The sequence below is a fragment of the Homo sapiens genome, chromosome 11 (assembly GCF_000001405.40).
Source record: "Homo sapiens chromosome 11, GRCh38.p14 Primary Assembly".
Lineage (NCBI taxonomy): Eukaryota > Metazoa > Chordata > Mammalia > Primates > Hominidae > Homo > Homo sapiens.
The window spans coordinates 123008676-123277819 of NC_000011.10; the positions used below are offsets into that span (position 1 = coordinate 123008676).

The 269144-nt window shown below is 44.8% G+C and overlaps 2 protein-coding genes, 3 long non-coding RNA genes, 3 other non-coding genes and 5 pseudogenes across 12 annotated transcripts, besides 13 other annotated features; 5 read left to right on the forward strand and 8 right to left on the reverse strand.

The window, feature by feature from the left end:
- Nucleotides 1-8890: 8890 nt before the first annotated feature.
- SAE1P1 (SAE1 pseudogene 1) lies at nt 8891-10936 on the forward strand (annotated as a pseudogene). The gene has a single exon (NR_027288.1). The product of NR_027288.1 is annotated as an SAE1 pseudogene 1 (transcript).
- Nucleotides 27158-27562, forward strand: RPL34P23 (ribosomal protein L34 pseudogene 23; annotated as a pseudogene).
- RPS26P43 (ribosomal protein S26 pseudogene 43) lies at nt 41032-41282 on the reverse strand (annotated as a pseudogene).
- RPL31P47 (ribosomal protein L31 pseudogene 47) lies at nt 42438-42777 on the forward strand (annotated as a pseudogene).
- On the reverse strand, nt 48814-53787 carry HSPA8 (heat shock protein family A (Hsp70) member 8). Of its 3 annotated transcripts, none has more exons than XM_011542798.2 (9): nt 53672-53787; nt 52445-52654; nt 51918-52123; nt 51441-51593; nt 50798-51353; nt 50384-50586; nt 49957-50155; nt 49577-49809; nt 48814-49244 (listed from the first exon to the last, which is right to left on the reverse strand). In XM_011542798.2, exons 2-9 carry the CDS (start codon nt 52647-52649, stop codon nt 49059-49061), a joined length of 1941 nt encoding a protein of 646 aa, XP_011541100.1. In that variant the 5' UTR covers nt 52650-52654; nt 53672-53787; the 3' UTR covers nt 48814-49058. The 3 variants fall into 3 exon arrangements, with proteins under 3 accessions (XP_011541100.1, NP_006588.1, NP_694881.1); NM_006597.6 differs by lacking the exon at nt 53672-53787 and adding an exon at nt 53389-53461; NM_153201.4 differs by lacking the exons at nt 49577-49809; nt 53672-53787 and adding an exon at nt 53389-53461 and having other exon boundaries at nt 48814-49153; nt 50092-50155.
- SNORD14E (small nucleolar RNA, C/D box 14E) lies at nt 49402-49481 on the reverse strand. Its single transcript, NR_003125.2, has one exon. It is a non-coding gene; the product is annotated as a small nucleolar RNA, C/D box 14E (small nucleolar RNA).
- On the reverse strand, nt 50234-50320 carry SNORD14D (small nucleolar RNA, C/D box 14D). Its single transcript, NR_001454.2, has one exon. It is a non-coding gene; the product is annotated as a small nucleolar RNA, C/D box 14D (small nucleolar RNA).
- SNORD14C (small nucleolar RNA, C/D box 14C) lies at nt 50660-50747 on the reverse strand. The gene has a single exon (NR_001453.2). It is a non-coding gene; the product is annotated as a small nucleolar RNA, C/D box 14C (small nucleolar RNA).
- Nucleotides 53210-53379: an enhancer, noted in NCBI's record as "active region_5675". NCBI's record gives its function as "activates an Ori minimal core promoter by ATAC-STARR-seq in GM12878 lymphoblastoid cells {active_cell/tissue: GM12878}" and the evidence as "EXISTENCE:reporter gene assay evidence [ECO:0000049][PMID:35858748]".
- Nucleotides 53530-53919: a silencer, noted in NCBI's record as "silent region_4011". NCBI's record gives its function as "represses an Ori minimal core promoter by ATAC-STARR-seq in GM12878 lymphoblastoid cells {active_cell/tissue: GM12878}" and the evidence as "EXISTENCE:reporter gene assay evidence [ECO:0000049][PMID:35858748]".
- Nucleotides 53940-54209: an enhancer, noted in NCBI's record as "active region_5676". NCBI's record gives its function as "activates an Ori minimal core promoter by ATAC-STARR-seq in GM12878 lymphoblastoid cells {active_cell/tissue: GM12878}" and the evidence as "EXISTENCE:reporter gene assay evidence [ECO:0000049][PMID:35858748]".
- On the forward strand, nt 53987-76202 carry LOC124902775 (uncharacterized). Its single transcript, XR_007062927.1, has 2 exons — nt 53987-54856; nt 74339-76202. It is a non-coding gene; the product is annotated as an uncharacterized LOC124902775 (long non-coding RNA).
- Nucleotides 59782-59831: a silencer, noted in NCBI's record as "silent region_4012". NCBI's record gives its function as "represses an Ori minimal core promoter by ATAC-STARR-seq in GM12878 lymphoblastoid cells {active_cell/tissue: GM12878}" and the evidence as "EXISTENCE:reporter gene assay evidence [ECO:0000049][PMID:35858748]".
- Nucleotides 61197-186573, reverse strand: CLMP (CXADR like cell adhesion molecule). The gene is made up of 7 exons (NM_024769.5): nt 186238-186573; nt 89120-89277; nt 75837-76038; nt 75005-75172; nt 74410-74532; nt 66027-66168; nt 61197-65099 (listed from the first exon to the last, which is right to left on the reverse strand). Exons 1-7 carry the CDS (start codon nt 186263-186265, stop codon nt 64799-64801), a joined length of 1122 nt encoding a protein of 373 aa, NP_079045.1. The 5' UTR covers nt 186266-186573; the 3' UTR covers nt 61197-64798.
- Nucleotides 74946-75240: an enhancer, noted in NCBI's record as "tiled region #9139; HepG2 Activating DNase unmatched - State 9:DNaseU, and K562 Activating DNase unmatched - State 8:EnhW". NCBI's record gives its function as "activates a minimal TATA promoter and a strong SV40 promoter by Sharpr-MPRA in HepG2 and K562 cells {active_cell/tissue: HepG2 | K562}" and the evidence as "EXISTENCE:reporter gene assay evidence [ECO:0000049][PMID:27701403]".
- Nucleotides 125742-125962: a silencer, noted in NCBI's record as "fragment chr11:123005125-123005345 (GRCh37/hg19 assembly coordinates)". NCBI's record gives its function as "represses an EF-1alpha promoter that drives an FKBP-Casp9 reporter gene in an ReSE screen in HepG2 liver carcinoma cells {active_cell/tissue: HepG2}" and the evidence as "EXISTENCE:reporter gene assay evidence [ECO:0000049][PMID:32094911]".
- Nucleotides 126566-128807, reverse strand: LOC107984350 (FUN14 domain-containing protein 1-like; annotated as a pseudogene).
- Nucleotides 158062-158759: an enhancer, noted in NCBI's record as "H3K27ac-H3K4me1 hESC enhancer chr11:123037445-123038142 (GRCh37/hg19 assembly coordinates)". NCBI's record gives its function as "activates a minimal SCP1, AML or CMV promoter by ChIP-STARR-seq in primed H9 embryonic stem cells {active_cell/tissue: H9 hESC(primed)}" and the evidence as "EXISTENCE:reporter gene assay evidence [ECO:0000049][PMID:30033119]".
- Nucleotides 159458-160154: an enhancer, noted in NCBI's record as "H3K4me1 hESC enhancer chr11:123038841-123039537 (GRCh37/hg19 assembly coordinates)". NCBI's record gives its function as "activates a minimal SCP1, AML or CMV promoter by ChIP-STARR-seq in primed H9 embryonic stem cells {active_cell/tissue: H9 hESC(primed)}" and the evidence as "EXISTENCE:reporter gene assay evidence [ECO:0000049][PMID:30033119]".
- Nucleotides 160189-161021: an enhancer, noted in NCBI's record as "NANOG-H3K27ac hESC enhancer chr11:123039572-123040404 (GRCh37/hg19 assembly coordinates)". NCBI's record gives its function as "activates a minimal SCP1, AML or CMV promoter by ChIP-STARR-seq in primed H9 embryonic stem cells {active_cell/tissue: H9 hESC(primed)}" and the evidence as "EXISTENCE:reporter gene assay evidence [ECO:0000049][PMID:30033119]".
- Nucleotides 171904-172405: an enhancer, noted in NCBI's record as "H3K27ac hESC enhancer chr11:123051287-123051788 (GRCh37/hg19 assembly coordinates)". NCBI's record gives its function as "activates a minimal SCP1, AML or CMV promoter by ChIP-STARR-seq in primed H9 embryonic stem cells {active_cell/tissue: H9 hESC(primed)}" and the evidence as "EXISTENCE:reporter gene assay evidence [ECO:0000049][PMID:30033119]".
- Nucleotides 172406-172905: an enhancer, noted in NCBI's record as "H3K27ac hESC enhancer chr11:123051789-123052288 (GRCh37/hg19 assembly coordinates)". NCBI's record gives its function as "activates a minimal SCP1, AML or CMV promoter by ChIP-STARR-seq in primed H9 embryonic stem cells {active_cell/tissue: H9 hESC(primed)}" and the evidence as "EXISTENCE:reporter gene assay evidence [ECO:0000049][PMID:30033119]".
- LOC105369540 (uncharacterized) lies at nt 195363-199044 on the forward strand. Its single transcript, XR_948116.2, has 2 exons — nt 195363-195886; nt 197947-199044. It is a non-coding gene; the product is annotated as an uncharacterized LOC105369540 (long non-coding RNA).
- LOC105369539 (uncharacterized) lies at nt 198110-199109 on the reverse strand. 2 transcript variants are annotated; one of them, XR_948115.3, is made up of 2 exons: nt 198517-199109; nt 198110-198333 (listed from the first exon to the last, which is right to left on the reverse strand). It is a non-coding gene; the product is annotated as an uncharacterized LOC105369539 (long non-coding RNA). The 2 variants fall into 2 exon arrangements; XR_948114.3 differs by having other exon boundaries at nt 198483-199109.
- Nucleotides 207585-208317: an enhancer, noted in NCBI's record as "OCT4-NANOG-H3K27ac hESC enhancer chr11:123086968-123087700 (GRCh37/hg19 assembly coordinates)". NCBI's record gives its function as "activates a minimal SCP1, AML or CMV promoter by ChIP-STARR-seq in naive H9 embryonic stem cells {active_cell/tissue: H9 hESC(naive)}" and the evidence as "EXISTENCE:reporter gene assay evidence [ECO:0000049][PMID:30033119]".
- Nucleotides 210371-210871: an enhancer, noted in NCBI's record as "H3K27ac hESC enhancer chr11:123089754-123090254 (GRCh37/hg19 assembly coordinates)". NCBI's record gives its function as "activates a minimal SCP1, AML or CMV promoter by ChIP-STARR-seq in naive H9 embryonic stem cells {active_cell/tissue: H9 hESC(naive)}" and the evidence as "EXISTENCE:reporter gene assay evidence [ECO:0000049][PMID:30033119]".

Below are 269144 nucleotides of genomic sequence, written 5' to 3' on the forward strand. Positions count from 1 at the left end.
GGGAGACCCAGGCAGGCGGATCACTTGTCAGGAATTCGAGACCAGCCTGGCCAACATGGTGAAAGCCCGTCTCTACTAAAAGTAGAAAAATTAGCCAGGCCTGGTGGCATGCGCCTTTAATCCCAGCTACTCAGAAGGCTGAGGCACGAGAATCGTTAGAACCTGGGAGGCGGAGGATGTAGTGAGACGAGACTGCGCCACTGCACTCCAGTGTGGGCAACAGAGCTGGGCTCAGTGGCTCACACCTGTAATCCCAACACTTTGGGAGGCTGAGGGGGGTGGATTGCTTGGGCCCAGGAATTCGAGACCAGCCTGGGCAACATAGTGAGACCCCTATATCTACAAAGAATACAAAAATTAACTGGCCAGGCACAGTGGCTCGCACCTGTAATCCCAGCACTGTGGGAGGCTGAGGCAGGTGGATCACCTGAGGTCAGGAGTTTCAGACCAGCCTGGCCAACATGGTGAAACCCCATCTCTTCTAAAAATACAAAAATTAGATGGGCATGGTGGTGTGTGCCTGTAATCCCAGCTACTCGGGAGGCCGAGACAGGAGAATTACTTGAACCTGGGAGGTGGAGGTTGCAGTGAGCCAAGATCATGTCACTGCACTCCAGCCTGGGTGAAAGAGTGAGTCTCCGTCTCCAAAAAAAAAAAAAAATTAATTAATTAATTAACCAGGCATGGTAGTGTGTGCCTGTAGTCCCAGCTATTCAGGAGGCTGTGGTGGGAAGAGATCACCTGAGCCCAGGAAGGTTGAGACTGCAGTGAGCCATGATCATGCCACTGCATTCCAGACTGAGCGACAGAACGAGACCCTGTCTTAAAAAAAGAAAAAAAAAAAAAGAATAATCTTTATCTCCAGAACTTCTTGTCTATAAAATTGATCATTATTGGGCAGGATTATATTTAATTTAAGCAGCACATTTCTACATGCTTTAAAAAAAATTGACCGAGTAACTTCTCTAAACTTCAGTATCCTCATTTCTAAACTAGGGATTAGCGTGAAGATTGAGGTAACATATATAAAGCATTTAGTATACTATCTGATATATAAAACATTTTCTATACTATCCGACTCACAGAAAGCTATCTCTAGGTTGTTTATTAGTACTACTATTATTACTTTAAATTCATTTTATTTGTATTATTAATATATTACATAGTAAGCTGGGCATGGTGGCTCATGCTTGTAGTTCCAGCACTTTGGCAGGCCAAGGTGGGAGGATTGCTTGAGTTCAGGAGTTCAAGACCAGCTGAGCAATATAGTGAGACCTCATCTCTACCAAACAAAAAATTAATTAATTAATTAAAATATAAAAAAGAAAATATATTGCATAGTAAACAATATTATTATGTTATTACTAATTATTTATGTGTTATTATTAATTACAAAATGAGAAATAAATATATAAAGGTAAACTCCAGAAAACCCAGGAAGTTAGAGATATTGCCACAAATAGAACTCTTGATTAGCTCCTTGCTGCCACACTATACACAGAATTATAGACTGTTATTATATGTCTACAGCATCCAGAACTGTGAAACATGTACTATAGAAATAATAATTGCTAGGCTGGGCGCGGTGGCTCACGCCTGTAATCCCAGCACTTTGGGAGGGTGAGGCGGGCGGATCACGAGGTCAGGAGATCGAGACCATCCTGGCTAACATGGTCTCTACTAAAAACATAAAAAAATTAGCCGGGTATGGTGGCAGGTGTCTGTATCCCAGCTACTCGGGAGACTGAGGCAGGAGAATGGCGTGAACCCAGGAGGTGGAGCTTACAGTGAGCTGAGATCATGCCACTGTACTCCAGCCTGGGCAACAGAGCGAGGCTCTGTCTCAAAAAAAAGAAAAAAGAAAAAAGAAATAACAATTGCTAACATTTTACATGTCTCCAAATATGCACAAGGCACTATTCTAAGCACTTTAGAGATAACTCATTTAATTCCTACAAGGCTTTAACGAAGTTTCTTCTATCATCATCCCCATCTTGCAGATAAAGAAACTGAGGCAGAGGAAGGCATATAACCTGTCTAAAGCTATAAAGCCAATAAATAGCAGAACTGGGATCAAAATCACATAATCTGTCTCTGGAGTCTATCCATGTCCTTACAGTGCGGTGGGACCACTCTCTGCTACTTCCTACTGTCAAGAAATGCACACGAGGCCAGGTGTGGTGGTTCACAACTGTAATCCCAGCACTTTGGGAGGCTGAGGCAGGTGGATCACTTGCAGCCAGGAGTTCGAGATCAGCCTGGCCAACATAGTGAAGACCCATCTCTACTAAAAATACAAAAATTAGCTAGGTGTAGTGGTGTGTGCCCGTAGTCCCAGCTATTCAGAAGGCTGAAGTGGGAGGATCACTTGAGCCCAGGAGGCAGAGGCTGCAGTGAGCCAAGATATCGTGCCACTGCACTCCAGCCTGGGTGACAGAGTGAGACCCTGTCTCAAAAAAAAAAAAAAAAAAAAAAAAAGAAAGAAAGAAAGAAAAGAATTCCCAGGAAGAAAGAAATTCTGGGTCCACTGCCATCGCTCCTCCCCCTTGAGGTTAAGAGCCTTGTAGTGACGGAGCCAGAGGGGTCTTGTCTGGTCAGCACGGTATTATCAAACACTTTTTCTTCTGAAAGCCTTTAGGGAAAACGTATACGCCACAGGTTAAGGCAGGCTAAACCATTCACTGCTGGATTATACCTCCGTTGTTTGTGTGTTTTACCTGCCTGGCCCCCCAAGGACATTTGAATGTGCAACCTTAAGCTCTAAGAAATGAAATCTGACATTTGAATTTGAACCCAAGCAGTTTTACTCCAATGATGGAGGGTGTCGGGCGTTGCCAGTGGAGTTAGAATGAGAAGAAGATGTTACTTGAGAGAAAAATTTCATCCTTGTCTTCATCCAAGGTGAGAATTCCAAGGCTGCAGAGGCTGGCAGAGGCCACTGGGGGAGAGGCCTTCAGTGCTTTACTTGGGAGTCTGGACTTTGGATTTCAGACAGTTTGCCCCTGATAGCAGACATCAACTTGCCTTAGCTTATCTCGATATTTACAAGTATTTCCCCATTAGGCCACGGCTCCCTGAGGGCTGCTTGTCTTTCCTCTGCATCTCCCCTACTGCAGCCAGGTCAGAGTCTGTAGAAGGCGAACACTCCCTCCCTGGTGCACATCATGGTTTTCCCCAGGTAACTGGAAGATCACAAAGAAAGAGGCGTGTTGGTTTCTCAGCAGGAGTTTTTGTTTTTTCTCTGCAGCACCAGCTGAACTTGAGTCTTTGCTCCAATGTTGCAACTGATAACTTAGCTCCTTAAATACAGCCAATGGGCTGGCTGAGGAGATAAGTGGTTATGAGCACGGGACGGCAGGTTGAGGCCCAAATCTTGGTTTCCCTTTCTTTTTTTTTTTTTTTTTTTTGAGACAGAGTTTCGCTCTTGTTGCCCAGGCTGGAGTGCAATGGCACAATCTCAGCTTACTGCAACCTCCGCCTCCCAGGTTCAAGCTATTCTCCTGCCTCAGCTTCCCAAGTAGCTGGGATTAGAGGTGCGTGCCACCATGCCCAGCTAATTTTTTATATTTAGTATAGACAGGGTTTCACTGTGTTGGTCAGGCTGGTCATGAACTCCTGCCTTCAGGTGATCCACCCACCTCAGCCTCCCAAAGTGCTGGGATTACAGGCGTGAGCCACCACGTCCAGCCTTGGTTTCCCTTTTTATCTAGTTATGTCACCTTGGGCAAGTCCTCTTAGTGCCTCTATTTTTCTCATTTTTTTATTTTTTAGTTTATGTTTTTAATATTTTTTCTCATTTTTAAATGGGAAATAACAGGTAGAGTTGTGATAATTCTGTTAATCCATATAAAGCATTTAGTATAGTGCCTGGTACATATTACGATAAGTATTCAAGAAACATTCATTTGCATTGCTTTTCATTGCATGTAAATCATTCACTCTGTGTCTAGGCAGTTCCTCCATCATTGACCTCTGATCCCTTTGGCCAGTCACCCTCTCTCTCTTCCACTGGGCTGGAGACAAAGGAAGACAGAGCCCCCTCCTTCCCTCCCTCCTTTACTCTTCTCTCTTGGGGCTACAATGAACAAATGATAACAGCACAGGTTTCACTCAATTAGGATAAAACCCCAAAGCAGATGATGCTTGTGTGCAGAAGATGGAGTAAAAGAATTGGCTCCAGAAGGCTTGGGACCTGCTTGTAGAGGATGCTAATTGGTTTCTTGCCGGTAATTTTTCACCCCTAAGTGAACAAGAAAGAGGGTATCTCAGAGGCTCATCTGCCTTGCAGGTTCATTGCAGGCAAATGAGTATCTGTGTCCAGGGAGAGATGGAGATTGTCCTCTCCAAAGAGAACATAATCTTATTTGTCCCAAGCAAAGATTTCATTCCTGGCAGGTCTGCAGAGGTAGAAGGGGATAAAGGTCACTTCCAAAATTGCATGGGAGCTCTGCCTCTTACACACTCTCAGTAAGTCAGAGGGTCGTGGAGCTTGGGTAGATTTAATCCTCATTCTCTCACTGAGTAGTCTGGGGAGAGGAATGGGGATGAAACATTAGCCTAGGAAACTGTGAAAAGAGCTCCACTCTCAGTGGAAAGGATAAGGCTGAACAATAGAAAAGGTAACTGTAAGAATCGCTCCCCTTTAGAACTCTTTCTGTCCCTTGTGTATGCATCTATTATTGCAGTGTCCTATATGTATCCTATTATCCAACTGTGTCCTTGAGGAGATAGGCTTTATATAACTTCAGCAAACACTTACTGATCGCTTACTATGTGCCAGGCATCGTTCTATTTGCTTTCCCTATATCAACTCATTTAATCCTTACAGCAACCTTGTAAGATAGGTATGTTATTATTCCCATTTTATGGTTGATGGAATCCAAAAACAGAGGTCACATATAGATTGAAGTAGGAAGCCAGACAGAGTCCCACACCTCTGCTCGTATATCTCAAACCCTAACACAGTATGGGCTTAATGCATTTTATTGAACTAAGTGCAAAAAAAGTGACGATGCTGATGCTGTGAGCCTATAAAATACTAAGTGCACCAAAAATACTTGCTAAAAAAATGACTTACCAGAGGCTTTGCCAAGAAGATGACTGGTTTAAAGCAATCCTACCACAGAAGCTGCCACCCAACCTGGAGGTAACTCTAGGAAAGGGGAGGTCACTATAAGAGGCATGCTGCCTCATCTACTTGTCACTGCAAATCTATCTCTGAACTTTAATTTGGCTCCACTACTTGGGGCATTTGAGTTTCTTCTGACATCATGACCTCCTTTCCATTCTTATTGTTATCACCTCTATTTAATGACTGGTTACTTCCTTCTCAAATGATGAGTTAATGACACTGGTCCCATCTCTCTGAACTCTAAGCCGCCCTATACACTGCTGCTAATCTTTCTGGCTGGGCACAGTGGCTCACGCCTGTAATCCCAGCACTTTGGAAGGCTGAGGCAGGCGGATCACCTGACAGTGGGAGTTTGAGACCAGCCTGGCCAATATGGAGAAACCCCATGTCTACTAAAAATACAAAATTAGCCAGGCATGGTGGCGCATGCCTGTAATCCCAGCTACTCGGGAGGCTGAGGCAGGAGAATTGCTTGAACCTGGGAGGCGGAGGTTGCAGTGAGCCGAGATCGCACCGTTGCACTCTAGCCCATGCAACAAGAGTGAAACTCCACCTCAAAAAAAAAAAAAAAAAAAAGAAAATTTCTAAAACACAATTCTAATATAGTAAAAATTTTGCATTAACCAGTGCCTTTCAAATTCAAAGTTCTCAGCTCAGCATTCCTGGCCTCCCACACTAACATGACTTGCAGTCTCATTCCTCTCTCTCCCTGTGATCCATGCACGGTGACCACTCCTTCCTCGCAAACACACTTTTGCACATTCACATCTTATCTCAGAGTTGTTCAACCTAGTGTCCCTGGCTCTAAACAACTCTGGTGGAAGAGACTTACAGAAGAAAGAAGACAGACCTAGCATTCACACTTCTGCCCTGTCACTCAGAGTAGCAAGAACTCGGGCAAGTTATTCAGCCTCTTCGAGTCTTAATTTCCTCATCAGTAGAAAAAGAATAATCATATCTATCATGCAGAATTGTTGAGAGATAAATTATTTGGCCAACAAGCATTTGTTGAGCACCTATTATGTGGCAGGTATTGTCGGCCCTAGAGATGTTGAACAAAACATGGAGCTGGCCTTCTAGTGACGGTGGAAGAGAGACATGAAACAAATAAGCAAGTATTTATAAAGTGCTCAGTGCACGTCTGGCACATAGTTCTCTCTCAATGAATGATTGTTTTTCCAGATATTGCAAAAGGCCTAATAATAGATGTATGGTTATCTACCCAAGAGCGTGCTGAACAGAAATGTCTAGTGTTTTTGGATTCAACTGGAATACTCAAAAAATTTCATGAAAGAAGAGACAGTATCTATCAATGTACTATCAATGTATTTCAATTACTGGGCACAGCACCATACAGACAGCAAGTACTAAATACTTGTTTATTGAATAAATGTTGGCTAATGCATAATGATCAGGACCTTTAATCAACAGTTTTATTGCCTTTAATTATAAATAGATGAGTAGATTACTTAAGAAGTCCTGGCTGGGTGCGGTGGCTCATGCCTGTAATCCCAGCACTTTGGGAGGCCGAGGCGGGCAGATCACCTGAGGTCAGGAGTTTGAGACCAGCCTGACCAACATGGTGAAACCCCTTCTCTACTAAAAATACAAAAATTAGCCAGGAGTGGTGGCGTGCACCTGTAATCCCAGCTACTTGGGAGGCTGAGGCAGGAGAATCGCTTGAACCCAGGAGGCAGAGGTTGCAGTGAGCCGAGATCTCACCACTGCACTCCAGCCTGGGAGACAGAGCGAGACTCTGTCACGCACACACAAAAAAGGCTCCAAAACCCAAATGTCATTCACCACCTGGTGGCTGGTGCCTAAAGTCTACACAGTTAGAGTGTAGGTTTTGGTTCAAGTCCTGCTCCCCTACTCACTAGCAGTGCAGTTTGAGGTAAGTCTCTTAACTTGAGATTCTATTTCCCATCTTTAAAATGGAGATGGTGGAGATAACATACTCCTCTTAAGGACATTGAGAGGAACAAATATGAGAATACATATAAACTGCTTAGGATAGTGCCTGCTACACAGTAAATGTCAATAAATATTAGAATTAATGGTATGGCCACCACAGCTTCATCTCATTGCCAAAGGTTTTGTCCATTTGTTCACACCAAGGGAAAGATAACCTAGTGGTTATAGTCTGCCATTTACCCCACAGTGAGAATGACTCTTTGATTCCACCCTATCAGAGGCAGGAACCTGAAAGCAGAAATGACTAAGACATGATTCCTGTCTTCCAAGAACATTCGATCTGGTCCAGTGAATCCAGTCCCTAATGGCTAATAACAGTGCAAGGATTTCCCATTTACAAAGCACTTTCTCATATACCATTCTGTGCGTCTTCACAGCTCCGTAAGAGAGAGATGTTACCAGCCCACTTTGGAATTGATGAAACAGGTTTATTTAGGGTATGTGCCTCACAAAGGTCACAGAGCTAGTGAGTAGCTAGGTCAGGATCAGAATGTGTGTCCTGTTCACAAGGCCATTCCTGTGGGACCTGAGAGAATGGATTTTGATAGGTGGAAGGGGACCAAGGACCTGGGATTCCTGAGGAAGCTCAGAGAGTAGATGAAGGAGTAAGCTGGATGCAAGTAACAACTTCCTCCTCCTCTGTCCCACCAGCAGTGGAAGGCAAGTGACAGTTATGAGAGAAATGGTGGGGTGGCGGGGAGAGCTCCCTGGGGAGAGGTCTTGTCTGCAGGAGTCTCCTTTGATTACTGGCCCCTCCCCACCCCTCCCACTGTTTTCTCACTGCCCCAGTTTTATCAAAGGGCAATTAAGCCTCTTTTTCTCAACTGTCTAAGGGGGCTACATGTGTCACTCAGGTCTTTTCTTTTCAGTTCTGCTGCCTTCTCCTTTTTTTTCCAACTAATGTGTCCTCTTATAATTAGAGTTTTACAGTCACTTGTAATTAGGCCCATTTAGTGCTTCAGAGTAGGAGACTTTTAACCTATTTCACCTTGTAATTAGGGACCTCCACCCAGGTATACACACCCAGGAAGCAGATACGGATAAAGGGAGAGGGTAGGGGCTGGGTCAAAGGCACACATGGATATATGTACACACAAGCACACACATACACACAAGACTGCATGCTCGTTGGGTCTGTGCGGGGGATGTCTGTGAGTGCAGCAGATGCACCGTTGCCTTTGTACAAATGCTGCAGCCATGTGGTTGTAAGGAGAGCGTTTGGTTGTAGGTTCCAGTATACTCGGGAACAGAAGGCGAGTACGGAGCGAGTTCTAGCTGCATGTGAATGTGTTAAGGGAGGGAGCAGGCGAGCTGAAAATCGGTCAGCTCCTATCATCTCCATCCAAGGAAGGAATTTTTATTTTTAACAGATAATACATGGCACGTGGTTCCCAATTCAAAAGGTACAAAAAGCTATACAGTAAAAAGAGCTCTCCCTCCTCCCCATCCCCAACCATCCAATTCTCTTCTCAAAAGGCAATTTTGGGTCAGGCGCCGTGGTTCACGCCTGTAACCCCAGCACTGTGGGAGGCCGAGGCAGATGGATCACTTGAGTCAGGAGTTCGAGACCAGCCTGGCCAACATGGCAAAAGCCCGTCTCTACTAAAAATACAAAAATTAGTCAGGTGAGGTGGCTCGCACCTGTGGTTCCAGCTACCCGGGAGGCTGAGGCAAGAGGATCACTTGAACCCAAGAGGCAGAGGTTGCAGTGAGCCAAGATCTCACCACTGCACTCCAGCCTGGGCGACAGAGCAAGACTCCATCTCAAAAAAAAAAAAAAAAATGGGTTGATGGTGCGCGGGGCTGGCGGGCAGTTGGCATGAGCGGGACCGAAGCTGAGGCAGGAAGAGCCGGCACCATGGTGGAGAAGGAGGAGGCTGGAGGTGGCATCAGCCAGGAGGAGGCAGGCGCAGTATGACCAGCAGATCTGCCTTTGGGGACTGGAGGCCCCGAAATGGCTGCGGGCCTCCCAGGTGCTTCTTGCAGGCATGAAAGGACTCGGGGCTGAAATTGCCAAGAATCTCATCCTGGCAGGAGTGAAAGGACTGACCATGCTGGATCACAAACAGATATCTCCAGAAGAACCCGGAGCTCAGTTCTTGATTCGTATTGGGTCTGTTGGCCGAAATAGGGCTGAAGCCTCTTTGGAGCGAGCTCAGAATCTTAACCCCATGGTGGATGTGAAGTTGGACACTGAGGATATAGAGAAGAAACCAGAGTCATTTTTCACTCAATTTGATGCTGTGTGTTGACTTGCTGCTCCAGGGCTGTCATAGTTAAGGTTGACCAGATCTGTCACAAAAATAGCATCAAGTTCTTTGCAGGAGATGTTTTTAGCTACCATGGATACACATTTGCCAATCTAGGAGAACATGAGTTTGTAGAGGAGAAAACTAAAGTTGCTAAAGTTAGCCAAGGAGTAGAAGATGGGCCTGATACCAAGAGAGTAAAACTTGATTCTTCTGAGACAACGATGGTCAAGAAGAAGGTGGTCTTCTGCCCCGTTAAAGAAGCGCTGGAGGTGGACTGGAGCAGTAAGAAAGCAAAGGCTGCTCTGAAGCGCACGACCTCCGACCACTTTCTCCTTCAAGTGCTCCTAAAGTTCCGCACAGATAAAGGAAGAGATCCCAGTTCTGATACACACGGGGAAGATTCCGAGTTGTTGCTCCAGATACGAAACGATGTGCTTGACTCACTGGGTATTATTCCTGACCCGCGCTTTATCACGTACTTCTTCTCTGAGATGGCCCCAGTGTGTGCGGTGGTTGGAGGGATTTTGGCACAGGAAATTGTGAAGGCCCTGTCTCAGCAGGACCCTCCTCACAACTTCTTCTTCAATGGCATGAAGGGGAATGGGATTCTGGAGTGGCTTGGCCCCAAGTGAACCCAAGACTTGGCAGCCCTGGAGATGCCAATTGCAACATGCCTGCCTGTATTCCCTGTCCCCCTCCTTCGTGAAGGCATCTCCAGGCAAGGAAAACTGAAGTCATCGGCCCAGTACAAAACATTTCCTGCGACGAAGGAGGTGGTGCCGTCATGCTGCTTCCCATCACCCGCAGCTGCTTGACAAGGGGTGCAGGGCAGCTGTCTTTGTTCCAGCACTGTTCAGACTGCCTGCTGTCCCAGGCCTGCCAGCTCCCCTGAGTGATAAGCACTTCCAAGCACCCCTCTGCCCCTTCTCTGTCCTTATGCTGTCACGGCCTCGCCAGCCCTCTAGGGTATTATGGGAGATGCCTGCCAGGAACGAGCATGCTCTGTTGCTTAGGAGCCTCTTGCCACCTTCTTGGACTTAACTCCCCACCTGATGTCTTACAGAGAGGAGCGTGACTTCAGGTGGAGAGTAGGCCCAGGCCCCATGAGGCACCAGTGGAAGCACAGCTCCAAGTTCAGACAGGTGCCCTTAGAGAGGAAACCCATGACAGGCAAATGCATTTCCTCTGGAGTTTGAGACCCTGACGAACAACAGGTGGCATCTGGTGTGCCGTTCTTGAGTTTTCGTTTAGGATTCGTTGAGTTCCAGCTGGGTTTTGGGAGAAAGGAGATGCTACCAAGTCTTGGATGTTAGGGCGAGACCCTGCAAGTTGAGTATTAGTGGGAGAGCTTGTCTTTCAAGGCAGGTTCCTGGGGCTTCAGGGCTAGGAGGCAGGAGCTTGCCCTTTTAACACAACCCCAGTCACCCATGCGGCCCAGGCCACTCAGAGGCTGTTGCATTTCAGGGCTGTGTTGGTCCTCTGTTTACCTCCTAAACCACAGCTGTTTGTGTTTCACATATGTTCTGAATTTTCCTTGGTTCTTTTTAAAGGAATGATAATAAAGTTACTTGCTTTAGGAAAAAAAGAAAGTCAATCTTAGGTAACAAGACAAAGGCAATCTTTATTACCAGAGATATTCTAAATATAGTTTTCCTAACAGAGATATTCTAAACATAGTTTTCCTAACAGTTTGAAACCTTTTGCTTTTTTCATTTAAAAATATATCTGTTGTCTGTTATTGATAACAGTCTTGGTCAGTGTTCCACATCTGTCTATAGAGAGCTTTTCTCTATCTTTTTAATGCCTGTATCGTGTTTTGTGTTCATACCACTATTGCTTAATTTACAACACTCTTGTGAAGTAAAAATGTTTTTTCTCATTTTAAGAAAAAAATTTTTATCTCTTTTTCTTTTCTTTTCTTTCTTTCTTTTTTTTTTTTTTTCTTTTTGAGATGGAGTCTTGCTCTGTTGCCCAGGCTGGAGTGCAGTGGTGTGATTTCGGCTCATTGAAACCTCTGCCTCCCGGGTTCAATTGATTCTCCTGCCTCAGCCTCTGGAGTAGCTGGGACTACAGGCGTGTGCCACCACACCTGGCTATTTTTTTTTTTTTTTAGCAGAGATGAGGTTTCACCATGTTGGGCCAGGCTGGTCTTAAACTCCTGACCTCAGGTGATCCACCCACTTCACCCTCCCAAAGTGTTGGATTTACAAGCATGAGCCACTGCACCCGCCTTCTCTCATTTTTATGCTAAGGAAACTGAAGCATGTTCAGAGCAACTCAGGCAAGTCTAGACCCTGAGAAGCTCAGGCAGGAATTCCAGCAAGGACTTAGGGCAGGAGGGAAAGGTAGTTAGGTAAAGGATCTGCCTTAGTGAGGACAGGGCTGCAGGTGTGGTTGGAATTCTGAGACGCCAGACATCAGAGGTGCCTGAAATTTCCCTGCTTGGCTATAATGCCCTAGGGTGCCCAATCAGTCTGTAAACACTTACTGAGCGCTTATTAGTGATCTATTGCTTCATAACAATTTACTCTAAAACTTAGTGGCTCACAACAATGATAATCAATTTTTATCTCTAATGATGTATGTGAGTCAGGAATTCCAAAGCAGCTTGGTTGGGTGTTTCTGGCTCAGACCTTCTCATGAAGTGGTGGTCAACATGTCAGCAGGGCTGCAGTCATGTGAAGGCTTGACTGGGGACAGAGATCCATGTTTTCAAGGTGGCTCACTCACATAGCCAGCAAGTTGGTGCTGGCTTTCAGCGGGAGCCTCAGTTCCTCTCCCTGTGCATCCCTCCACAGAGCTGCTTGAGTGTCTGTATTTGTTTTGAAATTGTTGCATAGAAAATTACCACAAACTTAGTAGGTTAAAACAGTACCCATTTATTATCTCACAGTTCTGTAGGTCAAAAGTCCAGGCAGGCTCAACTGGTCTCTCTGCTTCCAAGGCCAAAATCAAGGTGTCAGCTGGTCTTGGTTCTCACTGGGAGGCTCTAGGGAACATTCTGCTTCCAAACCCATTGAGGTTGTTGCCAGAATTGTTCCTTGCAGTTATATAGGATTGAGGTCTCCATTTTCTGGCAGGCTGTTAGCTGAGGGCTGCTCTTAGCTTCCAGAGGCCACACTCAGGCCCAGGGGCTCCCTCTATTGTTAAATCAGCAGCAATGCATCAGGTCCTTCTTGAGCTTTGAATCTCTCTGACTTCCTCTTCTGCCCCCAGCTGAAGAAAACTCTCAGCTTTTAAACGGCTCATAGGATTAGATTGGGCCCGCTCAATCTTCCCATTGTAACATCAACTGATTAGTAAACTTAATTACATCTGCAAAATCCCTCTTGCCATGCAACATAAGATAGTGATGGGAGGCCGGGCATGGTGGCTCACACCTGTAATCCCAGCACTTTGGGAGGCCGAGGTGGGCAGATCACTTGACGTCAGGAGTTCAAGACGAGCCTGGCCAATATGGCAAAACCCCATCTCCACTAAAAATTAAAAAAAAAAAAAATAGCTGGGCATGGTGGGATACACCTGTAGTCCCAGCTATTTGGGAGGCGGAGGCAGGAGAATCAATTGAACCTGGGAGGCTGAGGTTGCAGTGAGCCGAGATTGTGCCACAGCACTCCAGCCTGGGTGACAGAGAGAGAATCTGTCTGCAAAAAAAAAAAAAAAAAAAAAAGTGAAAAAGTGATTGGAACACACTGGAGTGCAAAGATTATAGGGGCCAGCAGAGTATAAGATTTCCAATTCTTCCACATGTTCACTAACATTTGGTAGTATCTTCTTTTCTCATTTTTGCTATCCTGGCTGGCCATTTAATACCATTAATTCAGCAAACACTTATTAAGTCTCCACAATTTTGTGCTGAGTGCCTAAAATCACGTAAACATGAATCAACTAGGTACTCAATAAATATTTGTTGGCTGATTTTCCAGATGTTGGAGACATAAAATTAATTAGACATGGACTCTGCTCTCAAGGATCTTAAAAGTAAATATGTAGTGAAAGACTGATGACCAGCACATAAATAATACAGTTAAAAAAGCAATAAGGGCCAAAAGGAGGGGAATTCAGAAGAAAGAAAAAAATCTTTTAATTTAGAAAGACTCAAATCAAGGGAAACATCCTTGAGTAAGTGGCATTTGAGTGGGTTTTGTAAGAAAAAAATTAGGATTTAGTTATGCAGAGGTGATGGAGAACAGGGGTAGTGGCTAATATTTCAAACAGATAGAAGAGCATGAGTGAGGCTGTGCACGGTGGCTCACAACTGTAATCCTAGCACTTTGGGAGGCTGAGGCGTATGGATTGCTTGAGCTCAGGAGTTTGAGACCAGCCTGGACAACACTGTGAAAATCCAACACAACAACAACAAAAAAAAACAAACACAAAAATTAGCCAGGCATGGTGGCTCGTGCCTGTAGTTCCAGCTACTTGGTAGACTGAGGCAGGAGGAGCCCTTGAGCCTGGAAGATCAAGGCTGCAATGAGCCAAGATTGCACCACTGCACTCCAGCCTGGGTGCAGAGTGAGACAGAAGGAAGAAGAAAGAAAAGAAAAGAAACCTCAGTGATAAAGATTCTCCAGTCTACAAACTGCACACTAGGAGCTTTCTGAACACTTTCAATGCCCAGAGGTATTTTGTTTGGTCTTTTCAATCTTTTTTTAAAAATTTAAATTTGAATGCATTTCATAGAGCATGCATTTTGTAATTCTAGTTTAGTCGATACAAGATCCTGTTGTCCTAAACCCCTCTTCAGCCTCTTCATAGATTTATGGTATCCACCTGGCATCTGAGGGATTTGTGTTTGAGAGCATGGAGTTCAATCCGTTTGTTTTACACATAAGAAAACTGAAGCTCCAAAAAAGCTAAATGACTCAAGGAAGTACTGAGAGTCAGTGGTGGAGTTTCTACCTGGATTCCAGCCTCTTGATGTCCTGTCTGAGCTTCTTTTGCAGAGGCTGATAGACCAAGGAGCTCAGTCACTCTTAGATAAACCCGCTTTGGCTATCAACAAATATGTATGTTTGTTTTTCCTTGAGAGAAGTTTTATAAAGGAAGATGGAAGGAGTTCAAGATTCCTAGGCAAAGAAGAGGACAGAGGCTGAAATGTGCTTCCTTTTTTTCATTTTGCTTGGACCTAAATGGCAGGAAATTTCTTAACTAAAATTAAAAAGCAACTAGAATATCTCTTCCCATCTCATGAATACGTTGCTTTCTAAAGTCAACCGAATCCAAGCAGCTGACTTTCAAAATGGGGCCGAAGGAGACTCTAAAGTGCCACCTGGTGGCCATCTTCAGCACAAGCGAAAAGGAAAAGGGATTGCAGTGAGATCTTTGATCCAGGTAGGGCTGATAGCGTAGAAAACTCCCCAGCGACAAAAGTGGTATTAAAAGTAACAAAAAAGGCCGGGCGCGGTGGCTCACGCCTGTAATCCTAACACTTTGGGAGGCCGAGGTGGGCGGATTGCCTGAGCTCAGGAGTTCGGGAACAGCCTGGACAACACGGTGAAACCCCGTCTCTAACAAAATACAAAAAATTAGCTGGGCGTGGCGGCGTGCGCCTGTAGTCCCAGCTACTCGGGAGGCTGAGGCAGGAGAATTGCTTGAACCTGGGAGGCGGAGGTTGCAGTGAGCCGAGATCGCGCCACTGCCCTCCAGCCTGGGCGACAGAGCGAGACACCGTCTCAAAAAAAAAGGAACAAAAAGGCTTTATTTGACCTGCGGCCAAACCAATGGAAACTTCAGTGGAGGTGGGTTAGAGTGAAGTTCAGGACTTTTAAAGCACTTGTGAGAATGTCTTCCCACAGGACTAAGGAAACAGGTGATACAGAAACAGATAAGGACATCCGGTGAAAGGAGTAAGGTAGGAAGAGATGAGGGTTCTAACCCTCCTACAGGCTTGGGAGTACTTAGCCTGGAGATATTTCTCCAAGCCTTCAAGTTGTCTGCAAGACAGTTCCATATATATGGTGTTTTTCAATATATTTTTACAAATACTATTTATGTTTTAAAATATTCATTGAACATGGAGAAACACCATCTCTACTGAAAATACAAAATTAGCTAGGCGTGGTGGTACATGCTTGTAATCCCAGCTACTCGGGAGGCTGAGGCAGGAGAATCGCTTGAACCCATGAGGCGGAGGTTGCGGTGAGCCGAAATCGCGCCATTGCACTCCAGCCTGGGCAACAAGAGCGAAACTCCGTCTCAAAAGAAAAAAAAATGCATTCAATTTATTACAGGTTTATAACATAACCACAATAAAAGAGGTGAGAAAAAAGAATTAAGTAACTTTGGACTGTTATTTAACTATGTACTCTAAACGCAAAGAGCACACAAATTTTACTGTATTTAATAAATTTGTTTTTCACAAGGCTGTAGGTTGGAAATTCTAAAACTGTTTTATGTGTAATCTAGTGTTGAACAAATAAGTAAATACATTGTGAATAATAACCACCGAATTTTTTACTGTCAGAGAAAGGAATTAAAAACAAGAAAGGGAAATAATAGAATGAACCCTGAGAGCTGGAATGGAACTGGAGGTATCAATATAAAATAATAGGTTTTTTTTGTTTTTTGTTTTTTGTTTTTTCTTTTTTCAGACAGAGTCTCTCTTTTGCCCAGGCTAGAGTGTAGTGGTGAGATCTCAGCTCACCACAACCTCCATCTCCCGAGTTCAAGCAATTCTCCTGCCTCAGCCTCCCAAGTAGCTGGGACTACAGGAGTGCGCCAACACGCCCGGCTAATTTTTGTATTTTTAGTAGAGACAGGGTTTCACTATGCTGGCCAGGCTGATCTCAAACTGCTGTCATCGTGATCCGCCCACCGCGGACTCCCAAAGTGCTGGGATTAAAGGCGTGAGCCACTGCACCCGGCAAAGTCATAGTTTTTAATAGAGAGACAGGGAAATAAGTAAAGACATGTTTAAGTGTACACATACGTATATTTCCTAGCCCTGATCACTGAGGGAGGAAACAATGACACCCCAGTAGCAGTAAGCATCTAGTGCCCAGATCTTTTTTTTTTTTTTTTTTTTGAGCCTGAGTCTTGCTCTGTCGCCCAGGCTGGAGTGCAGTGGCGTGATCTCGGCTCACTGCAAGCTCCGCCTCCCGGGTTCACGACATTCTCCTGCCTCAGCCTCTCCAGTAGCTGGGACTACAGGCACCCACCACCACGCCCGGCTAATGTGTGTGTGTGTGTGTGTGTGTGTGTGTGTGTGTGTGTGTGTGTGTGTTTAGTAGAGACGGGATTTCACTGCAGATCTTTCTTTCTAAATATTATTCTCCAGTAAAAAGGAACCCGGTCTACTTAAACAGATAGCTGATTATACGGCTGGGGCAGGGAAGAACAGAATGAACTTAGGACATCTTGTGGAGCTAGTAACTAAGGAAGTGCTCAAAAAATGATGGACACATGTTGAAATGACACAAGCCAACTTGGTAAGACTCCTAGATCTGGGACAATCTGAACAACAAAAATGTTTAAAAGATAATAATGTTCACTCACAGATTAAAAGCAATATTCATGAGCCCATACTTATTTAAATAAAAAATTGAATAAACAAATAAATGAGGAAGAAAGGAAAGTTCTTTCTTACTGTAATACTCCAATTAATAAATGCAGAAGGAGTGATGCAAATAGCAAGTCACCAATGGCAAAGATCACAGTAAAAATTGTTTTTCAAGAACGTATCAGTGGATGCTAAAATTCATGGATGAAATTATTACCAGAAACATGATATTTATTTAGTCTCTAAGTATTTTTCCATGAGATGCCTATTAATTACAGTGAGAAATGTCATAACTTCACAATGTAGAAATGTGGCATATATAGCCTTAACCAAGATTAAAGCTTATTGTGTGCTTCCTGATATGATGCACTGAGAAGGACATGGCATCCCTTATGTGGTATCCTTACCAAAAATGCATAACCTGAATTTAATGTCTGCAAGGAATGCAGACATACCCAAATGGAGGGATGTTCCACAAAATAACTGACAGCTGCTCTTCAAAGGTGTCAAGGTTGGAAAAGATAAAGAAAAACTGAGACATCGTCCCAGCTTAAAACAGGCTAATAAATAAAGGCAATGTGTAATCCTGGTTTGGATCATGGATCATAAAAAGGACAGTATTGAGTCCAGATGCAGTGGCTCACGCCTGTAATCCCAGCACTTTGGGAGGCCGAGGTGGGCGGATCACAAGATTCAGCAGTTCAAGACCAGTGTGGCAACACGGTGAAACCCCATCTCTACTAAAAATACAAAAATTAGCCAGGCATGGTGGCGGGCCCCTGTAATTCCAGCTACTCCGGAGGCTGAGGCAGGAGAATTGCTTGAACCCAGGAGGCGGAGGTTGCAGTGAGCCGAGACCGTGCCATTGCACTCCAGCCTGGGCGACAGAGCAAGACTCTGTCTCAAAAAACAAAAGGACAGTATTGAAACAGATAATGAGAATTAAATGAGATAGCAATGAATTAAGTAGTAATGTTAACTTCCCAATTTTATCTTTGTACTGTTATTATATCATATGTTAACATTTGGAGAAGTTAGGTAAAGAGGATATAGAAATTCTTTGTACTATTTTTGTAAATCTTACATAATTTACAATAAAAAGTTGTAAAAAACTAAGCAAGAATTATGAACCATCCACTGTGTATAAGGCACTTTAACCAGAATATAATTTCTCAAGAAATATGTATCCTGTACGTTAGAGAACTTTTAACATAATATCAATTAATCAGAACATTGTCCTTCTATGAGCTAGAAATCCAATAACTTTCTTCTTGTACATCTCACATATCTCTATCTTAATTAATTAATTAGTTTGTTCATTCTTCTTTTTAATTAAAAAACTATGGGCTAGGCCTCATGCTGGGAACACAATAATGAAAAAGCCAGACATAATTCCTACCTCCCATAAACTAAAAGTCACATGGAGATATAATTAAAGAGTCAATTACAGTGTATAATAAGTGCCAAGATGTGTTAAGCAATTTCAGGCCACAGAACATGGCAGTTAGCACAAATTCTAGAGCCATATTGTCTGGGTTCAAATCCGTGCTCCATCACCAGCTGTGTGACTTTGGGAAAGTTACTTAACCTCTCTATGCCTCAATTTTCTCATCTGTACAATAAGAATAATAATAGTATCTACATCATATGGTTGTTGTGAAAATTAAAGGAGTTAATTTTATAACGTTGCACTTAGAATGGTGCCTGGTGAATCGCTTGAGCTCAGGAGTTTGAGACCAGCGTGGACAACATGGTAAAACCATGTCTCTACAGTAAAATAAAAAAAAAAAAATTAGCTGAGCATGGTGGCATGCACTATAGTCCCAGCTACCTGGGAGGCTAAGGCTGGGGGACCAATTGAGCCTGAGAAGTCAAGGCTGCAGTGAGCCACGATAACATCACTGCACTCCAGCCTGGGTGGCAGAGCGAGACCCTGTCTCAAACAAAAAAAGGTGCCTGGCACGCAGTAAGTCTAGGAAATGAATGGGCACACACCTGTTGCGGGGGCAGGGCTCTACTGTGTGAAGACGGGGAGTATTTAAGAAAAAAGCTTCCAGAACAAGTGGCATGTGAGCTGAGACCCAAAAGGCAGAACAATCAGGCTTTGCAAAAGCCTGGAATTGAGACAGGGCAAAGAGATTTGCAAAACTGAAAGAGTTCGTGGCCCAAGTGATGAGTGGTGAGAAATGAAGTCAGAGATTAGTAGGGACCAGATCATACAGGGCCTTTTCAGTGGAGTGAAAGAGCCTGGACTTCACCTTTAAGGCTGTGGAAGCCGTGGTGAGATGGAGGCAGGAGGAGCATCTCAATGGCCCTTCAGAAAGATTTCTAAGGCAGCAAAGTGGAGATTTATAGAGGAGATTCACAGCAGGCCACACTGGAGCCAGAAGAGGCGGGAGGCTTTTGTGGTGATCCAAAGAGGAGATGGTAACGTGCTGGACAAAGAGAAGTGGACAGATTGGAAAGATCCTTAGAAGGTTGAATCCTTTTGCTTTCCACTAAGATATGAGCACTATGAGAAGAGAATTTTTCAACAGCTTTATTGAGATGTTAGGCACGTACCATACAATTCACCCCTTTAAAATGTACAGTTGAATAGCGTTTAGTATATCCACAGCTGAGCATCCATTGCCAAAATAGATTTTAGAACATTTCTGTCAACCAGGCAAAATCCCATATCCATTAGTAGTCACTCCATATTTCTCCCCAAACTCCCTCCCCCAAGCCCTAGGCAACCACCTGTCTGCTTTCTATTTCTATAGATTTGCCTATAGACATTTCATAGAAATAGAATCATACAATATGGTCTTTTGTGACTGGCTTCTTTCACTTGGCATAATGTTTTCAAGGTTCTTCTATGTTGCAACATGTATCAGTACTTCATTACTTTATGGCTGACTAATATACCGTTATATGGATATGCCACATTTTATTTATCCATTCAATAGTTGGACATTTGGAGCGTTGATACTTTTTGGCTATTATGAAGAACACTGCTATGAACATTCATGTATGCATTTTTGTGTGGATGTGTGTTTTCATTTCTCTTGGTACATACCTGGGAGTGGAATTTCTAGGTCATATGGTAACGCTATGTTTAACTTTTTGAGGAATCGCAAAGCGACTGCACTATTTTACATTCCTACCAACAGTGTATGAGGAGTTCAAATGTTTAATATCTTTGCTAACACTTATTATTAGTAGTCTTTTTTACTGTAGCCATCTTGATTGGTGTGTAATGGTACTTCATTGTTGTTTTGGGTTGCAATTCCCTTATGGCCAATGATATTAAACATCTTTTCATATGCTTGTTTTGAAGCCTGCCACCTGGGTTCAAGCGATTCCCCTGCCTCAGCCTCCTGAGTAGCTGGGACTACAGGCACCCACCACCACACCTGGCTTATTTTTGTATTTTTAGTAGAGACGGGGGTTTCACCATGTTGGCCAGGCTGGTCTCAAACTCCTGACCTCAGGTGATCCACCCGCCTCAGCCTCCCAAAGTGCTGGGATTACAGGTGTGAGCCACCACGCCCATCCTCTGATGACTATTATGAATGCCTGAAGGAGAGCAACTGGTAATTACTGTGCCTCTGCTGTGTGTCAAGAGCTTTCATAAATGACCTATCATTTATTCTCTTCAATCACCTTGTTTCTACAGCACGTCCCTGATGAGCCAGTTTGATCACAGACAAAATGGAAATTATACTTCATGCTAAATGAATGACAAACCTCTTTCAAAGACTTACAAAACATTGTTTTTGTAATGTATTCTGGAGTTTTGCCATGATCAATTTCAAGAATACTGGTCTATACTTTCTAGAATTTACTTCTTCCCTCCCATGTGTACTTGTCTTTTGTTTTCTGGCACTAATTTTTTTTTTTTTTTTTGAGACGGAGTCTCCCTCTGTTGCCCGGGCTGGAGTGCAATGGCGAGATCTCAGCTCACTGCAACTTCCACCTCCCAGGTTCAAGTGATTCTCCTGCCTCAGCCTCTCAAGTAGCTGGAATTACAAGCACCTGCCATCATGCCCAGCTAATTTTCATATTTTTAGTAGAGATAGGGTTTTGCCATGTTGGCCAGGCTGGTCTTGAACTCCTGACCTCAGGTTATCCACCTGCCTCAGCCTCCCAAAGTGCTGGGATTACCGGCGTGAGCCACCACACCCAGCCATCTGGCACTAATTTTGCCCACAATTTTTTTAGCTAGAACTAACGCCATTTCCATAATCAAGTGAATTTGAGTTTACAGTTTCAGAAATACACACGACCTAGAATAAATGTCTCTGTGTCTTTCTTTCTGTGTTTCCACCTGCCTGTTACTTCCTGTAATATCAGCTGAAAGGACACAAATGTCACTTCATAGACAACTCTTACAGAGGCTCCTCAACTTCTTCCTAACATTAAGCACAGCTCGACACAAAACCAAGGGAAACTGGGCAAATTTTATTACTGGACAAATTTTATTCACTGCCCATTTTTCCATTTCCTGAGGCCCACTGGTATTTAAATGGGGTCAACTCTGATTACCTTTAGGCATATGGATGCAGGGCTAATTTTCTGAACTTATTTTCAGCATAATAGGGCATTCTCATTTCAAACAAAAAAACCCCATCATGCTTTCTTCACCTGCTCAAAGATGCAGCCCCACCATCCCCATCTCCCTAAAAGCTTTCTGCAGCCCACTAAAAATATCCAATGTTGACAGATGTAAGCTATCAATACAGAGACTCAAGATCCCAGGGTGAGAAGTGGCCAGAGGCGAAGTCTTGATAAACAGCTCAAATTGGCTCTTACTCCACAGGTGACGCCTAGTTTATCTGGGTAATTGTAAAAGGCATTTTTACAGCAAATCAATTAAATGAAAATCTTTTAAACCCTTTTTAAATGGGGGGAGGAAGGGGAGGGTGAAGAGGGCCAACCTTTGTAAGCTAACAGGTGATTTTAATTGGAACCAGCAGCGTTATACCATGTTTTTGACCCATTCGGTAAAGGCAGAAAAAGAAATCAATAAATTTCCATCAGCATTTGCCCTCCTGGAGTCGTATAAGTAGAATGGAGACACGAACCCCAGTTAATGGCTTCATCAAGCACCTCACTGATTCTCTAACAGAATTAAATAGGTTGCAGGTCTCTCCCCATTGTCCTCTGCATTGAGATTCAAAAATGCCCTAGTCTGCTGGGTGCTCCTAGGTGACACATGAGTTACCATCCGCCTCATTACAAGTACAGCTAACCACCCTCAGGCCCAATCATGACAGACCTCCTGAAGCAGTCCTGTCTCAGAGATGGGAATCCACACACTGACCCTTTATTAAAAGCAAAACACAGGAGCTCCAAGTTTTACTCCTGGAAATAGATCTATGGAGAATCCACAGGGCCTAACAGTTGGGCAGCTTGACTTCAGTCACATATTAGTTGTGTAACCTTGGGTAAATTGCTTAAACTTTCTAATCTGCCATTCCCTCATCTTTATACAGGGGAATAATGATGCTAACCCTCATTGGCTAGTTTTGAGATTAAATGTTGTGTGTCAATATACTTAAAGGTACATCCAAAGATTTGAATAGGCAGTTTACAGCAGAAAAAAATTAAAATGGCATCCAACACATGAGAAGATATACTGTTTCACTCATAATAAGAGCAATGCAAAATAAAACCATACTGAGATGCTACTTTTCATCTGTCACTGGCAAAAATCCCATGATTTGAGAGTATATTCTATTGATGAAGTGACGGGGAAACGGGCACTCATTCATTGTTGAAGACTCAAAACAGGATCACCTTATTAGAGTGGAATTTGTAAATATCTGAAAAAATTATATATGCATTTACCCATTGAGCCAGAAATCTAGGAATCTATCCCAAGATACAGGAGCAAAAATTCAAAATGACTTATACGCTCGGTAAATCTCTGTGCCATTATTTATAATTGCAAATGTATGGAAATAATTCAAATGTCTATCAACAACTAGTTGAATAAAATATGGTTACATGGATGCAATGGAATACTCTGAAGCTGTAAAAGGTAATGAGATAGAGCTGTGTATGCTGATGGAGAGTGGTATCTGGGATATATTAAGTGAAAAAAAGATGTGGAATATATATAGAGAGAGACAGAATCATACCTTTTGTGTAAAAAAGAGAAAACAAGTGTAAATATACATATGTGTTTGCTTATATTTGCAAAAAGAAACGTTGGAAAAATTTTTAAAAACTAATAAAAGTTGAGGAGGATCAGCAGGAACATAAAAGCAAGATTTCTTTTTTTTTTTTTTTTTTGAGACAGAGTCTCACTCTGTCACCCAGGCTGGAGTACCACGCAATCTTGGCTCACTGCAACCTCCGCCTCCCAGGCTCACGTGATTCTCCTGCCTCAACCTCCCGAGTAGCTGAGATTACAGGCATGTGCCACCACATCCAGCTAAATTTTGTATTTTAGTAGAGACAGGGTTTCACCATGTTGGCCAGGCTGGTATCGAACTCCTGACCTCAAGTGATCTGCCCACTTTGGCCTCCCAAAGTGCTGGGATTATAGGTGTGAGCCACCGTGACTGGCCACAAGATTTCTTTAAACATACTTTATATAAATTTGATTTTGGAAACATAGAAATGTTTTCTATGTTCGAAAATTGTATTACATTTAAAAAGTAATCCCTAAACATTAAAAATGAAAAAAAAATTTACTATGAATTAGTTGGATATGTAAACCCCCAGGGAAAATAGTTATTTCAAGTGACTTTAGATCACAGTAATAGAGGAATATATTCTTTTTGCTTTTTTTTTTTTTTTGAGACAGAGTCTCGCTCTGTCGCCCAGGCTGGAGTGCAGTGGCGCCATCTCGGCTCACTGCAAGCTCCGCCTCCCGGGTTCACGCCATTCTCCTGTCTCAGCCTCCCGTGTAGCTGGGACTACAGGCGCCCGCCACCGCACCCGGCTAATTTTTGTATTTTTAGTAGAGACAGGGTTTCACCGTGTTAGCCAGGATGGTCTCGATCTCCTGACCTTGTGATCCGCCCGCCTCGGCCTCCCAAAGCGCTGGGCTCGGCCTCCCAAAGCGCTGGGATTACAGGCGTGAGCCACCGCGCACAGCAATAGAGGAATATATTCTAAACACAAATGAGGCGAGGTGTGGTGACTTGTACCTGTAATCCCAGCCCTTTCTCATAATGAGGCAAGAGGATCACTTGCCTGAGGCCAGGAGTTCAAGACTAGCCTGGGCAACAGCCAAGACCACAGTCTCTACAAAATAATAATAATAATAATAATAATAATAATAGTAATAAATTAGCCAGTCAGGGTGGCTGAGGTGGGAGAATCATTTGAGCCCAACAGTTTGAGGCTGCAGTAAGCTGTGATTGCACGACTGCACTCCAGCATGGCCAACAGAATGAGACCCTGACTCTTAAAAAAAAAATTTTAGGCCAGGTGCTATGGCTCACGGCTGTAATCTCAGCATTTTGGGAGGCCGAGGCAGGCAGATCACCTGAGGTTAGGAGTTGGAGACCAGCCTGACCAACATGGAGAAACTCCGTCTCTACTAAAAATACAAAATTAGCCGGGCATGGTTATACATACCTGTAATCCCAGCTACTCAGGAGGCTGAGGCAGGGGAATCGCTTGAACCCAGGAGGTGGAGGTTGTGGTGAGCTGAGATTGCACCACTGCACTCCAGCCTGGGCAAAAAGAGCGAAACTCTGTCTCAAAAAAAAAAAAAAAAAATTTAGACTTTATTTGGTAGCTTAATTGTAGTCATAATATTTGTTTTATTACTTTAAAACTATTTTATGGCCAGGCGAGCTGGCTTCTGCCTGTAATCCCAGCACTTTGGGAGGCCGAGGTGGGTGGATCACGAGCTCAGGAGATCGAGACCATCCTGGTCAACATGGTGAAGCCCCAACTCTACTAAAATACAAAAAATTAGCCAGGAGTGGTGGTGCAAGCCTGTAATCCCAGCTACTTGGGAACCTGAGGCAGGGGAATCACTTGAACCCAGGAGACGGAGGTTGCAGTGAGCCAAGATCGCACCACTGCACTCCAGTCTGGTGACAGAGCAAGACTCTGTCTCAAAAAAAGAAAAACAAAACTATTTTACATATTGTAGACTAATGCAGTAAGTAGTAACAATGTCAGGAACCAAGATTTTCAATGTAAGAAAAAAGACATAAAGGATAAATTTTAAAATGTTAAGTAAAGATCTTGGCAAATAAAAAGAGATGATGTGGTAAAACTTAACTTTTTGTTTTTGTTTTTGTTTTTTGGAAAGAGACTCTCCACATGGGGAGGGTGCCGGACCAAGGGGTCCAGAACACCCTGAGTTTCTTCCTTTGGCTTGGGGCTCTCTTAGATGGTCTTAGCTACAAGCAACAGAAATAGGTACTCGTTGACTTGAGGGGAAAAAAATGACTCGTTAGGAAAAACAACCTGTTAGGAGCGTAGCCAGAGAATCAAAGGAAGTGCCAAACCATCACCCGCCGCGGGAGGGCCCTGCGAGCTGTTTTAATCAGCTATTCCAGCATCACAAAACACAGCTGATTAATACAGCAGCAGTGTCCTGTTTCTCAGAATTGTGTGGAGGGACTGGCTAGAAGTTCTTCCGTTGGTTTCTTCTAAACTCACTCAGGTGACAACATCCAGCTGGTGGAGAGACTGGGGCAGGACTCAGCTGGGAAAGCTGTGAAGATGGGGCCATTCTCTCCACGTGGTCTTTCATCCTCCAGGAGGTTAAACTGGGCTTTTCCCCATCACACCGTGGACAATGGTCCAAGAGAGTAGGAGTGGAACTGCAAGGCCCATCCTGGCAGCCGTACAGCGTCGCTCTCACCACGCTTTGCTGGCCAAAGAACACCATCAGGACATCCCAGATTCAAGTGTTCGTACTTCACCTTTTAATAGGAAAGGCCACAAATAATTTTTATCTGCTTTTAATCAGCCACAGTCCATCTATAAACAATGATTGTCACTGGTAACAATGATTGGCAGCTCCTTCCATCAAAAAGTAGACCCCTTGAATCTGGACCAGCCTTATGAAATGTTTTCAATGATAGAATATGCTGGAGAAGACATGGGCCACAGCATCCCAGAAAGGCCATATCTTCTCCTTCCTGGAACACTGCCTTTGCCGTGTGAAAAAGTCTGGTCTAGACTCCAGTAGGATGCAAGACCACGTGGAAAGAAAGCTACGCCAGGCTCCCGGCTAAGCTCAGCTTACAGTCAACACCGCATGAATGTATCTACATGAGTTTGCCCACAACAGGCCAGAGGAAGAACTGCCCAACCAACTCACAGAATCACAAGCAATAAGTTGTGGTTTCAAGCCACCACATTTTGGGGTAGTTTGTCACACAGCAGTAGATAACCACCTCCGGGGCTTTCAGCATCAGGAATTGTGCAAAGTCTCTCTGAATTTGTCATTAACATAACTGCTCCTAAGTCTGGTGCCCTGGCCTCTTGGCTGCAAGATTGCCAACTTTAGGTTAAGAGTCTACTTCTGAACCAACCAGCTATGGCAGAAAAGTGAGGGGCTGAGTCACTTAGCACAGACAGAGGTCCTGAGGGTCACCCAAGCTGATACCTCCTGTTACCTCCACACTGCATCCCAAGGAGTCTGCTATTTCTGATCTCAATCTTCAAAACCCTAGCCCATTTCTCCACATCCTTGTCAACGTGTATATTATCTTTCATCTTTTTGATACTGCCATTCTGACATGTTTGAGGTAAGAACTCATTGTGGTTTTAATTTTTATTCTCCTAATGATTAGTGATGTTGAATATTTTCTCATCTATTAGTTGGTGTTTGTATTTGTTTGTTTGAAATGGAGTCTCGCTCTGTCACCCAGGCTGGAGTGCAGTGGCGCCATCCCGGCTCACTGCAACCTCTGCCTCCTGGGTTCAAGTGATTCTCCTGCCTCAGCCTCCCAAGTAGCTGGGATTACAGGTGTGCGCCACCATGTCCAGCTAATTTTTTGGATTTTTAGTAGAGACGGGGTTTCACTATGTTGGCCAGGCTGGTCTCAAACTGCTGACCTCAGGTGATCCACCTGCCTCGCCCTACCAAAGTGCTGGGATTACAGGCGTGAGCCACTGCACCTGTCCTGTTTTCTTTTGAGAAATGTCTATTCAAGCTCCTTTGCCCATTTTTTAATGGGAACCCCTCTCCACTCTTGGTGGGAATGTAAACTAGTACAGCCATTATGGAAAATTGTATGAAGTTTCCTCAAAAAAAACCTAAAAATAAAATTGCCATATGATCCAGAAATCCCACATCTGGGTATATACCCTAAGGACTTGAAATCAGTATGTTTGCTCTTCCGGGGACGTGGTCTAGAGGCACTCGGAATGGTCCAGCATTTGACATACTGCCGTAGGCTTTCCTACAATTCAGTCTCTAACAAAACTAGGCTGTCCCGAATACCTGGTAATAGAATTGTTTACCTTTATACCAGGAAGGTTGGGAAAGCACCAAAATCCGCATGTGGGCATGTGTCCAGGAAGACTTCATTTTGAAGTTTGTGCTGTGAGACCTAAAGTTCCTATGAGATTGCCCCCAAACAAAAAACATGTCAGCAGGGCCTCCGGTGGTTGTGTGTGTTCTAGGTGTGTTCATGACAGGATCAAGAGTGATTTCCTTATCGAGCGGCAGAAAACCATTGCGAAAGTGTTGAAGGCACAAGCACAGTCAGAAAGCTAAATAAAAAAATGAAGCTTACAGCCGGGTGTGGTGGCTCATGCCTGCAATCTCAGCACTTTGGGAGGCCAAGCCGGGTGGATCACCTGAGGTCAGGAGATCGAGACCAGCCTGGCCAACATGATGAAACCCCGTCTCTACCAAAAATACAAAAATTAGCCTGGCATGGTGGTGCGCACCTGTAATCCCAGCTACTTGGAAGGCTGAGGCAGGAGAATCACTTGAACCCAGGAGGTAGAGTTTGCAGTGAGTTCATGCCACTGCACTCCAGCCTGGGTGACAGAGTGAGACTCTGTCTCAAAAAAAAAAAAAAAAAAATGCCAGGCGTGGTGGCTCACATCTCCAATCCCAGCACTTTGGGAGGCCAAGGCGGGTGGATCACCTGAGGTCAGGAGTTTGAGACCAGCCTGGCCAACATGGGCCAACCCCATCTCTACTAAAAATACAAAAAATTAGCTGGGCATGGTGGTGAGCACCTGTAATCCCAGCTACTCGGGAGGCTGAGGCAGGAGAATCGATTGAACCTGGGAGGCGGGGGTTGCAGTCAGCCAAGATCACACCATTGCACTCCAGCCTGGGCAACAAGAGTGAAACTCTGTCTCAAAAAACAAAACAAAACAAAACAAAACAAAACAAAAAAAGAAGACATTTGGAGTCATAATTTTTTTAAAAAATCACTATGTCAAAGAGCCATCTGCACTCCATGTTCATTACAGCATTATTCACAATAGCCAAGATGTGAAATCAACCTAAGGCTTCATCAAGGGATGAATGAATACAGAAACTGTGGTACATATAAGCAATGGAGTACTAAACAGTCATTAAAAAGAAGAACATTCTGTCACTTGCGACAACATGAATGAACCTGGAGGACAATAAGCTAAGTGAGGCCGGGCATGGTGGCTCACGCCTATAATCCTAGCACTTTGGGAGGCTGAGGTGGGCGGATTGCCTGAGCTCAGGAGTTCGAGACCAGCCTGAGCGACACTGTCTCTACTAAAATACAAAAAATTAGCTGGGCGTGGTGGCGGGCGCCTGTACTCCCAGCTACCCAGAAGGCTGAGGCAGGAGAATTGCTTGAACCCAGAAGGCGGAGGTTGCAGTGAGCCGAGATCAGGCCACTGCACTCCAGTCTGGGTGACAGACTGAGACTCTGTCTCAGAATAAATAAATAAATAAAAATAAGCTAAGTTAAATCAGCGCAGAAGGACAAAATCCTCATATTTTCATTTATCTGTGGGATCTAAAACAATCAAACTCAAACCAGAGAGTAGAACGGTGGTTGGGAGGTGAGAGGAATGTGGAGATATTGATCAAAGGGTACCAAGTAGCAGTTAAACAGGAGGGATAAATAAATATTTAAGGTAATGGGTATGTTAATTATCTTGATTCAATCATTCCACACTGTATACGTAGATCATAACATCACTGTGTATCCCTTAATTACATAAGATTATAACTTGTCAAAATTAATACTAATTAAAGAAAAAACAAGCTCAGGTAGGATGCTTCTCCTTCCTTGTTTCTCTTTAACACAGCTGAAAAATGCTGAAGCTTTGGAGGTTCGGGGAAGCTGGTAGTTAGCCAAGATCACAAAGGGAACAAGAGTCCTAAATAAAGGAAAAGAAAATGTATAAAATAATTTAAATAGCAAGGTTTCAGTTGTGTGCTAGCTAGGCTGTGATGACTGTGATGACAGGCATGATGAACCTTTTTTTTTTTTTTTTTTGAGACCAGGTCTCTCTCTGTTGCCCAGGCTGGAGTGCAGTGGCGTGATCTGCACTGCAACCTCCACTTGAATCCTGGGTTCAAGCGATTCTCCTGCCTCAGCCTCCCAAAAAGCTAAGATTACAGGCACCTACCACCATGCCTGGCTAATTTTTGTATTTTTATTAGAGAAGGGGTTTCACTATGTTGGCCAAGCTGGTCTCAAACTCCTGACCTTGGGTGATTCACCCGCCTTGGCCTCCCAAAGTGCTGGGATTACAGGTGTGAGCCACTGCGCCCAGCCAGTCCTCACCTCTTATATGCTGAGGGTTATTTATTTATTTATTTATTTATTTATTTATTCTTTTTTTCGAGATGGAGTTTCGCTTTGTCACCAGGCTGGAGTGCAGTGGTGCGATCTCAGCTCACTGCAACCTCCGCCTCCCAGGTTCAAGAGATTCTCCTGCCTCAACCTCCCAAGGAACTGGGACTACAGGCGCGTGCCACCACACCCAGCTAATTTTTGTATTTTTAGTAGAGACGGGGTTTCACCATATCGGGCAGGATGGTCTCTATCTCTTGACCTCGTGATCCTCCTGCCTTGGCCTCCCAAAGTGCTGGGATTACAGGTGTGAGCCACCGCACCCAGGCATGCTGAGGGTAATTTTGTTGCTCTTGCGGATCCAAAAGAGCATCAATACCTTGACACACAATACACAAGTCTGTAGAACATGGTCTGTTCTGGGAACTTCCCATTTACAAATTCCAATAGGGTAAATTCTGTCCAGGTGTAGTGGCTCACACCTATAATCCCACCACTTTGGGAGGCTGAGGCTGGTGGATCACTTGAGGTCAGGAGTTTGAGACCAGCCTGGGCAACATGGCAAAGCCCCATCTCTACTAAAAATACAAAAAAAAAAAAATATCCAGGTGTAGTGGCGCATGGCTGTAGTCCCAGCTGCTCAGGAGGCTGAGGCAGGGGAACAGCTTGAACCCTGGAGACGGAGGCTGCAGTGAGCTGATATTGCCCCACTGCATTCCAGCCTGGGCAACAGAGTGAGACTCTGTCTCAAAACAACAAACAAACATACAAATTCCAATAGGGTAAGTTCTATATAGGGAGACGGTACTGCATGGTGCTTAACATTATGGATTGAAGAGTCAGACAGAATAGTCTCCTCATTTGTTAATGGGAATACAATGTAGCTTACCTCATAGGATTATGGCAAGGATTACATGAAAGAAGGCATGTGGAGTATTTCACATAGTTGGCAAATAGTGTTTTATAAATGCTGGTTATTAATAAGAAACTAAGAACAATTTTTTTGCAGGAAGTTCACCTTTGTACCCTCAGAATCTATCATGTTGCCTAGCACCTATTAGGGGTTCAATAAATGTTCACCAGGCCAGGCACGGTGGCTTACGCCTGTAATCCCAGCACTTTGGGAGGCCAAGGCAGATGGATCACTTGAGGTCAGGAGTTTGAGACCAGCCTGGCCAACATGGTGAAACCCTGTCTCTACTAAAAATACAAAGAAAAAAAAAATTAGCTGGGCATAGTGGCATGCGCCTGTAATCCCAGCTACACAGGAGGTTGGGGCAGGAGAATCACTTGAACCTTGGAGGCAGAGGTTGCAGTGAGGGGAGATCATGCCACTGCATTCCAGCCTGGGCGACAGAGCGAGACTCTGTCTCAAAAAAAAAAAAAAAAGAAAAAGAAAAAAAAAAGAAATTCACCAAATGCGTCACCGTATCCGGGGGTCAGAAAGCATAAGGACACCCAGGAATGAAGTCATTTGCCCAAGGTCACCATGCCACATGGCTACTTCGAAGCAGACCTTATAAATCTCCACAGTGTGGGTGCCCTGGAAGTCTCTCGTGCCCTAAGTGTTTAGATGATACCTGACTGAGCATAAGTCCTGGGGAGAAAGATTCAATCAAAGTTCCAAATCTGATTCTATTCCAGCCAGAGCTGAGTGAGTGTCTGTCTCTCCTTTTCCCTGGGCCTGTCACAATCTCAACAAATAGGCTTTTAAATTAAGTAGTGATTTGGAATGTAAGTGAGTGCATTTAAGATGATAAGAGACGGAGAGATCCTAATGGCTGAAATATTTGTCATATCACAAGTAAACGGAGTGTTTCGGGGAGTCACTAATATAACTAATTTTTTCCAAATCCTCCTCTGCTCTGTGTGGGAAGATGAGGTCAGTGCAGGTTGAGCCAGCCCGGAGTGAGCAGCTGCCAGGGGACTGAAGAGAATACTGATGGATGGCTGAGGCGCCCGGACAGTTCGCCTCAGGAAACCAGAGCCCACTTGTTCAAATTAAGCTATGGATGCCCAACAACCGGTGGCAGGCTGCCACGAATGAAAAGGTGGGGAAATGAATGCACAGCCCAGCCCGCCTCCCCCGGAGAGTGGAGCTGTGCTGTCGGTTTGGGCTTGGCCCCTATGCTGGGGGGTGTCTGAAAGGAAGCTGGAAGTAATCTAACGCAGCTCCCTCCTCCTCGCACCCTGACACCCCATTCTTGAATATCCTCTGCAGCAAGCCCAAATCATTTTAGTCAGACCTCTTGTTGGTGGCTCCTGGAGCCTGGTATCTCACTACCTCCGTGGCAGCCCACTTTCCTTGGCAGATCCCAGAGGTATATTCGGCACTCACTGTCCAAAATGAATAGCCCCCTCAGTTAGGCTTGGTGTCTCGAGTGTTTAGGCTTACAGCCAAAACCCAAGTTCCAGTCTTTTATTTATTTATTTATAAATTTTAAGTTGTCTATTATTTATTTATTTATTATTTTTATATTTATTTATTTTTGAGAAGGAGTCTCACTCTGTCGCCCAGCCTGGAGTGCAATGGTGCGATCTCGGCTCACTGCAACCTCCGCCTCCCGATCAAGTTCCACTACCACATTTGCTCTGCAGCCTTCAGGCAGAAACAATACCTTTGCTGAGACGCCTTCTTCGTTTGTAAAAATGGGAATGACATTTGCACCATGGCTTTTCACAATGGCAAGTGCTGGTGGAAAGAGAGAACTGGTCATTTCACCTGAACCTCACATTAATTTGGGGCCTTAAGTTTAGATTTTGACATTATCTTAAAATAAATACACATTCAGGCCAAGCACGGTGGCTCACACCTGTAATCCCAGTACTTTGGGAGGTCAAAGTTCCCAAAATCCTCCCATGTTTGGGAGGCTGGTCAGAAGTTCAAGATCAGCCTGGCCAAACATGGTGAAATTGTCTCTACTAAAAATACAAAAAATTAGCCGGGTGTGGTGGCACGCGCTTGTAATCCCAGTTACTCAGGAGGCTGAGGCACACGAATCGCTTGAACCCGGGAGGTGGACTTGCAGTGAGCCGAGATTGTGCCATTGCACTCTAGCCTGGGCGATAAGGTGAGACTGTCTCTCTCACACACACACACACACACACACACGCACACACACACACACACGCACACACACACACACACACACTCAGCCAAAGAGAAATACTGATAAGACTAAAAGGAAATGATCACCCAGGAGCAGTGGCTCATGCCTATAATCCAAGCACTTTGGGAGGCTGAGACCAGTGGCTTGCTTGGGCCCAAGAGTTCCAGACCAACCTAAGCCACATGTCAAAACCCCATCTCAATTAAAAAAAAAAATAGGAGATGTTCCTCGTTGGAAATGTATGAGTCATTTTTGGGCCACCCCTTCTGCAGCACACACTAATGGGATTTTTAAAATACATTTTTGTCTAGGACGAGTATTTAGCATTGCATTTTTTAGGTAGTTTGTTTGTTTGTTTTAAGACAGCGTCTCACTCTGTCATCCAGGCTGGAGTGCAGTGGTACAATCACAGCTCACTGTGGCCTTGACCTCCTGGGCTCAAGCCATCCTTTCACCTCAGCCTCCCGAGTAGCTGGGACTACAGGCACATGCCACCACATTTGGCTAATTTTTTAAACTTTTTGTAGAGATGGGCTCCCACTATGTTGAACTCCTGGGCTCAAGTGATCCTCCTGCCTGGGCCTCTCAAAATGCTGGGATTACAGGCAGGAGACACCATACTTGGCCAGCATTGCGTTTTTGTTTACTTTTTAAAAATTTTTTTGTAGAGATGGGATCTGGTTTTCTGCCCAGGCTGGTCTCAAACTCCTGACTTCAAGTGATCCTCCTGCCTCTTCCTCCTAAATTGCTGAGATTACAGGCATGGACCACCATACCTGGCCAGCATTGCATTTTTTTTTTTTTGAGATGGAGTCTCGCTCTGTCACCCAGACTGGAGTGCAGTGGCCAGATCTTGGCCTCCCCCCGGTTCACGCCACTGTCCTGCCTCAGCCTCTCGAGTAGCTGGGACCACAGGCGCCCACCACCACGCCCGGCTAATTTTTTGTATTTTTAGTAGAGACAGGGTTTTACCGTGTTAGCCAGGATGGTCTCGATCGCCTGACCTCGTGATCTGCCCGCCTCGGCCTCCCAAAGTGCTGGGATTACAGGTGTGAGCCACCACGCCCAGCCCAGCATTGCATTTTAAAAAGCATTCACTCTTCAGAGAAATGTGAGAAAAAAAGAAAGAAAAATAAATAAGTAAATAAAATAAAAGCATTCACTCATTAAATATAAAGTTTTAAATATATCACAATTTTTATAATCTTGGTTTGACATTTCTTAATATCCTAAGAGCCTAAAAAAATGTAAATATTCCAGGTTTCTGTCTAAGAGGTTCTGTCCTTGCCTCCTTGTGACATTATTGTTGCAATCAAATAAGATTAGAAATGTAAAATCAAGCCAGGCGTGGTGGCTCACACCTGTAATCCCAACACTTCGGGAGGCCGAGGCAGGTGGATTACCTGATGTCAGGAGTTCGAGATCAGCCTGGCCAACATGGTGAAATCCTGTCTCTACTAAAAATACAAAAATTAGCTGGGCATGATGGTGCGCACCTGTAGTCCCAGCTACTTGGGAGGCTGAGGCAGGAGAATCACTTGAACCCGGGAGGAAGAGGTTGCAGTGAGCTAAGATCATGCCATTGCACTCTAGCCTGGGTGACAGAGCAAGATTCTGTCTCAAAAAAAAAAAAAAAAAAAAACCACAAAATATAAAGTCAGTTTTTCATAAAAAGGTTCTGTATATTATATAAGGTATTTAAAATAGTCAAATTCATAGAAACAAAAAGTATCACAGTAATTGCCAGGGACTTGGGGGTGGGGAAACTGATAATCTGTTGAATGGGTTCATTCTGCAAGATGAAAAAGTTCTGGAGATGAGTTGCACAATGATGTAAATATACTTAACACTACTGAACTGTACACTTACCAATGATTAAGATGGTAAATTATATGTTATGTGTGTTCTACCACAGTTAAATTTTTTTACTCTTAAAAATTTTTTTAAGTTGTCTATAAATTAGTTGCTGCTGCTATTTTTTATTAATACTACTAACAGTAATTATATACTGTCTTTCTTTAAATATGTATTGAGTATTCACTATGTGTCAGGTGCTGTGTAGACCCTAGAGAGCTTTTTAACTTATATGGTGAATAAATATAATATGATGGCCAGGCACGATGGCTCACATCTATAACCCCAACACTTTTGGAGGCCAAGGTGGGAGGATTGCTTAAGGCCAGAAGTTTGAGGTGACCAGCCTAGACAACATAGTGAGACCATGTCTCTACAAAAAACATTAATTAAAAACTTAGCCAAGTGTAGTGGCACACACCTGTAGTCCCAACTACTTGGGAGGCTGAGGCAAGAAGATTGCTTGAGTCTAGGAATTTGAGGCTACAGTGAGCTATGATCAATGACACCACCGTCCTTCTGCCTGGATGACAGAGTGAGCTCTTGTCTCTAAAAAAAAGAAAAGAGGGTCGGGCACAGTGGCTCACGCCTGTAATCCCAGCAATTTGGGAGGCCGAGGCAGGTGGATTGCTTGAGCTCAGGAGTTCAAGACCAGCCTGGGCAACATACCTGTCTCTACAAAAAAATACCAAAAAAAAAAAAAAAAAAATTCAGCCAGGTGTGGTGGTACACACCTATAGTCCCAGCTATTCAGAAGGCTGAGGTGGGAAGATCACTTGGAGCCTAGGAGGTAGAGGTTGCAGTGAGCTGAGATCACACAACCGCACTCCAGCCTGGGTGACAGAGTGAGACCGTGTCTCAAAAAAATAAAATAAAATAAAATAAAATAAAATAAAATAAATAAAGATATGATTTCTTCATTTTAAACTACAAAACACTGCTGACAGAAATTTTAAAAGGCCTAAATAAAAGGAGAGATATGCCATTTTTGTGGATTCAGACTCAATTTTGTTAAGAGGTAAACTCAATTTGATCGAATAGAGTCATTAAAATCCTAAGAATAAGTCAAATCGGTTATTTTTGTGGAAATTGAGTTGATTTTTAAGAATTATGTGAAAAAGCAAAGATCTAGAAGAACAAAAGCAGTCTTGAAAAAGCAAAACAGCTGGGCACAGCAGCTCATGCCTGTAATTCCAGCAGTTTGGGAGGCCAAGGCAGGCATATTATTTGATGTCAGCAGTTCAAAACTGGCCTGGCCAACATGGTGAAACCCTGTCTATACTAAAAATACAAAAATTAGCTGGGCATGGTGGGAGGTGCCTGTAATCCCAGCTACTCGGGAGGCTGAGGCAGGAGAATCACTTGAACCCAGGAAGCAGAGGTTGCAGTGAGCCAAGATTTGTGCCACTGCACTCCAGCCCGGGTGACAGAGCAAGACTCCATCTCAAACAACAACAACAAAAAACACACCAAAGTTGGAGAATTCATTACCTGACTTTAAGACTTACTATAAAGCTTAATAATCAAGCTTAAACACAAATATTACCAAATCTAACTGTTCTAGTTATTTATTATTGTGTAACAAACTATCCTAAAATAGTGGCTTAAAAACAATAACATGGCCAGGCACAGTGGCTCATGCCTGTAATCCTAGCACTTAGCACTTAGGAGGTGAAGGTGGGAGGATTGCTTAAGGCCAGGAGTTCAAGACCAGCCTGGGCAATATAGCAAGACCCGATCTCTACCAAATACAAACTAACAAATAAATAGCCGGGAGTGGTGGTGCATGCCTATAGCCCCAACTACTTGCGAGGCTGAGGCCAGAGGATTGCTTGAGCCCAGGAGTTTGAGGCTGCAGTGAGCTATGATCACCACTGTACTCCAGCCCGGGTGACAGAGGGAGACTCTGTCTCAAACAAACAAAACTCAATAACATTTATTTTGCTCATGAACCTGGGGGCTGACTGGGCTCAGCTGAACAGTTCTCACTTGGGTTCTGCCATGAAGATGCAGTCAGCTGGTGGCTGGGACTGGAGTCATCTCCAAGGCATCCTCACTCACATGTCTGGCACCCAAGCCAGGACCCACTCAAACAGCTGGGGGCTGGAAGAGCTGAGGCCCCTCCTCTCTCTCTATGTAACCTTTCCAAATATGGACCTCAAGGGGACCAGACATCCTACAAGGCAGCTGTAGGAACAATGAACATCCAGAGAGCCAGGTGGAAATAACATGGCTTTAATAATCTAGACTTGGAAGTTAACCAGCGTCACTTTCTCCTCATTCTATCCATTAGAAGTCAGTGCCTGAGGACAGCCCATATTCAAAGGCAGAGGAATTAGACTCTGTACATTAAAAAAAAAAAAAAAAAAAAAAGCACGGTGGCTCACGTCTGTAATCCCAGCACTTTGGGAGGCCGAGGTGGGTGGATCACAAGGTCAGGAGATCGAGACCATCCTGGCTAACATGGTGAAACCCCGTCTCTACTAAAAAAAACACAAAAAATTAGCCGGGTATGGTGGCGGGTGCCTGTAGTCCCAGCTGCTCGGGAGGCCGAGGCAGGAGAATGGCATGAACCCGGGAGGTGGAGTTTGTAGTGAGCCAAGATCGCGCCACTGCACTCCAGACTGGGCGACAGAGCGAGACTCCGTCTCAAAAAAAAAAAAAAAAAAGTAGCTGAGTGTGGTGGCAGGTGCCTGTAGTTCCAGCTGCTTGGGAGGCTGAGGCAAGAGAATAGCTTGAACCTGGGAGGTGGAGGTTGCAGTGAGCCAACATGCCACTGCACTCCAGCCTGAGTGACACAGTGAGACTACGTCTCAAAAAAAAAGGCCAGGTGCAGTGGCTCACGCCTATAACCCCAGCACTTTGGGAGTCCAACGCTGGTGGATCACCTGAGGTCAGGAGTTCAAGACCAGCCTGGCAAAACCTGTCTTTACTAAAAATACAAAAATTAGCTAGGCATGGTGATGCATGCCTATAGTCCCAGCTAGTTGGAAGGCTGAGGCAGGAGAATTGCTTGAACCCAGGAGGCGGAGGTTGTAGTGAGCTGAGATTGCACCATTGCACTCTAGCCTGGGCAACAGAGCAAGACTCCATCTCAAAAAAAAAGAAAAAAAAAAGGCAGACATATTTTTAAACCACCCTGGGAACCAAAGAAGTGAAGAGCCTGAAATAAAAATCACTCTTGGCCTAAATGAAATTTTGGTCCAAACAAGAAGGGACCTGGTAAAATGGTGGGAAATGCATCTGAGACTCTTTTTTAGCTTTCTTAAGGCTCCAGGTGAGATTTAGCCACAGTGGGAGGTGCATGAGAAGGCAAGAAACCTGAGTGAGGGCTGGAACTTTTCCCCACCTCATATAAAGTCTGAGCCTTACTTGACTGGATGAGATTCTGCCATCTGGCCTTTGCTTCCGTGCCTTTGGAACATGCTGTTCCCACTGACTGGGCTGCTCTTCTTCTCTCTCATCTGGCCATCTCCTGCTCATTCTTTAGGCTCAGCTTAGGCATTTGCTCCTCCAGAAAGCCTCCCTCCATCCTCAATCCTGGGTCAAGAGCTTCTTCCACTGGATTTCATAACTCCCTGTCCTCTGCCCTTTCTCAATGCTCACTGGTGTCTGTCTCATTGCTGCGTATTTACGTGTTCATCCCTTTTCCTCTTTCTAAAGTGTAAGCTCCTTGGGGGCACAAGGGAGTATTTTGTACTCCTTTGTATCCATAGCGCCCTAGTAAAGGTGATGGATGATTTAAGCAAGAGGATGGAATATTCCTGAGCTATGTCAGGACTCAAAGCCTCACAAGGAAGCAGCTGCAAGATCTCTCACTTTGTCCCAAGGTCTCCTGCGTCACCTCCCTGCACAGGCAAACCAGAGCTGGGCAAAGCACATCTGATGGTGTGATTAGTAGTTCCTTAGTGGGAGTAGCCAACACTGCAATCTGCTCAACCATGGCCTCCCCTCCAATCTCCCCAAATCAGCCAACTCCTCTTTCCAGTTCCTCTCTGGGAGTAGACTGACCTGCTTCCCACTAAAACCACAGACCTGATAATAGGAGAAAAAAAAATAAGGGTCGAGAGTAGGACAATTGGTGGCAACGAGATGAACACAGATTAATGATGCAGACCTCGCCCTGGCCTCCCCAGCCTAAGCTGGGGAAGGTTCATAGTTGATACCCATTAAAGGGCTTAATGAAATAATTATAATTCACACCCCAGAGCATCTGAGAATCAATACTGGGGAACTTTGAACCACTCTGGGGGTGGCACCCCACTGGCTGCACAGTTCAGCGCAGCAGGCAGAGCTGGTGGAAGTAAATGCAGTTGACACGGAAGTTGCATTAAAAGAGGGCAATAATAGATTAAAAGCTGCCAGGATCCTGGCGACTGGCCGTCGATATCCTTTATTCCCTATCTCGCCCCAATTCTGCCCCCTCTGTGCACTATTAGCCCAAATCGATGGGCTGTCAATTGACATCACTGGCTACAGCATTAATGCAAGCTCACAAAAGAAGCCCGACCCTAGATTATCACTTCTCTCGCTTCCAAATTACAACATAATGCAGGCCGCGGGCAGCTTGTGACATGTTAACACTATACACGATTTGTTGGGATTGGACTAAACATTTCATAGCTAAAGATTTCATCAGAGACTTGATGACAGGAATAAACTGCTGCCCACGGGGAAATCACTGGAAATAATAGAATTAGGCATTGTTTGGGAATCCGGAGGGACGCTGGAGGGACGAGGAAGGATGTCGGGGAGCAGGACCTATAGCTGGTGGCCTGCTGTGGGAGCAGCTTCAGGGAAAGAGATGGCAATTAAAAGGCCTTTTTGTTGGTCCCACTAAAGGACAGGTATTTGGATCTTGTCTAGGGCTTACGTACTTTCTATTTTTGTGCAAAAGCTGGGAAGGGAATTTCTCTTCAGTGATAACAGGGAATATAACTGCTGTGGGTCAAATTGTGTCCTTTCTCCCTGCGGTCCACCCAAATATGTTGAAGTCCTAATCCCCAGAACCTCAGAATGTGACCTTCCTTATTTGGAAATGGGGGTCTCTTACAGAGGTAATCAAGTTATAATGAGGTGCAGTAGGACATGTGTTCCTATAGAAAGGGGAAATTTGGGCTGGGCATGGTGGCTCATGCCTGTAATCCCAGCACTTTGGGAGGCCGAGGCAGGCAGATCGCTTTGAGCTCAGGAGTTTGAGACCAGCCTGAGCAATATGAAGAAACCCAGTGTCTACAAAAAAAAAATGTTTTAAATTAGCCAAGTGAGGTGTCTCACGTCTATAGTCCCAGCTACTTAGGGGGCTGAGACTGGAGAATTGCTTGAGCCTGGGAAGCAGAGGTTGCAGTCAGCCGAGACTGTGCCACTGCACTCCAGCCTGGGCAACAGAGTGAGACCCTGTCTCAAAAAAAGAGGGGAGGGGAGTGGTGGGAATCTGGACACAGAGACAGACAGGTACAGAGAGATGATGTGAAGACACACAGAAAGAAGACAGCCATGTGACTGGAGTGATGCAAGAAACACCTGAAGCTACTAGAAGCTCATAGAGAGGCATTGGACAGTTCCCTCCTTTAAAGGAAGCATGGCCCTACTGACACCTTGATGTCAGGCCTCTAGCCGCCAGTAGATTTCTGTTGTTTTAAGCTACACAGTTGTTGGAACTTTGCTACAGCAACCTTAGGAAACAATACTAATTATTACAATCTAATAGTGATAATAGCCCCCATTTATTGAGCATCTCTGAGAGTCTGGCAAAGACTGGCTAATTTCATCCTCATAACAAAATAATGGTTGAGTATTATAACCCCCATTTCTTTTTTACTTTTTTTTTTTTAGACAGTTTCACTCTTGTTGCCCAGGCTGGAGTGCAGTGGTGCCATCTCCGCTCACCGACCTCCGCCTCCCAGGTTCAAGCGATTCTCCTGCCTCAGCCTCCCAAGAAGCTGGGATTACAGGCATGCACCACCACACCCGGCTAATTTTGTATTTTTAGTAGACACGGGGTTTCTCCATGTTGGTCAGGCTGGTCTTGAATTCCCGACCTCAGGTGAGGTTGGGAGTTGCCTCAGCCTCCCAAAGTGCTGGGATTACAGGCGTGAGCCACCGTGCCCAGACAATTTTAATTTTTTTTATGTACAATTTCTATTTTATTTTTCTCCAGAGAATAATCCATCTTCAGTCTTTTTTTTTTTTTTTTTGAGACGGAGTCTTGCTCTGTTGTCCAGGCTGGAGTACAGTGGCACGATCTCGGCTCACTGCAAGCTCCGCCTCCCGGGTTCACGCCATTCTCCTGCCTCAGCCTCCTGAGTAGCTGGGATTACAGGCGCCTGCCACCATGCCCGGCTGATTTTTTTTTTTTTTTTTTTTTGTATTTTTTTAGTAGAGACAGGGTTTCACCGTGTTAGCCAGGATGGTCTCAATCTCCTGACCTCGTGATCCACCTGCTTCAGCCTCTCAAAGTACTGGGATTACAGGCGTGAGCCACAGTGCCCGGCTCGTCTTCAGTCTTTAAGGACTCAGCTCCTTACATGGGCTTTGGTGGGGGTCATGGGGCAGCACCCACGGGTATAAATGGACCTTGCTGGTGTCATGAGATTAATTCCTGACTACTTTGCTGTGAATTGCACAACTCACACAGTAATGTAGCTTCACATTCAGCTTGGGAAGCACATAGGTATCGAAGACGCTTGCTTCAGAAATGTCCCTGATTGCTGCAGCCTCCACTATGTTTCAAATGACAAATTTTTTTTATTTTTTTTGAGACAGAGTCTCACTCTGTCACCAGGGCTGAGTGCAGTGGCACGATCTTGCCTCACTGCAACCTCTGCCTCCCTAGTTCAAGCGATTCTCCTGCCTCAGCTTCCCGAATAGCTGGGACTACAGGCGCTTGCCACCATGCCCAGCTAATTTTTGTATTTTTAGTAGGGACGGGCTTTCACCATGTTGGCCAGGATGGTCTCAATCTCTTGACCTCGTGATCTGCCCACCTTGGCCTCCCAAAGTGCTGGGATTACAGGTGTGAGCCACCGCGCCTGGCCAAATGATGAATTTCTCAATGGCCTTATCCTTGGGCACGCATCGGGCACAGTTCTTGCAGTGAATAGACTGCACGTGACCGAAGCCCTTCTTGGCAAGACCGTTGTTCCTTCTTTCCTTTCTTTCTTTCTCTTTTTGACATGGAGTCTCGCTCTGTCGCCCAGGCTGGAGTGCAGTGGCGCAATCTTGGCTCACTGGAACCTCCGCCTCCCTCGTTCCAATGATTCTCCTGCCTCAGCCTCCTGAGTAGCTGGGATTACAGGCATGTGCCGCCACACCTGGCTAATTTTTGTATTTTTAGTAGAGTTGGGGTTTCACCATGTTGGCCAGGCTGGTCTTGAACTCCTGACCTCAGGTGATCTGCCTGCCTCAGTTTCCCACAGTGCTGAGATTACAGGCGTGAGCCACCGCGCCCATAAGGCCACAACCCACCTTCTTTTCAGTACAATCTAATCTTTTCCCAGCTCCTAAGGGGACCTGTATCCACTTGGTTTGAGTGACCACAATGTCTCAAATGAAAGTGTAGAAATTTTTAAAAAAATAAAAAACAGGCCAGCACAGTGGCTCACGCCTGTAATCCCAGCACTGTGGGAGGCCAAGATGGGTGGACCGCTTGAGGCCAGGAGTTCGAGACCAGCCTGGCCAACATGGTGAAACCCTGTCGCTACTAAAAATACAAAAAATTTAGCCAGGCATGGTGGCGCATGCCTGTAATCCCAGCTACTCCTGAAGCTGAAGCCGACAATCCTTTGAACTCGGGCAGTGGAGGTTGCAGTGAGCCGAGATGGCGCCACTGCATTCCAGCCTCGGCAACAGAGTGAAACTCTGTCTCAAAAAAACAAAAACAAAAACAAAAACGAAAAGGTCTGGACCCAGCAGAATGGCTCTTGCAGAGAAGGGCGGTGAGAAGGACCATTCTGCCATCAGCGGAGGTGATCATCTGAGACTCCACCATCAACATTTACATGCGTACCCGTGAAGTGGGCTTCAAAAAGGGTGCCCCTTGGGCACTCAGAGAGATCCGGAAATTGGCCATGGAGATGCGGACTCCAGATGTACACATTGATATCAGGCTTAACAAAACTGTCTGGGCCAAAGGAATAAGGAATGTCCCATACTATATCCATATCCATGTGCACAGAAAACATGAGGATGAAGATTCACCAAAAACAGCGCTGTACCTATGTACCTGTTACCACTTTCAAAAATGTATAGACCGTCAACATGGATGAGCGCTAACTGTTGATTATAAAATAAAAGTATAAAACTACCAAAAAAAAAAAAGCCCAGTAAACCCAGCACAGCCATGATTATTCCATTCTTTGAGAGTAAGAATCTTATTTTTTTTTTCTTTTTCCTTCTTTTTTGTGGAGTGGGGGGGCGGACAGAGTCTCACTCCATCGCCCAGGATGGAGTGCAGTGGCACCATCTCAGCTCACTGCAACCTCTGCCTCCCAGGTTCAAGCCATCCTCCCATCTCAGCCTCCCAAGCAGCTAGGACCACAGGCATACGCCACCATGCCCAGCTAATTTTTGTGTTTTAGTAGAGATGAGATTTTGCCATGTTGCCCAGGCTGCTCTTGAATTCCTGGCCTCAAGCAATCCACCCACCTCAGCCTTCAGCTGAGCAATATTGTTCTTCCTCATCCATGTTCCCAATTACAATGGTAGGCCTTTGTCTCTGTCTCTGTCTCGCTTTCTCTTTTCTCCTTGCAGGGGAAACCAGCCCTACGCCTCTTTCTTTTTCAGTTAATATATGTATTTATTGAGATCATACAATTCACCCATCTAAAGTGTGTAATTCAATATTTTTAGTTTACAGAATTGTGCAATCATCACAATTAATTTAGAACAATCTGATCACCCCAAAACAAATATCCCATACCCTTTATCACTCTGTATTTCTCCCCGTTTTTCCCCTCAGCCTATGCAACCATCAATCTTTTTTGTCTTAAAAGATTTCCTATTCTGCACATTTCATATCAATAGAATCATATGTGTTTTTTTATGACTGGGTTCTTTCACTTACCATAATGTTTTTAAGGCTAATCTATGTTGTACCACATATCAGTACTCAATTCCTTTTTTTTTTTTTATTTGAGACAAAGTCTCACTCTGTTGCCCAGGCTGGAGTGCAGTGGTGTGATCTCAGCTCACTGCAACCTCTGCTTCCCGGGTTCAAGCGATTCTTTTGCTTCAGCCTCCGGAGTAGCTGGGATTACAGGCACACACCACCATATCCGGCTAATTTTTGTATTTTTAGTAGAGATGGGGTTTCACCACGTTGCCCAGGCTGGTCTTGAACTCCCGACCGCAGGTGATCCGCCCTCCTCCTCGGCCTCTCAAAGTGCTGGGATTACAGGTGTGAGCCACAGCGCCCAGCCCCATCAGTGTTTTCCAAAATGGCTATACCACCAACAGTGTATGAGGGTCCTAAGTTCTCTACATCCTTGCCAGCTTGATTATACGAGAAATTCCTAATGTACGAGAAATTCTATCTCTGTGATAACTTGCATTTCACTGGTGGCTAATGTTGAGCATCTTTTCATGTGCTTATTAGCTATTTGTTTATCTTCATTGAAGAAGTGTCTATTCAGACATTTTGCCCATTTTAAAAAATGGGTTGTCTTTTTGAGTTATGAGTGTTTTTCATATATTCGGGATAACAGTCCCTTATCAGATATATGATTTATATTTTATCTAGTTTTATGGGTTTGCCTTTCACTTTCTTGATGGTGTCTTTATCTTGGCAACATGGCAAAACCCCATCTCTACACAAAAAAGTACAAAATTAGCTGGCCGTGGTGGCATGCGCTTGTGGTTCCAGTTACTCAGTAAGAGGATCACTTGAGCCCAGGAGGCGGAGGCTGCAGTGAGCTGTGATCATGAAACTGCATCCCAGCTTGAGTGACAGAGCAAGACCCTGTCTAAATAATAATAATAATAAAATAAAATAAATAAAAAATTGAGCTGGCTGCATGCTCTGAATGTTCTGTGCTGTGGCCCAGTGTTCTAGGACAGGCCCCATTGCTCCAGGCAGGCCCTGACAGTCTTATACTGCAGACTAGCTACACTGTCTCTGTTCATCCCACTGACTCCACATAGTGCCCAGATCTCAGGGGCAATGTAAAGACCTTTATTCCGGTCAAGATCTTGGCAATTCTGTTATTGCCAACTTTCCTTTACCCAAATCTGCTCCAGGTTTGATCACTTTCTTCTCATCACATGCAACTCTAATGTTGGCTCCCCACCCTGCAAGGAACAGAGAGTGAGTCTGAGCTCATCCAGCAACCACCCTCCCACTCTTCCAAGAGAGATGATCATGAGCAGACTATTATAAAGCACAAAGGGAGCACATTCTACCCTCTTGGGTACCTGCTCCACCCACCCCTTTTTATTCATTCACTTGACAAATATATGTTGCTTATGTGCCAGACACTGGGAACACAGGTGTGCACACAGGTGCTTCTCCATTCTTGGGTGAGCTTCCTGAGGAATTTAAGCATTTCACCAAAGTGTGTTGAGAAACCCAGAAGCAGTTCAGGGGGATGAGGGAAATAATATGGGGACTTAAACTAGCCAGTGTGGCTCCGGAAAGGCTATATTCTCTGAGCTTTTTCTTCACCTCACCCTCTGTATTCTAAACCTGTCTGTATTACCCATCCCTCCATACCCATTGCCCAAGTATCCTGAGATCTCAACTCAAGCCATTACTCCCACCTAAGCAGGGCACTTGCTCAGTTGAGAATGCTGGGCCGGGCGCAGTGGCTCACACCTGTAATCCCAGCACTTTGGGAGGCTGAAGCGGGTGGATCACCCGAGCTCGGGAGCTCGAGACCAGCCTGACCAACATGGAGAAACCCTGTCTCTACCAAAACCACAAAATTAGCCGGGCATGGTGGCGCATGGCTGTAATCCCAGCTACTCGGGAAGCTGAGGCAGGAGAATTGCTTGAGCCCGGGAGGTGGAGGTTGCAGTGAGCTGAGATCTCATCATCGCACTCCAGCCTGGGCAACAAGAGCGAAATTCCATCTCAAAAAAAAAAAAAAAAAAAGGAGAAAAAGAATGCTTTGCCTGGAAGGTAATTGTGGATATTTAGAGCTGACTTCCTTTTCCTTCTTCATTATTTGCTGTGCTTCCAGCTAGAAAGCACAACAAACAGCACAGACAATGCTACAGCAGCTTCCCCCGGGGTACTCTGATAGTTTTATAAATAGCTACTGCCATCTAGTGGACAAAGATGACTACATCAGTACGTAGACCCACAGATACGGAAACTCTCAGCGTTTCTATTTATGTCCTGCAACCACTTCATCCCACCTTAATGGAATCCAAAAGACCACTTTTCCTTTGAAAGCCTAAAGCCTGGAACATTGTAAGTACTCAATATAGTTTGGACAAAGGATTTTTCACGGGCATTGTCATTTTTTAATTTTATATGTAACAAATATTGTAGTAATATTGTTGGATAATTTTATTATTGTGGCTTTATACTATTGCCTTAGAAGTTTAAGTCTATTAAGGGCCAGGCGTGGTGGCTCATGCTTGTAATCCCAGCACTTTGGGAGGCGGGCAGATTGCCTGAGCTCAGGATACTGAGCCTCGGTACACGATGAAACCCCATCTCTACTAAAACACAAAACATTAGCTGGGTGTGGCAGCGTGCACCTGTAGTCCCAGCTACTCAGGAGACTTAGGCAGAATTGCTTGAGCCCGGGAGGTGGAGGCTGCAGCAAGCTGAGATCACACCACTGCACTCCAGCCTGGGAAACAGAGCAAGACTCCCATCTCCAAAAAAAAAAAAAAAAAAGAAAAATGTCTAATAAGGTCAAGTAGAAACTGAGAGAGCTATAGTAATAAAAATACATTTTAGAATATAACCATATTGCCAAGTTCACCAGAAACCTGCATGTAACTCCTAAACTGGACCTAGAGATTAAGTTTTTTGGCCTGTCTTCCCAATCCAGTAGCGCCCTGTGCAGCAGGGACAGAACCATCTAGGTCATGGAGTTTCCTCTTATAAACTCAAACCTCCTTACAGTAACTTGCAAAAGCAAATTTTGCCACCGTGTAGATTTGTGCATGCACAGCCAGAGCATCCAAACATCCCTCCATTGTAAGGTTATTTGGAGAATCAAATAAGGGGAGAAGCAATTGCCATTAACTCGAAATTCAATGGGAAGTGGTAGACACTGCTGTCCCTATGGTTACCTTCTCTTTCTCTAAGCCTTACCTAACAGCTAATTAGACATTTATAGGGTTTAAACATCTTTACTGGTTTTTTAAACTACTAGCCCACAGCAGAACCCTAATTACAAACAATAGGCCAGGCACAGTGGCTCACACCTGTAATCTCGGCACTTTGGGAGGTCAAGGTGGGGCAAACCATTTTGAGGTCAAAAATTCAAGACCAGCCTGGCAACATGGCAAAACTCCCGCTCTATAGAAAATATGAAAATTAGCTGGGCATGGTGTCCCAGCTAGTCAGGTGGGAGAATGCAAAGGTGGGAGGATGCAAAAGTGGGAGGCAATGTCTGCAGTGAGATCGCACCACTGCACTCCAGCCTAGGTAAGGGAGGCTGGAGGCTCTCAAAAAAAAAAAAAAATCCATTTCCCCAGATTAGACTATGTGATGACATTAAGTGTCCACCTGAGCCTCAGTATCATCTATAAACACATTCTGGTTTATAAATAGATGAAAGTATAATACGAATAACTGAGAAAACCTAGCAAATATTAATTCCCACCTTCCCAGGCCCCAATTCCTTGCTATACATTACACATGTCCAACAAGTTATTATCTGTATAGGGGAAACATTGCCATATTTACTCCTCTAATTTTGTGTTTTGCTAATGAACATTAAGCTAACATTAACCTGAAGTTCAAAAATTTACAGTAACAGCTACCACTGAAAACCTTCCACATATTTTTAAGATTCCACATGAAACGAGATCAAAGTATATTTACCCTTTAGTCTCGTTGAGTCAAGGCATCAAAAAAGTTTGTAGCATCTCAAATACATGGTATGGCCATGTGCAGTGACATACACCTGTAGAGCCAGCTACTTGGAACTAAGGCTGGGTGACCACTTGGACCCAGGAGTTCCAGTCCAGCCTGCACAAGTGATAACACACCCCTATGGAAAACTGAAGCCCAGGTAAGATTCTCACCCAAACAAAAGAAACATGCCAAAAACGTGCATTGCTGTCAGGTGCAGTGACTCACACCTGTAATCCCAGCATTTTGGGAGGCCGAGGCGGGTGCACCACCTGAGGTAGGGAGATCAGCCTGACCAACATGGAGAAACCTCATCTCTACTAAAAAATACAAATTAGCCAGGAATGGTGGCGCATGGCTGTAATCCCAGCTACTTGGGAGGCTGAGGCAGGAGAATCCCTTGAACCCAGGAGACAGGGTTTGCACCATTGCAATGAGATCGTGCTATTGCACTACAGCCTGGGCAACAAGAGTAAAACCCTTCAAAAAAAGAAGTGTGTACTACTTGTCATTTTTTGTAACCTTGGAGAAAATATGGAATGAGAAGTATATCAAATCGTGCTACAAATTCCCACTGAGATACCCAGACATTAGTAGCCCTTCAGTACCAAAGAGAAAAACTGCAGCTCCTCCATGAATTAGCTTTTTGGCATATGCTAAGATTAGCTAGTCCACTGAAATCTGTCACGTACGTAATGACAGGTAACAGCCTGCTCCCCTAGGCTATCACAACTCACTGTTGGGACCTTAATTAACCAGGTGGCAGCTTAGCTCCATCCCCGACCTTCTGAATAATCTTAACTCAGGAAGAAATGGAAGCCCACAGGGCAGTGGCTCATATAAGGGATTGACATTCAGATACCTCTGCCATGTAGCTTAATATTCACTGCCCATTATTTGATTCTGATCTCTAAATTCTTACTCATCTAGCACAACCCTCCAGGAAAGCCTCTGCTCCTAGGCAGGCTTACACACAGAATAAGTTTAGAAAACACCATTAAGTCAGCTTTCTGCCTCTCCAGCCTAAGGACTAAGGTTAGTTTGATCCAGATCCAATTTCTTATGCTCCCCTTCTCAAAGCTCTGAATTCCAAAATGTACCATCCACAATGCTCTGAAGGGCAACTTGCCACCCAGCCCTTGTTAACTCAAGCTTAAGAGGAAGGAGAAAGTAAGAGTCACATAATCACCTAAGCCTACTTCTCCCACCAGCTGGCCTGGGAGATTATTTAAAGACTCAAAGCAATTGTATGGTGCCAATTTTAAATAGTTTTATTTAAGACATTGCATTTTCCACTTACAATACAGTGTTTATAAAGTGCAATGTTATTTCCTTCCCCTGTGCATATGTTCCATATTCAAGTATTGAGAATGCCCAGTAACTTACTATAGCAGCTTAACTTTTTAAAACTGCCACAGAATTTGCTACGAATTTAGGTCCTTCAAATGTTTTAAATGTGTGGAACAATGCTACATCTACACTTGGTTGGCTTAATCAACCTCTTCAATGGTGGGCCCTGAGGAAGCACCACCAGAGGGAGGAGCTCCACCACCAGGAAATCCCCCAGGCATTCCTCCTGGCATGCCTCCTGCACTCTGGTACAGCTTGGTGATGATGGGGTTGCAAACTTTCTCCAGCTCTTTCTGTTGATGTTCAAATTCTTCCTTCTCAGCAGTCTGAGGAAGAGAAAAAGGAATTACTGCAAGTTCTTTTAATGTTAATAACCCTTCTTTCTCCCTGACGCAATCTGATACTAAAAGTCTGGCGCAAACTCTTACAAGAGGGCCACTACCAACATTAAAATAGGGCCTTATTCTTCCTTAACATCTTGGGTCACTCAGACATCCAAGGAAGGTAGTTGCCAACACCTTGAATTCTGGTGGAAACCGCGAATGTTTTGGACCATTCATCATTGTGACCCTACACTGAAATCCAGCTCAAGCTTGGTTTACCATCCCCTTCCCCTCCATTGAGTGGGGGAGGAAAAAAAAAAAAAAAAAACACAAACCTGATTCTTATCAAGCCAGTTGATAATTTCATTACACTTGTCCAGAATCTTCTGTTTGTCCTCATCGTTAATCTTGCCTTGAAGTTTCTCATCTTCAACAGTTGCTTTCATGTTGAAGGCATAGGACTCAAGTGAATTCTTGGATGACACCTTGTCCCTCTGCTTCTCATCTTCAGCTTTGTACTTCTCAGCTTCCTGGACCATACGTTCAATGTCTTCCTTGCTCAAACGGCCTAGGAAAGAAATTAACTCTAAGTAAAAGCCTTAAATTACCTGTGTATGTGTAACTCTAGTTTCTCTTAGCTAGACGCCCTTAGGCACCAGTAACTCAATTGAAATACCATTATCCCTGTCAAGACCAGATGACAGTGCCTCCTTACCCTTGTCATTAGTGATAGTAATCTTGTTCTCTTTTCCCGTACTCTTGTCCACAGCAGAGACATTGAGTATACCATTGGCATCAATGTCAAAAGTGACTTCAATCTGAGGAACACCTCGGGGTGCAGGAGGTATGCCTGTGAGTTCAAACTTGCCAAGCAGGTTGTTATCCTTTGTCATGGCACGCTCGCCTTCATAAACCTTGGTAGGAAATAAAACAAATTACTACAATGGACTCCAGGTCTGTGACAGTGCTAGGGTCCTGCTAAGGAAGAATGGTCGCTCAAACATCCAAGGAAGGAACTGGCCAACATAAGACTTTCTGGTGGAAACTACGAATGGTTTTGGAATCCATCATCATAGCGAGTCAGTCAAGACTTCCCTTTATCTGTTATCAGTAAGCCAAACAAGAGAAGTACAGAAACATACCTGAATAAGCACACCAGGCTGGTTGTCAGAATAGGTAGTGAAGGTCTGTGTCTGCTTGGTAGGAATGGTGGTATTACGCTTGATGAGGACAGTCATGACTCCACCAGCAGTTTCAATACCAAGGGAAAGAGGAGTGACATCCAAGAGCAGCAAATCTTGAACATTCTCAGACTTGTCTCCAGACAAGATGGCTGCCTGGACAGCTAGCAAACAAAAAGTTAACGTTAAAAGAAGTTAAAAGAAAACCCAGTACATAGCTCCTGTTTTAACTATCACTCGCTCAGACATCCAAGGAAGGTGTTGCCATCATTAGCCAAGCTTTTGGTGGAAACTACGAATGTTTAACAATCACTCATCACAGCGAGTCACCTTGGGCCTGCCTGCCTTTAGGGTTAATTGAGATACCATTGTTACCTGCACCATAAGCAACAGCTTCATCAGGGTTGATGCTCTTATTCAGTTCTTTTCCATTGAAGAAGTCTTGGAGAAGCTTCTGAATCTTGGGGATACGAGTAGAACCACCAACCAGGACAATATCATGAATCTGTGACTTGTCTAGTTTGGCATCTCGAAGGGCTTTCTCTACTGGGTCCAGGGTGCCACGGAACAGGTCAGCATTCAGTTCTTCAAATCGGGCACGGGTAATGGAGGTATAGAAGTCGATTCCTTCATAGAGAGAATCGATCTCAATACTGGCCTGGGTGCTGGAAGAGAGGGTACGCTTAGCACGTTCACAAGCAGTACGGAGGCGTCTTACAGCTCTCTTGTTCTCACTGATGTCCTTCTTATGCTTGCGCTTAAACTCAGCAATAAAATGGTTGACCATTCGGTTGTCAAAATCTTCTCCACCCAAGTGGGTGTCTCCAGCTGTAGACTTGACCTCAAAGATTCCATCCTCAATAGTGAGGATTGACACATCAAAAGTGCCACCTCCCAGGTCAAAGATGAGCACGTTTCTTTCTGCTCCAACCTGCCGTTAAAAACAATCTCATTTAAATTTACGATGGATCAAATTAATCTTAAAATAATCCGAACTTGCATCACAAATGGTACATACCTTTTTGTCTAAGCCGTAAGCAATAGCAGCAGCAGTTGGCTCATTAATAATTCTAAGTACATTGAGACCAGCAATAGTTCCAGCATCTTTGGTAGCCTGACGCTGAGAGTCATTAAAGTAAGCTGGCACTGTGACCACAGCATTGGTAACAGTCTAGGAATAAGGAAAAGACCACAGATTGGTAACTATTATACTTACATATATGCAAACTCCAGCAAATGGATTAATGCTGGTGAAAGAACAGCTGGAGCACCCCCCCCACCAAAATGTAAATTACTGTGTAATTGTCAAGATTCACTGGTTTCTGGTGTTGACAGACCCATCTACCTAGAGAGCCTAGGGCACTGTTGGGCACGTGGTCTTAACCCTGAGCTGAGCCCCATCTGTTCCCCTCCCTCGCCAGGTGCCAGTGCCCCCGGGAGTCATCGGGCTTTTAACTACTCCGGAATGCACCCCATACTGAAAAACCAACCTCACCTTCCCAAGGTAGGCTTCTGCAATTTCCTTCATCTTTGTCAGAACCATAGAAGACACCTCCTCTGGATAGAAGCTTTTGGTCTCTCCCTTGTATTCTACTTGGACCTTGGGCCTGCCAGCATCATTCACCACCATAAAGGGCCAATGTTTCATATCAGACTGGACAACAGCATCATCAAATCTGCGTCCAATCAGACGTTTGGCATCTGTAAAAGGTGTCAAATGAAAACACTTTCAATTTCATAGCTCTTCTGATAAAACTCAAGTCCATGATTACTCAAATACCTAACAGTTCATAGGTAGGTGAATTCAACTACCATATAGGTAGCAAAGGTTCAAACTTCAACCTCCTACGTTATCCAGATTTCAGCCTGAAAGGTTTCTACAACCTGTTTTATAACAGACTTGATAACAAGTCTCTCAGCTCAGTTTTTCTAAAATCAAAAAGTTCCCTCCTCACGTTTCATAAACTTTTGTGCTTCCTAGCCCTGTTATATTTGTTCTGTCATTTAAAATTAGGAACTCACCAAAAACTGTGTTGGTGGGGTTCATTGCAACTTGATTCTTTGCGGCATCACCGATCAACCGTTCAGTGTCCGTAAAGGCGACATAGCTTGGAGTGGTTCGGTTTCCCTGATCATTGGCAATTATCTCGACTTTTCCGTGCTGGAAAACACCCACACAAGAGTAGGTGGTGCCAAGATCAATACCAACTGCAGGTCCCTTGGACATGGTTGCTGAAAAAAAGAAAAATCTGGTTTAAAAATTCAATTAATCAAAATATTTCCCTCATCCCTTAACAGAACACTTAACCAGGAAAAACGTATGGCCACTGCCAAGAGGTAATAGTGCCCATCACCTCCTGTCTAAGCACGCGCGAGGTCCAGAACTAGTGCTGCAGTCCAGGTTGCCGTGCCAACCGCAGCAGAGCACGCCCTAGATGAAGGACCCATCTACCCAGACGGCGTGGGGCGTTGCTCAACACGTGGTCTTACCCCGAACTGAGCACTGTCTGTTCCCCTCCCTCGCCAGGTGCCAGTGCCCCCGGGAGTCAACGGGCTTTTAACTACTCCGGAATGTACCCCCATACTGGAAGCACGCCAAGAACAGCTCTGAAGAACCACGGTGGGACTGGACTAAGCAGGGAACTGGGTGAAAGAAAACGCTGGCTCCACTTCCCCGCGCGCCAGGCAAACCGATGCAGCAACCCTCCCCCGCCACGCGGCCGCCGGGCGTCTCCCAGCCTCCCCTGGGGCCACTGCGGCCCACTCCCTACATTTCCGTCCTGCCGGCTGCAACCAAATACCGCTGCCATCCCACCGAAAACTGAGGCCCTTTAAGCCGGTAGAAGGAGCCGCACACTCGCCTCGACGAGATTCTCAGAACCCCCAAGCCTCAGCAAGCCCAACAGGCCTGTGTGGAGGCTGCACGCTCCCAGACCCACAACCCAACTCTTGAGCAGAGGTTTTACCTGGGGTGTAGGCCTGGCTCCAATAACGAAGGAAGCCACAAAAAACCCAAGAGCTGCAGGCGAGTTCAATGAGACCGGTTTCCGCCCGCCACCCTGCCTCTTATACCCTATCTTAGAACCTTCCAGAAGGGGCCCGCCCCTGCTGCCTGCCATTACGGCTTCCCCGGCCAATAGACGCCCGGCTGCCCTTACAAGACCCAATCACAAGCCCGGCTCCACTCCTCGGGCCTCGCCCCCTTCCGCACCCACCCCACCGCGCTCCGCCTCACGATAACGCACTCACCGCAGCGTTCTGGAACTTTCAAGCTCGCCCCCGCTCTCCGGACGGCCCCGGGGAAAGGGAGGGTGGGGCGCAGCGAGTCCGCGCGCGGGAGTCCTCAGTTACCCCGGGCGGGGGAGGGGAGCGTCCACCTCTACGCATGCGCCCCCAGCTTCCGCGGGAGGGAGGGGGCGGAAAAAGGAGGAGGAAGAGGGGCGGGCAAACTTGGAACTAACCAATGATAGCGGCGCTAGCCGGGATCTTGGCCGGCACAGAACTGGGGGCGGAATCGCGCGGGGCCTGAAGGGAGGGGTTTGGGCGCGGGAGCCGGGCAGGAGAAGACGGAAGTGGAGCGAGGACAAAATGGCTGCGAAGGTTGTTGCTCCCCTCCCCCACCCACGTCCGAATCCTCCTTTCCATGCCCCACCTTCGTGTTCCAGACGGGCCTCTAAGTGCCCCGGGTTTCGCGAATCTGTATTTCATAGCGTGGCTTTGGACAAGGGCTGACCCCGAGGGGCTGGGGCGAAGGTTCCGGCTTCAGGGTGCCACTAGGGCTGCTCGCTCACGGCCCCCCAGGATTGGGATTGGAGGGAGCCGCCAGGCCGCCGCGGGGTGGGGCGGGTTAGCTCGGCAGGCCTCCCAGCACCTGCATTTCCCTACGGCAACTGTCGGGAGGCAGCCCCCGACGCAGAGGTTTAAGGGGCCCGGCTTTTCAGAACCGCCTCAGGACGCGGTCGTGTCTGGATCCCTCCGCGGAAAAGAAGGCGAAACCGCTTCTCTGAGCCCTGACCGTTAGGCCCCTTCCCACCTCCGTCTAGAACAGATTCGGCTTCTTGGCTCAGTCCTTCCCCAACTAGCCCAAGCCCTACATTTCCCCGTTGTTTATAAAATAAACAGGTTTAAATGGTGGCGAGTGTGTTCTTGGTTAGGTGAACCAGGCATTAGGAATCATAGGTTCCAGTAGCCGTGCGTCCTTGATTTAGACTTTCTGAACGTTTGTATTTTCAGTAACATGAGGTGATATCTTTCCTGGTTTGACTTTCATCAAAAATTAAACGACAGACCATACCGACGCTTTGAAAACGTGACTGAGCTGGTGCACAAAACAATGGTGCCTAGAATTTTGAATTGTGCAATGTTGTGCATGGCCGCGGATATGTGGGGCCTTGTGGTTCCAAGAGCCTGTCTCAGGTACCTTGAACACTCCCTGTATCCTTTCAAGCAGGCGAGGTAGCTGTTATTCCTATTTAGTAGATAAATAGGCACCGATGGGGGAAAAGATTTTTTAAGGCTACACCAAAAGAACTTTTAGTAGCAGGGCTGGAATTAGAAGGTCTCTAGACTGCGAAAAAGGCTGTCAGAAGAGCGAGGACATCTTGTCCTTGTCAAAGCCAGTAAAGGGTAGAGACAGACTCAAACATATGAAGAATTTCCTTTTCATATTTTCCTTTTGGGGAGGAATGTTGGCTTAGAGTTCATGGAGATATATTCTTAGCCTCTCCCACGTCCCAAGAATTTAATTTTATACAATGCTTTCACTACATACAAAATGCTTTCATTTGTCATTTAATCATCAACACAATTCTCTAAGGTGTGTATTATTCATCCCCATATCAGGGGAAAAATGCAGCTCAGAGATAATCATTTGTGGGAAGATAAGCAGCTGGGTAAGCTAGAATCAAATCTAGCTTTTTTTTGGTTCAAGATTTGTTTTATGTTTTTTGTTAGTTACGCTACAGTGTAATTTCCTTCCTGGAAATAAATTGAACTCAACTCCAGAAAGAGTTAAGATATGTACTGTGAGCCACTGTTTTCAGTTTCCTTTGGTATTTGGAACCCCCAGTCCCCCACGCTAACTGCTAGTAATGTTATCTGGAATCTTTCTTTTCACACCCCAGTGCCTAGAGTTTAACAAGCACAAATTTTAAACTACACCCTGTGCTGTATTTTGCGTTTTTGTAATTATTTTAATCATTGAATAGTGGAAAATAGAATTGGGGCGCACATCCACTTGTTTGGGATATCCCATCCAATAGCAGTGATAAAAGAAAGCAGAACAAATAACCTCTGTTTCTGGTTACTCTCAAAACGCGTTCTGGGACTTGGGCTATGTCTTATTAAATGGAATGATTTACCGTTTATATATTTAAAGCTCAGAATATGATAAAGGTCCTGTCTCCACCACTTCAAACGCACAGGGTTTCAAATGACACAGTTAAGATCTAAAATTAAAGTTTGGTTGCATGGGACTGCAGTGGAGCCTAGAGCCTAGGACTTCTGACTGGATAAAAGGATAATGATTTAACATTTTTGTGTGCCTACCACATGCCAGCCTTAACCTCATTTAATTCTCACCGTAAATCTAAGCGGTAGCAACTATTATGATCGTCATTTTGTAAATGGGGAAACTAAGGCACGACTCCGTCTCCCAAAAAAGACAGTCTCCCAATGGAGTCTCCCAGAAAAGATGGAGTCTCGCTCTGTCCCCCAGGCTGGAGTGCAGTGGCAGGAACTTGGCTCACTGCGACCTCCGCCTCCCAGGTTCAAGTGATTCCCCTGCCTCAGCCTCGCGAGTAGCTGAGACTACAGGTGCATGCCACCACGCCCGGCTAATTTTTCTATTTTAGTAGACGGGGTTTCACCATATTGGCCAGGCTGGTCTCAAACTCCTGTCCTCAGGTAATCCGCCTGCCTCGGCCTCCCAAAGTGCTGGGATTACAGGCATGAGCTACCACGCCTGGCCTGTTTTTTTTGTTTTTTTTTTTTATGTGGAGTCTATAACTGTCATCCAGGCTGGAGTGCAGTGCTGTGATCTTGGCTCACTGCAACCTCCGCCTCCTGGGTTCAAGCAATTCTCCTGCCTCAGCCTCCCAAGTAGCTGAGATTAGAGGCCCGCACCACCACCACGCCCCGCTAATTTTTGTTATTTTTAGTAGGGACGGGGTTTCACCATGTTGGTCAGACTGGTCTCAGGCCTCAAGTAATCTTCCCACCTCGGCCTCCCAAAGTGCTGGGATTACAGGAGTGAGCCGCCGTGCTGGCCTCAGTTTATGAAGAAATTATTTAATAGTTTTGTGGTATCAGTTGCTTCTGTTGAAAAGTCTCAACCAGCCTAGGCAAAATAGTGAGACCCCCATCTCTGAAAAAATGAGATGGGAGGATCGCTTGAGCTCAAGAGGTGGAGAATGCAGTGAGCCATGGTTGTGCCCCTGCACTCCAGCCTGAGTGACGGAGCAAAACCCTGTCTCAAAAAACAAAAAAAAATGAAAAAAATTTAAGGTTTAGAATTTAATTGGATAATTTGTGTTAGGATTATGTGGTGTACTGTTACTAAGTATGCATTTTTAAAAAATTAGTATTAAAGAATAGTAAACTTACAGTCCCTTGCTTTAAAAACTCAGATATTAAAAACAATCCTCCTGTGACCCGGTGACATGACTAAAAGATGCAATATATGTATGCCCTGATTGCCCAAATACTGGAGTGTATGTACTGCATTGCATCAGGGAAATTTGAAACCAGAATGATGTAAGCTGTTATTAATATTTTGATTTCTAACTGCAGCCATGTATAAATTATTGCAACTGGAGAACAGCATACATAAACATAGCCCCAATATCTTTTTCCTGCATTATGCTTTACCTTCCTAAACCAGATTATACGCTTTAGAACATTCTCATGCCTATTGTATTTCTGGTAGTAGAGCCCTTGCCATTGATGTTTTATTCAGTGCTTTATGCAGGGCACCATGCTAAGCATTTGACATATATTCTCTTACATGACCCTCACAACTATTTTTGGCAGATCATATTGTCCGCATTTTCAGGTAAAGAAATTGAGGTTCAAATAGGTCAAATAATTTGCTTAAGATCTCTAGCTGACCCTGAATTTTTCAAAATCAGATTTTATTCTACAGCTTATGCTTCTAACTCAGGCTAGGTTGCTTTCTACTTTCAAACTCTTAGTCATCTTGTTTAGCCCCTGCACTATGGAGAGGAGGTGCGGTATAAAATGCGCTCTTGGCCAGGCACTGTAATCCCAGCATTTTGGGAGGCCAAAGCTGGTAGATGGCTTGAGCCCAGGAGTTCAAGGCCAGCCTGGGCAACATAAGGAGACCCCATCTCTACAAAAAATACAAAAATTAGCTGGGCGTGTTGGCATGTGCCTGTAGTCCCAGGTACTCGGGAGGCTGAGGTGGGAAGATGGTTTGAGCCTGGGAGGTTGAGGCTGCAGTGAGCCGTGATTGTGCCACTGAGCTCCAGCCTGGGCGACAGAGTGAGAACCTGTCTCTTAAAGAAAAAAAAGGTGCTCCTTATTATTTTAATTTTTTTTTTTTAATCTGAGATGGAGTCTCACTGTCACCCAGTCTGGAGTGCAATGGTGCAATCTCAGCTCACTGCAGCCTCCCCCTCCTGGGTTCAAGCAGTTCTCCTGCCTCAGCCTCCTGAGTAGATGGGATTACAGGCGCACACCACCATGCCCGGCTAATTTTTTTAGCATTTTTAGTAGAGAGGGGTTTTCGCCATGTTGGTCAGTCTGGTCTCGAACTCCTGACCTCATGATCCACCCGCCTCGGCCTCCCAAAGTGCTGGGACTCAGGCGTGAGCCACTGCGCCCCGCCTATTTTAATTTAAAATTTTTTTCAGAGCAGCTTAATTTTTAATATTTATTTATTTATTTATTTATTTATTTTTTGAGATGGAGTTTCACTTTTGTCGCCCAGGCTGGAGTGCGATGGCGCAATCTCAGCTCACTGCAACCTCCGCCTCCCAGGTTTAAGCAATTCTCCTGCCTCAGCCTCCCAAGTAGCTGGGATTACAGGCATGTGCTACCATGCCCAGCTAATTTTTTCTATTTTTAGTAGGGATGGGGTTTCTCCATGTTGGTCAGGCTGGTCTCGAACTCCTGACCTCAGGTGATCCACCCGCCTCAGCCTCCCAAAGTGCTGGGATGACAGGCGTGAGCCACTGCACCCGGCTAATTTTTAAGATTTTTTTTTGGCTGGGCGCGGTGGCTCACGCCTGTCATCCCAGCACTTTGGGAGGCCAAGGCAGGAGGATCACAAGGTCAAGAGATCGAGACTATCCTGGCCAACATGCTGAAACGCTGTTTCTACTAAAAATACAAAAATTAGCTGGGCATGGTGGCACGCACCTCTAGTCCCAGCTTCTCAGGAGGCTGAGGGAGGAGAATCACTTGAACCCAGGAGGTGGAGGCTACAGTGAGTCAAGATCACACCACTGCATTCCAGCCTGGCAACAGAGCAAGACTCCGTCTCAAAAAAAAAAAAAAAAAAAAAGTTTTTTTTTTTGTTTGTTTGTTTTCCTTTTGCAGAGATGGGGTCTTACTGTGTTGCCCAAGCTGGTCTCAAACTCCTGGACTCGAGCAATCCTCCTGCTTTGGCCTTCCAAAGTGCTAGGTTTACAGGCAAGAGCCACTGTGGCTGGCCCTAATTTTTAAATTGTTTTACTAATTGAAATCTTTAGCAGAGCTGCTTACAAGTAGCCAAACTCATTGAGTTTTCCTTTTTTATAACTTACTTTTCCATCCACAAGTGGTAACAAAAACATATGATATAAAAGATGACAGAGGGCTGGGTACAGTGGCTCACGCCTGTAATCCCAGCACTTTGGGAGGCTGGCGGATCACCTGAGGTCAGGAGTTGGAGACCAGCCTGGCTTACATGGTGAAAGCCCATCTCTGCTAAAAATACAAAAATTAGCCAGGCGTGATGGTGTGCGCCTGTAGTCCCAGCTACTCGGGAGGCTGAGGCAGGAGAATCGCTTGAACCCAGGAGGCGGAGGTTGCAGCAGTGAGCCAAGATCACACCACTGCACTCCAGCCTGGGCAACAGAGTGAGACTGCGTCTCAAAAAAAAAAAAAAAAAAAAAAGAAGTAAATAATTGTAAACATAATTACTAAACATGGGGTCCTTGAACTGTATAATTTTTTTTTTTTTTTGAGAGTCTTGCTCTGTCACCCAGGCTGGAGTGGAGTGGTACGATCTCCGCTCACTGCAACCTCCACCTCCCGGGTTCAAGTGATTGACCTGCCTCAGCCTCCCGAGTAGTTGGGACCACAGGCATGTGCCACCACGCCCAGCTAGTTTTTGTATTTTTAGTAGAGATGGAGTTTCACCATCGTGGCCAGGCTGGTCTTGAACTCTTGACCTCAAGTGATCCACCTACCTCAGCCTCCCAAAGTGTTGGAATTACAGGCGTGAGCCATGGCCCCCAGCCTACATTTTAAATAAATTGATATGACTGTATCATCTTTGAAGAATCAACTGTACCTATTATTTTGTAGTTTTAATGTACCTTATCTTTTTGCCTCTCAGAAGATTGGACAGATTTAATCTTGATGTGCTCAAGATACTCTGTGCTTAACATTCAACAAAAATTACATGATCTAAGCCCATCATTACCATGTAAAGACAAATCAGGCAATTATAAAATTGGGAATTGTATCTTGTTTTGCAGAACAAGGGAAAACTAAAGGATTTGGACTTGTGTGAGTGAGCTAAGTGTGTCCCAAGTATGGTGAACAGCTTTAGGTCAAGGAAGAAAGCAAAGAGGAGAGAAAGCCTATAGCTGAGTGTAAAAGTTTGAGGATTTCAGGAGGGAAGATGATGATGAATCAGGATCTGTCAGTTCTGATGGAATATACTAACAGTGGCTGGGTTTAAATCCTGGCTCCAGGGCCGGGCACAGTGGCTCATGCCTGTAATCCCAGCACTGGAAGGCTGAGATGGGCGGATCATGAAGTCAGGAGATTGAGACCATCCTGGCTAACGGTGAAACCCGTCGCTACTAAAAATACAAAAAATTAGCCAGGCGTGGTGGCAGGCGCCTGTTGTCCCAGGTACTCGGGTGGCTGAGGCAGGAGAATGGCGTGAACCCGGGAGGCGGAGCTTGCAGTGAGCTGAGATTGTGCCACTGCACTCCAGCCTGGGCGACAAAGCTAGACTCGGTCTCAAAATAAAAATAAAAGTGAAAATAAATGCTGGCTCTACTACTGACTTAACCTCTTTGAGCCTTACATTTCTCACTTGTAGAATGTGAATACAAATATTTCCTTATAGGGTTGATGTGAGTATGACATTGAGACAAAATGTATAATGTACTTAGTGTGACTGGCACGTGATGGCTCAGTAAGTGATGATTACTATTATTGCTGCTATTTTGCAATGACCTCTGTGAAGTTTTTTCCAGATGTATTTGAATCTCTTAGTGCATACTTTTCAGATTTATTTGAACCCCTTAGTGTGTGCTTCTCTGTTGGCACTTCACCTAGGCACAAAATACTTACTTAGTAATTATTATTTCATTAATTTTGATAAATCCTTAAGGACAGCAACTCTTGGTATCCCCTGTGCAACTTATACCTAGCATCTTGCCTTGTGAGAGAAAAAAGTAATTGGTAAATTCGTGACTGAAATTGATAAATAATAGATCGTATTCAGTCTGAGTTCTTCTGTTCTTCTGTTGGCAGCAAGCTGATAAACAAATTTCCATTCCAGGTTATATGAGCTTCAGCTTCTCCTACAGTATCACTTTTACTTGTTTATTTTTTAATTGCTGATACAGATGCATCCATAATAAATATTTGGTTTTTGTGATGCTGAAACACAGTCCCAATTACAAGGCAACTTAGAAGTTAAAACTGAAACTGAAATATAAACAGCTTAACACCAGAAGGAAGCAAAACTATATATGTCTTTTTGCAACAGCAGTTCCGAAATTGTTTTTATACACTGTAACAACAAAGGTACCAACTTCCTTATTTCACAAATTTAAGTTTGGTTTATATATTTTATTGACATGGTTACTCAATGTCCACATCATTCCATCTGCATCGTCTTCCTACAAACAGTTTTTCTTCTACTATTCGGTTATTTCTCCTTTTTTTGTTTCCTATTTCAGAATCAAATTTATTTTACTTGCAAAGTCAGTGGAATATGGTTTGGAACCAGTAGGGCCTCTAACTTAAGCCCAGAACCTGTCAAAGAGAAGTGCAGTATCATTGCTAAGACTTGAACAGTTTATCTCTCAGAATCTTCAGTTCCTTTGAATTTCTCAGCTCTTAGTGTAATCTGTTTTATGTGTTTGTTGTAGACTTCCATTATGGATAGATTTCCAAAATAATTTGGGTAATCAACTGGTATTTTAGCATTCTGGTAACTAACATGTTTAAAAATCTAAGGCTCTTTTTCATGCAAAGGAGACTGATTTTTGCTTTCAAAAGCATAGGCAGGAAACCTTAGGTTCAAAGGTAGTAAATAATGATGAGCAAATTGCTAGTGATGATACAGCTGCAGCTTCCGTTGTGTATTTGTTTGGCTCAGGTACTCTAGAAATGAGAATTCTTAGAATTACATAGCAGAAGTGATATGTTGCCTGGATACCACACTACCAGAGGAATAAAAATGTAGTTAGAGTAAGGGGTTTTATATTTTACAATGAGACAGTGTTAGTGTAAGAAGCATTCCAAATACGCCAGTTCTCTTAAACCCATAGCAGACATTTATATGTTAATTCCTCAATGTCTCATTTCCCACCTTTTTTAGAGGAAGAAAATACTCAGGCTAAAACTTTCACCCAAGCATAAACTCCTGGGGACTTTACAAGAATTTTGTTTTTTGCACTATGTGACGACACGATTGTGAGAATTAAATATAGGAGTGAAAAACCAGAGAAATGGGGCAAAATCCCAGATTAGTCTTTCCTCTTTAAGCATCTGCTTCCCATTTTAGAAACATGCTTTCATCACCACATTCAGCATCAATTTTTTTCTTTCCTCTAACCTGCTCTTCTTTTAAAAAGTATTCTGGGCCGGGCATGGTGGCTCACACCTGTAATCCTAGCACTTTGTGGGGCCGAGGTGGGTGGATCACCTGAGGTCAGGCGTTTTGAGACCAGCCTGGTCAACATGGCGAAACCCCATCTCTACTAAAAATACAAAAATTAGCTGTACGTGGTGGCGCACACCTATAATCCAAGCTACTTGGGGGACTGAGGAAGGAGAATCGCTTGAACTCGGGAGGTGGAGGTCGCAGTGAGCCGAGATACGCCACTGCACTCCAGCCTGCGTGATGAGAGCAAGACTGCATCTCAAAAAAAAAAGTATTCTGAGCCAGGTGCAGTGGCTTCCAGCACTGTGGGAGGCCAAGGGTGGGTAGGTCACTTGAGGTCAGGAGCTTGAGACAAGCCTGGCCAACATGGAGAAACCCTGTCTCTATCAGAACTCCAAAAATTAGCTGGGTGTGATGGCAGGCACCTGTAATACCAGCGACTCAGGAGGACAAGGCAGGAGAATCACTTGAACCCAAGAGGCGGACGCTGCAGTGAGCTGAGATGGTGCCACTGCACTCCAGCCTGGGCAACAGAGCGAGACTTCGTCTCAAAAAAAAAAAAGTTTTCTACTCTCCCAGAGGTGATCAGTTGACATTTGTGCTAGGGTCCTTGAAGAGCTGATTCAGGTCCAGCATTTGTGCTGTAGGTATCAAGAGTAATCAAAACTATTAAAAAGGCAAGTTATTGTATTGCAGGCTGCTGTTTTCTTTATTTCTCAAACATCTTTCTTCTCCCATTCATCAACTCTTCAGCAGCTATCCTGGTGAGTTATTTTTGCTAAATCTTTCCAAGATACAACTAAAATGTTAGCAGGCACTAGCTCAGCCCTCTCCTGCCACCCACTACTTATTCTCATCTCTTCCCTAAATATTAGTACCCTTTTCTTCCAGCCCAGAGCTAGACTTCTGGATGCTGAGCCTGGGAAAATACTGAATTTCTCTCATTTTTCACTTTTAGGAGGGAACGGTTATGGCATATACTTGCAGTGCCATTAGAAGCATTGGCAATCCCTGATCTTTTTGATAGTTTAAGGCTTAGAATCATCAAAAGTTCCAGGTTCATATCCTTCTAAAATGGAAGAAATGGAGGAAGTTCCAAGTGTGGTACAATACTGAACTTCCTTTTATCCTTCCTTGATTTTTTTTTTTTTTTGAGATGGAGTCTTGCTTTGTCACCCAGGCTGGAGTGCAATGGCATAATCTTGGCTCACTGCAACCTCCACCTGCTGGATTTTCCTACAGGTGCCTGGCACCATGCCCGGCTACCTTCCTTGACATATTAAGAGAAAACTGATCTAATCTCCCTTTCTAGTCCACCCAGTCTTGCAATTCTGGTTTCACATTTTCTCAGAAAGAAGAGACTATAATGGTATGTTGGGTAATCTTTCAGCATTCCTAGATCCCTTTTTCTCTAGAAGAATTCTTTCTAAGGACGTTGATAAATGACATGTTGTATTTTCTCCTTCCAGAAATATCTAGCAGGAAAGTCCTTAGAGGCATCTGATTTGAGGGGAAATCCACAATTGCTCCATTATATATTTCTAATGTTTGTCAACAATCCTCATAACATCATGAAGATGGAAAGCTCTTCACAATCCTTTGTCACAAATTTTTGTCTCCTTTCATAGTTATTTTGGGCTCAATACAAATAGTGAGATTAGTATAGAGTGGGAGAAACTCATTCACTCTTCTCCATCTCCCACTATTTCAACTCCCCTTGAAATTAATATCCAAACCTTATGACAAATGAAGTTAAGTCAGAATAGAAGACACATGTTTCCTTTTTTGGAGTTTCTTAGAAGTGGTTAGCTCAGTACATGGTGTAGACAGGTGTAATAAGGCTGTGGGTTCTGCTTGACTGTCTGAATAACTAATAATCCAATAAGTTTGCAGAAATGCATAGAAAATTTACAAACAGCATCCCATTTCCTCTTGAAAATTGTGAATCAAAGCACTGATACAAAATATCCCACATTAAAAGTTTTAGGTATATTCACCTCACCTTTCCCCAACCTTCTCACCACAGGTCCTGGTCAACAAATAGATTTGGACTCCTGCTTTCCCTTACTCTGGTCTAAAGGCACAATAAGATGCCTTTTTACAGATGAATCAGCTTACATCCTTTTGCTTGTTTGGTATTGTATAAGGAAAATGCTCATCTGAATCTGTTCCGTGCAATGCTCACTGCTACTTAGATGACCTCTCATCTGGTTGTGTGGCTGGTGACTTGAGCTCCAATGACGAGAAGAGTCCAAAGACCCTGACTCCTAGGAAAGCGTGGGAGTCAAGTCCATTGTAATTCAGACCGTTTGGAAGGCTCTGCTCTGGCTGGGGATCATGCTGGGTGTGGTTTCTGCTTTGGTCAGATTAGCATGGTGGACTTTCTTTGGTTCAGAACCTCTCACCTCTGGCCCCACTAGGCTGTATGCCTGGGTGGCCAGCCCTGGCTGGGGTGCTGCGTCAGTTGACAGTGTCCGCTGGCTGCGTGAGGCACTATTTGCTGTGGAGCGAGTGGAGGAAGAACCAGAGCGTGAGCTCCGAGAGCCTGAGGAAGAGGAGCTGGGTTTCACAAGACGGGCTTTTGGAGCTTCAGCATCTTCTCTGAAGAGAAAAAACAGCAAAGATTAACACTGGCAGATCTGTGATTGCTTCCAGTATGATTGCTTCCTTCTGAGGTTTCCGAAGCTGTGAACCTCAGATAATACCATCGGAAGGCAACCATTTAGGGTCATAGGTGCTTCCTCGTATCTTAAGACTTAATGCTTGGCTCACACAAATGTATATTTTGTTAGCCCACAGGTCAACTCTATTATACTGGGAGGATAGGACCTTACCATTGAGATGGTCTAGACAGCACACCTCCTGATTTAGGGTTTGTCTGCATAAACCCTTTCATGACCTATAGGCTATGTCCATTCTTCATTGTATGCCCATTATGGGTAGAAGTGAATCAGAAGTAATGTAAATTGAACTGTTTTATGTATATACATATGTACATACTTTTTTTTTTTTTTTTTTTGAGACATGCTCTTTCTCTGTCACCCAGGCTGGAGTACAGAGGTGCAATCATGGCTCACTGTAGTCTTAAACTCCTGGGCTAAAGTCATCCTCCTGTCTCAGCCTCCTGAGTAGCTGGGACTACAGGCATGGGCTACCATGCCTGGTTATTTATTTATTTATTTTTCTTTTGTAAAGATGGAGTCTAACTATGTTGACAAGGCTGGTTTCAAACTCCTGGCCTCAAGTAATCCTCCCGCCTCGGCCTCCCAAAGTGCTGGGATTACAGGCATGACCTACCACGCCCAGCCTAATTTAACTTTTAAGTGTTTGTTGAGGATAAGATAGTTTCACAATAAAGTCCAGGTAAACCATACCCTCTGTCCCTAGGCTGGAACTTCCTACCTACCAGGATAATCCTTTTAACAGATTCATGGTTAAGAGAAAACTGGGAACATTTATGTTGGCTGGTCACTATAGTGCTGGCCCTAAAACAGAAGCCCCGTAAAAGTAGGGATGTGGGAGGTTTACCGAATTTCATTAGGTCTCTCTTCTTCCTCATATCTTTCTTTGTCTTTCCTTCGGATTAGCAGCCACACCAAGAGGAAAATCAGCAGGGCTCCAGCCACTATGCCTGTCACTGCTCCTGCAACCATGCCGATGCTTTGTACATCTATTTTCTCAGAAGCAAAAGCACAAGTAAAACCAAACGTAAGCTAGGAAATATGTTATTAACTCAAAAAACATAAGCTCTGGACAGAATGAGTATTTGCAGGTTTGTTTGTTTTGTTTTTTTTTTTTTGAGACGGAGTTTCACTCTTGTTGCCCAGGCTGGGGTGCAGTGGCATGATCTCGGCTCATCGCAACCTCCACCTCCTGGGTTCAAGTGATTCTCCTGCCTCAACCTCTTGAGTAGCTGGGATCACAGGCGTGCACCACCACGCCCGGCTAATTTTGTATTTTTAGTAGAAACGGTATTCTCTATGTTGGTCAGGCTGGTCGCAAACTCCCGACCTCAGGTGATCCACCAGACTCAGCCTCCGAAAGTGCTGGGATTACAGGCGGGAGCCACCGCGCCGACCTCCAGGTCTTTATATCTATCTTCCTGAGTAGTACTGCATTACTCTCTCTTATTGTATGACCAACCCTCTTGATATATTTGCAGTTGTAGTTACTGAATCACAGACTTCGCCAGCAAGTGGCCAGGGTTTTTGTTTGTTTGTTTGTTTGTTTTGAGAGGGAGTCTCGCTGTGTCCCCCAGACTGGAGTGCAGTGACGCGATCTCGGCTCACTGCAAGCTCCGCCTCCCGGATTCACGCCATTCTCCTGCCTCAGCCTCCCGAGTAGCTGGGACTACAGACGCCCGCCACCACGCCCGGCTAGTTTTTTTGTATTTTTAGTAGAGACGGGGTTTCACCGTGTTAGCCAGGATGGTCTTGACCTCCTGACCTCGTGATCCGCCCTCCTCGTTCTCCCAAAGTGCTGGGATTACAGGAGTGAGCCACCGCGCGCAACCAAGTGGTTATGTTTTAGTGAATAAGTCTGGGTGGGTTCAGATGGTAAAACTGGGCTGGGAGAGAAATCATAGCATGTCTGAAGATTTGTCTGCCTTAATAGGATAACATTTGGGCATTCCTCTGGCTCTGCCGACTTCCCTGTTTTCTCTAACATCTCTCTTCTCCCACCAGTCATATAAAAGGGAATGTAAGAAAATTTTTTTGGCTGGGCACAGTGCCTCAGGCCTGTAATCCCAGCACTTTGGGAGGCTGACGTGGGCGGATCACTTGAGGTCAGGAGTTCGAGACCGGCCTGGCCAACATGGCAAAACCCCGTCTCTACTAAAAATACAAAAGTTATCTGGGCATGGTGGCACACGCCTATAATCCCAGCTACTCGGGAGGTTAAGGCAGGAGAATCACTTGAACCTGGGAGGCAGAGGTTGTAGTGAGCCGACATCATGCTACTGCACTCCATCAAGACTCTGTCTCAAAAAAAAAAAATTTTGAGTAGAATAAAAGTTGATTTTTAAAAATGGAATATAACCTATAATGTTAGACTCTGTGGAATTTGACATTGGATCCTAGAATTTAAGAAGTTAAGGTAAATACAATTTGTAGTTTAGCAATACACCCTTTTTCATATACCAAATATTTATTTCAGTGCCTACCCTGAGCCAGGCAGTTATAGGCACTGTTGAAGACCAGCAAGTTTTCTGCTTTTGTTGAGTTTTCATTCCAGAAGGGAAACAGATAATAAACAAGTAAATAAAGATAATTTCAGATAATGGATAAATTCCATGAAGGCAAAATTGGATGAGTGAATTTTAGAGGGGTAATGGAGGGATACCACTTAAGTTTGGGTGATTAAGACTTTGAGGAGGTGACATTTGAGTTGAGGCATATATGATATAAAGGACGATCTTGTGATTATCTAGGAACAGAGCATTCCAGGCAGAAAACAGCAAGTACAATTAATGTGAGTGGGTCTGGAGCATAGTGAGCAAGGGAGAGTAGAGGGAGATGAGGTCACAGAGACAGGAAAGGACCAGCCCACATAGGCCATGGCAAAAATTTTAATGTGAGAGCAATAAAAGAGTAACACAATCTGAATTATATCTGAGACAGTACACCATGGCTGCTCTAGGGAAAATAAATAGTGGAGAAGTAGGAAAGAAAGCAGGGACATTGGCTAGGAGGCGTATAATAGTGCAGGCTGGAGATCATGATGGATTAGGCTAGGATGAAAGTAATGTATATAGAAACAAGTACATGGATATTGCCTATATTTTGGAAGTCTAATCAACAGAATTTGCTATTTATTCTTTTTTTTTTTTTTTTTTTTTTTTGAGATGGAGTTTCGCTCTTGTTGCCCAGGCTGGAGTGCAATGGCGCGATCTCAGCTCACTGCAACCTCCGCGTCCCGGGTTCAAGTGATTCTCCTGCCTCAGTTTCCTAAGTAGCTGGGATTACCGGCGTGCACCACCATGGCCAGCTAATTATTGTATTTTTAGTAGAGACAGGGTTTCACCATGTCAGCCAGGCTGGTTTCGAACTCCTGACCTCAGGTGATCTACCCCCCGCCTTGGCCTCCCAAAGTGCTGGGATTTCAGGCGTGAGCCACTGCACCCAGCCTATTTATTCTTATAAAAACAAAATGATACAATTATTTATTTATTTTTAAGACAGAGTTTTGCTCTTGTTGCCCAGGCTGGAATGCAATGGTGCGATCTTGGCTTACCGCAACCTCTGCCTCCCGGGTTCAAGTGATTCTCCTGCCTCAACTTCCTGAGTAGCTGGGATTACAGGCATGCGCCACCACTCCTGGCTAATTTTGTATTTTTAGTAGAGATGGGATTTCTCATGTTGGTCAGGCTGGTCTCAAACTCCTGACCTCAAGTGATCCGCCCACCTCCATCAAAGTGTTGGGGTTACAGGTGTGAGCCACATGCCCAGCCAAAATTTCATTTTTTAAAGAAATTGGACTTTGGATATTTTTATTTAAGGTCTCAAAGGAATGGAGTTATTTTACCTGAGTAATTTCAAATAGAGGATGCTGTTTTCCCCACTGCCCCAGCTCCAGGACACATAATCTAGATGGATTGTCTGTTAATGGAAATTTAGGTCACTTTCAATTTTTCACAATGGAAAATAATATATCTCAGTGCTGTGGCTCACGCCTGTAATCTCAGCACTTCGGGAAGGTGAGGCAGGTGGATCACTTGATGCCAGGAGTTCGAGACCAGCCTGGCCAACATGGTAAGACCCCGTCTCTACTAAAAATGCAAAAATCAGCTGGGTGTGGTGTGCAGGCCTGTAATCCTAGCTCCTCAGGAAGCTGAGGCAGGAGAAGTGCTTGAACCTGGGAGGCGGAGGTTGCAGTGAGCCGAGATCGCACCATTGCACTCCAGCCTGTGCAACAAGAGTGAAACTCTGTCTCAAAAAAAAAGAAAAAAAAATCATTATTTTCCATATGTATTTGGACACTTGGGGCATGTCTCTAAAAGATAAATTCACAGAAATATTACTGGATAAAATGGAATGCAATTTTGCATCTGAAATAAAATGAATAATTGTATAGTTATATAATGAAATACTATAAAACAATGAAAAATGACATACTCTAGCTATAAGCAACAACAATGATGAGTCTCAAAAATATAATGGGGAATTAAAGAAACCAGACAAAATGGAATGATTCTGTTTATTTAAAGTTTTGAGACAGGAAAAGTAATCCATAAAGTTAGAAACCTGGATTATGGAGAGGTAGCAGGAGTCAGAAACAGGTTCTTTTTTTTGAGCCAGAGTCTCACTCTGTTGCCCAGGCTGGAGTGCAGTGGCACAATCTCGGCTCACTGCAACTTCTGTCTCCCAGGTTCAAGTGATTTTCCTACCTCAGCCTCCCGAGTAGCTGGGATTAGAGGTGTGCACCACCATGCCCAGCTAAGTTTTGTTTTTTTGTGTTTTTTTTGGTTTTTTTTGTTTTTTTTTTTTTTGAGACAGAGTCCTGCTCTGTCGCCTAGGCTGGAGTGCAGTGGCGGGATCTCGGCTCACTGCAAGCTCCACCTCCCGGGTTCACACCATTCTCCTGCCTCAGCCTCCCGAGTAGCTGGGACTACAGGTGCCTGCCACCACGCCCAGCTAATTTTTTGTATTTTTAGTAGAGATGGCGTTTCACCATGTTAGCCAGGATGGTCTCGATCTCTTGACCTCGTGATCCACCTGCCTCGGCCTCCCAAAGTGCTGGGATTATAGGCGTGAGTCACCGTGCCCGGCAAGTTTTATATTTTTAGTAGAGCTGGGGTTTTGGCATGTTGGTCAGGCTGGTCTCAAACTCCTGACCTCAGGTGATGCGCCCAGCTTGGCCTCCCAGAGTGCTGGGATTACAGGCATGAGCCACCGTGCCTGGCCAGAAACAGGTTCTTAATCATGATACTGGTTACACAGTTATCTTCACTTTTGAAAATCTATCAAGTTGTACACTTATCCTTCTTCTTTGTATAAGTTTTACTTTAATATATTTACCCCTCAGAAATCTATAGATAAATCTAAATTGTGCTACTAATGTATATGTTAGTCAAAAATGTAAAAGCACCTGTTTCCTCATAACCTTTCTAATATAGATTCTACAGTTTTTATATTTACTAAACTGATAGCTTAAAATTAAAAGGGTGATTTTTTTTTCTCAACCTAGTGGGGAAAAAAGGATTTTTGGGGGCCTCTTTATTCATGTTTATTCACCATTTTTTATTTCTTTTCCTGAAAACTGCCTGTTACTTTTTTTGTTTTGTTTTGTTTTGTTTTTGAGACGGAGTCTCTCTCTGTCACCCAGGCTGGAGTGCAGTGGCCTGATCTCAGCTTACTGCAACCTCCACCTCCCAGGGTCAAGCGATTCTCCTACCTTAACCTCCCGAGTAGCTGGGATTACAGGCATGCCCAGCTAATTTTTTGTGTGTTTTTAGTAGAGACGGGGTTTCACCATGCTGGCCAGGCTGGTCTCAAACTCCTGACCTCGTGATCCGCCCGCCTCGACCTCCCAAAGTGCTGGGATTACAGGCGTGAGCCACTGCACCCGGCCTGACTGTTGTGTTTTTAAGAAAAATTATCTAAACTTGGAAATAGACAAAAGAACTACAGAACTTGGCAATTTACAACTCTGTAGGGGCAACTTGTAGACCTCTGTCTAGTAGAGATGGAAATAATTTATCCACCAGTTAAACAGATGACCCCAGGAATTAGTCTGCGACTTCGTAGCTCGATGTCAAATCCAGCAATCTGTTAATAGTAATAATAGCTAGTGTTACTGAACACCCACCATGTGTGAAGCCCTGTTCCTAGGCTTGACTGGTGTTGGATGATCTGCCTCTGAAATGGCTCATTCACATGGCTGTTGGCTGGAGGCCTCAGTTTCCTCACTTAAAATAAAACATAAAACATGGGCCTCTATATAAGGCTCTTAAAGCAGCTGGCTTCCCATAAAGTGAGTGATCTAAGAGAGAGAGGATCTGAGTGATCTGAGATCTAAGAGATCTAACATCTAAGAAAGCAAACTGCAGTGCTTTTGCAGATGCAACATACCATCACTTCTGCTGTATTATACTCATCAGAAGTGAGTCACTAAGTTCAGATCACACTCAAAAAGAGGAGAATGAAGGTGTACTTTTTTTTTTTTTTTTTTGGAGATGGAGTTTCGCTCTTGTTGCCCAGGCTGGAGTGAGTGGCACAATCTAGGCTCACTACAACTTCCACCTCCCGGGTTCAAGTGATTCTCCTGCCTTGGCCTCCCAAGTAGCTGGGATTACGGGCATGTGCCACCACGCCCAGCTAATTTTCTATTTTTAGTAGAGATGGGGTTTCACCCTGTTGGTCAGGCTGGTCTCGAACTCCCAACTTCAAGTGATCTGCCCGCCTTGGCCTCCCAAAGTGTTGGGATTACAGGTGTGAGCCACTGCGCCTCGACAAAGGTATATCTCTTGAAGGGAGAAGTAGCAAATCATTACTTGGACATATTTTTAAAACCACCAGAATGCAAATTCTAATAAGTAGAGTATATAAATACATAATAAAGAACTCTTTCAAATCAGTGGGAAAACAGCTAAACCAAAATAGGCACAGAATGTTGAAGTATAACTTTGAAAAAAGTAAAATACTGATTCCGACAAATTAAAGGTTTTATTTAACTTATTAATAAGGGGGCGCTGGGTGTGGTGGCTCACACCTGTGATCCCAGCACTTTGGGAGGCCGAGGTGGGCGGATCACGAGGTCAGTAGTTTGAGACCAGCCCGGCCAACATAGTGAAACCCCGTCTCTACTACTAAAAATACAAGAATTAGCCAGGTGTGGTGGCACACACCTGTAGTCCCAGCTACTCGCTACTCGGGAGGCTGAAGCGGGAGAATCGCTTGAACCTGGGAGGTGGAGGTGGCAATGAGCCAAGACCACGCCATTGCACTGCAGCCTGGGTGACAGAGTGAGACTCTGTCTCAAAAAAACAAAAAACAAAAAAAAACCAACAACAAAAAAAAACAGGGTGGGGGTTAGGAAAATGTTAAAAGTGGTCCAAAGAGCATTTGAGAAATTAGAGACAATTTAACAAAGATGTTATGGAGACAATGTAACAAAGATTAATATCCATGCCCTGCTTCCTTTTGTCTTTCAACTTGGTTTATCCTGTCTTTTTTCAAGACTCAATCTCTAGATTATAAGCCTGGCATACTATTTATTGCACCAAATAAATTTTAACACTGCAAACATGGCTTGTGGATATAGGATTTGGTCAAAAGTCTGAAGTTACTAAATTGATTAAGGAGAAATAATAATAATAGCTAATGTTACTGAACACCCACTGTATGTCAAGCCCTGTTCCTAGGCAGTTGTAAGTAAATGTGTTCATTTACTAACTTTTCAGAAAAACTCTAAGAGGCCAGGTGGCGTTGCGCATGCCGGTAATCGCAGCACTCTGGGAGGTGAAGAAGGGTGGATCGCCTAAGTCCAGGAGTTCAAGACCAGCCTGGCCAATGTGGCAAAACCCTGTCTCTACAAAAATTAGCCAGGTGTGACGGCATGTGCCTGTAATTCCAGCTACTCAGGAGGCTGAGGCAGGAGAGTCGCTTGAACCCGGGAGGCAGAGGCTGCAGTAAGCCAAGATCACACCACTGCACTCCAGCCTGGGTGACAGAGCAAGACCCTGTCCAGAAAAAAAAAAAAAAAGGAAAAAAAGAAAAACTCTATGAGACAGTTAACTATTATTCTCCTTTATAGATTGGGAAATATGCCTAAGGTACTACAGAGTTAGTGGTAGCTGTGATTGAAATCCAGGCAGTTATCTGACTCCACGGCTGATGCTCTTAGTCGCCTACTACTGTCTCTCATCTGTACTTGAAGCAAATCAAATTCTTGATTATAACACATGTACACACGTGTGTGTGCATGAGCACATGCACATACACACTCACAAACACTCTGTGGAGGGGAGAAATCTCATCTACTTGCCTAGAATGGTAGTGGCATATAACTAACTAGCTGCACGGTTTTGTTTGTTTTTGTTTTTAGGAATGGTGTTTATTTAGTACTCCCCTGGATATAGTGAATTTCTTTAGGGGGCTGGCTAATTCACATGTTTGTAAATACAGAGTCAACTGGTGTGTTTTTGTTTTTTTTGGTTGGAGTCTCGCCCTGTTGTCCAGGCTGGAGTGCAATGGCACCATCTCGGCTCACTGCAACCTCCGTGTCTCAGGTTAAAGCAATTCTTCTGCCTCAGCCTCCTGAGTAGCTGGGATTACAGGCACGCATCAGCACACCTGGCTCATTTTTTGTCTTTTAGTAGAGATGGGGTTTCACCATGTTGGTCAGGCTGAACTCCTGACCTCGTGATCTGCCTGCCTCGGCCTCCCGAAGTGCTGGGATTACAGGCATGAGCCGCCACGCTGGGCTGGTTTTTTTTGTGTGTGTTTTTTTTTTTGAGAGGGAGTCTCAGTCTGTCACCCAGACTGGAGTGCAGTGGCGTGATCTTGGCTCACTGCAACCTCCGCCTCCCAGGTTCAGGAGATTTTCCTGCCTCAGCTTCCTGAGTAGCTGAGATTACAGGCGCCCACCACACCCAGCTAATTTTTGTATTTTAGTAGAAACGGGGTTTCACCATGTTAGCCAGGCTGGTCTCAAACTCCTGACCTCAACTGATCTGCCCACCTGGCCCTCCCAAAGTGCTGGGATTACAGGTGTGAGCCACTGTGCCTGGCCAGTCAATTGTTGAGTGGTCTTTGCAACTACTGAATTTATTTTGGTGATAGCCATATCCTTCTGGAGATAAAGATTTTGACCTTAACCTTACTCTTACTTATGATTAGAATGTCTTAACATTGATCTACAATGCAAAAACAAACAGAAAAATGAAACTAAAACCTCTTTGGATGCTTACACTGTACAGTTACTCGCACCACACAGCTTTCCTTCCCAGCTTCGTTGCCTGCTGTGCACTGGTACAGTCCAGAGTAGGACATGGTAAGATTCTGCAGCAGAACTCGTCCAGGGTGGTTGTAGTCTGCACAAGCAGAAAGAATGACTGTAAATCCCTTTAGTGATGGTATCTATATTTATTGTTTACTTTATTGTATCACTGAGCTGAGATTCCGTAATGCTATTTGATAAGAATGAAATGATGGAAAAGATATCCTTTGGGAACATGAGAAGAAAGGTAAACATTTTTTTTAAGTTGTAGCACATCCTCAAAAGTTACAAAAGATTGTGAACATTTAAGGGATACTAAACATAATATTTAGATATAGTGGATTTATGTAGTACATTTCTTCCAATCTCTTTTACTACTTTTACATGTCATTTGAGGAAAGGAAAGACAGATTTTCTGTTCTAGTTAATGGATTTTAAAAATGGCAGTTCAGGAGGTTCAGCAGGGTATTTCAGGTCACATAGTGAGTTGCTGAGAAAGCTGATTTAGAGCTCACGGATAGAGGACTATTTTGTTGGCTCAATAGATTGGTAGGAAGATGACTTACCAATCCTAGATTTGGGAGGCAGACGTTCATCCTCTCCCTCTTTCTCTCGGATTCGCTGCCAGTAATACACAATGGGCTCTGTGCCAGAGGATGACTCACACTGCAAAGTCAGGTCACTTCCTTCTGTCAGCTCTCCTTCCAACTCACACTTGGGCTTGGATGGTCTCACTGGCAACAGCAACAACAAGCAAAAGTGTAGTGATTCAAAGATCCCCAAACACCAGATTCAATGGAAAAATTATGTCCTATTGAGTTGCTTCTCCAGCCATCTGTTTTGGTCAACTTTTGAGTGGGGATTCAACTAGCCTTGCTTTACACTACCCCCACCAAAACATCCACCTCCATCCCCTAAGCACACATACCCGCAACTCCAGTGGTGCTGTTTTAATTTTTGGGGCAGAGGCTGCCTCATTACTTCTCAAAGAAGACACATTATTATTGGACATTTTAGGAAAGTTGAGCATGGTTTTACTGATACAGAAGTGTATTAATTTGGAAGCAATTAAGTAGAACTTGGTAGCTCTTGCTGTCAAAAAACAGAAATGAATTTGAATCATATCTGAGAGACTTAAATATGAAGATCCCACTTAAATATTAGAGAATATGTTTTGTAATGGACAACTATGGAAAATTGCTCTTATATTTTCATTTTTTATTATGGCTATAATACAGAAGATACACATTTCTTTCCAGGGAACTGGACGAGGTGACCTCTGAATGTGTAATCCAAAGTACTGAACATGATGTTTTGTACCACCGTGATGCATATGGCTATCCCTCTTAGATACCTTAGAAATAAGCTGTAGACATTCACTTTGGCATCCTATCTTACCTAAGACTTTTAAGATGACATGGCTCCACACGTAGCGCCCTGAATTCTTAACCTTACAGGTGTACCGGCCCTCATCACTGGGCTTCAGAGGTTCAATCTGCAAGGAGGCATCTCCTGCCAGGAAATTGGAAGCAAAGGCCACTCGGCCCTTCTGTTCCTCAGTCAAGTTATTGTAGACATGACGACTGGAGTAAGTGATCACCTGTGGGATAGACCGAGGCAGAGTCAAGCAGCGTAACTCTCAGCCTGCCTTTCCTGATGGTGTGAAGAAGAGGAAAGGGAGTACTCCCAGTGGCACAAAGTAGTCAAGCCTGGGGCTGAGAGTCCAAGAGACCTCTGTTCTAAATAAAAGTTAAAAATACAGTACATTTGCACCTAGGCCTTGCCTCTCCTTCCAAAAATAATAACACTTCATGTTTGTGTAGCATTTTAGTTATAAAGTATTATATTAAATGCTCAGAACCACTCCATCTTACAGGTAAGGAATTTGAAGTTTGACTTACATACTGAAGTTCACACAGCTAAGTCAAGGAAAGGAGGAAACCATGCAAGTGTACAGCTATGCATGTATTAAGCATAGACTTATGAAAGGAAAAGAAACCTCGGGACCCCTCGGGAAGCCAAAGGGAAGGTCGAGCTTGGAACGATGTCGGCAAACCTGCCTCCCATTCTTTTTTTTTTTTTTTTTTAAGTATTTGAGAGACTTCTATGAGACAGGACTGTTTCCTTGGTTTTATTTATTTATTTATTTATTTTTGAGACAGTCTCGCTCCGTCACCCAGGCTGAAGTGCAGTGGCACAATCTTGGCTCACTGTAACCTCCGCTTCCTGGGTTCAAGCAGTTCTCCTGCCTCAGCCTCCTGAGTAGCTGGGATTACAGGTGTACACCACCATGCCCGGCTAACTTTTGTATTATTGGTAGAGACAGGGTTTCGCCATGTTGGCCAGGCTGGTCTTGAACTCTTGGCCTCAGGTGATCCACCCTCCTTGGCCTCCCAAAGTGCTGGGATTACAGACATGAGCCACCACGCCTGGCCTGCCTTCCATTCTATTCCTGAATAAGAAATAAGATAGCTACAAAGATAAAAAAAAAAAAAAAAAAAAAGCTTACAGTACTCCTGCACAATTTGCCCACAAGGTGACTGCTTGTGGACAAAGGACAGACAGAACTCACAGTTACCCCTCTGCACACATGAGATAAATGCATATCTGATTGCTTCCTTTGCCCTATTTCACTAAGCCGAACTAATTTTTTATGTTTTTTTTTTTTTGTTTTTTTTTTGAGATAGAGTCTCACTCTTGTCGCCCGGTCTGGAGTACAATGGTGCGATCCTGGCTCACTGCAACCTCTGTCTCCTGGGTTCAAGCAATTCTTCTGCCTCAGTCTCCTGAGTAGCTGGGATTACAGATGCATGCCACCATGACTCGCTCATTTTTGTATTTTTAGTAGAGCTGGGGTTTCTCCATGTTGGCCAGGCTGGTCTTGAACTCCTGACCTCAGATGATCTGCCTGCCTCAGCCTCCCAAAGTGCTGGGATTACAGGTGTGAGCCACTGCGCCTGGCCCTAATTTTTTATTTTAGTAGAGATGGGGTTTCACCATTCTGGCCAGGCTGGTCTCAAAGTCCTGACCTCAGGTGATCCACCCTCCTCGGCTTCCCAAAGTGCTGGGATTACAGGTGTGAGCCACTGCGCCTGGCAAATCTCTTCTTTGGTTCAAGTGATTTATAATCAAGTGAGATTAACAAGGAAAGACTATTAAACAGAGAAAAAGAAATGATTTATTTGAAATAGTATCAAGGAGAGTGTCCCAGACAAGTTGGTGGCATTTGAGCTAGGCTTTGAGAGGCAAGGAGAAAAGGCCTGGAGGGAGCATTCCAGCTACACAGAAGGGCACTAAAAAAGGCATGCAAGCATATGGGCATCTCCCAGGCACATTTCAGCTGCAGCTGTTCCAAATTGTTTCACTCAAGCCCTCAACCCTGCCTTTGATCACGTGTTGCTCCACAGCTCTTCAGAGCCTTTCCTGAGAAGGTTCTCTCAATCAGATAAAACCTATGAACTCTGACCCAGAAAAAACTCACATATTATTTTGCAGATAATTCCATGGGGTTCCTAGCACTCAAGGGAAAGCCCTCTGCTTTAGGCACAGATGGGGAAGAGCTAGGATCACAGCCCTTCTCCTGGATGTGGTACTTGTTTGTTCTAAATATTTGTGGGGGCCAGATGCGTGGTGGTTCACGCCTGTAATCCAAGCACTTTGGGAGACCAAGGCTGGTGGTTTGCTTGAGCCCAGGAGGTTGAGGCTATAGTGAGCCAAGACTGCGCCACTGTACTCCAGCCTGGGTGACAGAGTGAGACCCTGTCTCAACAAATAAAATTTAAAAAAAGAAAAAAATGTAACTGGGTGCGGTGGCTCACAACTGTAATCCCAGCATTTTGGGACGCCAAGGCAAGCAGATCACTTGAAGTCAGGAGTTTGAGACCAGCCTGGCCAACATGGTGAAACCCTGTCTCTACTAAAAAATACAAAAATTAGACAGGTGGCCTGACGTGGTGGCTCACGCCTATAATCCCAGTCCTTTGGGAGGCCGAGGTGGGCAGATCACCTGAGGTTGGGAGTTCAAGACCAGCCTGACCAACATGGTGAAACCCCGTCTCTACTAAAAATACAAAATTAGCCGGGCGTGATGGCGCATGCCTATAATCCCAGCTACTCGGGAGGCTGAGGCAGGAGAATTGCTTGAACCCGGGAGGCGGAGGTTGCAATGAGCCAAGATCACGGCATTGCACTGCAGTCTGAGCAACAAGAGCGAAACTCCGTCTCAAAAAAAAAAAGAAAGAAAGAAAAAACTAGGTGTGGTGGTGTGCGCCTGTAAACCCAGCTACTCAGGAGGCTGAGGCAGCAGAATCACTTGAACCTGGGAGGCAGAGATTGCAGTGAGTGGAGATTATGCCACTGCACTCCAGCCTGGGCAACATAACAAGATTCTGTCTCAAAAAAATAAAATGAAATAAATAAATATTTGCGGCTCGGTGCAGTGGCTCATGCCTGTAATCCCAGTACTTTGGGATGCCGAGGCGGGTGGATCACGAGGTCAAGAGATCGAGACCATCCTGGCCAATATGGTGAAACCCTGTCTCTACTAAAAATACAAAAATTAGCTGGGTGTGGTGGCATATGCCTGTAGTCCCAGCTACTAAAGAGGCTGAGGCAGAAGAATCGCTGGAACCCAGGAGGCAGAGGTTCCAGTGAGCCAAGATCATGCCACTGCACTCCAGCCTAGGGACAGAGTGAGACTCTGCCTCAAAACAAGACAAAACAAAACAGAAAAATGTTTGTAGGGTGTTGTTGGCCCCACATCCTGTTGTACTCTGTAGGGTAGGTTTCGTTTTGTTTCTTTTTTTTTTTTCTTTGAGACGGAGTTTCACTCTTTTTGCCCAGGCTGGGGTGCAATGGCATGATCTTGGCTCACCACAACCTCCGCCTCCCGGGTTCAAGTGATTCTCCTGCCTCAGCCTCCTGAGTAGCTGGGATTACAGGCATGTGCCACCAGGCCCAGCTAATTTTGTATTTTTAGAAGAGATGGGGTTTCTCCACGTTGGTCAGGCTGGTCTCGAACTCCTGACTTCAGGTGATCTGCCCGCCTCGGCCTCCCAAAGTGCTGGGATTACAGGTGTGAGCCACCATGCCCAGCTGGAAGGGTAGGTTTCTTGGCAGGTGATAGAGCTGACTTAGTAATGCAAAATTGCTGGGATAGTTGGAAAAGAAGGAAATGCGTTCACAACAGGAAAAAACTGGAAGCTGTAGAGTTTGTCTCCATTCAAAGACTGAAAGTAAGGGGGCCTTACACCTGGAGATAAGGCAGGTAAGCTTGGAACACTTACTAGGTGCTCTGTTAATGTTTCTCTTTCTTTCTGATTTGTCCATATTTCCCCCAGATGCATAATCACCTACAATGAAGTCAGTTTGTACTTTCTAGGAGAATGAAGAGAGGCAAAACCTACAAGACAGTGAAGCACTGGGTAATTTTTAGGAACTTTGGGGTTTTGTGGGCTTTGACAGGTGGGTGACCTTTTTGGCCTGAGAGCTTTGGAATTTCTTTCTTGTTTATTTTATTTATTTATTTTTGAGATGGAGTTTCACTCTTGTTGCCCAGGCTGGAGTGCAGTGGCGTAATCTCCACTCATTGCAACCTCCGCCTCCTGGGTTCAAGCGATTCTCCTGTCTCAGCCTCTCAAGTAGCCGGGATTACAGGCATTCACCACCACACCAGCTAATTTTGTATTTTTAGTAGAGACGGGGTTTTACCATGTTGGTCAGGCTGGTCTCGAACTCCTGACCTCAGGTGATCCACCCGCCTTAGCTTCCCAAAGTGCTGGGATTCCAGGCGTGAGCCATGGCGCCCAGCTGCTTGTTTATTTTAGTATTTGGGTTAGCATCCAGAGATGCCTTCGTCTTGAAATATATATTTGAATTTGAAGAATCTTAGTAGCTGTGGTCCAAAGTAGAGTCAGGCTGCTTTGGACGCTAGAACAGTACAGCAAGCACTTTCAAACTGTTTTCAACAGACTCACATTAAGAAATACATTTTTCTCGCCCGGGGCTCATGCCTGTAATCCCAGCACTTTGGGAGGCCAAGGCAGGCAGATCACTTGAAGCCAGGAGTTCCAGACGAGCTTGGCCAACGTGGTGAAACCCCATCTCTACTAAAATTACAAAAATTAGCCGGGCATGGTGGCGCATGCCTGTAGTCCCAGCTACTCAGGTGGCTGAGGCAGGAGAATTGCTTGAGCCCAGGAGACGAAGTTTGCAGTGAGCCGAGATCATGCCACTGCACTTCAGTCAAAAAAAAAAGAAACACATTTTTCTTCATGACACAGCATACACATATATACTGAAACATAAGTTTCATGAGTATATGTGCAGTATGCTCTGATATTGTCTAGTCTATGTTAAAAGAAAACAAAATGACCAGGTGCAGTGGCTCATGCCTGTAATCCCAGCACTTTGGGAGGCCGAGGCGGGCGGATCACAAGGTCAGGAGATCAAGACCATCCTGGCTAACACGGTGAAACCCCGTCTCTACTAAAAATACAAAAAATTAGCCAAAATATTAGCTGGGTGTGGTGGCGGGCGCCCGTAGTTCCAGCTACTCGGGAGGCTGAGGCAGGAGAATGGCATGAACCCAGGAGGCGGAGCTTGCAGTGAGCCAAGATCGCACCACTGCACTCCAGCCTGGGCGACAGAGCGAGTCTCCATCTCAAAAAAAAAAAAAAAAAGAAAAAGAAAAAGAAACAAAACAAGGCTGGGCGCGGTGGCTCACACCTGTAATCTCAGCATTTTGGGAGACCAAGGCGGGCAGATCACCCGAGGTCGGGAGTTCGAGACCAGCTTGACCAACATGGAGAAACCCATCTTTATTGAAAATACAAAATTAGCTGGGCGTGGTGGTGCATGCCTGTAATCCCAGCTACTCGGGAGGCTTAGGCAGGAGAACCTGGGAGGCGGAGGTTGCAGTGATCCAAGATCACGCCATTGCACTCCAGCCTGGGCAACAAGAGTGAAACTCTGTCTCAAAGAAAAAAAAAAAAATTTCTTATCATTTAGGATCCACTAACTGGTTGTGATACAGATTTTGAAAAAACGCTAGGCTGGGCATGGTGGCTTACACCTCTAATCTCAGCACTTTGGGAGGCCAAGGTGGGTGGATCACGAGGTCAGGAGATTGAGACCAGCCTGGCCAACATTGCGAAACCCCCATCTCCACTAAAATACAAAAAAAAAAAAAAAATAGCTGGGCGTGGTGGCATGCACCTGTACTCCCAGGTACTCAGGAGGTGGAGGTTGCGGTGAGCCGAGATTGTGTCACTGCACTCCAACCTGGCAACAGAGCGAGACTCTGTCTCAAAAAAAAAAAGAAAAAACACTGTGCCAGGCCGCAGTGATTGGGATTGCTGGCTGGGAAGTCAAATGATCTCCAAACGGAAGCCTCTCCACTGACAGCTGTGTGCCTGTCTCTGATCACTTATTCTTTCTAAGCCTTAAGATCCTGAACTATAAAAGGGGGCTGCGTTACTTCATAGGGTTTTTGTGGGAATGAGATAGTAAGCACTCAAGTGTTAGCATTATCATTTTTATTAGCCTGGTTCTGGGTTCAAGAAGGCCCCTAAGGTTTTAAAAATTGTTCAGCCCAATACGCAAAGAATACTAATCATTCTGTTCCCAGAAAGAGCTGGGTCCGGTTGCATTTTCTCATGGCCCAATAACGAGAAGCAGACAAACTGGGAAAGAAGGGAATTTATCACTGTAACTGGATACAGGGAGAAGGTTGAAGATAATTCCACCAGACCAACTCAAAAGTGTACAATTTTCTTAGTGCTTATATAGGTTGTGGTTATGTGCCTATGTGCAGTATAGCATTTGCCTAAGTCTATAAGTAACTATTTTGTTTCAACTAGAAGGTCAGAGGCCAAAAAATGCTTGCTAAGTCTGATTAAACTGCGAGGGTCCCAGTATCTTCAAGGCCTATCTACTGTGGTACTGGAGTGATTCTTTTCCTTCTTTCTTTCTCTCTCTCTCTCTTTCTTTGTTTCCTTTCTTTCTTTTTTGAGACAGAGTTTCATTCTGTCACCCAGGCTGGAGTGCAGTGCCACAATCTTGGCTCACTGCAACCTTTGCCTCCTGCGTTCAAGCGATTCTCCTGCCTCAGCCTCCCGTGTAGCTGGGACCACAGGCGCATGCCACCACGTCCAGCTAATTTTTGTAGTTTTAGTAGAGATGGGGTTTCACCAGTTTGGCCAAGCTGGTCTCAAACCCCTGACCTTAAGCGACCTGCCCACCTCAGTCTCCCAAAGTGCTGGGATTACAGGCATGAGCCACCGTGCCCATCCGGAGTGATTATTCCTATCTTATCTCATGTACAGCTTGGTCTGAAGAGCTGCTTAGACTTTCCAATAAATCTATTCAAACAACTGCCTCTGTTACCTTGACTGTCTCAGATTTCGACAACCCAAGACAGGTCCTGGCACTAGGAATGTGAGACTGTCTCCGTTATTTTGACTTGCTCCAGGATAGGGAGAAGCCTATGCACGTCTCCTACTGACCATATGTTTATATTTCTAGCTTTGATGTCTGGGCACCGATTTCCCTAGGTTTAATTATTTGCTCAGTGTTAAGGCAGTGCTGTGGAAATTTGTCTGTGTAACTGGAGTGCTGTGCAGGCCTGTCTGTGTGACTGTCATGCAGGCCCATCTGTGTGATTGTTAGGGAGAAACAGCCTGCTACAATTCCACACGTTTGTGTAGCAAAGCTCACCTGGCTGAAAATCTGTTTCCCATCACCTGTGCACACTGATGAAGGCTTGGCTTCTGAAGGTTACACCTATGCCAGCGCAGTCTGGACCATGCCTCATTTTTGACTCCTGCCCTCACATCTCTGAATCTCGTTGTCCCCAAACCTGATGTTTCTTGATTCTGAATAGTGTCTTCTGATAGATCTCGGCTTTGATTACACAGTTTTTTCTTTCTGAAATGCCTTTTCCTCTTCTATTTTTGCCTCAACAACACCTATATAAGGCCTCAAGATCAAGCTCAAGGACCACTTTCTGTATATAGCCTTTCTCGACTCCCCAGTTAGAATGGTGACTCCCTGCTTCAACCTGTGGTGTTTGGGGCATACTGCTACCATAGTGCACAGTACGTTCAGGTAGGTCTGACTCCATCTGCTTTTCCTCGCTTTCCCTAAAATCTTGTCTCCACACACACACACACACACACAAAGACACACACTTTTTTTTCTTTTTGAGACGGAGCCTAGCTCTGTCGCCCAGGTTGGAGTGCAGTGGCACAATCTTGGCCCACTGCAACCTCCACCTCCCGGGTTCAAGCGATTCTTCTGCCTCAGCCTCTCGAGTAGCTGGGACTACAGGCACACACCACCACGCCCGGCTAATTTTTGTATTTTTAGTAGAGACTGGGTGTCACCATATTGGCCAGGTTGGTCTTGAACTCTTGACCTTGTGATCCACCCGCCTTGGCCTCCCAAAGTGCTGGGATTACAGGCGTGAGCCACTGTGCCTGGCCACATTTTTCTTTTCTTTTTTGAGACAGAGACTCTCTCTTTTGCCCAGGCTGGAGTACAGTGATGCAATCTCAGCTCCCTGCAACCTTCGCCTCCTGGGTTCAAGTGATTCTTCTGCCTCAGCCTCCCAAGTAGCTGGAACTACATGTGTGTGCCACCATGCCCGGCTAATTTTTTTGTATTTTTAGTAGAGATGGGGTTTCACCATATTGGTCAAGCTGCCCTTGAGCTCCTGACCTCGTGATCTGCCCACCTCGGCCTCCCAAAGTGCTGAGATTACAGGTGTGAGCCACTGTGCCTGGCCTGACACACACTTTTTTTTTTTTTTTTTTGAGATGTTGTCTCATGCTGTCGCCCAGGCTGGAGTGCAGCGGTATGATCTCTGCTCACTGCAACCTCCTCATCCCAGGTTCAAGCGATTCTCCTGCCTCAGCCTCCTGAGTAACTGGGACTACAGGCACCCGCCATCACTCCTGGCTAATTTTTGTATTTTTAGTAGAGACGGGGTTTCACCATGTTGGTCAGGTTGGTCTCAAACTCCTGACCTTGTGATCCACTGGCCTCAGCCTCCCAAAGTGCTGGAATTACAGGTGTGAACCACCACGCCCGGCCATCACACACCTACTTTTAAGAGACAGGTCTCACTGTGTTGCCCAGGCCAAGACTGTCTCAATATTTAATGAAGAAAAAAGGGATAACATGCAGGCAAGCATCTGACATCTTTGGAAAGGTGAAATTATACAATTGCAAGATACTATTTTTTGCGGGGTGGGGATGGAGTCTCACTCTGTCACCCAGACTGGAGTGCAGTGGTGCGATCTCGGCTCACTGTGACCTCCGCCTCACAGGTTCAAGCAATTCTCCTGCCTCAGTCTCCCAAGTAGCTGGGATTACAGGTGCCTACCACCATGCCTGGCTAATTTTTTGTGTTTTTAGTCGAGAGAGGGTTTCACCATGTTGGGCAGGCTGGTTTCAAACTCTTGACCTCAAATGATCTGCCCACCCAAAGTGCTAGTATTATACTTTGGGCCTCCCAAAGTGCTAGGATTACAGGTGTGAGCCACTGTGCCCAGCCTATTTTGTTTTTTATCCTAAGAAGTGTAGTGTTGAGACTAAGCAGTTCATCAGGGTGTGATGGGAGAAAAATGAACATCAATTTAGTCCTTTTGCAAACAAATAAAAAAATTAAAAATATGAATTTCAGTGGTTTGGGGCTGTTTGTCATTCCTGGTGGACCTGGAACAATTTGTTAGGACTTATATAGAACAGATGGAGCAGCTCAACTTTCTGGCAGTCATTCTGCTGTGCCATCGCCTGCAGAGCAGTCGTAAAACTGCTCTGAATGGAGATGGATGCAGATCTCTCTTGATGTTTTAGATCAGGATTTTTCCGCCATTTGGTGTTTTCTCAGAGAAGCAGCCTACATAGCACATATTACACTTTCACATTATTTATGAAGGTAATACAGCTAGTGGTTCTCAGACCAGGCACTGAGGTCAGGGTGCCTAATTTGTTTTTTGTTCATTTGTGTTGTTTTGAAATGGTCTCCTGTCACCCAGGCTGGAGTGCAGTGGCGCCATCTCTGCTCACTGCAGCCTCGACTTCCCATGCTCAGCCATTCTCCCACCTTAGCCTCATAAGTGGCTGAGATTATAGGCCTGCGCCACCATGCCCAGCTAATTTTTGTAATTTTAGTAGAGGTGGGGTTTCACCATGTTGCCCAGGCTGGTCTTGAACTCCTGAGCTCAAGTGGACCTCCTGCCTGGGCCTCCCAAACTGCTGGGATTACAGGCATGAGCCACTGTGCCCGCCCGGCCCAGCCCAGGGTGCCTAATTTGAAAATGCAAATTAGGTGACCTTAGGCAATTTGTTCACTATGTTTGTGTGTTTACACACATGTGGGCATACCTCAGCTCCTTATTTGTAAAATGGGCCCATTAATCCTAGTTATCAGTATTACATTAACAAATTTTAAAAATTGTTTTAGAAATGGGAGTTCTCACTCTGTTGCTCAGGCCATCTGGAACTCCTGGCCTCAAGTAGTCCTCCCACCTCAACCTCCCGAGTAGCTGGGACTACAGGCACAAGCTACTGCAACTGGCACATATTAAATAACATGAGATAATACGTGCTAAACAGATTTGCACCTGGCATATTTATTGGTTTCTTTGTTCCTACCTTTCTAACTACCCCTTCCCCTCCTTTCTTAAAAGAAAAATTATTTAAGAGATAGAATCTCACTGTGTCACCCAGGCTGGTCTCAAACTCCTGGGTTCAAGCAATCTACCCACCTCAGCCTCCTGAGTAGCTGAGATTGCAGACACTAGCCACTGTGCCAGGCTCTTTGTAAAAAATTATTAAATGTCTTCTCACTATAACCTCTAAGAAGGCAAGGACTATGATGTCTTCTTCACTATTGTATCCTGGTACCTAGCATGGCATACAGTAAGTGCTAAATAAGTTTGTGTAATCTGAATGATTGAATAAATGGACATCCTTGCTTCACAGTATCAACTGAAGACAAGCAGGGAATTGTGACTGCTTAAAGCCATATCAAGGGCTTTTTGAAATCAATAATTAACATCCTAATCCTTATATTCACTTGGCTATATAACCAAGCAAGTCTTTTTTTCTTTAATTCAAATGAAAATACTTGGGTGAAAGTTAGATGTGTGAAATTGCTAATGAGAAAATTATCCAGTGAAACTTTTTTTTTTTTGAGACAGTCTTGCTCTGTTGCCCAGGCTGGAGTGCAATGGCTCGATCTCAGCTCCAAGCTATTCTCCTGCCTTGGCCTCCTGAGTAGCTGGGATTACGGGCAGATGCCACCAGGCTTGGCTTATTTTTTGTATTTTTAGTAGAGACAGAGTTTCACCATGTTGCCCAGCCTGATCTTGAACTCCTAACCTCAGGTTATCCACCCACCTTGGCCTCCCAAAGTGCTGGGATTACAGGTGTGAGCCACCGCACCTGGCCAAAACTTGTTAAAGATAGTAAAACAGACTATTCAAGAGGCGCCATGGTAATAGGTATGAAGACCTGTGAGTCAGAGATTGGGCTTGACTCTGATTCCAGCAAGTACAAGGGGAGTTTACAACCAAGGAGCAGGGTGAGGGTCATGAAATTACTAAGAGGGAACATCAGAGATGAGGGGGTTTCTGATTGAACCTGCTTGATAGGATTATTATTGTAGGCAGGATAGGGTAATAAGATACCAAGAGTGGAGCATTTTCACTAACCTGACTTAGCAGCATTCTTGCTCAAAATGTATTCTACGAGGGCAGAGAGGGAAGTCCAAGATTAGCTCTAGTCAGAAAGACCGCAAGAACCTGCCTCAAGTGTGATCAAAGAAGAGAATCTATCAGAGTCATTCTTGGATTTTTATTACAGGAACATGGGCTGTAATAAACATGAACATCACTTCATTCAGAACTGAGAGTATCAAATCTAGGCTGACCAAGAAGCTGTTAAAATAAACATACTCAGAGGTCTGGCACAGTGGCTCACGCCTGTAATCCCAGCACTTTGGGAGGCCGAGGCAGGCCGAACACCTGAGGTCAGGAGTTCGAGACCAGCATGGCGACACTCAATCTCTACTAAAAAAACAAAAATTAGCTGGGCGTGGTGGTGGATGCCTGTAATCCCAGCTACTCAGGAGTTGGAGGCATGAGAATCGCTTGAACCCAGGAGGCGGAGGTGGCAGTGAGCTGAGATGGCACCACAGCACTCCAGCCTGGGCGACAGAGTGAGACTTCATCTCAAACAACAACAACAACAAAAATCAGCCAGGCGTGGTGGTGCACGTCTGTAATCCCAGCTGCTCAAGAGGCTGAAGCGGGAGAATCGCTTGAACCCTGTGAGTGGAGGTTGCAGTGAGCTAAGATTGAGCCATTGCACTCCAGCCTGGACAACAAAGTGAGACTCTGTCCCAAAATAAAAAAATAAATAAATCAATAAACCTACTCAGGTTAAAGTGACCTCGCTCTACAGAGAACAGATAGTATCTTAGGATGTTGCTGTATGAGAACAAAATGACAAGCAATATCAATATAATGAGGTGATGTAGACAGCTATTTAAGCAAGTTACACTATAATAGTGATCCTGAAATCTGTTTTCAGTGAAAACCTTAGCTCTTCCCAACATAAACCATGTTATAAAATTAGTGGTGTAGACAGAGAAGAGGAAAGGACAACTTTTTTCTTTCTTTTGCTTTTGTTTTGTTTTTGTTTTTTTAGAAACAGTGTCTGGGTCTGTTGCCCAGGCTGGAGTACAGTGGTGTGATCTCAGCTCACTGCAGCCTTGACCTCCTGGGCTCAAGCGATCCTTCTGCACTCAGGCGATCCTCCTGCACTCAAGCGATCCTCCTGCTTCAGCCTCGTGAGAAGCTGGGACTATGGGCATGTGGCATCACATCTGGCTAATTAAAAAAATTTTTTTGGTACAGAGGGAGTCTCACTTTGTTGCCCAGGCTGGTCTTGAACTCCTGGGCTCAAGCAGTTCACCCCCCTCAGGCTCCCAAAGTGTTGGGATTGCAGGTGTGAGTCACTGCACCCGGCCTGACAACTTCTTATTTATTTAGAGACAGGGTCTTGCTGTATTGCCCAGGCTCAAGTGCAGTGGCTATTTACAGGTGTGATCATAGCTCACTGCAGCCTGGCACTCCTGGGCTCAAGTGATCCTCCCACCTCAGCCTCCCAAGTGGCTGACACTACAGATATGTGCCACCACATCTGGCTAATTTTTCTTTCTTTCTTTTTTTTTGAGATGGAGTCTTGCTGTGTCACCCAGGCTGGAGTGCAGTGGCATGATCTCAGCTCACTGCAACCTCCACCTCTGGGGTTTAAGCAATTCTCCTGCCTCAGCCTCCCAAGTAGCTAGGTTTACAGGCATAGGCCACCACACCCGGCTATTATTAGTAGAGACAAGGTTTCACCATGTTGGCCAGGCTGGTCTCGAACTCCTGACCTCAGGTGATCCACCCACCTTGGCCTCCCAAAATGCTGAGATTATAGGTGTGAGCCACCACACCCAGCAATACTCTTTCTTCTCTATAGTTTTGTATCTAAAGTCTTTCAAGTAGAAGCCAGATGAAAAAGGAACTCCAGCTCTTTCAGAGCCAGAAAGAAAGACTGGAAGACTGAAGAAAGGCAAATGCAGGAGGACAAGAAGGAGGAGGGACTCCAGCCAGGTGTCTACTTACCACTTTTTGGTTCCCTTCATTATCGGTGAGCAGCCATTCAATATCCAGAGTGTCTTTTTCTGGAAGCCCCAGTTGATGGTGGCAGGGCAAAGTGACCTTTTCCTCTGCCACTCTCTTGATCTCAGTGTGAGTCCCCAAGGTTCCAACATAGTAGGAAACTGGAAGAGGAAAATCTTTAATGAGTAATGCAGAGACTGGATGGCAATGTGTGGGGAGCAAATATGACAACAAAGAATTATGGGATGTTCCCGTGGGCAAGTGCATGTGGAGGGGTTGCAAGAGTCCTAGACCAGGTGTACTAGAAGTCCTGGTCTCACACTGGCTCCTCCGTTAACTGAATTCATCACATCTTCTTTAACCACCCCAAATTACATCCTACTAGTGCCTGTCTTTCTTACCTTACTTGGTCTTTATGAACAATGAAATTGCTCATGTTAACTTTTTTTTTTTGAGATGGAGTTTTGCTCTTGTCGCCCAGGCTGGAGTGCAATGGCATGATCTCGGCTCACTGCAACCTCTGCCTCCTGAGTTCAAGTGATTCTCCTGCCTTAGCCTCGTGAGTAGCTGGAACTACAGGCGCATGCCACCACACCCAGCTAATTTTTGTATTTTTAGTAGAGACAGGGTTTCACCATGTTGGCCAGGCTGGTCTCGAACTCCTAACTTCAGGTGATCCACCCGCCTTGGTCTCCCAAAGTGCTGGTATTATAAGCATGAGCCACTGTGCCCGGCCTGTTTGTTTGTTTGTTTGTTTTTAGAGAGATTGAGTGTCTCTCTGATGACCAGGCTGGAGTTCAGTGGTGCAATCATGGCTCATTGCACCCTCGACCTCACCAATTCAAGAGATCCTCCCACCTCAGGCTCCAGAGAAGCTAAGACTATAGGCACATGCCACCATCCTGGCTAATTTTTTTTTTTTTTTTTTTTTTTGAGATAGAGTCTCGCTCTGTCACCCAGGCTGGAGTGCAGTGGTGCGATCTCGGCTCACTGCAACCTCCGTCCCCCAGGTTCAAGCGATTCTCGTGCCTCAGCCTCCCAAGTAGCTGGGATTACAGGCACGCTGTAATTTTTGTACTTTTTAGTAGAGACGGGGTTTCACCATCTTGGCCAGGCTAGTCTTGAACTCTTGACCTCACCATCCACCCTCCTCAGCCTCCCAAAGTGCTGGGATTGCAGGCGTGAGCCACCGCGTCCGGCCGTGCTGGCTAATTTTTTGTAGAGACAGGGTCTTGCTCTGTTATTATGCCAGGTCCCAGGTTACTTCTGGGCTGAAGCGATTCTCCAACCTTGGCCTCACAAAGTGCTAGAATTGCAGGCATGAGCCACCGTGCCTGGAAACAACTGTGTTTTTGATCTTTCTGTCTTCTATTAGCAGAGGCTTCCAAGAAGATGATACTCATGGAAACTGCACTAAGTTGCCCAGAAACTCATGTTCTTAAGTTATAGAGTCATAGTCATTTGAAGCTGGAGAAAACCTTAGAGATGAACCTTCTTACTTTCTTTAAGTCTAGTAACAGTTGTTGCTGACCAGTAGCATGTATTTAGAAGGATGAAAAGACAATTACACAAATACTGTAGTATAAAGGGAAATTATTTATGATCAAAGGGCTATGCAAATTTAGAGGAGAGAAATTATAGGCAATTAATTATAGGGTTCAGGAAAAGCTGAAATCCTTCCAGGGTTTTGTAAATATTAGAAACAGAGTATGTAAATCATCTAGCATAGTGTTTAGCACTGAGTGGCTCTGAATAAAAGGCAATTTATTTTATTATGGAGAAGGTGACATTTGATATGGAGCTTGGAAAATGGAATTCATGTGGATAGAATAGAGGAGGAGGAAAGGTGTTGAGATGTTGGGGGAGATGATGGGATCAAAAGCACAGGATGGGAGAGGCGGTGGGGGGCAGATATTCAGTGAATGGTAATAGTTCAGCTTGGCTGGTGTGAAGAAGAAATGTGGAAAAATAAAACAAATTATGCGGGAAAAGTGAAGCAGTTGATGGGATAAAAGTCCTTTCTTGCCGCAGTGAGCACAGTGACATGATCTCTTGCTTAAGGAAGAGATAATTTAGGAGTTGTGTGTTGAATGCACAGGAAAAGGGAAATATTGAGACATACATTTGTGAAAATGCTATTAGATTTTTCCAAGTAAGAGATACTGCTCTAGGATAGTGGTGAAGGCAGTAAAAAGCAAATGATGGATTTGCGAGGTAATGTGATAGTCAAAACTACGGAATATAGTAACTGACTGGATCTAAGAGGAGAAAGAAAAAGGATTCAAAAGCGAAGACTGGGCCCGGCACGGTGGCTCACGCCTGTAATCCCAGCACTTTGGGAGGCTGAGGAGGGCAGATCAACTGAGGTCAGGAGTTTGAGACCAGCCTGGCCAACCATGGCCAACATGGTGAAACCCCATCTCTACTAAAAATACAACATTTAGCTGGGCCTGTGTGTGGGTGCCTGTAATCCCAGCTACTCCAGAGGCTGAGGCTGGAGAATCGCTTGAACCCAGGAGGCAGAGGTTGCAGTGAGCCGAGATCGCACCATTGCACTCCAGCCTGGGTGACAGAGCGAGACTCCCTCTCAGAAAAAAAAAAAAAAACCAAAGATTGTTTTCAAGCTTGCATGACTGGTAGGATGGTGATCGCAGTAGCAGTGATGGGGAAGCCAGGAGTACGATGTGTTTTATTTGGGGGTGAGCTGGGGAGGGTAGGCACTGAGTTTAGATTCAAGTCCATTGTGATGCAGGCATCTGTCCAACAGGCATCCCTGTGTTCTTTCCCCAGGCGGCGCCTCCCTTTCCACTGCTGATGCTCACACAGCTCTGCAAATAGTGTCCACCCTCAGTTGTTGTGTTAGAGGAAGTCACAGCCCTGCTTTGCTTTATTTCTTTATTTTTCATTTCTCTTGTGCCTCTAAATGAAGCTCTTGGAAACACTTCTGTTCCATCCATTGTGCCTGGGCTAAACTGTCTCAGGTCCCTTAATTTCTCTGCTTTTTCCCAAAAACACTTTTTTTTTCCTCCCACTGAGACAGGAAGTCAGGGCTTGGCATCCTCCCCAAAACAGGCTTCAATACCAGGTCACGGGCTGGGTTCCAGGTTGCTCCTTAGAGCCTTCCTAGAGACAGGTTACTACCCTCCTCCCCCACCGCCTGCCCCCGACCTCTCTGTGAGTGCAGAAATACCTTGGGGAACAAGTGGGCTCTTACAAGGAGTTCCTGCCTCCCTTAGAGACACCTATTCTTGTATCCCCCCAAGTTCTATCTTCCATTCTCTGTAGTTTCCTGTCAGATGGTTTCAAAATATGAAACAGCCTTTTTCTTTTCTTTTGAGATGGAGTCTCGCTCTGTCACCCAGGCTGGAGTGCAGTGGCGCGATCTCAGCTCACTGCGACCTCTGCCTCCTGGGTTCAAGGCATTCTCCTGTCTCAGTCTCTGGAGTAGCTGGGATTATAGGCGTGTGCCACACCGGCTGATTTTTCTGTATTTTTAATAGAGACGGGGCTTCACCATGTTAGCCAGGCTGGTCTCAAACTTCTGACCTCAGGTGATCCGCCTGCCTCGGCCTCCCAAAGTGCTGGGATTACAGGCATGAGCCACCAAACCCGGCCTCCCTGTTTATTTTCTAATTCTCTAATTCCCTGTTTATTTACCAAAATTGATTAGCAGCCAATCTGTGGGAAGGAAAATGGCTTCCGGTATTCTTGCTTTCAGGGAAATGAGATGAAGAAGAATGGAGCAGGGGAGATTGTGCTTCATTCTGCAGCAAGGCTGCTTGGGCTGAGACTGCTGGGGAGGAGCCCTCAGAGGCATCTGAAACGGCCTTGGCAAGTGTTATATCAGTGGGAAAATTATAACAGTAAGCTAAACTAACCCTCCCTGGATCTTCCCTTTCCCTTAATTATTCCTGGGCTATTGGGCCAAGCTAACTTTGGAAGACATTTAGGTTACAGTTTAAATGATAACAGGCCTTGCCCAAAACTCAACCGCTTTTGCAAAGCTAATGGGAGGCCATCAGGCTGGGAAGGAGAGACTAAATCCTGGTAAGGCACAGGCATAAGCCATTGTCAGCCATTACTCCAAGGTTATAAGATATGCAACTTCCAGGCCGGGTGCGGTGGCTCATGCCTGTAATCCCAGCACTTTGGGAGGCCAGAGTGGGTGGACTGCTTGAGTCCAGGAGTTTTGAGACCAGCCTGGGCAACATGGCCAAACCCTATCTCCACTAAAAATGCAAAAATTAGCCAGGCATGGCGGCCCAGCCTGTAGTCCCAGCTACTTGGGGGGCTGAGGTGGGAGGATCACCTGAGCTTGGAAAGTCGAGGCTGTTGTGAGCCATGATTGCACCACTGCACTCCAGCATGGGTGACAGAGTAAGACCCTGTCTCTAAAAAAAAAAAATAAGATATGCAACTTCCCTAGTTATTCCTGCAAATAACACTATTGTAGAACCTAAGATTGGCCCTTTGAGCTATCTTTCCAGGTTTTTTTTTTTTTTTTTTTTGAGATGGAGTGTCTCTCTGTCGCCAGGCTGGAGTGCAGTGGCACAATCTTGGCTCAGTGCAACCTCCGACTCCCCGGTTCAAGTGATTCTCCTGCCTCAGCCTCCTGAGTAGCTGGGACTACAGGCATGTGCCACCACACCCAGCTAATTTTTGTATTTTTAGTAGAGACAGGGTTTCACCACGTTGGCCAAGATGGTCTCAATCTCCTGACCTCGTGATCCGCCCACCTCGGCCTCCCAAAGTGATGGGATTACAGGTGACAGCCACCGTGCCCAGCCAGGTTTTTTTTTTTTTTGAGATAGTCTTGCTCTGTCACCCAGGCTGGAGTGCAGTGGCTCGATCTCCTCTCACTGCAACCTCCGCCTCCCAGGTTCCAGTGATTCTCCTGCCTCAGCCTCCCGAGTAGCTTTTTTTTTTTTTTTTTTTTTGTATTTTTAGTAGAGACAGGATTTCACCATGTTGGTCAGGCTGGTCTCGAACTCTTGGCCTCAAGTGATCCACCCGCCTCAGCCTCCCAAAGTGCTGGAATTACAGGTGTGAGCTACCACGCCCAGCCTCCTCCTGCCCAATTTTATGTGGCTTCCAGGATGTCTGGTTCTCCCATTATCCTGTAAGCTCTTTGACATCAAGTACCATTCATTGCTGCCTTCTCATAGTACTCAGCCCAGGGTCTCACACTGCAGGTGTTCAATTAATATTTGTTGAATTTATCTGAGTGTAACCCACACGCTCATTTTTACCAATGAGCAAACTAAGACCCAGGGGTAAAAGAGACAGCCCAAGGTCCTACAACTCATTTAGCGGCAGAAATAACCCATATAATAACCCATCCTCCCAGAATTACTATAAAGCAGCTTTAGAATAGCTGGGAAATTCACTGGTTTGCACTGTACTAAGCTAAGCTTTGTTAAGAAGGAGCTTTGTAAGAAGGAGCTCTGGCTTAACCCTGATCACTTTCCACCGGACACAAAAATGCTCAAATGAAACCAGTGCCCTACATTCCAGGCAGAGCTAGAGAACCCAGCACCAATTTAGTGCATACAATAGATACTTAAACATTCAATAACAAATGCCAAGAGCCAGCTATGAAAGTTGCCAATTTAAGCCACTAGAGGGAATCAAAGGCTCAGATTCGTCTGATGTCCCCAAAAAACTGGAACATTGTGGCGGGTGGTGTGCTTTGACAGTCAGCCAAGTCCTATTTATACCATATCCAGAATTAAATACAGCAGTGCAGGGAGGAGCCCCTCTGTGAATACAAATGGCTTCATCAAGGCAGGGAGCCATGAGATCAGGGCGCATACACTTCTAGTCTTCCTTGAACTTCAGTTCGTTAGACTCCAGGAGGCCACTGAGATTTCTACAGATTTCTAAGGTCCTTCTCCTTCTGTCCCTTTTTTTTTCTTTCTTTCTTTCTTTTTTTTTACATTAAAGCTTTTACATTTTTTTACATTGCTCAAAGGGTCTTCTGTACTTTTTTTTCTTTTCTTTTTTAAACCCACCTAAGCAGAGAGGGGCCTGGGTTCTGTCTCTTTTTTTTTTTTTTTGAGACAGAGTGTCACTCTGTTGCCCAGGCTAGAGTGCAGTCGCGCAATCTCGGCTCACTGCAACCTCTGCCTCCCAGGTTAAAGTGATTGTTGTGCCTCAGCCTCCTGAGTAGCGGGGATTACAGGCATGCACCACCATGCCTGGCTAATTTTTGTATTTTTAGTAGAGACGGGATTTCACTGCGTTGGCCAAGCTGGTTTCAAACTCCTGACCTCAGGTGATCAGCCCGCCTCGGCCTCCCAAAGTGCTGGGATTACAGGCCTGAGCCACCATGCCTGGCTTTTTTTTTTTTTTTTTTTTTTTTTAATCCAGATTCTCCCTCTGTAGCCCAGGCTGGAGTGCAGTGCTGTGATCTCGGGTTCATGAGTAACTGGGATTACAGGGTTGCACCACCCACCGAGCTATTTTTTTTAGTAGAGATGGGGTTTCTCCATGTTGACCAGGCTGGTCTCAAACTCCTGGCCTCAAGTGATCTGCCCGCCTCAGCCTCCCAAAGTCTAGGATTACAGGCATGAGCCACCGCGCCCGGTCCTGGGTTCTATTTTTTTTTTCCCCAGACGGAGTCTCGCCCTGTTGCTCAGGCTGGAATGCAATGGCGTCATCTCAGCTCGCTGTAACCTCCGCCTCCCAGGTTCAAACGATTCTCCTGCCTCAGCCTTTCAAGTAGCTGGGATTACAGGCAGGCGCCACCATGCTCAGCTAATTTTTTGTATCTTTAGTAGAGACGGGGTTTCACCATGTTGGCCAGGCTCGTCTCGAATTCCTGACCCCTTATGATCCACCCGCCTCAGCCTCCCAAAGTGCTGGGATTACAGGTGTGAGCCACCGCGTCCGGCCTCTGTCTTTAACTCCAAGGCTTAGCAGTGCTCATGGGGGCTGCTGAGCTTGTCTGCCATCTGATGGGTGAGAGGAAAGGGGCAGTCTGACCATCCTGTGGCTAGCCTTGGATTGCGTGGGCACTGGAAGATTCATCTTTGTTAGGAAAGACTTTAGAGATCATCAGTTTAACTTATGAGGAGATTGCACCCCAGAGAATTGAGATGTCACGTCACAAAACTAATTAGTGGCAGAATTGCAAGTAAGGGAATAGTCTCTGCTAGGATTCTGTTGCAGCATTTACCTATGGGAAGAGGTGCTGAGTGGTGGCAGTGGTAAGGACTGCCTCCTTAGGCACAGGCAGAATGCCTTCAGGGAAGCCGCAAGCTCTCCCTAAGTGGGAGCTTTTGCATGCACCTCAGGCACTTATCAAAGGACCTCTGGGAGCTTGAGAAAATTACCTTCTGAGCCTTAGTGTTTCCATCCGCAAAATGGGAATTAAAGAAGACACTGAGGAAAGCAGCTAGCATTGTGAAAGCACATAGGAGTCTCCCATTAAAATGTTAGTTCTCTTCCCCTGCTCATCTCTGCTAGAAGGGACTTTTTCTCACATGACTGCTGCCTACACTCAATTAAGAGTAGTTTAAAGTTTTATCCTCTAAAAGGTATTTACATTTATTTCCTTCCCTTCCCTCCCTCCCTCCCTCCCTCCCTCCCTCCCTTCCTTCCTTCCTTCCTTCCTCTCTCTCTCTTTCTTTCTTCTTTTCTTTCTTTCTTTTTTTTTGAGATGGAGTCTTGCTCTGTCGCCCAGGCTGGAGTGCAGTGGCACAATCTTGGCTCACCACAACCTCCGCCTCCTGGGTTCAAGCGATTCTCCTGCCTCAGCCACGTGAATAGCTGGGATTACAGGCATGCGCCACCACACCTGGTTAATTTTGTATTTTTAGTAGAGACAGGGTTTTGCCACGTTTGTCAGGTTTGTCTCAAACTCCTGACCTCAGGTGATCTGCCTATCTTGGACTCCCAAAGTGCTGGGATTATAGGTGTGAGCCACTGTGCCAAGCCGTATTTACATTTTCTCATAGATTCTCCTGAACCTTAAGACCCCCTTCAAAGAGATGGGCAGGAGGAACTGTGGTTTTTGTTTGTTTGTTTTTTGTTTTTTTTTTTTTGAGACAATCTTGCTCTGTCACCCAGGCTGGAGTACAGTAGCGCAATCTCAGCTCACTGCAACCTCCGCCTCCCGGGTTCCAGCGATTCTTGTGCCTCAGCCTCCCGAGTAGCTGGGATTACAGGCCCACGCCACCACGCCTGGCTAATTTTTGTATTTTTAGTAGAGACGGGGTTTCACCATGTTGGCCAGGCTGGTCTCGAACTCCTGACCTCAGTGATCCACCCACCTCAGACTTCTGAAGTGCTGGAATTACAGCTGTGAGCCACCATGCCCTGCTATTATGAGATTTTATTGTGATTTTATTCTATTTTTTTTTTTAGCTCATCAGCTGTTGTTAGTGTATTTTATGTGTGGCCCAAGATAATTCTTCTTCTTCCAGTGTGGCTCAGGGAAGCAAAAAGATTGGACACTCTTGAACAGTTTATTAAATTTGTATGCCTTTTCTCCTATTAATCTGCCTCTTGTCAGTGCTTTTCAATGAACCTTCAGCGGGCAGACGGGAAGTTTTCCCTTCACCCCAGCTACATATATAATTCTGTAGGAGGTGTGTGTGTGTGTGTGTGTGTGTGTGTGTGTGTGTGTGTGTGCGCGCGCGCGCGCGCACGTGCCTGCCTTCCAGATTGTTTATGGAACACTGTATGCAGTTCAAGACACAGCATGATGCAATAGAAAGAGGATGAGCTTTGGAGTCTGAGAGGTCTGGACTTGAGTAGTGGCTGTAAGACCAATTAATTCCCTGATTGCTCCAAGTTGTTTACTTTTCCGTAAAAGGAAAATAAAAACATCAACTTTGGAAGTTATTGTAAGCATTACATATGATGCATGAAAGTGTCTAGCACTGGCGCATGGTATGTAGCACACACTCAGCAAATGGCAACTACTATTAATAATTGTACTTGTGGCTGGGTGCAGTGGCTCACGCCTGTAATCCCAGCACGTTGGGAGGTCGAGGTGGGCGGATCACGAGGTCAGGAGATCGAGACCATCCTGGCTAACACAGTGAAACCCCGTCTCTACTAAAAATACAAAAAATTAGCCCGGCGAGGTGGTGGGCGCCTGTAGTCCCAGCTACTCGGGAGGCTGAGGCAGGAGAATGGTGTGAACCCGGGAGGCGGAGCTTGCAGTGAGCCGGATTGAGCCACTGCACTCCAGCCTGGGCGACAGAGCGAGACTCCGTCTCAAAAAAAAAAAAAAATAATAATAATAATAATTGTACTTGCTGCATTTTTTTTTTTTGAGACAGGGTCTCAGATGCTCTTTCTGCCAGGCTGGAGTGCAGTGGCACAATCATAACTCACTGCAGCCTGAACTCCCTGGGCTCAAGTGATCCTCCCACCTCAGCCTCCCAAGTAGCTGGGACTATAGGCTTTCACCACCATGCCTGGCTAATGAAATTTTTTTTTTTTAATTTAGACGGAGTCTCACTCTGTCACCCAGGCTGGAGTGCAGTGGCGTGATCTCAGCTCACCGAAACCTCGGCCTCCTGGGTTCAAGCGATTCTCCTGCCTCAGCCTTGTGAATAGCTGGGATTATAGGCGCATGCCACCACATCTGGCAAATTTTCGTATTTTTAGTAGAGATGGGCTTTCACCGTGTTGGCCAGGCTGGTCTCAAAGTCCTGACCTCAGGTGATCCTCCCACTTCAGCCTCCCAAAGTGCTGGGATTACAGGTGCGAGCCACCGCACCTGACCTAAATTTTTTTTTTTTTTTTTTTCAGAAACAGGGTTTCACTATGTTGCCCAGGCTGGCCTCAGGCTCCTGAGCTCAAGCAGTCCTCCCGCCTCGGCCTCTGAAAGTGCTGGGATCACAGGCATGGGCCACCACCGTGTTGCATTTTGAAAGACAGGGAAAACCAGAAAACATACCACATGGACAAACCAGGATTGTGAAAAGTTTGGAAGTCATTTTGCTTCATCACTGTTAGCATTTGGCTATATTTGCTCGCTTTTGTGTGCTCTCTCCTATTTTTTTTTTGTTGTACCAGTTGAAATCAAGTTGTGGATGGCATGACACTAAGTCTAAATGTTGCAGTGCACATCTCCTAAAAATAAGCATGTTATTCCTCACAACAACAGCCATCTTAGCACACCTAAGAAAATTGATAATATTGTAGAGAAGGTCATTCCTGACGAGCAATTAAGGAAGACTGCAGTGAGTAAGGATGGAGGTAGTTCTGGAGAGACAGGCATGTTTTTACCACACAGAGGGAGGGAAAAGAATTCTAGACGGAGGGAGCACCTGGAAGCTAATGGCACCACCTGTCCTCTCCGATCAGCTCCCCCTAGCCTCCCTTGTCACGAACTAGTGAAGTTCCTCTGCCATTTGCTTTCCCAATCCCACACCCAGCCCAACCCCAGAACCTCTCCAGTCCACTCCTTTTATGAGAGTCTTCAGAAGAAGAAGACCATATTTACTATGAGCTGCTAAATCCCTGACATTTTACTGTCTTTTTAAATACAAACATATATTTGGTACTTAAACAGTTTAAAGCCTAAAGCCAAAGGAATGAAGCTTGCAAGTTATCAGTGGAATTTCAGACATCTGGGAGTCAATACAGTGCCTAGTTATCTCCTCCCACCCCTCCAAGGAGGATATTTGTTCCTAGAGTCCTTAATATTAGGGGTGTGGATACAAGGACCCAGGTGACAGCCTGAGCTTTGGGCTTCAGTCAGGGGGGCCGGATATTGAGCTTCTACCTCCTTCCCAGCCTGTGGGTTGGTTTTAGGGGAGGAGAAGGATGGGGAAAGGGAATGAGGGAAAAGGGAGAAGGTGAGGGAAAGGAAAGGAAGAGGAAGGGAAGTGGGGGATGGGAGAAGGAAAAAGGAGGAGAGTGGGAGGGAGGAGAATGAGGAAAAGGGAGAACCTGACACTGATGGAAGATAGTTGGAGAAGTTTTCAGATTAAACACAAACTGATTAAAAATGATCAACTTGGCTGGGCGCGGTGGCTCATGCCTGTAATCCCAGCACTTTGGGAGGCTGAGGCGGGCGGATCACCTGAGGTCGGGAGTTCGAGACCAGCCTGACTAGCATGGAGAAGGAGAAACCCTGTCTCTACTAAAAATACAAAATTAGCAGGTTGTGATGGCGCATGCCTATAATCCCAGCTACTTGGGAGGCTGAGGCAGGAGAATCGCTTAAACCCAGGAGGCGGAGGTTGCAGTGAGCCAAGATCACGCCATTGTACTCCAGCCTGGGCAACAAGAGTGAAACTCTGTCTCAAAAAAAAAAAAAAAAAAAAAGAAAGAAAGAAAAAAAATGGTTGAGTTGCCTCCCTTCCCCTCTGTGAAAAACTGTCTCAGTAGGAACTTTGCAAGTGTTTATCCACATTAAAAAACTGCACTGAGCTTTTCACCTATCAGGCAAGGATGGTGTTAAGAATACAAAGGTGATGATAGTCTCTCCTACTCCTTCAAATCCTTCAAAAGAGGATCGTTGACACCTGATATTAATTTAACAATGAACAATTAACTGATTCAACTGCATGATCTCATGTGAACCCGTGACTCAAATGTTATCATTTGTTATCGATCTGAGCCCGTGAGAGCCAATGTTATCAACTCTTTTAGAGAAGAGAAGACTGAGGATGACCACACAGCTAAGGCCACACTGCCGATATTCCATCACTAGTTTTTATTATTTTTCCTTCCCCACACCGAAGATGATTGTCTTTTCCTTGAAACCGGCAGATTGGAAACACAGAGATCATGTTTGTAAATGTGGATGGCACAGAGCTAGGTAGCAGAGCTAATCTGGTTGGACACACCTGAGGTACATAGTTATCCTGCTGGCTGGGATTCTGACCCAAAGCAAGAAGAAATTGAATGGAAGCAAATGTTAAAGTTTCAGTGAGACACAAGTCCAGGGTGGGAAAGACCTGGAGGACATGGGGAACCAAGAGATTTATTGACCACCAGTATGATGTGGCCGCATTTATAGAGGTTCGATGTTCCAAACACCGAGTAACATCTCCATTGTACTTTATACTAGCCAACCTAGCATATCCAGAGCAACTGTGTTCAGTTTTAGATGCTGAAAACTGGGAAGGACATTGACAAAAAGGGGCATTCGGGGAGTCATGACCGGCAAATGATAGGGTGAGAAAAATATATGAGGAACAGCTAATGCAGTTATAGGTGAACAAATTATGAAGATGGAAGACCAAGGGGCAGCATTGTAGCTACCTTCCATCATTTAAAAGGCCACAAAACAAGTAATAGGTTTACTGCATTTTGTTCCTTTGGTCAGAATTACGGAATCATTATGGTGCCTAGTTATTTCCTTCCATCCCTCCAAAGGGGATATTTCTTCCTGGAGTCCTTGAAATAAGTGGTGTTGCCCATGCGATGGCTCACGCCTGTAATCCCAGCACTTTGGGGGGCTGAGGTGGGCAGATCACAAGGTCAGGAGTTCGAGACCAGCCTGCCCAACATGGTGAAACCCCGTCTCTACTAAAAACACAAAAATTAGCCGGCCGTGTTGGCAGGCACTTGTAATTCCAGCTACTTGGGAGGCTGAGATGGGAGAATCGCTTGAACCCGAGAGGTGGAAGTTGCCATGAGCCCTGATTGTGTCACTGCACACCAGCCTGGGTGACAGAGCGAGACTCCGTCAGAAAAAAAAAAAAAAAATTAGCCAGGTGTGGTAACTCCTGCTTGTAATCCCAGCTACTAGGGAGGCTTAGACAGGAGAATTGCTGGAACTCAGGAAGTGCAGGCTGTAGCGAGCCAAGATCACAACACGGCACTCCAGCCTGAGCAACAGACCGAAACTTCTCAAAGAAAAAAAAATGGTGTTGGTACAAAGACCAAGGTGACAACCTGAGCTGCGGGCGTCAGTCAAGGGGGGCCGGATATTGAGCATCTACTTCCTTCCCAGTCTGTGGGTTAGTTTTAGAGGAGGAGAAAGATGGGGAAAAGGAGTGAGGGAAAAGGGAGAAGTTGAGGGAAAGGAAGGAAAGGGCTTATGCCATTTGGGCTTAATATGTTGACTGACTCTGTAACAGCGCTGTCTGATAAGAGAAAGAGCTCTACTGTTTAGTGAGTTTTCCATTACTGGAGTCATTCAAATGAGAGTGTGTGAGTAGCTGTAAAGGGGTCCTTATATGTGGATGTTAAACCCAATATTTAATGTCTTTTCTAACTATAATATTCTATGAACTACTAATAATTATGAGTGCTCAGTATATTCAAGGCCCTGTCTTAGTTGAATGTGATGCGAAATATAAAATACAAGTGTAAAATACTGTCGGTGTATTTTGTCACCATCAGTGAGCGCTTACACAATTTATACAAAAGGTCTAGTTTTGTGCCATTGTGTGTGTGGTTTTTGTGTGTGTGTGCCTCAGCTGGAGTGCAGTGGCACGATCTGGGCTCACTGCAACTTCTGCCTCCTGGGTTCAAGTGCCTCAGCCTTCCAAGTAGCTGGGATTACAGATGCACACCACCACACCCAGCTCATTTTTGTGTTTTTAGTAGAGACGGAGTTTCACCGTGTTGGCCTGGCTGGCATGGAACTCCTGACCTCAGGTGATCGGCCCACCGCAGCCTCCCAAAGTGCTGGGATTACAGGTGTGAGCCACCATGCCCGGCCATAGTTTTGTTCCATTATTAACATGACTTTTCAAGATTGTTGAAGGGACTTTTCAAGATTGTTGAAGCGCTTTTTCAAAGAACTGAAAAGAACTGGCCCATCCAACTACAGCATTTCTTTCCTTTCTGTTGCTCTTTTAATCCACAAGGGGGCAGAATTTACTTAGGGAGGATTAGCCAGGCCTCACCTTTAAGGTAGTTATTCTTAGTAACAAGGATTCTAATGGACAAAGAATGACAGACTACTTTGGATTTAAGCTTATAAGCACTTTGCTGCCATTTGTGGTTATGTGCTAAATTTCCAACCACGTGCATTGAATGTTCAAAGGCCCATGGAAAAAATGAAAATCTTAGAAAATACGGTTAGGCATTTGAGAGGAACTTTTCCCAGGAAATAGAAACGTACACTACTTTAATAACTTAAGATCACTGTTTTAACTTATTCCAACTGAAGCAGATGTTTACTTTGTTTGTCTAAGACCAAAAAAGACTTATTTATTTTTTTAGAGACGGTATTTCACCATGTTGGCCAGGTTGGTCTTGAACTCTGGGTCTCAAGTGATGCCCCTGGCTCGGAAAAAAACTTATTTTAATTGTGGAATTTATTATGAAACAAATCAATTCATCAGATGTGGTCAACTATGGCCTCTAGATAGTTAATAAGAAAAGGCAACGAGGAACGGAACACGTCTGCCCCAATGGCTTCAGGGAGATTAAGGAATTGGCAAAATAACTCTGAAGGCTCTTTCAAGCTTAAAGTTTAGTTTTTGTTCTAGGCCAGTAAATTACGAAACCCTGGAATGCTCTGACTATATGTAATGTAGAATCTCAAGCTTGGGCAGGCCCACAGAAGGTCATTTGGTCACTATCTTGCCTTCAGGCCAATTTCTTTCTTTCTTTTTCTTTTTCTTTTTTTTTTTTTTTTGAGACGGAGTTTTGCTCTTGTCGCCCAGGCTGGAGTGCAGTGGTGTGATCTCGGCTCACGGCAACCTCCGCCTCCAGGGTTGAAGTGATTCTCCTGCCTCAGCCTCCCAAGTAGCTGGGATTACAGGTGCCCGCTACCACGCTTGGCTAATTTTGTGTTTTCAGTAGAGATGGGGTTTCACTATGTTGGTTAGGCTGGTCCCGAACTCCTGACCTCAGGTGAGCCCCCCCACCTCGGCCTCCCAAAGTGCTGGGATCGCAGGCGTGAGCCGCTGTGCTCGGCCATCTGCAGGCCAATTTCATATTTAAAACTAGGCAGCTGAAATGTATCAAGTTATTTACATTCTCTTATTGTCACTGGGGATCTGAAATCACGGCAAAACGGTTCCAAGATCTTGACAGGTCTGTTAGTACCCATTTTTTTTTTTTTTTTTTTTTGAGACGAAGTCTCGCTCTGTCACCCAGGCTGGAGTGCAGTGGCGCAATCTTGGCTCACTGCAAGCTCCGCCTCCCGGGTTCACGCCATTCTCCTGCCTCAGCCTCCTGCATAGCTGGGACTACAGGTGCCCGCCACCACGCCCTGCTAATTTTTTGTATTTTTAGTAGAGACGGGGTTTCACCGTGTTAGGCAGGATGGTCTCGATCTCCTGACCTTGTGATCTGCCCTCCTCGACCTCCCAAAGTACTGGGATTACAGGCGTGAGCCACCACACTCACCCAGTACCCAATTTTTAATTATTGTATATCATAACATATTCAAGGATACTGATGCTACAACATTTTCTTAAACACCCCTTATGCTTCCAGTTGTGGGTACCACAAATTAGCAGGTACATTGACAAAATAATTGGCACCCAGAGGTGAGTAACCTGGAGTGCATATTTGTTCAATAAATGTGAGCAGCACCTGTTACCATTCTAGGTGCTGCCAGGGATACAGAAATGAATGACATTGTCTTTTGTGTATCAAGAGATCACAATCAAATAGAGACACAAAACAGGCACCCAGTTCAAGGCAGTGTACGATCGTCAGTATTGTGTAAGAGTCAAACTGTTTTAGGAATTTAGTGGAGGAAGATCACTAATGTGATCAGGGATGGCTTCATAGTAAAAGAAATGTTTATCCCAGACCTTGAAGAGTACGTTAGAATTTTAGCAGCTATACCTGGCAGGCGATGACCTTCCAGACTGAATGGCAGCCTTAGTGATTAGCAAACCAGTTGCCAAGCTGACTTCTGCGTTTGGCAGATCGGAACATCACTGTGGACCCTTCGTCCTGATAGGTTCTCAAAGTCTGGTGGTGGGAAGGAGGATGGTCAGTAATAAAACATACTGTGCCTGGAAGCTGCACTGCTATTCTACAGACTGGGGGTTGACTATTTGGGAGTAATGTTTTGTGTTGATTTCTCCAGTAATAATTGTCAGGATAAGGATAACAATCTGGTCCACAAAGATCACTCCACCATTCAGAAATACAGCAGGTACCTCTCTGAATTCTGTCCTTGATAATATGCTATTTATGGTTCCATGCATGTATTCATGTTTACACATGCAGAAACACACACACACAACTGCTTGAACACCCTGGCAAGAATGCCTGTGCCAGTACACAGATCAGGCAAGAATGTATGCTTTTGATTCCGAGACTCTCAGAGATCCAGATCTCATGCTAACCTATTTCATTGACATGTCTATTTATAGTCGCTGTCTCGTTCCAAATGTGAAGTCGCTTTCTAAATCTAAATCTTTTATTACCTTCGTCAGAGAGATTCGAACAGAGGCAGAGGGGGCGGGAATTAAAAATAGACACAGACTTACTATGAAAAAGAAAATAATCGATTGTTAGGGATCCATGGCCAGGAAGAATTGAGATTATGTTGATAATTAAAATCCACTGACAAATCCTCAATTCAGCCTTTAGTTTTATCCTGCCCCTTCCACTTTCCTATCAAAGCTAATAACGAAGAGAGAAGATGACTGGTTTGAACTTCATCCCTGCTCCTCTCATTCACTCTCCCTAAGGAGGGGCAGAAGAGCCATGAAACAAAGAATTGAAGGAGCTGCATTTTCTTTCCCTCCCTCCCTCCCTCCCTCCCTCTCTCCCTCCCTTCCTTCCTTCCTTTTTTTTTTTTTGAGATGGGGGAGTCTCACTGTGTTGCCCAGGCTGGTCTTGAACTCCTAGGCTCAAGCAATTCTTCCTCCTTGGCCTTCCAAAGGGCAAGGATTACAGGCGTGAGACACCACTCCCAGCCCTGCATTTTCTACTCACAGGAAAATCATGTCCTACATGATAAAAATCACAGATAGTACAAATTTGGCAACCTATAATTTTTAAAACCCCCAAATGTAACACTTCTTAATAATAGTAATTTTTGAGGACTTATTATGTGCAAAGCATTGGTACTTGATTTATATTCATTTCCATTTCTTCATCTTCTCAATAATCTTGTGAAGTAAGCACTATTATCTTCATTCTACAGACAGATACTGAAATGCAGAAAGATTAACTTGCCCAAGATCGCACAGATTACGAGGAATTGAGCCACTATTCTAATCCAGCCATTTAACTCTAAGACCTATACCCTGAACAGTATATTGGACTGCTACCCAGTATAGGTAGCTAACACAAATTTTTTGCTCTGGATTCCCCTTAAAGCTTTCACCTTCATGTTTTCTACTCTTGGTCATCTACAAAAAAGTATATATTGAGACAGGGTCTCGCTCTGTTGCCCAGGCTGAAGTGCAGTGGTGTGATCATAGCTCACTGCAGCCTGAATCTCCTAGGCTCAAGCGATCCTCCTGCCTCAGCCTCCTGAGCATCTGGAACTACAAGTGTGCACCAGCACACCTGGCTAATTTAAATTTTTTTTTTTTTGGTAGAGACAAGGTCTTGCTGTGTTGCCCAGGCTGGTCTCCAACTCCTGGGCTCAAGCGATCCTCTTTTCTAGGCTCTCAAAGTGCTGGGATTACAGGTGTGAGCCACTGCACCTGGCCTAGAAATGTTTTTCAATTTATTTTTCTTTACTTAGACTCCCATTTTTTACATATATATAAACTCACAGTCTTCTTTACTGTTATTTGGAATAGATTAAATATTATGATTCAACAATGGCATTTTAGAGTAGGCTTTCAGAAACTACATGTCATTAATGTAATGCTGATCAGAAACAAGTAGACACAAAAGAGTACATTCTATAGGATTCCATTCTATATGATTCCAGGGTACAGAAACAGAAAAAAAAAATCTGTGCTGTTAGAAGTCTAGGTAGTGGTTACTCCTGGAGTAAGCAGTAGTGAATATAAGGGAACATGGTGGGGCCTTCCAAGGTGCCGGTTCTATTTCTTGATTTGGGTGCTTGTTACTTGGGTGTGACCATTTCACGAAATTTGTTGAGCTCTTTATGATGGCTGTGTTCTTCTGTATGTATATTATATTTTATATTATCTATTGCTGCATACCAAATTGTCCCAGAACTTAGCAGCTCGAAACAATAAACGTGTTATCTCATAGTTTCTGTGGGTCAGGAATCTGAGCATGGCTTAGCTGGGTGGCTCTGACTCAGGGTCTCTCATGAAATACAAACTGTTGGATGGGGTTGTAGTCTCATCTGAAGGCTCGCATGAGGTGGAGGGAGATTTACTTCTAAACTCACTCATGAGGTTGTTAGCAGCTTTCAATCCTCACCATATGGACCTCTCCACAGGGCTGCCTCACCACACGGCAGCTGGCTTCCCCCAGGGTAGGTGATGCAAAAAAGAGCACAAGATGAGACGTCTCAGAGGAGACGTCTAATCTCTGCTGCCGTATTCTACTTGTTATAAGCAATTCAATAATTCCAGCCCACACTCAAGAAGAGAGGAATATTAAGAGGCAGGAATCATTAGGTGCAATCTTAAAGGCTGCCTACCACACACTTTAATAAAGCCTTAAAGGCCTGGCATGGTGGCTCACGCCTGTAATCCCAGCACTCTGGGATGCCGAGACAGGCGGATCACCTGAGATCAGTAGTTCGAGAGCAGCCTGGCCAACATGATGAAACCCTGTGTATACTAAAAGTACAAAAAATTAGCCAGGCATGGTGGCAGGCACCTGTAATCCCAGCTACTCAGGAGACTGAGGCAGGAGAATCGCTTGAACCCAGGAGGTGGAGGTCACATTGAGCCGAGATCACACCACTGCATGCCAGCCTGGGCAATAAGAGTGAAACTCCATCTCAAAAATAAATAAATAAATAAAGCCTTAAAAATTATCCATATGTGTCCTCTGCCTCCCCACTCACAATAACAATCATTGTCTTCTTATAGAATTAAAAATGCTTTCACAATTCACTAGATTTTTGGCAACCACAACATCTCGTAAGAGTAGGTTATGACATGAATTCTTCTTTCTGTTTTACAGAAATGTAATAAGCTTGATATGACCACTTTTATGTTTGCAAAGCACTTTTCAGATTTCACAATTCTTTTTCATACATATTTTGAGTTTTATTATGCAGAATAAGTGAGAATTGTAGTTTAGTGTTATTTCCCTATGACAAATTCCAGGAAAATATATTATCAGGGTGGCATGAACAACGTTATAGTTTATATTATTTATAGAGGATAAAAGGTCTCAGCCAGGCATGGTAACTCACACCTGTAATCCCAGCACTTTGGGAGGCCAAGGCGAGTGGATCACCTGAGGTTAGGAGTTCGAGACCAGCCTGGCCAACATGGTGAAACACCATCTCTACTAAAAATACAAAAATTAGCCAGGAGTGGTGGCGGGTGCCACCCTGAATACTCTGAAATACTAATTTCACAGTATTATCTGATAATACTCTGAAAATTGTAAAATGCATATAATATACCAGTCACTGTGCACTAAGGGATATAAATATATATGTATATATATAATTTCATTTAATCAGAACAATCCTACAAAGCAAAATTTTGCCTCATTTTACAGAGTAAAACCTGAGACTTAGAAAGGCCTATTTGCTAAGATCTAAGAGATAATAATTGGTAGAGCCAAAATTTCAACTAAGTTTGACTTGAGACCTTTTATCTTTTTTAAAAAATTTTTTATTTTTTATTTTTTATTATTATTTTTTAGCCAGAGTGTTGCCCTGCTGCCCAGGCTGGAGTGCAGTGGTACGATCTCAGCTCACTGCAGCCTCTGCCTCCTGAGTTCAAGCAATTCTCCTGCTTCAGCCTCCCAAGTAGCTGGGATTACAGGCACTCGCCACCATGCCTGGCTAATTTTTGTATTTTTAGTAGAGATGGGGTTTCACCATGTTGGCCAGGCTGGTCTCGAACTCCTAACCTCAGGTGATCCACTCGCCTTGGCCTCCCAAAGCACTGGGATTACAGGCGTGAGCCACCATGCCTGGCTGAGACCTTTCATCCGCTATAAATACAATAAACTATAATGCTGTGCGTGCCACCCTGATAATAAATTTTCCTGTAATTTGTCATAGGGCAATTTTTACAAAAGCTGTACCATCCTGATCTTAGCAGGAAAAAAGGAATTATCTTCAAAGAGTATGGCAGGTAGAATATGAAAGGCAGTAATTCACTCTCTTTATGGCATTTGTGTACAGCACTAAAGAATGTGGCGGTCTTCCTCCAAGACACTGATGCTACTCACCTATGATCACTGGGGAGAAATCTTTGGAATATATTCTTATGAATGTGTTCATGGAAAGCTGACCATATGCATCATACCATTCATTTAATATACACTTTTTAAGTGGCTTTAAAACAACCAGTGTATAGGTTCGCAAAGACTGCAATAAACTTTTTTTTCTTTTTTTGAGATGGAGTCTCTCTCTGTTGCCCAGGCTGGAGTGCAGTAGCACAATCTTGGCTCACTGCAACCTCTGCCTCCGGAGTTCAAGCGATTCTCCTGTCTCAGCCTCCCAAGTAGCTGGGATTATAGGCATGCACCACCATGCCTGGCTAATTTTTCTTTTGTATTTTTAATAGAGACAAGGTTTCAACATGTTGGCCAGGCTAGTCTCGAACTCCTGACCTCAGGTGATCTTCCTGCCTTGGCCTCCCAAAGTGCTGGGATTACAGGCATAAGCCACCAAGCCCAGCCAAGACTGCAATAAACTTTAATCTGCTTCTTACATCAAATGTGTGAGCAGAACTATAATCAAACTTAGCTCATGCTTGACAAAGAAAATATTGGAGCTTCTTTTCTGCCAGAGACAGATCAGGGCAATTAAAAACCTGGACCTCGATCTGTATGCAACTAAATGATGGTATGCAGATAAATGGACTAACCCAGACTTCCACTTTTCTCATTAAAGTGGCAAGAATAGACCTGGCATTGCAATTTGGCTCCGACACCCAGTTTATATCCCAGCAGAAAATGTCGCGTCTCAGCAAGGGAGGATTTGTAATGCCAAGTCATTTCCCCTGACTTTACTTTCTTCCTGTCCTTCCCTCACACCCAAATGACTCAAATGGCTGCCTCACACTCACGTACTCATTCATTCACTCATGTATTTACTCAAATGACCTAACTATGAGTCTTGAGTTTGTCTTGCCAGGGGATTGTCTTCCAGGTGATCTTTGCATTTTCTTTTCTTTTCTTTCTTTCTTTCTTTCTTTCTTTCTTTCTTTCTTTCTTTCTTTCTTTCTTTCTTTCTTTCTTTCTTTCTCTCTCTCTCTCTCTCTCTCTCTCTCTCTCTCTCTCTCTCTCTCCCTCTCCCTCTCTCTCTCTCTCTCTCTCTCTCTCTCTCTCTCTCTTTCTTTTTTTGAGATGGAGTTTCACTCTTGTTGCCCAGGCTGGAGTGCAATGGCATGATCTTGGCTCACCACAACCTCCACCTCCCGGGATCAAGCGATTCCCCTGCCTCAGCCTCCCGAGTAGCTGGAATTACAGGCACGCGCCACCACACCCAGCTAATTTTGTATTTTTAGTAGAGAGGGGGTTTCTCCATGTTGGTCAGACTGGTCTCAAACTCCCGACCTCAGGTGATCCGCCTGCCTCGGCCTCCCAAAGTGCTGGGATTACAGGCATTATTCACCATGCCCGGCTGATCTTTGCGTTTTCATCAGAGCATCAAACCAGTTCTGGCTGACTGCCTTTCCTGTAGACCTGGTGTGCTTACAGGGGTAACGAAGAACAAGAAATCACCCAAGTACTTTAATATCTAAGATGGGCAGTTCACAAATCTAATTAATTATTAGCATCCCTTAAAAAGCTTTTTCGAATAACGTAATGTAAGCATATGGTAAACATTCAAACAGAACAAAATAGTATACAGTGAAAAGTAAGTCTGTCTCACAGTGACCCTCAGTTTTCCTCCTACCAGTTCATATGCATTTTATGTCTCACATTATTTTGTTGTTTTTTTTTTGAGACTGAGTCTGGCTTTGTTGCTCAGACTGGAGTACAGCGGTGCAATGTCTGCTCACAGCAATCTCTGCCTCCTGGATTCAAGCGATTCTCCTGTCTCAGCCTCCCCAGTAGTTGGGATTAGAGGCACACGCCACCAAGCCCAGCTAATTTTTGTATTTTTATTAGAGACAAGGTTTCACCATGTTGGCTAGGCTGGTCTCGAACTCCTGACCTCAGGTGATCCACCCACTCTGGCCTCCCAAACTGCTGGAATTACAGGTGTGAGCCACCGCGCCTGGCATAGGGTCTTATCTTTATTCCTGGAGTTGTAAAATTTTACTATGATGGGTTTTGGTATAAGACTTTTTCCCATTCACTTATTTTGATGTGCCTTTTAATCTAAAGACTCATTTAAATGTCAGGAAATGTTGTTGTACTATTTAAAAATAATTCTGCTGAGTTCAGTGACTCAAGCCTCTAATCCCAGTGCTTTGGGAGGCAAAGGTGTAAGGATTGCTTGAGCCCAGGAGATTGAGACCAACCTGGGCAACACAGTGAGACCCCATCTCCACAAAAATATAAAAGTAATACTAAATAAAAATACAAATAATTCATGTCATTTTCCCTTCTTTTTCATACACCCATCTTTCAGATGTTGGACCTCCTGGATTGATCCTCTATTTTTTTTTAGATCTTTTCTCTCATGTTGTTTGGTTGAGTTGTTCCAAGAGTTTGTCAAGAGATCTCTTGGATGGCATTATAAGATAATTGTTAAAATCAGCAATTCAAATACCAGAAAAATTATTTTCTAGTTCTACAAGCTTGGGCAAGTTCTTTATCCTCTCTTAGTTTTCTTGTCTATAAAATGGAGGAAATAATTGTATTCAATTATTTGATGATTAAATGATGATTATTAAAGCATGTTATGAGAATCGAGTTAGTTTTAATACATGTCTGAAACATAGTAAATGTTCAATAAATTTTGCTATTATTGTTGTTATTATTATCCTATTCTTGTTTGATGGATACAGTGTCTTCCATTATGTCTCTCAGGATATTAATCACAGGGTTCCTTGCATAGTCTTTGTTTCTATTCGCTTTTCTCTTACTTTTCTCAAACGTCTCATGTTATATTCAGAGATACTAAAAAGCTGTTTGGGGCCGGGCGCGGTGGCTCACGCTTGTAATCCCAGCACTTTGGGAGGCCGAGGTGGGAGGATCACGAGGTCAGGAGATCGAGACCATCCTTGGTAACATGGTGAAACCCCCTCTCTACTAAAACTACAAAAAATTAGCTGGGCATGGTGTGGCAGGAGCCTGTAGTCCCAGCTACTTGGGAGGCTGAGGCAGGAGAATGACATGAATCTGGAGGTGAAGCTTGCAGTGAGCCAAGATCCCGCCACTGCACTCCAGCCTGGGCGACAGAGCGAGACTCCGTCTCAAAAAAAAAAAAAAAAAAAAGCTGTTTGGATATGCTGAGAATGAGCAGGACTTGTACAGTGGGCTTCTTTGTAGGCTGTTTGATTGTGGGATTCCCAACGTCAGTGTCTGTAGGCCTTTTTTCTGAAGCTGTTGAATTACTCCAGAGAAAAATTCTTGTTTTTGTTTTGTTTTGTTTTGTTTTGTTTTTGAGATGGTGTCTCGTTCTGTCGTCCAGGCTAGAGTGCAGTGGCACAATCTCGGGTCACTGCAATCTCCACCTCCCAGGTTCAAGCAATTCTCCTGCCTCAGCCTCCTGAGTATCTGGGACTACAGGCATGTGCCACCAGGCCCATCTAATTTTTGTATTTTTAGTAGAGACGGGGTTTCACCATGTTGGCCAGGCTGGTCTGGAATTCCTGGCCTCAAGTGATCTGCCTGCCTTGGCCTCCCAAAGTGCTGGGATTACAGGTGTGAGCCACCTCACCTGGCCAGAGAAAAATTTTAAAATCACATATCTGTCAGTGGGAGGTGGGTAATGGCTGCCAATGTTCTCTGAGCTGGGTGGGTTTAGTGGGTCAGGAGTATACCTATACAGATTCCAGTCCTTGAGCCTTTTAATAAACTGGCTTATAACCACTGGGGTTTCAGCCACTGTGTTTTGGTAAGTCAGTTACCTCTCTTCCACCTGCTTTCATCAGCCAAACATTTGTTGACATTTCTCTTTCACCTTTATTTCCTTCCCCATTTTCAGCCACCTGAGTAGCTGGTACTGACTACAGGCACGTGCCCTTGCGTCCGGCTAATTTTTGTATTTTTTGTAGAGATGGGGTTTTGCCATGTTGCCAGGCTAGTCTTGAACTCCTGGACTCAAGCAATCCGCCTGCCTACGGCCTCCCAAAGTGCTGGGATTGGGAACCACTGTGTCTGGCCCTTTACTTTCATTTTAGTGGGTTTTGGGGAGGAAACAGAGAAAAATACATGTGTTCAATCTACCACATTACCTAAAATATCCGTAAGTGATTTAGGGGGCAGGTACTGTCTTCTAGACTATAGACATTTTCTCTGCTCCGTTTTTATTTTTTAATTTTTTTAGAGATAGGGTCTTGCTATGTTGCCCAGGCTGGTCTTGAACTCTTGGGTTCAAGAGACCCTCTCAAGCTTTCCTAGTACTGGGATTACAGGCGTGAGCCACTGTGCCAGGTACTCTGCTCCATTTTTGAAAGCAACAAAATATTTAATTAGATCTGTGGCTTTTTATCCTCCCACTTCCCCTGTTCAACAGACAGTCATCATTGGCAGGGTTGTGTCTGTCGACTGCGATACTGACTGTGATATTGGCTCTCTAACCCTGGGACAGATAGGACAGTCCTCCGGGAAACAGAACAGCTTGTCCGTGTACTCAGGAAGCTCATGTGGGATACACGGTGGCCACACTCCTACTGGAAAGCTTTTCTGTTGCGACACCCTCTGCTCAGCATGATAGAAAAGGAGAAAAAGCTTTTATTTCCCAATAGGCTCTCTCTTATCCCGAGAACCTTATCTGGGAAAAAGGTAGCAGAGAAACGTGAAAGCAAGTTTCATCAGGAATGAGGAAATTGCCACTCATTTTGCTAATTTTGACCTATGAAACCCAAAGAGAAAACGTGTGTGGGATTTTGTTTTCATGTCTTGTGTTTTTCTTACTTTCCCCCTCTCTTCCTCCCTGTCTTCCCTCCTTTCCTTCTTCCTTTCTTTCTACTCACCAGGCATGTTGTATTTAAGCTATTTTGGTTCAGACTAAGGGAAATGAATCAAGGCTTTCGGAACAAATTAAAGAAGTACACAAATGCTCAGGATGAAGCCTTCATGTCCAATAGAAACGAAGGCCTGCTCTGCTCAAAATAACTCGTTCTTGCACCCTCATCCCTTTTGCTGTGTTTGCAGCTTGGAAACCCTACCAGACACCGAGGCCTTCTTAGGAAAAATATTTGTTTAAATCTTTCGCTTTCTCTGTGGTCTTTAAAAGCCACTAAGCCACTCTGGTTTCTAGTCCAGGAATCAGCTTTTCTGGGCGTATCATATTGCCCAGCTGTGACCCTTCCAGGCACGTGAACTCTGCAGAATTCTAGCAGAGATCTGAAGATTTTTTTCTTTTCTTTCTTTCTTTCTTTCCTTTTTTTTTTTTTTTTTTAAGACAGAGTCTTGCTCTGTCACTCAGGTTGGAGTGCAGTGGTGTGATCTTGGCTCACTGCAGCCTCCACCTCCCGGGTTCAAGCCATTCTCGTGGATCAGCCTCCCAAGTAGCTGGGATTACAGGCATGTGCCACCACACTGGCTAATTTTTGAATTTTTGTAGAGACAGTGCTTCACCATGTTGGCTAGGCTGGTCTTGAACTGCTGGCCTCAAGTGATCTGCCCACCTCAGCCTCCCAAAGTGCTGGGATTACAGGGGTAATCCCACTGTGCCTGGCCAAGGTTTTTGTACATGAGAAATTGGTGGCGAGTCCCATGAGGAAGTGCGGCGTACACACAGGCAGATTTCCTTCACCATTAGTTCCTGTGTCAATCAGGGAACCCGCAATGAGACCATGTATTATGTACAGCATTGTACAGGGATTTTGTGGAAAATGTGAGAATAGACACAATCCATACACAATTCCTGACTCCTGTCCTCATGTAGCATCCAGTGTAGTTGTAAGGCATGTGAAAAAATTAGCAAATACTTTAAGACAGCACAAAATTGACACTACCTCTAATGCTGTGGCAGCTCAGAGGAGATGGCGACCCATAAATGATGAAAATCAGTGCAGGAAATGAGACATGAGAGACAAATGGAGGGAAAATGCAAAGGAGAAAGGCAGGAACGAGCTCTGGATGATTGGGTGGGAATGAACTCATTACTCAGGGTTAGACTGCAAGGGAAAGAGAAAAGGAGCAGTGAGGAGAGAGCGATTCATTTGATGGGAGAGTTAGGAGAAGGAAACTTCTAGGTAAATATTATTGGAATTGGCCTACAGAGAACAGCCCTGTTATATTTTTTTGGTTGTTATTTTTAGTTTAACAACAAGTGTCCGCTTTTATCTATAATTTTCTTTTTCTTTCTTTTTTTGTAGAGATGGGGGTCTTGCTATGTTCCCTAGGCTGGTCTCGAACTCCTGGCCTCAAGTGATCCTCTTGCTTTGGCCTCCCAAAGTGTTGGGATTACAGGCATGAACTACCACGCACAGCTTACGGTTTTCCCAGTTGATTGGTTTGCTAATCTTTGAGATTAATCCAGAGGCAAGCAGAGATCTATTTCACCCCTACCCCACAAAACCCCTCTTAAATATCCAAGATTTTTGGTGGGCTGTGGTGTCACAGGTGAGTGAATTGAAATCATTAGGTAGTTGGATGTATTTCATTCAGCATGCAGGACTATCTGGCAGCAGAGACTAGAAGGGCCAAATCCTACTTCTCTGGATTTTGCCTCTGCAATAATCTAACAACCATCTGCTTACATCACTTTTTAGAATAACCAGTCATTTAATGTCGTTCATTCATTTAATAAATACTTATTGAACACTTGCTATATGTCAGTCACCATCTGCAGCGCTGGGCATACAGCAGTGAACAAAACGGATATTCTCCTTATTTTGTCCTTCTCAGAAATGCGTACATATCCCTGAGGGTCTTGGGCAGTGAGACAGAAACATATAGCATTCTAAAATAATTATGTAATCAATATTTTCTTGGAGTGTCAGTTTACTAAATAAGTAATTGAAAACACTGCCCTGTATTTAAATATATACATATGGAGTGGAATACAAAATTTAAATGCATTTCTTTTTTGAGACAGGGTCTGGCTCTGTCACCCAGGCTGGAGTGCAGTGGTGAGATCCCGGTTCACTGCAACATTTGCCTCCTAAGCTCAAGTGATCCTCCCACCTTAGCCTCCTGAGTAGCTGGGACAATAGGTGTGCACTACCATGCCTAGCTAATTTTCTGTATTTTTAGCAGAGACAGGGTTTCACCATGTTGCCTAGATGGGTCTTGAACTCCTGAGCTCAGGCAATCCGCCTGCCTCGGCCTCCTACAGTGCTGAGATTAAGAGCAAGAGCCACCACACCTGGCCTTATATGCATTTTTAAGCTAAAGCAAGACTTTAAAGAAATGCAATTTGTTCTGGGCTATGTCCCAAATCTCCAAGGTCCGCATGTACACTCCTCTGCCTTTAGAAGCACTCATGGAGAAGTTTGCAAAGCACTGCCCTACTTAATCTTGAGTGGCCTTACCACTGCCTACAAGATCAAGAGGAGACTCCTGCATGAACACTCAAGGTTCTTCAGGATGTGGACCGGGGCCACGTTCCCCAGCACTCACTCTCCCTTCCCTCCCTCCCTCCTCCCTCCCTCCTCCCTCCCTCCTTCCTCCCTTCTTCCTCCCTTCCCTTCCCTTCCCTTCCCTTCCCTCCCCTTCCCTCCCCTCCCCTCCCTCCCTTCCTCCCTCCCTCCCTCCCTCCTTTCTTTCTTCTTTTCTTTTCTTTCTTTCTTTTTTTTGAGACAGAGTCTTGCTCTGTTGCCCAGCCTGGAGTGCAGTGGCACGATCTCAGCTCACTGCAACCTCTGCCTCCCGGGTTCAAGTGATTCTCCTGCCTCAGCCTCCCAAGTAGCTGTGATTACAGGCATGTGCCACCACGCCTGGCTAATTTTTTTGTATTTTTAGTAGAGACGGGGTTTCACCGTGTTGGCCAGGCTGGTCTCAAACTCCTGACCTCATGTGATCTGCCCGCCTCCGCCTCCCAAAGTGCTTGGATTACAGGCATGAGCCACTGCGCCCAGCCCACTCTCTTTGCTTTCTGCTCTCTCTTCGCACAGCAGGAGCACATAGGAAGCACCCACTGGACAATGTGCTGGGCTAGAGTATAACAAAGACAACTTCTTAGCCACACCCACCATGTGCTACTCACACTGCTCATTGCCTCACCCTCCCTGCTTAGAAAATCTTTTCCTCTCTTCCAAGGGGCCAGCCTGAATATATTGCTTCGCCTGAATAGCATGAATTTCTTTTTTATCCATTTTCCTATAATACTCTGTAGACACTTCTGTAATAGATCTTACATTTTGTCATGCCTATATAGTGTCTCATCTTTTCTCCTACTGCATGTTAAATTCCCCAGGCAGGGCCATTCTTTTCAATTCTTCTTTGTATTTACACAGTGCTTGTCACCAAATAGGCCCTCAATGGATGTAAGCCGAATTAATTAAGTTTTCAGAGAGACATGCAAATTCTCTGGGAAGTTCATCTGAAAATATTAAGTAATGTATTAATTAATTTATCAATATATTAATCAACTATTTACCAGTCCTATTTTTTGTAGAGACGGGAGTCTCAGTGTGTTGCTCAGGCTGGTCTTGAACTCCTGGACTCAAGAATGCTCCAGCCTCAGCGTTTCAGTGTGTGAGGATTAAAGGTGTGAGCCACTGCACCTGGTCTCCTGCCTTTCTACTCTTGAGCTAAGTTTATGAAGACAGTAATAAGAAAACAGAACTAGGCTGGGTGCAGTAGCTCACGCCTGTAATCCCAGCACTTTGGGAGGCCGAGGTGGGTGGATCACAAGGTCAGAAGATCGAGACCATCCTGGCAAACACGGTGAAACCCCGTCTCTACTAAAAATACAAAAAATTAGCCAGGCGTGGTGGTGGGCGCCTGTAGTCCCAGCTACTTGGGAGACTCAGGCAGGAGAATGGCACGAACCTGGGAGGCGGAGCTTGCAGTGAACCAGGATGGCGCTACTGCACTCCAGCCTGGGCGAGAGTGCGAGACTCCATCTTAAAAAAAAAAAAGAAAGAAAACAGAACTAGTCTCTTCCCTCATGACACTTATAATTGTATGAAAAAGACTCATAGTAATGAGAGAAATAATTATAAGAATTTAATTATATTAAATGTGATAAGTTAAATATAATTAAGTGTATAAATGTGATAAATGCTATAAAGGAAAAGTACAGGAAACTATGAACATATAATTCCATCTTTAAATAATTTCTTTTTTTTTCTTTTCTTTCTTGTTTTTTTGAGACAGAGTCTCTCTCTGTCACCCAGGCTGGAGTGCAGTGGCGTGATCTCAGCTCGCTGCAACCTGCGCCTCCTGGATTCAAGTGATTCTCCTGCCTCAACCTCCTGAGTAGCTGGGATTACAAGTATGTACCATCATGCCCAGCTAATTTTTGTATCTTTAGTAGAGACGGGGTTTCACCATGTTGACCAGACTGGTCTCGAACTCCTAACCTCAAGTGATCCACACACCTCGGCCTCCCAAAGTACTGGGATTACAGGCGTGAGCCACAGCGCCCAGCCCACCTCTTTTTATAATGACTTATTTTCCATATTAGTAATTAAGACTTATTACGTGGAGGGAGGGAGGACTAAAAGGGGCAGTTTGTTCCACATTTAAAAGCCAGAACTAAATCCTTCGGAGAGGAGAAATGATAGTGATTCTACCCAAACTCTTTGAGAAAATAGAAAAGGAGCACTTCCTTTTCATTTTATCAGCATTACTCCAATCCCAACAACCCAGATAAAGATATGACATACACACAAAAGAAAATCACAGACCAGTACCACTCATGAACTTACATGCAATCATCCCTTAACAAAATCAAACCAAGTAGTAGATATAAAGAGTAACGTGGCCGGGCACGGTGGCTCACGCCTGTAATTCCAGCACTTTGGGAGGCCAAGGTGGGCGGATTACCTGAGGTTAGGAGTTCGACACCAGCCTGGCCAACATGGCAAAACCCTGTCTCTACTGAAAATACAAAAAAATTAGCCGGGCGTGGTGGTGCAAGCCTGTAATCCCAGACTCAGGAGGCTGAGGCAGGAGAATCACTTGAACCAGGGAGGCAAAGGTTGCAGTAAGCCAAGATCGCACCATTGCACTCCAGCCTGGTGACAGAATGAGACTCTGTCTCAAAAAAAAAAAAAAAAAAGGTAATACATCAGACCAAGTAGGTTTTATCCTCAGAATATAAGGTTGGTTTAACAATAAAAAATCAATTAATCATAGTAATTCCCCATATTTATAGGATGAAGGAGAAAAGCAGTATCATTTCAGGAGATGAAGAATGAAGAAAAAGACTTTAACAAATTGAATACCCATTCATGATTAAAAAAAGAAAAAAAAAAAACAACTCAGCCAACCAGGAAGAAAGGGGACTTCTTTAAAAAAACAAAAACAAAGTAGGACTACAAGGCGGGCATGGTGGCTCAGGCCTGTAATCCTGGCATGGTGGCCCAGGCCTGTAATGCCAGCATGGTAGCTCAGGCCTGTAATCCTGGCATGGTGGCTCAGGCCTGTAATTCCGAGGTGGGAGGATCGCTTGAGCCCAGGAGTTTGAGACCAGCCTGAGCAACATAGCGAGATCTTGCCTCTACCAAAAATAAAAAGTAGCCAGATGTGGTGGCACAAGCCTGTAGTCTCAGCTACTTGGGAGGCTGATGTGAGATTTTTGCTTGAGCCCAGGAGGTAGAGGCTGCAGTGAGCTATGATCACGTCACTGCATTCTAGCCTGAGCAACATGGTGAGACCATGTCTCAAAAAAAAAGAAAAAGACTGCAAGTTAAAAAGTGAAAAATAATTAAAAGTTTAATCATCAGTATCTGTCAAACAACTAATTTGACCTTTTTCTCAAATTGAATATTAAAATATATAGAGGTGGGAAGAATTTTATGAAACTTTTATACTAATAGCTACTTATATGGAACACTGGCTAAGAGCTCTGTGAACAGCATCTTTTTTAATCCTTACACAACCCCATACAATAGGTATGATTTTTATTCCCATTTTATAGATGATGAAACTGAGGCTTAGGGAAGTCAAAGAAATTGACTGCAGAAATACAGCCAATAATTAGCACAGCCGGTGTTAAACTGAAGATCTGTCTGCTTTAAAATTTGTGCTTCTAAATGTTGTTCAGGGCCAGGAGCAGTAGCTCATACCTGTAATCCCAGCACTTTGGGAGGTCGAGGCAGGTGGATCACCTGAGGTCAGGTTGGAGACCACGCTGGCCAACATGGTGAAACCCCATCTCTAGCAAAGACACAAAAATACAAAAAATTAGTTTGGCGTGGTGGTGGGTGCCTGTAATCCCAGCTACTCAGGAGGCTGAGGCAGGAGAATTGCTTGAATCCGGGAGGCAGAGGTTGCAGTGAGCCGAGATTGTACCATTGCACTCCAGCCTGGGCAATGAGTGAAACTCTGTCTTAATATACATATATATAAAATATATCATATGATATATTATATAAAATATATATCATATGATATATTATATAAAATATATATCATATGATATATTATATAAAATATATATCATATGATATATTATATAAAATATATCATATGATATATTATAGATTATATATAATTAATTTCAAAAATTTCAAATATATTCTAATTCAAAATTGAATATTCAATTTCAAAAATAATTGAATATATTATATAATTATATAATATATATTGTAATTATATAGTATATAATATATATTATATTTATATAATATAATATATATTATATGATATATAGTTCAGTATATAAATTTTATATATATAAATATTATATTTATATAAAATAATATTATATATTATATAATATATAGATATAGTTCAGTACCACTTCTCATTTGACCACTTTATCTTATACATCAGGCAGCTAAATGACAAGCCACACTGATGCAAGTTAATGGCAAAGTTGGGACTGGAACCCAGGCCTTCTGACTTCTGACACCTTGTTGCTTTCAGAAACGGTGTTTCACATCTAATCCACCTACTCCTTCCTTTTTATCAAAACACACTTTTTTTTTTTCCTGGAGGCTCCAGACGTAAGAAACTAGAGAAATAAATATAAGTTACAGAGCCAGGGATCAACTTTTGTCTCCTGCTCTGTTTAGCATTCAAAACCACTAAGCCACAGAGAAGACTCTGCCCACACTCAGAAAAGAGCATGTTAAAGCAGAATTGAGTGGAAACCTCTCTTCATAGGAATGCAGATGGTGAGAAAGAGTAAAAATATTCAAGGGAAAAGGAGGTAAAGAAAATTAGTGTTGGGGCTGGAGAACACTGCATGGTATTCATCTTTCAGAAATTTGAAACTCTGGGAACTTTACAGGGGAGTCCAAGGGATGTAACTGCCCCGAGAGGCCTCAAACTGGCCCTTTCGTGGATGAAGATCACTTCCCATCATTGTCACTCAGAGTCACCGTGGTCTGGTAGAGCTCCCTGGGAGGTGCTGGGAAATGGCCCCAGGACCATCAAGGCTTTGCCCTGCTTTCTGGGCAGGGTTCGGCAAAATTAAAAAGGAAGAAAGATTATTTATCGTCCACCCAGTGCAAATTAAGAAAAATGGTATGGTCTGGATGGTTTTTAAGCAAGTCAGGAGGGAGAAGAAAAATTTTAACACCCTTCCTTTGACACAAGCTGATGGCCCCTAAGTGATGTCCTCGCCCAGATGGACAGAAGCCCACCTTCACTGGCAGGCACCCACTGGGAACTGCATTGTTCCTGCCTCCTGCACATGCCAGGGAATGGACAGCAGGCATTCTGGGAGGGTGAGGGTTGAGCTGTGGAAAAGGGTTGGGGAAAAAAAAGTAGTTCAGGAGTCAGAAAATAGTTCACAAATCTAAAATTCCATTCAGAGCTGCTTCTAAACACCGTCATAGCAAAAAGTGTGGTAAGTTCTTTGTTTTCCTTCCCCAAATGGAATCGTTTTTTTCTTTTCCTTTTTTTTTTTTTTTTTTTGAGACGGAGTCTCACTCTGTCACCCAGGCTGGAGTGCAGTGGCGCTATCTCAGCTTACTGCAACCCCTGCCTCCCGGGTTCAAATGATTCTCCTGCCTCAGCCTCCCAAGTAGCTGGGATTACAGGTGTGCACCACCATGCCTGGCTAATTTTTGTATTTTTAGTAGAGACAGGGGTTCACCATGTTGGCCAGGCTGGTCTTGAACTCCTGACCTCAAGTGATCCACCCCCCTTGGGCTCTTAAAGTGCTGGGATTACAGGCGTGAGCCACCGTGCCCAGCCGGATTTCAAAAATAATATCTGTCATTCCAAAATAGTACTTAGGTGATCATTTTTCTTTCCCCCCAAATAGTATGACTGTTTAGTTTTAGATCTTTTTCTCATCCCTCAAATATAAAGAGCCTAGAAATTTCTCTTGCTCCATCAATTCCATTGAGAAATATTTCCTGGTAGCCACAAAGATTAGAAAAAAATACAGAAAAAAAAGAAAAAATATAGAAAGAATATTTTGACAAAGAAATATTTTGACTCTTGGAGGGAATTTCTAACTCTTCTTACTTTAATTTTATATATTTAAGATTAGAAGCAAAACAAAACAAATGAACAATAACCAAAAATAAGCCCAAAACTAACCTTTTCCAAACTCTTAAATACTGGGTTTCAAAACACAGTGTGGAGGATGGTTACTTGAGTGGGTTTGGGTCACATTGGAGTCCTGATTCTGACCTTAATCTATCTTTCTTTCTTTTTTCTTTTCTTTTCTATTTTTTTTGAAATGGAGTTTCGCTCTTGTTGCCCAGGCTGGAGTGCAATGGTGTGATCTCGGTTCACTGCAACCCCTGTCTCCCGGGTTTGAGTGATTCTCCTGCCTCAGCCTCCCGAGTAGCTGGGATTACAGGTATGCGCCACCACGTCCGGCTAATTTTTGTATTTTTAGTAGAGACGTGGTTTCACCATGTTGGCCAGGCTGGTTTCGAACTCCTAACCTCAGGCAATCCACCTGCCTTAGCCTCCCAAAGTGCTGGGATTACAGGCGTGAGCCACTGCACCTGACCAAGATCCTTAATTTTTCTAAACCTACGTTTATCATCTATAAAATGAGCCATCTTTTCACATGGCTCTCATAAGGATTAAATGCAATCTTGTTTAAAGCACGTTGTATAAAATTTATCTTAGCTATTATAGTAAGAAGTACAAAAGTGAAGGAAAGTAATAATCTTTGCGGGGGGGTCTATGTGTAAGAAACCTCTCAGGAAGGAGCAGAACTGAACCAAGTGCTGAGGCAGAACCTCTGCTCTACAAATAGCATTTTTTTTCTTTTTAGCAAATTGCAGAAGGATATGATTCCTAACTTCCTGCAGGCTGATTCAGTCCCATGCCAGGGCACACGGCCGGTGAGTGGGCAGCTGCCCTATTAAGGACTCAGCAAAGGAATGATTACTTTGGGGAACTGTCAAATACGGAAAGCTATTCGGAAGGCCCACATGGAGATGGCTGTTTCCTAAATCACAGTTTCCCCAATGTTTTCTATTCCTCTGTGCTCTGAGGTGATAACTTTTTCCTTTTTTTTCTCTTATTTTTGTCTCTCTCATTTTATTTTATTTTGTTTTATTTTTGAGACAGAGTCTTGCTCTGTTGCTCAGGCTGGAGTGCAGTGGTGCAATCTTGGCTCACGGCAACCTCCGCCTCTTGGGTTCAAGTGATTCTCCTGCCTCAGCCTTCTGAGTAGCTGGGATTACAGGCGCCTGCCACCACACCCAGCTAATTTTTGTATTTTTAGTAGAGATGGAGTTTCACCATGTTGGCCAGGCTAGTCTGGAACTCCTGACCTCAAGTGATTCACCCACCTCAGCCTCCCAAAGTGCTGGGATTACAGGTGTGAGACACTGTGCCTGGCCCTGTTTTTTATTTTATTTTTATTTATTTATTTTTTTTTGAGACAGGGTCTCACTCTGTGGCTCAGGCTGGAGGGCCAGTGGTGTGATCTCCGCTCACTGCAACCTCCACCTCCCAGGCTCAAGTGATTCTCCCACCTCAGCCTTGCAAGTAGGCGTGCACCACCATGCCCAGCTAATTTTTGTATTTTTTGGTAGAGGCAGGGTTTCACCATGTTGGCCAGGCTGGTCTCAAATTACTGACCTCAAGCGATCTGCCTGCCTCGGCCTCCCAAAGGCTGGGGTTATAGGGGTGTGTCACTATGCCTGGCCTCTGAGATTATAACTGCCCACTAAGGAATTCTAGAATTGTTGGGATGACCTGGAGATATGTTCAGGGAAAGACGGGAAGTTTGCAATGACATCAGTATAGAATCCACAGGCTCTAATGACTGGAAATGAGGCTGGAAAAGCGTAATGGAGCAAAATCAGAAGTTCACATGAACACAGACTCCTTGACCGGGCCCTAGTCAGGCTCCTCTGGGTCCTCCTTTTGACTAGGCCCAATCTTTGGCTCTGTCTAGGTCTGCTTACTCCAGTTTTATTAAGAATCCTACTGAGAGAGTTTAGTGGAATCCTCCTCTCGGTCTGACCACCGTCAACATCTTCTTACCCTTGCTTCCTTTTAGCAGAAATCTTGTTAAGTCAGTTTAGCAAAGAGTTACCCTACTTCCTAGTGATTTTGCATCCATTGATTCCCCTACCTTGTTTCTTGGCTATAAACTTCCACTTTCGCTTATTGTCCCTAGATTTGAGCCCCATCTCTAGCCCATACTACAAAACCCCATTGTAGTAGCCACTACTATGATGCGGTTCAGAACATCCTACCCCAAAATATGACACCTTGGCATATTGAGTATTTTAAGCCGAAGAAATCTGAGAAAGAGCAGGTGCAGGAAGGACTGTCTGACCTTCCCCTCAAGAAGGTCATAAGCCCCTGATATGAGAGGCAACCTCCTTATGCCCAGAGGAAGGAGTGTTCTTGTCTGTGAAGACAGGAACACTGAGACGAATCTGAGCGGGGAGGCCTTGCTGTCTCCCCCAGCTTATTACCCTTAGATCATACCCTTTTCCCATGATTTTTTACTCTTCATCAAACCTAGTAAAAACATGTCTAACTATTTTTCTGGGGCTTCTTTTCCTTATGAAGGCTCTCATGTCACATAAGACTTATATTAAATAAATTTGTAGGCAGTGGCTCCTGTCTATAATCCCAGCACTTTGGGAGGCCAAGGTGGGCGGATCACTTGAGGCCAGGAGTTCAAGACCAGTCTGGCCAACACGGTGAAACCCTGTCTCTACTAAAAATACAAAAATTCGCCAGGCGTGGTGGCACACACCTGTAATCCCAGCTACTCGGGAGGCTGAGGCATGAGAATCACTGGAACCTGGGAGGGGGAGGTTGCAGTGAGCCGAGATCTCGCCACTGCACTCCAGCCTGGGCGACAGTGAGACTCTGTCTTAAAAAAAAAAAAAGTATGCTTTTCTCTTATTAATCTGTCTTTTGTTACAGAGCCCCAGCAAAGGACCAAAAAGGGTAGAAGGAAAAGATTTTTTCTTTCTCCTACACTCCCCTTGAATATTTCTTACCATCTTTAACAAGTATTATGATTAATTTTTTCTTTCACAATAGCATACTAAGAAGATTAAAATTTGTCCCTGGTACTTAGGCAAAGGGGAGCCATTGGGGTTTTTAAGCAAGGGCATTTCATGTTCAAATTTGCACTCTAGACTGGGCACGGTGGCTCACACCTGTAATCCCAGCACTTTTGGAGGCTGAGGCGGGGGTGGGGGATCACGTGAGGTCAGGAGTTCGAGACCAGCCTGACCAACATGGTGAAACCCCATTTCTACTAAAAATATAAAAGCCCAGCATGGTAGTGCATGCTTGTAGTCCCAGCTACTCAGGAGGCTGAGGCACAAGAATCGCTTGAACCCAGGAGGTGGAGGTTACAGTGAACTGAGATTGTGCCACTGCACTCCAGCCCGGGCAACAGAGTGAGACTCCGTCTCAAAAAAAAAAAAATTGCTCTCTAGCACGTGAGCTTGTCAGTGTGCCAGCACACTGTCAGGACAGCGTTTGGCTTCATGGATACCAGCTGTCATAAATCCAAGAGCAGCAATAAACAAATTAACTGGTTTTGAAAATTTTTTTCCTTATTTACTTCAAGAACAACAAAATAGGCCAGGTGTGGTGGCTCATGCCTGTAATCCCAGCACTTTGGGAGGCTGAAGGAGGTGGATCACCTGAGGTCAGGAGTTCGAGACTAACCTGGCCAACATGGTGAAACCCCGTCTCTACTAAAAATACAAAAATTAGCCAGACATGGTGGCAGGCGCCTGTAATCCCAGTTACTTGTGAGGCTGAGGCAGGAGAATGGCTTGAACCCGGGAGACAGAGGTTGCAGTGAGCCAAGACCATGCCATTGCACTCTAGCCTGGGTGATAGAAAAAGACTCCGTCTCAAAAAAAAAAAAAAAACCTGAGAAAATTGTCAAATATCTTTGCAGTGTTTGTGGTGTTCTCAAAAGTTAAAAAAAAGGTGGGGGGAGGGGACCCTGATTTATAGAGCCTGTATACCATATGTACATGTATATATGGTCAAAGCTAAGGACTGACAATGTCCCAAGAGGGAACAGTGAAAAACGAAGTCCTGAATGAGGTGTCTGTCATAGATATTTCAGGAGTCCAGGCTAGGAATTGGGTTAAGGTAAGATGATTGCCTGTAGGTTTGTATTTCCACTGTAGTATTTCTATTTTTTTTCACAATGAAGAACATTTTATTTACATAAAAAGAGAATAATATTTCACTAGGCAATAAATCCAGCATATTTCTTTTCTCTGCATATCTAAATCCAATGGTGATATTTTATAGGCTAATTTCTAAACAGATCCAAATTTTTGCAAAAATGATGAGAGCCATGTTTTGCTCAGGAATACTATTGTCGCAGATACTAGTTTGCCTAGCCTCGGGTGGCAAAATGCTAAGCTGTGAATTCAGTATTTTCCAGCTAGTTGTTTCTCCTTGCCCTACAGACTCTGGCAGCATGTACTGTTGAAAGACCCCTTATTGCTGCCACTTTTCTTCTCATAGTTGAATCCACTATGGGAGAACATTCACGTCCTTAAGATGCAAGTCCGAGCAAAAAGCCTCCCACAAATCTACCGGGTATCACAATGTGCTGCTTGATAAATTCTATTGCTTCTTCAATTAAATTGTTGATTTCCGGTGCTGCTTTGTTCGCTCGTTTCTTCATCTGCCTTTTTGCTTTGTTTGAATCTTTTTCAACTCTCTTCCAGTTAATCTGCACGTAGCCACTATGACTAGCAATCTGACGGCAAGAAAGTCACCACCTACTGCAGTTGCTGCAAGTTTTCAAACTTTCTGGAACAAAAATCCTGCAAACCAGCCAGGAACACCACCCATTACAATCTGGGTAGCTACTGCGTATTTTTCCACCATAGATCCCGAACTGTGGCCAAACACTGGATTCCACCACTGGTGTCTTCGCGCATACTCAGTTAAATCCAACACTTCGTAAGAGTCGTCCTCACTTTCATATTCTTGGGGAGCCGGGTTCAGGTTGCCATGATACCGCCGGTGGCCAGTTCTAGGGTGGTCCCCCCCACCCCGCCCTCCTTGTCCCCCCCCACCCCACCCTCCTCTCCCTGGCGCTTTAAGGGCCGCTCTAGGCCAAGATGGAAGTCTATGGTCTCTCCAGTGTAATATTTCATGGCTGGAACTTGGGTTATTACTTTTAAGTAATTTTTTTTTTTTTTTTTTTTTTTTTGAGACTGAGTCTCGCTCTGTCGCCCAGGCTGGAGTGCAGTGGCGCGATCTTGGCTCACTGTAATCTCCGCCTCCCAGGTTCAAGCGATTCTCCTCCCTCAACCTCCCAAGTAGCTGGGATTACAGGCACATGCCACCCTGCCTGGCTAGTTTTTGCATTTTCAGTAGAGAGGGTGGTTTTACCATGTTGGCCAGGTTGGTCTCGAACTCCTGAGCTCACAGGATCCACCTGCCTCGGCCTCCCAAGTGTTGAGATTGCAGGTGTGAGCCACGACGCCCTGTCACCTTTGATTTTCTGAAAGTATAACTTTAGTAATTTACCAAAAATGGAATCTTACTTATGGGGCTGGCTAATGGCATTTGGTTTTAGATGTGACAGGCTGCCAACATAGGTAAACAAGGTTTGTCCTCATTCCAAACTGGGTATGTAAACCTCCCATGTCCAGTTTCCCGAGCCCCGTATGTTTCCATTCAACCCTTCTCCTCTAGGAAACCAAATGAACCTTCCACAATGGAAAGAATGCTGACTTTTCCTTGCAGACCTTTCTCTTTTTTTCTTTTTCTTTTTTTTTTTTTTTTTTTTTTTTGAGATGGAGTCTCGCTCTGTCGCCCAGGCTGGAGTGCAGTGGCGCGATCTCGGCTCACTGCAAGCTCCGCCTCCCGGGTTCACGCCATTCTCCTGCCTCAGCCTCCCGAGTAGCTGGGACTACAGGCACCCGCCACCACGCCCGGCTAATTTTTTGTATTTTTAGTAGAGACGGGGTAGACCTTTCTTAAAGCTCAAAAATGGCATCAAATTCAGAGGACTCGCGTTTAGAAGGAGGAAGGAGGAGATGCGGAAGGGAAAGAGGAGCAAAGCCTGGTGGAGCCGACAGGGTCCCAGAGGGGAGATGGCCATCTCCTAAGAATAAACAGTTTCACCAGAGGCCGAGCTTGGACCATCTGCTCACTGTTTGCTTTGGACGGCGCTGGCCAAGAGGTCTCAGGGTTAGGCTGTCCCCAGAGATGAGAGCTCCCCCGAGCAGGCTGCAGGCTGCCTGCAGCCTGTCGCCTGGGGCTGCCCTGATATTTCCGGAATTTTATAGAAAGGGGAAGGCTGAGCCTAAAACCTCTCTCGAAGGCGGCCACCCTGCCAGGCCCAGCTCCTCGCAAACAAAGAAGTCAGTTGGGCGCCCCGAAGCTGCTGGCCTTCTGAGTGGCGGAAGGCGCCAGGCTCGGTGATTGAAACCACATGTGCTGGAGGTTTCAAGAGCAGCGACCCAGACACCAGGGGACTGGCTGCGGCTGCTTTTTACGTCTCCTTTGTCCTTGGGGTTTCCAAAGTCAGATCCTCTAACTAGACCACCAGTATCCCAGCAGAAAGAGTAGTAATTTTATTTTTTTTTTAATTTGACGAAATAGCATTTCTCCCCTCCCTCCCCCAAACCATAAAATGACCGGAAACCCTCAGGGCCCGGGGCTGCCTCCTGGCGACTCGCTAAGCAGGGGCAGAAGCTCTGTCCTGGGCTTCTCCAGCTCTGTCCCTAATTCCCTCGGATGAGACAGCAAGGAGGGATGAAGTTGATTTGTGAGGGGTGAGGCAAATTCATTAAACTAGTATAAGATACACATGGACTGTTTTTAAATTTAAAACTTTAAAAAGTTACAGGACTAAGACATAAATATATTCTCATTATAAAACACATGGAAACACTGCAAGGCCTTCCTTCACCTATTCCCATCAAGCCTCCTCCCCTCCCCCAAGTAATTCCTGTTACGAATTTTATGAAGATCCTTCTGGATCTTTCTCTGGTGCTTATGTGTATGTGTGTGTACACATAGAAATATGAAACTTTATCTTACATTTAGCAACAACAGTATTTATGGTATGTATTGTTTGCAATTATTGCACTTTTCTGGAGGTTTTTAAAATTTTTTCCTGCTGGTTACAGAGATCTACTTTCTGATAGCAGCATATCAGCAATTTTGATGTAGAGTCCAAATCTGGTAACATCCTCCCTGCTCCCACCTGCCCCCCACCCCCCTCCCCCTCCCCTGCCACCATTTGGTGTGGTCTGGAGCTAAGAACAATTCTTACTTATTTATTTGAGATGAAGTCTTGCTCTGTCACCCAAGCTGGAGTGCGATGGCACGATCTCAGCTCACTGCAACCTCTGCCTCCCGGGTTCAAGCAATTTTCCTGTCTCAGCCTCCCAAGTAGCTGGGATTACAGGTGTGCACCACCACACCCAGCTAATTTTTTGTATTTTTAGTAGAGATGGGGTTTCACTGTGTTAGCCAGGCTGACCTCGAACTCCTGACCTCAGGTGATCCACCCACCATGGCCTCCCAAAGTTCTGGTATTACAGGGCGTGAGCCACTGCGCCTGGACTCTTCTAACATTTTTAAATGGGTGAAAAAAATTAAAAGAAAAGTTACTGTTTTCTGACACATACATTGTATAAAATTTAAGTTCCGTGTCTATAAATAAATTCTACTGGAACACAGCTATACCCATTCATTTATGTATGGTGTATGGCGGCTTTCACACTACAGCAGCAGCATTGAGTATTTGTGACTGAAATCGTCTGGCTTATAAAGCCTAAAATATTTACTCTGCGGTCCTTTGCAGAAAAGCTTTACAAACCTCTGAACTACAGAATAGTTTTCAACTCAACAGGAACCTCCTGAGATTCCTATTGAATTGAAAACTATTCTGTAGCTCAGAGGTTTGAATGTGAGATGTTCAAAAGGTTACTGGGCTGTTAGATGTCAAAAATAAAACAGAAGAAACAGGACTGGCCAGTGAGTTAGGGGCCTGCGTTCTGCAGCTGGTTCTGCTATTTAGAAACCTCTGTGGCCTTGAGCAATCAATTCTGTCTTTTTAGGGTTCAGTTTCCACATCTGCAATACAAAGGAGTTGGGCTGGATCTCTAAGCTTCAGTGGTAACATTTTAAGATTCTAAAATGGATGGTAGAAGGGTCGGGCGCTGTGGCTCACGCCTGTAATGCCAGCACATTGGGAGGCTGAAGCAGGTGGATCACAAGGTCAGGAGTTAGAGACCAGCCTGGCCAACATGGTGAAACCTCGTCTCTACTAAAATTAGCTGGGCATGGTGGCGCATGCCTGTAGTTCCAGCTACTTGGGAGGCTGAGGCGGAAGAATTGTTTGAACCTGGCAGGTGGAGGTTGCAGTGAGCCGAGATTGCGCTACTGCACTCCAGCCTGGGCAACAGAGCGAGACACCGTCTCGAAATAAAGTAAAATAAAATAAAATAGAATAAAATAAAATAAAATAAAAAATATAAAATAAAATAAAATGGATGGTAGAGAAGTACATAATAGATGCTGTCTGTCCGATGGCGATAAAAGGGTATTCAACGGGCTGTCCCCCAATTCATGTGAGTGTAAATAGTTCGGCCATTAAGATTCAGAATAGGCACTGACTCAATGGTTGGAATATTATGGTTTGTTGTTTAGACGTGTGAAGTACAGGAATAACTGCTAGAATGAGAATGGAGAATACAAGGGCCAGTACGCCTCCTAGTTTGTTAGGGATGGATCGTAAAGTTGCATAGGCAAACAGGAAGTACCACTCTGGCTTAATGTGGGATGCGGTGTTGATGGGGTTGGCTAAAGCGTAGTTATCTGGGTCGCTCAGGAGGTCAGGTGAAAATAGTACTAGGGTTACTAGTAGGAGGAGGAGAAAAATTAAACCTAAAATATCTTTGGTTGTATAGTAGGGGTGAAAGGTAATTTTGTCGCGGTCTGAAGAAACCTCTGAAAGGTTATTAGATCTTGTTTCATGCAGGAATAAAAGGTGAACAGGAATGAAAGGTGAAATGTAAAAGGGATTCTTATATTTGTTGCTAATGGAGATCAGTAAGTCAGAAGATAAGTTATCATTAGTTGGTGGAGGGAATCTTCCTCCAGATGACAATGTGGGGGGGTGTCCTGGTGTTTCTATTGTTCTTCCACCTGCCTCCATCTTATACCTCCCCTCTACCCCCGAACCCTCACACTCCCACACACAACCTTTGCCCAAAGCTTTCCTCTCTTTCTCTCTGCCAACTCTAGGCCAGGGATCCTCAACCTCAGCACTACCGACTTTTCTGGCCAGGGAATTCCTTGCTGTGGGAGGGTTTCGTGCATTGTGGGATGTATAACAGCGTCCAGTGTACAGTGGCCTCTATTCCCTACATGCTAGTTGCACCTATCCATACCCCCGATATGATTTAGATGTTTGGTCCCCTCCAAATCTCATGCTGAAATATGACCTCTAATGTTGGAGGTGGGCTAGTGGGAGATGTTTGGGTCTTGGGGGTGGATCCCTCATGAATGTCTTGGCTCCTCCCCTCTGGTAGTGAGTTCTGGATCATCTGTTAATTAATGTGAGAGTGAGTTATTGAAAGGAGCCTGGCATCCCTCACCTCTTGCTCCCTCTTTTGCCATGTGATATATGGGCTTCCCCTTTGCCTTCCACCATGATTGCAAGCTTCCCAAGGCCTTCATTAGAAGCAGATGCCTAGCACTGTGCTTCATGTACAGCCGGCAGAGCCATGAACCAACAAACCTCTTTTCTTTGTACATTATCCAATCTCAGGCATTCCTTTTTTTTTTTTTTTTTTTTTTTTTTTTTGAGACGAAGTCTCACTTTGTCGCCCAGGCTGGAGTGCAGTGATACGATCTCGGCTCACTGCAACCTCCGCCTCCCAGGTTCACACCATTCTCCTGCCTCAGCCTCCCGAGTAGCTGGGACTACAGGCACCCGCCACCACGCCAGGCTAATTTTTTGTATTTTTAGTAGAGACGGGGTTTCACCGTGTTACCAAGGATGGTCTCGATCTCCTGACCTCGTGATCCACCCGCCTTGGCCTCCCAAAGTGCTGGGATTACAGGTGTGAGCCACCGCGCCCGGCCAGGCATTCCTTGATAGCAATGCAAAATAGACTAATACAACCCTTCCTCCTTCCTTGTGCTGTGACAGTCAAAAATGTTTTCAGATATTGCCAAATGTTTCCTGGGAAACAAAATTGCCGTCACCTGAGAACCACTGCTCTAAACCTAGGTCTCTTCCTAAGCCCAAATCAAGTTACCTGATTCTGGTTCAGAATGGGCTCTTCTGTCTGTGAAATGCTAAGGTGTTTAGTGTATATAGTAACTTTTTACTTAACGATATAAACTTAATTAATTTATTATTTTTAATAATGTTTATGAAGTGGCTTATATTGTCTTGCATTCATCACTTGCAGTGTGCATATCTCGCCCCCCAAAACATGGTGAACGTTTTATAACTCCTTCGCTTTTGTATGAGAAAATTTCACTCAAAATTTCTCCTCTCCACTGTGGCCCCAGCAGATGGGCTACAATCTCTGGTAGAGCCAGAGAGAATTAAATTGAGCTAACCAAAATCCCCCCAGCCTTTTTTTTTTTTTTTTTTTGACAGGGTCTCACTTTGTCCCCCAGGCTGGAGTACAGTGGTGTGAGCACGGCCCACTGGACCCTCGACCTCCCAGGGTCAAGCGATCCTCCTGTCTCAGCCTCCTGAGTAGCTGGGAATACAGGTTCATGCCACTATACCTGACTAATTTTTGTACTTTTTGTAGAGATGGAGTTTTGCCATGTTGCCCAGGTTGGTTTCAAACTTCTGAGCTCAAGCAATTCCTCCTGCCTCGGCCTCCCAAAGTGCTGGCATTACAGGCGTAAGTCACTGCGCCTGGCTGATCTAGCCAAAATTCCTTAAGTTTGACCTTGATTCTACATGTTGGGGATGGGGTAACAGAGGCATTAGGAGATCCGATTGTCCAGGCACTGCTTTCCGATATACCACTAGGGACTTGTCGTTGAAATGCAAGTTGTTGAAGCTGTTGAAATATGAGCCTAAGATCAGGGCAGTTTCCACAGTGCCTGGCAGAGAAAGTGGGAAACCTATAGTAAGCGGCTTTGACCTTAGCATCCTACAGTTAAGCCCTAAGTGAGAGAAGGGGGAACTTAGGAGTTACAGTGCAAAATCTCCTAGGAACAGTTGTGGATGAGGTTCTTGGCTGGATGAGGTTTCTTTTTTTTTTTTTTTTTGAGACGGAGTCTCGCTCTGTGCCCAGGCCGGACTGCGGACTGCAGTGGCGCAATCTCGGCTCACTGCAAGCTCCGCTTCCCGGGTTCACGCCATTCTCCTGCCTCAGCCTCCCGAGTAGCTGGGACTACAGGCGCCCGCCACTGCGCCCGGCTAATTTTTTGTATTTTTAGTAGAGACGGGGTTTCACCTTGTTAGCCAGGATGGTCTCGATCTCCTGACCTCATGATCCACCCACCTCGGCCTCCCAAAGTGCTGGGACTACAGGCGTGAGCCACCGCGCCCGGCCGATGAGGTTTCTTAAAACAGGCAGTCCTACTCCTAGACATGAGCCCATGATTTCTTCTTGCCAGGCCAAAGTCTCATGTCTCATCTCTGATGTTCCTGCCTAGCTCCAGGAAGGGACAGTTTAAGAACCCAGTGGAGGTTCCTTACAACCTATTCCCTGGGCCAAGTCTCTCACATGTGTGGGGACACTGTGGAGTTCTGGGTAAGCTTATTTCTAGCTGCCATCCCCAATTATTTAGCCAGCTGCCTGAGAGCAGGAGCCACGTTTCACTGTCACTCTGTGTTAGAAGGGACATTGGCCATGGAATCAGCATCCGTGGACCTTAGTGATGAATTTTTCTCCTACAAGCTGAGTGACTGTTGCCAATCATTGTCCCCGACCCTCACTTTCAACCAAGTCACAGGTTTTTTGAAGTGCAGGGATATCTTCTGTCTTGCACATTTATGAGCTTTCAACCAATAGAATATGGCCAAGGTGATGGGCTGTCAATTCCATGATTATGTTAAATTGTATAAAACAACCTTGCAGCAGACTGGAATTAGAAGTACTGCCAGCCTTGAAGAAGTTAGCTGCCATGTGAACCGCCTATGGGGGGCGGGGGGGGCATGAGACAGGGAACAGTGGGTGGCCTCTGATCAAAATCCAGCAGAGAGCTGACTCTCTGTCCTACAACCACAAAGAACTCAATACTGCTAACAATCACGTGAGTGATGAGGGTGGAAGTACGTCCTCACATCCTCACAGATTAAGCTGCCTGATCTTAGGCTCACATTTCAACAGCTTCAACAACTTGCATTTCAACGACTTGCATGTCCATGACAAGCCCCAGCTGAGCCTCCAGATGAGGACCCAGCCCTTGCCAACACCTTGACTATAGTCTTGTGAGATTTTTTTTTTTTTTGAGATGGAGTCTCACTCTGTTACTCAGGCTGGAGTACAGTGGTGCAATCTTGGCTCACTGCAACCCCTACCTCCCAGGTCCAAGCGATCCTCCTACCTCAGCCTCCTGAATAGCAGGGACTACAGGTGTGCACCACCACTCTTGGCTAAGTTTTGTATTTTTAGTAGAGATGGGGTTTCACCATGTTGGACAGGCTGGTCTCAAACTCTTGGCCTCAAGTGATCCGTCTGCCTCAGATCCGTCTCCCAGAGTGCTAGGATTACAGGCAAGAGCCACTGCACCTGACAGCCTTGTGAGATTCTAAGCAGAGGATCCTGCTGAGCCATAGCTGGAACTCCTAACCCACAGAGATGATGAAATAGTGTGTGTAGTTTTAAGCTGCTAAATTTGTAGCCATTTGTTACATAGTAATAGATAATTGATACACCAACTTCTTTGATTTGTGTTGAGGGCTTTGTAATCTGCAATGCATTGTAGATGCAGAATACATTACTGGATCCAATATCTAGCACAGTGCAGGCATGCTGTACTCTCAATAAATATTTGGGGATAATATTTTTTTGAGACCGACTTTCGCTCTTGTTGCCCAGGCTAGAGTGCAATGGTGCAATCTCGGCTCACTGCAACCTCCGCCTCCTGGGTTCAAGCGATTCTCCTGTCTCAGCTTCCTGAGTAGCTGGCATTACAGGCATGTGCCACCATGCCCACTAATTTTGTATTTTTAGTAGAGACGAAGTTTCTCCATGTTGGTCAGGCTGGTCTCGAACTCCCGACCTCAGGTGATCCTCCTACCTTGGCCTCCCAAAGTGCTGGGATTACAGGCATGAGCCACCACTCCCAGCGGGGATAATGATTTTTTTTGGTAAACTGAGGCTAAATGGACATGAAGGTGAGCATTGTGACAGAAAAGAAGTCATATAAAGCAGTAGACAGAGTTTTTGAAGTGCAGGGATATCTTCTATCTTGCAGATTTATCAGCTGATTGCATATGGACCTCAGGTACAAGCTGGTGGATCCCTTTCGACCCCATTCCTCAGATTTCACTGGCTGATTGTGTGTCAGGGGCCTGACTTTCCTGCTGTCCCGGTTTTTCAGACTTACAGGCTCGAGTGCTGCACCAGCCACTACATGTGGCAATGGAGCAATTGAAATGTGGCTAACTGGAATTGAAATGCATAGTGAATGTAAAACACCCACCAGATTTTAAAGACTTAGTATAATAAAAAGAGTGTAAAAAATCTTGTTAGTAATTTTTCCATTGATTATATGTTGAAATAATATTTTATATATTTAGGGTTAAATGAAAATATATTAAAATTAATTTCCCCTGTTTCTCTTTGGTCTTTTTGACATGACTACTAGAAAATTTTAAATTCCATGGGGGCTCACATTCTATTTCTATTTCTATATTTTCTACTGGACTGCATTGCTCTAGAGTGCTATTAAAGGGTTAACTTTGTGCTCTCGTCTGTTTTCGTGCCAACCTCTGTGACTCACAGGTTGAGAACTACTGCCCAAGGTCTAGTTCTGGGTCACCAGAAACTGAAGTAAGAGGACACTCCTTTTACTTGCACGTCACAGACTTTGTCAGCGTGTGCTCCATGAGTGGGTTCAGCTCTGCGGCTGTTTTTTTTTTTTTTTTTTTTTTTTTTTGAGACGGGAGTCTTGCCCTGTTGCCCAAGCTGGAGTGCAGCGGCGCGATCTGGACTCAATGCAACCTCCGCCTCCCGGATTCAAGCTATTTTCCTGCCTCAGCTTCCCGAGTAGCTGGGCCTACAGGTGCCCGCCACTATGCCTGGCTAATTTTTTTTATTTTTAGTAGAGACGGAGTTTCACCATGTTGGCCAGGCTGGTATCGAGCTGCTGATCTCAAGTGATCTGCTGGCCTTGGACTCCCAAACTGCTGGGATTATAGGCGTGAGCCACTGTGCCCGGCCTTGCGGCTGGTTTTAATGTGCTGACTGAGCTGTGCTCCTCACTGTGTAAGGCTGAATAGTCCCGCACTTCCCTGCCTTAGTGAGCTTGATAAGTGCACTAGGAAATTAGCGCCATCTGCTACTTTACTTATCTCCTCCTGCTCTTCAGCTCCCACCTATAGCCCTCCCTGGAGGGGAAGGCCCATAACCCCAGCAGGCGGGGTCTGGGCCTGCGCAGATAGCTCCCAGCTGCTCATTAACGCTGCACAGGGGCTCAGGGTAGGGCAGGGCCAGCTGTGTGCACCATGGCTGCTGTTAGCATCCCTATTTTATAGATGGGGATGTTCAGGTATGGAAAGATCAAGTAACTTGCATCTAGGTAAGCTGCAGAACCAAGATGCTGGCACACCTCCAGGCATCATTTCTTCTCAGTTCTAATAGTGATGCTGAAAATTCTGTCAGATTAGCCATTCAAAGGATTTCTTCCCTGTTAAAATTCAGCTATCAGGACTGAGTGTGGTGGCTCGCGTCTGTAATCCCAGCATTTTGGGAGTATATATATAAACAGCATCCACCTAATACCATGGTTGTGAGAACTGAATGAGATTACCCATGCAAAGTGTCTAGTGCTTGGCACATGTACACACTCAATAAATATTGGCTCTTATTATTTCCTTATTCCTTACATATTAAGCACCTGCTGTTTTGGGAAAACAGATGCATCAGACACCACTCTGCTCTTCGATCACAGTCTTGGTGGGGAGTTAGATGTGCAGACCCACCTACAAGTAGAGGTCGGCCCACTCCTCAGCTCTGTGACACATCCTCATTCTTAAAATTCTGGCCTCAGCCTGCATGACACCCTCTTCTCTAGAATTTCCTCCTTCCTGCTACCTGCCATTGGTTCTTTTTCCATGGGCGTGTGTTGTGAACATTGGTTCTGACTTCAGCTCTCTTTCATCTCTCCTCCCCAGTTCCCCTGGTATCATTGTCACCCCCAGACCTGTGCACACCTAGATGCCAACAACTTCCAAATCTACCACCAGACCTCCTCCTCAAAGACCAGTATAACCAGACAAGGTGGCTTCCCTTGGAGGTCTCACAAGCACCTCAAATTCAGCGCTGTGCCTCCTGCATCACTTATCGGATTGAATGGGGCTACTCCCTACTTACCAAGAACCAGCGAGGCATGTTTGATCCCTCGCTCTTCCTTTGCTTCACATTCAGCCAGCCCTGGTTCTATATATTCGAGCTCCTGAATACCTTTGACTCTGACCTTTCTCTATCCCTGTTAACCTGCTTAATGCAAACTCTCACATCTTTGTGTAAAATGGACTCTTTGCCTTCAGTTTCATATTTTCCAGTGTATTCACTATGTTTTCTAAAAATGTCATTTTTTTTCAAGTTCAACTTCAAATTTAGTACGGTAGAAAGACCCTTGGAAATATGACTTTGCTTGGCTCTCCAACCTCATCTCGTGTAGCTGTCCCATTGCCATGCTCTGTTCCAGCTACACTGAGTTGCCTTCTATTCTGCACATGAACCGTCACACAATTATCTTTGCATTCACTATTTTCTCCACCTGGAAAAACCTGTCCTTCTCTTTTATCCTGCCTGTGGCCCCATGGTCTACCTTTCACTGGCCCCATAAGACTCAGAGGTCACATCCTCCAATGAGCCTTTCTTTTTTAAAAAATTAAAAAGATAGTTTTTTCTTTACAGATGGGGTCTCACCGTGTTGCCCAGATTGCTCTTGAACATGTGGGCTGAAGTGATCCTCCTGCCTCAGCCTCCCAAAGTGCTAGGATTACAGGTGTGAGCCACCATGCCCAGCAGCGAGCCTTTCTTGACTGCCCCTACTCTGGATTCCCATAGCACACCTGCAACCCACACTGTGTATTGTGATGCCTCTCCCACTAGAATGTCAGTGCCTGCAGGGTCAGGACCATGTCCTTGACTGCATCTTCAGCATCTTGTGCAGTGCTGGGTACAGAGTAGGCACTCAGGAAACAGTTGTTGAAGAAATGAATGGAGGGAGGTAATGAAACTTGCCTTAGTGGTTAAAGACACTGACTTTTTTTTTTTTTTTTGAGACAGGGTCTTGTTCTGTTGCCCAGGCTGGATCAGTGGTGTGATCATGGCTCACTGCAGCCTCGAACTGCTGACCTCAAGAGACCCTCCCACCTTGGCCTCCCAAAGTGCTGGAATGATAGGCATGAGCCACCGTGCGTGGCTTAGACACTGACTTTGGAGCCAGACTGTGTAAATTCACATCTTCGTTCTGCAGCTTACCTAGATGCAAGTTACTTGACCTTTCCATACCTGAACACCCCCATCTATAAAATAGGATGCTAATAGTACACAACCTCATGAGTTAGTGGTGAGAATTAAGTAAGTTAACATGTGTAGGGCACATAGAATAGTACGTGGCGTGTTTTAAGTGCTACGTAAGTGTAGCTGTTATGTTTAGGGCCGCAGGGCTTTTAAGTGGCTTTCAAAGCTGGCATTTGGTCCAGGTCTTTCTGACCTCAAAGCTTATGCTGTTTTCACTATGCCCTGCTGTCACAGATTTGTCTGAATTCTGCACAAGGGCATTTGGATGGAATCTGAAGAAGAAGGGGAGAAGAGCATCAGTGGTCCGCAGTTGTGGCAGCATAGAGCTTAGCATGCAAGAATGTACCTGCCTATGGCAAAAGAATGAGGAGAAAATCCAACCCCATGAACAGGAATAGCCTAAATTTACATGTCCACAAAATAAGTTGGTTCCCGTTCTATTTTTCTTCTGTCTCATACTAGTCACAGATCCTCTCTTGACTTAGATTAGCAGATGGGAAGGGTATTGGATGCCCAAGATTTTCCTTGGACAGTAGGAATCTTTACCTCCAGACTTCAGACCTTCTAAGAGATGAACAGATTCTCCCTTGAAGAACTTCAAGTCTGAATGTCAACCCCCCTAAACTTCTGCCCTCATGTCCTAGAAGCCTCATCTGTACCTGCCTAACATTTACAGTGGGAAGCTAGTCAATTGCGTGCATGGCCCAGGTTCTAGTCATTGCTAAGAAATGTATATGAGCAAGACTTCTTCTCCAACTTACTGCCTCTGTTATATTCCATAAAGACTGAGGTCTAGGGTGTGCCTAATGCCTCGGCTTCTAGAAACATCTGCCTCTTTTAGAAGAGCACATCAAATGCTACCTCTACCGTGTCATGGGTATATCCTTACGGAGCATTCACTCATTGCTTCTCAAGACAGGAATTAGAATCTGTTTTCTGTTTAGTCAAAACATGGGCTCAAGCAAGGAGAGATGGGCTGGGATGTGGTGAGGGGTGGGCAAAATATCAAAGGCCCTGAATTTTCAGGAAGCGGGTGTCTAAATTACCACCAGAGGAGATGGCTGTAAATTACATGCCACGTGTTCATCTGCAGAGCCCACTGAGCCATGCTAAGAAAGTGTTTACAGAATCTAGGAAGAGGCAGGAAAGAATTCTTCCCTAGAGCCTTCAGAGGAAACACCACTCTGCTATACCTTGATTTCAGATGTCTGGCCTCCAGAACTGTGACAGGATATATTTCTGTTGTTTGAGGCTACCCAGGTTGTGGTGATTTCCCGCAGCAGCCCTGGGAAACTGATACATTTTTATATCTGAAAATCCAGGGATTTCTGGCTTTAGGCATGGTTAAATGCAGGTGCTTATACATATCATGTCATCAGAAATATACCAGTCACCATCTCTGGGTTCTGTTTATCTTGGAGTTGACTTCATTTCAGGTGAGCTCTTCCCAAGGGGAGCAAAATGGCCCCAGAATATAAATTCCAGGCTTAACTTTGACCAATTTAGTTGTAAAAAGCCTGGGTTTGGTCAATCTTGAGTTCTGTGTCCATTGCCAAACCAGTTCCTGCCACCATAGGGATGGAGTGCTGTAACTGGCTAGGCCTGAGAACTTTGTGCATCCCTGGAACTGGGAACAAGTGGGGAAATGGGAGAAGAGAGGTTCTCAAAGGGAAAAGAGGTCCTCAAAAGGTTTTCTTTCTTTCTTTCTTTCTTCCTTTCTTTCTTTCTTTGTTTCTTTCTCTCTTTTTTTTTTTAGGCAGAGACTCACTCTGTCATCCAGGCTGCAGTTTAGTGGTGCAATCTCACCTCACTGCAACCTCCGCTCCCGGGTTTAAATGATTCTCCTGGCTCCTGAGTAGCTGGGATTACAGGCGCTCGCCACCATGCCTGGCTAATTTTTGTATTTTTGGTAGAGATGGGGTTTCACTATGTTGGCCAGGCTGGTCTTGAACTCCTGACCTCAGGTGATCCTCCCATCTCAGCCTCCCAAAGTGCTGAGATTACAGGTATGAGACACTGTGCCCAGACTCTGAAAGGTTTCTCAGAAGGAAAACTGAAGGGAGGTAAAAGTAGGAGAGATGTTATTGTCAGAAGTAGTTGGAAAAAAATGCTACACACACACTAAACACACACACACACACACACACACACACAGGGATTAGATCATAGAGGGCTGTGACAGGTGAGACAGATAGGCTTGAGAACAATAGACTAAGAGGTGAGAATTGTAGTTACTGGGAGTTCCAAGGAAGATCTTCCATGGTCAGAAAGGTGTGGGGGTTTGACACAGGGGCAGGTTAAATTAGAGCCAAAAAGATGAACAAAAGAAGGAAGGAAGGTAAGAAAGAAAGAAAGAAAGAAAGAAAGAAAGAAAGAAAGAAAGAAAGAAAGAAAGAAAGAAAGAAAGGAAGGAAGGAAGGAAGGAAGGAAGGAAGGAAGGAAGGAAGGAAGGAAAGAAACAAGCAAGGAAGGAAGGAAGGAAGGAAAGGAAGGAAGGAAGGAAGGAAAGGAAGGAAGGAAGGAAGGAATGAAGGAAGGAAGGAAGGAAAGGAAGGAAGGAAGGAAGGTAGGTGTGGGGAGAAAGTGGATAGGAGGTAGAATACCATCCCACTCTCCCACAAATTCTGAAAGTCATGACTTCTTTTTTTGTTTTGTTTTGAGATGGAGTCTCACTCTGTCGCTCAGGGTGGAGTGCAGGGGCACGATCTCGGCTCACTGCAACCTCTGCCTTTTGGGTTCAAGTGAGTCTCATACCTCAGCCTCTCGAGTAGCTGGGATTACAGGCACATGCCACCACTCCTAGCATATTAGAGACGGGGTTTTGCCATGTTGTCCAGGCTAGTCTTGAACTCCTGGCCTCAAGTGATCTGCCCACCTTGGCCTCCCAAAGTGCTGGGATTACAGGCGCGAGCCACTGTGCCTGGCCTGGGTCTTTCCATCTTATCTCACCACTTTTCTGTTACTGCCAGACTTGTTCATTCAACAGGTGTTTCGGTGGCTCCTGCCACGTGCCAGGCAGTGATGTGAGAATGGCAGCAGGAAGGAGGACCAGCGTGCTGTCTGTGAGCTTACAAGAAAGGACCCCTGGACCACTACCAGGGCAGGGCCATGGAGAGGGAACCATTGGTTTCTACCTAGAAACCTATTCTGTGGAACAAGTTATTTCAGATCATCTTTGCCATTTCCCTGGCAGTTCTCTATGATAAAGTCCACATATGGAAATGGCTGTCACCTGAAGTGACCTAGTATTCGGTCCTGGCTTTAAGTTTCTGGATCTTAGAGAGATGTCTTTCAGGACAGATTTACCTGATGGCTCTAAGCCACTGGCACTTGTCCTTAAGGTCTTAGCCTCTGCTATTTATGTTCACTCATTCACCTGCCCACTCATTCATTCATTCCAAAGGTATTTATTAAGCGTCTAACTACAGAAGCATTTTGCTGTGTATCAGGTATACAAAAATGAATACAATGCTGTACTGCCACTTTTCCAGCGGAGGAACTCATACTCTAGTGGGAAAGACAATATATGAATACATGATTACAGGGTAATATACTAAATGCCTGTGAAAGACATGTGGGAACAGAGCTGCACCTTCTTCGTGTTCCTACTTAGCAAAGGCAGGGAAGAATCTGATCAATTAATTCCTGCTGAGATATGAAGTATGATAGGAACCAAATAAATGCATTACCCTTCCAGGGGCCTTTTTGCTTATTTCATAGCATGTTCATTTTTAGCATGTTTATTATCCAAGGCAACATCAAGTTGTTGGTAGGGCTGGTTTCCTCTAAGGCATTTTTCTAGTTCTAGTACCACTCCCCTAATTCCAGCTTTTATCACTTCACTCCTGTTCTAATCTTGAATAGCTCCCTGCCTCCTTCCTCTTCCCTCTCCAGAGCATTCTTCACAAGTCTGTCAGATGAATTTGCCTATAGCACAGTTCTGATTGCAGCCCTCGAATCTGCTGGTAAAGCAATTTAAACTCTCTTCCCCTCAATTTCCTATAATAATCATTATGGAATGATTCCAGTGATGCCCTGATGCTTTCACTGAGTATTTGTAGTGATGAAAATGAGATCGTTGATGAAAAATCTTAATAATTATAAGGAGCTATACACATATATTATTACTGCTATGTTCACTGCCCAGCTAAAAAGTGTTCGTGGTGGCCGGGCACGGTGGCTCATGCCTGTAATCCCAGCACTTTGGGAGGCTGAGATGGGTGGATCACGAGGTCAAGAGACCAACACCATCCTGGCCAACATGGTAAAACCCCGTCTCTACTAAAAATACAAAAATGTAGCTGGGCATGTTGGTGGGCACCTGTAATCCCAGCTACTCAGGAGGCTGAGGCAGGAGAATCACTTGAACCCGGGAGGTAGAGGTTGCAGTGAGCCGAGATCGTGCCACTGCACTCTAGCCTGGATGACAGAGTGAGACTCCATCTCAAAATAAATAAATAAATAAATAAATAAATAAATAAATAAATAAAAAATAAATAAAATGAAAGCTAAGGAGAGAGGCCTTAGAGGAAACCAACCCTACCAAAAACTTGATCTCAGACTTCCAGCTTCCAGAATTGTGAGAAAATACATTTCTGTTGTTTCCGTCACCCAGTCTGTGGTACTTTGTTTTGGCACCCCCAGGGGAAAAAATACACCCCTCAAGGACAGGTAACTTTTGATTTAGGTAATTTTAGCTCAATATAGGTAATTATTTGCCAAGGACCTTGCCACTTTTTCCCTTTGTGTCCACATTGCCCCCTGTATCCTTTCCCATTTATATCATATATGTCCCAAACATACTCAGGAGGGCCTGGTGAAGGATCTTGAGCATAGAGGTTGTGTGCGTAATATCTGGAGGGAGAGAAGGATGTTGGATAAAGTGGTTCAGCCACTGGCGGATACAAATTGCCCCCAGAGGAAGCTCATTGAGGACGTTTATTCTTTTTTCCTAAAGGTTTCCTTAGGAAACAACATCTCTTGCCATGGAACACATCTGGCTGAGCGAGTACAGAGCAGTGACATTAAATGTAATTGACATTACGGCATCTCTCTGGACCACGCCGATGGAACTCCCAAGGTTTCCGGGTCTGTGTTGCAGCAAGGCTGACATTCAAGCTTGCCAGTCATCTGGAACACTGAACTCTTCTCCTCTCCCCCAGGCATAGAATGGCTTCCAGCGTTTGAGCAAATACAAGTTTCAGATATTTTCTCTCCAAGACGGAGGGCTCAACTGAAAACTTTTATCTAATCTGGTTCTCTGAATTTCCTTTTCTCTCTTGCCAGCTTCTCTCCTTTGCATCCTATTGCCGTGACCATATTTGTCCCTAAAGATTTACCTCTTCCACCTAAAATTTTGGCCCAAGTATGGAAAAGACAAAATCCTCCTTCCTTGTGCCCCTTAATAAAGCTAAGGTGGGCGGCAGCATTCAAAAGGAACTCTACTATGAACTAAAGGGAGGGACTGCCCCAAACACACACACATAAAGAGCATACACATTTTGTGAAGTATTGGTTTTTAAACAACAGGCTCACTTAACTTACTCATAGGCACTAATTATTTCCATTGCACGGCCGGAGGGATTCCCTTTTAATGCTTTTTAATTTTAATTTTATTTTTTTCTGAGATAGGGTCTCACTTTGTCCCCCAGGCTGGAGTGCAGTGGCACGATCTCAGCTCACTCCAGCCTCGACCTCCTGGGTTCATGTGATCCTCCCACCTCAGCCTTCTTAGTAGCTGGGACTACAGGTGCATGCCACCATGCCTCACTTTTTTTTTTTTTTTTTTTTTAAGAGATGGGGTTTCACCATGTTGGCCAGGCTGGTCTCGAACTCTTGAGCTCAAGCGATTCACCTGCCTCAACCTCCCAAAGTGCTAGGATTACAGGCGTGAGCCACCTCTCCTGGCCTCCCTTTTAATTCTTAGGCTTTTCTTCCTTTGGTTCTTTTTTGTTCCCTTTTATAGAAGGTGTTGGGATTGGACACCTATCATAATGCTGACCTTCCAGCCAATAAATGAGGTTGATGGCCCACACCAGGATGAGTATGGAGCCCTCATACTTCTCAGCTCTTGCTCTCCATGGCAAGACGGAGTCAATGCCAAACCGTGCCCTCTCTCACCCCCTCCTCCATGCAGGTAGGCTCAAGGATGACTTCCTTGCACCCTACTCTGACTTGACTCTTACTCGTCAATGAGAAGCTGGTATGGACCAGAAAGCCTGAACATGCAAAACTTGCCCCCTATCCTATAGCTCTGCTAAATAGCTGTAGAACCTATAGGCACATTGGCTGGGGAGACAGCCCAGCATGGAGGCCACCTAGGCAATGGCCTGTTCTGTGGTGTTGATGAGCCACATTTAGGGGTGCAGAGGGCTTGCCCACTTGTGTTAGTCATGCAAGTAGGGCCTTGAAAAAGTAGATATTTTATTCTGAAGTTTTATACTGTTTGGCTAGAAGGGATTTAAATCTCTTATGTCAGATATCATGACATAAGAGATATCATGACACGGCATGTCATGTCAAATAAATAAGGTGACCACTTAGGACTAGGGGATGATCACTGATTTGGAGTCAGGAGGTCCAGGATTGAGCCCTAGTTTTATCAGCAGCTAATCTGAATGACCTTGGATAAATCCCCCTCATTTTTCTGGGTCCCTAAAATAATAACTGCTTTACTTTCCACTGAAATGATTATAATCCATTGTGAAGGCCCAGATTTTCACTCGCTGATCAGATGTTCTGATGGGCAGTTATACATCCTTTTGATGAATATAATGGGAAATGAAATATGTAGTTACTGTAATTTGTTTGGTGGTCAGAACTATTTCAAAATATGGGGCTCATTGGGAGGAAAATAATAGAAAGAGCCTTGGTGGTTAAAAAGTTAGTTAGGTGGTTAGAATAGATGATACAGAAATCGCTTTGTTTTTTGAGACAGGGTCTCATTCTGTTGCCCAGGTTGTAGTGCAGTGACACGATCTCAGCTCACTGCAGCCTCGATCTTCTGGGCTCAAGTGATCGTCCTGACTTAGCCTCCTGAGTAGCTGGGACTACAGGCATGTGCCACCATACCCAGCTAACTTTAAAATTTGTTTTGTAGAGATATGGTCTTACTATGTTCACCAGGCTGGTCTCAAACTCCTGGCCTGAAGGGGTCCTCCTGCCTTGGCCTCCCAAAGTGCTGAGATTATGGGCATGAGCCACCATGCTTGGCCTCGGAAGACCTTTCTGACTCTGGCATTCTAGAATTCTTGACTTGTATTACCATTGCACAAGGGAAGTGCTGAAGCCTGGGCAAGTGCTGAAGGTGGGAACAGCGAGGTGGTGAGAGACTAGGGAAGGCAGGGGAGGGAAAGAGTGTTTACCAGATGATTGCTAGTTGCGACACAGTAAATTCGTTCTCTCATTTGGTACTTACGCCCATCGTGTGAGGAAGGTATTATTATTTTAGTGATGGAGAAACCAGCTCAGAGGGGTTAGTTTTGCATCTTACAAGAGGTCGAGCTAGAATTTTATTTTAGTTCCAGGTCTACTGGTTTTCAAAACATACATTCTTTTTCTGATACCATAATGTCCTTTCATCCAGAGATGTGATAGCCAGCCTCCAAGATGGTCCTCAGGGACTCTTGCCTCCTGGTATTCATGTCCTTGTATAGTCCCTATATTGAATAAGACTGAGCTTTGTAACCAGTAGGATTTTGCAGAAATGATAGTGTGTGACTTCCGAGACTCAGTCATAAAACATATTATGGCTTCTCCTTTGCTATCTTGAATTGCTGTCTGCGGGAAGCCAGGTACCATGGCATGAGAATGACAAAGCAGCCCAAGGGGAGGCCCACATGGGGAGGAACTGAGGCTTCCTGCCAACAACCAAAACCTGTAAATATACCATCTTAGGAACTGTGATAGAATGAGTGTTTATGTCCCCCCAAAAATTCATATGTTGAAGTTCTAACCCTCAATGTGGCTATATTTGGAGATGGGGCCATTAAGGAAGTAATTAAGGTTAAATGGGTGGGGCCCTGATCCAATAAGATTACTGTCCTTATGAGAAGAAACACCAGAGAGCTCACTCTCTCTCCCCTCACGCACAGGCACTGAGGAAAGGCCGTGTGAGGATACAACAAGAAGGCAACCATCCACAAGCCAGGAAGATAGACCTCACCTGACACTGAATTTGTCAGCACCTTGCTTATGAATTTTAGCTTCCAGAAAATAAATGTCTGTTATTTAAGTCACCCAGGCTGTGTCATTTTATGACAGCCTGAGCATACAGGCCAGAACAGAAGCAGATCCTTTAGCCCCAACCAAGTCTTCAGAGGACTGTAGCCCAATCTTGGCTGCAAACTCGGGCATGATCTTGAGCCAGGACCGCCTAGCTAAGCTGCTTCTGAATTCCCGATTCATAGAAACTGTGAAATAATAAATGTTTGTTGTTTTACGCCATTAAGTGGTGGTCGGGGGGATTTTTTTGGTAGTGATAGATAACTGATGGAAGAAGTGAGGGAGAGGGTCTTTTGTCCCAAGCATTAAAGCCCATTGCCATTTTGTACAGCTGGAAGAAGGAAGCGTCATTTGCGAGTCTTTACCTGTGGTAGGGAAATGCTTTCTTCTTTCAGCTATACAAAAAGGTGGAGAAATGTGAGGGGGAGATGCCCAGCTTTGCTCCATCCCACAGATAAAAATCTCACAAATGTGCTTCCTTCTTCTTCCCAGAAAGCTTTGCTAAGCTTCCCCAGCAGCAGTGCACATGGCTGCAGGGAAAACCTCCATGGATACCAATCACTGCTTGGACACTTTCTTTCCAGGACTCTGCCTTTTACTTTGTTAAGCAATTATTTTGGTTAAGATTTCTATTCAGTGGCTGAGGCTTGTGACCAAAATAACATTTAACAGCATTAGGAACAGAAACACTGAGGGATACATTTACTCCCAGGAAAACAGAGGAATCCCAGAGGTTAAAAGCTTGGGGCCAATTTATCACCTGGCTCTGAATTCCAAAACAAAACTCAGAGGCACTTGGAGAGGTGACCATCACAGAGTAGCCACAGAAGGGTGGAATATTCTGAGTAGTTTTAGGACATCAGATGTAACCTTCAGTCATCCCAGTCCAGGAGAATACTTGAGTGTCAGAACCAGGATATCTTAGAAGTCACCCAGGGCAACCTCTTTATATCATGAATAAAGAAGAAATGAGGGCGTGGCGTGGTGGCTTATGCCTGTAATCCCAGCACTTTGGGAGGTCGAGGTGGGTGGATCACTTGAGGTCAGGAATTCGAAATCTGCCTGGCCAATGTGGAGAAACCCCATCTCTACTAAAAATACAAAATTACCCCGGCGTGGTGGCACATGCCTCTAATCCAGCTACTCCAGAGGCTGAGGCAGGCAAATCACTTGAACCCAGGAGGCAGAGGTTGCAGTGAGCCGAGATCGCGCCATTGCACTTCAGCCTGTGCAACAAGAGCGAAACCCTGTCTCAACAAAACCCCCAAAATTAGCTGGGCATGGTGGTAGTTGCCTATAATCCCAGCTACTCCGGAGGCTGAGGCAGGAGAATCACTTGAACCCCGAGTGGGGCAGGAGGCAGAGGTGGCAGTGAGCCAAGATCTCGCCACTTCACTCTAGCCTGGGCAAAAGAGTGAAACTCAAAAAAAAAAAAAAAAAAAAAAAAGAAGTAGTGAAGGCCCAAAGTGGAGTTACCGGCCTGGGTTCACGGCGTGTAAGTAACGGAGCAGAGACCGGGACGCTGGTCTTTGGATGTTAAGTGCAAGTGGTTCCATTGCCCTTCAGCACTGGGGAGAGAGTTGGGGGCCGTTTTCTTCTTCTAAGTGATATTTTGGAACCAACACAGTACTGCCCCATTGCCTTCCCCACAGCCATTTCTTTATTACATTATTTTTTTCCTGCTGCTTCCAACCCATTCTCTTCTGCACAAAACCCCCAGTTTCGCTCTCCCAGGCTTTCACACACATTACTCAATCCACCCGAAAAGTACTCTGTACTGCTTCACTCAAACTCCGACACCCAGCAAGCCTTTGTCAGGGCAGGAAGATGCAAAGTGCCCCTATTGCACGGTTAGGCTGGGGCTCTAATATTGGCCACTGGTCTGCACTGGGATCTCAGGCAAGTCACGTACTGCCTCTCAGCCTCTAAGTGCCCTTCCAATTATAGTCTGCCATCCCATCAATCAGTGGATGCAATCCTTTTTAATGAGTTATCCAGCTAACTCTCAATGCGTCTAGATAATAGAATGCTGCAATCTTAATAAAATGCTTCTCTCCTGGAGAAGGCTGTTTAATGGCTAGAACAGTGGTGGCGAATTCAGGATCGGCGGAAGGTTTGAGTGCCAGTCTCCTCCAATGTTAGAAATCAGTCTTGGGGACTCCAGGGACTGTGCTGCTCTGGCCTGATGCCTTTGCAGCCCTGGGTGGACCTGCCCTCCTCTATGGGCCTCACTGTCTCCCCCTTTAAAAGGGCACTGCTCGTTGTTTTCCCACACTTGTCATGCTGTTGGGTGTATTATTTTAGTTTTGCAGTAGACCACAAAGCCAGGAGACTATCTGATTATTTACAGTCTCTAAAATCAGGGTTAGTTCAACTGTTGTCCTTATGCTGTGCTGAGTTTAACACAGGGGCTTTGGAACTAGACAGACCTGGGTTTGAAATCTGATTTGTCACTTCCTGGCTGTTGAACTTGGGCAAGTTTCTTCACCCCTGTGAGCCCCAGGTTGTTTTCATTTACAAAGGGTGGTGCTAGTGATACACAGCACACAAGGTAGTCATTACTAAGATTGAATAATATAATTGCATCGAGGGCTTCGATGTGTGGCATAGAGAGAATGTTCAGTGAATATTATCTATGACCATTGCTATTCTATGTCTAATGCACTGAACCCCTTTCTATGTGCCAGGGATTGTGCTAGGCACTTGGGAGTCAAATATAAGTCAGACCTCCCTTAAGCAGTTCATGAAGTAGTTGCTATGTAGGCCTAGTTCTAAGACATTTCGAAAATGTGAGAAAAGCCAAAGATCCGTCAAAGCATTAAAGAAATCATTGTGCTTAAAATTGGATGTGTGTATGTTATTTAAAAAATACCTAAAATGGTGTTTGGAAAGCCCAGCAAAAACCCAGTCTCTCCCGGAAATAGTTTAACAGTTACTTTCAGTGAGAAGGTAAATATCAGCCTTCCAGAATGTGCTCATAGTAGATTACGGAATTAGTCCACGTGGGAGCTTGCAGGCTACTAAGACGGAGCTGCGCTTGGCCCGGCGATGGGGCAAGCCTGCATGTGACAGGAAGGAGGAGGAAGAAACAGGTGCGGTGGGTGAGGAGGCTACAGTGTGTCTTCTCAGGTCTCCTGTGGGCAGGCAAGCCTGGGGTACCCTCCAGGCAGCATATGAGTGTGGGCAGCATCTGAATGAGAACATGAGAACCTGTCACTTACTGGTTGGAGTCAAGGAATGCATAAAATTGGTGTGCTGTGTCAGTTTTAATTTATGTTAGCCTTACTATTTCAATCTTGGCATAATTATCTCACACTTAACAGAATAAGGGAGGGGCAACTGACACGTACAAGGCAGTGAGGTGGCGGGAGGCCCAGGGGGCACACAGGAAGGGTGGTTTTTGGAGGATGGCTGTGGCACCTTGAGTCTGCAGGGATGAGTAGGTGTTTTCCATAATTCTCTGCCAATCCTCTCAGTCAATTAATAGTTGTTGCTTTAAAAAATTATTTTCAATTTCTAGCCAAAAGGAAGAACAATGAGGAATGTATCAATTTTTTTGGTTTACATCTAGCACATTGGTTTGTTTTTAAGACCTCCTGCCTGATGATGATGATAATTTTATTTTTGTAACAAGCTGTTAAATGCTCGGAGAACCACAAAACAGACCCTGGTGGTAAGAATTTGTTTCAATAATCCCGGCTGGGTGCGGTGGCCCACGCCTGCAATCCCAGCAGTTTGGGAGGCTGAGGCGGGAGGATCACCGGAGGTCAGGAGTTTGAGGCCAGCCTGGTCAACATGGTGAAACCCTGTCTCTACTAAAAAATACGAAAATTAGCCGGTCATGGTGTCACGTCCCTGTAGTCTCAGCTACTTGGGAGGCTGAAGCAGGAGAATCACTTGAACCCGGGAGGCAAAGGTTGCAGTGAGCCAAGATTGCACCACTGCACTCCAGCCTGGGCAACAGAGCGAGACTCTGTCTCAAAAAAAAAAAAAAAAAAAAAAAAAGGAAAGTAAAAGAATTTATTTCAATAATCCAATTATACCCTGAACTTTTTCCTGAGAAGATAGATACTGACATTTTCAGAAGGACAGTGCTTAGAAGCATGTTTTGCTGCATGTCTTCACTGCACTTATTAATGATTTCCTAAATGCTGGCTCACATGGACGCAGTTAATTTCAAGGGGAAATCAGAGTGCAGCAGATATGCAACGAGAAACTTGGGAAAGGAGCTGAATTATGCAGAATTATTTGGATTGGCTCAAGTTAGAGACAAGTCTCTGATTGACTTGTTTTCTAAGATGTATAATAGCTTAGTCCTATTTCCATTCTCTTCCTTTTGAAGCCTCTTCCTCTATAAACATCTCAGGCATGAATTCTTCAAAGAAGTTGACAAGGGGGAGGGGTGCAGTGACTCAAGCCTGTAATCCCAGAACTTTGGGAGGCTGAGGTGGGCGGATCACCTGAGGTCAGGAGTTCAAGACCAGCCTGGCTAACCTGGCAAAACCCCATCTCTACTAAAAATACAAAAATTAGCCAGGCGTGGTGGTGCATGCCTGTAATCCCAGCTACTCAGGAGGCTGAGGCAGGAGAATTGCTTGAACCCAGGAGGTGGAGGTTGCAGTGAGCCAAGATCACACCACTGCACTCCAGCCTGGGTGACAGAGTGAGACCCTGCCTCAAAAAAAAAAAAAAAAAGGTGACAAGAAACTTGCCTTCCTATTTATTGATTGAAACAGGCAGCATTAGATTTCCTTGGCCTTCCTTTGACAGCAGCACTGGAAAGGGACAGGAAAGGCAATTACTTGTCCAAAGGTATGTACTAGGTATGTACCAGGTGCCTACTACGTGCCCAGCCCTGGGCCTAGCCCTGGGTTCTGCCCAGTGAGATTTGTAAGAGCAGTGCTTTAAGACTTGGTTTCTAATCACAAGTTACTTATAATCTATTTGAGACTGTAGAACTGAGACAGATGGAGCAAATAATTTAACCTGTTAAATATGTATCAAGCCCTTACCATGCACTAAACCAGTCATGCTCAGCCTGCATGTGAGAAGCACTGATTTTTTTTTTCTTTAAATGCAGAATGGGTTCGGGTATGGTGGCTCATGCCTGTAATCCCAGCACTTTAGGAGGCCAAGGTGAGTGGACTGCTTGAGCCCAGGAGTTCGATACCAGCCTAGGCAACATGGTGAAACCCCATCTCTAAAAAAAGAAAAAAATACAAAGAATTAGCCAAGCATGGTGGCAATGTGCCTGCAGTACCAGCTACTTGGGTAGCTGAGATGGGAGGATTTCTTGAGCCCGGGAAAGAAAGGTTGCAGTGAGCCAAGATTGCACCACAGCATTCCAGCCTGGCAACGGAACAAGATTCTGTCTCAAAATAAATAAATAAATAAATAAACAAACAAATATACAAAAATAAATACAGAATGGCTGGGCGTCACCCCTCAGAACAGCAGTCCCCCAAGAGTAGTTTTTGGACGAGCATCACCATCATCTGGTCACGTATTACACATGCAGACTCTTGGACCTAAACTCCCTTGGGGTGGATTCCAGCAATCTGTGTCTTCACAAGCCCTGCAGGTGCTAACGATGCACTGGCTCTCAAATTGGAGAACCACTTGATTCAGTAGGCCTCATGTACAATATGAGGCTTTGAGCTCCTGAATACCTGCACAGAGAACCTTGATGTGGAGCTAGGATTGAGAACCCCTGTGCTGGCAACAGGAAAGATGCAGAGATGCAGAGAACATGGCCCCAACCTGAAGAAGCTCACAGTTTAGTGGACAATGTTAAACCAAATGCCACTGAGTGCCACAGAACAGCTCAGTCTAAGGGGAAGTTCCTGGAGGACACAGAGCTCATTTTAGAGTTGAACAGGATTCTAAAGAGCTACAGGAAGATCTCTCAGAGGAATAGATGAGCAGAAGGACCCGAGGCAGGAGAAAGTGGGAAGAACAGACAGCGACTCAGCTTTGAAGAAAGCATCCATTTATTCATTTAACAAACATTTCCTGAGAGTCTACTCTTCAGCTGATTATTTATGATTTATAACACACCAGTTTCCAAAATGATTTGAGGTGGTTTATAATGTTAAAACACATCCAAAACAGGAACGTGTATAATGTATAATGCATGTATAATGCAAATAGAACAGAGATCCATTAAGAGGAACTGGGAAATAAATCTTTCAGGCACCTGGGATGAATTAATTGAGGGCTTGCTGGGAGCAAGACACCGTCAGAGGTGCTATGGGGTTTGCTGAGAGAGATGAAGGAGCTTATAGTCCACAAGGGAAGATAAAAGTTGCATAAATGGCCAGGTGTGATGGCTCACACCTGTAATCCAAGCACTTTGGGAGGTCAAGGTGGGCGGATCGCTTGAGCTCAGGAGTTTGAGAACAGCCTGGGCAACATGACGAAACATTGTCTCTAAAAAAAAAAATACAAAAAAAAGCAGCCAGGCATGGTGGCAAGTGCCTGTAGTCCCAGCTGCTTGGGGGGCTGAGGCAGGAGGATCACTTGAGCCCGGGAGGCTCAAAAGCTGCCTGTGAGTCAAGACGGCACCACCGCACTCCAGCCTGGGTGATAGAGTGAGACCCTGTCTCAAAAAAAAAAGAGAGAAGAAAACCAAAAAATAAAAAATCAGCATAAATAACCATATTTAGGCAAAGAGCCATGGCAGATTCAAGGCAGGAGAGATCATTCCCAGCTAGGAAAGTGGGTACCTGTACCTTGAAGAAGGGAGAGGGTTTGGGGGCTGAAGGAAGGGGAGATTAGGGCTACAGCTGGAAGCAGGAAGAAGAGTCAGGAGAAAGAAGGGTGTCCACAAATTCCCTAAGCAAAGAGGCAAGGGAGACAAAGAACAGGATAAATCAATGGGAATCCTGAGAGTTCCCATTGAAAATGCCACGGCTAGATCTTAGAGGGTCTTCACTTCAGTTGGAGAAATTTGTGTCCTGTTTGCTAGTCAGTGAGGAGTGACTGAAGGTGTTTCAGCTAGGAATTAACATGGGGAAGTCATACTTTAGAAAGATTAATTTAGCAGACACATGTAGCATGGAGCAGAAAGACAGGCTACAGGTAGGGAGACCATTCAGGAGGCTGAAACCTGGTCTAGACTCCAGAGGAGAAGTAAGCATGGCCTGAGCTGGAGATAGCAGGAGCAAGAGAAAGGAAGAGAGTTGAAAGAGACACTATGGAGCTGTAATCTATGGCTTGCTACTCAAAGCGTGGCCTGGGGACCAGCAGCAGTACCTGGGAACTTGTTAGAAAAGTAGAACCTAGAGCCCCACCCAGATCCCTACTAAATCAGAATCTGCATTTTGCCAGGAGCCTTCAGTAAAAGGGGAGAACCACTGGCCCCTAGGGCCTGGCAACTTACTAAGTGTAGGGAACAGGAGAGGGAGAAGGTCCTAAGGTAATGTCAGATCTTTCAAGGACTGGATCCTAGGGGTTAGAGGTAGAGTCAGAATTAATTTGCGTGGAGGCTGAGAGGGCCAGACTAATGACCAGCTTATGGGTTCTGAGGCCCACAGCTAGAGGGAGATGTTGGGAGCTAGAGTGTCTCTGCTTAAATTTCGAATCTTTACTGCAAATCATTGTACAGTGGAGCCGCTCAATCACATCGTCTACAGGTTCCCTCTGTAAAATGCAACAATGACAATAGTGCCCACATTTTGTTTTATTAAAAAAATCCAAATTAATTGGCCAACTATTTATTTTCCAGTAGTGATGATAGTGATATTAACAACAACATGGCCTACCATTTATTTATCAGTGTTTGCTCTGTTCCAGGGGAAGTACTAAATAATTTGCTTCTACGAAAATCAATAGTAAATACCTACCAAAAATTGTCCTTATCTGTTATATTTACCCCCATTCGTATCATATAATTTATCTATTTCTTTGTCTGTCTGCCTTAATAGACTCCCCTTGGATTTCCTGGTACCTAAAATAGGGCCTCACAATTAGTAGGAACTCATTGATTTAGTTATTGTTATTTTTATTTTTATTTTATTTCCTGAGAGGAAGTCTTGCTCTGTCACCAAGGCTGGAGTGCAGTGGCCCACTCTCAGCTCACTGCAACTTCTGCCTCCCGGGTTCAAGCAATTCTCCCACCCTAGCCTCCCCAGTAGCTGGGATTACAGGCACGTGCCACCACGCCTAGCTAGTTTTTGTATTTTTAGTAGAGACAGGGTTTCGTCATGTTGGTCAGGCTGGTCTCTAATTCCTGACCTCAGTTGATTGACCCATCTCGGCCTCCCAAAGTGCTGGAGTTAAAGATGTGAGCCACCATGCCTGGCTTGATTTTTTTTTTTTTAAATGAATGAAAAACTAATCAAGTGAGAGTAGCTATCTGTATAGCACTTTAAACACCGTGACAATTTAGCACACAACATTGTACTTGTTTATGCATCTGTCTCACATGGGAAGAGATGAGCTTATCCATCTTCCTGTTCCCAGTCTGAACCTAGTGTCAGCCTCAATAAAGTAAGTGCTCAAAACATTTAGATGAATAAATGAGTTTGTAGTTTGCACTAACATGTTTTTAAAACATGATAATACACTCCTAAAGTTAGGAAAAGTGACCTTAGAATCATTGGAATTGAAACTAACCAAAGAATGTTATAACATAATCAAGTATATTCTAATATGTCCAAGAAAGAAAGGATGTCGTAACAGAAGGGTCATGCTCTCTACAAAGTTCTAGAAAAAGGACTGTAAAAACGCGATTTTGACAGTATCATTCTACATTGTGCATGGGACAGGCTACGCGTCTGATAAAAATAGACACCTCTTCAGACCAGAGACAACTTTTCCAGTTTTTACCAGCCTGATGGAAGGATCCTCATATCCACCATAGCATCTTCTGATCTGTCAGCTGCCCTCTGATGACAAGGCATCCCCCAGGAGGGAGTGTTCCAAACACGTAGCTAACCTTGGTATAAACAGGCTGCTAAAAACAGCCTGAAAGTAGGGAGAAGTTTGAATCCCAGCTCCACCATATGGTAAGTCTAAAACCTTGAGCAATTTACTTGACCTATTACAACTTTAGCTTCATTCATAAGGATGAAACTAACAGTTATGACATTAAAACAACAAAATAGTGTATATGAAGTCCATGATCCAGTATCTGGTACCTACCGCATAATATTAATACTCTAGCCCTGTTCCTGACCATCCCTTCCCTCCATGCCCAGATGTCCCTCTCATAGTTAACAAGGACATTATTATTTTTCTGCATCCTGGCAGGTGCACAAAGGTCCATGGTGTCCATGGTGACCATCTTAAAGTACTGATTCCCCAGGCCTTAGCAGCTCGCCACTAAAAGCTTTCCTCTTTTTAGCATCATTATTTTCAGTTTCCTGACTTGCTAGAAATTCACCGAGCCAGCTTCAAAAGCAGTGTTCTTTGTACCCAGCCCAAAGACTGTAGGGACCTTTCCCAAACCCTCCCTTAATCTTTCATCAGCCTAGGGACTAAGAGAGCACAGGGTCTACCCAGGACAAGCAGGACAAGTGAGACCTAGTGCCCTCTCCCCAGGAAGATACCACGGGAAGCAAGGTGATGTAGAGAGGCCGGCCTTCCCACAGTCAGCAACCAGATTGGACTGTCAACACTGTCAAGCCATCTTTCATTTTCCCAAGTTCTATTAAGGTTTTGCTACTTCCAGTATGCTTAAAAAGGTCTTAAATTTCAAGAGAAAATTTTAAAATTCAACAGGCATAAGATCTGAATTCTCTACTACAAAGCCATATGGACTCATCCTACATCAAAATGCCACCAAAAATTCATGATTTGCAGCCACAATCCTTCCATTCATTCCACCTTCCAACCTCCTTTCCGCATCGTGAGGCTTCATACCTCGCAGGCCTGAAGGGGGAGCAGTCGAGCCCAAGTTCTGGGGCACTGGTAGTGTTGGATGTAGCGAGGTTTCTAGTAGTTACTGTGGGCATCCCTACATCCAGGTGCCTCTTCTCCAGCCTTATCTCTTTCGCCAAGCCCCAGGGCTACACCCTCTTCAGAGAGATTGACTATAAATGGTCATGGGGGAAGCAGTCAGAATGCCAAGAGCTGCAAGCCTGACAGAGCTTGTGTATCAGCCTGACGGCTTCAATAGCCCAGAGTCTGCTGCGTGGAATCCCAAACAGCCTTGTATCTTCCTCCCTAACCACAGACAGCCTGCCTGCCTCTTGGGCCTTGTTTAAACAAGATGAGAGCAGGCCGTGTTTGGACTAGAAGGCCCGTGACCCTTCCCCAGTGTGGGAGAACAGGTCAGCAAGACATGGTGCAGCCTGAATGTGAGCTGCTCTCTTGCTTTTAGGTCTTCCTGACTTTCAGAAACTGGGGGCCATAAGAGCTCCACCATCTCAGAAGTCTGCTGCCAATAGGAGGAAATAGTTCAGGTTCTGTTGCACGGCAGGGTGACTATGGTTGACAACAGTGTATTGTATATTTCAAAATAGTTAGAAGAGAGGATTTTGAATGTTCTCACCACAAGGAAATGATACATGTTTGGGGTGATGAAAATGCTTATCACCCGGATTTGATCGTTACGTATCATATACATGCATCGAAACATCTCATTGCACTCCATAAATATGTACAATTATTACGTGTCAATTAGAAACAAAATAAAACTAAAAAAAAAAATCTGCCACCAAAGGAGAGATATCCTTGGCTAATGTGGATCATTGTGTTCTGAGTGTAGTAATCAATCATTACAGTTAACATGCCAGGCATGGCACTAGGTACCTTGGGGTAATGGGCACATACAGTGTTTAGCGCAGTGCTTGGCACATAGTAGGTATTTGATGAGTGATAGCGATTACTATCAATAATCTTATAGATCACTCTATGAAGAGGTATCATTATTATCGTCCTTTGTTTTGGGAAGCTGAGGAAACACACATACAGAGAAGTTCAACTTGTTCAAGGTTTTGAAACCTTGACACCATCCAGTTAGAAAGACAGATGTCTTTTATTTCTTTCTTTCTTTCTTTTGAGACGGAGTTTCACTCTGTCACCCTGGCTGGAACGCAGTGGCACGATCTTGGCTCACTGCAAGCTCCACCTCCTGGGTTCACACCATTCTCCTGCCTCAGCCTCCTGAGTAGCTGGGACTACAGGCGCCCACCACCACGCCTGGCTAATTTTTTGTATTTTTAGTAGAGACGGGGTTTCACTGTGTTAACCAGGATGGTCTCGATCTCCTGACCTCGTGATCCGCCTGCCTTGGCCTCCCAAAGTGCTGGGATTACAGGCATGAGCCACCACGCCCCGCCGAAAGACAGATGTCTTTTTAGTGAAGCTTGGCCAGTTTGGCTGCAGATATTGTGCTGCAGCCTCCGTTCCATGCTACCTCTTACCCTACTGGCAAAGCAATGACCCTGGATTATAGCCCCAGCTCTGAATACGTCACCTCCTCACTCTGGGCTTGTAGTAGGAGTTGAAGTTAATGACCTCAAAGGACTCTTCCAATCTCACCTGCTGTGACTTCAAGTTGAAGATCTCAAGGAAAGGGGAAGCTCTTCCCTAGTTGGGAACATGCCTCCTTCCCTGTCCAGAAGGAAGCTTGTGTGGATGAGGGAGGATTGTTGAGTTCCTGAGAAGCAAATGGAGAGAGTGCAGTCTCTCTTATCAAGCCCAGGAAGGAAAGACAGACAGACAGACAGACAGACAGACAGGCTACTTAGCATGAACGATATTTCCAGAAGCTGAAAGCTTGTTCTTAAACTGACGGAGGGATGCCAGCCTGCCATGGTCAACAAAGGAATTGGGACCGGGGAAATCCTGTCCTAAGAATCTGAGCTGAAAAGCATGATTGGGGTTAAACATCTGCCACCATCATTTCCTTTTCCACGTTTATTCACTGCCTGTCCCCCCACCCCCACCCCAGGTCCACTAAGTGGTACCTATGCTTTTTCCACAAAGCAGGCTGCAGAGGGAAGGCCATGTATCTGGCCAGGGCAGGGCTAGGGCTGCAGCGTTACACCCCAGAGCTGGGGCCACGGCACTCCAGCTTTGACCAGACAGCATCTAGGGCAGCTGCCCCCCCTGGTTCTTCCTATCTACATCTGGATTCCACTGTCTTCTTTTTGTGGCTTTTCTCTGAAAGCCCTCTCTTCCTTCCAGATTTGGAAATAACTGAGATAGTTGGGCAAGTTAGTTGGGAATGAGGCAGGGATATTCACGGGGAATGAGGAAGCCTTGGGGCTGCTTTTCTCCTTGCCACTCAATTGCCTTGCAGTGTCCCCTGGGAGCCGGGTAGGACAGGGTCGGCTAACCCTGACCAATAGTCAGAACCCTCCAAAACCCATCCTTTTCTTGTCAAAAGCCACCTCCTCCAAGAAGTCCTCTGCAATCGGATCCAGCAGCAACTCTTTCTTGTCCTGCCTCATCTCTGTGGAATTTACAAGGTTCAAATGCTGCTGATTATGTGAGGTGGATGCTGCATCTTAAGTGTATACTTTCTGCTGTTCCTTCTCTATTTTGCATATTGCATTAGATTAGGAGTCCTTTAAGAATAAAATGTTCTGGGTCTCATTCCCCTCAACGCTCTTGCACCTGCCCTCCCTGGGTTATGCAGCATCTACTCCCGGCTTTGCACAGAACGTGCGGCATCCAAGCATTCACTCAGGATTGGGGCATATGAGAGGGTAGTGGGGAAACCCTGCTCTTCAGGGACCCATGAATATGAAAGACCACCATAAGAGAGGGAGGGACAGAACAAAGCTCTGGTCCCTCAAAAGACCAAGTGTCTATTTTTGCACTCTGAAAATGAGGTGTCAGGTCCCTGCTGGGGAATCCCTGGAGGCAGCTGGGCTCCCCAAAGCAGCTGGGCTCCAAATGTCCAGGAGGAGGTGCAAAGAGGAAGAGATTTTGCTTTGGCTCTGAGGGCCTCTGGGATTCCCAGAGGAATCCACAAGCCTCATATATATTTATGTGAACTTAAGATGCTAATGAGCATTGAGGAGCCAAGAGCCCTGCTGGGTTTGCAAGTAACTGGGCCTACTCTTCACACAGTCTTCTTTGTCTGCAAGGCTTCAGGTTCAAATTGCAGATCTGGGTTTTTTTAGCGCAGCTGACATGGAAACCTGCCCAGGCCTACGGCAGAATCACCGTGGGCTCCAGGAGAAAGCTTCCACCCTGCTTCCTTGGACAAGACACTGAGCCTAGGTCTGACTGAGGTCATCTTGTCCATCTTCCAGTCTCCAAGAAGGACAGTGTCCAACCCCTCTTAGATAGGGAGGTTTTTACTCCACTCCTAAGACTTCCCTCTTACCCCATTTTTCATCCATTGCAATCATAGTGTCAATAAAGAGAGTCAAACTTTGTAAAACATTTGAAGAAACATATTCTGAACCAAATAAGAGTGACCATGGCCCATAACACAGCTCTCAGGAGACCCTGACAACATATGCTCAAGGTTGTAGGGGCACAGCTTGGTTTTATCATTTTAGGATACATTTAAGATGTACATTGGTTTGGTCCAGAAAGGTGGGACAACTCGAAGCAGAGGAAGCCGGTGTTGGGGGGTTTGTGGGCGGTGCCTCCAAGTTATAGGTAGATTTAAAATTTTTCTGATTGGCAGTTGGTTGAAAGAGTTTATCTAAAGACCTGCAATCAATAGAAGTGTCTGAGTTAAGGGGTTGTAAAGACCAAGGTTCTTATTATGCAGATAAAGTCTCCAGGTACGGCTTCAGAGACAATTGATTGTAAATTTCTTATCAGACTTAAAAAGGTGCCAGACTTTTAGTGGATTCTCTCTTTGATCAGGAAAAGGGTCTGGAAGAGGAAAAGGAAATTCTCTATAGAATGTAGACTTTTAACCCCAAGAGATGACTTTGTAGGGCAATTTCAAGATCTGGCAAGGAAATATATTTGGGGTTAAAATATTTTCATTTCCTTCCTTATTTGTTATGTGATGTGCCCGAGTCAGGTTGGAAAGCAGGCCACATTATACAGGGTTAAATCAAATCCCTCTGATGAGACTTCATGGTTTGTAGGGCAAACTCCCCAGGCCTCTTAGGTAGTAATTTGGGAAAGAGAAGAAAACAGGTCAGAGTTTAGTCCTCAATAACGATCTGTGGAAGTTCCTCCTTTTGGCTAACTTAAGTGTTGTGTTGCACATGAAACCTGCTTTTTTTTTTTTTTTGAAATGGAGTCTCACTCTGTTGCCCAAGCTGGAGTGAGGTGGCACGATCTTGGCTCACTGCAACCTCCACCTCCCAGGATCAAGTGATTCTCCTGCCTCTGCCTCCGGAGTAGCTGGTACTATACGCGCAGGCCACCACATCTGGCTAATTTTTGGTATTTTTAGTACAGATGGGGTTTCACCATGTTGGCCAAGCTGGTCTCGAACTACTGAGCTCAAGTGATCCACCCCGCTCGGCCTCCCAATGTGCTGGGATTACAGGCGTGAGCCACCACGCCCAGCCGAAGCCTGCTTTTTCTTGCTGCTGTGAGGCATGAAGATCAGCTCGTTGTCATCCTATAAAGACTGTTTGCTGGCATTAATACTCCCTGCTGCCTCCTTGGTCACAGCTTAATAACCAGTTTCTTTATCTGTTCATCACGGGGCGAGGACTCTGTGCCAGGCACTGGGCAAACCAAGACGAATGAGTCTCAAGACTTCATCCTTAGGATCATATGATCTTATGTGGGGAGACGTTCGAATACATTTATCACAACATATTATGATATTTGTTAAAACCAGGGTATGAGCAAGGTCTCTGGGGACCACAGCAAAAAGCAACCAGCTCTGCTTGGGGTTGACGGGCAAGGTTTCCCAGAGGGGCTAACCTCTGAGCTTGGCCTTAAATGCCAAGTAAGCATTTCCCAGGTAGAAAAATGGGGAAAGGGTGTCATTCTAAGTAGAGGGAAGAACAAGCATGAAGACCAGAAGATCTGAAAGGGTCTGGCCTGTGTGGGGAACAGCAAGTCACACCAGGGAGTCTAAAGGGTTCTCCTAGTTTAAAGACACCAAGTAGACAAAGTCTGCATTAAGCTAAGGGCTAGCTGGTCCCTTAGAGTCCACAGAAGGTAACCTTGGAGACAGCAGGCTGGAAAGGGAGTGGGACTGGAGAAGGGAGGGTATTTGGGAGACTATTCCCTAAGATTTTTTTTTTTCTTTTCTTTTCTTTTCTTTTTTTTTTTTTTGAGACGGAGTCTAGCTCTGTCACCCAGGCTGGAGTGCAGTGGTGTGATCTTAGCTCACTGCGACTTCCACCTCTTGGGTTCAAGCAATTCCCTTGCCTCAGCCTTCCGAGTAGCTGGGATTAACAGGTGCGTGCCAACACAGCCGGCCAATTTTTGTTTTTTAGTAGAGACAGGGTTTCACCATGTTGGCCAGGCTGGTCTCGAACTCCTGGCCTCAAGCGATCCGCCTTCCTCGGTCTCCCAAAGTGCTGGGATTGCAGGCATGAGCCACCGCGCTCGGCCTGTTGGAAGACTGTCGTACTAATTCAAGCAAGAGAGAAAGCCATTTAAGGACGAGTGGCACTTAGACATTTAGATGTTTAAAGTAATACTTTAAAAATAGAAGTTATACATACTTGTTATACAAAACTTGGATAATAAGGACAAAAATAATGAAGAAAATAACAATCATCTGTGTTGGCTCTTAACATTTCAGTGCAGATTTCCTTCCAGGCTGTTTTCTAAGCATTTATACATATTCACTGTAGAGATTTTACTATACTGTATATACAATTCTGTATTTTTTTTTTACTCAACATTATATTATGAGCATTTATCCAAGTCATAAAATTTCTTTGTCATCTGTTTTACGAGCAGTGTTATATTTGATTATATAGATTCATGAATCCTAATTTACTTAGCCACTTTCTTTCTATTTTATTTTTCTTGAGATGGAGTCTCGCTCTGTTGCCCAGGTGCCTCCTGGGGTCAAGTGATTCTCCTGCCTCAGCCTCCCGAGTAGCTGAGACTACAGGCACCCACCACCACGCCTGGCTAATTTTTTGTGTTTTTAGTAGAGACGGTGTTTCACTATGTTAGCCAGGATGGTCTCGATCTCCTGACCTTGTGATCCACCTGCCTCGATCTCCCTAAGTGCTGGGATTACAGGCTTGAGCCACCGCACCCAGCCTACTTAGCCACTTTCTTATTTTGAGATGTTAATTTGTGCCAGTGTTTATGTTGCAATAAACTTTTATTGTTTATTTATTTGCTTTTTTTTAGACAGGGCCTCTCTCAGTCATCCAGGCTGTAGTGCAATGGCACCACCTTGGCTCACTGCAGCCTCAACCTCTTGAGCTCAGGTGATCCTCCCATCTCGGCCTCCCATGTAGCTGGGACTATAGTCGTGAGCCACTATACTTGGCTAATTTTTTGTTAATTATTTTGTAGAGACAGGTTTTAGCCGTGTTGCCCAGGCTGGTCTCAAACTCTTGGGCTCAAGTGATCCACCTGCCTTGGCCTCCCAAAGTGCTAGGATTACAGGTGTGAGCCACCACATCCAGCCAATAAACATTTTTTTACATTGTATTTTATTATGTCCTTAGCATAGATTTCTAACAATGGAATTATTGGGCCAAGGCTATGAATGGTTTTAAAATTCCTGAAGCTGACTTTTAAATGTTTTTTAAAGAGGTTTGTGCTGTTTGCACCCCACTAATAATGTATGAGCACTTCCAGAGGGATGTTTCTATAAGGGCCATAGTATTTTCCTTGTCACCATTTTGCATGACACCTTTTCAGGATGCATGAGATGTCACACCTTGCACCCTTAGATACAAACCCAGAGCTTCACTCTCAAGGTTAACATCCTCTTTTCCTAGACTTCTCTAGAACAATTATTAGTAAAAGCAGATATGGTTTGCTTTAATCTCTTACAAAGAGCTCGGTTCTGGGACAGGATGGTAGGTAAGATCCCCTGTTGGGAACAAGCCAGTGCCAGCTGCAGTGCTGATATGACAGCATGTGTAATTTCCCATGATATGAGACTGTTTTATGGCTGGAGCCAGCACATAGCCTGGGTTTTCTTGGAGAGTCCCTGTTCTATCCTGTTATTCCAAAAGTATTCTCAAGCCAGTCAGACCACAAAGTGACTTCTATTTGTAACACACAGTCTTACATGAATGCATTCATGGACACATGTAGATGTGGGCCGACATTCCTTTTTATACATGCCAGATGGAAGTCTGCGTGTAATAACCACAAGGGAATGACTGCATAGTGCCTGGCTCATTACAAAATATTTTAATGCATATGATCTCATCTTGAGGTTTGGGGTGATTAAGGAAAAGAGCACAGGCTTGGCAATAAGGTATATACTAGTTTGTGACTTTGGCCACATTTCTTAACCTCTAAGAGCCTCATCCTCCTCTGTAAAATGGGAGTTAGTGTCCTTGTTTTGCAGATGAGGAAACTGAAGCTCAGGAATAAGTGACTTGCCTAAGATCACAGAGCTGATAAATAACAGCTCTGTCCAGGATGCCGCACTCCTTCACCACATCAAAAAAAAATTCCAGGCCTGGGCTGAGTGCTGTGGATCAGACCTGTAATCTCAACAGTTTGGGAGATCAAAGTGGGTGGATCGCTTGAGCTCAGGAGTTCGAGACCAGCCTGGGCAATATGGTGAAATCTCATCTCTACAAGAAATCCAAAAAATTAGCTGGGCATGGTGGTGCATACCTGTAGTCCCAGCTACTTGGGAGGCTGAGGTGGGAGGACCACCTGAGTCTGGGAAGTTGAGGCAGCAGTGAGCTGTGATCTCGCTACTGCATTCCAGCCTGGGCAACAGGTGGGACCCTGTTTCAAAAAAAATTTTTTTTAATAAAACAAAAAATAAAAATTCCAGGCTTAGAAATTTAAACTTCTTAAGTTTAACCTTAACCTTTCCACCTTACATAGAGGCCAAGACATTGTCCTTCAGAGCAAGCTCTTCCTACACGTAATTACATGCTCCTTCTACTGCACTGTGCTACCTCATATCTCCCTCCACATCAGTTCTTTTGGGAACAGGAAATAGCTTAAAAGTGTTCTGTTTCATACTATGTATAATAGGAAATTCTGATTGTTTCCTTCCTTCTTATTCAGGGAAACAAGATGGTTAATGGGAAGGGATGGCATAGGCAAAGATCATCTGGACTAGGCGACATCCTATCCTGAATCCAGCTTCTCTTCCATCTGGACACTAAAGCTCTATCTCCCAAAATATAATATTTCATATCTAGGCCTGACATTGGGTCTCCTTGAGTTGTTTTGTTAAGCACTGAAAAAATAAATAAAAGAGCCTCCCACTTGCCCACTTGCTGCCTCCTTCCTCCTTTGGAAGATGTGTCTGGTCTCTGGGGAGACTTTTGCAATGGCTGACCTTGCTGGTCTATCCATCTTCTAAAGGCCCTTCTGTCTAGAGGTGGCAACCTAATGTCCTTTATATTCTCTCTTTTTTAAGGCCCCATGAATTTTCTTTAATCTAGAAATTAGGAAGCACTTAGGATTTTTTAAATGGTTATCTAAGGGTTATTTAATTCATCACCCTGTTACTCAACCCAGCATTCCTTCCCTGGATTAAAGCCATCTGGTGTGTGCTCATTGTGAAACATACTAGTGGAATGTTAATGCCTGTATTTTGGAAGCAGAGGCAAGGAAAGAGGGGAAAGGGGCTCTCTATTGCAAAAGTGGTAGCTTTTCTTTGGTGTTTTAGAGACAAGATCTCGTTCTGTCACGCCAGCTGGAGTATGGTGATGCAATCACGGTTTGGTGCAGCCTTAAACTCCTGAGATCAAGTGATCCTCCTGCCTCTGTCTCTCTAGTAGCCGGGACTGTGGGCCTGCACCACCATGCCTGACTTATTAAAAAAAATTTTTTTTAAGAGACGGGGTGTATTAGTCCATTTTCACACTGCTATAAAGAACTTCCCTGAGACTGGGTAATTTATAAAGAAAGGTTTAATTGACAGTTCTGCGTAGCTGGGGAGGCCTCAGGAAACTAATAATCACGGTGGAAGGGGAAGCAGACACCTTCACAAGGCAGCAAGAGAGAGAAGAGCAAAGAAGGAACTTCTAAACACTTATAAGACCAACAGATCTCACGAGAACTCACTCACTATCATGAGAACAGCATGGGGGGAACCACCCCATGATCCAGTCACCTTCCTCCCTCAACATGTGGGGATTACGGGTCCCTCCCTTGACAGGTGGGGATTACAAATTGAGATGAGATTTGAGTGAGGACACAGAGCCAAAGAATATCACAAGGTCTCACTATATCACCCAGGCTGACGGGCTCAAGAGATCCTCCCTCCTCAGCCTCCTGAGTAGTTGGGACTACAGGTGTGAGTCACCACGCCCAGCTTGCTTTTCCTTTATCTTTTATGCAAAAATACAGTTTGAAGTATTTTAGCTTTGGCTCAATTATTATTTATTTGAGGCATTGCATTGGTTGACAAAGGCTGCAAGCTTATGAGTCTCCGTGTCAACTCAATGGGTTCCATATATTGAAGAAACTTGAGAGGAAGATGTTTGTCATCTAGATCCTGCATAGAAAGAGCTCACTCTGAAAGATCACATCCTGGCCTTTGCATCAGGTGGAAACTTGAAGATTCATAGAAGTTTTGACTCCTGCAGCTGTGAGTTGCCTCAAGAAATCTTATTTTAGTTAGTTACCAAATGCTAGCCATTCCCTAGCACTAGAGTGTAAACTTAGGCCACTGGTCCTTGACATTTTCATTGCCTCACAGGGGAGTAAGAAAAAATATAGATGATGTAATCTGCATGTGTATAAAATAAGGTGTTATTAAAATACTTAGAATAGTGTCTAGTGTACATTTAGCACTCACTAAGTGTTAGCTATTGGAAACAGAGAGCTGTCCATGAATGGTTGCCAACTGCCTTTTTATCTTTGTTTTTGAAATTCTGCTTCTTTTTAGGAATAATTTTAACAGCAGGATGGTAGTTTGTATTTTGGTTTAAAACTATAGTCAATAATATTCTAAAAGTGAGCCCCTGATTTTGTGCCCAAGTTTATTTTTGAAATTACACTAGTTCCTGAAATAAAAAAAAAATTGAGAAACACTCATTTAGGCATGTCTGTATTTGAAATCACACTTTGATGTATAAAGATTCCTCTTTGAGTGACCCAAGGAAGCTTAACCATTTGGGCGTTTTGTTCAAGGAATGAGTATCTCTGGAAGGGAAATGGTAGGCTGGTGGCCCGCAGGCACCACTACTCCACAGGCTTCCTTTGAAGGTTGAGACTGAGCCAGTGGGACCCTAGTTGCTGAGATTCCACCCCCATGCTGGTAACTATTCCCTCTCACTTTGAATGCCTGTTCTCTCCTGGCTCCTTAGCACCAGCTGGGGCTGTTGGAGGTGGGAGCTATATCTGACCCCAGAAGCAGCCTTACCAGTGACAATCTGTCAGGCCAAGCCTTACCTTTGCTTGGAGTTAACAGTGCATGTGAAGGAGACAGTGTATGCATCTCCCTGGTTCTATTTATATTACACACAGAGAATCACCATTTTGGGTGTCATATACTAATACTTTATATGTGGCATGTGGTGTGACAGACACAAGGGTAGTGCTATGCTCAGCTCTAAGTCCTGCCTTGAGGTTTAGGACAAAGTGGGTCATTCACTTGTCCATTCAACAAGTACCCACTGAGTACCACATGTTAGCCACTACAGAGGATGCAAAGAAGAATCAGATCAGCACCATGCCTACAGAGAGCTTATGGTCTAGAAAGTGAAAGAATACGTGTGAATCATCACATTTTGAAGGGTAGCAGGTGCGGGTGATTGTTGCCATAACAGAAAGTTCATGAGAGCTTAGAGTAGACAGAGATTAATTTGATGGAGGGGAATATAGACAGTCTTAGGGTAAAGATGGTACTTAGGCCATTTAGAGGCAGTCCTAGAGCAGGCTTCTGTCTGAATTCAGAGCCCTTCCCTCAAAATCCTCACTGCTTTGGGGTGTTTTTGCTCCTTTGATGCAGTGTGTATTTGGGAGGTGCGGTCTTAGGAAGCAAAAATGAGGCAATAGGAAGCAGATGGGAGGGTGGGGAGTGGACATTGGCCCTGTGCCTCCTGTCTCCTGAGCATCTTCTTGGAGGCTCTGGTGGGTCACTTCATCCTTGCTGAATCAGGAACCCTCAGCTGGAGGACCAACACGTTTGGGTTACATTTACGTCATCTTTCAGCCCCAAGGACTTAATGGTAAATTTATTCTTGAACTCACATGAGGGGTTCATGGGAATCTGAAGAAGCCAAACAGGGCTGTAAACATGGATTCTGGGCCTCAAGATCAAAACAAATCATCAAACTACAAAGTTGTATGGGAATCCAGAAGCAAAGGGAGGATGACAGGTTCTATACAGTCTGGACTATAGCTGAGATTGCAGGCATGAGCCACTGTGCCCAGCCTTGAGATGCCATCCTTTTTGGGTTTATGACACATGTTTAAAACATCTTGATTGTGGTGATGTTTCATGGGCATATATGAAACTCAACCAATTATATAGTTTAAATATGTGCAGTTCATTGTATGTTAATTATATCCCAAAAAATCTTGTTTTTATTTATTTTTATTTAATTATTTTATTATTTTTAACACGGGGTCTCACTCTGTTGCCCAGGCTGGAGTCTGGAGTGCAGTGGCACGATCTCGGCTCACTGCAACCTCCGCCTCCCGGGTTCAAGCGATACTTCTACCTCGGCCTCCAGAGGAGCTGGGATTACAGGCACGTGCCACTATGCTGGGCTAATTTTTTTTGTATTTTTAGTAGAGATGGGTGTCACCATGTTGGCCAGGCTGGTCTCGAACTCCTGACCTCAGGTGATCCACCCGCCTCAGCCTCCCAAAGTGCTGGTATTACAGGCATGAGCCATGGTGCCTGGGCCAAATCTTGTTTTTAAAAAGTGTACTTAGAATTGGTGTCAAATGACCTCCATAGAGCAATGGCCTCCATAGCTCAGGCTCTACTCCTCTGCCCAGATTAGACTCCCCTGAAGAGCCTCCTTTTGTGCTAAGTCATTCTGTAGGAGAGGTCAAGTGTGCCATCACCAGAAAGATGGTTTAAATGGGAGAATATCCAAGTGTGCATCATTCCTCACTTGGATTCCCATTGCCTTCATTCCATTCCTTCACTCTAGCATTTTTCTCATTTTCGCAAAGACACCCAAGCTGAATCCTAGCTTTTTGACAGTCACTAATTGAGTGCCATTGGACAAATTGCTTCTCTGAGTTTCAGCAGTTTGCTCATCTATAAAATGGAGTTATTTGATGGTTGTTATGGAGATTAACTTAGTCTACATATTGAGTGCCTGGGACATAACATGACCTCCATTCATGATGGTTAGCATTATTGTGACAACTAGAAAGGAAGGTTAAAGGGATAGGAGTGTTACATTTGTAAAAGAGAAGAGCAGGATGGGAGATGCAAATGAAAGGACTCTCTCTATTTAAAGGGTTTTTGAGTAGCAGGAGGATGTGTGGCTGTGGTGTCTTAGGACATGGCCTCTGAAGCTTACAGGGCCTCTATCTTTGGGCAAGTCATTTAAATCCTCTGAGCCTCAGTTTACGTATTGGTAGAATGAGGATTGGTGCTTTGTACTTCAGGGTGTGGTTGTATTACATGAGGTTCACATATATGAAAACGTCTAGCACAGTGTCTGTTACAGATAAATTTAAAAAGTGTTTTTTTAGGGATTGTGTCTCCCTATGTTGCTCAGGCTGGTCTCCAACTCCTGGCCTCAAGCAATCCTCCTGCCTCAGCCTCCCAAAGTGCTGGGATTAGCAAACATGAGCCACTACACCCAGCCTGATAAATGTTTTTAAAACATCGCTTTATAAATTGGAGGACCCTTTACTTGTAAGGCAGTTATGGCCATTACTAATATTTGTTACCTCGGTTGGTGGAAGATGCCAGGAAGGGAAACTCCAGTTCAGAGGAGAAAGTCCTTTCTCATGGAAGGAGCTGCCTGAGAGTGGAAAGGGCTTTGCAAGTATTGAGCTTCCTGTTGTTTGCTCAAATGGAGGATGCATGATCATCTTTCAGAAAGGGATTTCTATTGGGTGGAGGCGGGATAGAGAGATTTGTAAAAGTTTCCAACAGGTCTAGCTCTCATCTCTTGTGTCAGAAAGAAAGGAACAAGGAAGCCTGGGGAAGGGTGGAGTCCACACAAATGAGCTGACACTCATTATAACAAATACTGTAATGGCAAACCCTAGAGCCGCTAGAGGGGTCTTGTTCATGAGGCAGAGAGAGTGGAGATTATATACCTGTGTTTGTGCTAGGAGGGGGTTTGGAAATTCTGGGGAAACCACTCTTGTCTCTCAAAACAAGAACTGTTGTGCCCTGTAGTGGGAAGGGCCAGTGGCAACCAAGTACCAGTGATCCGCAGGGGGCAGAGGCCAGTGTCCTGGGCCCCCTTTGCAATTACCAATACAAGATGTAAGTATGCCTTAAAATCCTTGGGCTTGCCGGGGGTTCAAAGAGCTTTGGGCTGGGAGCCAGGCCCCTTGGCTGGAGTCCCAACTCTGCCACCAACTAGCTTTATAGTTTAAGGAAAGTCCACCCTAACTTCTCTGAGCCTCTGTTTCTCTCCTTCCCTCCCTCCCTTTCTTCCTGAGAGGCATTTTCCATGGACCAGTAACACTGGCTAGGAACTTATTGGAAATTCAGAGTCCTAGGCCTCACCCTAGACTTAAATCAGAACTTGCATTTTTAAACAAGATCCCCAGGTAAATTCTAAAACTGAGAAGCAGGGGCTTAGATGGCTTGAATAACATTAACTTATGGAGCCAGCTCTAAAGTCAGACTGCCTGGATTCAAATTCAGGCTTCATTGCTTACCAGCTGTGTCACCTTCAGTGAGTACATGAGCATCTCTGTGTCAGGCACTGTCCTAAGCACCAAGGACCCAGAAGTAAATGAAGTAAATGATATAGACGAAGTCTTGGCTATTGCAGAGACAGGCAGTAAACAAGTACATTGGCACATTCGGTCTAATGTGTGTGTTTCCCACAAAGCTCATATGTTGAAATCCTAACCCTCAAGGTGCTGGTATTTGGAGGTGGGGCCTTGGGGACTGATTAGGTCATGAGAGCAGAGCCTTAGAAACGAAGCCCCAGAGAGCTCCCTTACCCCTTCCACCACGTGGCTCTCTATGAACGAGGAAGCAGGCCCTCACCAGACACCTAACCTGTTGTGCCTTGCTCTTGGACTTCCCAACCTCCAGAACTGTGAGGAATACATTTCTGTTGTTTATAAGTCACCCAGTCTACAGTAATTTGTTAAGCAGCCTGAACAGACAAAAACAGAAATGCATAGGAGTAAAAAAAAAAAAAAAAGACACTGATAAGTGTTAGGGAGAAAATATAACAAGGCAAAGTGATAGTGACTAGGCAGAGTCCCTGGTTAGCTGGGGCAGGGGTGAGAGAGGGTTTCAGGAAAGCGCTCACTGAGGTGGTGTTTGCACTGAAACCTGAAAGGCAAGGAGCCAGCCTTGCAGCCATCTGGGGAAAGAGCATTCCTGGGCAAGGGAAAAACAAGCGCAAAGACTCTGAGACAGAAACCACTTTGGCATCTTCAAGGGCAGAGGCTTGGGCAGAGTCAGACTGTGTGGGAAGCTGGATGCCTGGAGAGAAGGTCTCTATTCTTAGTGATAGGAAAGCACTGGGGGCAGAGCCAGCAGCAGCAAGCAGACTGGGGGCCCGGGGTGTGTGCATGTGAGAGGGTCTCTGCCTCCAACCTCAGTGTCAAGAGCATCAGCTCATGCTGCCTGCAGGGGAAAGAACAATGCGCAATCCAGTCTATGGCTCCCCACAAATGAATACCACACAGCGTGACCTCTATAGCAGAGAGGGAACCTACACCTTCTCCCTTCCAGTCTATCTTCCAGCAGGGTGAAAACTGAGACCCAGAGGTGAGTTGCTCAGTCACTTCCCAACACCGCCACACAGCCTGAGAAGGTCTCCAAATTGGCCTATAAACTATGAATGTGTTCTCTTTCCAGAGTGAGACTGAACAATTTCACAACTGTCTCCACCTCATCCCCACATGTCTTTTCTCCTGCTCTCTTCCTAGGTCCCAGGCTCTCTGCAGCTCCTGCCCTGGCTCACCCCAATGCAATGCCCTCAAGCGATTGCTTTCGCCTCATGGTAGATATTCTTGCTCCACTGTGAGCTGAAGTTAAGTTCTTCCATCTCCCTTACTATCTTTTCCCAAAACTTTTGTTTCACTTATTATCTCTACCAAACATTTTGGCAATGAATTCCATTCCGTCCTACTTTGTTCCCCAGTTTCTCTCCTTTGTCAATCTGCTCCCCGACCAGGCTCTCGGGTCTTGTACGGCACTATCTCCACTCACAGTACCAGGCAAGGGAGTTGCCCTGTAAGTGAAATCTGTGTTTTCCTCTAAGATCCACCCCCAGCTAGCCCTTTGAGATCCCAGGGAAAACAATACACACAGAAGAAATTGTTATAAAACCAAACCTAGGTCAGAAACATTTCACCCCATTCTGAGAAAAGTGACAGTTCGATTTCTTGTTGTCTGGGTGGGATTAATATCACAGCAGAAATCAGCTTTGTCTGAAACAGCTCGAACTGAACGGATGAACACATTCATTTCCAGGCCTGCCTGTCATTCCCTCCCCTGGGCTGCCCTTATTTTGGGCTCCCTACTGGGCATGTGACTTGGAATAGAGAGAAAGTCGACAAATGTGGGTTATGCTTCTTTTAGTTCAAGGCTGCTCCGCAATCCTAGAAATACAAATGTCTTTTCCTACCTTGCTTGGTGCCTGCTATTTTAACATCTGACAGTCTGGTTTTAGAGCAAAACATTAACAAAAGATGACACTCAGCACCCATTTAAAAGACTTTTACAGTGACTTTGACCCAGGATGACACACAGCACCGATTTAAAAGACCGAACAACTGCTCTGACCCAAGTTTGCTTTGAGATAAGCCAAGACCCTAGAGAAGCTGGTGAAGCATCCTGCGAAGAGCTGGCCAACCACTTTCTCACCTGGAGCACAGATTCCATCACTTCTGTTTCCATCCGAGCGAGGTCATCACCACAGGGTAGGACAGGCTGGGGAACCATGAATAACTCATTTCCAAATCTGGGTTAGACTCTTGCAGCAGGGAAGGGACCTACAAATTTTCCCTTCTGATCTCTCCTTGGACAGGGTGAAAATGAGACCTAGATTCAGAGCCAGGCATCAAACAGGAAAACATGTAGTCTTGGAATACCTCTTTGGTGGCCTAATTATTTCTTCAATTATAACTACTGAGGGTCTACTCTTCACCAAGCGTGGTTCCTATTATATGCTTTACCCTCTGGGCGTTTATTTCCCTTTCTGAATCCTCAGGCCCAAGAACACAGGCTACTGCTGTCCTCACACACAGTCTGGTTTATTTGCTGTCCACTGTGACACTCCAGCCCGACCTCGGCAAAAGGGTGTAGGCCAGTGAATCCAGAAAACTCCAAGGCCTTCGTAAGAACATCATCATTTCAAAGACGCAAGAAAGGCTTAACCGTGAAATAACTCAATGCCCACACACCCTCACCCAGCACTCACGCACCCTCCAGCCTTTCATTCCATTTGGACTGAATGTGGACCCTTAACTCCTTTCTTCCTCAGTTTATAAACCTAAGTCTTTTGTGCCAATGTGCATCACCTGAGGTATATAGCAAAGCCATAACATATAAAATGCAAGCTTAGAAAAGTGAGGATGTCACCTCTCTCAGGTCAGATGATTCAGGTATGAATCTTCATTTCCATAACTTCTGTCAAATGTGCCTTCAGTACTTGCTCTTCTATAATGTTTTTCCCCTTCCATGGGGATCTTGCTAAAATGTGCATTCTGGTTCAGTGGGTCTGGAGTTAGTGGGTCTGAGATTCTGCATTTCCAACAAGCTCCCTGGTGAAACCACTGCTGCTAGTCTGAGGGTCACTTTTTTTGCTGTTGTTTGTTTGTTTGACAGAGTCTTGCTCTGTTGCCCAGGCTAGAGTGCAGTGGCGGGATCTCGGCTCACTGCAACCTCCATCTCCCGGGTTCAAGTGATTTTCCTGCCTCAGCCTCCTGAGTAGCTGGGATTACAGGCACCCACCATCATGCCTGGCTAATTTTTGTATTTTTAGTAAAGACAGGGTTTCACTATGTTGGCCAGACTGGTCTCGAACTCCTGACCTCAAGTGATTCACCTACCTCGGCCTCCCAAAGTGCTGGAATTACAAGTGTGAGCCACTGCACCTGGCCTGAGGGTCACTCTTTGAGTAGCAAGATACTCTACTACTAGGGTGACCAATTAAATGGCTTTCTTGGGACTGTCCCAGTTTTAGCACTGAGAATCCTGCATTCCATGTCCTGAGGAACCCACAGGACATGGGCAAACAGGATGCTTGGTCACTGTATGCGTGAAACAAATCTCAAATCTCAAATCTTCCCAGAGAAGACAGCCTTACCTGGCAACCATCTTTCAGGGAAAGCTCACTGACTGCCCACCCGATGTGCTGGGGTGGGGATGAAACACAGAAGCCATAAGCCAGCACAGAGCCCTGCTGAGTGCGGTGGGGTGTGGCTGCCACTCATAATGGGGCTCCTGGTCATGTGGGGCAGTAGGATGAGTAATGATTCAGGAGCCAGAAGACCTGGCTTCGAGTTTTGATTTGACTAACTGGCTGTGGTAACACCAGAAAAATTTCTTAACCTCTCTGATCCTCATCTGCAAAATGAAGGCTGTCATCTGTCTCATAATGTTATCTTGAAGATTAAATGTGCTAACATAGGGATAAGCACTTAGCCTAGAAATCATATTTTAATTAATTAATTATTACTTTTTTTGATTAATTTCGCTTTGTCGCCCAGGCTGGAGTGCAGTGGTGTGATCTCAGCTCACTGCAACCTCTGCCTCCCGGGTTCAAGTGATTATTCTGCCTCAGCCTCCTGAGTAGCTGGGACTACAGGCACGTGCCACCACGCCAGGCTAATTTTTGTATTTTTAGTAGAGATGGGGTTTCACCATGTTGGCCAGGCTGGTCTCGAACTCCCTGACCTCAGGGGATCCTGCCGCCTCGGCCTCCCAAATGCAGGAATTACAAGCATGAGCCACCGTGCCCAGCCGAAATAATATTTTTAAAATCCCACCAAAATTTTCTGTGCTCATTAGCTGACTTGTGTTTCTTCTGCTCATGCTGCCTCAGTGATACCCAGGCAAGGTTAGTGATGAACAGGGTGAACCTGGCGAGGCGGAAGCAAAAGAGGAAAGGAGAGGAAGAGGGCCTTAAACTCCATGCACCACGGAAGGAGCTCCTGAATTGGCTCAGAGCCCATACACGACTCTTGCCATTCTCTGCAGAGGACCTAAAAGGGCCAGAGAAGGAGTCAGTCAACATTGCTGGGAGGGCTTTGACCACTAATAAGGCTAAAGTTCAAACTAAAGCTGAAAGGAGAGGCCACATGTCCTAAAAATTACTAAGTGAAAAGTGAATCAGCCAACCTTCTCCTGGAACGGGATTTTACATGCATTCATACATTTGTTTGTTCCCTCATTCATTCATTTGGCAGGAATCTAACATGTGCCAGCCGCTCACCGGGCTTGGTATTCCTGACAATACGACACTGTTCCCTGCTCACAGTCACCAGGAAAGACAGAGAACCCCAAACTGTACCATAACATGCCACAAACTATTCTAAAGGTGTGGACAAGGTGCTCTCGGGGCTGAGAGGGGCGAGCACAGCTCTGTGTCTGGAGAGTCAGGAAAGCCTCTGTAGATGAGGCGGCGGATGGGAGGGAGCTGGTCAGGGTAGAAGTGGTGAAGAGGTGGCTGGTCACAGGGGATGGAAGGTAACAGCGTGGAGGTCTTCAAGAACAGGGTGGGGGACCAGGGGACAAAGCACCACTATTAGCTTAGGCTGAGGAGAGCAAAGGCTTTCAGGAGTGGGTGCCTCGCAGAGGTTGTGCAGTGAGAATTTGGGAGAGTTGGGGAGGGAGGGAGAGAGGAAAAGGGGCAATACATGAAAGATGAGCTTGACGGAGTTCACGCTGGTCTTTGTTCTCTGTCTGTCTGTCTTGTTAAGTGCCAGATCTGAGGGCAGGCCAATTTGGCGCCAGGGGAGAGAGAGAGAGAGAGAGAGCAGGAGGAAGGTCAGGCTGAGGCAGCAGCATGTGGGGACGGTCACCTGCATTCCTCAGGGCTTGGGAAGCTGCAGGACTCCGGGAACAGGGTGTGAGAGGCAGTGGAGCAGAGAAGGAGGCTGCGGAGAGGTGGCCTCGTTTCCGGCCTCCCCTCCCTGGGGATGGAGCGGAGGCAAGGCGGGAGCCGGCTGCCCTTCCCTATTGGTGGGAGTGGAGTCGGGTAGAGCTCCCCCAGGGGAAGGCAGATGGGTACCAGGCCTCCGCTGAAAACCCGGACTCTGCCTGCCTGGCCCAGGACTTCATTCTGAGTGGGAATTCTAGGCTCGCAGGAATCTGGGACACCAGTTTAGCCCTCTTTAATGAGGAGAAAAAATCGCACTTTGCTGTTCAGGTCAGTGGGAAGAAAAAAACAAACAGATTTTTCTTCTCACCTTGAGGTTTTCCTTTCCTCCTATTTAAAAAGCAAACATAATTCAACACATCTTGTATTTGGGTGTAGGGCTCATTGGAGTTTAATTTTGATCAGGACAAATGACTGCCTGGAAACTGGGGGTGAGGAACTTGCAGCTCCCACAGGCCAGGCCTCTCAGTGGCCTCCTGTCTGTCTGTGTGTCACTGTACCTATGTGACCTGGCTGCCTCGTCATGCCTACTTCCCAGATCAGTGCTGAAGAGGGCAAACTCTGCTCGCGTCTGCTGTTTTGCTCTATTCAAGCTGTACAGCCTAGGATGGAATACCTTACCTCTTATGTCTCACTTTTGTATCCTGTAATATAGGGACAATAATACCAATCTCACAGGTTGTTTAAGAATATAAGAAATTACTTGTCTGGAAGTCCCTAGCACAATGCCTAGTCCATAGTACTTGCTCAGTTAAACATTACTTAACACTGAAAGCAGAAACGAACCAACCAGTTATAAGCCCAGGCTGGGGCAGCCTAAGTTGGCACAGGCACTCGGGGGCATGAGTCAAGAGGGTAGAACCCAGGAAAAGAAGACTCACAGCTGTGATATGCCAAGCAGCGTAGAAGGGCACCTCTTGCCTAGGGCTAAATAACACAAAAAGTTGCTCTCCCAGAGTAGCTGTGGAGAGTTGGGGCACAATTTGTGAGCTTTTTTTTTTTTTTGAGATGGTGTCTCACTCTGTCACCCAGAGGCTGGAATGCAGTGGCGTGATCTCAACTCACTGCTGCAATCTCCGCCTCCCAGGTTTGAATGATTCTCCTGCCTCAAGCTCCCGAGTAGCTGGGATTACAGGCGTGCGTCACCACACCAGGCTCATTTTTATATTTTTAGTAGAGACAGGGTTTCGCCATGTTGGCCAGGCTGGTTTTGAACTCCTGACCTCCAGTGATCCACCCGCCTCGGCCTCCCAAAGTGCTAGGATTACAGGCATGAGCCAGAGCCTGGCCAGAATCTGTGAGCCTGTTGTGGACCTGGAGCAGGGCAATATTCCCTAAAGGACACTAGGGACTCACCTATAGGGTGAGGAACCACAGTGGCCAAAGCCCCAAATGCTGGTGCTGATGGCCTGGTGGTCGCTGACTTCAAGCAGACCCTCCAGATACCCATGAACTGACCCTCCCCCAGAAAGGAAACTCATGATAATAACAACAGACATTCATTTACTATTTATTACGTACCAAGCAGAGCGTTAAAACTCTTACGCATCACCTCATGTAATTTTCACAAAAAAACCTCTATGACATTGTTACTAGATGCAGTGGCTGATGAGAAACCTAAGGTTGGGGAGGTGAAGTAACTTGCCCAAGGTCACACAATTTTCAAGTAGACAAGCCTGGCTTCCAGCAGGGTCTGGGGAGCCCAGGGGCCAATTCTTACAGCGGTTGCTCCATGGCTGGTCTACATGGAAGCCGTGTGCGCCTTCCCTGCTGTTCCCTTGAAGAGTGATTGGAAATAATTGGAACTGTCATTGGAAGTAATGAGAAGTGACAGAGGTTGGGTTAGAAGGCTTATTGCTCTAAGTCTGAACGATCCCCACAAACCCAAGCCTATATTTAAACAATGAAGTCACAAAGCAATTTCTCTCTCAGGGATTTCATTTTTCCCTCTTTCCTCCCCTACCAAGAAAAGAAGTATGACTACACTGGGGCTGAGTCTCTGCTTAGTACAGTGAATTTCTCCTGGAACAGAAAAATTCCTCTTTGGCTTGATCCTATTCATTTTCCCTGTGGAGTAATAAGATACAAACCTGGGGTGAGTAGATGGCCATTCTTAATTAAGAGATCCAAATTCACAGATACATTTTTTTTCTTTCTTTTTTTTAGAAAACATCCCATGAGAGATGAGGACTTAGAGGTAACTGTGTCACTGGCAGGTTGTGATGAAGAATGAGACCATAACCTTCAATAGGCAAGGACATTGGGAGTCTCAATCTCTCCAGGAAGCTCCTGGCTGAATGCCAAGGATGCACTGATTAATTCTACTCATTTCTGACGCTGATGGGTGATCCATCAACCCACCAACTGCTTATTTAGCGTGATCTCAATAATGAGCAAGTGCTGTGAGGGGCACAGGAATATCAGACACAGTCCCCGAAGACCTGCATGAGAAGAAATACACAGCAGCCAGCACATAATGAAGCAGCTTCCTCTTTGGGACTGCTAGAATCCTTGGTACTTTCCTCCAAAATAGCCTCCTCATGTATCTGACATTCCTTGTTCGTGAATACGTCTCTCCCACTGAGCTGAATTCTTAGAAGGTAGAAAGGGTGCCTTTTGTACGATCGGGGTCTCAGAGCCCAGCTAGGGGCCCGAACTCTAGCAGGCGCACCCGCTCTGTAATTGTTTTGTGTGAGACAGCGTGTGCCTGAAGTAGGAAATGTTACAGCTTGGATGTAAGCCCTAAAGAAGATCTTAAAAGGGACATCACTGAGCTGCTCCCGCCATCCGTGAAATAGAACGCGCTCAGAGGCTGCTCTGTAAACACCAGGAGGTCAGCTTAGCTTGGCTTTTTCATCCCCTACAGTCTCTGTGCCTTCCTCCTCCTCTTCCTCCTCCTCTTCCTCCTCCTCTTCCTCCTCTTCTTCCTCCTCCTCCTCCTCTCCTTTCTTCTCCTCTGCCACCGTTCGTGACCTGAACTTTCCACATCCCCCTTGCTGCCGCTCTTTACAAAAACCCCCAATATTCCACACCCACTGAGGGACTATTCTGAAGATAGTTGCCCATTTTCTCTTCTCAGTATGGGCACAAAGGAAACAGCTTTCTCCCCTGCCTGCTGTTGAAACAAAGGAGCATTCAGTCTTCTCACCGCCAGGCTTTGGCTGAGGCTCCACACACAGTGACCCAACCGACTGCTGCTAACAAAATAAAGGTTTCATCTCGGCTTTCTCCCCCATTTTGGTCTGTGTGGTGCCAAAGGAAATAAACTTTTATTTTTCCAGTATCCAGACATCCAGATAACCAGAACTTGAAGGGGAGGAAGCTATGGTTTGCATTTTTTCTTTAGGAAACAAGTAAGTCAGAGGTGCTGAAAACAGGACTTTAAGCAGAAAAAGCAACATATGAGGTGAGTCATACCCAATCCATAAACCTCATCATCCACAGTCTCAGGATAGTGTCAGCAAGGGAAGCTCATGCATCTGACCCCAAAGCATCTGACCTCTTGGACACTAGAAGGGTCTTCTGACGTATTAGAAGGAACACTAGTAATCCATACATGATGTGTGTAGAAGTAGTTCTCAGTTATAAACAATAGTCATCCAAACACATTTCTTAACCATTGGAATGGAGTGGGGGAAGGGGATGGGTAATAAATGTTTAGCAGAACTTTCCACTTTGGGGTTTAAAGATGAAGCCTCTGCTTCAGCCTGATCCACTCTTCTCAGTAACACAGAGCCTTGATTTCAGAATAACCATGTGTCTCCTGGTAAGTGGAAAACACATGGTTTTTGGAATCCAAAGTCCTGGGTTGGTGTCCTAGCTCAGCTGTTTACTCGCAGTGTATTCTAGAGAAAGAAGCTCACTTTACTTCTCTGAGCCTCCATTTATGTATCTGTGAAATGGAGTAATAATAATACTTACTCTCAAAGAGTGATTTGAGGTGAGATAAGGTATGTTAATATACTTCGTAAACTACTAAACCTTGTACAAATGTTAGAAATTAATTATACTGTCATAATATTCCTGCCCATATAATCCCCTGTCAGAGTACTACAAGTGGGCTGGTAATATATACATCTCATATTTCAAAATCCAACCACAAGTTCAAATCTAGGCAAGGAATCCATTAAGCTGTACATTTACTAGGTATGCTTTATATGCACATTTTGCCTTAATTTTAAAAGTAGAAGAAAATGGCCAGGCACGGTGGCTAATGCCTGTAATCCCAGCCCATTGGGAGGCCGATGATCACTTGGGGTCAGGAGTTTGAGACCAGCCTGGCAAACATGGTGAAACCCCATCTCTATTAAAAATACAAAAAATTAGCTGGGCGTGATGGTGGGTGCCTGTAATCCCAGCTACTCAGGAGGCTGAGGCAGGAGAATCGCTTGAACTCGGAAGGCAGGGGTTGCAGTGAGTGGAGACTGTGCCACTGCACTCTAGCCTAGGTGACAGAACAAGACTCTGTCTCAAAAAAAAAAAAAAAAAAAAAACAAAGCTCCTGCTTACAAATAGTTTTATACCGTAGCCCCTCTGCACTGAAGTCTATCCTAGGTGTCCATGCTTGAGGCTGTTCTGTAGGTAACCCTGCTTAAGATGAGGTCCTTTTGGTGAGTATTTCAGTTACTGAACTTCCTGGGTGGGGGGATCGGGCCATCACCCTGAACCTGAATGGTGCTCCATGGCTAACAGTGCCGCAGGGCAGTTCCAGGATGGAGATTACTACTGTTTTCTTCCAATTAGTTCGTTGACCCTTCTTGGTTTATCATCATGTGCTACCAATTGCCATGAGTGAACAGTGCCTGAAAAAATCAATAAGCAGGGTAACACCCATCTGTTCCTGATGACAACCACATCTGGACCAGCCAGAAAATTCTCAGAATTAAAAAAAATTCAGAGAATGTTACTGGTATAAGGAAACTTAGAGATAACCTTAATCTCATATTTTCATTTTACAAAGGAGAAAACTAAGGCTCAGAGTGGTATGATTTTCCTAGGCTCACCCAGAAGAAATGATTAAGGAGCTAAAGCTATTGATTTCCAGTCCTGTTCCTTGTACACATACACCCACATCTTTGGGACTTTGAGTATTAATTCCTTTCTCCTGAATACACCAGACATACATGACACTGCAGAGTTCCTAGGACTTCCAGTTACGTTGGCAAAATTGAAATGTTATGACGCCTGCCTGATTTTTCAGGCAATTTCTCATATAATAAAAACCAATGCCAATTATTCAGCATTTAGCTCACTTAACTGAAGCATCACAAGAGCAGCTGTGATCTTGAAGCTTAAGTACATGAGCTGAAAAGGAAGGAGAGACATTTTTCTATTTCAAAAATGTGTAATAGGATCATGGAATTCGGGTTCCAGTCTTGGCCCTTCTACTGAGCTAGCTGTATAACCTTAGCCAAACCTCTCTGAACTTTGGTTTCTTCTTCATCTTAAAAGAAGGCATAGATTTAGATGAAAGATTAACTTGGGTTCCAAGGAAAAGTATCAGGAGGTCTCAATGAGGTCTTAAATATTATTGGCAAATTTGATGTATACATGTCTTTTTCTAAGAAGTTGGTTTTGTGATTTTCATCAGATTCTACAAAGGGTCTGGGACTCAAAATTTTAAGAACGATTGATTTAAACAGTCTCTTAGTTTTCCTCCAGTTCTGGCAATCTTTGACTCTACCTTTAAAAAATATCCATCATCACTAGATGCATTCATGAAATAATACTCATGTGTACCCTGCCCAGATAAGCACAAGACAAAAATAGGATATGACTAGATATAAGCCTACAGGGAATATATCGTTATTATGACCATCACCATTAAAGTGGGAAGATAAGGGTAGGACATGGAATCCTACTGAGACCTGTCGTTATCTTACAGACCAATGGACTATGCATTCATGCCTTCTTCAAACTCACTTTCTGCGAAACCAGGCTCCTTCCCCGTGCTGGCAGAAGTTTCAACAGGTAAGTCTATTTTTAATCTGGTACTAGCACACACGATATACAAAATAAATTTGTATGACAAATATATTATCTGGTCCCTATCCCTGTAATGTTCTTTGTGAATTTTTTAAAAATAGGACTGGTCCTATTTGCATTAATAGACAAGGAAGCTCAAAGCAAGCTGAATTAAAACTGGGCTCCTCACTATTGGGTTATCCCGCAGTCAAAGGTTAGTGATCTTCCAAATTTTTCACCTCTCTTGACCTTAAAGATTTCAAATACTTCAAAAATCCAATTATCTCTTAACAAATAGTTCACAAGTGTTTATGCAAGGTACTGAACATGGTTCACAGGTGAATGAGACACTGTCCCTGCCTTCATGGAGCTTCCATTCTAATGGGGTGTTAGATAAGCATTTGGAACACCATAATACAAAGTAGCATAAGAGGAAGGCTATTGGGATTCAAAGGTCAAATAGACTACTCAAAAGAAAAAAAGTATATTCAGCTGGTGAAACCATGGACAGGTGTATGGAGGAAGTGGCATTTGAGGTGAGACTTGGGGAATGAACATGATTTTGATCTGCAGTGGCAGGAAATAAGGAGGCAGTTTTGGTGGGGGGATTATCATAAACAAAAGCATAGAATTAGAAAGAAGCATGGGACATGTTTTGGGCGCATGAAGTAATTCAGGTTCCCTACCGAGTATCTGGGGGTGAGTAGAGGAAGAGCTGTGAATGACATTATGTAAAGTCTTTGATGTCAGAATGAAGTGTTTATACTCAACACTAAAAGCAATGAGACTACTAAAGGTTTTTGGAAGAAGGGAGAAAAACCATAGAATTATAGAAATTTTGAATTGAACATTCCCCTACCCCTATGCCCATTGTACAGACAAGGGAGTCAGAATAAGAACCAGAGAGGTTGCCAGACTCTTAAGTTCCAGCTTCGTGCATTCTACCAGCGGCCTCACAGGGTTACTCGGGTAGCAGTGTGCAGGATGGAGGAGAGAGGACAGGCAGGACAGGAACGTGGCAGCTACTATAGTCATCCAGGAGAGAAGTTAAGGTGGCACAATGAGGGCCGGAACGTTACGGGAGTGAGGCAGGATAGTGGGTCAGAAGAGGGGCTGAGCTGGAGCTCCTTCTCTCTTCTCCATGGGGCTCAGAGCACTTCTTATTCATTCACATCAGAGAGGTGGGTTATTTGACCTCACTCATTGGCAGGTCCAGGAAACATGGAGTCAACTGTCCCACAGTTCAGACGATGAACACTCTCCACCCTCCCAGCCCCTGTTTGATACTGTGCAATCTTTAGAAAAAGAGAAGCCAAAAACCATGCCAGCCAGGATCAGAAGCAGCCCTGGAACTGCCCCTTTAAAGGACCAGTATGATGATTTCAGGATTCAGACAACTTGCTGTGTTTTCTTTCTGCCTTTGCTGAACAGTGTCCGAGCATTCCATGGCTCCAAACCATTTCTTAAATAAGGACAGGTGCTCAAAAAGTGCAAATTTTTTTTCCCTTTCCCAGACCTCTCTCCTATAGGTCACGCTGACATCTTACATTCCATGAAGAGGATGGTGAGATCGAAGAGCCAGCCAGGTGTGGCAGAGGGTAAGCGCTTTGAGAATCTCTGCAGCCACAGGAGGCTGTAAAGCAATGCGCTTTAGCAAGCTTTCTCTGGAAGCAGGCAGCCTGCGCTCAAATTCCGTCTCCCCTAATTATGAGTGTGTGGCCTTGAGCAAGTTACCTGGCCTTTTTACAGCTTGGTTTCTTCATCTGTAAAATGAGGGTAGCCAACAAGGATGGCTGGGCAGCCAATAGGCTTGTTGTGAAGAACAAACGAATTACCAAGATAGTACATATAAAGTGTTCATATAACAAGGACTATTAGCTGTTTTTAATAAGAGAGCCCTGAAGTTTCATTCTACTAAATATCTGGTGATTGGTAACCTAGTGGTAGAGTCCAGTAAAGGGAATCAAGGTGCCATCCAGCTGCGCCAGATGTGCACAGGAACAGTATTGCAGTATTTGGTTAAGTCTAAAAGAGTTTAGAAAATAACCCCTCCCCACCTGCCTTACTTGAGCAATAGTTTGGCTTAGCCCACCTCTTTCATTTCTCTAACTTAAGTGATTATCAGCCTGAGGCTGGCCAAGATGGGTATGCATACAGTATAATTGGTTTGTAAAGTTTCAAAAAAGACAGAGAACTCTAACCACGTATTTCAGGATTTGGTGGTTCTTCTAGACACCAGCCTCCTTCAAACCTCTGGTGTTGTAGGCTAGAAGGGACTTAGGAACCATCTAGTATTCTCTTTCCAGAGCTAAAGACGTGGAAGCCCTGGATAAGGAGTAAGTTGTCTGAGGCCACCCAGCTAGTCAGTTCAAAACCAGGACCAGCTCTCCCGTGGCCTGGTGTTCAGGGTAGTGCTCACTCTTGACCACTGGCTGGCTCTTTGATTTTCTGATCTCCAGCTAACTGTGGGGCCTGTCTGCAGTGGATCCCATGCTTCAGGGTGCATAGTGACGTGCCCTTGGCTCTCCCTGACTGCCTTTCCTGCCCTGGCTCCTCAGACATTTCCAGTCACTCCGGTGGGCTCCTACCACCCACATCCCTGATGTCCTCTCCTGCAAACCTGCCTCTGCCTCAGGGCCTCTGAGGCCCCAAGAGTCCTGCCTGGGGGACCCCAGGAAGGGACGCTCAGGAGGACTCTTCCCTTTGCTCTGGAGCCTGTTTCAGGAAAAAGTGGTGCTTGCTCTATTTCCCTCTGTTCTGGTTCCTCTGCTGCGTTTTTTCCAAGTCTTCTTCACTCTCTGTGCTCGGACTCCCCCAGCCTTGCTCTTCTGTTTTACATTCCTGTTCTCCTCTTTTTCTCTCTCCTTCCCAACCCTTCCCCTTTCCCCTTTTCCTTCCTTCCCTGTGTGACTTGGGGCATTTGCATCTTCCTGGTGCTCCTTGGGCCCTGCCCTTTTTCCCTCTCCCCTTTCCTCTCCAACCCTGCCTATCCCCCACTCTGCTCACCCTTTAACACATCTGTTTCTAATCTGAGCCTCGGAGGCGCCTGTTTGAAACAACAACAAAAAACCCCCACCCTCAGGAACCTGGCACAAAAATTCCTGGATAAACCTTCCCTCCACCAATTCTCCACTTTTCCCAGATACACCAGAAACTAAACACCGCCCTAAAGAGGACCCTGCACATCAAACGGTTCCCCAAGCCTGTTCAAGGGCCCAGATGTGCGAGACAATCTCGATGGCCGACTGGGCGGCCCTCGGTTGCCAGATGTGCTCCTCCGTGGCCAGGAGGCAGGGACTGAAAAGCCGGCTGACTCCAGGGGCTGCAGGGACACCCGGTCAGAACCGGCGTCTTTCCCGGACGCAGGGCTGCGTTTGCCCACGGCCATCCAAACTCCCGCCCTCCCAGAGGCACTCACCTAGCAAGAGGAGAAGGAGGAGGGACATCCCGATCCCCGGACGCGGGCGCTTCCCCGCTCAGCTGCTGCTTGGCTCCGGGGCGGCCGGGCGCCTCCGACGGACCTCGGGCGAGCTGGGCGCGGCGCCTCGGGGTGCGCGCGAGGTGGCTGCAGCCATGTGCCGGGCGGGAGCCGGCCCCGCGCCCCGTGCCCCTGGGGGCAGATGGGCTCCCGGCGCTCGCCCCACCAGCTGGCGCCCGGACGGGAGCCGGGACCAGGGTCAGGGAGGAAAACGCGAGGCGAAAAGGCGCTACCGCTTCGTGGAACACTTTTCCCTGTTTGGAAAGAAAAAGGAGTGAAGAAAGAGAGAGGGAAAAAAAAAATTCAGCTGGAACCACATGGTTGCCTCCTACCGCAGCCCCTCCCTCTCTCTCTCGCTGTTCCCTCCTTCCCTCCCTCCCTCCCGCGCGGCGTTTGGGGTTTGCGGTGGGGGCCGGTCGGGGAGAAGCGTGAGCTGGCCGGGCAGGGAGGGCCGGGGGAGACCTGGGGCCGTGCAGAGGCGGGTGGGTTGAGAGGCGCCGGGCGTAGGATTGATTCTTTGCAGGAGGCATTGGTGACACCTCGGCTGAGAGCCCATGGACGAGGCCTTGTCCGTTCCTAGAGCTCTGCTCTCACTTGGTCCTTCTCTCCACTTCTCTCTCGCTTCTTTTTTACTCTCGTTTCTCTCTGCTTCCACGTCTCTCACAAATCTGGCGTTTCTCTCTTCCATCTCTTCCTCTCTAGGTCTCCTTGTTCGCATTCTTGCCTCTCCCTCCTCGTCTCCTCATGCCCTCTCCCCTCTGTCCTCTGCGCTCTTCTCGCCTCTCCTCTCCCTCCCCGTCTGGTTCTGTTAGTGTAAAGCCACCAGACTGACCAGGCCGACGGCGGGGCGCGGAAGTGGGTGCGAAGGCAGCCAGCGGCCGGCCGACCAGGGCTCTCCCCACCGACTGCCTGCTTTGGCACCCGGCTACCCCCCTTGGCCTGGCTTTCCTGGGGCCTTTCGCGTTCGCTCGCTTTCTACTGTCGGTATTTGCAGCAGCGCTCCCTCAGGTCCCGAGCAGAGCTAAGCCAGCCAGCACCCAGGGGAAGGGGACCCACAGCCCCGTGGAAAGAGGTCTATCGAGATGCTTTGCAGCAAAGTGCTCTGCACGTGGCCCTGGCCAAAATGTGCACCACCCCCTTTCAGAAAGAACATAAGGCAGAGGGAGCAGAATCCCCCTGGTGCCAGGGCCTGCGCGCCCGGGCTCCGGGAACCCGGCCCAGGAGGCTCGCGGAGGGCAGGAGGCTGGCGGCCGGACGGGGGCGGACGGTGGGTTCCGCGGAGCCGAGCAGCCCCGCCCCAGGGTCGGCCCCTGGGAGTCTGCCCTTCACTACCCTGCTGCTCAGCGGCAGCGGGAGGCAGCGAGACTAAGAAAGGGCAGTGAGGGTGGCGCTCAGACCTCAGCTGCCTGGACCTCCTGCCCTGACCTTGTGCCCAGGGCCTCTCAGAAACTCTGGTCCCAGTCTCTGAATGTCCCTGGAGGGCTTCTCCCTCAGCTGCCCAGAGGCATGATGACGCAATCGCTCACCTTCGGCCTCGCCAGAGCCCAGGTTGGAAGCCGGGGCCAGCGCTCTTGAGAAGAAAGATGAACCCCGCCGGGGCCGGTGGGCTGCCGAGTCACACATTTGCAATGAAATGCAAATGTGTAATGAAAACCCGTCCCATTTCGCAGACTAGGAAAGCAAAGGCCTGGAGAGGTTATGGAAGTTTCACAAGGTCACTCAGAGGACTTGCAAAAGCTGGGGCTGTTCCTAGGGCTCGCGGATCAGCTGGAGCATTGCTTTAGAATTGCAGCATTTCTCCACTCACTCCCTCACCCCTTCGATACCGATGTGTTAGCATCCACACTATGCCAGGTGCTTTTTTAGGTGTGAGGACACAAAGTGAGTAGAACTTGGAAGTTGACATTTAAAAAAACCTGGGAGGAGTATGTCATGAACACCAAGTATGGACCCAGAATCATATTATATTATTACGTGGTTTTTATTGGGTCATATTATTGACCTTTTTATATCATTCTTATTATACTGCTAAGGGATAGTCACTGAAAAAAAAATCACCATCCCTTAGCATGAATAGGAAGACAAGGAAACTATAACTTAGAGAGGCCTAAATATCTTGCCCCAGATCACAATAGAATTAAAATGCTTCTATTCCAATATTAATATTCTAATATTTAAAAATATTATTTTTTATATTGAGAAGTGTTTAAAAGGTCTCTTTGACTCCGAAGTAACTTTATTTTCCATTTCATACTAATTGTCTAATAGGGGAAATAGATACATTCACAACTATAATTTGTAAATGAATATGTTGAAAAAACCGTCTTTTTTCTTTTCTTTTTTTTTTTTTGAGACAGAGCCTCACTCTGTCACCCAGGTTCACTGCAACCTCTGCCTCCTGGGTGCAAGTGATCCTCCCACCTCATCCTTCCAAGTAGCTGAGACTACAGGCTCACACCATCATGCCCGGCTAATATTTGTATTTTTGGTAGAGATTGGGTTTCGCTGTATTGCCCAGGCTGGTCTCAAACTCCTGGGCTCAAGCAGTTCACCTGACTCGAACTCCCAAAATGCTGGGATTACGGGCATGAGCCACCATCCCCAGCCAAAAACAGTAATTCTTAAAGGCTGGAGAAGGTGGCAGAAAAACTACATACAGAAGGTAACTCTTTTGTTGTTTCTGCTTTATAATTAAAAAAAAAATTGACATTTTGGGCTTACAAAAAAGTTGAAAATAGTACAAAAATTCTTCACCCAGATTCCCCCTTTTTATTTCTCTCTAGAGGTGGGGTTTTTGCACAAGTTTTAAAGCCTCACCTCCACCCCACCGCTGCTGGTGGCCTTTCTCAAGAACTTAGTAATGCCAGTGCTGTTTATTGCTTGAGGGCTGGTGTGCGCATGAAGACAGATGTGTGTGGGTGTAGGCAGATATGTGTTTAAACCCAGTTGCTCAAGCCGAAGGTAACAGGCGCCTTTGGCTCTAGGTCATTAGTCACCAGCACAGGAAATGATTAGACTGAGATTGGGTCACAAGCACTCAATTTTCCCAGCCCCAAGTCTTGTAGCCAATATGGCACATATTTTTTGGAAGAGGATCTTTGGGTCCCTGAAGGTGTCTGTCTCTAAATCTGAAACCTCTTTTCTATTGGCATGGGTCTCTGGGCAGGAAGAGCAGAGAGAGAGTGCTTCTGCGATGGTTTGTAACTCACATCCCATCCCTACCAGTGCTGGGCCCCACTCTGGGCTGGGTGCCTCGGAGGATCCCAAGATTACGAGATAGTCCTTACCCTGAATGGACGGACCTCTCAGTTCAGAGGGAGAAAAAACACCAACATGGGAAATGTTTCAACAACAATACAAGAAAGTTAGATAGTTAAATGCCACAGTAAATTATCCTGACAATAAAAAACAGTGGGAATTCCAAGAAAGGAAAGAGCACCTTAGGCTGGGGTAATTGCGGAGGAGAGCAATGATGGAACCAGCCCTTGGGGGATGAACAGAATGTCATTAGAAGAGATGAGCTGGGGAGAGCCATGAGTGGGGGCATTCCTGGACAAAGACATGGAGTTAGGAATAGCTTTGGCATATTGAGGGGCCTTGAATGAAATGAAATGCTTGAAATAAAAATTGTTGTTGAAGCAAAATGCCCTGGGGGGCAAAACTGTGACAAGTTCCAAATGTGAGGAAAAGGATTCTAGAACTCGTTCTGCAGTGTTCTTCCAGGCTCTTTGAAACAAATTTAAGAAAAATCACCTTGATGAGAGCCTTATTTTAGGAAGTGGAAATTGGCAGCTTCTGCCCAGAGGTGACTACAACAGTTGGCCAGGGTGGAGAACTTTTGCGACCCTTTCATATCTGTCAAGCTACCTTTGTCTCAATATTTTGTAGAGTGATATACATATGCAGATTCAAGACACTTCCCTTGTCCTTCCCAATTTCTGGGGAGCCAAAGAGTACCACCCTAAACCTCTCCTTTACAGGAATTCTAGAGCTATCAACGGGAGTGTATGACGCACTGGAGAAGAAACCTGAAGGACAGGGACTGTTTAGGACCTATTGTATTAAATAGGCAGATAAGATGAGGGTAGTGAAACAGTGTAGAAGACATTGGGAAGAAAGATTTGACAGGGTTAAGTACATAACAATCAATGTGGGTGAAAAGAGTGGAAGAGAAAAGAGGCACCGAATCTGAGTATAAATGACTGAATACATTGTTACATATGCCAAGATTGATACCGACCATTTATCTACCTCCTGGTATATTCCAGAGATTATAAGCATGATTAACAGGTATCACAATATCATACCACAATGAAGAAACTAAGGTTAAGGTTTAGCAAGATTAAATAAATTGCATATCATCCCATGGTTAGTAAATGATTGAAGCAGGATATAAAGTCAGGAGATTCAAAGCTTTTACACCTCACTGTCTTTTGAATAGTACTGCTGACAAACTAGGGAAGTTGGGTAAGTTAACTTGTCAGGAATGGAAGGATAAGTTACCCAATTACGTGGAGACATAGTAACTGAAGAGCTGATAAATCATCATCCATCCATCCATCCCTCCATCCATCTTTCTATTCTTTCTTTCAATCAATAATACAGCAAATCTTTGTTAAACACCTACTATATGCCAAACACTGGAAAATCAATGGTGAACAAAGGAAAAGTTGTCCTTGTCCTGCAGAAGCTTCTGGTGAGTTAAGGGAAATGAACAACCAATAAGCAATTACAACATGGAGTGAGATATGCTCTGCTCAGAGAAGAGCAGAGTGCTATGGAGATCACAGCAGGACCTTACACCTAGCGTAGGAGATGCCAAAAAGACATCCTGGGAGAAAAGTGCTGTGAACTGAGGGGGAGATGGAGACCTGTGCTCTTCTCTCATCTCATACCTGGGAACCATGGACCGTATCTTTTTTTTTTTTTTTTTGAGACAGAGTTTTGCTTTGTTGCCTAGGCTGGAGTGCAGTGGCACAATCTCGGCTCACTGCAACCTCTGCTTGCTGGGTTCAAGCAATTCTTGTGCCTCAGCTGCTTGAGTAGCTGGGATTACAGGTGCCTGCCACCATGCCCGGCTGATTTTTTTGTATTTTAGTAGAGACGGGGTTTCACCATGTTGCCCAGGCTGGTCTTGAACTCCTGAGCTCAGGCAATCCGCCTGTCTCGGTCTCCCAAAGTGCTAGGATTACAGGCATGAGCCACTGAGCCTGGCTGTGGTCCATGTCTTTTAATCTTTTTGAGGTCCAGAATCCACCTTTTGAGGTCCAGACCCATCCTTACAGATGATGATACAAGCTCATGAGGACACTTAGGAGAAGGCAGCTGTGGAATGATGGAAAGAGTTCCGGGTGAAAAGGCAGAAAGTCTGGGTTTCCAGTAGTTCTGAATAGGTCCCTTGACTTCACTGAGCCTTTCTTTCTTCTGAGCCCAATACTGGTGGGAGGAAGAAATGGAATTATAATATGATGGAGGCGCCTGCTGCAGTGTCTCGCACATAGGAGGCTCAGTAAATATTTGTTCCAACTAAAACTAAAGTTGAGTTCATAGGATTCCATTCCCTGCAGTAAAAGAGCCAATTTCTGTCTCATTTCCTTTTTTCTATTAAAACAAGGTTATCTTTATATATTCTTTCCTGTCCTGCAAGGACGCTTCTTGGCTTGGCTATTCAGTGTGTTATTTCTCCTATGGCTGGACAGTAAGAGGCCCCAGCTGGCTTTCAGGGTCTTGACTGGACAACTTTTTTTAAGACTGTGGCTGAGAACCCTGTGTGCTAATAGAGGGTAAGGCACACGTTGTACAGTGACAGTCCCAAGCACTGATCTATGTGGTCAGCGGAGGCGGCAGGGACTTTGTGGGGTTGATGTTTCCTGTAGGACATTTGATGGTGAAGAAAAGATCTCAGCCTCTATCTTCCCACCAGCACTCAGGATGCAAAGACCCATCCCTCCAGCCCAGCAGGCCTTCCAGGAGGCCAGTGGGAGAGTAAAGAGTCAAGACAAAAAGCAGAGAAGGTGTCTGTAGCTGCTGCCGAGCCTAAGGCTTTACAGTAGGACGCTGCTGTGTGTACCAGCTTCATGCCTGGCATCAGCTAGGTCTGGGCTTTTCCAGGTTCTCCCACATGCTACTTTTAATTCCTGCTAAAGTTACACCGGCAGAGGTGGTTCTGGAGGAAGACAGGCTGATTTTGAATTCTGGCCACTCTCCTGACTGTGCCTAACTTGGGTGTATTTCTTAACCTCAGCCTACGTTATTTCATCTGTAAGATTTCTCATATGGTCGTTGAGAAGATAACAGGAGACTATATAAAGAAAACACCTAGTAATCTCAGCACTTTAGGAGGCCAAGACGGGTGGATCACAAGGTCAGGAGATTGAGACCATCCTGGCGAACACGGTGAAACCCCATCTCTACTAGAAATACAAAAAATTAGCCAAGCGTGTGGGCATGCGCCTGTAATCTCAGCTACTCAGGAGGCCGAGGCAGGAGACTCGCTTGAACCCGGGAGGCGGAGGTTGCAGTGAGCCGAGATCGCACCACTGCACTCCAGCCTGGGCGACAGAGCGAGACTCCATCTCAAAAAAAAAAAAAAAAGGAAAGAAGGAAAGCACCTAGTATAGGGGGGCAGGCACATTGCTGCTCAGCAAGTGATGCCCTTCTCTCTTCCCCCTTAATTAATGCAACAAAATATGCCGTGACTCCAGGATACATTGTAACTGGATCTTCAGGGGTCCTTTCCCCTCTCAGAGAAAGGGGACGATAGCATCTCCTTCCTTTAGGTGGGGAATTGAGGTCTAGTGACTTCCTTAGAAACACACAGCAAAAGGAGTAGTAAAAAGTGTTTTCATGCTCTCTCCTCCTTCACATCAGTCCCCAACTCTGGGTTGAGATCAAAAGCAGGCTTTTGTTTGGCTAATGATGCTCAGAATTACCCACTAGACAAGCTGTCTTCATAAGGGAGCCAAATGAGACAGGAATAAGAACAGGAAATACATTTCAGATTGTTAGATTGAAGGGGATATCAGAGACATCCGATCTAACCTCCATATTTTACAGAAAAGGACACAAGTGCAGAGAGGAATGGCAACGTGTCTAGGGCCACCTAGCTAGTTGGTAGCACAAAAGGTATAAGAACCCCAGCCTGACTCTTCGTTCAGCGCTCTTGCCACTGTCTTGTGCTGACCTGCTGTGATCCTGAGCAACCTCTCCCCGAAGGAAGAAGCCATCAGGCTGGTGACCAGATGTATGCCTGGCTTCATTCTCTAGCCAGACACCTTGTGATTTTTCTGAAAACCCAGCAGCATGTTTCCCTTTGTTGACATGTAAGCACGTGGTAGAAAACACAGACCACCAAACCACAGACAGGAATCTTCCTATCTTCCTCCCAGCTGGACAAGGGCAGCTAGCTGTCCTCGGCTAGCATAAGCACTCATGTACTTTTCATTCATTCAGCCTCAAAAATGTGTCTCCAGCCTGTAAGCCTGCATTTGTTCCACCTCTGTGCAGCTGCTGTGTCCACTATCAAGCTGGGCAGGACCTTAGAGTTCCTTTTGGTGTAACTTCCTCACTTTGTAGACTGAATCCCAGCCAGGAGATGTGCTATCTCTGGGTCAAACTCAAGTTAGAGACAGAGTCAAGCTGGAAACCAGGTTGCCTAGCGACCAGCTCCATTCTCCTTCTAGAGTGTGGAAGATTACCACACAGAGTGACCCTGCCTCTTCCTAAAAGGTCAGGAATGAGAATAAAAAAACTCATGGTGTCCGCTGGCAGAAACAGGTGGGACAGGGCCCAGGGAAGAGCTGGTTTTTATTGTTGTTGTTGTTGTTTTAGTATTGGATGAGACTCAGTAAAAGCCATAAAATAAAACTAAGAAGAATCTATGCGAGGCCTCATTATGCCACTGGTGTCCTGCCTGCGGGGAACTCATTTATTTTGTGGCTGAGATGCTGGGAGCTGTCAGCAGCTGCTTGCAGCTGCTCAGTGAAAAGACTGATGGCAGCCATGGCCAGGCTGAGGAGATGGGAGGGGAGGAGAAGCATCCCCCGTCTTCCCACCTACCACAGGCACACACACAGATGCGTGACATACACTCAGAACAGTCTTGCAGCCTCTTGCATTGATGTGCACCTTTCCGGATGACACTGTCCCAGGAAGTGGAGTGGGGGATATGCCAGCCATGGCCTGAAACCAGTGTCCAAGAGGCAGTGGAGGATGCTGGATAGAGCATGAGGTTCGACATCAGGAGACCAGGATGGAACCTCTCCCTTACTGTCACCTACTGAGTCAGCTTGAATAAATGATGAACCTCTCTGTGTCTCAGTTATGTATCTGGAGAAAATAGGTAAGCTAGTGCTTTGTCAACTAAGGTTCTTTATGAATGTGAGGTAAGCATGATAAAGGAGTGTAGATTGCAGGAACTGGCAGGACCTGACTTGAGTCGGACATGCTTCTCTGTACCCCGTGTTGTAGAGAATCAATCCATTTCAAACTGGTGTGGAGCCCCATGACAGACACAGCAGACACAGAGGGAACAGGAGCTGGGCCCAAGACTCGTGGTGGGGCCTCTCCCCTGACTTCCTGGAGGATGAGCCCAGCACAAAGACAGATCCGAAAGACACTGTTCACTGGCTCACTCAGCCCTGTTCCTAATACCCTCTCTTGCCTACCTCCACCATAGAAGCTAAAAGGTCAAACATCTGCTTTCCAGGCCTCCTTTGCTCCCAGGGAAGGACATGTGACAGGATTCTAGCCAACGAGTCTTATCAATGGATAGGAGAAGTCAGCTAGGGAGCTTTGGGGAAATATTTGCTTTATACTTTGTGCAAACCAGAACTGGGTTTAGTCCGTAAAGGATAATTTTCTTAGGATATATAATGCACTCTTAAATAACCATAAATCTAAGACAAAACACAGCCATTGCCCTGATAAAGGCACAGGTGAAGAGCTATTGAATTTCAAGGGTGACTATTTCTTCCTATGTAGCGATCAGGGACTGCTTCATGGAGGAGGGGGCATTCGAGGTTGATACGACTTGAATACCCAAGGCTGAGAGATTCGGACATGATTCCCAGTCCCAATCTCAGATGCCCTGAGCTCCTTCACTCTTCCAAACCACATTATGGGGAATCTGATGATTCTTGCCAGGTGATGTAATAGCTCTGGTGATGATCAGATATCATCCCGCCTCTTAATGACAGAGCACCATCTTCTGAAGCCCTTTAAAGATACAGTCTAGCTCATGCCTCTGAAGTGAGCAGAGATGGATAAAGAAGCCACCTCATAGACACAAAGGAACTTCTCAAAGTTCCAGAATTGTTTGAGAAGAGAACCTGCCGATCCTCTCAGCCATGTAATCCTTCTTGGAACACTCCCTCATCTTCACCCACGTAGACTTGCACACCTACCCTCCAGATGTGGTGGGAGACGCCTTTATGTAACATGAATCTGTATGATGAATTCTTGCTCATATTGAAGACATGAAATTCCTATGAATAGGACATGTACTTTGAGTTCATTATCCCTAAAAGCAAGTCATGGATATGCTTAAGTTATCTGAGTGCTTTCCCTGGAAGACCAGTGGAATGCTTCGGTGAGATTTGTGGCTGGGGTTGGGGCTGGCATGTAGAGTAGAAGCTAACCTGGTTTCACTAGGACTAGTTTCTTTTTCTTTCTTTATTTTTTTTCTTTTCTTTTTTTTTTTTTTTCGAGACAGAGTCTCACTCTGTCACCCAGGCTGGAGTGCAGTGGCACGATTTTGGCACACTGCAACCTCCGCCTCCTGGGTTCAAGCAATTCTCCTGTCTCAGCCTCCAAAGTAGCTGGTACTACAGGTGCACGCCACCACACCTGGATAATTTTTTTTTTATTTTTAGTAAAGACGGGGTTTACCATATTGGTTAGGCTGGTCTTGAACTCCTGACTTCAGTAATCCACCGGCCTTGGCCTCCCAAAATACTGGGATTACAGGTGTGAGCCACCATGCCCGGCCCACTAGGACTATTTTCTAACTGATCTGAATGAACCAACTTGGATAACCTCATGTTTAAAAAACATTCATTTATATACCCACCAGGATTGTATATATATATATCTATATATAGAGAGAGAGAGAGAGTAACAAATGTTAGCAAGGCTGTGGAAAATCTAGGACCTTTGTGTACCTTTGGTGGAAATGTAGAATGTGTAGGCACTGTGAAAAACAGTAGTACAGGGATTCCTTAAAATATTTTTTTTTTGAGATGGAGTTTCACTCTTGTTGCCCAGGCTGGAGTGCAATGGCACGATCTCAGCTCACCGCAACCTCTGCCTCCCAGGTTCCAGCGATTCTCGTGCCTCAGCCTCCCTAGTAGCTGGGATTATAGGCATATGCCACCACGCCCGGCTAATTTTGTATTTTTAGTACAGACGGGGGTTTCTCCATGTTGGTCAGGCTGGTCTCGAACTCCCGACCTCAGGTGATCCGCCTGCCTTGGCCTCCCAAAGTGCTGGGATTACAGGCGTGAGCCACCGTGCCCGGCCTGCATTCCTTAAAATATTAAAAATAGAATTACTGTATGAGTCAACAATTCTATATTTTGGTATATACCCAAAAGAATTGAAATCAGGGTCCCAAAGAAACATGTGTACATCCGTGTATATTGCAGCACTATTCGCAATAGCCAAAAGGTGGAGGCAATCCAAGTGACCGTATACTGATAAATGAATAGCCAACATGTGGTATGTCTTTACAATTGGATATTCTCAGCCTTAAAAAGGAAGAAAATTCTGATATATGCTACAGCATGGCTGAACTTTGAAGACGTTATACTAAGTGACATTACCCAGTCACAAAAGGACAAATACTGTATAATTCCACTTATATGAGTTACCCAGAGTAGTCAAATTCATAGAGTAGAATGATGGTTTCCAGGGGCTGAGTGGAGGGGCTTGGGGAGTTATTATTGAAAGAGTACAGCATTTCAGTTTGAGAAGATGAAGAAGTTCTAGAGAGATGGCGGTGACAGTTGCACAGTAATGAATGTACTTCATGCCTGTCAACTATACATTTAAAAATGATTAAACTGTGGCTGGGGAAGGTGGCTCACACCTGTAATCCCAGCGCTTTGGGAGGTCGAGGCGGGCAGATTATGAGGTCAGGAGTTGGAGACCAGCCTGGCCAACATGGTGAAACCCGTCTTACTAAAAACACAGAAATTAGCAGGATGTAGTGTGTGCCTGGATTTCCAGCTACTGGGGAGGCTGAGGCAGAGAATTGCTTGAACCTGGGAGGCAGATGTTGCAGTGAGCTGAGATTGCGTCACTGCACTCCAGCCTGGGCGACAGAGTGTGACTCCATCTCGAAAAAAATTATTAAAGAAATGATTAAAGTGGTAAATTTTACATCATGTGTATTTTACCACAAAAAATTATCTACAACATCACTTTATTTTAGAAAAAAAACTGTTTCTAAACTGTCCAGCTCAGATGTGATCTCTTTTATATTTTGGGGGATTATCATAATAGAATTAAAAGAGCTAGATTTACAGTCAGAAAACCCAGTTTCAAATCTCAGTTCTGTTGCCTGTTGGCTGTTTGATCTTGTTCTTATTGAACTTCATTTTCCTTGTCTTTGGTCAAATATTATGAAACCTATTTTTACTCCTTCACCAGGCGGATGTGAAGATCCAATTAGATAATTTATGTGAATGTGCTTAGCAAACCACAGAACACTAAACAAATATAGAAATTTTTTCGAGAAGATAATGAGGTTCTCTCTGGGACCTATTGTAATATTTTCCAGCTTTTCTTGCCAAGAAGTTCCTTCTATCACACCTAAATTCCGTCGAATTTATTTCCAAGCTTCAGCCAGCTTGGAAATAGCCTTTCTGTTGGGACATTTCCAAATCCCAGGTTTAGAGGTTCTTCCATCTGGCAGGTGTCAAAGAAGACAACAGGAACCATGAGCAGAACCACTTGGAACTGCAAACTCTTTGGGCCAAGGAGAGACTTCTTCTCCAGGTCTGGTTTGGTTCGCAAATTCCTGGCTGTCATAGCAACCTGAAAAGCAAAGGAAGACTGTTTAGTGTCGTCTTTGACTGCAGCCTGGGCTCGGAATGCGCTCAGGTTGGCCCAGTAAACAGTGTTCACCGGTAACCACTCTGTGTCTCTCCCTCTGGGCCCAGGGATGGGTGAGGCAGGGAGCTCACCAGGCTCAAGTCATCTGGCCGCACAGCTTCTCACCTAGTGTCACTCAGCTCCCCTCTGCTGCTCTGTCTCCCAGTGGCTCTGCCAGATCTAACATGGGGAGGGAATTTCCAGAAGAGGCCTATTGGGAGATGGAGTCAACTCCACAGTGGAAGCAAATGCCTGCCGCCCACATGAAGATGTGTGAAGATGACTTGGGGAGGGGGAGCCGACAGCATTTCCATGGTAACCTCAAGCATCCCTGTGAAGTCATCATTGTGCTCTTCTGACCTATTCAAACCCTGGCAACCAGGGCTGTTTATCTCTAGGGATTGAGTTCAAGATCTAAAAATGTGAAAGACCTAAACTGAAATGAATAGGCACCTCACTTGCTAAGAAGTAGGTCTACAAAGACATGTGATGTCATGTTCATTAATCGTTACATTGATTGTTACAAGATTTTTACACATTTGACAACAATTTACAGGCGAGTTTTTTTCTCATTGCAAGAATTCCTGATTATGCACAGTGATTGCCGAGAAATCATTGTTGGGCCAAATTTCAAAAGTAAAATTATAAAAAATACTGCAGTATTTTTATAGTTAAAAAAAAGGGATTGGGTGTATTTTAATATGCTTAATATGATGTGTGGAGGCTCAAAGGCCCATGAAGTCCTCAAAGTGTCCATGCTTGTTGCTTATAAGTTTGTTTTTTTCCTCCCTCCCCTCTTTTCCCTCCCTCCCTCCCTTCCTTCCTCGTTTCCTTTCTTTCTTCTTTCCTTCTTTCTCTTTCCTACCCTCCCCTAATTTCTCAATCTCTCTCTCTCTCTGTCTGCTTTCCGCCTTCCTACTGAGGTGCACAGTGTCACTGCTGTCTGGGACGGAAGCAGTATGAAATAGACAAGAAACCCTGTGGACTCAGATGGCTGTGTTCTTCCTGTGGGAACTTGGGTACAGTATGAACTCTCTGGTCCTCAGGTTCCTTCTTCACTTGTAAAATGAGGTGATAACAGTTGCTTCCAAGAGTTCTTGTGAAAATTACAGTAGTAAATGCTGGTTATTCTTGTTATTATTACTACTAATAATGATAGCAACCCACATTTCAGTAGTAATCACACACAGACATTCATATGTCCTCTAGCCACTGGAATGTCCCTGTTCTCAGATGTGCAGGAACTGTATCTATTTTTCTAGTTCTTTTTGTGCACAGGTGAGTAGAGTATCCTGTGAAGTCCTCAAAATGTCCATGCTTGTTGCTTATAAGTTTGTTTTTTTCTCCCTCCCCTCTTTTCCCTCCCTCCCTTCCTTCCTCTCTTCCTTTCTTTCTTCTTTCCTTCTTTCTCTTTCCTATCCTCCCCTAATTTCTCAATCTCTCTCTCTCTCTCTCTCTGCTTTCTGCCTTTCTACTGAGGCGCGGTGGCTCACGCCTGTAATCCTAGCATTTTGGGAGCCATGTGAGTGGATCACTTAAGGCCAGGAGTTTGAGACCAACCTGGCCAACATGGAAAAACTCCTTCTCTACAAAAAATACAAAAATTAGCCAGGTGTGGTGGTACATGCCTGTAATCTCAGCTACTCGGGAGGCTGAGGCACGAGAATTGCTTGAACCCAGGAGACAGAGGTTGCAGTGAGTCAAGATCATGCCACTGCACTCCAGCCTCGGTGACAGAGTGAGACTGTGTCTCGAAAAAAAAAAAAAAGAATAAAGAAACATACCCTAACATGGTCTGGTAAAGGAGCTATGAATATAATCAATAACTTCAGTAAGAACAGTGTGGGAGAACTGTCATTAGAGAAGTACACTCATCTTGGGGTCCAGGAGCATGAGGTCACATCTGTCAGGAGTGACCATGGAAGTCTTCACGGAGAAGGTGAAATTGAAATTGGGGCATGGAATGATAGGTACAATTTCTGCTCAAAAGTGATAAGCAGATGGAAGCCCAGTAGACAAAGAAGCTATTAAGGGTTTTTGACATGGGGAGCAACACAGTCAAAGGAAGATTGATTGGATTTACCTGTAAACACCTAAAGGAAAGGAATGGGATTGGAAGTGGGAGAAGGGTTGGGGGAGGGTGGGGAGAAAGGCTGGGGAGGAACTGGAGATGGAAAGTTTATCCGTAAGGCTTTCAGTATTCTAGGTGAGAGGTAAAGAGGCCACGTGCCTAGAAGAAAGAGATGACAAATGTAAATTTTTGAATAGAGGAAAAGATTTTTTTTTTTTATTTATTAGAGAGGGGCATAGGAGATGGTGGAGGATAGAGAGAAGTCAATCATGACTTTGATTTTAAGCCAGGATGACAAGAAGAATTATGGTTCTGGCCAGGCACAGTAAACAGAGCTCTCCCTCCTCTCCATCCCCAACCATCCAATTCTCTTCTCAAAAGGCAATCTCAGCTGGGTGCGGTGGCTCACACCTGTAACCCCAGCACTTTGGGAGGCTGAAGCAGGCGGATGACTTGAGGTCAGGAGTTCGAGACCAGCCTGGCCATAGTGGGTGTCTGAGGCAGAACAGCAGTTTGAACCAAACTTTTAGAGTGGAGATATTCTTCGAGGTCAGACTGGCTGCCTTAGCAACCTGAGACAGCACTGGCCTGCTGCAGGGGTTCCCAGACCTGGCAATGCAGAAGTCACAAGGGGAGTCTCAAAATGACTCTTTCTCCCCACCCCAAGTCAGCTTCATCATATCTGCGGTAGGTCCTGGACATCTGTTTTTAAAGTTTCTCTTCTCCTTCTGGTCTTAGCCATTCGTCTATCAGGGAAGAGGAGCTTTTGTCTGTTCAGAATTGGTCCTGGCTACTGACTGTAAGGCTGATACTATAGGCAAGAACCTAGTGCTCCTGGTTTTCTTCCTTTACTTTTTTTGGAGTTGGGGAAGAAAGAACTATGTGGGAGGCTGGGCCCCAGTCTGGCAGGAGTTGGGCAGAGAGGTAAAGGCAAGAGTCTCTGGCATGGAGCCTTCTGCAGAGAGGTGATGGTGAAGCTCTGGTCATGGGCAAAGGACAGAGCAGAGCAAAAGAAAGTTGGACATGAGCCCCATGCATCCCGCTGTGTCGCGATTCTCTCACACTGCCTCTGTTTTCAGAGAGAACGTGAGAGCAGGGATTCCATGAGAGCAGGGATTCCACGAGAGCAGGGATTTAAAAACAATCTCTCATGGAAAAATTTTAAACCTAAAAGGAAATAGAAAGAATAGTGAAACCTCTGTGTTTCAACTCCTCACTTTGACAATTATCTACACCAGGCTGATCAGTTTCATCTGCTCCATCTTTATCCGGAACCCCCTCGTCAACCTCCATCGTTCTGAAGCAAATGAGGAAAAAATATCAGACTGGCCATTCTGAGCTCCTGTTTTACAGTCCAGCAGCCCCTATGCTGGCAATAAAAATAAGCTCTGAGGATGGGAAGAAGGGATCAAGGAAGACTCATCAGTTTACCTTTAATTCCAATTTTATGTATTTATTATTATTTTTTTTAAATTTAAAGATGGGGATTTCTCTATGTTGCCCAGATTGGCCTTAAACTCCTGGACTCAAGTAATCCTCCCTCCTCAGCAATAGAAAATTTTGGGATTTCAGGCATGAGCTACAATGCCCAGCTTAATTCCTGTCTTTTTTTCTATTTTTTATTTTTTTATTTTTTTTTTCTTTGAGACGGAGTCTCATTCTGTCGCCCAGGCTGGAGCGCAGTGGCGTGATCTCGGCTCACTGCAAGCTCCGCCTCCCAGGTTCACGCCATTCTCCTGCCTCAGCCTCCTGAGTAGCTGGGACTACAGGCGCCCGCCACCACGCCTGGCTAATTTTTTTTGTATTTTTAGTAGAGACGGGGTTTCACTGTGGTCTCGATCTCCTGACGTCGTGATCCGCCTGCCTCGGCCTCCCAAAGTGTTGGGATTACAGGCGTGAGTCACCGCGCCCGACCAATTCCTCTTTTAAACACAAAGAAGCAGTCACTTATTTTGCCCCTTAAAATTGTCACCAAGTCTCCGTGCAACATATGCAGACTCTAACAAAGGGCAATGCAAAAGAAGCTCATCCCTGGATCAGTTAAAAATAAAAGGGCTGCAGTCTGTGCTTCCTAGAGTGTGTTCTGCATCCAGCAGCCTGATCCTAATGATAAACAAATAATATTCTACTCTGGGGGGCGGGTAAAGCTCTGGAGAGCAGAAATATGTGCACGGTTCAAGAGGCTTAGTGCAGTAGGCAGGAGCTGGGAGGCTTGGAGTCTGGGTGGTCTGCAAGTCACAGATTGTGGATGGAGACTGCTCTGGTTCCCCAACCCCCCTTCTCATGGAAATCCCTCTGTTCTGAGTCTGCAGCTCCCCTTCCCCTTGCTCTGCTCCCTTTATTCTGCTCCACTTCCATGCCCAATTATGGAGCAGAAAAACTAGAGGGGCAAAGGAAGGAGGGTGAAGGAAATTTGGAAAAACTCAAGTAGTCATACATATCCTTAAGCCAGTCAAGAAGAGGTGAGGCCGACGGCACTTGGGTGGGAGTGTACGCAAAGGGAAACGGCTGTCGAGAAGTCTGGGCATGACCGTGGCTGGGGAGTGGAGTCTCTGCTCAAGGCATGTCTTCTTTTGATCCCCATCCAAGGATTCCCAGTCCCTAAAGTGCCAAGAGGGCCTCAGCCAAGCGTGGACTCTTTTGTGCCTTTGTCATCGAGGTGTCATAAGCAACGCCACAGAAAGGTGCTAATAGCACAGTGCTTTTCAGACTGGGTTACTTCAGCCTCTTGGATTAGGGGAACTACAGAAGATTTATGGAACACCTTGATGGGATTCAATTTTACCAAAGACTTTTTTTTCAGGGGGGATTGCTATTTTTAGTATTAAAATAATTGTGAGTATATGATGAAATAGAATGTAAAATTTTAATGAATTTATGAAGATAAACACAAGAATTTAAAGACGTGTCCCAATTCTAGTGGCCTATTTAAAGAGGTATTTTCTTTCTCCCGTCCTTAGGAGTATTTGGGGAGAATGTGACGGGAGCTGCCCGATGTTCCCGGGGATCGATGAGCTGTTAGGGTTCTGGGATCTCCGCCCACCTGACTGGTCATCTCTTATTTCCTGTCAGCCCGTGAGGCTGGCTATTTCATGGTCTCCTGGGATGGGCTCACCCTTTCCTTTCTCCAAGCTTTTGTCCAAACAGTCACTTATGTTTGAGACAAGCTATCACCTTCTGACAACCACATCATGTCTCTTCTTCTCTTTACAATGAAATTGAAGGTCATTTTTTTCCCAGGAAGATTTCTCCGACTAAGCTAGGAGAACTGACTCTCCAAAGAGAATCTATAAGAATACCAGGCTGGGATGCCAAAACTACATGCTGATACAAAGCATTTGCAAAGGTTTGTATAAAACTTATTGCACAAAACTGTCAAATGCCTGTCTTATTTAGTAATCATTAAAACCCCATGAATTATACAGGGCAAGGATTATTTATAATTCTCATCTACCAGCCAAGTGATGGAGCATGGCAGAGGTTAAGTAACTTGCCCAAAACCACACAACTAGGAAGTGGTTCTTTTGACTCTCTAAAGAAAAATTATCCAAAACTTGGAAATAAAGGGGGAGAGTGACTGCGTGTTCTCTCAGTGTCACACTGGGGCACTGTTTAAAAACTCTTCTAAAGATTATTTAGTTCTGTAGGCAAAGTCAGCTTCCTGGGCATGCAACCTGTGCCATCATTATCCTAAACTCAGAACCCTGAGTTTAGGGGGGCCCCTCATTTGTTTAATGCTCAGCTGTTGCTGTCTTGAAATTCTCTTTTTTTTTTTTTTTTTTTTTGAGACAGAGTTTCACTCCTGTCTTCCAGGCTGGAGTTCAGTAGCACCATTTCGGCTCACTGCAACCTCGGCCTCCCAGATTCAAGTGATTCTCCTGCCTCAGCCTCCCAAGTAGCTGGGGTTACAGGCGTCTGCTACCACACCCGGCTAATTTTTGTATTTTTAGTAGAGACGGGGTTTCACCAATGTTTGCCAGGCTAGTCTTGAACTCCTGACCTCAAGTGATCTCTCTGCCAGAGCCTCCCAAAGTGCTAGAATTACAGGCATGAGCCACCATGCCCGACCTAAATTCTTCAAAATTTTTGAACAAAGGCCTCTGAATTTTTTTTGCACTGGGTCCAGCAAATTGTGTAGTTGATTCTGTCTCCAGGATAATAAATATCCCAACTGACCTTGTTATTTGCAATTAAGGGCTCAGCTCTGTGAAGTTGCCTGTTAACCTGTAGATATGGATCCGGTAGGGAAGCAAATGATTTCTGTCCATTAGCAAGTGTAATCTATACTTTTATTGCCCTGTGGAACATTAACTAGATTTGTCCCTGACTTTAAAAAACTTCCTGCGGTGCGCCTTTCCCTACGGGCTATAAAAACCCTGCTTCCTCAATTGCTCTTGGCGTCAGCTTTCCCATCTTACTGATTCCCTTTATGGATTAATAAATTAAATGACATCTTTGACAAGTGCTCATTTTATTCTGGAAGAGAATTATGTTTTTAAGTCTTTTCGGGAAATTATGCTTTGAAAGCTTTGCATTCCAAGCTCCTTCCATCATATTATGCTACTGAAGTCGCACTTTTCTCTTCCATCTGCTGATCGGGAGCCCACGCCGAGTCTGTTTGCGCACTGATGTTTACGCATTTTAGGCACAACTATTATTTTTGCTTGTCTTCTCACTCTTGGTATCCTGTAAATTCTTTTAAAATTGTATTTACTGATTTTTAAAAAGTGGATAATACATCCGCATGGTTCAAATTCAAAAGTTCAAAGGGTATATAGTGAAAATTTCGCTCCCATCACTATCCCAGGCACCCAGTTTTCTTCTCCAAGACAACATGTATGACTTCTACCATTTAATTTTACATATACCTTCAAATATGTGTATATATTCTTTTTGTTTGTTTTTTTCTACAAATAGTAGAACGAATATTCATATCATTGTCCTGCAACTTCCTCCTTTCACTTAACAATATATTCTGGAGGTTATTGAATTTTAGTGCATAAGGAACAAAAAACTGAAAAAAACCTCCCTCATTGTTTTATGGCTATATACTATTCCACTGGATAGGTTTACCATAATTTAACCATTATTTTATTTATGTGTGTGTATGATCTAAATGCCTCAAAGTGGATCTTATTAATAGATATTTAGTTGTTCACTATTGTTTGATATAATGAGCAATGATGCATTGAATAACTGTGTACATATATAGTTTTGCATGTGTGTATATGTATATATATACATATATATATACACACACATATAGATATATACATATATACATGAGATAAATGCCCAGAAATGAAATTGGTTGGTCAAAGAACATATACATTTATAATTTCTGACGTTTTTGAGAAATTACTCTCCAGCAAGGTTGTATCAATTTATTTCCACTTCTGCCGGGAATGTTCCAGAGCCCTTGCCAACACCACAACAGAGTGTATTTTGACATTTTTCAACTTCGAGATGGGAGATGGTATCTCATAGTTTTTACTTGCATTTCTTTAGTTAATAATGAGATGAAGCTTTTAAAATATATTTGAGAATAATTTCTTTTTCTGGGAACTGCCTTTTCATATCCACTGCCAATTTTTCTATTCGCTCACTAGTCTGTGATATAAGTGGTAAATATCATCTTCCCCTAGATTGTCTTTTTTAAAAAATAAAAAACTTTGTTTATGGTGGTTTTACTATGTGGACTTTTGTTTGATGCTGTCGAATTTGTCAATATTTCTTTCTATGGCTTCTAGTTTTCTGTCAGAGTTAGAAAGGTTTTCCCCAACTGGGATGATGAGAAAGAACCCTCCCAGGTTTCTTTTGGTAAGTTTATGGTCCCATGTTTCACATATAAATCTTTGATTCATTTGGAGTTTATTCTGGTGTTAGATACAAAATATGATTTCAACTTTATTTTTTCCCAAATGGTTCCCATATTGTCCCTAAGCTGTCTATAAAATAATCTTTTTCCACAGATTGGAGATCTCAGCTTGATTATTCACTAATTTGCCATATGTACTTGTGTTTGTTTTTTAAGTTTTCTCCCCATGCCATGATCTGTCTGTTTATTGCATGAGTACTGTATGATTTATGTTAATGTAACTTTAGAATATATTTAGTATCTGGTAAGGCAAGTGCTCTCCTTATTATATTTCTTTTCCTTTTTTTTTTTTCTTTTTGAGATGGAGTCTCGCTGTGTCACCCAGGCTGGAGTACAATGGCGCTGATCTCAGCTCACTGCAACCTCCGCCTCCTGAGTTCAAGGAATTTTCCTGCGTTAGCCTCCTAAGTAGCTGGGATTACAGGCGCACACCAACACACCTGGCTAATTTTTGTATTTTTAGTAGAGATAGGGTTTTGCCATGTTGGCCAGGCTGGTCTTGAACTCCTGACCTCAGGTGATCTGCCCACCTCGGCCTCCCAGAGTGTTGGGATTACAGGTGTGAGCCACCACGTCCCGCCCCTATTATATTTCTTTTAAAACATTTCCAGGACAAAACTTAATGTTTCTTTTTCCATGTCAACTCTAGAATCAGCTTGACTAGTTAAAACAAAACAAAACAAAAAACAAATTGATATTTCATTGAGAGTGCATTGCATTTATGGATATGTTGGGGAGAATTGGCTTCCTAATAATGCTACACTTGGCTACCAGAAATCATGATAAGCCTTTCCATTTAATCAAGTTTCCCATCTAGTTTAGTGGCAGCATTTTAATATTTTGATCATCTTGCATAACTCTTAAGTTTATTACCAGGTATTGTTTGTATAAAATAGATGTTTCCTTTTATCTTTTTGTTGTTTTCATATATGAAAGTTACTGAATTCTGCGTGTAATTGTGTATGAGCCAGCTTATTGAGTTTCCTTGTCCTGTTAACTCTAACACCCCACACAAAGTCCCACACCAAGTTCCTAACATAACTAATTGTTGACTGAGTGACCCTTTATCTGCCGTCTTGGGAGTTGGGGCTGCTGCTGTTTCTTTTTTTTTTTCTTTTTCTTTTTTTTTTTTTTTTTTTTGAGACGGAGTCTTGCTCTGTCGCCCAGGCTGGAGTGCAGTGGCGCGATCTCGGCTCACTGCAACTTCCGCCTCCCGGGTTCTAGCAATTCTCCTGCCCCAGCCTCCCGAGCAGCTGGGACTACAGGCGCACACCGCCACGCCCAGCTAATTTGTGTTTGTATTTTAGTAGAGACAGGGTTTCACCGTGTTGCCAAAGCCGGTCTTGAACTCCTGAGCTCAGGCAATCCACCGACCTCAGCCTCCCGAAGTGTTAGGATTACAGGCGTGAGCCACCACGCCCAGCCGGGGGTTGGGGCTTCTTAAGGTTTCAAGACAGTTAATGCTGAGGGAGAAACAGGAAACACTGATTTCATCTATTGTTCCAGGATAAAGAGTAGATCATTAGCAATTTCTTCGCTCATTCTTAGGGATTTCTTTGAAAGTTGGCTTTTAGTGCCAGTGTTAGGGCTTCTGAATGGCTTGCTGAGATCTGCTCTGTGGTCTCAGGAATGACTTTTTTTTTTTTTTTAACTTAAAAACCTAAAAAAATTACTTTGGGAGTGACTAGGTAAGGGAGGTTATCCTCATCTAACCAGAGATCCAGCCTGAATTTATGCACACCGTGGGGACAGAAGAATTGGGTATGGGAAAGAGCCGCTGTGCAACATTATTGAAGCTCCACGGAAGTTTCACAACAGGGATCCTTTTATGGGGTCAGATAGAGATCATGCTGTCTGTCTGAGATCAGATGGACCCATTAAAAAAACAATATTAAGGCCGGGTGCGGTGGCTCACGCCTGTAATCCCCAGCGCTTTGGGAGGCCGAGGCAGGTGGACCATTTGAGGTCAGAAGCTTGAGACCAGCCTGGCCAACATGGTGAAACCACGTCTCTACTAAAAATACAAAAATTAGCCCATTGTGGTGGCACACGCCTGTAATCGTAGCTACTCAGGAGACTGAGGCTGGAGAATACCTTGAACCCGGAAGGCGGAGGTTGCAGTAAGCTGAGATTGCCCCACTGCACTCCAGCCTGGGTGACACAGGGATACTTTGTCTCAAAAAGAAAAACGAAAACAAATCCACACACACATTTTGGGAGGCCGAGGCAGGAAGATCACCTGAGGTTAGGAGTTTGAAACCAGCCTGGCCGACTTGGTGAAATTCTTTTTTTTTGTTTGTTTTTTTTGAGACAGAGTCTCGCTCTGTCTCCCAGGCTGGAGTGCAGTGGCGCGATCTCGGTTCACTGCAAGCTCTGCCTCCCGGGTTTTACGCCATTCTCCTGCCTTAGCCTCCCAAGTAGCTGGGACTACAGGCGTGCACCACCTACGCCCGGCTAATTTTTTTTGTATTTTTAGTAGAGATGGGGTTTCACCGTATTAGCCAGGATGGTCTCGAACTCCTGACCTTGTGATCCGCCCCCCTCGGCCTCCCAAAGTGCTGGGATTACAGGCGTGAGCCACCATGCCCGGCAACTTGGTGTAATTCTGTCTCTACTAAAAATACAAAAAATTAGCCAGGCGTAGTAGTGGGTGCCTGTAATCCCAGCTACTCACGAAGCTAAGGCAGGAGAATCGCTTGAACCCAGGAGGTGGAGGTTGCAGTGAGCCAAGATCACACTACTGCACTCCAGCTTGGGCGACAGAGGAAGACACCGTCTCAAAAACAAAAACAAAAAACAAAACAAACAACCCCCCCCCCCACCCTCACCCTCCAATATTAGTCATTACTCTGTAAAGGTTCCAGAAAAAGTTTGTTACATCCATTTTGGGTTTTCAATTTAGTATCATTGGAATTCGACTGGAATTCTAAAGGGTTAAAAGAAATCCTAGCATTTGACCTAAATACTCTTAGAAGGCTCTCTCTCTCTCTCTCTCTGGCAATGTTTAACACCTCAGAATGAAAATACATGAGCTCATTGGAATTGCTAGAAAAGGGCACGGCAGTTTTTCACACTTCTTTTGCCAGCAAGATAGCACTTTAATTTGAGCCTGATTTTTTTCTCACCCTGGAGGGGAGATGGGGTTACTCGTTGGGGCTCTGGGGCCTCCATTCTGCCTGCTTCTTTGGTGGGTATTAGCATGAGAAAACACAAGAGTAGTTTGACTTCCTATATTTTTCCAATGTTGCCTGAGAATCTGGGGCTCAAATTGCAGCATCAGGGAGTAAAATTATATGCCAGGGTCTCAAAGCCTTTGTCCATCACTTTCTCTCATCCTTATTCTTTATTAAAAGTCTTGCTAATTAAAAAAAAATCTAAGTTCAAAAGTTCAGATAAACTCCCTTAAGTCTGTGACCTGATTTTCTTCAGCTTGAATCGTGTTAGGTCCTGGATATGGAGTTTTTAGTTCTTCTTTATGATTTTGTTACAGGCATTTGAACCAGAGCAACTTCATTGTGGATAGCGGCTGGGTAAAATGAGGCTGAGACTTCCTGGGCTGCATTCCTAGGAGGTTAGGCATTCTTAGTCACAGGATGAGATAGGAGGTCAGCACAAGATACAGGTCATAAAGACCTTGATGATAAAGTGGGTTGCAGTAATGAAAGCCAGCCAAGACCCAAAACCAAGATGGCCATGAGAGAGACCTCTGGCCATCTTCACTGCTCATTATACGCTAATTATAATGCATTAGCATGCTAAAAGACACTCCCACCAACGCCATGACAGTTTATAGATGCCATGGTAACATCCGGAAGTTACCCTATGTGGTCTAAAAAGGGGAGGAACCCTCAGCTTCAGGAATTGCTCACCCCTTTCCCAGAAAACTCGTGAATAATCCACTCCTTGTTTAGCATATAATCAAGAAATAACTATAAGTATCCTTATAGCTTAAGCTTAAGCTGCTGCTCTGCTTATGGAGTAGCCACTGTTTTATTCCTTTATTTTCTTAATAAACTTGCTTTTGCTTTGCACTGTGGACTTGCCCCGAATTCTTTCTTGCACAAGATCCAAGAACCCTCTCTTGGGGTCTGGATCGGGACCCCTTTCCGGTAACAGTTTCTGGAGACACAGTGCTGTGTCAGATGAGAGCATGACGAGGTGGGTATGTTTTCATCAGCTGATTGCTGCAAAGAAAAACTTGCCAACTAACTGGGTCTGGGTCACTCTCTACTATAGTAGCAGCATAATTGCAATCTGATCGGCTAACCAGAGATTCCTGGTCTGCTTATTTTTCCTGGGTTTATTTGCCTCGGTGCTCTGAGACATCCATGTTATGTCTTTCTGTTTATACTCTTCTTGACCGAAACCTTAGAATATGAAGTAAGACGAAAGAAAGCCAGCTGGAGAAGCTGTCAGTTCAGCAGGTTTGGGCCATGGTCCCAAAAGACACTATTCCCTGAATCATGCCTGGTGTGACCCATTTCCTTCTGTCTGCCTGCTGCTCCATCCTCTGTGCTTGAGGCCCGGCTCTGTCCTCCAGCCAACACCAGGACGACTGGGTGTGTGGACCCTGACCCTTACAACCTGACTCACCACAGCTCTGCAGGGTGCCCTGAGAGCCCACAAGGCTCTGGGTGCTGGGGAGACAAATATTTAAAAGACAGGCACCCTGGCCTTGAGGAACTCTCAGAGGTTTGCCCTCAGCTCCTTTATTTGAAAGAGTGAACTTAACTGGGGCTCCCACCTTTGAGGAAATCTTACCAAGAATTTAAAGAAAGCCTAGAAGAGGCCAGGCGAGGTGGCTCATGCCTGTAATCCCAGCACTTTGGGAGGCCGAGGTGGGAGGATCGCTTGAGGCCAGGAGTTCAAGACCAGCCTGGCCAACATGGTGAAACCCTGTCTCTACTAAAAATAAAATAATAAAATAAAATAAAATAAAATAAAATAAAATAAAATAAAATAAAATAAAATAAAGCAAGCCCAGAAGAGAAATATGATCGATAACTTATAAGGTGGCCTCTGGTTCTTCTGAGAAGGTGAAGAAGAACTAGACATACTTAGGCAAAAAATAGCCACCTGCAGGAGAAAAGACAGCTTCCTTCCCCTGCCTTCTCTGGTGAGAGAATCCTTTCAGCCCATTTCCTGATTCTCACTTATAATCATACCTGGGCGGTCTTGAAGTGTACTTGGGTATCATGCTATTCTGGAAAGAGCCTGGGACTAGGAGGAGGCAGCTTTGGGATCTAATCCAAACCATTGTGTGACCTTGGGCAAATGCCTTAACTTTTCTATGGGATTAGTTTATTTGGGAAATTGCCTTCCCTACTTCATCAGGATATTGTGAAAAATCACTATGTATCTATATATGAGTGTGAATTTACATAGATGGAATAAAATATACGCAATACACACAATAAAATATACACATACACATAAATTTAAAATTTTCACAATAAATAGTTATCATTTATTGAGCAGCCCTTAGTTATTAGGCATTGTGTTAAGTCTTTTACATATGTTAGCTTGTAGTTACTCACAATATTCTTGCAAGACAGGTGATAGCAACCTCTCCTCGCTCCACTGCCTCCACCACACACTATATTATAGATGAGGAAACTGAGGCTTAGAGAGGCAAGGAAGTTTACTCAAGCTCACAGAGAAAGTTTCTTTTTTTTTTTAATCTCTTTTTTTTTGAGACAGAGTTTCACTCTTGTTGTCCAGGCTGGAGTGCAATGGCGCGATCTCAGCTCACTGCAACCTCCGCCTCCCGCGTTCAAGCAATTCTCCTGCCTCAGCCTCCTGAGTAGCTGGGATTACAGGCATGTGCCACCACGCCCAGCTAATTTTGTATTTTTAGTAGAGACAGGGTTTCTCCATGTTGGACAGGCTGGTCTCGAACTCCCAACCTCAGGTGATCCACCCACCTTGGCCTCCCAAAGTGCTGGGATTACAGGTGTGAGCCACTGCACCCGGCCTAGAGAAAGTTTCTTTTGGATAGTAGCCAACACTGTGTCATGCAGCAATAGGTCCTCGGTAATGATGACTTCAAAGGCAATCATGATGCTTCTCCATTGAATCTTCTTTCGTATGGCTCCTTCTTCCCATATCTGGAAGATTGTTTTTGATTGCAACATAGGCCGTCAAGCTCCTAGACATCTTTAATCTGTTGTGGGCTTCTCACACTGTGTTCCATAGAAGAGCTATGCAATTTAGGGGAATTCTGCCAGTGGCTTGACATCCCCAGCCTGGGGCTCATTTGGGTTTGGTTCATCGTCCAGCGTTCATGAACATTTCCATCTCAGCTCCTTACCCTCCTCTTTCCCCACTCTATGCCTCAGCACGATGAACTTTGCTCTGTTTCAAGTCCATGCCCCAGGCTTTCCCACGTTTCTGCTTTTGCTCAAATTCTTTGCTCCATTGCTCCATCTGGAATGCCCTTCTGTCTCCTTCTTTGCCAAATTTCTAAATATTACTTATCCTTATGGTCTTCTGTAAGGTCCTTTTTCTTCATGAAGCCTTTCCTAATCTGTTTAGCTGGAAATGGTTATAGGACATTCTTTATTTCCTTTTAGTGGAACATTCCTTATTTCTCCTTGTAAACGTATGCTTTCTGAAGGTTAAGTTCATGTCCAGTTCATATTTGAACTTCCAGTCTGTAATACATGTCTTTATATGTAATAGCCATGTGTTCATTTACTCAACGAATAAATCAGTCAGTAAATGAGTATATAAATCTTGAGGGAGTTCTGAATTGTGTGTGGTGTTAAAGATGTGCCAGGAGAATTGTACTTGTTTATTTATTAAGCACATACTGGGTTTAAGATCCTCTGCCAATATTTATTACACAATTTTTTTTGTCTTAGCATTTACGGTCTCTAATAAACAAATATGAATAACAAAGAAAAGAGCACACACCAAGAGAAATACATTAAACCAAATTTTAAAAAATGTGTTTTATGTGATGATGAAGGGAAGGGTAATTGTGAAAGAGACTGCAATTAGGAAAAAGAGTTCCAAGGTCTGACAAAGGGGAGTGCCATGGACTGAATGTTTATGTCTCCCCCAAATTTACCTGGTGAAATCCTAACCCCCAATGTGATGGTATTAAGAGGTGGGACTTTTGGGAGGTGAGAAGGTCATGAGGATGGAGCCCCTATGAATGGGATTAGTGCCCTTATAAAAGATAACCCAGAGAACCCTTTAGCCTTCTTTCCACCATGTGAGGAGACAAGGAGAAGACAGCAGTGAACAACCTGGAAGAGGGCCCTGACCATAGTGGCACCCTGATCTCGAACTTCCAGCTTCCAGAACTGTGAGAAATAAATTTCTGTTGTTCTTAAACCACCTAGTTTGTGGTACTTTGCTATAGCGGTCCAAACAGACTAAGACAAGGAGGGAAGATTAAATGACTGAGAGAAAAATGGTGTTTGAACATGGATTGAGAAGCTACCAGATGACACTATACAAAACATACACTTGTTTTCTAAGACCCTCTATGTTTTATAGGACATCTACTCAACCTATAAACATCTACTGAGAAAGCACCTTGAACTAGAGGTTGGGGTTACAAAGGTCAAAATGGCCCACTTCCCGCCCTTGCATTCTGCAGAAGTTTGTTTCGGAATGCTCTGGGAGGAGAGAGGGAGAACTCTTAGTGTGCAGGGAGGTCTCACAGAGGTGATGACCCTCAACCAAGGCCTGAGGAAGCAGTGTGGTGTGAAGTTTCAGAGTATAGACTCTAGAGTCAGACAGGAGGCTGATATGGTTTGGATTTGTGTTCCCACCCAAATCTCATGTTGAATTGTCATTCCCAATGTTGAAGGAGGGGCCTGGTGGGAGGTCATTGGATCATGGGGGCAGATTTCCCCTTTCCTGTTCTCGAGATAGTGAGTTCTCATGAAATCTGGTTGTTTAAAAGTGTGTAGCACCTCCCCTGTCTCTCTCTTCCTCCTGCTCCAGCCATGTAAGACATGCCTCCTTCCTCTTCACCTTCCGCCATGATTGTAAGTTTCCTGAGGCCTTCCCAGCCATGATTCCTGTACAGCCTGCAGAACTGTGAGCCAATTAAACTTCTTTTCTTTATAAATTACCCAGTCTCAGGTAGTTCTTTATAGCAATGTGAGAACAGACTAATACAGAGGCAGACTGCTTGGACGGGATCTAATCCTGCCATTAACAATTCCTATGGTTTGAATGTTTGTTTCCTCCTAAACTCATGTTGAAACTTAATCCCAATGTAGCAGTATTGAGAGTTGGGGCCTTCAAAAGTTGATTGGGTCATGAGGGTTCTGCCCACATGAGTAGAGTAATCCATTTATGGATTAATGGGTGAATGGGTTGTCATGGGAGTGGGACTGGTGGCGTTATAAGAGGAGAAAGAGAGACCTGAGCTAGTACACTCAGCCCCTTCACCACATAATGTCCAGCACTATCTGGAGACACTGCAGGGTCCCCATCAGCAAGAGGGCCATCACTAGATGTGGCCCCTTGACCTTGGACTTCTCAGCCTCCATAAAAGTAAGAAATAAGTTTCTTTATATATTACCCAGTTTCATGTATTCTGTTATAAGCAACAGAAAATGAACTAAGACAACTATTAACATAATTCTGACATGTAAGCAAGGCTCAGTCTCTTTCTCTGTAAAATGTGATAGTTATATTACCTATACACAGAGTTATGAAGATTAAATGAGAAAATCCCCAGCCTCTAGGTAGGACTGCCTCATCCCACCCAAGACTGACTCTTCTTTCAAGATTCAAGTGAATTGGGAGGCCAAGGCGGGCAGATTACGAGGTCAGGAGATCGAGACCATCCTGGCTAACATGGTGTAACTCTGTCTCTACTAAAAATACAAAAAATTAGTCGGGCATGGTGGCATGTGCCTGTAATTCCAGCTACTCAGGAGGCTGAGGCAGGAGAATCGCTTGAACCCAGGAGGGGGAGGTTGTAGTGAGCCGAGATTGTGCCACTGCACTCCAGCCAGGGCGACAAAGCAAGACTCCATCTCAAAAAAAAAAAAAAAAAAAAAAAGGATTCAAGTGAAAGTGCCTCTTGATTCACTCAGAAGTTGACTTTGTTCATTTTTTGTTTCACCAAAAGTGATGGAAGGATGGGCTGGTTAAGCAGATAACTTTTCTCTAAAGAGTATTAAAGTTGAGCTAAAGGATTTTTTAAAGGTTGTGGATCCAGATCCCCAGATTAGCACTTACATACAATGATAACTTATAGAAATATAAGACAGCCCAAGGCTGGCAATGAATAGGCTTATTTTCTAGCATGTTATTGGATGGGGAAGAGGAGACAGAGGACTCTTTATCCAGCTGCGGGGACTCTAAATTTGGCAGGTTAGTTCTGTGTGAGGAGGATGAGGGGCTCCTAAGAGAGTTTGTACCCTGTGCCATTGATTATTGGAGAGTAGATCTTTCTTTCCCTGGTATTTTTTTCACTGGCATCCTATTGCAATGGAAGTATCTGACTGTTTATTATAGCACATATGAGCAGTGCCTTTAAAACTAGGGAGAATGCACCTATGTTTCCAATTTCCGTCTTCAGCAAAAATTGCTTTCATATAAACTTTATGGTACCAATTATATAAATTGTGCCTATATAAATAGTAGGGTTAAAAGCAGTTAGAGATTTAGAGATTATTAAAGTTATATTTTTGGGGGTGGAGTTGTATTTTCATTTAGTCATAATCTCCTGTTACAAATGAACATTTTGTATTTCATTGCTAAGATAAAATAATAGAAACAAAACAGCAGGACTGGAGAGAGAAATGAACAGAAAGAATCGATTGAGTGAGGAGGAAGTTGGGAAAGAGGGCAGCAAGTGGAGAAAGATTGGAAGGGAGAAGTGGGTAGAGAAAGGAGGTAAATACAGAAGAAGGATATATGGTTTGATAGAAGAAATAAGACCTAGTGTTGATAGATTAGTGGGGTGACTATAGTTGACAATAATCTATTGTACATTCCAGAATAGTTAGAAGAGAATAATTCAAAGGTTTCTAGCATAGAGAAAAGACACATATTTAAGGTGATGAATATTTCAAGTATGTTAATTTTATCTTTACAAATTATATGAATGTATTTAATTATCATATGTACCATGAAACTAGTACATCTATTATGCATCAATTTAAAAAAAGACAGGCTGGATGTGGTGGCTCACACCTATAATCCCAACATTTTGGGTGGCTGAGGTGGGCGGATCACTTGAGCCCAGGAATTCAAGACCAGCCTGGGCAAAACAGCGAGCCCCCCATCTCTATGTTAAACAACAATAACAACATACAAATAAAAGTTTAAAAGCACAGAAGGAAAAACAATGTTTGGTAATTAGAGTTGAGCCTAGGGGTGGCTGTGACATCTGAACAATGTTAAGCAGGTCCAAACAAATAAAATCTCCATTCAAAAGTTTCCCTCATTCATTTGGAAAACCATTCTGGGAGGGCATTTGAACCTTTATTTATTTCAGGCACTCTTTATAACTACAGATCCCTTTGCGTATATAAGTGTACCAAACAATGTCGCCTGGGGGTTTTCTCTAATTTTTTTTTGCAGTAAATAAATCTCCCTGGGTAGATGGCTGTATTGTGCAGACAAGGTCCAAGGCCCTACCTTCCTCTCGCACTCCCTCAGCAGTGCTTCCATCTGTTTGCACCACTCCGCACACACACCCAGAAGGTGGGCAAACACAGGAGATGGCACCTCTGATAAAGGCTCCTGTGTGGATGGTGGTGGCTGGAGGTGGAAGTGGTCAGGGACTCTGCCTGCTGTAACACCCCACATGCTGGTGCAGAGGGACATTCGGTGGATAGTTTTGTCTTGGTTTGACCTCCCTATTTCCTGCCAAACGATGGCCCCATCTTCTCCAAACATGAAGAACACTTTCTCATGGAAGGCTCCTAGATGTCGATAGAGATTAGTAAAAGTTCTGTTAAGCTGTAATTAGCTTACTTTTGATCAACCTGCATATTCCTATTGAATTTTTATTTGTCGATCTCTCTTCAGCCTGCATGCTCCTAGAAGGCTTACAGGGCTCTATCTTTTGTGCCTCTTAACACGTCAGTTTCTGGTATGGTTGTCCTTACAAAGAAGAAACATGATCAGAACTCCCTCCTCTTCTCCCCTCCACCTCTAAATTTTCCGGCTGGTGCTCATCCATTCCCTTTTCCCCATCTCAGGAGGTGGGCTCCTTTTTCTTGTTGAACACGAATGCCTCCACCTCTGCTCTGGGGCAGTTCCTTCTGTTCCCCAGGGACCTTGTTCCATCCATTGTCTCCAACTCTCCTTCCACCTGTCCTTCTCCACTGGATCCTTCTCTTGGCACGTGCATGTGTGCATTTGCTTGTTTCTCTTATTTAAAAGAAATCCATCCTTCCTTGACCCAAACCTCCTTTCTCTTCTATTCATATCAAAGCTCTTAGAAAAAGGAAACCACGCTCAAAGTTAATTGTTATCTGTTCTTGTAACAAAAGAATATCCTTAACTTATTTATTTCATCCTTATTTTTTATATATAAAATTCATCCTTATTTTAACTTGTTTATTTCAAAGCAAACATTGTCCTATTTATTTTTTTTTTTTGCTTATAAAAGTAGTACATTCTCATTCAAAAGCTTAGACAACACACAAAGAAAATCAAAAGTAGTAGTAATCAATAACCCCAGAATTCAGAGACTATCGCCATAGCACTGTGGGCCCTGCACCAATAACCGTGTTCTTCCATCTTCCTTTGTGGCAAACTTTAGGTATTGACCTCAACTCACATGTGTCACAGTTACAGACATATCCGGAAGACCCTTTTATGCTCTTAAAGTTAGTAAAGACCTCCAGGAGCTTTAGTTTGTGCACGTTACATCTATTGAGATTTATCATATTCAATGTTAAAAGAGTTTAAAATATTTTATTTACTAATTCGTTAAGAATAACAATAATACGTTTGTTACAGGCTACCATAAGTAATATTTTAATGACAAAATAATAAGTATACTTTTCAGAAAAAAAAATATTTGGTGAGAGAAATGGCATGTTTTACATTTTTACAAATTTTTAAATGTCTAACTAATAGCTGGACTTTAATGCCTTCTGCATTCAAATTGCTATGGTATGTTAAATATATGAAAAAAATATGATCTCACAGACAAATGCTTTAAAAAGGAGGAGTATTTTAATAATTTTAATAACATTTTAGAGTAACTTGATATTCTGATTTGGTATAACATCAAAACTCAAGAAGTGGTAGTTTTATATCTATGAACTTTTTGTACTTTCTCTACACTTGTGAGAGAATGAAAATAAAAAAGGCAAAAAAAAATCGTATTATTATGAAAATAGTTGTGACCTCATAGGCCCCCAGATGGGGCCTTGAGATCCCCCAGGAATCCCCATAGCACACTTTGAGGGCCACTGGTCCAGGCCACTGATACCATTTCCTTTATCAGTGACTTAGGAATGACATGTGACTGAGTTCAGATGAAGGAGATATAATGGGATTTTTCAACCTACTTGAAAATGTTTCCTCAAACATAAAAAGGGCCCCATAGGAAGACAGAGCATGCTGCTTCTGCTCGTCAGTGTCATGTTTTCGTGTGCATCTTGGCTTTGAAAGGGAGGCTGCCTGAGGATGGCTGAGCAGATGCCATTGAGCCACAGGGCTGACCGCCTCGAGTTACCTTGAGTCAGGACTTAAAGTTCTGTGAAATTAACTTTACTTAAGGGAAGAAGGAAGAAAGGAACAAGGGAAGGAAGAAAGGAAAAAAGGTAGGACCTTTTGGTAGATACCCTTTTAGACTTTTTTCTAAATGTTTATATATATAGGTCAATATTCATTCATCTCTGTGTGCCAAGCACTTAGCTCAGTGTAATGCATGGCACGACTCAGTGATTAATAGATATTCTTCAAAGGAATGAATAATTGAATATGTGGCATTTATTGACTGACAACGATTTCCTCTTATTCTTTTCTTTGTCAGGATGAAGAAAAGCAGATCACTCTAAGAATGACAGGTTTCCTGGGTGCTGTGAAGCATACCTAAACAGATAGCTGCAAAGAAGGATCTTTTCTCTATTTCAAGACATGAACACTGCCCCATCCCCACTCCTGGTATTTTGTACCCTAAACAAAATTGGGTATTTGCCTGATATAACCTGAAAAAGGTGGTGCATTATACTTTACATAGTGATTTATAGTTTACAGGCTGCTTTTACGATGGTCTCATTTAGTTTTCCAAAATCAAGCTGTGATATAGTGCTATTATTCCCCTTTTTAAAAAGAGGAAATGGGGGACATGTGAGGGTAAGTGAGTGGTTCAAGGTCACACGACTAGTCAGCAGCAGAACCAGGACTAGAATTGCAAGCCCAGTGTTCTTGAGGGTTGAGCCCCAGGAAACTCTGTCCAGGGCTTTGCCATCATGGGGATTTGCCCGACCGCCCTTAGGCAGCGGAGGGATGGAGTGCAGAGACAACTGGCCTTCATCCTTTGTCCCAAGCCCTGCCCTCTGGGAAGTCCAGGACCAGAGAGCCGCAAGGGTGACATTGTGATCCACCTCAGTTGAATGGCAGTAAAATGATCAAGCCCTTGTTCTGAATGACTTTACCTCGAGGTGACGTCTTCCACAAGACTGACTGTGACATTAAAAATGGATGAGGCCGGGGACGTTTTCCACCCAGAGCTCAACAGAAACTGGCAAGTGTCAAATTTGAAATTTTGCACTGCAGCTCACAAGCATCTACTGACCTAAGACATGAAGGCTCCAACCTGGAAACAATCCAGGACTAAATGTTGACAACTAACTCAGGGAGAGAGAGGGAGAATATAAAATGCCTGGGCATGGCAGCAGCAAAGGGCTTTGGGTCTTTACCTGCAGTTGTGGGCAAGTAGAAAATAATCCATGCAGGATTCAAGACCTGCCTTCTCATCCTGACCCTGTGCAATGATTGGAATGTGCCCCCTTCAAAATTCAGGCATTGCAAATGTGATTGCATCAGAAGATGGGGCCCGTAAGAGGTGATTAGGCCATGAAGTCTTCTCTCTCATTAATGGGATTAAGGCGCTTGTAAAGAGGCTTCACTGCAGCTTTAGGTTAGCTTGCCCTTCTGCCTCCAGCCATGTGAAGACGGCATGGAAGATGCCCACCAGACCATCTAGCTGGTGCCTAGATCTTGTAGTTCCCAGCCTCTGGAACTGTAAGAAATAAATTTCTGTTCTTTATAAGTTATCCAGGCTCAGGTATCTTGTTGTAGCAGCACAAATGAACTAAGACACCCGCCACTGTGTTGTGTGACTCTGAGCAGATGGTTTCCCCTCCCCAGAACTAAGTTTTTCTTTAACTTTTAAAAAGAAATTAAGGGCTGGGACCAGTGGCTCATGCCTCTAATCCCAGGACTTTGGGAGGCCGAGGTGGGTGGATCACCTGACGTCAAGAGCTCGAGACCAGCCTGGCCAACATAATGAAACCCTGTCTCTACTAAAAGCACAAAAATTAGCCAGGTGTGGTGGCAGGTGCCTGTAATCCCAGCTACTCGGGAGGCTGAGGCAGGAGAATTGCTTGAACCCAGGAGGTGATGTTGCAGTGAGCCAAAATCGTGCCACTGCACTCCAGCCTGGACGACGGAGCAAGACTCCGTCTCAAACAAACAAACAAACAAAAAAAGATGAGAACTAGATGGTTTCACAAAGAAGATGACATCTGAAAGCACAAGGAGCAGCTACATAAACTTAAGTCCATTAAAAAAAGTAGGATGGGCATGGTGGCTCATGCCTGTGATCTCAGCACTTTGGGGAGCCAAAGTCAGAGGGTTGCTTGAGCCTAGGAGTTCAAGACCAGCCTGGGCAACATACCGAGACTTCATCTCTACAAAAAAATTTTAAAATTAGCCAGGCATGGTAGTGCATGTCTGTAGTCACAGCTGCTTGGGAGGCTGAGGTGGGAGGATTGCTTGAGCCCGGAAGGTTGAGGCTGCAGTGAGCTGTGATTGAGCCACTGCACTCCAGCCTGGGTGACAGAGTGAGACCTTGTCTCAAAAAACCAATAAGAATAATAAAGAGGAAAAATTTTTACTCATGTAGCAAAATAAATTGTAGGATACACACACACACATCTGCACATCTATATATACTCAAAAAGTTTACAGTCTCACAGATGAAATATGTAGATGTTGAAAAAAGTAATCCATACTTGCTACCTTTGTTCTTACCTAAGCCCTGGGTCCCTTGTTCATCTCCCCCACTTGCCTTTCAGTATCCTGCCTACTGCCTCTTCTATACACATAACTGTTTTTGAATGAATGAATGTGAGTGAGAAGTGTGCACAGGTCTTATCTCTTCTGAGAGAGTCTAATGCAATGGAAAGAAATTTGGCACCCAACACACCTGGTGTATTCCCAGCTTCATCTTTAATCACCTGTGAAGCTTGGGGCAGGATCACCATTACTCCATCTGTAAAAGGGGATTATGGAGAGGAATCAAGATGATTTGCGTGAGTTCCCTAGAGTAGACCTGAGCTCTGGTGGTTGCTCAATGCGTGGTAGCTGCTCTCTGTCACATGCATGAGGCTGCATGAGGTTACACCATATCGGAGCTGCAGGATAGCACATAAAAATGCAATTATTTCATATTAGGGTAACCAGGGCAGGATTTCTGGGGGAGGAGTATTTAGATGGGGCCCAGAAAGAGGGCCCCCAAGTGTGGTAGGTAGAGATGGGAAAGGGAACAGCAATCCAAGTGAGGGAGAGCCAGGGTGAGGAGGCAGAAAAGCGGAAGGAATGACAAGGCTGTAGAAGGTAGGGTGGTTTACTTGCAGGAAGATGTAGCTGGAAAGATAAATTGGGGCCAGGTTTTAGAGGGTATGAGTGGCAGGCAGAGCATTTGGACTTTATCCTATGAAAAATGAGCGGCCATTGGAGGTTTTGAGCAGATGAGTGACAGATTTTGTGTGTGTTTTTGGTTTTGGTTTTTTGAGTTGGAGTCTCACTGTCATCCAGGCTGGAGTGCAGCAGCGCAATCTCAGCTCACTGCAACCTCCGCCTCCCGGGTTCAAGTGATTCTCATGCTTTGGCCTCCCAAGTAGCTGCGACTACAGATGTGAGCCACGACACCTGCTAATTTTTGTCTTTTTAGTAGAAGCGGGGTTTTGCCATGTTGCCCAGGCTGGTCTTGAACTCCTGAACTCAAGCAATCCACCCACTTCAGCCTCCTAAAGTGCTGGGAGGATTACAAGTGTGAGCCACCATGCCCAGGTGAGTGACAGGTTTAAGAAACTATATTTCTTTGGGGCTAGTTGTGGAAAAAGTCACGGCAACAGCAGCTCAGTGCAAAGATGGGTACACATTACAGAGATGGACTTTGAAGCAGACTTTACTGAGCTCATTCTAAACAGACGCTATGGTGCAAGCAGCTCATGCGTTCTGGAATGTGAAGCCTCTGACAAAGGTCTTGGGAGAGAGATTGGAGTCATCTTGGGTAAGGGTGGGGGTAGGACAAGATAATGTAGGATAGGTTTTTGAGAGTAGGGAAACTCGTGTAGGGATTTATGGCTCTCACTACAGTGGCATTTAAATGGATTAGTCATGTAAGATCTTGAATGTGGACCTACGGCTGGAGTCTTCAGGGACCCGGGGTGACAAGGCAACTTTATTTTAGCCGAAAAGCAGCAAGTTCTTCAGCTCTGAGTAACATTGATGTCAAATAACAACCCCTTAGCACTGGCAAAGAAAGATGAAAAAGAAAAGGAAAATGAAAGAATTAAAAAAAAAGGGATGAAAGGAAGAAAAAAGAGGAATGTACTGGAGAGAGAAAATAGGAAAGGAAAAAGTAAGGCAGGTCATAGCCAGGGATGCGTTCTGCTCACAGTTGCCTGCCATGCACTGTGCTGCCCAAGGCGCCTGCCCTGCCTCCATCAGTCACTTCAGCTGGCCGAGAGGAGGTCCAGGATGCCAGAAGACTATAGTCAATTTCATCTTTCTGACTATAAACAATTCAAATGGAAAAATGTTGGATGAGACCCCAGTGGCTCAGTCTGGATGGAGGAGATTTACTCATCAATCTTTGAGTTTTTTCACTTCTGGGGATTGTCACCCATGTCAGATCCATCTGGACATCTCAGCTTTTTATTTTTTTCCCAAATGTCTAGCCAGGAAGAATATTTAACACATTTAAATGTAAGAAACTAGGACATAGAGAGAAAAAACTGGGTGTTAGCATCAGTTTCTCCCTTTTTCATAAAGTCTAAGTGTTATTATAAGATCGTTAGATCCATTGAATAATTGAATTTGTTTAACTACTACGTCACAAGGGCTTGGTAGACACCAGACACTGTACAAGCTATTGTTGGGCTTCTTTTTTTGCTTTTGCTTTTTTTTTGTTTGTTTGTTTTTGTGTTTTTTTTTTTGTTTTTTTGAGACAGGGTCTGGCTCTGTTGCCCAGGCTGGAGTGCAGTGGCATGACCTTGGGTCACTGTAACCTCTTCCTCCTGGGTTCAAGCCATTCTCCCACCTCAGCCTCCTGAGTAGCTGGGACGACAGGTGTGGACCACCACACCCAGCTAAGTTTTGTATTTTTTTTTTATAGAAACAGGGTTTTGCCATGTTGCCCAGGTTGGTCTTGAACTCACGAGCTCAAGTGATCCATCCACCTTGGCCTCCCAAAGTGTTGGGATGACAGGCGTGAGCTACTGCACCCAGCATGGACTCCTAATAGGACCCCCTATGTCATAAAGATGAGATCACACAATGGACAAAAGAACAACAGAGACGATATTGCAAGGCGTTCCCCTAGTTACATGTCTGGTAAAAAAACAAAACTCATTCTCATGAGTTCTTCCTTACATCTTTCTACTACTCTGCCTTTTCCTGTTTTCTGCCTGTACCACTGATATCTTCTGTGCTTAAAAGTGCTGCTTGAAAATAACTTCAAGGCTAAATAATCCCATTTCTTTAGCAGTCAAACTTGAATCAGGATTTTTTGTTACTCTATTTTCCATCTGCTATAGACTGAAAGTTTTCATTCACTCAAAATTCATATGTTGAAATTCTAATCCCCAATGTGATGGTATTAGGAGATGGGACCTATGGGTAGTAATTGGTTCATATTAGGGTAGTAATTAGGTCATATTACTATGACCTATGGGTCATAATTAGGTCATATTAGGTCTAATGAGGTGGAGTCCTTAGGATGGGATTAGCACCTTTAAAAGAAGAGACATCAGTCCCTCTGCCTTGTGAAGATATAAAGAGAAGACAGCTGTCTACTAGCTAAGAAGAGTGACCTGATCAGACACCAAACCTGCCAGGGCCTTGATCTTGGACTTCCCAGCCTCCAGAACAGTGAGGAATACATTTCTATTGTTAAGCCCCCAAGTCTATGGTATCGTGTTATAACAGCTGAGCTAAGACACCATCTTTACAACTCTCTTACAATGCTAGCTAGTTATCCAGTCCTTCCTAGGGGTCAGGCCTTTTACTTTCATTATCTGTAAGCCTCACAACAACCTCTTACAGGAAATTGAAACTCAGCTAGGTTTCATTACTTGCTTGGAATACATGGCTAGAAAGTAGCAGAGTCAGGCTTTGACCCTTCGGTCTGTCCAAATTCTGCAAAGTGGTCTCTTTCCCCCACACAGTTTGTCTCCCAACCCCCTAACTGTGAGTTATTTCCCACTCTGCTCTTGCCCTTGCCATGGAACCAGGGAATTTCAATTAGGAGACTGTGTCTCTTGGTTTTCTCTCTATTAATAAATGTTTGATTGATTCTAAATGAGCTGTCACTATGCCTTGGTGTGAGAATTACAAGCAGTTCCACAAGCAGATTGTAAGGTGACAGCCACGTGACCCAAGCTGTTACTGCGACAGCAGCTGTGGAGGAAGAGTATTTAATTATGGAGACGGGAGGAAGGGGACCAACGGGTCTGAGGGGAAAACTTGGTTGTTCCTGGCCTTATCAACTCCTCAGGATTAAGAAACTGATCTTTGTTCTGTCTCTTCATATCCTTTTGATTTTTAAAATAAAATGTAAGTCAAAATTCCTTATTGCATTTAAAATCTGCACCAGTTTTGTTCTCTGGTTCTCTTGGGCAATAGGAGTGATAAAGCGTGAACTATCACCTTTGAAACTCGTGCCTGAGGAACTTGACTCAGATCTGCAAGCATAAAGGGTTTAAACAGTTCTGTTTTTTCTCTGAGCCTGGGAGTTCGAGGCTGCAGTGAGCCATGGTTACACCACTGCACTGCAGCCTGGTGACAGAGTGAAACCCTCCTTTCAAATATATGTATTTGATATATCAAATATATATATATATATAAAACATATATGTGTGTATATATAAAATATATATGTGTATACATATAAAATATATAGGTATATATATAAAATACATATATATAATACATAGATAAAAGGTGCCCCATCCGCAGGTGAGCACAGCCCTGTGCAAAAGGCAAGACTCTTGAGTGAAGCAGTAGGCTGGACTTCAGCTCCATTCAGCCCCTGGGTCAGGTGCCCCCATAACCACAAAGTCCATCCCCCATAACCACACACAGCAAACCTATCTAATGCTAGGCACGTTTCAATCAGTTAGGATTTATTAACTGTTATTAGTATTACTTACTGTATGTCCACCAAGCCCTGAATAAATAGAGACATTAAAAGGAATTAAGGCTTTGTATCATTATCAATGAAGGGACATTGTTGCCTCAGTTTCTGAGAGGATCCTGGCCACAGATGCTAAGTTCCTTAAATCTGGTCTAGCGATAAGAGTGAGGGCAGGAGAAAGTGGCACTGATACAAGTGGCTGAGGTCAGGGAACTATCACCCAGATGCCATATTTCCCAATGTTCAGGTCTGCCTGGAGAAGCAAACGTGGGTAGGAGAAAAGTTTGAGGTCTTTTCTCAAACTTTGGGGACAGAAAGATCTGGGGACAGAAAAACTGAGTTCCATCCCCAATTCCTGCGATCATGGGCCAGGCCTTTTACTCCTGAGGTCTCCTCATTCTAAAAATGTGGGTTACAATTACTTTCCTATATATGTTAGATGGCTTTGAGGATCGCACAAGATGATTTCTGAAAAAGTACTGTGAATTCTGTGAGACGCAATATAGATGGAAATTGTCGTTTCTTTTCTCAACGTATTTGTTAGGTTTGCTGAAACAAGGAGGCAAGGTTTTGGACTGTGAGCATCCGAGGGGTAAGGATATGAGCTTTATCTTTTCTTTCCAAATTGAACATGGGTAGCCTTCTGTGCGATCTGGGCCTGGCAGCGTGCCAAGTGCTCTTGAGTGACTCCTGCTGGTCGTGGATGGAGCCGTGGGGTCAGGGCACACAGGGACTGCCTCCCCCAGCCTTCAGCTGATACTTGACGATCTCTAAGTGTGCATTTCGGAGCGTTCCCTTCCCACCAGTCGGTGGAGACTACCTTTGCATTTCTTGTTCTGCCAAAAAGATTCACACTTGTTGAAACCTATGACTAATTTGTCATACCCAACATCCAGATTTGATGTGAATTCCCAAAATAACCTTCTGGCAAACTCACCTGAATTCTCAAAACTTTTTCTCTGTTCTCCACCATAATCTGCCTATGTATTCACAAGGCCGAACCATCACCACAAATTTCTGCAGGAAAAATAGCAATTCAATTACAGAAAGTGAATTAATAGTCCATTTTCGTAAAGTCGGGCTGCGTCCGGCACTGAGACGCTAAGAATCTATGACTTCAGCTTTTTCTCCTGAAGCACTCCTCCAAAATGCACCACTGGGCACAGTTCCACTGGGAAGCTAAATAAATCAGGAAAACACAGTGGCCTGTGAGATGCTGAGAATTTAGAATTCAAGATAGCTTCAACTTTGATTTGTCCTTTTTTCTAATGGATGTTCTCTTTAGTTTCTATGAATTTGTGAAACACATATTTGTGGTTTAACCCATCAGTTTTTTCTGTACAGCAGGAAAAGTAAGTTTTGTTTTTACTCAGAAGAAAACGAAAGCCTGGAGATGTTAAGCAATTTGCTTAAAGTCCCAAAGGACACGTCTCAAATATGCTTATCAATAAAACGTGTGGGTCAGTGGGTGAGTTAGAAGTCAGCAAATGCTGAACTTTCTTTCACTGCTTTCCATCTGCCGGAACCAGTGAATGGGCTGATGATGCCGTCTAGTGTTAAGAAAAAACAAATGGGCAGGGCGCAGTGGACCATGCCTGTAATCCCAGCACTTCGGGAGGTTGAAGCAGGAGGATTGCTTGAACCCAGGAGTTCAAGACCAGCCTGGGCAACATGGCAAGACTGTCTTTATAAAAAATAAAAAAGTAGGCTGGGTGCGATGGCTCACGCCTGTAATCCCAGCATACCGGGAGGCTGAGGCGGGCAGATCACCTGAGGTCAGGAGTTCGAGACCAGCCTGACCAACATGAAGAAATCCCATCTCTACTAAAAATACAAAATCAGCTGCACATGGTGGCGCATGCCTATAATCCCAGCTACTTAGGAGGCTGAGGCTGGAGAATTGCTTGAACCCAGGAGGCAGAGGTTGCAGTGAGCCGAGATTGCGCCATTTTACTCCAGCCTGGGCAATAAGAATGAAACTCTGTCTCAATAAATAAATAAATAAATAAATAAATAAATAAATAAATAAATAAATAAAAATTAGCCAGGTGTGATGGTGCATCCCTGTAATCCCAGTTGTTCCAGAGGCTGAGGCTGGAGGATTGCTTGAGCCCAGAAGGTCGAGGCTACAGTGAGCCATGTTTGCACCACTGTGCTCCAGCTTGGGCTACAGAGTGAGATCCTATCTTAAACAAACAAGAAAAGGCAACTTATTCTAAGACCCAGATCCGACATTCTCTCATGAGGTGGAATTAGCTCCTGGGATGTGCAAGTATGATTAGAGATGTTGATTTAAACTTCAGTTTTGCAATAGAAGAAATATTAACCATCTTTCTTAGTTCCAAAAGAAACTCTCATAAAATAGAAGAGTTGCAATTGGAATCCTCATGTAGAATATTCAGGTGTGTATGGGAAAGTGATGACGAAATTGCTCTTTTTCACAAGAGTCTTGATATGGAAAGCAGTGAAGTGGGAAAAAGAGTTAAGTCAGACGGAAACTGGGAGAAACCCTTGAAACAAGTGGTTTGATCTGCTTGGTGGCCTGTAACTTCTGCCACCTGAAAAGATCTGCATCATTTCTGCATTTCTTTTCTTTTCCTTTTTCTTTCTTTTTTTTTTTTTTTTTTTTGAGATGGAGTTTCGCTCTTGTTGCACTCCAGGCTGGAGTGCAATGGTGCAATCTCAGCTCACACAACCTCCGCCTCCTGGGTTCAAGTGATTCTCCTGCCTCAGCCTCTCAAGTAGCTGGGATTACCGGTGCTCGCCACCACGCCCAGCTAATTTTTTGTATTTTTAGTAGAGATGGGGTTTCGCCATGTTGGGCAGGCTGGTCTCGAACTCCTGACCTCAGGTGATCTGCCCGCCTTGGCCTCCCAAAGTGCTGGGATTACAGGCATGAGCCACTGCACTCAGCCAGGTTCTGCATTTTACTTTACTCTTTTCATTTGAACTTTGTTGTATGGACACAGCACACAGTGTGCTCAGTCAGCACCTGCCACACTCACAGCAAGCTTTAGCATGAGCTAGAATGACTCAGAGAAGCCTCCCTGGTGAACCCCACCTGGCTCTGGCCAATCCAACTTCACGTTCCCACAAAAGGCATTGTACTTGCACAGGGCCTGAGCTTGGTCCACCAATGGAACTATCTTGTAGGAAAGATTGCTGGGCTTTGGGTATTTGTTAACTAACGTCTTTGCATTGGTTTCTGGACCAACTGAGGGCAATCTGGCTCCCTAGAGGACACCTGGCAATGTCTGGAGACTTTTTTGGTGTTACAATTAGGGGTGCTATTGGCACCTACTGGTGTATCTAGTGAGTAGGGGTCATGGATGCTGCTAAACATCTTACCTTGCAAAGAACAGCCTCCCTCAACAATAATAATCTGGCCCAAAATGTCAATAGTGCCATGTTTGAGAAACTCTGTTCTGGACCAATTCAATTTTCTTTTTTTAAAATTTGTAGAGACAAGGTCTTGCTATGTTTCCCAGGCTGGTCTTGAACTCCTGGCCACAGACAATCCTCCCTCCTTGGCCTCCCACAGTGCTGGGATCACAGACATGAACTACTGCATCTGGCCCAATTCTTTTCTAAAGCAAGTGAAGTATAGTAGGATTATAGTGAAGCTTGTACCACACTGCTTTTAGCCTTATAAAAGAGGATCTGCCAAACTCTATTATGATAATACTGCTATATAACCACCAACCACAGAACCTAGGCAACATACAACAATAAACTTTTGCTCATGAGTCCAGAGTCAGTTGGGCAGTTCTGCTAAACTGGGCCAGGCTTGGCTAACTCTGATGGAGCTCACTTAGGTCTCTGCAGTCATATGGTGGTTTGGCCTGGGAGCTGGCTGCTGTAATATGACTTCACTCAGCGGTGGGTGGGCTGTTGGCTGACATGGCAAGGGTAACTGGATCACATGGTCTGTCATCACCCAACAGGCTCACCCAGGTTTTTCACATGTCTGTGGCAAAGTTCAAGAGAAAGAAAGTAGAAACATGAGAGGCCTCTGGAGGCCTGGGCTTGGAACTGGCATGTTATCACTTCCACTGTACTCTACTGGTCAAAGGAAGTTGCAAGATTCAAGGCCTGGAGGAACTGACTGTATCTTTTCATGAGAAGAGCTGCAAAGTCAATTGCAATGGGCAAGGATACGGGAAGGAGTGAAGAATTGTGGAAATGTTTGCAGAAAATCTACCACACCCTTCTTCTCCAATCCTAACTTACATTTATGCTTCAAAATTCACTAGACCACTACTCCTCCAGGAAGCTTGGTCTAACCTCCTCTGTCCTCCTACTGACTGCCAGGCTGACGTCTCTCATAGCACTCCTCACATTGTGCCACAATCATGGGCACAACCATTGGCCTGCCCCCACTCGACTCCAAGCCATCCTGAGGGCAGGATGCATGAATGAGTGAATATATGTCCTTAATGTTTTGTAAATCTGGCTGTAGAGCATAAGGAGCTTGGGTTCTAGAGTGAGAATGCCTCCATTCAGATCCAACTTTTGCCTCTTACTAGGTCAAGCCAAGCAAGTGAATAAATGATTTCTCTCTTCCTCTGTACAATGGGGAGAATAATAGTCCATACTCCAGAGGCGCAGGGGAGTGATTGGCACATAGGAATCCTCAGTCATGGTAGCGTCTGTTATTATGAACGCCTCTTTCTCCATTTCAATTTGGCACCTGGTTTGTAGAGACCTGTGACTTCATTCACTAATTCATGCATTTAACAAGTATCTGTAGAGCCCTCACTCGCTAGACACAGCACTCCTTGCTTCTCCTCACACAGTAAGAGAACCGCACATGTCACCCGGCAATTGACTCCTCAGCGTTTGAATTCATTTTCATCTATGGCTGGTTTTGCCTTCCATTCAGTCATTAGAAGAGATGAATGTTTCCTTCTGTAGAGGTGACACAGCCAGGGAGTCACCATGCTCCCAGGGAGAGGAGTCCTATGCATCCTTTCCTTCCAGGCCTGACTCATCAGGGAGACGTTGCCTGGGCTGTTGAATTCCTATAGATCACGGAGACAATGAGGAGAACTGTGTAGGAAGGAGATTTTAGCAAGCTCAAGAGCTGAATTCGGTGTGTTGCTGTAACATTTTGGGAACTTTTAAAATAAGACACATGTACGATTTCAGACAGATTTTTAAATGGCAGCATAAAATAGCTGCTTCTGCCGCAGACTGGTTTTTGTGGGTTTTATAACCAGAAAAAATTAGAAGATGGCTCATGAATAATACACTGACTCAATTCTGGGAGTCGCAGTGCCCCTCACAGTGTGACTGTGTCTACCGCTTTTAATATCCTGCAAATTGACCGGGTGTCTCTCACTTAGCAGGTCTCAGCAGAAATGGAATCTGGCAGGAGGATGGCATCACCAGCTTCTTCCAGGTTCCAAGTTGCCAAGTCAGATGACTCTTGCTTGGCCTTGAAATTGTTCTCTTTCTTAGAGGTTTCAGGTTAGAATTGAATACTTCTGAAACATTTGCAGGAGATTCTAGGTGTCTGGTGTAAGCTGGATTGCACAAGTAGAAATTTGGAAAAATTCAGCCTAAAGTGGATTTGCATTTTGATGGCCCATCTTAGGGAATTTACTGTAGTGTTATTGCTGCCAAATACCTGTGTCCATACTAATATTTTTTAGTCTCTAAAATACTTTTGTATTACACAATCAGAAGAGTATAATTTAGCATTGGTTATACTGGCTTTGAAAGTATATTTGAACATTTCCATGTGAGTTAGTTTTGCTTTCAAAATAAGGATTTAGATTTTTGAGTAAAAGGCCATGTCTTGTGTTTATATTGTTTTCTCCACAATCCCTAGCACCAAGCTGGAAACGTATCACTTGATTCCTACCTGTCAGTTGTCACAAACAGGGAGCTCACAAACTTGTTTAGTTTGGCTATTTTTTTTTTATTTTGTATCAGTGCAAAGTGATAACAGGGAATATAATCAGATAGATATTACCCTGGGTCATAATAAAAGCAGCCTAACATGGGATGGTGCCTCTGTATGTTTACGTGGTCTTCCCAAGCAATTTGGGTTTCCCCCAGTGCTCAAAGCTCATTTGCTTGGAGTTTTCTTTCCATTACCCATTCCCTAAGTCCTGCCCTTACTTCAAGGTGCAATTCTAATTCCATCTTCCCTATGAAATCTTCCTGACGTGGCTCTTATAAGAGTCTCCCCTCTCCTGAGCACATCCAGCATCTCCCCTCAGTGTGCTTTATTTGGCAGCTAGTACCTACACTCAGTGTTTTTGTTCTGTAGGCATTTGTCCTCCTGGCCGATTAAGTTGTAGATCCTTTTCAAGCAGGCTCTGAGTTAATGTGGCTTTGTAGCCTCCTGGCGACCTGTACAGAGTAGGTGTTAAATATGCATTTGTAGGCAGGTAAGATTGATCCTCCGAGAGGCAGTCATTTATCATGGCACTTTCCTGAAAGGACTAGGCCAATCTTTTGGCCACATTGCTCTTGCCCAGATCTCCATTTACCATTGATTACAGCCACAGATCTCTTTTTAGTCTTTATCCTCGTATTCTTTATCATCATTAAAGATAGTGCAAGCCTCCAAACCTTGACTCTTTCCCTGTATCGTCTCCAAAAGACTTTGTTTGTTTGTTGAGCGTCTGTCTGCATTTTTTCCTTAGCTAACTGTTTTCCTGAATTCAATTTCAGGAGACAGACTGCAGCAAGAACAGTATTAGACACATCTAGTAGTGTCACGTTTCTTAACTTAACAGATAAGTATTCAGCACCTATTCTGTGCATTGCTCTGAGTAACACCACTGGCAATTTATGACTCCTGTTCTGTTCTAAGGAGCTTTCAGGCCAGTTGAAGAAATCCTACACACACATGCAAAATACATACATAAATCAAGACACTATGAACAGTACTTAAATGTCAGTAAGTGCTACAAATTCCAAGAAGGGAGATGTCTCTAAAGAGTGGGGGAAGATTTAAGGAGGAGACAGAGCTATTCTGGGCCTGGAGCATGAGTGGAATTGGTAGAGGTGAAATGGAGCAGGAAAGAGGCACCAGAGCAGGGGGACAATCTGGAGGGGGAAGACTTGAAGCCTCAAGGTCACAGGTAATCTGACACTTACTGTTATGTCCATGGACAATCTATGGAAATGTCTGGTGCACAACAGGTGATAAATAGTCGCTTGTTTGTTTTATAGAAACTGTCAAAAGTGGACAAAACACAGGGATAGGGCAGTCTAATGGGGACTTAGAGGGAGTGATGGGACATGTGGTAGGAGTGGCAGGTTCCACTCACCTGAAACTGTGCGTGGATTAGTCCTGGACTTGCAAGGATTAAATATCTAGATAAGGATTTGTGCTTCAAGCAATAGACTGGGATGCAGAGGGCAGCACTGATGATGTTCTTGCAAATTTTGGAAGTTTCTAATTTGGAAAGTATACACGCTGAGGCACCGGAAGGAGTGGGTGGCAGGAGAGGACCAAGTCTCCACTCATTATACTCATGTGGTGAGGTTTTTGTCTTCAACAATTTAGGAAATACTTATGTAAAAGAAAGACTTCTAAAATAAGAAAATCTCGAAATACTAAAATACTGAAATATAAATCCAAAAGGATCTAAATCAGGAATACAAAATTTAAAATACTGAAAATTCATGAGGACACTGCCTCCTCCTTCCCCGCACTGTTCAGAGTCAGCAATTCTGAGCAATTTCTCTGCCCCGAACCATTCAACTATTTTGTATTCCAGAAACCCCACGTGATAGTGATTCTGCAATTTTGCCAAGTTGGAAATCAATTATGGGCAAAAGCACTGATTAACCGCTGAAGTTTTGTCTGGCTCATCAGCTCTTAAGTAAATAATGCATTTTCTATATGCAGCTGTTCTTCAGGGTGGCTGGGGAGGGGTGTTTGTGGAGGGACACGCCGGTGGTGCTCTGTTCTTATTCTCGGAGTTACACTTAATAATTGTCATCATTTTCCTGCACGGAATTGAATGGATAATAAGCCATTTTGGTGAAGGAAGGTGAGGTGGGTGGTGGTGAGAAAGAGGAAAGAGAAAAGCATTTCACAAATCGTATGCATTCTACTATTTTAATTTATTATCATCAATCCTAAACAATATCTCAAAACTATGTTTATAGATCAGAGGAAAATAACTATCTTACTTTATCTTTGTTCAAGTCAGAAAAAAAGTAACCAACTGGCCCAAACAGCATGAAAGAACACCAGGCAAAAAATAGAAGAAATATACCGTATCATCAAAAGGTGCGTCTGAGTTGAAGTCTCTGTTGAAAAACTGCTTATTAGCCTGAAGAATCTAGCAGGGTCATCAGAAGACTTTTCACACCCAGTTGGTTCAGCTGTCTCAGATGATTGTACTGCCAAGAAGCTCCTGTGATTCCCAGCTTGGTCCCCTTTGTAGAAGGCCACGTCTTCTTAACCTAGGAATAAATGAAACTGAACAGATGCCTATACCCCCTTGTGATATTTTTCTGTGACACTTAACATACTTTGAAAAGACCAGGGAAATGTTCCTATCAAAGAATAACAGATATATCCACCTGAAGCGTATCGGCATCTTAACTCTTCAATATACTTTGTGTCACTCCAAGAGATTCTGAGATGACTCTGTACATTCAGATTTATTTTGGATGGACTTAAATGTGGATCATTGTAAGCAAGATATGAAAACAAGACTTGATATGACTTGTTATCTTTCATTAAAGCCACAGTCTCAGCCAGTTGGATTTATTAAAGGTCATTGTGCATCCAGCCTGCGCTGAGTACTGAAGGCAAATAATGCACAATTCCTCCTCTTAAGGAATCGTGGTGAGCCATGAGATAGACACACCGAAGTAAATACTGTCTCGAGGCAGCACGTGTTCATTGCGGCACCATGGCAATAAACGAGTGGTACAGTCAGTGTCATTGGGTTCTAAGTAGGAGGGTCTGTAGTGTCTCAGGCATAGCGAGGATATCAATTTGCCTGGAGTTGAGGCCTTTCCTAGACGGGTGAAAGGGGATAATGTTGGTGAGGTGGTTTGCAGTTGAATTGTGGAGGACATTGATAACCAGTATGACTTTAGCTCTGCAGGTAACTAAAACCCCCAGGAAGACTTTGAGCTGGGGCATCAAATTTCCCTCTGATTTAGGAAGATAAGTCTGGTAGCAGCATGTTGGGCGAGTCAGAGTCAGGGGCAACAAAGCCATCAGAAGGGTTAGAACCATTTAGACGGCAGCTGGCGGACAATACACCAGGACAGGAGCAGAAAGAGACCCGTGAGAGGGACTGTGAAGAAAGCAGTGATTCTTCATGACAGGCTTCCTTCCCGCTGGATCATGGTTACCATAATTATTAGTATGTCCATCTTACTACTCTGATTAAATTACAAGTTTCTTGTAGGTAACACCTTGTTTGCACAGAGGAGGCTCTGTTGGTTGAATTAAATTGTGTGTAACCTAATACGGTGAAATTAGATTTATTTCCACGCTATTGCTAATGATGTAAATCTGTTTAATTGTTCGCCAAGACATACCAACTATTTGAGTCTTTGTTGGATATTGAGATTATTTTATGCAAAAGGTGTATTTCCTGACAATGCATTACTTTGAATAGAAACTTCCCCTACCCACACATAAACAAACACACACACAAAACCAAACACACACACACACAAAAACCCTCAGAATCAAAATGCTTCCTGTTTGACTAATAAAACAGAAAGGGAATGCTTAAGGAAGCAAACACTTGCTTTTTGAGTTAGAAACCTGAAAGCTGTGAGGGGTGTTAATCAGTTTCTTGGCCATTTAAGCATTCGTCACATTTGTTTTTTCCACTTTTTTGATTCATCATTTTAAAAAGCCTCCAACTTGGGGATTTCTGATCTGTTAAAAAAAAACCTTTTAACAAACATCCCTAACACTCTTTTTGGCAAATACCTCTTCTCCTCAGAGTGCAAAAATAGAAATCACTTGCTATTCTAAATAATGTATAGTGTTCTCTTTGAGGCAGGACCTCTCGTTGCTACTTCAGCTTAAACACTGGCTGGGCTTTCTGAGTCCGGCCTCTTCCAAGAGCTACACGTTTCATGGGGCACGAGGGCGACCTCATAGCCACCTCTGATACCAATTGTGGCTATAAAGCTTCCCTACACTGCTTGCTTTTCCACTTTCATTTAAAAGCTACTTATTTTTGGCTGGGCGTGGTGGCTCACACCTGTCATCCCAGCACTTTGGGAGGCCGAGGTGGGCACATCACCGGAGGTTAAGAGTTCGAGACCAGCCTGACCAACACGGTGAAACCCCACCTCTACCAAAAATACAAAAATTAGCCAGGAGTGGCGGTGGGTGCCTGTAATCCCAGCTACTTGGGAGGCTGAGGTAGGAGAATCGCTTGAACCCGGGAGTCAGAGGTTGCAGTGAGCTGAGATCGCGCCACTGCACTCCAGCCTGGGAGACAGAGCCAGACTCCATCTCAAACAACAACAACAATAACAACAAAAAAACTGCTTATTTTTATTCTTCTTTGTTCATTTCAATTCATCTGCTTTTCATATGGGAGATAGAATGAATATTCAGCATGGACTTTGAAGCTGGATCAAATCCGTTTCTAACACTTTACTAGCTGAATGACCTCAGTCAACCAACCTCCTGTAGCCTTCGTTTTCTCATTTGAAAATGGGAATAATGATACTGAATTTCAGAAATTAGTGAAGATGAAATAAGAGGAGATAACGAATGTAAAGCATCCAGCATATGGTAGTGTTAATAAACATTAGTTTCTTATTTGATGGATTTTTTTTCTGAGCATTCTCATGCTTAAGTCAATATATGGGCCAATCCCTCTGTACTGTGTTATTAATAAACAGTGGTTCTCAAAGTGTGGTCCCTCAACCAGCAGCATCAGCGTCAGTGGGAACTTGTTGGAAATGCAAATTATCAGGCCCACCCTATTCCTGCTGAATGAAAAACTCCAGGGGAGGGGCCCGGCCGGTTGTGGTTTATCAACCCTTCAGAGGGTTCTGATGCGCACTGAAGTTTGAGAACCCCTGATTCTAGATAAAGGTTAGCACACTGTGTTTGTGGGTGTGGTGGGGTGTTCATCCAAAGGAAATAAACCAGTGAGGTGCAACTGGAGAGTAATTACATTATTTAGATTTGGTCTTTGGTTTCCGGGTCTATTGTTTGCTCTCTTTCCTTGTCAAGCTAAGTCTTTGGGACCAGGGATGCGGAAGTAAATAGAGTTTGATTTCTGTGATCTGTTGAGATCTGAGGATTTGAAGTGGTCCTGAATCCCAGGCTCAAATAGCATAGCTCTGGTGTTTTCATTTATTTTATTTTTATTTTTTATTTTTTTTGAGAGGGAGTCTCGCTGTATCGCCCAGGCTGGAGTGCAGTGGTGCGATCTCGGCTCACTGCAAGCTCCGCCTCCCAGGTTCACACCATTCTCCTGCCTCAGCCTCCCAAGTAGCTGGGACTACAGGCACACACTGCCACACCTGGCTAATTTTTTTGTATTTTTAGTAGAAAAGGAGTTTCACTGTGTTAACCAGGAGGGTCTCGATCTCCTGACCTCATGATTCGCCCGCCTCAGCCTCCCAAAATGCTGGGATTACAGGCGTGAGTCACCGTGCCCGGCCAGCTCTGCATTTTTATATAGGCCTCTTTGTCTTGGGGGCCCCTCTGGCTTTGGGAGTGGGATGGGAGGGCTAAGATGACACCAGGACCGGATGGTAACCTCTATTCAGATGTTTTTCTTTCTTTCTTTCTTTCTTTTTTTTTTTGAGATGGAGTTTTGCTCTTGTTGCCCAGGCTGGAGTGCAATGGTGCAATCTTGGCTCACTGCAACCTCCACCTCCCAGGTTCAAGCAATTCTCCTGCCTCAGCCTCCCGAGTAGCTGGGATTACAGGCATGTACCACCACAGTCGGCTAATTTTGTATTTTTAGTAGAGACGGGGTTTCTCCATGTTGAGGCTGGTCTCAAACTCCTGACCTCAGGTGACCCACCTGCCTCGGCCTCCCAAGGTGCTGGGATTACAGGTGTGAGCCACCGTGCCTGCCCAGATGTTTTTCTTATTTAGAGACATCCCTCCACCTTCCATTTTTGGATTTTTCTTTTTTCTTTTTTCTTTTTCTTTTTTTTTTTTTTTGAGACAGGGTCTCATTCTGTCACCCAGGCTGGAGTGTGTGGTTTGATCACAGCTCACTGCAACCTTGACCTCTTGGACTCAAGCAAGCCTCAGGAGGCTGAGGCCTCCCTGAGCAGCTGGGACCACAGGAGTGCGCCACCATGCCCAGCTACTTTCTGTATTTTTTGTAGAGACTGGGTCTTGCTATGCTGCCCAGGCTGGTCTTGAACTCCTGCCTGAAGTGATCTGCCTGCCTTGGCCTCCCAAAGTGCTGGGATTACAGGCATGAGGCACCATGCCCGGCCAGCACCTTCCATTTTTGGCTCTGAAACCAGACTTTGAATTTTTCTTCCCTTTTTTCCTTTTAATGTAATTTGTGACTTCAAGGGCTAACAAGGCTTTGGGTTTTGTGTGAGATGAGCAGGGAGGAAGGTCATCAAAGGATTGGCACTAAATGTTGTTGATCTTTTATGAGAAGCTACTCCTGAAAATTGGCGTCCAGTTCTGAGCTTTCAGTATTTTGGTGCACTCTGGGGTCAAAACGATAGCAAGACAGACACATAAACTAATCAATGGCTAAAGAAACTCAGTTTTCGAGTGTATTCCAAATAGCTGCATTCAGGTGCCGCGGCCGCTCAAGCTGGGTTTGCAGTTGGTTAGATACCGCCCCCTTGTGGGCAGCGGGTGTCACTGGCTCCTGTCGGGAGCAGGGGCGCCTGCAGCTTGATCAGCTCAAATTTCCTCAGGGTCATTGATTAAATGTCCGTGCCTTGTCTTTCTATTCTTTCTCCTGCCCTGGTCTTCTATCACCATTTGAATTTCCATCAACTCTACGCTGATTTGGGGAGATACAAATGTTATAACTACCCAGTTGCAGCTGTGTGGATCGGGGAGCTATGGGGTCTGGTACCACCGATGGGATTCTGTAAATACATATGCCCCACCCCATGATGAATTATTATTTTTTTAAAGTTCAAAATTATGCAAGTAATATGTTTATTGTAGAAAAATTAAAAAATTACAGCCACAAGCCTATCACTTACCAAACAGATATTTTGTTATGTTATATTATTCTATTAATATATACCTCTCCCCTCAATATTCCTACTGACCACTTTTCTCTCTCCGGTTCCACTTTAATTCTATTCGTCTATTCCAGGAACAAGAAAACAGAGAAGAGAGGAGGGGAACGGAGACCAGGCAGTGATAGAAAGTGAACAATGCTTTATTTCTTGGCCTTGCCTCACTGGGGCTGGCTGCAGTTATCCTGAAATGAGACAGCACCCTCCTTGATTGCTTGACCTGGTAACTTAAAGTGACACGTGTACCACATGGCCCCTCGTCCTCTTCCTTCCTTGACCTCTTCTTTTTATCTATTTTCTCTTTCTTTCCTTCCTTTCTTTCTTTCTTTTCTTTCTTTCTTTCTCTTTCTTCTTTCTCTCCTTCCTTTCTTCCTTCTTTCCTTCCTTCCTTCCTTCCTTCCTCCCTTCCTTCCTTCTTTCCTTCTCTCTCTCTCTTTCTTTCTTTCTCTTTCCTCTCTCTGTCTTTCTCTCTTTCTTTTTTTTTTTTTGAGATGGAGTTTTGCTCTTGTTGCCCAGGCTGGAGTGCAATGATACCATCTTGGCTCACTGCAACCTCCACCCGTCCCAGGTTCAAGCGATTCTCCTGCCTCAGCCTCCCTAGGAGCTGGGATTACAGGCACCCAACACCACACCTGGTTAATTTTTGTATTTTTAGTAGAGACGGGGTTTCACCATGTTGGCCAGGCTGGTCTTGAACTCCTGACCTCAGGTGATCTACCCGCCTCAGCCTCCCAAAGTGCTGGGATTACAGGCATGACCCACCACGCCTGGCTTGTCTATTTTCGGTCCCTTCTACAGGGTCAAATACCTCCTTCCCTTTTGCCTTTAACATCCTTTTTATTTTCAACAGAAGAGACAGGAAAAGATGGTGTCTCAGTATTATTGTCTGGGCTGAGAATATATTTTCCTGGATCTTGGCTGGGAACTTCTGGCCCAGCCTTTCTTGGGCTTATTCATATTTTTCTTGCTGAATAATAAAGGCTCTTACATATTAGAGTTATTAACCCTAGGTCTGTCATTAAAGTTAAAAAAATTTAACTTATTCATCAACACCTTATTCAACACCTTCATGAATTCATTCAACAATCAATCAGCACTTAGGGTGTGTTATCAGGTGCTGTTCTAGATTCTGGAGATTCAGTGATTTACAAAAGGATAGATGGGGTTTCTGCTTTTGTGGAGTTTAAGTGAAGAGGGAAGAGAAATGTAAAAGCAAGTAAATAGTTTTAGATTTTGGTGAGTGCTTTGTTGTTGTTGTTGTTTGTTTTGAGTCAGAGTCTCACTCTGTCGCCCAGGCTGGGGTGCAGTGTCTCACTGTAGCCTAGACCTCCTGGGCTCAAGAGGTCCTCCCATCTCAGCCTCCTGAGTAGCTGGGACTACAGGCATGCACCACCATGCCTGGCTCATTAAAAAAGTAGTGGGTGTTTTTTTTTTTTTTTTTTTTTTTTGCTGAGAGTGGGTCTCACTATGTTGGCCTGGCTGTTCTCAAACTCTTGGGCTCAAGTGATCCTCCCGCCTCAGCCTCCCAAAGTGCTGGGATGACAGGTGTGAGTCACTGCACCCTGCATGTGAGTGCTTTGAAGCAAGGTAAGGTGATGGGGGAGTTTGTTCCTTTAGTTGAGGCTGTTGGGAAGGGCTGCTCTGAGTAGGTGGGATCCACATGAGGACAAGGAGTCAGCAACATTTCAACCCAGGAAGAACCTTCAGACAGAAGTCAGAGAAAGGGCAAATACCCCACAGGCGAGTAAGCCTGCTGCACCAGTGTCCAAATGAAGGCTGTTGATACCACGGCATAGAGAACAAGAGAGACATAATTAGCTGGGCACGGTGGCCCAGCTGTGTCTGCAGCCCCAGCTGCTCAGGTGGCTGAGGCATGAGAATTGCTTGGACCTGGGAGGTTGAGGGTGCAGTGAGCTGAGATCGCGCCACTGCACTCCAGTCTGGGTGACAGAGTGAGACTCTGTCTCAAAAAAAAAAAAAGAAAAGAAAAAAGAAAAACAAGAAGAGGGACAGCAGGAGGCTATGGGGTTAGAGAGGTAGCAAGGCTGCGGTGAATTCAGTTCTTATCTTAGATGAGGTTGGAAATGAAGGATTTTATGGGCATAAGAGATGGTCTCATTTACCTTATTCAAAGGGCGTGCAGGCGGTTCTCTGGCAAAAGGACAGTGAGGGAGGCAGAGGGGGCACCACAGACAGACAGTGAGGAAGACTGTGTGTCGGTCCAGATAAGATGTGATGATGGCTTAGCTATGGGTGGCAGCCACTGGAGAGGGGAGAAGTCAATGAGCCCTAGACACTCCTTGAGGGAAGAGCTCATGGGACTTGCAGCTGAACTGGATTTAGGGCAGAAAGGAAGAATCAGAAATATTTGCCTTTCAGTGTTGTTTATGGTTTTTCGGTGTGTGTGTGTGTGTGTGTGTGTTTAGCCTTACTAAAATACTACATTGTAAATGTATTTATTTGTAGCAAATATTACTATTTTTCGTAGCAAGAACTTGTGCTCTGAATAATTTGGGGGATGTTTCACGTGGGCTTTGTTTGTTTAACAGCCCAAATGGCTGCAAACATCTCATCAACCAAACAATTCGCCTTCCTCACGTCCTCATTTCTTCAAGACAGAGGACAAGAGCTAGAAGATAGGATGATATTTTGACTTAAGAAACCTACTTCAGCACTATAGAAAAGAATAATAATAATAATAAATTAAAAAAAAAAAAAAGAAATCAGCCAGGCGCGGTGGCTCACGCCTGTAATCCCAGCACTTTGGGAGGCCGAGGCTGGTGGATCATGAGGTCAGGAGATTGAGACCATCCTGGCTAACATGGTGAAACCCCGTCTCTACTAAAAATACAAAAAATTAGCCAGGCGTGGTGGCAGGTGCCTGTAGTCCCAGCTACTCGGGAGGCTGAGGAGGAGAATGGCGTGAACCCGGGAGGTGGAGCTTGCATTGAGCCGAGATCAAGCCGCTGCACTGCAGCCTGGGTGACAGAGCAAGACTCCGTCTCAAAAAAAAAAAAAAAAAAAAAAAAGAAATCTACTTTATGTTCAGGCCCGAGTCTGGGTTTTGAAAAATAATGAATCGGATCCTTTATTGGAACCAGTTGACAGTCTGTTCCAGTTTTTAGGAGCATTTTTCTCCTGGTCGTGCTGTTACTCATTTGATGCTGAGAAAGAGCGATCAATGAAGCCATGGCATGAGACATCTGGCAGCAGCTCTTCTCCGTCACATTTCCAGCGCCTTCTATGAATAAGAAATGCAAACTCAATGGCCGTCCGTCTGCTCATCAGGGCTCCCTTTGTTGGACTTCCTCATGCTGTCTCGTTTGGATTTGTGATCGCTCAGGCAGGATGGACTAGGGGAGTGCGGGTGTGCATGTGTGTGTTTGCACGCCTGTGTGTGAGCAAGCATGTGTATGTATGAGCACATGTGTGAAGGAGAGAAAGATGACAGAGAGGAGAGGCAGATAGGAAAGCCTACAGAAGGAAACAGCAAGACAGGCAGGGGTGGAGACAGAGTCCGAGGCAGAGACAGGGTGGAAAGCTAGAAACCCAACAAGTGAGAGTGGATGGGTGATGTTTTCTCAGATTCCTCACTCTGAGGCTGTAAAACCTGCTGAGAAGAGATGCTGGGGGACTCACAGTCATTTTCAGCAGTGTCTGTCTTGTGTGTGGCTGAGTCCTCCTACTATATCTGCACTCAAGAGAAACTGAAGCTTGTGGTTGAGAAACTAGATGAGGCTTGGGAAGGCTGCAGCAGCAAAGGGGATGAAAGACTTGGAGTTTTTATTTGGCAGGGATATGTGTTGAATTGTGTCCTCCAAAAAAATATGGTCAGGTTCTAACCCTGCATACCTGGGAATGAGATCTTGTTTAGAAATCAGATCTTTGCAGATGCTATCAAGTTAACATGGTCATTAGTGTGAGCCCTCATCCTATATGACTGGGATCCTTATAAGGAGGGGGAAATTGGGACAGAGGGAGAGCACCAAGTGACGACAGAGGCAGAGATTGGAACATTGCAGCTGCAAGCCAGTGAAGGCCCTGGGCTGCTGGCTGCCACCCAAAGCCGGGAAGAGGCGAGGCAAGGAAGGATCCTCCCCTACAGGGTTCACAGGGAGCCTGGCCCTGCTAGAAACTTGATTTTGGACTCCATCCTCCCATAATTTCAAGCCGCCCAGTTTGTGGTACTCTGTTACAGCAGCCACGGAAAACAAAGGCAGGCAGATAGTAGACGAAGTACATCATTAGTGTGATGCCACAGTTAGAAAGCTTAATATGAGTTTGAGCTGCATTAATAGGAGTATAGCATCTAAAATGAGGGAGGAGAGGGTTGTCTTCCACCCCGGGATGTTTATAGTGCAAGCAGACAATTGCATTCACTCCTGAGAAGTATATTTGGCAGGACATGAACAAGCTAGAGATTGTTCAGAAAATACCCAGAGTGGGAGAGGAGCCTGGAACCCTGCCACATTGTCACCTAGACTTTTGCAATCTGAAGCCAAGCTCCCTTATTTTTGTAGCTTTAACTCATAACATTTCCATATATATATATATTCAATCATTCATTCAAACAAAGATAAACTGTGGCCCTGGCTGCCTTCTTTTTTCATTCCACAGATGATTCATTCCTGTGCCTTCAGTTTTCATCTCCACCCAAATTTCTCTCTGGAGCTCCAGATCTACTTATGTGCCCACCTACTCCATTCCAGTCAGTGATCACCTAAGCTCAACTTGGCTAAAATGGAACTCATTATTTACCCCCACCCCCAAGACTTGCTCACTCCTCTGTTAACCCTGTCTCAGCAAAGGGCACCTCTACCCACTTGACTGCCTGAGCCACAACTGCGGGTCCTGGAAGCTCCTGGAGGGCTGGACCTGAGCCTGCTCTTTCCCCGGGCTCCCCTCTGGTTCCCAGGACAGGTGGTGCCCACAGTGGAAACTTACTTGAGTGGACAGATGGCCCCTCTCCTGCTTTTGCCCCCATGGGAAAGCAACACTTAGTTTTTGGTTTGTCTTGAAATAAGGCTATCTAGGGACACCACAAATATTCAGTTGTTTAAACGACATAGATTTTCTGGGAATATTTTAAAAGACTGAAGATAGGGACGGTGCAGTAGAACATGTGCTTTCTTCTTTTTTTCTTTTCTTTTTTTTTTTTTTTTTTTGAGACAGTGTCTCACTCTGTCACCCAGGCTGGAGTGCAGTGGCATGATCTCAGCTCACTGCAACTTCTGCCTCCCAGGTTCTAAGGGGTTCTCCTGCCTCAGCCTCCCAAGAAGCTGAGATTACGGGCATGCACCACCACGCCCAGCTAATTTTGTATTTTTAGTAGAGATGGGGTTTCACCATGTTGCCCAGGCTGGTCTCGAACTCCTGACCTTAGGTGATCCACCTGCCTTGGCCTCCCAAAGTGCTGGGATTATAGGCGTGAGCCACTGTGCCCGGCCCATGTGCTTTCTTAAAAGTAAAAAAAAAATCAAGGCAGAGATAGTTTGCCGAGTGGTACTGTCAGTGAATTCTTTGAGAAGGGCATCGAATCCCATTGTCCCTAAACAGTTAATTTGAATATTCATCTGACACTGTGCCATTACCTTCTCCTTACAAACCTCTAGCGGAAGTTGATGGTACTGAACAGTAGAAGGTAAGTACTCAGATTCTTACTTTGGGTTTTAACATAATACCACCGCCCTCCTTCCTTCCCTCCCTGTTCCCCACCTCCTTGTTATGAACTGGATATCTGTGCCCCGCATCCCCTAGAATTCATATGTTGAAAGCCCCAACCTCTAACGTGTTGGTATTTGGAAGAAGGACCTTCAGGAGGTTTAGAGGCAGTCATGAGGGTGGAGCCCCATGATGGAATTCATGTTTTTATAAAAGGAAGGAGGAGACCAGAGCTCTCTTTCTCTCCGCCATGTAAGGACACAGCAAGAAGGCTGCTGTCTGCAAGTCAGGAAGAGAGCTCTCTCTCTAGGAATTGAATTGCCAGCACCTTGCCTTGCTCTTGGACTTCCCAGACTCCAGGACTGTGAGAAATAAATACCTGTTGTGTATAAGCCGCTCAGTGTCTGATATTTTGTGATAGCAGTATGAATGGACTAAGACACTCCCTTTCTCCCTCCCTCCCTCCCTTTCTTCCTTATTTCTTCTTTCCTCCTTTTTTTCTCTCTGTCTTCCTCTGTCTCTCCTTCTCTCTCCCCCCAGTTGCAATCTCTTTTCTGACTTCATTTCTTGTGGGCAGAAAGAACTACAGGGTTTCCAGAGGCTTCTATTTGGGTCATGGCAAGCAGCTCAGGTTTCACAAGCACAGGACAGATGGTAAGCCAGCTTTCCTTCTGAGCAGAGGGCTCACCCGTCAGAAGGAGGCTGGTTTATTCGTTGGCCAAATTGTTTATAATATCATGCTTATTGTGGGTGTCTTTTCTTCATTCTAGACTTTGGTGGTTAAAAACATAAAACAAAACAAAACCCTTGGAGAACGCTTTGGTCTCTTTCTTTATTTTATTTTTTAGATTTGAAAATATCAACATCTACTTATTTATTTATTTTTAGAGACAGGGTCTCACTCTGTTGTCCAGGCTGGAGTGCAGTAGCATGATCGTAGCTCACTGTAACCTGGAACTTCCAGGCTCAATTTTCCCATCCCAGACTCAGGAGTAGCTGGGTCTATAGGAATGCACCACCACACCTGGCTAAGTTTTAAATTTTTCTGTTGAGATGGGGTCTTGCTGTGTTGCCCAGGCTGGTCTCAAACTTTTGGCCTCAAGCAACCGTCCCACTTCGGCCTCTCAAGGCACTGGGATTACAGGTATGAGCCACCATGCTGGGCTGGCTTTGGTCTGTTTCTGCCTAACAAATCTGCATTGCCTATGTGTGGCAAGGGAAAATGATGATCATTGGTGAGGTGTGTCTGGGAACATGAGGGTGGAAATGCAGACCAAGGGCATGGGCACAGATTTCTGGACAGATGGAGTTAAGCTGAGTGGGTGCCTATGAATGTGTTGCAGGCAGAATGGTGTGGTTGATGAAGGCAACCCAAGGATTTGGAAATGAAGACTCTTGTTTGAGACCCAGGTCTGCCACTTAATAGCTATGTGGCTTGGCAAGTGATTTAACCTCTCTTCCTCGGTTATTTCTTCTGTTAAATGGAGATATAACTATTTGACTACGTTGTTATGAAGATTAAACAAGTCTGCATATAGGAAAAGTATCAAGTAGTGATGGTCCCAAATGTGGAAACTTCACTCTGATGGTTCCTGCCCCTTCCAGCTAGATCCTCAACCTCTTTTCATATCTGTCTTTTCCTCTAAACAATACTTTTTTTTTTTTTTGAGACGGAGTCTTGCTCTGTCACCCAGGCTGGAGTGCAGTGGCACAATCTTGGCTCACTGCAAGCTCTGCCTCCTGGGTTCACGCCATTCTCCTGCCTCAGCCGCCCGAGTAGCTGGGACTACAGGCGCCCACCACCATGCCCGGCTAATTTTTTTGTATTTTTAGTAGAGACGGGGTTTCACTGTGTTAGCTAGGATGGTTTTTTTTTTTTTTTTGAGACGAAGGCTCACTCTGTCACCCAAGCTAGAATGCAGTGGTACGATCTTGGCTCACTGCAACCTCTGCCTCCCAGGTTCAAGCAATTCTTCTGCCTCAGCCCCCCAAGTAGGTAGGATTACAGAAGCCTGCCACTATGCCCAGCTAATTTTTGTATTTTTAGAAGAGACGGGGTTTCACCATGTTGGCCAGGCTGGTCTCGAACACCTGACCTCAAGTGATCTGCCCGCCTCGGCCTCCCAAAGTGCTGGGATTACAGGTGTGAGCCACTGCACCTGGCCTCTCCTGCACTTTGACTTTGACCCTTGTCCTGGCCCAGGCAGGCCTGAGTCTGTGGGTAAACCTCCAGCTAGACACAGATTTATTCAGGGAAATGGAAGGTGGAGAAAACAGCTGGTGGGAGATGGGGCATCAGTGAGTTTAGCTTAAAGGGGTTAAGGAGAGCAAAAACCACCAATGTCCCTGTCTCTTTGCCAGATAACTCTCAGTAAAGCAGTGAATTCTTGCTTGAGTCTCAAACTTTGTACTAATGAGAGGGGCCTGTTTTACCCAGAGTTATATAACCTCTGCTCTTTATCCTGGTATTATTCACTTCCAAGTCTGTCACTACCACCGGACTTTTGGCTGAAAACTGTCAAAGAAACCATCACGGATTAGGACCTATTGGGTGAAGGGTGTGAACGTTGTGTGTGGGGGTTGGCAGAGGAGAACGCGGGGCCTCCGGCTGGCTGTCGTTGCCATGACAACTGCAGGAACTCTTGCTCCACCCATTTGAAATGTCCTGACTCTTGGAATGAAAGGCAGTTAATTGAAGGGTTTCACCTAACATCTGCGCAATTGCAGTGATTATCTGAGCAAGTAGGTAGGGAATCAAAATGAGGTCTCAGAGGAACTTAGGCCTGAGACATCTTCTCAGAAGATGCATTATCTAGTGGATTTGAGTGAGAGGATAGAAAGACTGGGGGTGGGAGTGCCTTTGGAGAGTACAAAATGATAAAAGGGATCACTTCAGGTCAAGAGTTCGAGACCAGCCTGGCCAACATGACAAAACCCCGTCTCTACTAAAGATACACACGCACACAAATGAGCAGGGCATGGTGGTGCATGCTCGTCATCCCAGCTAGCCGGGAGGCAGAGGTTGCAGTGAGCTGAGATCGTGCCACTGCACTCCAGCCTGGGCAACAGAGAGCCAGACTCTGTCTCAAAAAAACAAAACAAAACAAAACAAAAAAACTAAGGGCAGGAGAGCAGAAATTGGATGTGAGAAATATCTTTACGAGGTAGAAGGAGCTTCTGAACTTGTTAATGGATTGGAAGTATGGGGTAAGGCGAGAGTGCCCAGATTTCTCATTAGGACAGCGGCATGCATCGTGGCCTCCGTGAAGTTCCCACCAAGATTGGGAACTGATCCGCATTCCCACAGGAGAGAAGCAGGCTCAGGGGGATGGAAGAGGATTTCCACTTTGCACAGGCTGAGGTCTCAGTGCAAAACCTGGGCACAAAGCACCCCTTTCAACTCTGCTTTTTCATGTTGAACTGAAGAGAGTCACCCTCCTAGTCCCCATCCTGGCTCATGAGAGGAATCAAACTGAAATGAAGGGGGAAAGGATTTTATTCATCAGAGTCTCATAATGTTGAAAAATCTCTAGTCCGATCACGAGGCCTATCCATCCAAATCCATAGCAGGGTTAAATTCATCCCTGTGAGCTGGCCTGCCCAGAGGTGCTGGAAAGAAACATTAACCATTGGCTGGGCACGGTGGCTCACGCCTGCAATCCCAATACTTTGGGAGGCCGAGGTGGGTGGATCATCTGAGGTCAGGGGTTCGAGACCAGCCTGACCAACATGGAGAAACCCCATCTCTACTAAAAATACAAAATTAGCCAGGTGTGGTGGCACATGCCTGTAATCCCAGCTACTGGGGAGGCTGAGGCAGGAGAATCGCTTGACCAAGGTGGAGCTTGCGGTGAGCCGAGATCGTGCCACTGCACTCCAGCCTGGGCAACAAGAGCAAAACTCTGTCTCAAAAAAAAAAAAAAAGAAAGAAAAAAAAGAAACATTAACCATCACGTGAAAACTAAATTCATTAAATTCATTAATTCATTGCAGATCAACACTTGTAATTCTTTTCTCTTCTCCTCTTGGTGCCCATATTAAAACCCCTGCTTGTTTTCTCTCTGTGTGGCATATTTGTGTCTACGACACCCTGGGTATAGCAGTTGCTATGACCGCTCATTGTTTTTCAGCTTCTGTTGCTCAGGAGGAGAGTTATTTAGTTCTTTGAGAGGTCCCCTGTGCTTTCTGGAGTGAATGTTATTTATTACCTTGTGACCTATATTTTAAACCTGACTGTCCCAAACGCTCTCCGAATTTAGCAAAAATGAATTCTGCTATCTTTGTGTGATCCATTTAATTAGAAAAAAGCTAGAAAATACTTTGAAAATAATACGAAGTAATTTCCAAAGCTTTCCCACATGTGGATCTCAGTTTGTCTTCATAAAAACTCTATGAGGTATGGCAACAGATGGGCCTCTTTTCCTGATGTGGAAACTAAGGCTCAGGAAGGCTGGGCTTGCCTGAGGTCCCCAGGTGGATCAATAGGAACAGAAACAAGCATTTTATGTAGCACCAGGCAGTGTACAAAGCACTTTCACTGATACTGTCTCGTTGTGAATGGCTATAATGATCATTCCAGCTAGCTTCATTTCATAGATGAAGAAACTAAACCTCAGGGATGAGTAACTTGCTGGAGACCAGGTAGCAGTAAATGGCTGTGGTGACACCAATGTTTGTACTGCAGTTCCATGTGGGCATTAACCACCTGAAGTTAGTGTAGACCCCACAAGGTGAAGGTGTCGTTCTCAACAAGATTGTCCCCACTTAGATGTCAGCTGCAAAAGGGGTCCCCAGGCACTCACATTTCTGACCAATTGGCTTCAAATCTGGGGGTCCCTACAATGCCCTTCAGGTTTGATAATTTGCTAGAATGACTCACAGAACTCGGGAAAGTGCTATTCTTATGATTATACTTTTATTCTAAAGTATACAAATCAGGACCAACTAAATGAAGAGATGCACAGGGAGAGGTCCGGGTGGGCCTCGAATGAAGAGCTTCTGTGTCCTTTCTCTGTGGATCAGGGTGCATCACCCTCTTGGCATATTGGTGTGTTCACCAACCAAGAAGCTCAATGAGCTTCAATGTCTAGGGTTTTTATTGGAGTTTCACTTTGTAGACATAACTGATAACTCAATCTCCAGCCCCCTCCCTTTTCTGGGCTCAAAGCCCCAACCCTCTAATTTCATGGTTGGTCTTTCTGATAACCAGCCTCCATCCTGAGCCATTTCGTTATCTCACACTCCTGGCCTCAGGCAATCCTCCCACCTCAGCCTCTGGAGCAGCTGGGATTACAGATGCCAGCCACAGCACCTGGCCTGAGCAATCTCATCATAAACTCAGGTGTGATTCAAGGAGCTCATGAATAACAAAGCCACTTCTATCACTTGGGAAAGTTCAGGGGTTTTTGAAGTTCAGCTCTAAACCTGGGTTAAAGACTAGACAAATTCTTTGTCATACAATAGTCGCAGAGCCAGGCAAGTCTGTGTCTGCAGAATCCAGCAAAGTGACTTCCCCTGTGCCCAAAAATGTACCCCAAACACCTGGCTCCCACCTGGCTTTCTGACTATGAGTTTAGGAGAAAGTGAGAAATTGTGATGTATTCGGACCTCTGGAAGTCTTGGAGAGAGGTGTCAGATAGTTCAAAACCACATCCTGTCCTTCTGTTTTGCCCACCTCAAAACCAGACAAAACCCACAGCCCTATTTCCACATTTCTAAGGTAAGAAGCCTAAAGCAGGAAGGATGCTGGAAGAAAATGTGCTGTTCTTCTTCCACCTTAGCAAAGAGCTTGTCATCAGGACAGCCCAGGGCTTCTGAAAGCAAGCCACGTGAGAGGTGCTAGCGCAGACCTTGATTGGAGAGGTCTGCTGTTGGGAGCAAGCCCCCCAAAATCTGGCCATAAACTGGCCCCAAAACTGGCCATGAATAAAATCTCTGCAGCACTGTAACATGTCTATAATGGCCCTAACGCCCAAGCTGGAAGGTTGTGGGTTTAGGGGAATGAGGGCAAGGAACACCTGGCCCACCCAGGGCAGAAAACCGCTTAAAGGCATTCTTAAGCCACAAACAAAAGCCTGACGATCTGTGTCTTAAGGGCGTGTTCCTGCTGCAGTTAACTAGCCCAACCTACTCAATTAATTCGGCCCATCCCTTCATTTCCCTTAAGGGATACTTTTAGTTAATTTAATATCTATAGAAACAATGCTAATGACTGGTTTGCTGTTAATAAATACGTGGGTAAATATCTGTTCGGGGCTCTCAGCTCTGAAGGCTGTGAGACCCCTGATTTCCTACTTCACACCTCTGTATTTCTGTGTGTGTGTCTTTAATTCCTCTAGCACCGCTGGGTTATGGTCTCCCCGACCGAGGTGGTCTCAGCAGTCTGCATTCAGCTTTAATCTGCATTTTAAACAAAAACCCTCCATCCCACACATCCCTCTGCCCTAGGAAGCCATGTCCCAAAACTTGCAAAGCAAAATTGAGCGGTTGATGAGGAATGATTTTAAAGGAATAAAGGAATAAAATCCTGGGCATGCAGGCTACAAAAGGAGAGTATATCCACTTTAATTACTGATGCGAGGTCTTGCAGCGGTGAGCAGGAAAGGGTATGTAGCATCTAAATGCCTACCACAGTGCACTGAGCCCTCACAATTTCATGAAGTATGCCCTACTATCCTACTTTTTATTTTTTTATTTTTGAGACAGGGTCTCACTCTGTCACCCAGGCTATAGCACAGTGGCAAAATCCCAGTTCACTGCAGCCTCCACCTCCTGGGGTTAGGTGATCCTCCCACCTCAGCCTCCTGAGTAGCTGGGACCACAGGTGCGCACCACCACGCCTGGCTAATTTTTGTATTTTTCACCATGTTGGCCAGGCTGGTCTCAAACTCCTGGGATCAAGCAATCTGCCCACCTTTGCTTCCCAAAGTGCTGGTGTTACTGCAAAGGGGTCACAATCCAGACCCCAAGAGAGGGTTCTTGGATTTTGCACAAGAAGGAATTCCAGGCGAATCCATAAAGTGAAAGCAAGTTTATTAGGGAAGTAAAGGAATAAACAGTGGCTACTCCACAGGCAGAGCAACGGCTGGGTTTGTTGAGCTGCTTGGACTTATTGTTACTTCTTGATTGTATGCTAAACAAGGGGTGGATTATTCATAAGTTTTCTGGGAAAGGGGTGGGCAATTCCCGGAACTGAGTGTTCCTCCTCTTTTTAGACTCCATAGGGTAACTTCCTGACGTTGCCATGGCATCTGTAAACTGTCATGGCATTGGTGGGAGTGACTTTTAGCATGCTAGTGAATGATAATTAGCATATAATGAGCAGTGAGGATGAGCAGAGGTCACTCTCATGGCCATCTTGGTTTTGGTGGGTTTTGGATGGCTTCTTTACTGCAACCTGTTTTCTTAATATCAGCAAGGTCTTTATGACCTATGTTTTGTACCAACCTCCTATCTCATCCTGTGACTAAGAATGCCTAACCTCCTGGGAATGCAGCCTAGTAGGTCTCAGCCTTGTTTCACCCAGCCCCTATTCAAGATGGAGTCGCTCTGGTTCAAATACCTCTGACAGTGGGATTACAGGCATGAACCACCACACTTAGTCCCTACTTTAATAAATAAAGAAAATAAGGCTCTGAGAGTTAAAGAATTTGCCCAAAGATAAGGAATTAGGAAGAGACAAAGCTCTGATTCAAACCCAGGTTCAGTTCCAAGACCCACTCTCCAAGCTGCCTCCAGTAGCCAGTAAGAGCTTGGAAAATGTTGCTGTCCTTTTTGTTTGCTTGGTGTTTCATTAAATATTATTTTGTATGATTATGTAATTAAACTGTGATCCTCAGAAAACCTGTAATTTTGAAAGCCCAGGGCAGCAGAACGAAGCTAATGAAAGGCAAGCTTCATTTACATGCATCGGGCTGGGAGAATACTCAGGTCATTCCTCTGAACACCCTGGCGACCTTGCTTAGCTTGGTCTAAACATTAGGCCGTTTTCAGTTCTTAAACCACTGCTAATTCAGGTCCCTGGTGCAGAACAAATGCGCTATTAATGATAAAAGTCGCAGTCACATAAAAGGCTCGCTGTGGGATTGATTATAAAAGCAGCACTCTTCCCAGCTCCAGTCTCTATTTTACGTCTGTGAAGAAACGCGGTGGCCTGCGGAAGGGTGGGCGGGAAGGCCGGAGCTCACGTTAGCTCAGTGCTAGTGCCACCTAGTGGCTGTCCCGGCGTCTGCCGGTCCCCGGGCACTGACTCCTTCCAGGTAGGGTGGGGCTTCGGAGCTCTGCCTTCTTCAGGTCCTCAAGCAGGTTTTTTCACCATTAGTGTGAGGAGAAGAGGAGCGAGGCAATCACCTAGTTCATGTAACTGCAAAATTCCAAACAACTGTGATGACGAATTTTTGGGCTTGACAGTTTTGTTTGTTGTGGCCTCATGCAGGTACAGGATAAGAAAACCCTGACTACCGCCTCTTTCGGATCTCTAGGCCCACTGATAACTGCCCCCATCCACACATGCTCAGGGGTCTCTTCTTCCACGTTTCTCCGAGGCATCCTCCATCGACACCACAGCCCAGGAGGAAAATGAGAAAGTTCAGGACTGTCTCAGACCATTCACTCAACTGATCCTATCTCCTTCTCAAGATGTTTCTCAGTCACCTGCCTGGCAGAGGACAACCAGGCATTTCCTGAGCACTATTCCTGAGTAAGATGTAGGAGCATCAGGCTGGGCGCAATGGCTCACGCCTGTAATTCCAGCACTTTGGGAGGCCGAGGCGGGCGGATCACAAGGTCAGAAGTTCGAGACCATCCTGGCTAACACGGTGAAACCCCGTATCTACTAAAAATACAAAAAGAAAAAAAAAATTAGCCTGGTGTGGCGGCGGGCGCCTGTAGTCCCAGCTGCTGGAGAGGCTGAGGCAGGAGAATAGCGTGAACCCGGGAGGCAGAGCTTGCAGTGAGCCGAGATAGCGCCACTGCACTCCAGCCTGGGTGACAGAGCCAGACTCCGTCTCAAAAAAAAAAAAAAAAAAAAAAAAAAAAAAAAAAAAGATGTAGGAGCATCAGCTGTGTGTCACGCCTTGTGTAAAAGCTGAAAATACGACGTTTGTAAGTCACATTTTCTAAATTTGCGAAAGGCACAGTTGATTAGGGAGACAGCCTTGTTAAGATGTAATCACAGTAGGAGACAATAAACGGTAGGTGGGGAGAGCCAGGAGAGAGGTATAATAGGGCCAGGTCAGGGTTTGGAATCAGATTCACCTGAGTTTGAATCCTGGCTCTGTCACTAACTTGTATACAGGACTTGGAGGAATTATTTGACTTCTCTGAGTGTCGGTTTCCTTATCTGTAAAATGGACATAATAATGTCTGCCTTGCTGGATTGTAGTAAGAAATAGACTCAATTGTGGAAATAAATGAAGAGCAGCCTAATGAGAACAAACAGAGCTTGCTATAGCAAGGGAGTTAGCCACCATTGCTTGGCTTGCCAGAGACTCAGAGGCAGGCAGGGGAATGGAAAAGCTTCATAGTGAAGAAAGGGAAAGGCTTCAGGTCTGCTCTGATTGGAGGCTGTTGGCATTTGGAAGCTGAAGAGGGCCCAGCATCTGGAAGCAGGGCTTCTTCTGTGATTGGTTTGGGGAGCATATTTGGTGTTCTCTGATGCTCAGGTGGAAGCAAGGGCAAAAACAAGGGAAGCCGCCAGTCATTGACCATGTCCTGGCCATTCTGGGCTGATTGTTGTTGGAGAGGCTGCAGTTTGTTTTCCAGGCTGGTTGCTGCAGGGGCAGCGGGTTGGAGTTTTATTGTCACATATGGCCTGGCCATTGTCCGTTAGTATAGCCAGTCTCTCTTAACGCATTCAAAGCTTGTCACACAGTGCATGACATGCACAGATATTCAGTAAGTGGTAATCATTATTATAATTTTCTGTGATCAGAGGTGACTGTAAGATTGCAATTGAGCCAGACCTTAGTGGAAACCCTCTGACAGCTGTTCCCCCTGTATCAGTCAGGGTCCTATCAGGAAAACAGAAACCATGCCCGTTATTTTAAGAGATAATTTAACGCTCCTGTAATCCCAGCACTTTGGGAGACAGAGGCAGGTGGATCACCTGAGGTCAGGAGTTCGAGAACAGCCTGGCCAACATGGTGAAACCCCATCTCTACTGAAAATACAAAAAAATTAGCTGGGCCTGGTCGTGGGTGCCTGTAATCCCAGCTACTTGGGAGACTTTGGCAGGAAATCGCTTGAACCTGGGAGGTGGAGGTTGCAGTGAGTTGAGATTGAGCCATTCCACTCCAGCCTGGGTGACAAGAGCGAAACTCCGTCTCAAAAAAAAAAAAAAAAAAAAAAGTTAATTTAATAAGGGACATCGGTTACAGGGATTGGGGAACTGAAAAAGCCAAAGGGGGCTAATGCAGTAATACAGAAATAGTTACTGCAGGAAGCAGCTGCCAGTCCTAGCTAGGGCTGGAGGAACAGAGAGAAGGGACTGAGGCTGTTAAACTCTGAAGCCCAGAGGAGGAGCTTCCTAGAGTGTGACCCAGATCTCTGAGGAGGGTGTCGCTGCTCAGGTGGTGCTGCTACCTCTGGAGCCTGAAGCAGGGTCCTGAAGGCTGGGACCTGAGCCTCCAACCATCATGAGGCTGATTCAGGAAAGTGGAAGGCCCCTCGAAACTGGGACAAATTGCTGCTGCCGGATGAAGAACCATTGTTGCAACGATATTGTCAGCAATAGCAAGCAAAAAGAGCCGGACGGTGCGTCTCCTGCCTCTAGCTTTCCTGTCTCCCATTAGTGTCCCTGATGGCAGTGACTAGCAAAGGAGGAATGAGCCCCAGGCTCGGCATCACAGAGCAGAGTGTACAATGGTGGGTTTGGAATGGAAAGACAACAGCTTGTTAACCAGCATACTCCCTTCCTCATTAGTTACAGAACCTCAGTTCTGTTCAGGCGTAAGCATTAGGGGAACACAGGCACCCCTCTCGAGACCCAGGGATAAATCTTGATTGGTATATGCTTTTCTTCATGTCCCTAAACCTTTTTTCAAAACTGAAAAACAGGCTGTTAAAAGTAGACAGTCAGTTAACACCTGCCAGTCTCGATTGTTTCCTGCCCACAATCTACTCTTCCTTTCTCCCTTGAGTCTGGAAACACGTGGACCTGGGGGAAACCTGCAAACCTCTCCACAGTGATTGTGAGGCAGCCTCTGCTTCCTTTCCTCTATTTTTTTTTTTTCTACCCAGAGCCAAGAGGCTCCTGGAGGACTTTTCAGCCTTTTCCTTAATGGAGCCAGGGAGAGGGAGGTACAGGGGTAGGAGTTCTGTTCCACATTAGATCTTTCCATTCTAGACGGTTAGACTCTTCCAGGAGATTATAAGGCTGGAGATTTGGCCCATTCCATTTAGAGGAGGAAGGGCTCTGATTATGCTTTCACCCAGAAGTAACTAGCCTGCGCCAGAGATGATACCAGGCATTGGGAAAGCCAAGATGAACCAAGCGTAGTCCCTTCCCTAGGGGAGTTCATAACCAGTGGAGAGACAGACTCCAATAAATCAATACTACATAGTGTGAGCACAAACATAAGTGCCTGACATCATGGAATCATTAATGTCTAATTCTCTGATAGTGTCAGACAACTTCCCAGAGAAGGCGACATTTGACTTGAGCCATGAAGTAGAAGCCTGCCAGGAGGGTGAAGGAATGAGCAAGCCCCCGAGGCAGATGCCAGCACACGTTGGCTGGCAGGTGCACAGGAGCATCTCCTTTAGGGACCTCTAAGAAGGCATGAAGGCTGCACAGAGGGCTGGACACACAGCATCAGTAGGGGTGGAGTTCTGGGATGTTGAACCTGCAGGGGTAGAAAGGGACCAGCTCCTGAAGAGGCTGGGATAACATGCTACAGAGACAGTGGGAAGGACATGCTACAGAGCTGGGGAGGACTGTGACCCAGCCTGCAGTGTAGACAGCTCGCTCTAGCAACTGAGTGGAGGCTGGATCTGGAAAGGGTGCTGGCAAAGTTCAAGGCAGAGAAGCTACTGAGAGGCTGTGTCCTTGGTGGCTTTAAAGATGTACGAGAGACTTGCCTGGGCTCTCCCAGCCAAAGGGATCCACAGCAGATGAGTGGAGGGAAAGGCTGTACCTGAGATTCTGCGTGGTAGGCCCTCCCAGCAGAGATACCGTGTCTGACCGTAAAGACCACGTTTCAAGGAGTATTGAGGCTTCCAGGAAACTACGATGGAGAAAAGTGCTGGCAGGCGAGGCAGGGAAGCAGAGATGCACATTTGGGAGCGCAGTAGGTGCCAGTTTGGGTGCCATTCCTGAGGCTCCCAATAACCGGTACAGACTTTGGGGCTGAGAAATGACATGACCAGAGGCTGCGATTTAGGAAGGTTCACCTGGGAGCTGTGTGTAGGGTGATTCAGAGCAAGAAGGGTGTCGTGTTGTAAAATTTGTGTGCAGGCTGTGATTACAGGGATCAGATTCAGCACAGTAACACTGGAAATGGGGAGGATGGGTAAGCTTTGGAAGGGAGATGGCGGAAGCTGTGATAACTGATTTGGGAACTGGGGTGAGGGTAGGAGGCAAGATGTTCCCAAGCCTTTTGTTAATGTAAGAGGGAATAGAAATTGGGAAGGCAGGAGAAGGAGCAAGGTTAGTGCCAGCTGTTAGTATCTGAATAATGGCCTTTTTCAATTTGCATCCTCGTTGCTGGCATCCTGTAACAAAGCCAAACACAGCACTTGTGACATCAGATGAGCATATTGAAGCCATAGGGAAGAAAACCACAAAGAAATAAGGAGTAGAGGCTCTGCGGACAATTTGATTTCTGGTGGTAATTTTCATTGCAACAACAGTAATAATAACAACCCATTTATTTTATATTTCTGTTTGAAAGTGCTCCATTAGGCTAATTTTAGTGAGTATACAGTGAAATTTATCTACTAATTTACTTCTGGTAGTGCTGTAAATGAGTCCAACACTCTTGAAAGCAATATGATAGTATGTGGCAAATCCTACTCCTAGGAATTTATCCTAAGGAAATATATATTTTTAAAGCCAAAACTGAGAGCCCAAAGAAGTTCATTACAGTATTATCTATGCTAACAAAAATAGTGAAGATATAAAACTGCAACAGAAGGAAATGGTTTGCTAAATGATACCATGATGAGTCAATGAAATACTATGAGCCTATTAAAATGCAAATTACAAATATATTGACTGGGGAGAAACACAGAAACAAATTTGATGTGATAAACAGGCGCGGGGTAGTGGAGCACAGAATGCTTTGTACACTTTAATATAACTGTCAAAACCCACATGCATGTGGATGAAGACTGAAAAGGAATTTGAAGAAATTAAAGTAGTTATTGTAGTGCACAACATGGGCTCAGGAGTCAGGATTCTGGGCTCCAATCCTGTGGTTTACTAGCCTGTGACCTTGGGCGATGTCTTCAGCTTCTCTTGGCTTCGGCTACTTATCTACAAAATGGGGTTAAAAAAATGAGTGCAATTTTTTTTTTTTTTTTTTGAGACAGAGTCTCACTCTGTCACCCAGGCTGGAGTGCAGTGGCTCAATCTCAGCTCCTGCAACCTCTGCCTCCCAGGTTCAAGTGATTTTCCTGCGTCAGCCTCCCAAGCAGCTGGGAATACAGGTGCCCGCCACCATGCTCGGCTAATTTTCGTATTTTTAGTAGGGACGGGGCTTCACCATGTTGACCAGGCTGGTCTTGAACTCCTGACCTCAGGTGATCCACCCACCTTGGCCTCCCAAAGTGCTGGGATTACATGTGTGAGCCACTGCACCCAGCCATTAGTGCAATTTTTAAACTTCAAGGAGTTGTGAGCATCCAAGTAAGATAATACCTATAAAACTCTTGTCTATTGAAAATGTTCAATAAATGACACATATTATGGGTAATTTCTGTTTGAAATATGTTATAGATAGATTACCTTGTTGCTTTAAAAAATGCATACGTGAAGACCGGGCACAGACGCTCACACCTGTAATCCCAGCACTTTGGGAGGCTGAGGTAAGTGGATGGTTTGAACCTAGGAGTTCAAGACCAGCCTTGGCAATATAGCAAAACCCTGTCTCCACTAAAAATACAAAAATTAGCTGGGTGTGGTGGTGTGTGCCTATAGTCCCAGCTACTTGGGAGGCTGAGGCGGGAGGATTGCTTGAGCCCAGGAGGTTGAGACTGCAGTGAGCCCTGAGTACACCACTGAACTCTAGCCTGGGCAACAGAGTGAGACTCTGTCTCAAAAAAAAAAAAAAAAAAAAAAAAAAGGACAAGTAATGTATAATTATCTTTAATGGAGTTAAGTAGATCCAACAGGAAGTTTACAAAACATTAAGAAAGTGTTAGGTGCTGGGTTCTGTGTTTTGTCTTTGTGGTTTTGTTTCTGTTTTGTCCTTGTATTTTAACCCAACTTGGCATGTGGACCACTCAGAAAGTGAAATAAATGTAATGCTAAAATTTTTTTTTTTTACTTCATGCCTTCCTCAGCCAGGACTTTGAGCTTCTTTCCCACCCTCCTATTTGAAGCAGAGATTTTAATAATATAACTTCATCTACTTTCCTTTCCAAACGGTAGGTGCATCAGGGATCAGCAGACAGCTGCCAGGCGAACAGGGGAGTGCACGGGCCAGGCAGGGGTTGCCCGTAAGCCCGCCACGGGAGGACTGGATTTCTGGGCAGACAAGGAGGCGAGACTGACAGTCACTTCTGAGTGGTCCCCTCGGTGCTGTCACCGAACTTGAGACATGTAATCGTGATTTCATCAAAGCCTTGATAGTTGCTACTGTCTCTGTTCTCTTCTATTTATTCGGTGTGTAAGAGGGATGTTCACTGGTGCCTGTGAAGATGGTCACAGCAAACATTAGATGTCACGTGATCATCCTATTTGTTTCTAACTTCAGAGGAAAGGAAAGCACAGCTGGTTCCTCCTCAGTGCCATTGTTTCCCTCATCACAAAGGATTTTAAACTCCTGCCATGTGGACCCATCTCATCTTCAGCTGTACATCACTGACTGCTTTGAGCAGAATCTTGGGATCAATACTCTGCTCTAAACATGACCCAAGAGCTCCATCTGCATCATGAATGAAGAGGCGGCTGCTTCCCAGCATCTGGTTTCTGGGAGAGCAGGGGGCCAGGTCTGCCCAGGCAGAATCTGACAGAGCTCAGGTACCTGCTGCTCATGCACATTTCAGAGAGCAGTGAAACTTAAAATGCATCCAGCAATTTCACTTCTAAAATCTGCTGTCCAGAAATGCCCATGAATGTTCACAGAAATGTTCACTGGACGGTGTTTCTTTTGTCATTCCTTTAACAACAAAAAGGGTTGAAAATAATCCAAATGTCCATAAAGTGGGACTCGATTAAATGAATTATAGTCCAATAATAAAAATAAGTTATCCCCACGCTTATATGGAAAGATGTTCTAGACCCATAGGTTAGTTAAAAAAAATCTACTGTTTCTAATGTAAATGCCTAGAATGAGAAGAGATTTATACTCCTGGCTCCGTGGCAATGAATTAATGAAAGGTAGGTAGAAAATTATGCAAAGGAAGAAATAGAAGCATTATTGACACCAAGCAAAACAAAAATTGCTCAAGAAAAGAAATGAGGCTGGTTGTGGTGGTTCATGCCTGTAATCCCAACACTTTGGGAGGCCAAGGTGGGCAGATTACCTGAGGTCAGGAGTTCGAGACCAGCCTGGCTAACACGGCAACACCTCATCTCTACTAAAAATACAAAAATTAGCTGGGCGTGGTGGCGGGCACCTGTAGTCCCAGCTACTCGGGAGGCTGAGGCAGGAGAATCACTTGAACCCAAGGGGCGGAGGTTGCAGTGAAACGAGATCACACCACTGCACTCCAGCCTAGACGACAGCGTGAGACTCCATCTCAAAAAAAAAAAAAAGAAATGAAATGAAATGAAATCATAGTGCCCTACATAGCTACTTGAACAATAATTACATAGCCATTACAATGTGAACATTTCATTGCAATCTGTCTAAGATGATAATTGTATTTTCGCTATAGAACACTAACAGGAGGAGGCATGTGTGAGAAAACGCATGTGTTGTGTGGGGAGCCATAAAAGAACCAAACACTTGTTTTCCGCAGTAGAACATCAAATAGAGAACCTCTAAGACTGAAAACCCAGAAAAAACAGTGTCAACAGGTCATCTAGAACTGTGGAAACAAATAGCTAAAAGAGCATGAAGGGAATGGCTTTGGGAGGGGGAATTGGAGAGTGGGGGGTCGTAGGATGGGTAACTGCTCTTTTCCATGACAAACCTTGTACAGTGATTTGACTTTTTAAGCTATAAATACCTGATACAAATTTTTGAAAGTTAATTTAAAATATAATTAAATAAAAATATTTAATTATCAAGGCAACCTGTCCTTTTATGTATACTTATATATCACTTTATATATCAGTTATCTACAATTAATCTATAAGTCTATGTAGAATAAGCCCTTTAAAATGTGTAAACATGAATATTTACATATATATGTATGTAGCGAGATGGATAAATAGATCGACAGATGATTAGAAATGCATCAGAAAAATGAGGCTGCATACACCTCTGTGCTATAAATGGTCGACAGCTTCATGGGCGAGGCCTATAGGAGTATGCTTTACTTTCCACAGGATTCATTTCTTTTGTTTGAAATTTATACCACAATTATTTTTGTGATTGGAAAAAAATAAATTTAAATTAGAAAAAAAATTGAGATGAGAACACTCATCTCCTCACTGACAGTCCCATTCACTAGAGCTTTTTTTTTTTTTTTTTTTTTTTGAGGTGGCGATGGAGTCTTGCTCTGTCGCCCAGGCTGGAGTGCAGTGGCACAATCTCGGCCCACTGCAAGCTCCGCCTCCTGGGTTCACGCCATTCTCCTGCCTCAGCCCCCTGAATAGCTGGGACTACAGGCGCCCGCCACCATGCCCAGCTAATTTTTTGTAGTTTTAGTAGAGACGGGCTTTCACCGTGTTAGCCAGGATGGTCTCGATCTCCTGACCTCGTGATTGGCCCGCCTCGGCCTCCCAAAGTGCTGTGATTACAGGCTTGAGCCACCGCGCCCGGCCACTAGAGCCTTTTTATCTATGTGAGATAACGGATGACCCAAGCAATCTCGGATATCTTCCCAGTTTCTTCATGTTCACTGTCCCAGAGAGAAAAAGGACACAAGAGGCTGACGCCTGTAATCCCAGTACTTTGGGAGGCTGTGGTGGGTGGATCACCTGTGGTCAGGAGATCTAGACCAGCCTGGTCAACATGGTGAAACCCTGTCTCTACTAAAAATACAAAAAAGCCGGGTGTGGTGGCACATCACAAATCACTTACTAAGTAGAAAGAGAAAAAGAGACATAAAATGGGTAAGTCCGGCAGACACTGTCCTAACCAAGTGAGCCAACTTAACCTTATCAATAACGGGATAAGCTTTTGCCAACTGGTGTGATCCACAAAAAGAACACACTACCACATATATAGTATTCCTGTCAAAAATGTATGACCAGTTGGTGTGGTGGCTTACGCTTGTAATCCCAGCACTTTGGGAGGCTGAGGCAGGTAGATTGCTTGAGGCCAGAAGTTTGAGACCAGCCTGGGCAATATCACAAGACCCCCATCCCTAAAAATAATTTTTAAAAAAATTAGCTGGATATTGCGGTGCATGCCTATATTCCCAGCTACTGGGGAGGCTGAGGCAGGAGAATCACTTGAGCCCAGAAGTTTGAGGCTGCAGTGAGCTATGGTAGCACCACTGCACTATGGCTTGAGTGACAGCAAGACCCATTTCAAAAAAAAAAAAGAGTATGACTTGAATGCATCATAAGGAAACAATTAGCCAAATCCAAATTGACGGACAGTGCACAAAACAACTAGTTCAAGCCCTTCCAAAATACCAGTGTCGGCCAGGTGCAGTGGCTCACGTTGTAATTCCAGCACTTTGGGAGGCCAAGGTGGGCAGATGACCTGAGGTCAGTGGTTTGAGACTGACCTGGCCAGCATGGCAAAACCCTGACTCTACTAAAAATACAAAAATTAGCCAGGTCTGGTGGTTCACACCTGTGGTCCCAGCTACTCCTGAGGCTGAGGTGGGAGATTCGCATGAACCGGGAGGTGGAGGTTGTAGTAAGCCAAGATCATGCCTCTGCACTGCAGCCTGGGTGACAGAGCGAGACTCTGTCTCAAAAAAAAAATAAAAATAAAAAACCAATAACAAAATACCATGTCATTCTTATTTTATATTTATTTATTTATTTGAGACAAAGTCTCACTTTGTCACCCAGGCTGAAGTGCATTAGTGAGGTCTTGGCTCACTGCAACCTCCACTTCCCAGGCTCAAGCAATCCTCCCACCTCAGCCTCCAAACTAGCTGAGATCACAGGCTTGAGCCACCATGCTTTGCTAGTTTTTGTATTTTTTTATAGAGATGGGGTTTTGCTGTGTTGACCAGGCTGGTTTCCAACTCCTGGGCTCAAGTGATCCACCCACCTTGGCCTCCCAAAGTGCTGGGATTACAGGCATGAGCCACCATGCTCGGCCCATGACAGATTTTTTAAAAGGCTGAAGAACTTTCCAGAGTAAGAAATACTAAAGAGAGGAGGGTGAATCACGAGGTCAGGAGTTCAAGACCATCCTGGACAACATGGCGAAACCCCATCTCTACAAAAATATAAAAATTAGCTGGGCATGATGACGGGTGCTTGTAATCCCAGCTACTTGGGAGGCTGAGGCAAGAGAATTGCTTGAACCCAGGAGGTGGAGGTTGCAGTGAGCCGAGACCGTGTCATTGCACTCCAGCCTGGGTGACAGAGCGAGACTCTGTCTCAAAAAAAAAAAAAAAAGAAGAAAGAAATACTAAAGAGACATGGCCACTAAATACAATGTGTGAATCTAGACTGGATTCTGGATTTAAAAGGAAAGAAAGATAACAAGCTTTCTTGCATTATTAGGACAATTGGAAAACTCGAATACAGATTATGTTGGATAATAGCATTTTATCAATGTAAATCTTCTAACGGTGATCATTTTAATACGGTTGCATAGGAGACTGTACTTGGGTCTCAGGAGATAGTTGTTTAAATATTTCTGGTGAAAATGTGTAATATGAATATATTATCCATCATGTTTAAAACAATAAAGAAGTTATGTAGACTAAAAAGTGTTAATTCATTCACTGTGACTTCCACAATGATATAGTGAGTGCCTATTATGTGCCAAGTACTGCTGTAGGCACTGAGGATACAATTAGGAAACAAACATACCAGGTGCCTGCCTCATCATCCTGGCATTCTTCTGGCAAAGAGGAAGAAGTACCTGGCTATAGTGAGTAATGTGGCAAGCTATCCAGATTCCCCGTTCAGGACCAAGGCACTTACTCCCTCTGATTTCTGGCTCACGTCTCCATCCTTCTCTAGGAATTGCTCTTGGCTTCAAGGGACTGCCTGGCTCAAAGTTACCTCTTCCTCACTGGAGACAGCCCCCATCCAGTGACCCATCTATATGGAGCTGCAGAATCCCAAGTTGCCATCCCAGTTTGGGATAACTCTGAAGAGCCTTCCCAGCTCCAGGTTCCATGTGGCTTCGATTGCAACACAGCAGTTCAGCTTCTCCCTTGCCCAGTTCTGCTTCCCTCACTCCCTTACAGGTGTTTCTCAGAACGTGCCCCATAAACCTTCTGCATTCAAATCTCCCTCTAGAGTTTGTTTCTTGGGGAACTTGACCTAAGATGTTAACCAAATTACTGTGCAACACAGTGAGCATGAAAATACAAATATGGGATGCAAGAGGGCCAGGTGGATGCACTCTGGATAATCTCAGGTGAAGCTCTGGGCACAATTTGGTGACAAGACGCCACATGCCCAGAAACAAAACAAAAAATATTGTTGCTCCAATTATAATCTAATACTATGCCTCTTTCCAGCCTCTACAAAGTATTTAGATTGAATTTTTTTTTTTTTTTTTTGGAGACAGTGTCTTTATTGCCTTGGCTGAGTGCACTGGCATGATCACAGCTCATTGCAGCGTTGAGCTCCTGGGCTCAGGTGATTCTCCCATCTCAGTCTCCATAGTAGTTTGGACTACAGGTGTATGCCACCACGCCAGGCTAATTTTTTATTTTTTGTTGGGATGGAGGTCTTCTTATGGCACCCAGATTGGTCTCAAATTCCTGTACTCAAGCAATCCTCCCACCCCGGCCTCCAAAACTGCTGGGATTACAGGTGTGAGCCACTGTGCCCAGCCTAGATTGAAAATTCTTGACTAAAGTCATTGGGCTGTCTTTGGACTTCAGTTTTAAAATTTTTTGCATAGTTGGAAAGAGAAAACCAGAGGCAAATTCCCAGATTCCAGCCTAAGTGGGGAAAAAAGGCAAGCTATTTCCTGCTCATCCTCCCTCCCCCAAACTCTCCTCCTCCTCCTCTTACTATTTTTTAACTAAGAGGACAAAGCAGGCCAGCCTCGGCAAGAGGTTATTGATAATAGCTCTGGGAAAAGACCACCCACCTACCTTCATACCATTTATGACTTTATATCTGAAAAAAGGCAATTATATGAGAGCTGGAACATGGCTAGTGATGAGTTCTGGCGACTCTCACTCTCTCCATCTCCATAATGACCACACCTGGGTCACTACAGAGAAATTGGAGAGGCACTTGTAGGGACAGACATTGCTCTCGTTGTATACGGTTATTATGCCTCATTACAGTTATGGGCAGAAGAAAACAATGGGGCTAAGAATTGTGTGGTAGTTTGATCCTCCGTGCCTCTTGATAGCCTATTCACTCAGCTTGGTGGAAGGAAACTACTAGATCTGCTGCCTCATCTTGATTCCCAATCCCCTGGTGCACTCTCCTTCAGCATTGATGTGGCAATTGTTTTAGACACTGGCAACTACCTTTTCTTTTCTTTCTTTTTTCTTTTTCTTTTTAGATAGGGTCTCGATCTGTTGACCAGGCAGGAGTGCAGTGGTGCAATCACAGCTCACTGCAGCCTCGACCCCTAGGGCTCAAGCAATTTCCCACCTCAGCCTCCTGAGTAGCTAGGATTACAGGCACAAGACACCAGGCTAATTTTCGTTTCTTTTTTTGTACAGGTGGGCATCTCACTATGTTGACCAGGCCAGTCTTGAAGTCTTGGGCTCAAGCGATCTACCCGCCTTGGCCTCCCAAGTAGCTGGGACTACAAGTGTGCATCACCAAACCCAGCTAATATTTTTTATTTTTTATTTTAGTAGAGTTGGAATCTTGCTATGTTGCCCAGGCTGGTCTCAAACCCCTAGGCTCAAATGACCTTCCCTCCTTGGCCTCCCAAAGTGCTGGGATTACAGCAATGAGCCACTGGGCCTGGCCTGCCTTTTTGATACATACCTGAGGAAAAGGACAAAGGCATTTTAATTCAGTGCATTTAGAAAAAATTAAGGCCTCCCCAAAGGCAAAATTATTATCTATCACCTAAGGTGGGCAATGGGCTAGGATTTTCTATTAGATGAGGGTGATAACTTGGGAACAAGAGCATTACCTGGAAGCCAGACCTGGTTTTATCAGCAACAGATTCAAATTTCCTGGGCAATGCATTTGAGTACTCCTGGAGTCCGTTTTCTTTTCTGTAGCATGAGCAAAGCGTCTCTGAACTTTCTGATCTCAAGATGATACGAGATTAAATGAGATCGTTTTGTAAAGAATAGTCCCATAGAAAACACAGGGCACACTGCGCTTCACTGTAGTGTCAGGCAGCAGGGCCCCCGCCTTAGATCCATGGGAGGAGACCTGACTTCCTGCCCTCCTTCTCAAAGGTGGCATCCAGGCTGGCTCAGTTCCTTCTATCAGGGTGGCTTAATAGTTGTCCTGGCTGTTTTCATTTGAGCAGGATAGGAAAATAATGTAGTGGGATTGTCCAAAAATCTAGATATGACTACAATTCTCCTTATTTGGCTTTTTTTTTTTTTTTTTTTTTTTAGATACAGGGTCTCGCTCTGTTGCCCGGGCTGGAGTACAGTGTCACAATCACAACCCACTGCAGCCTTGACCTCTGAGGCTCAAGCGATCCTCCCATCTCAGCCTCCTGAGTAGCTGGGACCACAGGTGTGTGCCACCATGCCGGCCTAATTTTTTAATTTTTTTGTAGAGATGCGGTCTCCCCTATGTTGCCTAGGCTGGTCTCAAACTCTTGGGTTTATTTGGTATTTTTAAAGGATATTTAGAGTCACAAGAGAGAGTTATCTTTTTTTATAGACCAGTCTTCTTGCAGGATAAGGGACACGAGAAAAATCCTACTCTCACACAACTTCTGATCACAACTTTCATGTGGGACCTGGAGATTTCTGTCTTATTGCACTGTTATGAAGACAAGGTCAGAATATATGTAAAGTGCTCATAGCAGGGCTCATAGCAGTGCCTGACCAGGGAGTACTCCATGAGGGTCAGCTCTACGAGAAGCAGATTCACACGGAATAGGCCCACCCCTAACATCGTGGCCTGAGGCAAGACTACATCTGAAAGCCCACTTACCTCTGAATATTTAAAGTTCTGAATTGGAAAACAAATTGCTCATTAAATATGTCCTATTCTACTTTAACACATAGATCTGTATAACGACCTGGAAGGCCCAGTTTAAAATGAGAATTATTGGACCCCTTGGAGTTGTGTGTCAAAACACACACAGCCAGGCGTGGTGGCTCACTCCTTTAATCCCAGCACTTTGGGAGTCTGCGGCAGGTGGATCACTTGAGGCCAGGAGTTCAAGACCAACCTGGCCAACATGGTGAAACCCTGTCTCTACTAGAAATACAAAAATTAGTTGGACATGGTGGTACACACCTGTAATTACAGCTACTTGGGAGGCTGAGGCACGAGAATCACTTGAGCTGGTGAGGCAGAAGTTGCAGAGAGCTGAGACTGCACCACTGCACTCCAGCCTGGGTGACAGCGAGACTCTGTCTCAAAAAAAAACAACAACATGGGTTGTGGGGAGAGCTGGCTTTTGGCTCCTTATGCCCCAGCCTGCAGCCTTCTCCCTTCCCTTTTCACTTCTGGCTCTGACTTGCCTGCGAGGGCAGTGTAGCCACACATTGGAGCTCCCTCCTACTCCCTGCAGTCACCCCTGCACCCCCTCTTGGTTCCAGCAGTGCACAGCTGGGGTGCAGTGCCACTCTCCGGGGATGGGCTTAAGAAAGGAGCCTGTGGAGGCCCTAGAAGCAGGTTTGGGGCTATTTGCATAGAGAATACTGGGAGCAGGGGTACCTGGCATGGGATTCAGCTGGTCATGGCTTCTTGGCCCACAGACTTCTCTCCCCATGGGAGCCAGATGGGAAGCCAGAGTGTGGGATCCCCTGGAGCATGGGGCACAGAATGGGAACCCCTCCTTGACTGGGTCTAAGGGCTGTACTGGCTGGTGTTTTAGAGCATTTCCATTGTAGGAGATAGACTGCCTGGGATTACATCCTGGTTTCTGCACTTTATGGAGTGGTGAAACCAGAATTTAACTGGGTGGTTTACCTAAAACCTCTGTGTCAAAATTTCCTCATCTATAAAACAGGGGTGATGGTAGGAGTACTCACCCCATAGGGTTGTTATGAGGATTAAATGAGTGAATATCTGTAAAAGCACTTTGAAATGTGCTTTGTTTGCATACACAGCGTGCTATAGGTATTCATGTCCACACCTCCTTCTTTTAAAAAAACAATTCTTGACCTAGTCTAAGCATAATAGTCAATGTCTCATTCCTGCTTCTGCTTGCAGAAAGGAAGACAGGAAGGAAACAAACAGTGATTTCACACAATGGTTCTAAAATTGCCTTCTAAGGTGTGAATTTAGTTAGTTAGTTTTTTTTTTTTTTTCTTTTCAATGTTTGGAAAGAGACTACACTGCCCAAAAGGCATTCTGGTGTATCCAAATAGGAAACCCCATAGAGAGGGGTGAGAGCACTTGTATGTACGGTGGCAGGAAGTAGATGGTGCAGTATTTTCTCAAGATCATTAAGCACACAAAAGGGTCCCATCTGTTTGGGACACATCAAACTTTTGTCCAGTTTGAAGGCAGAGGATGAGATGGAACGATTTTTTGTTAAATTATGGTTTTTTAAAAAATTCACATAATGTAAAATTTACCATGTTACCATTTTCAAATGTATAGTTCAGAAGTGTTCAGTGTATTTACATCATTGTACAACCAATCTCCAGGACTTTTTCATCTTGTAAAACTGAAACTGTGTATCTATTAAACTTTACACAACTCCCCTGCCTTAGTCCATTTGTGTTGCTATAAGGGAATACCTGAGACTGGACAATTTATAAAGAAAAGAGCTTTATTTGGCTCGTGGTTCTGTAGGCTGTACAAGAAG

Excerpts from the sequence above, each read along its gene's own strand:
- HSPA8 (XM_011542798.2), bottom strand. The coding sequence starts at position 52,649 with ATGTCCAAGGGACCTGCAGTTGGTATTGATCTTGGCACCACCTACTCT. Across the intron at positions 52,124-52,444 it reads CCCCACCAACACAGTTTTTG|ATGCCAAACGTCTGATTGGA; the intron begins GTGAGTTCCTAA and ends CACCTTTTACAG. Across the intron at positions 51,594-51,917 it reads CAGAAGCCTACCTTGGGAAG|ACTGTTACCAATGCTGTGGT; the intron begins GTGAGGTTGGTT and ends CCTTATTCCTAG.
- CLMP (NM_024769.5), bottom strand. The coding sequence starts at position 186,265 with ATGTCCCTCCTCCTTCTCCTCTTGCTAG. Across the intron at positions 89,278-186,237 it reads CCTCCTTCTCCTCTTGCTAG|TTTCCTACTATGTTGGAACC; the intron begins GTGAGTGCCTCT and ends TTCCTCTTCCAG. Across the intron at positions 65,100-66,026 it reads GAGAGACCTAATGAAATTCG|AGAAGATGCTGAAGCTCCAA; the intron begins GTAAACCTCCCA and ends TTTTCTCTTCAG.